At 39.5% G+C, this 232,324-nt stretch overlaps 1 protein-coding gene across 1 annotated transcript; it reads right to left on the bottom strand.

Moving 5' to 3' along the window:
• Nucleotides 1-26,524: 26,524 nt before the first annotated feature.
• On the bottom strand, nt 26,525-231,493 carry HIVEP2 (HIVEP zinc finger 2). The gene is made up of 10 exons (XM_086708022.1): nt 231,363-231,493; nt 117,659-117,771; nt 58,965-59,059; nt 51,910-51,954; nt 45,596-51,147; nt 44,214-44,368; nt 40,237-40,412; nt 36,134-36,235; nt 34,453-35,348; nt 26,525-29,013 (listed from the first exon to the last, which is right to left on the bottom strand). The coding sequence occupies exons 5-10, from the start codon at nt 50,762-50,764 to the stop codon at nt 28,189-28,191; spliced, it is 7,323 nt and encodes a 2,440-aa protein (XP_086564148.1). The 5' UTR covers nt 50,765-51,147; nt 51,910-51,954; nt 58,965-59,059; nt 117,659-117,771; nt 231,363-231,493; the 3' UTR covers nt 26,525-28,188.
• Nucleotides 231,494-232,324: the final 831 nt, after the last annotated feature.

Genomic DNA, 232,324 nt, shown 5'->3' on the forward strand with positions numbered 1-232,324 from the left:
CAGAATCGGAAGCAGGCTCCAGGCTCTGAGCCATCAGCCCAGAGCCCGACGCGGGGCTCGAACTCACGAACCGTGAGATCGTGACCTGAGCTGAAGTCAGACGTTCAACCGACTGAGCCACCCAGGCACCCCAGTAATCTATCTTTTTGTAGGGTGCTTTTTTTCTGTTCTTAATCTCCAGACACAGTGGGTGGTGACCACAAGACTGTTCGAGCCTGGAGGAGTATCTTCTCTGGAGTGAGGAGGTAGTCCTAGAGTGAGAGGCTGTGTTATAGCCAGGAAGGCAGAGCCTGTCACCAACGGGTGAGGCAGTGAGAGAATCCAAGAATGCACAGTCACTTCAGTAGACTGGAGATAACTGAACAGAAGAGAGAACCAGAAGCCCCAAATGCCTGAACTAGCATCCCTTTCTCCTGATTCTCCAGTCTTGAAACTTGGAAAGACACAAGTCTGAAATGTGCCTCAAGGGCTAAGCTGTCCCTAGTGTTTGAGTTACAAACAACTTTTGCAGTAGAAGCTGTTTTTTTGTTTTTGTTTTTTTTTACCCTGGGCTTTGAATGAATACCCTACATGTCAGGGAAACACCCAACCCTTTTTCAGCCAAGAGAGCCAAGAGCAACAAACGTTTTGCTTCTCTTGAACTTCTTGAAAATGCTTAGGGTGGTTACCTTCCCAGATGATACATATTCTTGTGGCAAGGTGGCCTTCTACAAACCAGGAAGAAGGCTCTCACTAGAAACATAATCGGCCGGCACCTTGATCTTGGATTTCACAGCCTCCAGAAGTATGAGAAATAAGGGTCTATTGTTTAAATCATTCCGTCTATGATATTTGTTACAGGAACCCAACATACAGTTACAGGAACAGTGAGGTAACTCCTGCCAATACGTTGGTATCTATTATATTCCTTTTATTTTCACAAATTCACTGAAAAATCTTTTGAGAATAGACAGAGATATGTGAAGAGCTCTCAAAAGATTCACTCAGCTCTTGGAAATCAACCCTCTAAGCAGTATGGAGAGTTGAGTGTGTGAGCTCATGCTAACTAATTTTTTTGGTTCATAGAGCATATAAAAGGATCTTCAAGAACTAAACAGAAAAGAGTTGTACCAAACCGGATTCACTGGGGCTCCTCAAGTGAGGGCAAGCCCAGAACACCTGCCAACAGTTAAAGATTGTGACCTACAGTCATTGTAACAAATTGCATAAGACTGATTTGGCAGAATTCCAGGTAACACCTCGCTGAGAATTGCTACCAGGAAATTGCTAACAAAATGCCAAGAAAAAGTGGCCATGAGGTGCAAGATGCAGCCCCCTTTCTCCAGTATAAGAATTTTATTTTTTTGTTCCCATATGCGTCTGATATTTTGAATTTAGAGGTTCACATTCTGATGTGTTTAACAGCATTCTCTTAGAATAAATGTTAAAATCTCTAGGCTCGTGAAGTTTTAAATATATCATCTCCTGGGGAGGGGTGCCGAGGGGAGTATGCAGCGAATCAAGCCATAGTGGGAAAATGAGCAGGAAACCACATTCCCACAGATTTTGCAGTTTCAAAACAATTGGCTTTAAGTTCTGTGTTGTTTCCTTTGCTTCAACTTCCTTCTCCTATCAGTAAAGCCCAATCAGGTTTCTCAAGTGATTGAAGGTCAACATATCAGCGTCTACCCCACACCTAAAGAACCTTCCTTTACATTTTCTGGGTGAGTACATCATAGACATTAATGTTTCCACAAGCAGAGGGAATCAACATCCATGCAGACAGTCTGGGGTTTGGCGATGCACAGGCTATAGCAAGAAGCATCTTAAGTAAATCATATTCGCTATTTCCTGTTCCTGTAATGCAGGAAGTGCTGGTTCCACAGTCCCGTGAGCTCTCAGAGATAAGGAAAGCTCTACAGTGTTCAGAGTTTTTAGATAGAGCTTTGGAATTTTGTACGAGATATGGAGTATGCAGTCCTAGACTGAACAGATAGGAAGCTGTTCTCAGGTGTCATCACTCACTGGAACTGTCTATCTGGGCCTGGGAAACATGGATAGCTGGGATTCCTCTCTGGGTTGGAGATAGGCTGCTGTGTGTATGTTTAGATAAATTTAAATCTAAGTGTCTATTCAGCCATTGTTGTGGTATTTCATTCATGGGAGCAATGTCCATAGTGAAGAAAGCAGATCAAACTGTGTTTGTTAGGTCTGCATAGGAAAGCGGGCTTAGATTTGACATCCCAGGGTCTGGTGAAAGAATCAAATGAATCAGTAGATAAATTATGAATCATTTTTCTTTATGTGACTTGAAACACATTCCCATCCTGAAGCAAGGTAGGATATAAGCGATAAGGTAAAGCATGGTAATGAGAGTTGTGAAGTCTACATTCTGGAAACTTTTATTTGTTTGGAGGGTTCTGGCAGTGGGGGTGCAAAAGCAAATATCTATATTATGAAAAGACGACATGAGTGATCTCAAATGGGGAATAGTCAGAAACATTTAAATGTTTCTCTTATAATGCTCAATAGGAATAAAGACAGGAAATAAAGTTAAAAACATCATAAAATGTGCACTGATGGCTTCAGTGTAGAAATTGGGTGTCTATGAACATGGCTGATGGAAACCTAAAGAAATGAAAGTAGTTATATTCCTGATGGGCAGTGGGTCTTTTGGTCCCCCGTGATTGTCATACAGATGGTGTCCAGCTATCGGAAAAGTGGGCAATGCAATTCCTGCTTTCTTTGCAATTGCTTTGGAATGTGCATTGAATGTGTTCTGATGTTAAAAAATTATTCAGGGATTTACTGCACAACACTGTACCTCTACACAATGGCATTGTGTTGTACACTTAGATTCATTAAGAGGGTAGAGTAAATCTCATGTTAAGTGTTCTTACTGCAATAAAATAAGTTTTAAAAAAGAAAATAGAAAAAAAAAGAAAAGAGAAGAGAAGAAAAGAAAGGAAAAGAAGAGAAAAGAAAAGAAAAAGAATGCTTAGAAAGTGGGCTTGTTTTCTTGCTTTGCTCTCAGAAGTGCATATGAGGAATGTCCACATATTTCCCTCAGCTGCACAGCCTCCCCTCTGGGATTTATGTATCCCAAACACTTCCCTGAGGTGGGGAAAGGAAGTATGTAAGTGTTTGACTTTTAAAATATTTTCCTAAGGAAAGAATCTGGGTTTATGGGGATTTCATTGGTCATCGTGAATATGTGCTCACTTCCATAATTTATATGGATCCTACTAAAAAGGGGCTTTAAAAAAAGAAAAAGTATCAAATCAATTCCAATGAAAACTCTGCCAGTTGAGTCAGACCCAGTGATCAGATTAAATCTCCAGGAGTAATGTATGGTTTCTTTTCTTTTCTCACATAGCATATACTGTCCTTAACGGTATTATCTAAACCTTAAAAATACACGTGTGACCATTCCTCACGACATCCACCACTGTCACTCTTGTCCAAGTCACCATCAATAGTTCTTTGAACTGCTGCAATATCTCCCAACTGGCATCCCTGCTTCCACATTTTCCCACCCTAGAGTACGTTGTCCACAGAGTAGTCAAAAAGCTTTTTCAATATCCCATTATGACGTTGTGGAAGAAGAGAGTACCTTGAGAGGATGGGTTGGAATTGGAGTTCTTGATGTAGATTTATGATTTCTAAAATGTTTAAGTATTTGAGTATATGTATGTATCCACACGCATATATAACATCGATACATACATGCACACACGCACGTTTCCTAGCTCTGTTTGCTGAAAGAACCTGGAGCAATGACACTCCCGGTAACAAAACATTGCAGCCCCTAGATCCTGATTTTTGACACCATCTCCACTAAAAGGCATCGGAGATTTTTAGAGAAATGTCAGTCTCTTAGGCTGGGTAAGATTAGTACAATAAGATACTGGAAAATTGCTTTTGTTGAGGAACATAGTCAAAAAGACATGACCACCAGCTGAGCCATGAACTGGACCTGGGCACCCCAAGGCTCTTCATCCCCTCCTCTGTCCTTGGAATGTGAGTTCACCTTGTCTTTTCTACTTCCAGAGATTCCTCCAAGGACACAGCCTTCAAATGGTGATGTTATGTTGAAAGCACCTGCACAGTATACGTGATTGAGCCCAGTTAGGTTCTCTCAAGATTTGGAGGCAGGCATGGGGATACATTCATCTTGCTGCTGCGCAAGACTAGCCTCGTATATAAGTTCCTTTTGCTATTATTAAAATTGCATGGAGTGGCCTGCCTCTTTCTTTGGTCTCTACCTGCCCTCTGCATACGGTGGCTGATTTCAGATTACATCAGGAAAGCTCCTGAGAAGGTTGTGAACCTATACCTTTATGTTGAAAACTTAAAGAAATCCCCACCCCCCCCCAAAATGACAAGGATTTGTCACAAGGACACAGGGAACATATTTAAGGAGCTCCCACTGGGACACTTTGAGAAATAACATAATTATAATCATAAACCATTAAAAATAGGAATCTACAAGTCCACACTGATAATAAATAAAGAAATAAAGGGTGAAGGAAGGAAGGCTCTTGCTTGTAGTAGCATACTGTAAATGTAGAGCGAACATGGAGAATCTTCATTTTGCAAACATCACAGTAAGGAGGAATTCAGGCAAGGATCATCAAGAAATATTAAATCTAGGGAGGAAGTTTTGGTAAGGACCAGGATATCTGCATAATTTCTTATTAGCAGCAAGGAGAAAATAATAGCTATACAGTGGACACTGGATAACACAATGACTGAGTGATTAAAATTAATATCACAGAGGACAGGCAGATGGACATTACATGTCTCCAGATGGGATATCCTGAAAATGGCAAACATCAATTCTGTTATTTCTGCCAAGAATGCATAACTTGAATCTAAACATGAGAAAATGTTAGACAAATCCAAAATGGGTATTGATCTATTAAAATGGGGTGGGTGGTCAAAGCAGGAATGGAAATGGGGGTGGGAGACTGAATGTTTCAGAACTGTCAATAATCCTAAAAGAAAAAAAGAAAAGCTGGGAAATTGTTCCAGATTAAAGTAACTAAGATATGAAAACCAAATGCGATATGTGATCCTAGGCTGGAACCTGTACTGGAAGAGAAAAAGAAAATGCTATGAGGGCACTATTGACTCAATTGATATAACTGGAATACAGATAGTATTCTGGATAAAAGTACTACATTAATACTAAATTTTACTTAAGTTGATAACTATTCTGTTGCTATGTCAGGCATATTAGTCAGGGTTCTCCAAAGCAATGGAATCAATACGAGATAGATAGATAGATAGATAGATAATAAGGAATTGGCTCACATAATTATGGAGACTGCAAGTCCCACGATCTGCAGGGTGAGTCAGTGAGCTGGAGACCCAAGAAAGCTAATGTGTAGTTCCAGTCCCAAGGTCAGCAGTCTGAAGATCCAGGAAGAATGAATGTTCCAGTTTGAATCTGAAAGCAGGTAAAACACTGATATTCTAGTTCAAAGACTATCAGGCAAGAATAATGCTATCTTACTTGGAAAATGTCAGTCTTTATTTTACACATGTTTTCAACTGATTGGATGGTGCCCACCCACATCAGGGAAGGCAATCTGCTTTATTAGATCTACAGATTTAAATGTTAATCTCATCCCAAAACACCCTCATGAAAACACCCAGAATAATGTTTTTTACCAAATATCTGGGCACCCCATGACCCAGTCAAGTTGACACATCAAACTGACTCTCACATAAGGGAATAGTCTTTCTTTGGGAAATACACAATAGAGTATTTAGAGTTTAAGAGCCACAATGTATGCAACTTATTCTCACATGGTTCAAAGAAAAAAAAGGTTTTGAGAAAGATAGAGATAGCAAACAATGAAGAAGGTCAGGCAAAATGCTAACAATAAGTAAACCTGAGTAAAGAATGTAGATATTCTTTGTGCTGTTTACATTTTCTGTAATTCTGAAATTATTTGCAAATAAAGTTTTCTTAAAAGCTTTTCAATGTCTTGCTAAACATACTCTAGCTGTTTCCTATGCACTATGGCTGAATACAACTTTTGTCATTTGTCCTACAGTCCCAGTCTCTGCTGACTCTTCATGCAGCTAATCCTACTCACCTCCCACATAGACCCCCACTTGCCCTGTGTGCTTTCTGCTCCTAGAATAAGAGCGTTCTCTCCATATAACTTTCACACCTGCTTGCTCTCTATCTGGAAGTTCTTCTCCAGTTTTTGAATAGCCACTTTTTCTCATTGATCAGGTGTTTTGTCATATGTCATTTCCTCAGAGAGTGCCTCTGACTGTCATGTTGCCTTATTTCACCTTACTCTCTGAACTTACAATGTTTACTCACTCTTTTACTTGTTTATTATACCTCACTGGGATATAAACTTCAGAAGGGCAGTTGGCTCATCCATCCAATTTACTGCTACATCTCCAATATCCAAAACATTGTAGGAGATATGGTGAGTCCTAAAGAAATATTTTTTAATAAATAGATACATGGTTAACTGCCTATAGTGTCCAAACTTTTGAAATTAAAATACTTATATTATTATTAATATTTGTTCTTCATTCACATATATAGGCTTTTCTAGTTTGTGACAGGAATTTTAGTAATAAATATTATGCTAATACAGGTGAACATCAAACACAGTGTTATCATAGAGAAGTTAAAGAGAAGTACTGGCTGAAGAGAAACTTAAAAAAAAACGATTCTGACGATCTTAAAATGGAAGTAAGCTGACCTAGGTAATGTGAAAAATCCAACAGTCATAGCAGTAATAAGAAAATCTCTCTGTAATGGGTGCTTGAATTCCAAATATCTAGTACAATTCCTAGAAAATAGTAAAGGATTCACACTAAGTACTCAATAAATGCAAGAAATAACCTATCAATCGTTCATAAGCGGGTCACTCCTGGGAAAATAAAAAGAAGAGAGATGACTAATTTTGCACCTTCAAACATTCAACAGACTCATTTCTTTTTTTTTTTTTTTTAACTAAAAAGAGGAGCTCATGATAGCCCGAGGTAAGGTTTCCCCAGTGGAATAGGAACATTAGAAATAACAATAACACAGAGAGTTCCCAACAAAATCAACCCATGGAGGTCCACACCAAGACACATACTAAGTACAATGGCAAAAAGTAGTAATAAAGATAGAATTTTAAAAGGAGCACGACAAAAGTAAACAGTTACATACAAAGGAAACCCCTGATAAGGCTATCAGTTGTTTTTTTTCAGCAGAAATTTTGCAGATCAGAAGGGAGTGGCATGATACACTCAAAGTGCTGAAAGGGGCACCTGGGTGGCTCAGTTGGTTAAGCATCCGACTTCAGCTCAAGTCATGATATTGTGGTTTGTGGGTTTGAGCCCCACGTTGGACTCTGCTGACAGCTCAGAGTCTGGAGCCTGCTTCAGATTCTGTGTCCCCCTCTCCCTCTGCCCACCCCCACTCTCTTCTTTCTCTCAAAAGTAAATAAACATTACAAAAGAAAGTGCTGAAAGAAAAAAAAAAAAAACCTGTAGCCAAGAATACACTATCCAGCCAGGCTATCATTAGGAATAGAAAGAGAGATAAAGAGTTTCTAAGACAAACAAAGCTAAAAGAGTTCATTATCACTGAACCAGTCCTACAAAAAATGGTAAAGGGGACTCTCTGAGTGGAAAGGAAAGACCATTAAGTAGGAGTAGAAAGTAGGAAACACAAAGCAGTAAAAATAAATACATCTATAGAAGTTAGTCAACAGGGGCGCCTGGGTGGCGCAGTCGGTTAAGCGTCCGACTTCAGCCAGGTCACGATCTCGCGGTCCGTGATTTCGAGCCCCGCGTCGGGCTCTGGGCTGATGGCTCGGAGCCTGGAGCCTGTTTCCGATTCTGTGTCTCCCTCTCTCTCTGCCCCTCCCCTGTTCATGCTCTGTCTCTCTCTGTCCCAAAAATAAATTAAAAAAACGTTGAAAAAAAATTAAAAAAAAAAAAAAAAAGAAGTTAGTCAACGGATTCACAAAATAAAAGGATGTGAAATACGACACCATATATCTGAAATGCAGTGGGGGGAGGTGTAAAGAATGGGTTCAAGCTGAAGTGACCATCAACTTAATATGGAGTGCTATATGCATAAGATGTTACATAAAAACCAAATGGTAACTACTAATCAAAAATCAGTAACAGATATGAAAAAATAAAGAGAAGGAATCCAAATATATCACTAAGTAAAGTTAGCAAACAGTGAAAGAAAAGAGCAAACCATAAAACAAATAACAAAATGGCAATAAGTACATACCTATCAATAATTACTCTGAACATAAATGGACTAAACACTCCAATCAAAAGACATAGAGTGACAGAATGAATAAAAAAGCAAGACCCATCTATATGCTGTCTATGAGAGACTCATTTCAGACCTACATGCAGACTAAAAGTGAAGGGATGATAAAGCATTTATCATGTAAATGGAAGTGAAAGGAAAGCCAAGGTAGCAATACTTATATCAGACAAAATAGACTTTAAAACCACAACTGTAACAAGAGATAAAGTACACTAAATAATCATGAAGGGAATAGTCCCACAAGAAGATATAGCAGTTTAAATATGTATACATCTAACATGAGAGCACCCAAATACATAAAGAAGGTAATAACAAACATAAAGGAAGTAACTGACAGTAATACAATAATAGTAGGAGACTTTAACACCACACTTACATCAATGGATACATCATCCAGACAGAAAATCAACAAGAAAACAGTGGCTTTCAATGACACATTGCACAAGATGGATCTAAAAAGATATACATCCTAAAACAGCAGAATACACATTCTTCTCAAGTACACATAGAACATTCACTAGAATAGCTCACATATTAGGCCACAAAACAAGTCTTTAAAAGTTCAAAAATGTTAAAGTCATACTATCCATCTTTTCTGACCAAAACACTATGAAAGTAGAGATCAACAATCAGGAAAAAAAAATCTAGAAAAAAAAGAAATACTTGGAGGTTAAATAATATGCTACTAAACAATAAATGGGTCAACCAAAAAATCAAAGAGGAAATTTAAAAAATGTATGGAGGGGCGCCTGGGTGGCGCAGTCGGTTAAGCGTCCGACTTCAGCCAGGTCACGATCTCGCGGTCCGTGAGTTCGAGCCCCGCGTCAGGCTCTGGGCTGATGGCTCGGAGCCTGGAGCCTGTTTCCGATTCTGTGTCTCCCTCTCTCTCTGCCCCTCCCCCGTTCATGCTCTGTCTCTCTCTGTCCCAAAAATAAATAAAAAACGTGGAAAAAAATTTAAAAAAAAAAAAAAAAAAAAAAAAAAAAAAAAAAAAAATGTATGGAGACAAATGAAAAGAAAACATAATGGTCCAAAATCTTTGGGACCCAGCAAAAGCTGTTCTAAGAGGGTAGTTTATAGCAATACAGACCTATCTCAAGAAGCAAGAAAAAAAAAATCTCAAATAAACAACCTCAGATAACTTTACTTAGTGATATATTTGGATTCCTTCTCTTTATTTTTTACATATCTATTACTGATTTTTGATTTGTGGTTACCATTTGGTTTGTATGTAACATCTTATGCATACAGTACTCCATATTAAGTTGATGGTCACTTATACCTCAGGGAACTATAAAAAGAACAAATAAACCCAAAACCAGTTAAAGGAAGGAAATAATAAAGATTAAGGCAGAGATAAATAAAATACATACTAAAACAACAATAACAACAATAAAAGAGATTAATGAAACCAGGAACTGGTTCTTTGAAAAGGTCAACAAGGCAGACTTATTCGGAGGGGGGAGGGGGGGCGGAGAGAGAGAGAGAGAACTCAAGCAAAATCAGAGATGAGAGGGAGAAATAACAGCCAACACCACAGAAATACAAAGGATCATAAGAGAATATTATGAAAAATTATATGCCAAAAATTGGACAACCTAGAAGAAAGCGATGAATTTCTAGAAACATACAACCTCCCAAAACTGAATCAAGAAGAAATAGAAAATTTGAACAGATCTCCAGCAATGAAATTGAATCAGTAATCAAAAAACTCCCACAAAACAAAATTCTGGGACCAGATGGCTTCACAGGTGAATTCTACCAAACATTTAAAGAAGAGTTAATGCCTATTCTTCTCAAACTATTCAAAAAAAATAGAAGAGGAAGAAAACTTCTAGTCACTCTATGAGGCCAGCATTATCCTGATACCAAAACCAGATAAAGACTCTGAGAGAGAGAGAGAGAGAGAGAGAGAGAGAGAGAGAGAGAGAGAACTACAGACCAATAACTTTGATGAAAATAGATACAAAACATCCTCAAAAAATACTGGCAAGTTGAAATCACACATAAATTGAAAATCATTCACCTTGATCAAGTGGGATTTATACCTGGGATGCAAGGTGGTACAATATTTGCAAATGAATTAATGGGGGTACACCATATCCACAGGAGAAAGAAAAAAACATATGATTATTTCAGTAGATGCAGGAAAAGCATTTGACAGAGTACAACATTCATTCCTGATAAAAACCCTCAACTAACTAATTTTAGAGGAAACATATCTCAACATACAAAGGCCACATATGAAAAACCCATAGCTAACATATAGTCAATGGTGAAAAACTGAGAGCTTTCCCCTAAAATCAGGAACAAGACAAAATGTCTACTCTTACCACTTTTATTCAACATAGTTCTAGAACTCCTAGCCACAGCAATCAGATAAGAAAAAGAAATAAAAGGCATCCAAATTGATAAAGAGAAATTTTCACTATTTGCAGATGACATGATACTCCATATAGAAAACCCCAAAGACTGCACGAAAAAACTAGAACTGATAAATGAATTTAGTAAGGTTACAGGATACAAAGTCAATATACAGAAATCTGTTGCATTTCAAAACACTATTAATGAAACAGAAGAAAGAGAAATTAAGAAAGCAATCCCATTTACAACTGCAACAAAAAATAATAAAATGCTGACATAAATTTAACCAAGGAAATGAAAGACCTATCCCCTGAAAACTATAAAATATTGATGAAAGAAGTGACACAAACAAATGGAAAGATATTCTATGCTCATGGATTGGAAGAACAAATATTGTAACTACCCAAAGAAATCTACAGATTAAATGCAATCCTTACAAAAATACCAACAGCATTTTTCAAAGAGGTAGAACAGATAATCCTAAAACGTGTATGGAATCACAAAAGACCTCGAATAGCCAAAGCAATCTTGAAAAAAAAGAACAGAAATGGAGGCATCATAATCCCAGATTTCAAGACATACTGCAAATCTATAGTAGTCAAAGCAGTATGGTACTGGCACAAAATTAGACACATAGATCAATGGAATAGAATAGAGAGCCCAAAAATAAACCCAGGATTATATGTCAATTAATTTTCAACAAAGGAGGCAAGAATATGTAATGGACAAAACTCATTTTCTTCAACAAGTGGTGTTGGGGAAACTGGACCACTTTCTCACCTAAAGCACAAAAATAAACTCAAAATGCACTCAAGGCCTAAATTTGAAACCCGAAACCATAAAAATCCAGAAGACAGCTCAGGCAGCAATTTTTCGGACATCAGCCATAGCAACATTTTTCTAGATATGCCTCCTCAGGCGGAAACAAAAACAAAAATAAACTATTAGGACTACATCAAAGTAAAAGGCATCTGCACAGCAAAGGAAACTATCAACAAAACTAAAAGATAGTCTACTGAATGGGAAAGGATATTTGCAAATGGCATAGAAGATAAGGGTTAATATCTAAAATATAGAAGAACTTACACAACTCAACACCAAAAAAACACAAATAATGCATTTAAAAATGGACAGAAGACATGAACAATTCTCCAAAGAAGATATACAGATGCCCAACAGATACATGAAAAATTGCTCAACATCACTAATGACCAGGGAAATGCAAATCAATACCACAATGAGATATCACCTCATACCGGTCAGAATGGCTAAAAACAAACAAACAAAAAATAAAAAACAAAGAGAAAAAAAGACACAAGAAAACAACAAATGTGGGCGAGCATGTGGAGAAAAAAGAAACCTCATGCACTGTTGGTAGAAATGCAAACTGGTGTAGCCACTGTGGAAAACAGTATGGAGGTTCCTTAAAAAGTTGAAAGTAGAAGTACAGTAATTCCACTATTGGGAATTTACCCAAAAAATATATGAAAACACTAATTTGAAAAGATATTTGCACACCTATGTTTATAGCAGCATTATTTACAATAGCCAAATTATGGAAGCAGCCCAGTGTCCGTTGATAAAGGAATGGATAAAGAAGATGTGCTACATACATACAATGGAATATTACTCAGGCATAAAAAGAATGAAATCTTGTCATTTGCAACAACATGGGTGGATCCAGAGAATGTAATGCTAAGTGAAATAAGTTTATCAGAGAAAGACAAATACCATATGATTTCACTCCTATGCAGAATTTAAGAAACAAAATAAATGAACAAAGAAAAAAAGATAATAAACCAAAAAACCAGACTTTTAACCATAGAGAACAAGCTGGTGGTTACCAGAGAGGAGGCGGGGGTGTGGATGGATAAAATAGGTGATGGGTTTAAAGAGCACACCTGTCATGATGAGCAGCAGGTGATGTAAGGAACTATTGTATCACTATATTATACACCTGAAACTAATATAACACTGTATGCTAATTATACTGGAGTTAAAATAAAAAAAAAAAACAAGAAATATCAATAAAAGCATTTCCTCCTGGATAATTGCCACCTTCTCAACACTTTGTTTTGGTTTGGTTTCATTTGGGTTTTTGGTTTGTTGTTATTGGTTTGGGTTTTGTTTGTTTGTTTGTTTTGGGCACCTCTGGGTCAATTGACGACTCATACTTCCCAAGAAGCCATATGTTTCTGTGTGAGACATTCACCCTCTGCATTAACTAAGGACAAGAGCCAAGCAAATATAATAAAATCTCTCTTCACCCATCAAAAATAAGAATGCAATTCTATTTGCAACAAGCTTTAATCAGCAGGCATAAGTCATCTTGGTATTGAAATCATACAGTGCTCAATTTGCACTCTCATTCTTCATTTTAACATTACACACAATAGGTATACCATGTAAAGGTGCTCTCATCATTTTTACAAAACATCTAGAATTTTTCAAGTTCCATATATTTAGGTAAAACTGCACCCTCTTGGAAGTCTTCTTTGGATGCTCACCTCCCCTGTTTTCCACTTCCCACATGCAGCAATGGAGGTAGCTCCGTTGTAAGGACAACATTTACTTAAGTATAACTATGCTATTTTGTACTTAGTTTTAAAACTGGAAGTTATCACTGGATTGTATTCTTGTGAATATACAAATGTATTCCTCTTGGCCTCTTCAATATGTAATGGAAAGCCAGTGTCACTACTAACATTTCCTAAGGTTAGGAGAAAACCAAATTATCAATTCAATCTGTTTTTTTTTTAATTGAGATATGATTTGTAAAATTCACCTTTTAAATGTCAACTCCGTTAGTTCTGACAAACGCATGCTGTTGTATAACCACCACCACAATCAAAATACAGAAGAGTTCCATCATCTGCAAAATACCCTGACGGCCCTTTGTAGTTATTTCTTCTCTCCATTCCCAACCCCAGATAACCATTGATCAAGCCAATCTTTGTATATGAACATGTTCATCATATCTCACTCTTTTACCCTAATAAAAATAAGACCTTATTGGAAGGAATTCAGAAACCAAAGTGAAAATTTATCTGCGGAAAGTGAGAAAAAGCCAGTTAACGATACTCTTACATTTGCTTTCATCATAGCGTATTTTTAATTATTTTCTCTGTATTCTGATAGCAAAACATAGAAGTCTCTGTTAACAAAAAAGGATGATAGTGTATGTCATGGCAGATACGCAAAAAAAATCATTAGGGTGCCCATGGTGAGCAAATGTCAGTTCCATAACAGTATCTAAATTATTAATTAGCTTCTATTAACCTTCTGAAGTGATTGATAATAATTAACAAAGCATTCTCCTAATCAGGAATGTAAAAATGGTCTCAATTTGAATCGTGACTAATTGCTTATAGCTGCCAAGAGTTCTGGGTAGCAAAGAATTCTGAGGCTTAATAGGAAATATTAATATGAAACATTTAAGGTTTAGAAATTATTAAACATTATGTGTGCGTTATCTTATGTAATCCTAACAGGAAACCCAAGCAAATGTTCCTATTGTTATCTCTATGCTCTGAGAGGAGAAACTGAGTTTTAGAAAGACTGAATAAGTTGCTGTGGCCAAGATCAAAGAGGTTTTTGCTTGCTTTCTCCTTGAGGATTTTGATGTGAGGACTTTAAGAGACAAAACAGATGAACATAAGGGAAGGGAAAGAAAAATAATATAAAAATAGGGCGGGGGACAAAACATAAGAGACTCATAAATATGGAGAACAAACATAGGGGATGTGGGAGGGGGGAATGGGCTCAATGGGTAACGGACATCAAGGAATCTACCCCAGAAATCATTGTTGCACTATACACTAACTAATTTGGATGTAAATTTAAAAAAATAAAATGAAGAAAGAAAGAAAGAAAGAAAGAAAGAAAGAAAGAAAGAAAGAAAGAAAGAAAGAAAGACTGAATAACTTACTCAAGGTCAAGCAGGGTAGAAGTCATGAAGCTACGATTTGAACCCACTCAACCCGGCTGTCACAGCTTTACCATTGTGTACCCAAGCAAGTAATTTCACAGTATGAGGGAGGGGGCAACGCAAATTTTTTTGAGGAAGTGAATCTGGGCTGAAATCTGAAGCATGTGTTAAACAGGGAAGGAGAAGAGGGTGCAGAGCAAAGAAGTACTTTTCTGACAGAAGGCAGAGCAGGTGCAAAGGCCCAGTAGGTGGAGGAACAAGGCATGTTGGAGGAACTGACTGCCAGGTTGCCTGAAGCACAGAGGCCCAGGGGAAGAACATCACAGGAAGAGGGTGGGAGAGGGGGGCTTGCACTATAGCCATGTGAATGACTCTGATCTTTCTCCCAAGGGCATCAGGAAGCTCCTGCATAGTTGTCAACTGGCTAGTGACACAATCAATGTAGGCTTTCGAAAGGTCACTCTGCCTGCAGGGAGGAAGCCTTTTTCACAAGGGTAAGGAAGAAGAACATTGCAAGCAATGCATTTGAGGGGCAGCGGCTGTGTTAACCTTTTTACTTTCTATATTCTAATTCTTGGCATCTGGGCCTTGGCTGACCTGGAGGGACTGCCCTTCCCAGGGTTAGCTAACCCCTAGGGATTGTGAAAGACTGGACCACAAGCCCGTCTTCATAGGCAAACCAAACAATTCAGAGCCCATGCTCCCAACTCTCTCCTTTATCAAGTTCTTATATGTTGGGCCACTCTCCCCCAACCTCAGTCACTCCAGGGGTAGGTACCAGACAACTAGGGAGAGCCCTAGAGCTCACTGAAATTATCCAAACTAACCAATCCTAAACCTGCTTACCCTGCCTGGCCCATTACTCTCACCCTTTGCCTCCTGACCAACCAGGGTGCTTCCCCATGTGGCCCTCTGTGGAGTGCTGTGTCCCCTCTTTCTTGGGACCTGTGAGTTTAATAAACTATCTTCAATGGCCGTCATCTCCAGATCTGCTGGCCTCACCAAACTTGACTAATAGTGAGACCTATATTTTGAAACAGTGGCATACTGGAAAAGAAGTCACATCTGAGCGATATTAGAGGTCGATAGGACACGGTGACAGATTGGATATGGGGCCATGGGGGAGAGTAGATGTCAAGAAGGATACTCATATTTCTAACCTGCAGGCACAGAGAAATAACAGTAAACACACTTACACAGCACCTACGATGTTCCAGGCTCTGTTCTAAGCATTTTATATATATTAACACATTCAGTTCTCTAAAATCCTGTTTATTATTCCCATTTCACACAGGTTGAAATGGAGACACAGAGAAGGTAAGTAATCTGCTGTGGCAGAGACTAGCTTCCATCCCCCCTCTTTTGCTTCCTGGGAAAGCAGCTGGGCTATACTTCCCAGCTTCCTTTGAAGCTAGATGTGGCCAAGTGACCAGTTTCTGGCTATTAGAACATGGCAGGGTTGGGGGACTGATGTGCGGCTCTTCTGAGCCTGACTCATAAAACCCTCTCATGTACCATCCATCCCATGTACTCTTCTCCCTTCTAGTTTATTGAATTGGCCCTAGATGCCTCCTGTTGACAATGGTGGAGACCTAAGGTAGATGGAGCTGGGGTCCCTAAATCAAGGAACAGCAGACTTTTTCTGTAAAATACCAAACAGTAAATATTTCAGTCTTTGATGACCGAGAAGCAGAGTTAAAGATATTATGAAGATACTTCTATAACTATTTAAACTGTGGCCATTTAAAAATGCAAAACGAGGGGCGCCTGGGTGGCTCAGGCAGGTGAGCATCTGAATTCAGCTCAGGTCATGATCTCGCGGTTCGTGAGTTCAAGCCCCATGTTGGGCTCTGTGCTGACAGCTCAGCGCCTGGAGCCTGCTTCAGATTCTGTGTCTCCCTCTCTCTCTGCCCCTCCTCCCCACCTCTCTCTTTCTCTCTCTCTCTTTCTTTCTCCCTCCCTCTCTCTCTCTCTCTCTCTCTCTCTCAAAAACTAAATAAACATTAAACAAAATAAAATGAAAATGTAGAACCATTCTTAGCTCATTGGTCATACAAAAAACTTGCCACAGGCCAAATCCAAACCACATTTCATGGTTTAATCAGCCCTGACCTATATCATCATGTAAAGAAAAGGCACTGGGAAACTTTCCGTGAGGGATTAATACACCCTACTTATTTATCAAACCACTGTGATTTGGGGGCCATTTGATCCAGAGTTGGCCTTCCATAACTTAGTGCAGGCCACATAGCTAGAAAGTAGCAAAGTGCAGATCTGAACCCTGGTTTTCAAGTCTCTGCTCACTGACAGTGCACGAAGCTGTCTCTGGAGAAGGAGGGTAAATTTGATTATTAACATCCACCGAAGTGTGGGAAGGGGCTGAGGAGGCTCAGGTGCTTCCTATTGCTACCCCCATTCTAAACCTTGTGTTAGAAGGAAATGCACAGAGAGCATTAAGAGTTAATTAAGAGTTTATTAAGCAGTAAGAGTTCTAGAGACAAGCAGTAAGAGTTCTTTTTTGCATAATTGTGCCTTGAAAGCCCACCAGAGGACCAATTTTAATAAAAAGAGATCTCATTCGATAGTGTCAAGGAGAGAAGGCCTGTTACTGTTCCTTCAAGGAGCAGGACTAGTATTTTTCATTTTGTAACTGCCCTGAAGTGCCATTTCTTCCACCTCTCCCTACCACCTTCTCGGGTGGGTCCCCAGTTCCAGAAGCCACCCAAATCTGGAAGCATACTGCATTTCTGCTGGAAGGAGGTAGAATGGAGAGATGTGTAGGCCCAGCTCTGAGATCATCCCGTACTTTCTAAGGTCTACCTCCCTTAGAGATTTTTGACACTTTATTTAAAATGACTAAGGAAATAGACAAAGGATCCGTTTCTGCAACTTTCCAGAAAATAAAGATGAGAGGAGGGAGTTCTGGTATAGATTACTCTGAGCATGTGCACGTCCCAGATATTGGAAGGAGCTGAAACACAGGCAGGTCTTCCTGGGGTAAATTTACAAGGAAACACATCGACATTCTAAATACCACGCCTGCTCTTTCTTGCTATCTTTCCCCACAATGCAGGATTTGTTTACATTGGTGTTTATAGTTACCGGTTGGACTCAAAATAGCTATTTTAATTCTGAGGTCTCACTCATGGAAAAAGAATGTGAAAAGAAGTTTTTTGTGATGATGTTTGCATTTTTTAATTAAGGGTGCAGCTAATTAATCTTCCCTATCCATCTCAGGAAAATGAGGATGATTAAGAGGAACACAGAGGTTGTTAGGAAAGAAAACAGTCAATAAGTATCCATTCTGGAATTTTCTTTAGGCTTTGTTTTTTCTGGTTTTGGGTTCTGGTTCAGGAAAGTAGAGGGGTTATTTTTATTTACACTGTACCTAATGTTATGAAGACAAACAGATGAAGATCTATGTCAAATAATATATGCTATTTGTGAATGCTCCATTATCGGCTGGTGTGGCTTGGTTCTTTCATGCCAAATTCTAGGAATACAACAAGGCACAGGAAAAGTTGTTTTACACAATGTAACCAGAACTAGTAGTTGGTTGGTTCATTTTAAAAAGTCAAGGATCATAAAAACTTGATACATACATCTTTAAATATGTTCTTTGAATTTAAAAGTCTAAAACGTCTATATATTTACCATTTTTTAGTGTAGTGTAATGCATTACCTTGCCTTGGAGCACAAGTCTGTGCTTGGAGACCTGGTCAGGTAGCTCAAATACAACCCAATCATAAAGTGTTACCTAAATTCCAACTTCATTTTATTTAAAAAAGAGTGGGAGTTTAAAGACAATCAAGAACCAATCGGAAGGTTAAATCATTATTTGTTTTTTCTGTTATTTTAAGTGTTTTATAATTGTATCACCCACATGTAATTCAATGGCAATTTTTCATGGCTCGTCTTTATCAAGTCCTTTGAAAGCACTTAACTTAGTAGTTATAAGTGTAAGCACTCTCTCTTTTTGCACTGATACTTCACAGCTTTATTGCAGATTTAAATTATGTAACCTTGATAATCCACAAAACTTGCATAAACCGGTTTGGAATTCAGTCCAACTGCATATAATTCAACTGGTGACAGCAAAAATGTGCAGATGTATAGAGAGCAGCTTTGAGCATTCAGCTTGGTTTGCAGAGAGAATGAAGAAATATAGTTAACCTTCTGAGCCCATCAGGTAGTGTCCACTTTGAAAATCTTTGAATGTGTAAAGTGATGTTTTCATGTTTGTAGGTTTTCCAAATGCTCTTTGTTACCACTAAATAAAGGTGGTAATAGGGCCACTGCACCGACTAGAAGAGTATAATAGAAACAGGAGAGATCTTGGTGTCTGGCTTAGATGGATTTGAACTCGAGCATCTTCATAATAGCAGCAAGACGCGGTAGGTAAAAAGCAGTTATTGCCATCATTATTTTTAAATTGATTGAAATAGTGGGAGTCTTCTTAACACACTATCAGTGTACTTATTTGTCAGCAACTGTATTCAGGATAGATTTACAGAAACTGTCAAATGCTCTGAAATATTTTCTCAGACGTAAGACCCAAAATGTTTGATTCTGAGTTATTGCGGGTGAGCTTTTTAGGATAACTAAACACATATCTGTCTGATGGATTTCTATTCCTCTTTATCTGCTTCCTTCCTTCCTTCCTTCCTTCCTTCCTTCCTTCCTTCCTTCAGACCAGTGGTTCTCAACTGGGGCAGTATAACACACACCCTTCCAGGGCATTTGGAAATTTATGGAGGCTTTTGGATCAGTGCTGCCATTGCAGTGTATGACTAGCATTTAGTGGACAGGTTCCGGGATGCCAATGCCCCAGCAATGTGTAGGGCAGTTTTTCACAGCTTTCTAACGTCTCTCCAGACACTCGTGAAAGTGGAACGTCTATTTAGGTTTATACAAACATTAAACCTAACTCTGTTTTATTATAAAGACAAATTTTTTTGAGGAAGGAATAGATGTTTAGGAAGTCATTTCTGCCATACGAAGACATGTGCGCTCCTAAAAAGGATTGTGTTATGCAAAATTGTGCAGTAAAAACCACAGGATGTATGAGAAAAGTGGGGTTAGGCACGGTACTCACCAGTGACACGCAAAGAAAAGGCTATGACTCCAGTAAAAATAGTAGCACAGTTTTACACACATTAAATGGTTAAGAAATATGCAAGTACTACAATGAATACAGTACCTTACTTGGAAAAGACCTGAGATTTGCCAGTGGAAGTGAGCAACACAAGAGCTGCACTTGGCGTTATCGGGAAGCGCTGTGAGGAGGGGTATCTGAAATCGGACGGTAAGCCGCAACAGCTATGTGCGCATGCGGCTCAGGATGCAGGCGATAAAATGAGACGGCTGGTAGGTATTTGAAGTGTGTTAATGTGTACACGTGTGTAATCCCACAGGGCTCACCTAGTGTTTCTCACCAAAAAAGTCATGCATAAGCAAATGCATTATGTCCAAATTGCTCCCTGACGTATCAATTCCGCTGGAACAATTTTTAAAACAAGTGTTACAGCAGAACTAACAATCGACTCATTCTTTTTTTTCTTTCCAGAAGGGCAATGAGGGTGTAAATCAAGAAAAGATTGTATTTTGTTTTGTTGGGAACTTTGCAAGATTCGTTGACCATTTCGGAAAATCATGCCTTAGAGGCAATGTCACTTGTGGTGCGTGAGTCTCCATGCCATTTGTAAGTGGTCAAATTCCTTCATTAGATCTTCTATTATAATCTTGAATTGTAATAGTTTAAGACTATTTATTGAATAAATAAGTAAGATTTTATTATAAATTACTTTGCTGCCTTTTCTCCCTTGTATACAGTTAGGATGTTATAGTGAAAATTTTGAAGAAGCCCTATAAAATATGTATCAGGAAAGGAAGGTGGCATGGGTTGACAAGGCTGTGAACCACTGATACAGAGCAATTTTTTTTCCAAAAAGAAAAAAAAAGCAAAAGGAAAGGCTATCATCATCTCCTGCCTTAATTCTGGAAATGACTTCCTCGCTGAGCTCTCTCCCCCCACCCCACCAGATGTATTATCTCCTCAGCGTCATGCAAAAGTAGGATGTGAGCCACATATATAATTTTCAATTTTCTGTACCAATACTTAGAAAGGGAAACATGGGAAATCAATCGTAATAACATTTTATTTTACCTACTATATCCAAAATTGAATCATTTCAACATATTATCAATATGAAAAATTATAGATGAGATATTTTGGCATCCTCCTTATGCTATGTCTTCAAAATCTGGCATACGATTTACATTTATAGCACATATCAATTCAAACTAGCCACATTTCAAGTGCAGTTTGAGATAATTTTATGCTTTCCTGTGATAGTCAATACATAACTTCTGGTAAGCCAGATTTGACAATGCGATGGGGCTTTCACTGAGTTGGGGAACATTCTACCATCCACCTCTTTACAAACAGGGTTCTGTCAGAATAGTAGGCATAATGCCCTAGGGCACCCATTGTGTGTAATGAATTAACTTCTATCCTATGCATCAGGATGGTCCTAGTTATGTACTCTACTTGGGAGATTTGAGAAAATAGTTGCTCAAATCATTTCCTGATGAGCTTAATTCTCTCCAGAAGAGGCTGAATGGTCTAATTTTTTCACCTAAGATGCAGTTATTTTATTTAATGTATTTGTTTTGGTTGAATATCACTCGATTTATAATCTCACTGGTTTCAAGAGGATAGATAACATCATAGAATGTGTTTTGGGGGAGAGGTCCTTGATGATGGTGGGTTTACTCCAAGAGGGGAAAGTTCACAATGTGGTCGTCTGTACATCTGGCTACTTGGAACAACGGGAAATAGTGGAAAGGGAAGACTTTCCCCCCCCATCCCCCCCCCCCCCCCGCCCCACCCCGCCCCGCCCCAGCCTAGGTTTCTCACTTAGGAGTCAGGGTGGCATCTCAGGGAGAGAAAGGAACACCCTCCATTTCTTCCCTCCCTCTGTTCCCTTCATTTGGGAGTGAAAACGGCAGAGCTGTCCTATGACTTCAAGACAAAACCGCTGTGCTGACTCTTTTCTGCCCCCCTCCTGTTTGCTTACATGTAGTAAGCAGAAAAGGAAAGTGGGATTTCCAGGGCCTAGAGGAGGACAGCTCTTTCCCCTAGATCTCTACTACTTGTGTGGAAGCTGTGGCTGAGCCAGGACCCTTGTTGGAGCCTGGACACATCTGTCTTGAACCCACTGAAGGGTGGGCCTTTAGGCTAAGGCAGGAGGTGGAAGGCTCCACATCAGTCCGGAGGATATGATGTATCTGCATCCTTGCTTTTGACAGTGATTTCCAGCAGGAAAGAGAGGACTCACCTATAGCGAGCCTGTCTACCCCTTCATAAAATTATGGTTTGGCTGTTACCTCTTGGGTGAGTTCCAAGGTCCAAAACTCAATAGAAAGAGGAGGAATTGATAGGACCGCATCACCAAATTCCTTAGCTAGATATTTAATAGTAAGCACTGAACACCGTTCTGTGAAGGCAGATGTCTTGTTTTGTTTTTGTTGTTCGCTGATACATATCCAATACCAAGAACAGAGCTTGGCACATGATGGGAGCTCAATATTTATAAAATGAGTGAACGCAGGTAGAAGTGCAGGGTATAGCTTGTGCTGAAGATACGTGGGCAGTCTCTTAAGCGGGGCTGCCCCATTTAGGACCGACTGGCCACACGAAGCTACTAAAGATTAAAATAAGTATAAATAGGTAAAATTTTAAATCCAGTCTCTCAATTACACTCACCACACTTCACGCGCTCAATAGCCACAGGTAGCTGGAGCTTGATGATTGCATTAGAAAGCGCAGGTATAGAACATTTTTGTCATTGCAGAAGGTTCCATGGGACAGTGCTACTCTAGAACCCAACCACTTAGTAGTTGTGTAAACTTAAGAAAATTATTTCTCTCAGTTTGGGGACTTTTAAATGAGGAAATAGATGAAAGCACTTGAAACAGGGCCAGCACATCTTTCTTACCAGCATTAACTTAAAACACTTTCATGTAGGGATGCAGTTCCAATCCCAGGGACTGGGGCCCCAAACCACAAGCAGTTTGTGGGTACAGTTTTTCCTACATTGTACAAAAAGAACTGACTCAAGGCTAACAAGTTAGAGTCTGCAGAGTCTCAAGTCATCACCTACCCTCAATCATGACAAATGTTATTACCAGAATTGATGGTTGCTGTCTTGTAATCAGACGTAGAACTCGAGATAGATTCTCCTTAAGGTTGATGGTGCTCAAGATGAAATGATTTCCATGGTCCTTGCTGTTCCCAGCACTGGGCATATGGCTGCAAATGGGCAATACCTGTGTGGATGAAGATTTCCATCGGCAGATCAGGTGCTCGGAGTGAAGTACCCCAGGCTCCTGCTGCTGTGCTATATGCAAGCAGCACCAGTTATTTGGGTCATCCCACGTTTTGCCCCCATTGGAGAAGCCCTGTTGCACATTTTTCACTTTTCCTCTCTTAATTACCCACAAAACACTTTGAGCTTTTCATTGTGCTTTGGAGACATGAATCAATCACTGATATTATTATATAACTGCTTAAGCATTTCTTAATAGAAAAATTTTTATTTTAGAATATTTTACCCATTCCCTGATTTTTTTGAGAGAGTGAGCAAGGGAGGAACAGAGGGAGAGAGAGAGAGAGAGAGAGAGAGAGAGAGAGAGAGAGAGAGAGAGAATGAGAATCCCAAACAGGCTCCACGCCCAGCACAGAGCCCAATGGGGGGCTTTTGGTCCCACAACTATGAGATCATGACCTGAGTTGAAATCAAGAGTCAGGCACTTAACCGACCAAACCACCCAGACACCCCCATTAACATAATTTTTGAAGAGTTAATAAAAGGTATCATTAATCATGCTACTTTTTTTTTCCTGAAATTTTATTTGCATCAGATCAGAAACTTATATTTCAACAAGATAACAAAGTTTGGAATCTACTTGAAATATAAAACATGCCAGGGACTTATACCTGAATTTGCAATACATTTTAGGTATTTGGTGAATGAAGAGAGAATGATGGTTTGATTCATCTTAATGACCAGCATGTATTTCTGAATGTGGTTCTAATTACTGCTAAGCAATAGATATGTACTCATAAAATGATCCATAAAGAGTTCTAGAAAATTGAGAGCTGTACCTTCTGCTTGTTAATCCTTGGCACTTTTTAATGCCAAATGAAAATTTTTCTGTCATTTTCCCTGTCACATGGCCAAACCAGGTTTATTAATGAATATAGAGTAGGGGTGAGCATAGATTTCTCTATACTCAGGAACCAATGGGAATATTTTCATGCTTTAAATGATACCAATGGTCCCTGAGGGGGGTGGGGAATTATACTGTGGCAAAGTAGATACAACCATATTTAGTAACATATTCCAAACTAATAATAACCTTGGTTATCCAGGGCAGAAATGGATTTGGTGCTGCTTATATTACTCCGAGGTCATCCAACTATAGCATCTTCACAGTCAACGGGTGTGATCGTAATATTGATCTAAATGAGAGCAACGTAAGTAATCAGAAACTTCATTAAGGAAGTCTGGACAGGCTGCTGGAGGATCTTGGTGTTAGCCTTGGTTCCTCAGCAAACAACCTATTTCTCCTTGGAAACTTCACCTCACTTCTTTAAGCACGGGCTTTGGAGAGGCATTTGTAAATGACAGGTTAGTTTAATGACCTCTAATTGATGATTTAATAAGAAAGCTGCCATGATGCTGCTAAGGAAATACCATCACGTTATAATGCCACAACTAGAGTTGGCCTCAAAAGCGGCGCTCTTCAGGTTTTGCTTTCTAGAGATTGTCTTGGAGAATTTATGGAAATCCGATTTTCAAAAATCAGGTTTAGGTAGAGCTCAGCACTTGAGATGTGCTGCCATCTGAGATGCATCTTCGTGGTTCACTCCAGGTTGCCTGTCCTCCCTTTGGAGGTCCTCAGACACCCTCTACATTCCCTCTGTATGCCCTGGGTGGTTTCCTCGATTCGGCACTCTCAGCTATGAATAAGTGACAAGAAGTGACAAACTAGTCTCCAGCTTAGGTCTTTCTTGAGACTGAACTCATTCTAAACTGCTTAGGGAGCTCATTTCATTACCTGCGTCGGGTACAAATCCTCTCTGGCGGCTAAGGACACCACCCTCTTTCCACTGCCCAATGAAGAACTCTGGTCGTCTTCACCTGTTCCATCTCTCTCATCCCAGACACCAAATGAGTCACTAGTTATCATCATTCATTGAGCAAAACTGTCCCTTCTTTCTCCATGACCCCATCGTCTTCTTGGATCGTTGCTGCCGTTGTTTCCAAGGAAATGACACAACTTCATAAATCTCCTAACTGGTCCCCTGCCTCCACTCTTCCTGCCTCAAATCCACCATCTTCATGGCTTCCCCGGTGATTTTTTTTTTTTTTTTTCTAAATAAGAACAGCACTACAATGGCAATGCCACTTTCTTGCTTCAATCCTTCCTTGGCTCAGCTCCCCATACCTTATAAAGCCAGATCTGATGTCCTCAGGCTGGATTAAGAAATTGGACCTCAGTGTGTCTTTCTGGCTTAAGCACATGCTACCCGATCACGTACTCAGGGAGCTAGCTCCATCTTGCTTTTTACCTACTCTCTGCGTTACACATCCTTGACCATCTAACATGTCCCTCCCCAGCTTTTATTTAAATGCACCTCTACTAGAATATAAACTCCATGAAGACAAGAACTTAATTTGTACAACTCGCACGGAGAACAGTGTCTTAATGTAGGTGATGAGAATTTATCTGTTGGATAAGTCAATCTGTTATTTCAAGGATCTGTTCCAAGGCCACCTCTGTGATGAAGCCTGTCCTGCCCTTCCTTCCATTATTGGCAGGGTAGGTGCTCTCCCCTTTGTGACAACAAAGCACACCAAATATGCCATCTTTTTTTAGCTATAACACCATATTACACATACTCATGTGCACGTCCTGCCTTTTACTGGAGTTCCTTGATGGCAGGAATACTTTCATCCTCCTCCGAGCCCATCATAGTAGCCAGTTCATAGTAGGCACTCAAAAACCGTTTTATGAATGAGTGAATACAAGACATAAATTAGATAAAGGAGGAAACAAAGAGTGATTTCATTTGGCCTGGGTTCACACAAACACACACACACACACACACACACACACACACACACACACGCCCCAGTGAGCAGTAAGGCACACAAATCACCCTACGTAATTCAATATTTCAGGTTTTGTTTTTTTTTTTTTTTTTTCCTCAGTGAGAGACTGATTTTAGGCTGGCTGCTTGTGTTGACCTTTAATTCACTTTTATAAAACGTAATTTTAAAAGACGCTCTGGCTCATAAAACAACACAGGTTAAATTGCAAATCCTCTAATTTGAGATTTTTATACTGAAACTGCTGATAGATTTTGACCGTTAATGAGCTTCCACTTTCGTTATTAAAAGGTTCTTTTCTTTTGTAGTAAAGAACTGTGATTTGTGGACATCTTACGGTATATTTATTTCAGTTGGTTTTTGCCTTCAGTCATCTCAGCAAAAATAAGGAGAATTCCCCAGTGGAATTTCAGATATGTATGCATACTGAGAGGGAGGCAGAAGAGGAAATTATCATCTGATTTATTCATGACTATTTGCAGATGCAATGTATTCTGTCCATGCCCACACTTAGAATCCGGTGACTGCGTTTCTAGAGCTCACACCGTGGTGACCACTATCTGTCCTAATCGAATGACATATGGAAGCCAATGACTGTCTTCTCACTTGTGAAAAGCAGTCATGCTCAGCATACCTCAGAATGGGCAAAGCCTAGCAATTAAAAGCACAGATGGTATGTTGGTGGCATCAAAATTTCTTTAGCAACAAAATTGAGAAATTAAAATGTAAAACAACACATTAAAAACTAGACACCTCAAGCATGTAATTGTATATTTATTTCTCTTTTTAAAGAACACTCCTTAATGTAATTCAATATACAAACTTGGTTTCACAGAATTATAATCCACTATATAGCACAAAGATAACCCAGATTGTGTGTGTGTATGTGTGCATGCACACACATGTGCGTGTATGCACACGTGTTGTTGTACCCCCTTCCCTTTCTTCCATTCTTCCGGACCTACAAACAAAGGCTCTGCCCACCTCCACGCTAACCAAAGCCCATACTGAATGTTGTGTACAAAAGACATCATCCTCCCACAAATTCTTTTCCCTGGAAAGCTTCTTGTCCCCGTTCCCCCTGAGATAGCCAGGAGCCTGACCCTCTTCCCCTCTTCAAGAGGGTGAAGTGGCTTCCCCTAAAGCTGATGCCAACCCTGTTACCATGTGGACCGGCTGAGAGGAAAGGCTGCCGAGAGGTCTCCATGCCCCTTCCCCGGGTCCACTCCTAACCCTCAAGTCCAAACACATCCCCTCCAGAGCAGCCTTAGTTCTGGTCACCATCTTGTGCAGCAAGAACCAAGGAGATCTGTAAGCCCAGGTCTTTTCCACGGGCAGCGCACAGCACTGCCTGCCAAGCCACCGGGCCGGCCGATAACCAAGCTCTACACAGTCCCATGTGCTTTGTCACTTTAATTTTTAAAGACACCCTAGCATAGGTCTGTGGCAACCTAGTGTCCAACTGAGTTACATAAAATTGTACCAGTGATGCACTTGTACATATTTACATGGGGCGGAATGTTTTCCCATATTTTTAGATGAGTATATAGATCAACATGTTCACATAAGACCAAATACTTTTAATATTATTTATAACTGATTTATAAAGCTTTGAAAAAACTCACAATAGCACATTGTTTACTTTAATGCTTTACGGTACTATAAGTTTAAAATCACAATCAGCGCTTAAGTCATAGTCAATCCGGCAAACAAGAGACAAAAAAAATGTACAAGAGTTAAGAACTGACTGATACATCCTTTATCTTCTTTTTTTAACTAATGCATAAGTGCAGAATAAGATACTCTAGTTTAAATATCTTGTTTACAATATACATTTTTGTTCTAGTTACGCAACAGTAAATCCCATGCTTCACATAGAAAAGCAATCCACAACATTAAGAAAAAAATGTACAATTTATGAAACAAAGTAAATAAATATTAGTATTACAGAATCAGAGCTGTACATAAAAGCTGTTCAGTTTTAATCATATAAAAATATGTTTTAGTGCAACCTCACATATATATTGATGCTGTTTTGCTTTACATCATTTAGATCCAAGTGTCCAAAAAAGGAAAGAAATTACATTTATTACAAAGCAGATACACAAATTCTAAAATATGTACAAATTACTGCTAAAAAATGCTTATAAGAATATAAGCAAAGTAAAGAAAAGGCACAAACATCTGTACAGTTTTAAAAGTACCAGACCCAATAGGTTAATTTCAAATTTTGTTTTGGTCAGGCTCATGGTGACTTGTTAATTTACCTAATTCTTTTGATATAACAAAAGTATATATAATAGCAAACTACTGTAACTTAAGACAGGCATGCTATAAACTTGATTACCTCTATTTCTAGAAAAACAAAACCAAAAACAAAATGGGAAAATGTGGAAATGAAAGTCTCCATGCATCTTAGATCAATGTAGTTGACTCTTCTCTGATGAAGGCTCATTGCCTCCCTCTGTGCTTGAAGGTAGCTCTTTGCTGCTGGGAAAGCCCGGCTGTTTGTCATCCACACGACTCTTGCTGTAAAACGTGGAGTGAGCTAATGCAGTCTGTGGTGTACCAAAATTGTCCTTTTCACCATCATGCAAGTCAGGGTGGGTGGCTGAGGTACAGGGCTGACCTGGCTCAGGTCCACTAAAGTGTCTAATGCTAACATGTGCACTTTCCAAGGGTTTCTGGTGGGGTTCCTGCACCCGTGCTGGCTGATCTGCCCCAAGCAGAGCGGCCTCTTCTGTGGCAATCCGGAGAGAGGCAATGGCTTTTGTACAAGTCTGTATATTTTCCTCCTGTTCCCTCTCTGTTGCATTTAGGCTGTCTTCCGAAGTGCTCTGTTTCATCAATAGCCGAGGAGAAGAGGGTGTGCTAGGTGGACCAGATGACTGCAAAACGTGAGGCGATCTTTTCTCGTACTGCTTACAAAGGACATAGGGATCCTTAGGGAAGGATTCCCCGGAAGCTCCTTTCTTCTCCTCAGAGCCCTCCATTGGCAGAGGCAATGTGGGTGGAGGATGTAAACCGGAAAGGGCCGGCGGCATGGAGTGAACCATTTGGATCCCACCAACTGGCACCATGGGGATAGGAGCTCTCACTTGTTGCTGAGAGTGGAGCGGAAGATGACTGAAGACATAGTCATTAGGACCCTCAGGGAAAAGGCTGGAGCCTGGATGTTCATAAGCACCTTCTTGGTCTCCATAGAGACTGAAGTAAGGAACCTGAGGTAACCCTCTTCTTAAATTCTGTGCGAGGAAGCAGAGAGTACGACGTTTAGGACCCAATACTCTTCATGCTTACATCAAGTTATCTCATTCACACAGTTATCACTCACTCACTCACTCATTCAGAACATTTTAAAACTCCCTCATCCCTTTATTGATTTTTCACTTTTTATGATACAAGAGACCACTCAGTTGTCTTTTAGAATCCTGGAATGAAGCTGTTGGTCTGTGAAAAGTTACTTTTTTTTTTTTTAAGTTTATTTATGTACTTTGAGAGAGAGAGAGAGAGAGACAGAGTACAAGCAGGGAAGGAACAGAGACAGAGGCAGAGAATCCCAAGCAGGCTCTGCACTGTCCGTGCAGAGCCTGATGCGGGACTCGAACATGACCTGAGCAGAAATCAAGAGTGAGATGCTTCACCAATTGAGCCACCCAGGCACCCCAATTTACTTTTGTTTCTAAATATGATAAAACATGCAGTGTGTTTTCCACTAGGTACAGAGACACATTTCAGTTCTGGTTGTTTTGTTTGTTTGTTTTGTTTTTTATAAAAAGAAAATAATGGATAATTACCAGAAAAAGTTTGCTGAGCAAAAAACACTAATAGTAGGTTTTTAAATTCAAAAGGAAGTAAAAAGATTGCCATCTGTTTATATACTGGGAAGATTTTTAATATTTTTTTAAGTGTTGATGAGTATAACTGGAATGACAAGTCTGAAAACTGCCTTTTTTTTTTTTTTTTTTTTAATTTCCACAGAGCAGATGATAAGATAGTGGTGATAGACAAACTGGTTCCTACAATGTGCAAGACATTGGTTTAAAGGAATAAATTCCTTCTCAAGAGACACCCTAGCTGGAAGGAAGACCAGCTCCTTTATCAAGTGATAAATCAGGGCCAGTTTCTGTAAGGTAACTATCCATCAAAGTAGTTAATATTAAATGTGTCAAGCATTTACAACTCATATTCGACTACACAGTTGGGAACCAAAGATTATTAGGCGTTAATATCTTCTTTTTATGTGATTATTTTCATTTCAATATCTTCTTGGCAATTAATGAATTAGGACACTGACAACTGGGGGCCAGAATTCCAGATTTCACGGTCCCAGTCCTGAAAGAGAACTTATTTTCTGTAATTGCTTCTGTAGCGAAACACCATTTGACTATGAGATTATCAGGCTTGCAAGAGCTTATCAGGTTTCAATTTCTGAGATTCACCCTTACAATGGACTGGCATCTTTAAAAGGTACTCAGTTTATTTTATTTTGGGGGGAACTTAAAATCAGATAAATATAAACCTGTCAAGCATGGTAGAAATCCAGGAGAGAGAGAAAAAAAAAAAGTTCTAATTCATTTCAAGGATGTTTCTCAAGCTCAAGGTATGCTCTATACCATTAATGATTCATCCAGTTCTATTTAGACTGTGAGACCAGCCTGGGAACTATCAATTATGCATTATCTCTGTCACTCTGTGCCATGCTAGGCCCTTACCCTGTTTGGGGCTACGCCTTATTCAAGCTAGAAACAAATGAATTGTCCTGGAAGTGTAGAGGACGAAATGAAATCATCAATCCTATAATCACAAGAACCCCACAAGTTAAAGAAGGTGAGAATTTTACAGTATGAGACTTATTTAAATGCTGCTACAACAGCAACAACAACAACAACAACAATAAATCCCTCTCACCTTTGCTCTAATCTAGAAAATGGCATATTTCCTACAACAAACACCAATTACGGTGGAAGAACTGGGATACTTAGAATAATAATCTTGGAAGATAATCAAATGAACCTCAATCCCCAAAGACTCAGATCTTTACTGACCAGCAATTAATGATTACAACCACAGAAGTCCGCCTAAAAGTAGAATTTTTACCATGTCACTACTTGCACTGCTCTAAACGTTACCAGGCCTCGCCACACAGCTTCTGTCCCTGCATTCGCCCCTGTTTCACCCTCCAAAGAAGCTCTCAGTAAGACTTCTCTACCTTATTTGCAGCCCTATTTTGTAATCTGAACCTTATCATCGTGATATGGTGAACAAACTCTCATCTTACTTCAATCTTGGTGAGAAACACCTTGATTTGGAAATGGGAATAACGAACCCGTATGGGTTGTATCATGCGTACGTATATGTATTCCCTGTCCCAGCTCTGTTACCCCTCATCTTTTCAAGAGTGTCAGGAGGTGCTCTGGAAGCAAACGCAAAGAAGGAGGTAGGAGTGCAAGTAGTTCAGTGCGGGGAGGAGGAGGCAGGGGAGCTGACGCACGTGTGAAGGTAGAGAGGAGAGGAAGCAGGTGCTCAGCTGGGACTGATCCAGGCTCGTCACTGGCTGGGGGCTGCAGGGGAGAGTACAGCCTCAGTTTGAAAACTGAGGCCTGTCCTGATGGCAGGAACAGCAGGAGGCTGTCAGTTCACAGCATTCCGCACAGCTGAATGGCAAATTCTTTCAAGGACGGAAATCTGCTTGGCCCGCCTCCCTGCTGCCACAAGCAGATCAAGAAACTGTGGCCGAGAGGTTAAGTGACTCGATCAAGATCACGCAGATAGCAAGGGACAGGACTGAATGTCGACTCTGTGACCAGGCACAGTGTTCTTCTATACTACATACTGGAAACTGGGACACATCTTCCTTTCTCTTCGTTGCTAATTTATCTACTTAAACTTTAAAAATGGAATAGGAAATTTTTTGTTTAAAAAAGATGAGGCCAGAAACCATAAAAATTTTTCATCATCATCCTTGAGCCACACGTATTCGACCTTCAAAAATATTTGCTGATGAGAAAGACTCTTACCTTCCCTCCCTTTTCACTGCTTTGCTTTTCTTTTCTTTTCTTTTTTCTTTTCTTTTCTTTTCTTTTCCTTTCCTTTCCTTTCCTTTCCTTTCCTTTCCTTTCCTTTCCTTTCCTTTTCTTTTCTTTTCTTTTCTTCCTCCCTTTCTTTCCCACTTCTTTCTTTTTTCTTTCCTTCCTCCCTCTCCCCCTTCCTTTTCTTTTCTTTTCTTTTCTTTTTTCTTTTCTTTTTGTTTCATTTCTTTTCTTTTCCCCTTCCTTCCTCCTTTCCTTCCTCCATTTCTTCCTTTTCTATCATCTGTCTATCTATCTATCATCTATCATCTATCTATATTAAAATTAAACCGAGAGCATAAGGGCAGAAACAGCAGGGAAGTAGGATTCCAATGAGGGAGTTTCATCGCCTACAAACCTGCTTGCTAGGTACTCCGACTCCAAACTGAGCCACAGGATGAGTGTGTCGTGCTGGACTAGAAGATCCTTTCATGCCACAGTCACTGACCTATTAGTTCTTGGCCAATGTTAAGCAACAAGACAAGGTATTTCTAAGAGAATTTCCATGAAAACTGTTTGTTTTTAGGGCTACTCTAATTTAGTATTTTCAACATTATTCAGACAAGGTGCAGCTCTCGTTCAATAGAGCAACCAGAAGATTGCTACTTCTCATACTATCATCAATTCTGTTTTGCCCTGGCAACAAAAATCTTGTTCACACAGCACTAAAAGATAAACATCTTCCTCTGCCCTTCAACAATGGTGTGATAAAACATTAAATGGGAAGTGCTTTGGACCAACTGCCCCTTCTTCAGACAGCGTTCCCTGATCTAGTCCCTCATATCACGTGAACAAAGCAGCAGGCCATAAATGCTCTAAAGATAATTGAGCTGAGTAATAGAGGCCTTCAAAAATGGTAAAGTTGAATATTTGTACTGAATATCCAGGTGAATCAGTATAAAAAAACAATTGGTTGCAAACTCAATGACTAATAAAACCAATCTCCTCCTAACTTTCTGGTCATATGTCCAAAATTTAGATGAACTTTCTTAGTCCACTCCCTTCAATTCCTTTGCCCGGGTTGACTGAATTAGTTGCTATTAGTTTTTAATAACCAAGGTGTGCTGACACTAAAGGCTTATATTTTTGGCACTACAGTTGACTAAACATGCCCCAAATTTTCACAAATACCCTAGTCTCAGTCCACCTGGCCAAGGCCAGTACAGGAGAGTCTCATCGTACATGCTCTGCCAACATCGTTGCTCTATACCAGAGAAAGCATTTTATACCCCATGTGATATCCTGGCATGTGTCAAATTTGTGAATCTATGACTCTTTATGCCACAGTGGCATTGACTTCAGAAGCTCCCTCTTTTCTACTTAACACCCTACCAAGACACAAAAACCTGTGGAAATGCACCTTTTTTTCTTAGCTTGCTAATTCATTATCTTGGTAAATAAATTACGTCTTGATCACATGTGTGTTTCTGCAGTACTTGCACCATAGAGATTAAGTTGGTATCCAGTTGTGAAAAGAGGGTGTTGGAGGAAGGGGAGTGGATTGCAGCAGGGACCTTTCCTGAAGTTTAAAAATGATAACCTAAGCTCATGACTCAAGGTGGCAAAAAGGCAACGAGAGGGAAGAACCTGGCCGCCAGGGCAGTGAGAAGACAGAGCTGGAAGGGGATAGTGCCTTTGGCTGGCAGGACAGTGCTGAGCCGCACAATAGAAACCCTTGAGCAAAGAGAGAACAGCAAAAAGTAGAGACCAGAAAACAAAAATACATTTAAAGCTTAGAAATTCAAAAGGTATCATTCATCTGTCTATGCTGAGTGTCTGCTTCATTCATTAAAAAAAAATCCCATACAAACTGAGAAACATCAAGGTCTGCCAGGGCACGGAATGGGGCAGGACAGATGCTTTTTTATGGATTTGCATTAGACCTACTACCTAAATTTAACCCATGATTGTTACTGTTGTTATTTAAACTTATAATGAGTGCGTACCATAGAACTCTCTGAAACTTTCTCCCTGGGCTCTCTAAACTTTGGGTTCACCATCTCACTGAGCAAGTGCATTTGGTAGCAGAAGGTAGTAGTAATGGCAAGAAAAGCAGATAGGTTCATGCCTTTGACTTACAATACACCAAGGAGGTCACTTTCTCCTCTCCCAGTCACTCACCAGCTTCACATGTCCACTCACTGTGGGCAAGGTGATGAGTTTATTTAAGAAAAAAAAAAAGAAAGGTATCGAAAGCCAACGCTAATGGCTGACCCTTGCCCGGCAAAGTTCTATAACTGACACCCAAATGGCCCTGAGAGTATGTGTCTACGTAGCCATGTCATTCCAAAGACTTCACCTTTCCTACTCGTGTAAAGGTTTCAACTCATGCCCGTAATCAGTTAAGCTTAGAAAGCATTTAGAAAAGCCTCACCTATTCCCGGTTGGAAACACACTACTGCTCTGATGCATTACTACACTTGGGGTAATGTCACAGCCATGTTAGCGACAACAGCATGTGAGAAAATGTCTTCCTGTTGTTTTCAGTAACCAAGTTCACCACTCCCCATGAGAGACACCCATGTTATAGCAAATTTCACACTAGTGTATTATCAAGAGGCTCCAATATGCTTTGGCTTTAGACGTGAGAAAGAGAAAGCTAATCATACTTACAGGAGGCCCCAATACAATTGGTTCTGCTTGCAAATACTGCCCCATGGACAATGGTGGGTTATGGTATAAAGCCCTTCTGGGAGATGGCGCTCTTATGGTGGTCATGTATCTTCGTTCTCTTCTGGGAGAGAGGTCTCTTCTTGCCGTGATATCTTTCCCAGGTGACACTGGCCTCCTTGGGGACAGATGCCTTCTTGGTGAAACATCTCTCTGTGACATCTCTCTTCTCAACGCAGCTTCCTTTCTTGGTGAAAGGTGTCTCATGGGTGACAGATCTCTCCTAGGTGATAAATGTCTTCTGGGTGATACATCTCCTTTGGGTATCAGATACCTCTTTGGTGAATTCTCTCGACGGGGTGAAGAGTCATATCCTGGTGAGGAATGGTGGCTTGAGGGTGAGAAGTCCCTCGGAGAGGAGCTGGGCTCCGAAGACAACATGTACTCTTCATCCACACAACTAGGTATGTCTAACCTGTCTTTGTCCGGTTCTGAGTCTGTACTTTTGCTCTGGAATAACCTCTGGTATTCTGTCATCTGAGTATCTTCACATGAGTCACTTGGCGTCATCAGCTGAGTAACCTGAATACTTGGCAAAGTGACCAAATAGCTGATCAATGAAGAATGCCCCAGGGAACTCTCTGAAGGAACTCCATGTGGCACGGTGCCAACATTCACAGGCAAGGATGAGAATCTAGGAGGCTGAGGACTGGTGCTTCTTGATCTTGTTTTTGGTGTCAAATCTCCCTGATCATCGAAGTCATCATCATCTTCATCATCATCGTCATTATCATCTCCATCCTCACCATCCGATTCTTCAGCATCTGAGAACTGATGATCAGTTGAAATGCTGGACATGCTATGCTTCTCAGCAGCTTTGTGCAAATCTTCCATAGTTTCTGAAACAATTGAACAGATAGTGGAGATCAAGGTTCAAATGTCAAGATTAGGGGTTAATTTGGACCCCATCTCTTTCCAAAAGCTTTCCTCCAACCCTGCAGCCCCAAGAGACGGTTCCATCTCTGAACTCCTTTAATACTCACTGGGGACTCATCTGGGTGGGAGACCTTACACGGGTTCTTGTCTTTTAATAACTAATCCGACTCATCCCCACCAAACAAAAGAACTCTAGAGTGACACCTTATATCTCAGATGTCACACAGCCCATAGAAAACCCTCAACAAATGAGAATGGATAATGCTGCTACTGATGAGGCTGGAAGAAAAAGAAAGTGAAGACCTGTCTCTGTGGATATAAACTTACATAAAAGTGATATATCTCAGGAATCCTGACTGACCTCAGGTTTTCTATTCAGATTAATGATGGATTTCTTTTCCTCTTGATAGGAATAATAATACATTAAATTGCTTTTCAAGTTTCCCCAAAGTTTCATAAAATCTAAATCCCTGTCACAATGCAAGTATAATTAGATTTGCTTTACGGTTCTAGATAGAAGTGTTTTTATAGTGAGGCCTTTTTATCCCTTTCAGTCAGAACTGAAATGGATTTATTTCTTCTCGGTATGTTGTAAGCAATTCAGCATGTCAGATTCCTTTCTCTATTTCATATTTAATAAAATGCAATGGGATCAGTTTTTCTTAAATATCAAAACTTGTTTTGCCACCCCAGGCACAAAGCTCCAGTGTGCAGAGTGAAGAGGTCAGTCAACTAAATTTTGAAGTACCTGCTTCTTCGGTTTCTGTATCATCCACTGATGTCATTGAAACTCCCAACTCCAAGCATTTCTTCATGTGCGCTTTAGATTTCATATGCTTCGTTAGGTTTCCTAGAAAACACAGGCAAAAAAGGAGGAATTACTTGATGACAAGAAGGTGATGACTGTTCCCAAATTAGAAATGAACTAATTTGAAATAGCATAGATTTGTGTCTACCCACCACCCTTTGTCCTGAACTTAGGAGGAACTATCTGGTTCCTGAACATATCAACCACTCAGAACTTTGGCCTAATCTCAAGTCTCCCTCATTCCAGAGAACTTGTAGCATAGGGTCATACCTTTTCAAGAGTAGGCTCCCAGCCAAGACTGGGAATCCCAGACTTTCCTGACTGAGAAGAGATCTAATATCTTAGGCTCAAATGGGCCAGCCTCCTAGGCTTCCATACAAACACGGTGACATAAGCCGGGTCACACATCTTAGAGAAAGTTCAGATCAAACATTCTTATCAACACATCCTGGACCCCAGACTTTTGGCAGTGATCAGATTTGGATCAGCCTCCCAGGCTTCTCACTGGTCAGAAGAAAAAATTATGCAACCTTATCTGAAAGCCAACCTTGTAGACATATTCAAAGATCCATACAAATAACTTAGCTAACTACTTATAGGGAACATTATACTCAGTGTTTAGCATCTATCTGTCTGGTATACATTAGCAAACTTCACGACAGCAGTTTCTAAAGTTCTACAATATTCCCTATTTATCTTGAAACTCCCATTGTTTTAAGGAAAAAGAAAGGTTTTCTGTCAACCTTTGACCTAGGTTCTATGAAATTATATGTGTATCTCTATCTTTATCTTTGTATCTATCTATCTATCTATCTATCTATCTATCTATCTATCTATCTATCTACCTATCTCAGTCCATGTCATGTATATAACTTATCCAAAGACACACAGGAACCAGTTCAATTGTAAGCGCCATATTATTATCTGTGCCCTTTCATGATGCTGTAACAATGTACCAGTAAATGCTTTATTTTTAAGAATAGGCTTACTGAATCTAAGTGGAAACTCTTAGCCTGCGAAAATAGTTTGTTCCCTTGTAGAGTTGTTTAGCCTATCAGTAATGTGATATATGAGCCACAATTCTAGCCAGGACACTGTTGTTTATTATTTTACTTATATTACTTTATTTACTTAGTATTTTACTTATTGCTTATATACCTCTGAATTTTACATGCTATTTTGGTAACTCCAAACATAAAAATATTTCCAGGCCCCTACTGCTATTAATTGTCTAAAAATATTTTAAAGATCTCAAACATATTTATATATTTATTTATTTATTTTTGAGAGACAGAGACAGAGCGCGAATGGGGGAGGGGCAGAGAGAGAGGGAGACAGATTCTGAAGCAGGCTCCAGGCTCCGAGCTGTCACCACAGAGCCCAACACAGGGCTCAAACCCATGAATGGCGAGATCACGACCTGAGCCAAAATCGGACGCTTAACCGACTGAGCCACCCGGGCACACTGATCGCCAACATTTTTATAGACAGATCATCAAGAATTCCTAAATCTATAAATTAATGAATATATCTGAATATATATAATTTATATATATAATGAATATATAAATTAATGGAAATCACCTGTTTCTGCAAGGGTACATGTAATCTGTGTATGTGGCTGGGTGTTAGGCTGTCAAGATCATTTATTTAGATCTTGATATGTGTTTCTCCTCTATTTTTCTCTCTTTTCTCCACTTCAATAGGCAGTCAGGCTTTGGGCTCTCATCTTCAGGGCAGGTTTGGAGTTATATGATGGGAAAAGATAGGATAAAATTGGCAGAGAGGGAAAGATTAGGACCTGAGGTCCTAGGGTGGGGAAAAACACATATTTTGGAACAATGTTGGGAGGGTCTGACCATAGCAAAGCCCCTCAGGTGTAAGGTCCCTCTTAAGAATGTAACAGACACCACCTACTCTCCTTCAGGTTGCCCTCAGGGATTTGACAAAAGTTTTAAGTAGGCCATAAAACGATGACCCACAAGGAATGGTATGGCCAGAGACCACCCCTCATACAATGGAAAGGAGCCAATCAGGAATGGACAACCCAGCACCTAGAGTTATCCAGCCAACAACCCCAACAACCGTAAAACCTGAGAAGGAACAAGGGGGAAGGGAAGGAGGGCCTGAACAGAACCTTTTAAACTAGGACCCTTGCCTATTGTCGTGCGCATTCACTTTTGAATGCCCCCTCTCTGCAAAGAGAGCTTTCATGCTATTACTTTCTGATCACCTATATAAACTTTTGTCTGCTGCTCATTTTATTCTGTGTCTACCTCTTCATTCTTCAAACAGGCGAGACAAAGAACCCTGGATATTGAGGTAAAAAGCATCCTGCAACGGTTAGAAATCTGGCTCTGAAACAACTCCACTCTGGCTTTGGTTGACCTAAGTCTTGAGCTTCTGAAGGGATTCTAGCAAGGAGGGGGAAGGGACTGGCTAGGCAGGGCCCTTGAAGGAGTGGGCAGGCATGACTTCCATAGGTGCTGGTCCTCTGAGAGCACTGAGGGTCTGTGCTCACAGGGCTTGGGGTGGAACAACAGTTACTTCAACTGAAAATTCGAGGGGTTCCCCAGGATATTTTGCTCATTTTAAGATTCTGAGACATTTACACATTCTTGAAGGGTGACAAGGAAACTCCAATAATGACCAAGAATAAATGATTTCCTGCTAAAGCTCCATGGCAATGATGCAGAGCCAAATTTAATTTGATTTTTAAAAACCTAGAAATGTGGTGTTACGTCACCCAGCGTCTCACACAGCAAACTCCTGTACCCCGTGAAGATAAAGCAGTTGTAATGACTGGCGGATTTGCAGGTTATAGAACCAAAGTTTATATTTTCTTCTGTCCTAGGGAGTCTCTCAGTGAAGTTCTAAATAAAAGGCTAGATTGTACAAAGGAGGATGGTATTTAAAGGACCTTAAGTTTATCTCTTTTGAAATGCAAATGAACACTCCCCCCTCCTTTATCTGCCTTCAAAGAAAGCATCCCTGTATTACAGATACCTTTTTAGTAAAGAAGAAACAGGTATGTTGGGAGTCTACACATTTATACTTCTGAGAAACCAACGAGACAATTTAGGATTTGGGCTATAGGAGAAAATTGGTACATATTTCCCTACCAAAGATTATTTTATTTGATTATTATTTTTCTTGATGGGGAGTGGAGCAGAGTAACTGGTATGCAAATTTAAAGTTAAAACATAGGAAATCATACGAGCTTAATGAGGGGGTAAAAATCCATGATAGCTAAAGTACTTCTGCAGCAAGCAGTAAGACGTACTTCTCCAAAAGTCAAACCCCCTCTAATTCGCTACTTCTGTAATCTGAGAACACTGGGATCAAGAACATTTCCTTGATTTTATAAAATGAAGAAACTATAATCAAAACAACCTTCTTGTATATTTTCATATAAACCTACCTGTAAAAAAAAAAAACAACCAGATTTTTCTTTTAAAAGAAAGAATATCATTTTAAGGGCAAGTCCTGATATTATGAAATTCACAGTTGTGGCCTGAGAGTAAGAAATTGTCTCTGTGCTGATAAATACACGGAACACAAGCTATCAAATTTCTATGCATAATTAATGCAACTGTGGATGGAGGAGCCCACCTGGGAGTCTGTGGGTCTCTACATTATTCATAATCTTGAAACTGACCATGGGCACATGTTTTCTTCCCAGCTGCTGCCTTGCTTTTCTAATGCCACTGCATGGATTGTCTCCCTGTGGTATTTCAATACTGGTGCAAAGATTATCTAGACCGCACAACATTTCTAACATGAAGTAATAGCAATAGCAATGCGGGCAATTCTTAGCCACTTCCTTCGGAAACAACTTGCCTGGCACTAAGTCTACAGCTCTTACTCAAGTCATAAAAGAAGCCTTGCTGTTTCATGTGTATCCTTTGATTACTTACATAAGGGAGAAAATACATTTCACTCACAAAACCATCTTACTGTCAATAACAGTTATAAAATGGTACTTAGAATCCAAAGAAACCATAAGAAAAGTATGTCCTCGTCTAAAAAGATGATAATTGTACCTTTCGTTTTGAAAGCAAAGTTACATAACTTGCATACATATGGCCGGACATCAGTGTGAGTGCGGATATGCTTTTTGAGCATGCTTGGCTTCTTACAGCGAATCCCACATTCTTCACAAATGTACTTTCCACGTCCACGTCCTCTGACATATACATAATCTTCATTTGACTTATACCTGTTTAGAAAAAGGGAATGCAGTGTGTTTTCAAATACTTCTGGTTTATGTATCAAACCAGAAGCAAATCTTTTGAGAGGCAAATTATTATGAGGGTCTTTTACAAACAATTATTCAACCCTACTTCTATGAAACCTGAGAAGTTTACGCAGTAAATTCCTGAAAGAACCAGATGACACATTTGGCACTGTAAGCAAAATGTAATTTTCTACATGGTGTTCAAAATGGAATGGGTCCCCCTATTAAGATATGTGGACTTGGGATACAGATGTTCAATTCCAATGGACTTCCATAAGCCTCAGAGAGTTTCAGAGTTGTGCCTTACTACTTTTGGATTCTAGTACAGCCTCCACACAAGAAATATCCAAAAAGTTATACCAACATATTCAAATCATCATATATCATCCGTTAACATTATATCGTCTAAGACGTGTAAGCAGAACAGACACACACACACACATGCCTGTAAATATGCTAAAATAAGTAAAACCGATAATAGAATTCTTCATTGCAAGTTTTTGCTCTATTTTTACAATCCTGGCATGAGAGTGCCTCCCAAATTTCTAGCTTACACGGGCTGAGCTGAGCTCACCAACTGTTGTCTACAGATTTGATCCGCTCTTTCCCAAGGACCATGAATTTGCACTAAAGTGGAGTCCAAATTTCAAGTAGCTTCTGGTAGGTACTGTTATGTTACATAATAAAAACTAGAGATTCTATTTTTCAACCAAATTTGCATTTGTTTGCAGAAGAATTTAATAGAGAGGTTTGAAAGGATGTCTGAGGTCAGCTAGTTTAGTCAAATCAATTAGATGAACAAAATCTTAGGTATTCACTGTGATAATCCATGGAAGAAACCTACCCAGGGCTCAACTATCATATTTTGTTCAGACTACAATGAAACAGGATCAATCATAGAGTACAGTAACATTCTACTGAATAATTCAGTGAATATCATTATCTTTTAAATCAAAGCGAGGCTAGAATTATGGGTCTAATGTCATTCTTGGAAAGATATTCTTTCCAAGGGGCTCATTTTATAATTCCAAAATGTAAACTGACATATAAAATGCCCTAATTCACTGTGGATTTACTTAAAGGCACTAGATTTATAGGGTTTTTTGTTTGTTTGTTTGTCTGTTTGTTTGTTTTTACATTCTAGGAGTATTGCACACTTCTGTATTTTCAGAAATGAAAATTCAACTTCATTCATCCAATCCAGTGAAGGATTTTTAAGAGAGAAAATCCACCCACATATTTAAATACTAACTCTTTTATGGATGCTATTCAGTGTTAACATTATTTACTTTTTGGTCACTACTAATCCAGGTGGGAATTAAGTAGTATCAAAAATATGAATAGTCAATTCTATATGTTTTTTCATTAAATCTTTCCCCTGTCACAAGGAACTTCCCACCTCAACTTGTTCTTCAAAACTTTCTTGAACTTTAAGTTTCATTTTACATTGTCTTCTGTAACAAAGTAGAAAAGATGCGAAAGATCTTTCACTGTTTAATTTCACTATTCTCTGTCCCTAAATTGATAAAATTACCAAAGAAATACAGAATAAAACAAATAAATTTATAGAAAGCTAGTTTTCTTCACAGAAGGATACCTTAAGCTTAGTGTAGCCCATCATCATGGTTGATGGGAAATGCATTTTATCTTCAAGTAATATAATGTTATTTTATTTTTTTTAAATAAGCTTCACATCCAGTGCAGAGGCCAACATGGGGGCCTGAACTCACCACCCTGAGATCAAGACCTGAGCTGAGATCAAGAGTCGGACGCTTAACTGACTGAGCCACCCAGGGGCCTTTATCATTTTATTTTTAATGTCTTAGCTGACCAAACCTGTAAACAGTCAAATTCAGTACAAAATGAAACTATGTATTTGAAAAATCTGTAAAAATAAAATATCTACCATGCAACAGGTCTACAGACCTTAGATTCTACTTAATACAAGAATTAACGTATTTTGAAAAAACCCCAAAAGGTATGTTTAAACCTAGGAATTGGGTAATATAAAGAACATATACACTTAAAAATGTGGTCAGTTATACTTCTTTTTTCAAGTTATCACTTTGCAATCACCAAACTAAGAGGCAGTAACACACTGCTTGGAATGAACACCTGGTCACCACCAGACAGAAGTCGGGTCACAGATTAAGAAATGACTGGGATGTAGCCCATACCACAGGGAAATGAAAGGGGGAAGAAATGATATATGGGCACCGTCCTTGTGGATCATCAAACCACAGCAATAATATGTTCATATACGCTCTTTCACTTGTGTCCTTCATTAGTAGAGATGACTTCCCCAAAGCAAAGTATAAAGTATAAAGTATTGCTCATCTAGTACAAGTGCACTACTAGGAAGACTACTGAATATGAGGGTGTGGATTCATTCACAAGGACATCTCAGTTTCTGAGGAAAGATAACATCTGTTTTGTTTTCATTTGTGTTAAAAGATGAGGAATGTCAAAAAAATATCAAGACCAACTTTAAGACTCCATACAATTGTGGATTTAGTGGTGAAAATACTTGACATCCAAAGGGGCTGAAACCAAGAGGAAAACAATTTTAATAATTCATCTCCAAACTGGTAAATCTATGTGGGAAATAGATATTTCATATCACTAAACAGTCAACATTTTATAATTAAATAGATAACATTATTCGGTCTTCCAACTATAACTGGAACAAATTTGTGCTCATGGAAACATGTAAATTACAGATCTATTGCAGAGATAAGGCTAGTTACAACATAATCACCCTAATGTGATTAGTATGCTTTAAAGTTTTTAAATTTTAATAGCATAAGTCTGAGATTTTTCTCCCATGTGACCGAGGAGCCTGATACAATACAATTCTAATGAAATCTAAAACTAGACATTACACATATGAGTAATTTTTCTTTACTGTACAGATATCAAAGTCATTGAGCCTTATTACTTGTATTTCTACAACTCAGGATTCAACACTTAAAAAGAAATTCCCAGGGGCACCTGAGTGGCTCAGTCGGTTGAGCATCCCACTCTTGATTTCGGCTAAGGTCATGATCCTGCTATCGTGGGATCAAGCCCCGCATTGCTCCCTGTGCTGAGTGTGGAGGCCACTTAATATTCTCTTTTCATCTCCTTCTGCCCTTTTCCCCTGTTCTCTCTCTCACACACACACACACACACACTCTCTCTAAAATAAAATGAAAAGAAAAGGAAATTCCCAAAGAAAAAGAAACTGCCAGAAATCAGAAGAGACAGAGAAAACATGACAACTCAATGCAATGTGGTACCCTGGCTTGGATCCTGGAACAGAAACAGGACACTAATGGAAATGATGAAATCCCAATAATATCTGGTAAAAGCAATTAAATGAACAATCAAATTAACTAGTTCCTAGGATTATACATGAGTGTGCAAGATTGCATTTGTGTTAGCACAGAATAAAAATATCCATTAATAATACCAAAATGCCCACAAGAATAATATTAAAGCATGAACAAACTTGACGACATCATGAGGCCACAAATATAGTCAATTTCATACTGCATGAGAGGCGTGGAAATTTGAAGCAGAAGTTCAAACCATATATAACGGGGACATTTTCATTGAAAGTAAGCGTTGAAAGCAAGCGCATGAACTCATTATCTGTTGCCAGCCAGACTTCAGAAATGTGAATAGAGAAGGAATCCACCTTATACCCAACCAGAGTAGGTACTATTTTTTCCCGTGCATACATTCGTGACCATTTGCTCTGACTTATAACTGAATATTTTACACATGCACATATTTCCTTACCCTCCTTCAAAGATTTTAATTCGGATTGGCTCCGTTTGTTTGGATCCAATATCTTTATCTCCATGAATATCTCCCTTCCCTCTTTCCTTTAAGATATTTCCAACTAGTTTCCTTTCTAGTTTGCTGCCAAATAAAAAGGATGCATCAGGTTTCATCTGTAGGAAAAAAGAGAGAATCATTTCATACGCTTTCTCTAAGACACAGGAGCAGCCCACATACCCGCTCTCCTCTGACCTCTGAAAATTAGCCTAAATTCCATGTTAAAAGGCCATGGCCTGGCTACGTAAAACAAGGGACACTAAGGATAAAATCAGAGAAATACAGTTTCTACAGAATTATTCAACATTTTGTTAAAAAAAAAAAAAAGAATATTCCTCTGTTGGCACTTAATCTATGCAACGCTAATAAAAACAGAAAACATGTTCTATATTCTGAAGTAACAAAACATTATCAATTAAGGAAATATTTTCAAAAACTGAAGGGAGGGGCGCCTGGGTGGCGCAGTCGGTTGAGCGTCCGACTTCAGCCAGGTCACGATCTCGCGGTCCGTGAGTTCGAGCCCCGCGTCGGGCTCTGGGCTGACGGCTCAGAGCCTGGAGCCTGTTTCCGATTCTGTGTCTCCCTCTCTCTCTGCCCCTCCCCCGTTCATGCTCTGTCTCTCTCTGTCCCAAAAAGAAATAAACGTTGAAAAAAAAAAATTTTTTTTAAAAAAACTGAAGGGAAATGGTAACTGAATTAAGTAAAAACTATTTTTAAATCCTCTATTTGCTTCATTAATAATTTAGGAAAAATTCCAAAGTGCCCCTATTAGTATTTTTGCAATTTGACATGTAAGGTATTAATTGTTCATGTAGGAACAAACCAGATAATCACTTGGAAAAAATGAGTTTTGAGGGAAAAATAGAGACAATAAATTTTAGTAAAAAGTACTGTCACTGGAAATAAGCCCTCTGAAGTTTGCAAAGCTCAGTTCTGACACCCATCCGCCTCCTTCCTGATCTTTCCACTCAGTGTCCATTCCTACATTCACAATGTTCTATGTCCTATGTCCACATGTCACAATCCCATGAATCCTTCATACCAAAAGAGAATATGACCGGCTAGGTCACTAACACAGGCCAGAAGAGAGAAGAACCCAAAGGAATTGATTCCAGTGGTAGAATTCCATGGCAGCTGGCCGAAAGAGGGACTCCCCCAAAACATAGTGCACGCCTGGCCACTGGCTTTTTCTCTTACTGAGAAAGGGAGATCAGTGTCACAGAGGGTTCCCTCAGCTCTGACCTTCATTTCCCTTGTATGTTTTAGACCTTCTGTCCTTCACTATGTATTCTGCTCAACAATCAACTCCACACTACGGTGCTTTTGGAAATGGTATTCATTACCTGAGCAAACTGCTTCCATGCACTTGATGATGTAAGCTTGCCAGTTCCAGGTCTGTGCATAGCAGCCAGAGTATAAATTTCTGCAGTGATTTTTTGCTTGGACCTCAGAAGAGCCAGAGTGGTCTTGGTGTTCAATCCTGATGGGTTTGGGTTACAGGAACTAATGCACCATGAAGCATAAACTGAGGATTTGAAGGTGGCCTGTTGTACGTAATTGGGTTTTGTATAATTCAAGAAGCACCAACTCACAGTAGTTGTTGTCCGCAGACTGGGGAACTGAAGAATCTGCTGGAAATCTGCCACGTCCGTGAAAAGAAGAGTTGAGTTTGCCATCTTCCTGCTTGGGCCAGAGGCCATGTGCACCAGCATGCCGACAGGCAGCTTCTGGCCCCTTCCGTGCTCTTCAAGCTGACCGTCTCCGGGGGGCAATGAGGAACTCTGAGGGCTCATGCTCATATCAGATGCCGTCTCATCAATATCTAATTCATCTGAGGACTCTCTGCTTTCAGAAGGCCCGCTGGACTTCTGGCCTAGAGGAGGTGCCCTGGAGTTGGGCGGGAACGGCTCCCTCATGGACAGGCTGGCAGACGGATGGTCTTGAGATGAGGAAGGGGGCAGTGAAGAGAAGGAAGATGACCCCGACTGCAAGCCATCCTTTGGCTCAGAAGCACAACCTTGTCGAACCAGCTGGGGTTTCTGTGGGCGGGACAGATCCTTCTTGATGTCTGAGCTGGTTAGCTCCACAGCACTGAGCTCCTCAACAATCTGTCCATACATCTTTTCTTCCTTGACCCTTTTCTGCTGCTTCGTTTCCATGAAGAGCTCCAAGCTGCTGGCTGGAGAAAGCATCCGCTTGCTACCCCCCAGGGTGGCCACGCTGTCCGAGGTGGAAGGTAAACATAAGGGGATTGAGGATTCTAAGCCAAGGGGTAAGGTCTGAGGTACTTTCCAAATGGGGTATTTTTCTAAGCCTGCGTGCTGCCCCAGCACCTGGGCAATGTTGAATCCGATCCCTTGCATGGCCGCGTTGGTCACCAGTGTTCTTTGGGTAGTATTCTCGTCCACTTTGCATATGACAATCGCAGGACTGTTCTGCCCAAGTATCTGAGAAATGCTCGTGTACATGACACTCCCGTAGGACGGGACATGGGTCTGGATCCTGACAGGAACCACTGTTCCCGGTAAGGACTGTAAAGGCCCAGCGTTTGCGGAGGCAAAATCTTCTTGAAGAACCTGTTCAGAGGGAGTATCAGGTGACTTGGTGCTCTGGTCTGACGGGAACTTCGGAAGAATGTTCTTTGAGTGTAGCCCTGATGTTCCTGAATAACACGGGTAGGTTTGCTCTTTCGGGTGTGCGTGCTCAGCAGATTTCTTTCCAACGTGCTCTGCAACATGCTCTAAGGGACAGCTAGGATGGATTTCTGCCTGGAAAGAAGGCTTGCCGTAGCTCTTCTGAGGGTGTTGCACAAGGGGATGTGGGAAATGTGCCTGCCACCAGGGAGGCTGCTGAGCTGGTAAATGAACCATACAGACGGTAGGATACTGAAACTGAAACAAGGCATTCTGGATTGGAGAAAACGGAATAGTCTCTTGATGTGGAAACAAATGTGGCTGCTCAGACAAGTGCTTGCTTGCAATATAGGATGTCGGTTGTATCAGGGGATTTCTCAGGGATTCCTGACTGTCCATGTGCATGATCTGTTGCTGGGCCAGGTGGAGCGGACCTGAGCTCAGCTGGGCACAAGGACCCACAATCTGCTTCCCAGGGTCCTCTGCCTGGAGGGGAGGCAGCACGGAGGTGGGGGCAGGGTGCCACGCGGCCCTCAGGCCCGCGTGCAGGTGCTCCATGTGCTCCTGCTTTACACCCAGATCTGCACCAGCCTCCCCCTGGGCGATCTCCGGAGAGCCACTGAAGGAAGCCTGCCGCACCAGAAAGCATTTCTTCCTCTCCCGCGACGGGGATAACGTGGCGGCCGATGCCCCTGCCGCCGGAGCGTGGGACAGATTCCCGTAATCAAATGATTTGCTCCGGATTTCTGGAACTTCCGTTGGGTGAGGGCAAGGCATCTGCTCGGACGAGCAGCGCCGCATCTCTTTTTGGTGGTGGTGGCCCGGGACGGACAAGGAGTACGACCCAGCAGGGACGGTCAGAAACTCTGAATGCTTCCCAAACTCATCTGGCTTAGGAGGTGCGGGGAGCTTAATGGCATCCTCTCTTTCGAAAGACATTGAAAAACTGGAGCTGTGGGACAAGTTGCTTTCCTGACTGGGGCTGCGGGAGAGGCCCGTGCCTGTGGATTCAAAGCTGGATTCCCCTGAAGAGTGCTCCATGTCTGCAAGTCGCAAACGCTTCTTTTTGGGTGGCAACTTCTCAGCTGGGAGCTGGGAAAGGGTCTCGCTTCTCTGGGGCCACTGAAATTCCTCCACGGGCTTTTCCGGCTCTTTACTCTGGGCGTCTTTCTCCTTCTCTGGTTTATCAGGCTCCTCCGTCACTCGAATCTCAGGAACCTGAATGTTGTGCTGGCGAACCAGCCTGGGCTGCGCGTGGTAGGGCTGCTGCTGGGCCTGCTGGGAAGGGGATGGCTTCCCCCCGCTGTCAGCACCGTCGGCAGGTGGAGCCCACTCTGGACTCACCGGGGCTTCTGAAACCTCGCTGTCACAGGTCTCGGAAGGTGAAGAGGCCTTGTCCTGTGCGCTAGCCATCAGTTCAGCGGACTCAGACCGTTCAAATGAATTGGGGCGGCTCAGCGAGTTTGTGTGCTGAATAACAGAAATCACATTTCCAGGAGGTTTCCTGCCCGCCAGGTCTGAAATCTTATCTGCATCGGTGGCTGAGGGTGACTCCTCGGACCCAAGAGATGGACTTCCAGATTGGAGTTGGGGTCGACACGGGTCAAAGCGCTCTGAGTGACCATGGGAAGGGTTCTCATGTCCCGCCATGACAAATCCACCTCTTACGCCTTCCTGCATCGGCAGTTTGGGGTCATAATCCGAAGTCATTATGCCCATGGGAGTGCTCATGATGCTGCTGCAGATCATGGGGGTGTCCTCCTCATCTCCCACACTCTTCTCTTTCCGGCGTTTTCTATTTTCACAAGTAGTTCCAAACATGGTTGGCACTCCCTGCAATGGCACCGAGGGATCCATGAAATACTCACCCCCGTGTTTTAAAGAGCTTAAGCAGGAAATGTCCCTGTAGCTTGGCTTTGGTGTTTCAGAGTCTTCCCACTTCTTGTAGGGTTTCCGGCAGACATCGTAGTCATACCCCATGCGGTCCACAGAAATCAATTTCTTTTCCTTCAAGGATAAGCCTGTGACACTCTTGGACATCCTGCCATGGTGTTCTGCCTCCATGTGCCCCTCCTGTACTGAGGGCAGCTCAAATGCAGCCTGTCTCCTTAACATGCGCTGAGGGGGTATCCCCACCGTCCCCGGATAGAACACATCATCGGAGCCACTCATCCTTTCATCAAATGAGTGACTTCCTCTCAAAGAAGGAGGAATGCTAAGATTAGTTGCTGAAGAAGTTGGCATCGAGTTGCTTCTAATAAGGGGTGAAGAGTCCACAGGAGCTTCTAAGAGAATTGGGCTGCTGCCTTGGAAATTTGCAGGAAAAAGCTTTCCTTCATTCCTGACGGATGACGGAATAGTCTGGGATTGTCTGGATTCACTGTTGAACTTCGTGGATTTCAGCATGCTTGCTTGACTGGGGTCGAGCTCTCCCTTGCTTGGGATCAGCTGTGATGCAGGATCTTCAAACATCTTGACATCTAACCTGGTGTTTACGTGAGGTAATGATTCCATCATGCCCTTCCTACCCATTGTGGCACGCTCCTGACTTGCGGTCGTAACACTGAGTGTATTTCTGGGACTAAGCCGACAGTATTTTCCAAAGATGATTTCTTCATAAGACTTTGCATTTGTGTTCGGAGGGCTTATTTGCTGCTCCGCACTTTCTGAGCGAGAGAAGTAACCGGAGTCAGTGCTTCCTTTACTGTGCGGGCTCAGAAGGTTGAGAGATGGCTCAGAATCTTGTCCTTTTTTCTCTGACAGTCTTAGTGCAAGTTTCTGTTTAACTGTGTGAGAATCATCAGGCTTAGTATTTAGTGACGGATTCGGTAGCATATCAGAGCCTATATACTGAGAGCTTTCGTTAGGTAAAGGGATCCCACTTTTGGGGATAATCAAAATCGGCACTTTCATCGGACCTCCCAGTGATTCTTCCAGTGACCCATGATAGCCACCTCGGCTGGCAATATCCAACGGGATCGGTGGGCCGGGACTCATTTTCTCAGAAGCCTCAACAAATAAAGAGCTCTCCTCGTCCGTGTCTGTACTCTGCTCACCGTCTGAATGTATTTCTGCTTCTACGTCAATAAAACCAGCCTCTAGGTCCAATTTAGATACAGCTGACTCTGTGAAAGGGACTAATCCTGCCTTAATTGCATGGGCATGTGACTTCCTGTGCTTATACAAATTGCTCTTTGTCTTGAAAGAGAAACCACAAGGTATACATGGATATGGCCGCTCCCCAGTATGGGACCTGATGTGTTTTTTCAGTACGCTTGGTTTGGCACACGCCCTGCTGCAGTAGGGGCAAATGTATTTGCCGGGCTTTTTGGGTTTGTGCTCTTTCTTGTGAGCATCTTCGGACTGTTCGATACTTTTCTGAGAGTATTGGCTATAAGCAGGGTTCAGGCTTGAAATCTTTTTTCTGGGGTAACCACCACTGTGGCCATGTATAGGAAAAGAAAATAAGTCCTCGGAGGCAACGGACGGCAAAGGGCCAGGGAAAAGCCACGGAGGGCCTTCGAGGCTCTGATGTGGCTTGCTGCTGTGCATGACCCCCTGTGGCAATGAGTGCTGAGGGAAAGAGAGTGAATGTTGGCATGAGTAAGGGCTCGGACGAGGCGGTGGGTATTGCTTCTCTGTGACATGCTGTGCCACGTCGCTAGGTGAGGCCAGTTTCCCAGAACCAAAGAGTTGTGCGGACGCTGTGTCTCCGATTTGCTCAGGATCTATTTGTGGTTGCCGCTGTCCTTCTTGACTGCCAAAAGTGCTCATCTTAATAACAGCTGATTGTTCCTGTCTCCATCTACCTGATGCTGTATCAGTTTCTCCAGACCTTGAGGTAGCTTTTTGTCCTAGAGCTGTGTCCCCAGTGTCCATTTTGTTACAAGGTCTTAAGTGCTAGTTCACTTGAAAGCCATGCAGACTCATGGAGTGTCTTCAAAGCTGTGCTTTTCAAAGCTTGTTAGCTTCCATGGTCCAGGGTGTCTGCAAACTGGCCGAGTGCTCCTTCTCTTTGGAACCTGCCACACCCACCCCGTAGTCTTATGAGCATGAGATGGTAACGGCCTTGGACCAGGGCTATAACACAGTTCTCTCCATTGTAGAAATGTCCATCCAAAAGCTAAGTGCAAATCTGTGAAGATTTCTTATGGCATTTGAAGATTTTCAACTAGCATGAAATTGGGATGAATAGTCTGGGAGCAGTTTTGCCCATCAACTAGAGCAAAGTTCAATTGCCAGTTTCACTAAGATAAAACGATCTGAAAGAAAAAGAAACACAAAGAGATTGTCATAACAGTTATCAAGTTAGAAACCAAAACCAATCCTAAATAGCCAGCCTGACCCTGGATAAATTGAAAATGATTTTTTTATGCTCCAAGGATACTTTTTATAGCTGTTACCTTAGTTCCACAATTAAAGGATATTAATGTCAAACATGGCATTAAGTCATAAGCTAGATTTCTTCAATGCTCTAATTTTGGTCATCCTTTTAAATACTCCTTAATTTTGGTTAGAAAAGTATTTAAAAGAAAGCTTTTGATAGATATTATTTATAAAATCATAAAATTTTTAAAAGCCTTCATTAAAATAAATTTAGAGCTATTTCCGACCAAGTTGTATGACGTGCCTGCTTAAGTGTACTACAGATTTCTCTATATGGACATATTTTATAGACAAATATATATATATATGTATAAATATATTTTATATGCAAAATAAAACATACATATAAAACATATGTAAATACTAAATATGTTTTAAATATTATATTAAATATATTACATATATATTTAATATTTAAATATAGAATATATTTTACATACATCCATATTTATATTAACATACAATACAGATATATTTTAAAGCAGTGATTAGGAGAGCTAGGCTAAAGCCATAAGAATCAAAGATTGTCCCAGAACTTTGGCAAAGGTGGTAAAGTGAATCCAAATAAACTATTATAAAGCCTTCATAATATAAAAAACAAAACATATTTTTGGACAGTTTAAAAATGTAATGACTACCTGAATGGTTTAGCATTCTCATGGACATGATTGTCTTGATGCTTCCTGGGTAGAAAATAAAGGCAGTTAGGAAAAACTGTTTCATTAAACCACAACACAGCTGTACATAGATGTCAAATTAAAGTTCATATATATAGAGCTCACAATGCTATGTACCCTAAGAGAAGATTAATAAGTGACTGCTTTGTAATGTGTCCAAAAACAGAAAAAATTATAAAAGCTTTAGAGTAATATTTTCTAATATATAAGATTATTATATCAAAACATCATTTTTTTGACACAATTAGCCTGGTTCTGATCCCTTAGATATTAAAAAGTTGAGAATAGTAGGGTTTTTTATTGAACCTATAGGTTTGCACATTTAAATTTACATCACAACAAATAAAGGAGTCCTCCGGATGGCTGTGAATAGCGCAGGGAAACTTGACAACTTGGAAACAATTAGATCTTAACTGAATACTCATCTTCCATAAGCAAATGGCCAGAGGATTCTGAGTACTTCAGTGCCCAACTGTGTCACCTATGATGAAAGTTGAGATGTTTCCTTGAGAGGCAACATGAAGGTGCTTATCAAAGTAAGAAAGCACATACCCTTTGGCCCGGAAATTCCATTGCTGCAAATTTATCGTTATGGATGTACCTGCACAAGTGCACAAAGATGTGTGTACAAGGACTGCTTAAGTAAGTTATGACTCCATCATAAAACTCAGCCATTTAAAAAGATAAAGCACAGCAGTACGTGCTGATATAGGAACTCATCCAGAAGATAGTAATATTGGATGTTGAAAAGCAAAAAACAAAAAACAAAACCCCACCACCCCCCGCCAAAAAACAAAAAAACACTCATTGCATTTAATAATCCCATGTGTGTAACAGAGAAACAGGTGATAAACAGAGCATTTCTGCAGGGATGCCGAACAGCTTTTAACTCCAGTTAAATTAAATTGCAGAAGTAGAATCAGGGAGTCAAAAGAAGGGGCAGGAAAGAAATTTCTACTTTTCACCGTATGACTTTTGGTGATTTTTCTTTCTGTACCGGTCTAACTTCTATGTCCAATTTGCCCCCTAAGACAGACTGCTGCTGTGATGGTGGTGATGGCAGGTGCACTTAGGAAAGGGAAAGAACATGGCAATTCCCACGGGAATGAAAAGACTTTTGGGTGAGAAATCAGCAGCCCCCATATATTTGTAGCAAGACATCAAAAGTTCCTTCTGCTAAGAGCCACACATTTATAATGCAGTAGCTGAAAAACTAAACAACAAGCATTAACTTCGGTTTGCTGGCAAATTTTACTATTGGATTGGATTTTCCCTGCACAGTGATCTTCCTATGCATTCCTTTATAGGTAATAAGAAAAAAACCGAGGGGCGCCTGAGTGGCTCAGTCGGTTAAGCGTCCAACTTCGACTCTGGTCATGATCTCCAGGTTCGTGAGTTAGAGCTTGGTGCTGACAGCTGAGAGCCTGGAACCCGCTTCAGATTCTGTGTCTCCCTCTCTGTCTGCCCCTGCCCTGCTCGCACTCTCTTTCTCTCTCTCAAAGATAATAAACATTATGAAAAAAATTAAAAAAAAAAAAAAAAGAACAGAAAAAAACTGAGGGGCGCCTGGGTGGCTCAGTTAAGGGTCTGACTCTTAATTTCGGCTCAGGTCATGATCTCATGGTTTGTGAGATGAAACTGCCATGTAGGACTTCCTGCTGTCACCTGAGCCTGTTTGAGATTCTATCTCTCTCCCTCTCTCCCTGCCCCTCCCCCACTCAGGCACGTGCTCACTGTCTCAAAATACATAAATAAACTTAAAAAAAAAAGACAAAAGCTGAATGAGAAGTGAGGCCCTTATAATAGTGTAATGCAAATTAACTTTGGTCAGTTACAGCAAGCATGCTAACAAGAAGAATGTGCAGTGTCAAACCCAAATTGACTGAATTTTTGTTTAACTAACTAAATATTTAAGGTTCATGTAGACACAACTGCTGTCAGACTTGTAAAGGTGAATAGCACCCTCTAAAATGGGAGTAAAGTGTATTTTCAATTCAAGACAGGAATATTTTGCATCTTTCCTTAACTAGGAGTCAGAGCTTGAACTGAATATTTCTTTTTCTTTTTTTTTAAATCTTTTTTTAAAAGAGAGAGAGAGAGAGCGCGCGCGCGCGTGCACACAAGTGGGGGAGGGGCAGAGAGACAGGGAGACAGAATGTGAAGCAGGAACCAGGGTCCAAGCTGTCAGCACAGAGCCTGATGCGGGGCTCGAACCCACAAACCATGAGATCATGACCTGAGCCAAAGTGGACGCTTAACCAACTGAGCCCCCCAGGAGTCCCTGAACTGAATAATTTCTAAGTTGTTTTTCATATTTTCCCACGGTGTTGACCTGTGATTGCAGATCCATTGTTAGGAATAACAATGATAATACTTGTTGTTTATTGTGTACTTACTATATTGTGCCTGGTACATAGCTTCATATATGTTAACTAATTTGATCTTCATGACTCCCCTTTGCAGTATGTATTATACCTGTTTTACAGTAGAGTATGATCCTAAGGGAGGTTGATGGTTCAGAACCAGAATGAAACCCAGCTTTGGCTCACCCCCAAGCCTATAAGGTCTCACTTCTCCCATCCACTTCTGTCAGTCAGTTTATCATAACTTAAAATACTGCATCTTCAACAATACTTTCTTCTAAATATTGTCACTTGACTTCAATATTTCCCATGCTTAAAATTTTCATGGTCCTGGGAGAATATATGAGTTCTGCATGGCTGGAGTATAGAAAGTGGCCTCAAAAATGCCACTTCCTTGGGGTGCCTGGGTGGCTCAGTCGGTTGAGCTTCTGACTTCGGCTCAGGTCATGATCTTGCGGTCTGTGAGTTCAAACCCCGCGTCAGGCTCTGTGCTGACAGCTCAGAGCCTGGAGCCTGCTTCGGATTCTGTGTCCCTCTCTCTCTGCCCATCCCCCATCCATGCTCTGTCTCTCTGTCTCTGAAATAAATAAACATTAAAAAAAAATTCTTTCTAAATCCCACTTCCTAGAAATCACACAAATCCATTAATTTAAATAAGGTACACAATCTTATATTAAAGTACTAACATAAGTACTTATGTTAAAGTATTAAGAACAGTATTGTAAGGACAACTCCTTGTTAGAACATGATAAACTATCATGACAAACCATTGTTTTATTTTGTTCCTTAGAAAGCATTACATTTTAAGAAAGTAAGAACCTGACAAGTGAAAATGAGGCCTATGTTCACTTCCCATTCATTGGTTTACACAGAATATATAATTTTGCTTAAACCACGAACTTTAAGTTAAATAATTACATAAAATTTTGTGAAAAACAAGACTGGAATAATATATTTAGTAATTAAATAGATTATAATGTTTTCATTTAGCAATGAGGTAATATGTTTGTAAATCAGGCAGATTTAATTTCTGCGGTTTATAATAATAAATTATAACCATTACACCCTAAACAACATATGTACAATTCTTATTCACTAAGAACATATCCTTAAAAAAAGAGATGCACCAAACTAGATTCTTACAAAGGCAATAACATTTTGCTGTTAAAGAATGGACCAGAAGAGAGGTGCCTGGGTGGCTCAGTCGGTTAAGCGTCCGACTCCAGCTCAGGTCATGATCTCGTGGTTCGTGGGTTCAAGCCCCGCGCCAGTCTCTGTGCTGACAGCTCTGAGCCTGGAGCCTGATTCAGATTCAGTGTCTCCCTCTCTCTCTGCCCCTCCCCCACTCATGCTCTGTCTCTCTCTTTCTCTCCCTCAAAAATGAATAAACATTAAAAAAAAATTTTTTTTTTAAAGAATGGACCAAAAGATGAAGAAAAGTTACATACGTAAGATTTAAAAGCTGATATTTAATGGCCAGAACAAAAATCATCTAGGACATTTAGTTAACTGTGGGATTTAAATTTCAGAAAAAGAGCCTAATCAGAAAAAGGCAAATCTACTGTTTTATTTAAAAACTCAATTTTGCTGATATTCACATAGGATCATCTTATATTCTAATAGCATTTATTATCTGGACAATTTTTTAAATTCAAAACTTTGATCCCAGTAAAAAAATACATTGACTCAATTATGCAAATAGCTTCTGTCAGGAAAACTTCTTTTTAAACTTCTAAGACAAGCCTACCTAAGCTGTCCTACCATTTTATCATGAAACTGGATGATCGCTTGAGCCACGCTTTCTCCTCCTGGTCATACAGGAAAAGCTCCTCTGTCTGTGTCTGAGCTAGAAGTCCCAGGATCCCAGTACTGCGGATCGATCCCTCTGGTCTCCCTCTGGTCTCTGGGCTGGACCTCTGAACTTTTTGCTTCAGTGAAAAGCTTAAAAATATCACGAGGGAATTGGAAATCATTCCTACTTCACGTGAAACATTTACATCAGATTTTAAACATGTTTGAGAATATAGTATTTCTCTTCAACACCAGCCTTGGAGAGGCTTCAACTAACTGCTATCCATAAAATCACTTTCCTTTTGCAATTTCTGAGGCATATGGAGAAAAACAGAAGAGAGAAAACATGAGTGCTGGGTCTTTTGAGGAATATACTGATCGTATTCTTTAACCATTAAAAAAAAATGTGGACATTTCCCGTTAATCTCTTGTCCACACCTGCTTTATCTTGGAAATGGAAAAAAATCCGCAGTGTAAATTGGGTTCACCCTAGATCTTTTACTGGGCATAACATGTTTGTCTCTTTAAAACCAAACAGGCTTGGGGGGTGTTCAAAAGTCTCTTTACTGCTTTCCTCAGCTTACAATCAGGGAGAAGAAATTCACTTTTAAAATCTTAAGGCTTTCAAAATTGAATCCAAGATGTGACAAAGACATTCGTCTTTTTTTGTTGGGTGATCCTTTTACGGAGCAATCTAAGTCTACCAACAACGGCAAATGCCTAAGCTTGCATTTTATTGTTTAAATGCTAAGTAATAGGGAAATAGTTTCTTTGGGCTATTTTAGTTTCGTAATTTTATTACAACCCATCAAATGCACCCTCATACAAAAATCAGCAGCTTTAGTTGCATTTTCCCAATATAGATCTACTTGGTGCTATAAAATCCACAGTAACGTGGTTAATTATACTACATTACTTCTTTATCACCGCATAGATACATTTCATTTTTCATATTCCCTAACTATATGTTAAAAGTATAAATTTCCAGTTTTCCCAATCGATTGATATGTTTCAAAATGTAATATTAGAGCAATCCTCCTACGGAAAACAAAAAACAAAAAAACAAAAAAAACAAACCCAGTCGGTTATTTCATTCTGTGAGATTTCTTTTTATGGTAACCAAACCCACGCAGAGTCATTTTTGGCACCCATTGCCAACAAAGGAGAGATATTCCAAACGCGATTTCACATTCACATTTAAAATTTTCCCAATGTCTTTGAGTGCTGCGAAAGGAGTGAGCTGTTTTGTTGGAGGATAGGACTCTGGGGTTTCCTGTGGATAGTGCCCCAGCCCGTAGGAGTCTTTGAGGCAGTCAAGACAGGCATTGTCTGGCAGCTTAAGCACATTTTTCAGAGGGGGACAGTGTTGAAAAAGATATTATCCTCCGCATGGCTATTCCATGGAAAAGCTGCCATTTCTCTAAAAGTGTGCCCTCTCCTTTGGCTACTCTTCACAGTCCCACTCAAATAAATTTGGCACCCAGTTAAATAATTTCCTCAGACAGGCCTTGAAAGCAAAGGCACAGCAACAGCCTCCCGTATAGACCTCAACAGAGGTCTCTTCAGGATAACAGCTGGGTGGGATTGGCAGGAAGGCAAGCTTGCTCTGTAGATGAATAAAGGCTTACAGTATCCACGGTTGTCAATCTGGGACCTTTTGCTTAGGAAAACACTATCTTACAAAAAAGCTTTACCTCAGGAAATTAATCATTACTTGAGTGGTGGCAAAAGTCAAGAGAGCATTAAATAATAACATCCTAAATAATAACGGTATAACACGACTGGTAACAAACACGGCCTCTCTACTTCTAAAATTTTAATAGTAAAACATTTAGAAAAATTAAAATGGTTATTTGGCCCTTTTTTGAGAATTGGGGGTATTATGCTTATAAACAAACATATACATCTTCAAATAGTGATTACTGAATTCCATTTTAGAGACCATTTCCATCTATTTGCTTTTAAAATGCCAGAGATCAATTACCAAATATTTTAAGAAATACACAAGTGTCTCAGAGCACAGTGATGGTCCCACAAATCGCTACCACACAGGACTGGATAAGGGAAAGAAGGATCTACAAAAAAGCCATGGCCATTGCCAGAGTCCAGCTGAATACAGACTTATTTCCACAGGATGATTAAAAAAAGGCACCATCCTGAGAGCCAAATTCATTATAAATGCTTCTTTTATTAGTAAAAATCCCCATAACAACCTTAGTTCTCCCTAAAATAAGCAAGTTGTCAATATGAGCAGGGTACTGTATATTATATAAAACCCTGCCAAGCAATCCAGAGAACTTTTGGAGAAAAGTAAAAATATTTTGATGATCACCCTCTAACTTGACATACATTAAAATCCAATTTGATATTTAAGACCTAATGGAAAACTGAACTGGATTTTTTCCACACTGGCTACACTGAGGGCATGATTGCAGATATTTGCATAGTTTGCATATTTAGTCAAGGTTTTTTTTAACTTATTTTGACTGTAGCCCACTACTTTCAATATTTTGTTCTAAAGTTTTTTTGCAATTTTTTTTTCACAGTCGTGATTTTGTTTTCCCCATTACACAGCCAAAGTAATTAGGGTTCCCTAAGTAGAATTTAATATGAAAATAAACTTTGCAAGAAAGAAATGCTCTTAAATGCAGCTATCTCAATTAAGAGAATTGTAATTAAAACTGGTTTGGAAAACAAGACAAAACCTTCACAACACTTTTCTCTCTAAATGGCGTGTATACACTGTTTCCTCCCAGATTTAATGACAAAGTTGGCTTACATATGGGTACAAAGTAGGCCAAAACTGCCTTTCAAGGTCAATGCAAAAACAATGGAATAAAATAAAAAGTTTTAGTTATTAACCTGTTATCCACATATCAAAAAACTGTATCACAACCATCTATGTCTTCCACGGTGCCGACTCTCCTCACAGGAACTCATGCATAACTTCTGGAAACCTAAAAGATGAACAAGAAGATTTCTTAAATGATAACACTTGTAGTCAACTTAATAGGCATGCTTATTCTTCATTCACAGAAACTGCTTTCCTTGAGGAAAGAAAATTTGGAAGTGGATCTCTCAAGAAGACATTTTTTTTGCCCCGAAGAAAACAATTTCCTTTCTTTTAACATAGTTTAACTCTTTTGAACAAGTACTTGTATTAAAAGAGAATTGCTGGGGCGCCTGGGTGGCGCAGTCGGTTAAGCGTCCGACTTCAGCCAGGTCACGATCTCGCGGTCCAGGAGTTCGAGCCCCGCGTAGGGCTCTGGGCTGATGGCTCAGAGCCTGGAGCCTGTTTCCGATTCTGTGTCTCCCTCTCTCTCTGCCCCTCCCCCGTTCATGCTCTGTCTCTCTCTGTCCCAAAAATAAATAAACGTTGAAAAAAAAAAAAAAAAAGAGAATTGCTGGGGTGCCTGGTGGCTCAGTCAGTCAGTTGAGCGCATGACTTCGACTCAGGTCACGATCTCACGGTTCGTGAGTTCAAGCCCCGCGTCGGACTCTGTGTGGACTGAGCCTGGAGCCTGCTTTGGATTCTGTGTCTCCTTCTCTCTGCTGCTCCCCTGCTCATGCTCTCTCAAAATAACATTAAAAAAAAATTTAAAGAGGCACCTGGGTGGCTCCGTTGGTTAAGCGTCCGACTTTGGCTCAGGTAATGATCTCATGGCTCCTCATGGCTCCTGAGTTCAAGCCCTACATCAGGCTGTGCTGACAGCTCACAGCCTGGAACCTGCTTCGGTTTCTGCATCTCTATCTCTCTCTCTCTCTTCCCCTACCCCACTTGTGCTGTCTGTCTCTCTCTCTCAAAAATGAATAAACATTGAACAAAATTTTAAAAAAAGAATTGTCTATACCAACAAAAGTAGAGGCAATCAGGAAAATAATGGTAGAGTTATAACTTAAAATATTGGAACTAGAAATTATGCCATGACAGTGCCTGACACAGTTCTGCCTTAAAGCTGAGATTCTCAGGAAACTTCTTTTGGTGCATCAGCTCCTAAACTCCACAGGATGAAGTCTCAGATAACCTCATAGCGAATTCTTCTCTATAGTTTATTTCAGCAATGTTATGTTCTGTGCTAAAATTAATTTCTGAAATAGGAAGCCAAAACCAACCAAAGTAAAATCCTGAGACTTAACAAGAAATAAAGAAAGGGACTTTCTCATACTTAGAATTAATATTTACCCAGCTCTGATCCAAAGAAATGCATGGAAAGTCAGTCAAACTACTTGCTCCAAATAGAGTAATCAATGAACCATCTTAAGAGGGTTTATCTCCCAGTACACAAGGCCCACATAAAAATATTGTGACACTATCCTTAGATGGTTATTGTATATTTGTTCATTTTTAAAAATATTGCTTTTTCTTCCAGACAAATTACTGTCTCATAGGAAGGACTGCAGATTCAAGACACGGCAAAATGTGCCTAAACCCAGTCCCACTTCATGGGAGCATTCAAAGTGCTTAAAGGAAGTAGTTTGCTTTAACTTCCCTGTCCCCCTTTCCACATCACTGCTGTAGCACTTTAGGACACCCTGCGCACTTTGAGACGTGAATCATTATAAGCAAGCAGGCCCACTTGGTTCCTCAAAAGACACAAAAGGTACAAAAATAGCTTCTGCAATTGAAGCAAGGACGTCGTCAGCAGCCAGATGAATGTGGGTGGTCAGATAAAATTCTGTTACTGCAAAGGACAAATTATTAAGCACATGCTAGATTTATTTTCATTTTTAAACCATGTTCTTCTTGCCTCAAATCAACCATTTGCTGGTAACTTAAAATGACACCTGACAAGCTCTACTACTCTCAAAATTGAAAGCTTCATCAAAGCCAAAGAGCATGATTGATTAAGCACTGAAAAAAATAAATAAATAAAAGACATATATAGTCTATAAGACATACAACAAAAGACATAATCTATAAGACATGTAAATTCTATATATTTTTAACAAATCAAATAGCACCTCTGGGGGGAAAAAGTTAAACAAATCAAATAGCTAATAGTTATTAAACAATAGTTAAACAAATCAAAAAAAAGTTAAATCAAATAGCACCTCTGGGGGAAAAAAAGTAACACTATACTTTGGCATTATGACCTAATGTAAAGAAAAGCATGGCATCCCTCAGGGAAAAAAATTAATAAATCACTGAAGTATTTTGCACCCTGAGCAAAATTCACCCACGACATAAATGGGCCAAGAGTCTACAGATATAGCTATTTATAGGGAACAATAACTTGCAGCTTTTGGTGACTACCTATGGTTGGCAATCTGAGTCACCGAACTAACAGGTAAGAAGGGAGAAGGAGAAAGTAACCCTCAGAAGGCCAGCACTGACACCCAGCCCTTCCAACGGAGTTTCAACTATAGACAGGCACCCACCCGTTCCCAATCCCAGAAATCATCGTTCTTGCCAACAGCTTTCACAGGCAAAATGGAGCACAAGCATATCTCTCAGACAAGCTGTGATAGGGCAATGACTCTGCTCTTCCAGTGTTAACCTTCCAGAACTATGGCTACTGGAAATAGGAAACCCTTATCTCATGCCATGTGCATACATCTGGAATTTTAGATTACCGAAGATCCCTCTTTTCATTCAATAAGAAGATTCAAAATTTCTCTTTGTCTCATGACTTAAAATCCATGACCCCTTAAATGTTTGGTTTTCCCTGGGAGAACCAAAAATCAATGGCAATGATATTGCGTTTATATTTTACCTTACAGAAACTTCCAGTTAATTAGTGTGATTCTAAAGCAAAGAGCTGGATGATATTAACGTGAAAGATACGAAACTAACTTCGATGATTTTACACAAATAATGTTGTTGCAAATTAGACGCAGTAATGGGGGCGCCTGGGTGGCTCAGAAGGTTAACTGTCCAACTTTGGCTCAGGTCATGATCTCGCGGTTTGTGACTTTGAGCCCCGTGTCAGGCTCTGTGCTGACAGCTTGGAGCCGGGAGCCTTCTCAGATTCTGTGTCTTTCTCTCTCTCTGCCCCTCCCCCACTTGTGCTCTGTCTCTCTCTATCAAAAATAAATTTTTAAAAATGTAAAAAATAAAATAAAATAAAATTTAGATGCAGTGATGGCCTCCACAAGGGAGGCAGTTACTACTATTAAAATAAAGACACGAAGATAACCATCTCAGGAAATTATTTTTCCATTATTTTTCCATTAATTTTCAGTGAGTTTTTGTGCCTCAGTGTACTTATCAAAATATAAGAAAAATCTTTCCTCAAATAGCTCTTGAGAATGTGGTATGACACTTTATGTTTCTGTTCCCGAGAAATCAAGAGTTCACACAGTATACTCTTAAACAATGGAATAAATGAAGAGAGATTTTCATTTCTTTAACTTTACTTTTAGGTTATTCGACTCACCAGAAATCATCAAGCAGTGAAACCTTAATATTTAATAAAGTTAACAATTTTATTTCAGGAAATAGTGTTAACAGATCTTGTTAAATTTCCTCAAGTCGTTTAAAATATATTCATAAATATGGGGTGAAAATTATCTTTCACTTTACTAACAAAGTACAGACTGATTTTTCTGACACCTGCTGGCTTATAGGAGAGTTCCTTAAAAATATTTTCCAATTCCCCTATCTCTAAGTTGTAACAGACACTTGGAAAATGTGAACATTATCATTTCTATCCCAGTGGTTTCTCAACCTTTCTACTCTTAAAAAAACACCTTAGCATTAGATATTTATTCTTAGATCCCTACAAGCTATTGTCACTAAGCTAAGCAAGGAATACATTGAGCTATGATAATGGACGATAGACAGAAAGATGATAGATAGATGACTAATAGACAGATAATGTTTTAAAATGTCCATTGTTAGATTCTTTATTATTTCAATTTTCTGTTCTTCCAAATTATTCTAAGACAATTTATGGCTTAAAGGTTTAATATGACTTGTAGATGAATCTTGCAAAAGGTTTCATTGGCAAACTTCTTGTGCAAACATAAGTACCTTCCTTGATTTTTTTCCTGAGGTTAAACAAATGCACAGGAGATCATAATTTTAGTAGATGAGCTGATAAAAGAAACCAGTTTCAGTTTCGGTGAGAGTTGTCACAATTAAAAATGATTATTATTCACATCAACTCTATGAAAAAATGGCAAATAGGACTGGAAACAAGATATGATCCTTGTATTATTTCTCATTTAAAAGTAGTGTTTAAATATGACGTGTAAAAGAATGAACACTGCTCTTCACATACTAGAGAAGAGATACTCATATTTAATAGTAGTAAAGGAAATTCCAAAGTGGTGGGTAAAGATGGGAGAAGGGTACTTAAAGAGAAACGCATGTTCAAGATAACACTTTAATTCCTCCCCAGGTTTTTGAAGAGCGGCATCTTTTCCCCACTACAAAAAAATAAGTCTCTGAATGGACGCCTGGTTCCACTTTGGAGTGCCTGGAGTGGCAAGGTAAGAGGTGTGTCTGGAAGGTGGCAGGGAAGGCAGACACAGATGTGTATTTGTGACGATACCACAAACACACACACACACACACACACACACACACACACACACACACTTTGATCGGTATGATGACTATAAGCTTAGGTCTTTGGAAAGAGTCTGGATATGAAGGTGATGCTTAGAGCTAGGTTTGGAATGTAAACAGGAAGAAAAAGGGTTTAAAGAGATTCAAACAGGAATGGGAAAAGGTAGTCCTGTTTGGAACATGGGGCAATTCATTACTGGGGCGAGGCAGAGGCTCTGAGAAGTCAAAAAGGTGTGTGTGGGAAAGGAGAGTTTCCACAAGAGGAAGTTAGGGCAAACTGAGTCAAATTCGCCGATTTTGTCCTTTCATTTAGCGTTCTGGTTCTAGAAAATGCTTGTAAAAATGAACCCAGAGCTACCTGTGGTCTATTGCTGCTTCTCAGCAGGTAGTTGGCGCTGGAGCAGCGACAAGATACAAGATAAAACACTGTGCAAATTAAAAGGACTAAAAACAACCAAAAAAGTAGGTACACGTGAATAAGTGATTGTAACTTAAGTCTTCTTAACTAGGTGTTTTGACCATTTCCTGACACTTTGGGGCATTTATTGATGCTTACTATGTGCCAGAAAATGGGGTAAGTTTACAGAAGACATAAAGAAAAATGGAAGCTCTCTATTTAAGACTTCAGAGCCTAGCAGGAAGACATTTGTGAACAAGTAAGTTCAACAAAATGTTTGGGTGCTTTGTCATAAATATAAACACAGTATAGTGAGACCGTAGAAGAGGGGATTGTCAATCCTATCAAGAGAATTAGGAAAGGTTTAGAGAGGATATGACACTGAGTAAATCTTTAAAGAAAACTATGCATGATAATATACAAAAGCACACAGTTCTCAATGTTAGGTTGGGAGATAAAAACACTTGTCTGAAGAGATAAAAATATAAGCCTCTAGCATTTCAGTTTCTCTCTGGTTGCATATACTTGTAGTGTGGTGAAATGTTAGCTCATGGGGTTGCTTAGGAGTAAGGTGTCCTAGTTAATACAACCTTATGGTTAGGTAAAGACCACAGAGAAAATAATTTTTGTTTTAACATCTGCTAGTGATTATTTTCCAAAGTACATTAGCCTTCTCCACGAGTTAATTACAGTCTCCTGAACATAATTTAATCTTTCTTTGATGATTCAGTATTGAATAGTGCTCTCTAGTCCGTACTCTGCATCTGGGCTGTGATCATCTGGTATTGGCCATGCAAAATTCTCCCCACATGTGTTCCTAAGCACATGTCACATTTTCCAAGATCACAGTTGCAACAGAGATTTGTTTTCTTGACGACATATTTGACATCAAATAAGATGTATCTAACTAACTTGTTTTAGGAGCAAATCTATAACTCTCCACTTCTATGACCATTAAGTTTTGAGTCCATTCTAAATCATACAGGGAGTGTTAAGTACTGTGAAACGTTTTAGAAATCATCTAGTCCATCAGCCAACTAACAGAAGAAAGAGGTGAAAACTAGAGAACTCAAAAGACCTGCTTAATACAGGTCATAATGATGGCTTTGGGCTATTGTTTAAGTCTTCAAACTTTCAAGTCAATTATTTCCCACTCTCCATACTACTTCCTCTTATTGAATGTTTACTAATCTTGCCTTATTGCAGAAACTGATTGAAAGGAATGAAAATGGAAGAATAAATAATATTGAACTTAGAATGAGTGAAGACATTTATCATCCCTAATTTCAAACTAGTCAGCCAAGGAAACATAAATAACAGTAGCTAAAAACCAATGTTCCCATTGAATTATTAATTTTTACAGAAAATAAATTCAATGAAAAAATTTAACTTTTCCAAAATGAGTAAATGGTTGGCAAATTAGTTGTCAAAAGAATCAATTTCTGGGGCGCCTGGGTGGCTCAGTCGGTTAAGTGGCCGACTTCGGCTCAGGTCATGATCTCGCGGTCCGTGAGTTCGAGCCCCGCGTTGGGCTCTGTGCTGACAGCTCAGAGCCTGGAGCCTGTTTCAGATTCTGTGTCTCCCTCTCTCTGACCCTCCCCCATTCATGCTCTGTCTCTCTCGGTCTCAAAAATAAATAAACATTAAAAAAAATTAAAAAAAAAGAATCAATTTCTACAAGTAGTCCATCATTTAGTATTTAAAAAAATATATATTTTGAAGTCTCAACTATTTTCCAGCATAAGCTGTTTTCCATTATCAAGCTTCTGATGTTCTTATAATAAAAAAAACTTTTTAAAGTAAATGTTTTAAGTCAAATTATGAGATCATCTTCTCTCAAGCAAGGTTAGCTCTCTCACTGACAGCCAATGGAGGTAAGTCCTTTGGTTCATCATACCAAAACTTCACCAAGGAGGTCCATGGTGATATGACAACCCTATGTGCACAATTATTACTTCTCTGGCAGAATGGTGTATGCTGTCTTGTTTTTAAAAAAGGGCAGGGCCAATTAGATGTTTTGTTTAATTAAAAATATTCTTTTTGGTGCAACTTTAAATGGGACTCCTTTCTTAATTTCTCTTTCTGCCTCTTCATTATTAGTGTATAGAAATGCAATGAATTTCTTTTCTTTTTAGAAATGCAATGAATTTCTCTATATTGATTTTGTATCCTGTGACCTTACTGAATTCATTTATCAGTCCTCATAGTTTCTTTGTAGAGTCTTTAGGGTTTTCTATATGCAGTATCATGTCATCTGAAAATTGTGAATTTTACTTCTTTCTTTCCAATTTGGATACCTTTTATTTCTTACCTGGTTTCTTGCACCAAAAAAAAAAAAAAATCTTAGGAATAAATTTAACCAAAGAGGTGAAAGACCTCTACTCTGAAAACTACAAAATACGGATGAAAGAAATTGAAGACAACACAACAAATGGAACAATATTCCATGCTCATGAACAGGAAGAACAAATATTGTTAAAACATCCATACTACCCAAGTCACTTACAGATTTGATGCAATACTTATCAAAATACTAACAGCATTTTTCACAGAACAACAATAAACAATCCTAAAATTTGTATAGTACCCCAAAAGTCCCCAAATACCCAAGGCAATCTTAAAAAAGAAGAACAAAACTGGAGCTATCACAATACCACATTTCAAGATATATTACAAAACTGTAGTAATCAAAACAGTATGGTACTGACACAAAAATAACACATAGATCAAGGAACAGAACAAAGAGCTCAGAAATAAACCCATGATTATATGGTCAATTAATCTTCGACAAAGGAGGCAAGAATATGCAATGAGCAAAAGACAGTTTCTTCAACAAATGGTGTTGGGAAAGTGGAACAGCTACATGCAAAAGGAAGTGGACCACATTCTCACACCACACACAAAAATAAACTCAAAATGGGTTAAAGACCTAAATGCGAGACGTGAAACTATAAAAATCCTAGAAGAGAGCACGGGCAGTAATTTCTCTGACATCAGCCATAGCAACATTTTCCTAGAAATGTCTCTCAAGGCAAGGGAAACAAAAGCAAAAATAAACTATCGGGACTACATCAAAATAAAAAGCATCTGTATAGCAAAGGAAACTATGAATAAACTAAAAGACAACCTATGGAATGGGAAAAGGTATTTGCAAATGATATACCCGATAAAAAGTTAGTATCCAAAATATACAAAGAACTAATACAACTCAAAACAAAACAAAACAAAACAAAACAAAACAAAACAAAAACCACAAATAATCCAATTAAATAATAGGCAGAAGACATGAACAGATATTTCTCCAAGGAAGACATCCAGATGGCCAACAGACACCAGGAAAGATGCTCAACATCACTAATCATCAGGGAAATACAAATCAAAAAGACAATGACACATCACCTCACATCTGTCAAAATGGCTAAAATCAAAACCACAGGAAACAACAAGTGTTGATGAAGATGTGGGGGAAAAGGAACCTTCATGCATTGCTGGTGAAAATGCAAACTGGTGCAGCCTCTGTGGAAAACAGTATGGAAGTTTGTCAAAAAATTAAAAATAGAACTACCATATGATCCAGTGACTCCACAACTAGATATTTACCTAAAGAATATGAAAACACTAATTCGAAAAGATATATGCACCCCTATGTTTAGAACAGCATTATTTACAATAGCCATGCTATGGAAGCAACCCACATGTCCATCAATAGATGAATAGATAAAGAAGATGTGATATATATACAAAATGGACTACTACTCAGCCATAAAAAAAGAATGAAACCTTTCCCATTGCAACCACATGAATGGATCTAGAAGGTATAATGCTACATTAAATAAGTCTGAAAAGGACATAGACCATATAATTTCATTCATATGTGGAATCTAAGAAACCAAACAAATAATCAAAGAAAAAAAGAGACAAACCAAAAAATAGACTCTTAACTATAGAGAACAAACTGATGGTTACCAGAGGGGTGGTGGGTGGGGGGATGGGTGAAATACATGAAGGCAATTAAGAATACACTTATCACAATGAGTACAGAGTAATGTATAGAACTATTGAGTCATTATATTGTATGCATGAAACTAATATAATTTCTATGTTAATTATAATTGAATTCAAAGAATTTTTTTTATTTTCTCAGTTGTGATACATTTTTATTTTTATATTCCAATTCTTATGTTTCTTCCCCTTCCTTTCAGTTCCCTCTATTCTATTCCTCAATGTTATTATGGTAGGTTCTTGCCAAGCTATTTTAAATATTTACTGTAACTAAATATTTGGAGAATTAAACCAAAGGAGGACTATTTGGCTACTTTACTCTAATAAGAAATATAACAACGAAGTCAAAATTCCAATGTACTGTTTCCTGAAGTTTTATCTTTTACAAAGTGCTTATGTTTATCCTTTGGTTGCTACAGGTGTACATAAATAAGGTAATGATTCCTTCTCAAATTTTCCTTTTACTCCTGGATGTGCCAAGATTAGCATAAAGGCCAATGTTAATTTTGGATTATGTAAATAAAAAGAATGGAGAAAATAAATCACAAAATACTTCTTTCATAAGTATGCATAAAACAGGCTAACCTTCCCTGGAGGAAAATCCATCTCTCACAGTAGAACCCCCTACCCCATGTCAATGGAGATAATACCAAAAGTAATGAATGCACAACTAAAAGCTTGAATTGCATTCCATATCTCATGCTACAACTGATTCTCAGGTGTGTGGAGAAAAAACGTCCTCAGTCTCCCTACATGTGGTCTGCATACAATAGACCTCCCTGAAAAAGAAATTAAGGCAAGGCCTAGTACATAGCGTATAACCTAAATAGATGGGAGCTATCTGCCTCTAATAACTGAGCAGCTGAAATAATCAATTCTATCTCCTCTCTAGAAAATTTTTACAGAGTGAGGAAACTGATCCATGTGTCAATGTAGAGGTGTACAACCTCGGTAAATCCAGAGCACATCTTGACTTAGTACTGTCCCTGGATCAGTGAGGAACATAGACTTCGGAAGTGGACATAATGTTAGCACACAGTAAATATCCTGTATCTCAGTTATTGTCAGAGTTTAAGAAAACATCTGATCAAAAAGGACTTGAACAACCAAGTAAGACTCAACAGAGGTAATTAGTTCAAATAGAAGCCATGTTTTACCCAAAGGAAGTAACCAGAAAACCTTAAAAATGACCTATGTTATGTAGTTATTCAGGCACTCCCCTGGCACTTTGATAAACTCTGAATGGCATTCATATTTTCAGCCTCATCTCGGAATATATCATTGCCCACGAAGTTTAAGGTTATAAAAATACTCAAGTTTCAAGCAGGTGTTTCTAATATCCTACTGGGCAAATTCTGTCAGACAATTCCAGAATTCCATCTACAGGCCCTTTCACTCAATCAAATGACATGTTTTTGAAAGCTTTTATATATTAATGAAATGAAATACAGTATCTTCAGAATGTAAATTTCATATTTATTTGAATTTGAATCCAGACATTACTGTTTTATTTACAACACACATGTATTATTATATAAAATATGTATTTTATAATATATGAAATTTAAATCCATTTGAATGAAATTTACCAAAAAAAATTGAATTAAGAATAATGTCCAAGTGTGGAATTCAAAGATAAGTAAGACAAGACTCCTGCCTTCAAAGAGCTTACTGTCAAGTAGGTGAGAAAACCATATAAACAAGCTATAAAAACAACAGAGGCATAAAACGATATTATGGGAGCACAGAAAAAAAAAGATTGCTTGGGAAAGCTGCATTTAAGAAACATGATCTTAGGCCCTGAAACGCTAGGATTTGGCAAGTAGAGATTAAGAGAAAAGGCATTTAATGTGAACATACCATGCAAGAGAGAAAAGCAAGGGATGTTGAAGAAACAGTGACTGGAATATTCACCGTATGGAGGCAATGGGAGTCAGGGCTGAGAAGGAAAGGTGGTAGCAGATGACAAAAGAACTTCATTTGGTAGATAACGAGAGCCAACAGAGGTTGTGGGCAGATTGCCACAATCACAGAGACACTTTAGAAAGTTCACACTATAAGCTCATCTTTTTCCATCTCTTTTTAAGCAAACTTCTGCAAATGTGTAGCCTGAAAAGAATCAAGATTGAGAAGAAGTTTGTTTTAAGACAAGGGAGACGAGAAACTAAGGGGGTAAAATACAGGTAATAATTAGTGGAATAAACTCTTGGAAAAGTGGAAAAGAAAAGGACACTCAAAAGCACAGATTAAGGGATCGGTTTCAGAAGAATGAAAGGAAACTTTTCTGTTTTAGACTGGAAGGAAGGAAGGAAGAAATAATGAAGAAGATAACTTTTTATATTGAGAGAAAAGAAATGGAGAAATTCCCTTAAGATGTTTTTAACCTGCTCAAAAAAGCAGAAGACTGGTCATCTGATGAGGGTTAGGAGAGGGAGCCAGAGTTGGTAAGGGCTTGATGAGTTTAAACATCCATTTGTCTTGAGTTTTTAAGGCATTTAACAGTCTTAGGAAGAACGCTATTTCTTATTACGCTGTTCAAAAAGAGTATTTTGCAACAGAATACATGCAAAATTTATCTAAGTTGATAATATATCCAAATAATATATTATTATTGTATACCAAAAAGTACAACAAAATGTTACATTTATTGTTTATTATTCAATAAAACTCTGAGGATGATAAACTATAAGCCACTCTTTATGAACAGTAGATTTAAGACAATTTTTAAAAAATTTATATACTGTTTTCTTTTTTATTGTTTCTTTGAAAGCACAGATGCAGATCCCTTTTATATAGTAAACATGAAAACTGACCTATATTGATTTTAGGATTCTCATTGAGTTTTAGAAGGTCAAACTATCAGTTAATATTTGGAATATGAATTCCTTATCTTATTGAAATAACATACATATATTCAACTACATTGGAAATATATTGAAAGTTTAACAGCCATTTGTCCCATGGGGCATTGGACAGTGGATGATGTGGATGACAGAGTAGGAAGTCATTAGATACTTGTCAATTGTGTGAATGGATGAAAAGGATTATGTGAATAAATACAAACAAATGAATGCATGAACTAATAATTGAATGTGAGCATACCGTGTGTGTGTGTGTGTGTGTGTGTGTGTGTGTATGTGTGTGTGTCCAGCACAAGGTTTGCTTCATGACTGAAAAAGAGCATCATAAACTCTCAGATAAAGAGCATGGAAGGGATCTTGGCAGGTCCACCACCATATCCAACAATGGAGGACACAGAAACCCATCAAAACTGACAGACTAACCTGAGTGGAATTCAAGAAAATTGAGCATCCCAAAACCTCAAAAAGGATTAGTTTTATAATTTCTGGCTCTTTTTCAGTTACCAAACACAAAGGAAAAAAAAAATGCTGTGCAAGTATGATGTTATGTTAGAAATTTAGGTAGAAAAAAAGTTAACAGAAATGTGTGTTTTTTACCAAATAGGAAGTATAAACATCTCACTGCTTTACCTTTTCTTAAGGATCTCTTCTCAATATAGTAATTAAATTAAGTGATTAAGAGGTAGGCTTAAATGTCTTTACCTCTCTCTAGTTTTTTCCGTCTCATTTTCTACCTCCTTATTGAATGGAGTGGTCATTTTAATCACCAAAACCGGGAGATTTGATGCTGATTCTATGTATACATATGCCAAATATGTAAATGTGAAAATCACAGGGAAAGGAAAGATAACTCCTGGGTTAGAACTCAAGCCCTGAGGCAACACATTAGCAACAAAACTTGTACCTTTTTTGCCCTGAGTGATGGTCAAGACGAAGAAGGCAATAATGACATCAATGGTCCTCAAGCTATAAAAAGTCACCCCTGGGGTTGTTCATGAATATTCCTAAGTCTTGAAGAAGCTGATCTAAGTGCTAACTACAAGGGATTCAAATAAATCTTGAACCAAGCATTTACTAGCTCTGTGACCACAAAAATCTTAGTATAAACGTAAGTAATAATATTAAATGTCACCTACCAACCTCATTCAGTTGTGAGAATTCAATGAAACATAATGAATTCAATGAACCCAAAGCACTTAGTAGACTGACACATGGCATTGTTCAAGTATTATTATTGTTATTTTTACAAACTTTATATTTTTTTTAACATTTATTTATTTTTGAGAGAGAGAGAGAGACAGAGCACAAGTGGGGGAGGAGCAGAGAGAGAGAGAGAAGTCAGACACGCTGCTGTGTGCAGCGCCCCTGTTGTTATTTTTATGGGTTACAATTGTTCTCAGGGAGGAGCAGAGAGAGAGAGAGAAGTCAGACACGCTGCTGTGTGCAGCGCCCCTGTTGTTATTTTTATGGGTTACAATTGTTCTCAGAGACTTAGCCTGTGCCTTGGTCATTCCAATTCCAAATGCAACCAGGGTGCAGAGCCAACCTAGAATGCCAAGTGACTGCACTGGATGACACTGGCTCACTGAAGCCTGCTCTGGTAGTAACCTAAGCCCTTGAGCCTAGACTGAGACCATCATGCAGGCCTCAGGCATAGCAGTGAGGATTTTATCTCCCCCAGCTTCATATGCTGATGCACTAGCCCACCATTGGGCTATATTTAGAGATGGGGTTCTAAGGAAGTAATTAAGAGTGTAAGGGTGGGGCCCCGATTCCATAGGAATCGTGTCCTCATAAGAAGAGATATCAGAGAGCATTCTCTCACTTTCTCTGCATGCACACCAGAAAAGGGTCCTGTGAATACAGTGAGACGATGGCCAACTATAAGACGAGAGAATAGGCCTCAGAATATGACCAACTCTGCCAGCACCTTGATCTTGGACGTCTAGCCTCTGGAAGAGTGAGAATTAAATTTCTGTTGTGTAAGCCACTCAGTCTAAGGTATTTTGTTATGGGAGCCTGAGCAGATGAGTGCAATAATTTAACACAGTTTTACAAAAATACACGAAGTTTTTGAGATGAGGGAGAAAAGATGCAATGAAAAGAATACTGGATTTTGAGTCAGGAAATCATACTCCTGTGCCATTTCTAATACTGGGTAGCTGTGAAATCTTGGACAATTTATTTAGCCTTTTTGATTCTTCTTTCTTCACTCAGAAACCAAAACAAAACTTCTTCCCAATCATGGTTGTTGTAACCAGGATGTCTGTCATAGTAGGTACTCAATAAATTGATTTTTAAAAGGTAATGCGATCAAGGGGGAATTCTATGAGGAAGAGAACATAATAGTTAAAGATACTATATTTCATAATTCTATATTACTACCTAAAGCATAATAGTCTAATAGTCATGCTATGTTTCATTTTATCAACATTTAGAAAATATTATTAGTGGCCTAAATATTCACTTTTTGTGGTATCATTAGTGATTGAGGTGATTTTTCAATGTTTTAATCAATAACTTATCAAAGAAAATTGATGATAATTCTATGCCACATTTTTTCCCCAATTCAGTGGTTACTCAAATAAGCACCACTTGCCACTGTGGACAAAGCAAAGTGTCTCTTCTAGCTTATTTAGCAATTAAACATAAGTGTGATTTGTAATCTTTGTCTACTTAAAGTGAAGATATATGGGAGAATTTTATCTGTTGTCAGTATCAAGAAGAATTTTATTTTTATTGAAAATTGACTTTATAGACACTACATTTTAAGCCTATTTAGTGTTCTTTTTTAGAATACCTGCTAGAAAGCTAAGAATAAATTTGGGGCCTTCCTCTAGAAAGAACATAGGCCTTCCTGGCGCATATTTTGACAATAACATCATTTCTAGCTTCAAGTATTATTCCTACCTTTCTTTCCTATTGTCTTGTACTCACAGTTACTAATATGTAAACACACACACATATGCACACCTCAGTAATGGGAATGATTACAAAAGACATAATAAATGTAGCCGGGAACCATTTCCAAAATTAAATCTATTTGTATATTTCAATAGTGTTTGGGCAGCACAACTGTGAAAACTAATTGGTTCCAGGAACATAAAAAGTAATGTGGAAACTCCCCAAATATTTGTCTTTTCCTTCAGCTTTCACCTGTATGGATTCCAAGAAAAGAAAGGATTTCATAAATACACCAGCAAAGGTACATGTAACACAACTCAAGAGAAGCATTAATTATTTTTCCTTCTCTAAGGAATTGCATATGAATAATATGGTAATAATATGCTCAAATTATATTATCTTTGAGACATGGTCAAATTTCCAGCTACTGTCAAGGCTCAGCAGTGAACACGGTAACTGCATCTGACATATTCTTGGACACAGATGACTGACACTGGCAGATCTTACACACGGATCCTGTGCGGCACATTGAAGGGATTGGATGGATATTTTCTATTTGTTGAACATCCATGGGGTATAAAATCAGATTTGGACATGTGTACTTGAACAAGTTTAGAATCCATTTGATCAGAAAGCATTTCAAGTCTGAAATCAATCTCTACTTGTAAGCATTAACTATCCTAAACGTTACAAAAACTTTAAACAATGAATAGGAGTCTAAACACCATTTTCAATGCCATTTTGATTAACCAATTACATATGATTTTAGCTTGATCTTTGTTTTCAAATAGATCCAAATGCTAGAAAATGTGTGGGATCCACAATTCTGGGTTTGAGTCAACACTGACCAATATCCAATATGCACATATTGACCTATTTTCTATATTCTTCACACCACGTAAATAATTTAAAGAACACAATTTAGGGGTGCCTGGGAGGTGGTTAAGCATCCGACTTTGTCTCAGGTCATGATCTTGTGGTTCATGAGTTTGAGTTCCACGTCGGGCTCTGTGCTGACAGCTCAGGGCCTGGAGCTTGCTTCAGATTCTGTGTCTCCCTCTCTCTCTGTTCCTCCCCCGCTCACACTCTGTATCTCTCTCAAAAACAAATAAAGATAAAAAAAATTTAAAGAACACAATTTAAACAATGCAGCCAAAAATAATTCACCTTGAAAAAAATTATAAGAAATCAAAAACGTATAAGCTTTTGTTTCAGCTTTAAGAGCTGTTTGCCAAAATCTGCAGTCTTAAGTCACTGACTCCCTTTTATTAATGTTTGGAATCTCACTTTCATGGTCTTGGATACATCACTGAAAAGTAAAAAAATTGCTTTAAAAATCTCATTAAGAATTCTTCCTTAGCACAAATTCTCACCAAATAAGCAAAAGTAGAGAAAAACAAGCAAAAACAATTAAGCAAATAAAAACACAGAGAAGACTGCAGAATTAAACATTTTATCATCTTGTTTAATTTATCAGGCTTGCTCTGATTTCATTAAGGGCTTTAGACAAGGAGCCAGAACTAATTTTATTGCAGCATCTGCTCTCTGGTTTTAACATGGGTGTAAATTATTTGAATAGATGGATTATAATATTTCTTTGAATTGATACACACCAATACAATATAGAGAAGAAAATGTTTTAATAATACTTTGCATATGTGCATTATGTCACATGTCAAAGCTTATCATTTCATTCTCATAAAATGCTCCTGGGGTGCCTGGGTGGCTCAGTCAGTTAAGTATCCGACTCTTGATCTCAGCTCAGGTCATGATCTTGTGGTTCATGAGTTTGAGCCCCGCATCAGGCTCTGTGCTGACAGTGTAGATCCTGCTTGAGATTCTGTATCTTCTTTTCTCTGCCCCTCCCCTGATTGTGCTCTCTCTCTCTCTCTCAAAATAAATAAATAAACTAAAAAAAAATTTTTAATGATTAAAAACAATAAAATACTCCTAATGTAGAAGAGCATGAGGAAATTGAGGCTCAGAGGCTAAGCAACTCTCATAACAGTATCTTATAAGATCACACAGTCAGCAGGTAGTTCCCTGGCCTCCTGTCCTCCAACATAAGGCTCCTTGTGGACCAAATAGATCCTATTAGCCAGTTTCAAGAGAGCATATGTGGGATTTTCAGGCAGAAGACATAGGATTAAGATCTCCTCTGCTATGGACTGCCCTTGAGTGGTTTCCCTTACTTTCTCTGAACATGAATTTCCTCATATGTAAAATGGGAATAAAGATGCTGGCCCCAGTTTTATATAGTGCTATTGGTAAGACGACAATTGAGATGCCATAGGAAAGTCGGCTGTCAACTTTAAGTAAGCAAATAGTAGATATTGTTGTTGATACTAACAAACAAAGCAGCTTTTAGCTGAAGAAGCCAAAACAAAAGGGATCAAAAGGCCCAAGCCCTAATACTTTCTACCTCCCTGAGTGCCCTGGGTAAGTTCTAGCAACATAGTAACCAATCTGAAAGCTCTTTATACAACAGACTAATGTGAGTGCTCAATGGTTCATCAGTGTCAGCCAAAACCTTCCATAAATATCTATCAGCAGCAAACTTATACCATTTTATTCATTAATTAGAAACCAGGGCACCTAGGTGGCTCAGTCGGTTAAGCGTCTGACTTCAGCTCAGGTCATGATCTCACAGTTGTGAGTTCAAGCCCCACATCGAGCTCTGTGCTCACAGCTCAGAGCCTGGAGCATACTTCAGATTCTGTGTCTCCCTCTCTCTGCCCCTTCCCTGCTCATGCCTCTGTCTCTCTCTCTCTTTCCCTCTCTCTCAAAAGTTAATAAACATTAAAAAAAATTTTTTTTAAAAAGAAGGAAATCACATTAGCATCCACTTAACCATGAGTTTCCATGGATGAGGACCCATAAAAGCTGGGGCAGGCTCTAGACATGAAAGCCCCGCAGAGGCACAGTGGGAAGATACAGCAGTGCTGGGGGGATTTACTACTCATCTGGTGCACGCATTGCATCATCTTCAACCCAGAAATTCTTCTTTCAGCTGTGCCTGGTGTATTCTACATTAGACATCAATCTTTACTTTAGAAAATGGGAAGGGCCACATGAAACACACATGTGCGTGCACGCGCACACACACACACACACACGGCAGACACCTGCCCATAACTACTTTTCTTCATTGTAGGGAACCACTGACACCTTTAAAAACCCATAAATATTCATATTTGCTTAGTGGTACCTAGTCCATAGAAATGACAAGGCTCTGCCCTTGAACATACATGGCACATTCACTCTAAGATTTTTTAGTATTTTGACCATGGTCCTTTTGACTATTATGATCTTTTCTCTTCAAAGGTGTTAACAGTAAAAGCATTTTTTTTTCAGAAACTGAAGAGAAGTGAACAGTAGGGCAGTGCCATAAACAAGCTTGTGGGAAACCTTACTTCGTTACCTGCTACCGTGACTTGTTTCATACAATTGATCTTCCTTTCTTTTTTTCTCATAAAGAAAAGGGGACAGAAGGTGAAACTCCTTACTTATGAGAAAAAAAGCAAGAGAAAAAAAACAACACAGAGATAGTACTCAGAACCAAAAAATATAAGCACATCATATGGAAAACATTTATAAATAGTACCTCGTCACCAACGGTTTACTATAAGTGGAAGGTGTTCATATTCTTGTCAGCTTATTTCCTCTGACAAAAACATCCCAGAGAAAATTTCAAATGACTATATTGTTATTTGGTTTAATTTCTATGGAACACAAAATGGAGTATGAAATAGTTACATTTGAAAGTTCTGCAGAGGGAATTTTTATTTTTTATATTTTTAGGCGTGAACTGAACTTGATCTACACAAATGAATCCAAATTGAATTAAAATACTTAGCTCTCAATTGTTTCACAACTTTACCTGGAACAAAGGAAAGAGCTGTTAACTCATCAAAAGCAATGCATTTGAAATGCTTTCTTCAAAAAGACAGTAATTAGGACTTTAAGTTAAAATGGACACAAATCATTAGACAGTAAGTGAAGATGATGTCACTCAACATTATAAACAAAGGGCTGTTGTGGAATAACAGTTCTCATGTTGTGTACATATGTGCTTGGTGTGCCCAAATAGTATGTACACATGCCTGGAAAATCCTTCCTTTTGTTTCTAATGTAGTGATTTTATGGCAATAAAGTATCTGAACTGGGCTTCTCAGTAACAGGAGGCAGTGCCTGTGAAACATGAGAGAAGATTTTCAACCTGAGAAGCCATGAGAATTTTTCTCTTCCATTGATTTGGTGGTGAAGAGAGGAAGTCAGGAATCTCTTTTGTCATTGCTATTGTCAGGAGAGAGGCCAACCTAATGACAAATCTGACACACAGAGTGTACAGCGTCAAAAGAATCTCAACAAAAGAAACCAAATCCTGAAGGCTTCACAAGTGTCTGGATCAAACCTAGCCTGAAAGCACACTTTCCCTGGATGATTCAAGATCATGAGTCAACAATGTCAACATTTTTGCTGTAGACAGTTTGGGTCAGGTTCTCTGTTCTTTGCTATAAAAGGCATCATACAAATGCTATGATTAAAACATCTTGGTTGGTGTTTCCCATTTCTTTTTTTTTTAATTTTTATTTATTTTTAAGAGACAGAGAGAGAGAGACAGAGAGAGAGAGAGAGAGAGAGAGAGAGAGAGAGAGTACAAGCAAGGGAAGAGCAGAGACAGAGGGAGACACAGAATCTGAAGTAGTCTCCAGGCGCTGAGCCATCAGCACAGAGCCTGACACGGAGCTCGAACTCACAAACTGTGAGATCATGACCTGAGCCAAAGTTGGACACTAAACCAAATGACATCCAGGCGCCCTGGTGTTTCTCACTTCCTAAATCTACCTGCACGCCCATGAAGAAGATATGACACTGAGAGAACAGGAAGTTTGTACAGTTTTTCACCTGGGTTGCAATTTTCTGCCTACCTTATTCTCTTAAAATGAGAAGTAATTCTGCTCCTTACTGCTTAAGTGATCAAGAGTGACCCCACAAAGAGAATGTCAGGATGATGAAGTCCATGAACTCTGGAATTAAGATAGAACTGGGTCTCAATTCTAACACCCCATTCACCAGCAATGAACCTTGGTTAAATTACAATGCTCCACGGGGCGCCTGGGTGGCGCAGTCGGTTAAGCGTCCGACTTCAGCCAGGTCGCGATCTCGCGGTCCGTGAGTTCGAGCCCCGCGTCGGGCTCTGGGCTGATGGCTCAGAGCCTGGAGCCTGTTTCCGATTCTGTGTCTCCCTCTCTCTCTGCCCCTCGCCCGTTCATGCTCTGTCTCTCTCTGTCCCAAAAATAAATAAACGTTGAAAAAAAAAATTAAAAAAAATAAATTACAATGCTCCTAACATCTGTTTTCTCACTATAAAATGGGGATAATAATGGCTCTTATGCCAGAGGGTTGCTGTGAGTATTAAATGAGATACCACAGGGGCGCAGTCGGTTAAGCGTCCGACTTCAGCCAGGTCACGATCTCGCGGTCCGTGAGTTCGAGCCCCGCATCAGGCTCTGGGCTGATGGCTCAGAGCCTGGACCCTGTTTCACATTCTGTGTCTCCCTCTCTCTCTGCCCCTCCCCCGTTCATGCTCTGTCTCTCTCTGTCCCAAAAATGAATAAACGTTGAAAAAAAAAAATTAAAAAAAAAATGAGATACCACATATAAATCATTCAGGACAACACATGGTACTTATAAATGCTCATAAAGGGGTGCCTGGGTAGCTCAGTTGGTTAAGCATCTGACTCTTGATTTCAGTTCAGATCATGATCTCATAGTTCATGAGTTCGAGCCCCATGCTGACTCTGCACTGTGTCAGCATGGAGCCTGCTTGGAATTCTCTTTTCCTCTCTCTCTGCCCCTACCCCACTCATGTTCTCTCTCTCAAAATAAATAAATAAAGTTAGAATATTTTAAAAATAATAAATAAATGCTCATAAAGTATTGGCATTCTTATTTACATATTAGCGGTTAAATTTGCAGCAGCTGTAAATATGGGCAAATATTATATTTACAGAAGTAGGTATTTGACTTTTATTATTTGAGCTATCCTAATAACAAGTGTATCAAATTAGTTTAAAGTGGTTATTTGATTTTGCATGTATGCAAACATATGTAAATGTGTGTATATGTGTCTGTAGATTTTGTTCCCAGGCATAACTTAAAGAATGAAAATACTAACGACAAACTGTTTTTATTGTATTTTATAGAGTAAGAATTATTAACTGGAATATCAATGTTGTAGGAATTTCTGTGTATATATATGAATAATTACTGAAGGATTAGCTATAAAATATAGCTCATTTCTTGGCTTGTCAGCCAGGAAGCCATTCAGCCCCCAGTGAAGCCCGCAAGAAAACACCTAAGTATCTGTAAAAGCACATGGGAATGTGAATCTTGTCAACTTCAGACACAGGCAATCTTCCGTGATGGACTAAAACACTGAGAAAAGGGGAGAGAAGGCATCATGCATTATTTTTTTTTTGGAAACACTGGATACTCGGACTGCTATTCATTGTGTCCTCTCATCCTATAGAATAGCAAATAAAAATTAGTGAACTTCTGGTCACTAGTAGTTGGTTTCCAAATGAATGAATTAGTTAGAAAATTCACACTTGCTAAAAGCAGTCCCCTCCCTTCCCCCACCCCTCCACCCCTCCCCGACCAAATAAATTGCTAAAGTGCCAAACCTCAGAGCTCTATCAGCTAACTTATATCATGCAACCTGAAACTGTGGTTAGAGGAGCCAACTGGTGACATCTCTAAGTGGGGAAACCTCTGGGCAAAGATCAGATTCATGGGGGACAACAGTCCCCTTGCAGGCTAGCAAGGAATGATACATCAAGGCCAAGCCCGGCACTCAGCCCCTGACCCAGCGCCACGGTTAGTCTGGAATTTACCTTAGTCGCCACATTTGTACATGAAAACCCACCGGCCACTTAATGCCAATGAATAATGGCTTCTCTTCAAATGCAGGTCAAAGAGCTAAAGTCAATTTCCAACCCCGCCCCCCAGTATGTTAAAAATCTTATTGCCCAAGAACTTTCCCAGAAATCTGATTAAGCAGCAAATATTTTCCCTTTTCTTCAGAGTTAGTGCCTGAGTTGCAACACAACTGGATGGCAGCAAAAAAACTGAAAATGTCTGCACTGACTGGTGCAAAAAAAAAAAAAAAAAAAAAAGTCTGAAGCAGTTATTTCCTCACAAATAACTGAGGCACGGAATCTAGGAGAGAGTGTCACCACATTCACCTGCTGAAGCGTGTCGCCATTACTACAACTTTTAGATACTTATCAACCTTCAATGAACATCCATGATATACCAGTCATTATAAGCACTTATTAACTAGCACCTCTACCTCTACTAGGCAAAGTGCAGAATTCAAGTTCAATGAGGTACTCAAACTGCCAGGTGGCAGCTTCACATGATTTACGCTTCTCTATGAAACATTTGATTCCTTTCCAAAAGACTCACCTCAAGTCTCTAAGTATTTGGCCTTCATTTTTATATATATACCCAATATGCCAAGACAAGAAATGCATGACCGATCATAATGAGCATATTTATATATGAAAACTTATAGAACAACACATTTTCTTACTACTTAGAGTATCTATTTGATGAGAAAGATTTCAATTTGTTTCTCAATTTTGAATTGTTCATTTTTCCAATTTCAATTAAATTTAAAACCATAAGATGAAATCTTAGAAGTGGCTTCCTTTTAATGTCCTGAAAGATGATAAGCAGAAGAAAAGGGAGAATTGAAGAGATTTAGGAGGAAAAATTCTTAAAAACACATGGAAGGTATTAATAATGTCCATGGAAATAAATTAAAGAACTGGTTCTCAGGGTGCCCAGTGGCTCGGTTGGTTAAGCATCCAACTTCAGCTCAGGTCATGATCTCGGGGCCCCTGAGTTCGAGTTCCACATCAGGCTCTGTGCTATCAGTGCATCCTCTGTCTCCCTCTCTCTCTGCCCCTCCCTTGCTCTCTCTCTCTCTCAAAAATAAGTAAAACACTAAAAACAAAAATGTGAAGAACTGGTTCTCTTTTCCCAACTGGAAATGTCCTTCTGTTTTAATATTGAGTACCTCTCCCTGAACTAACTACAGGCAATCCAAATGGCAGAGAATTTGTCATCTATACCAAACAATAGCTTCAGAGGCATCATAATTTTATCTTTTGCTGCTTCATGTTAATGAGTAAAATAATAGCGTTGTTTGACAGAGACTGGTTCTGTAACGATCATTATGTGGAAGCCTTCACATTTGGAACAGACCGAGGCCGGCCGGAGCATCCTCACTGCACGGTGTGGAGAACACCATGGCACAGAGGTGCCGGCCAGATGGCTCAAACAGCAGCCAGCCCACCCCTCCACCCTGTTCTGATGTCGTCTGCAGATCAGAACGGAGAGGTTCTTTCCTGAGGCCTCCTCAACTGTGAGATAAAGCAGTGGTCAGTATCAAAAAAAGTGGGAGCAAGGGGGGCAGAGAGGCACAGCTATAGGTAAGAGGTAATATGACGAGAGACAAGGACACTAGATAACAGCAAGTGCCAGTACACTTTAAAATACTTTACTTCATAAAATTCTCATGATAACACTGAAACATAACTGCTTTAGTTGAGAATGTTAGACAAGGCCAAAGGACAGACAGATAGTAAGTGTCAGGAATAGGATTCTAAGCCAATTTGCTTTCACTCTGGAATCCCAGTATTTCCACTGATCCACGGCACCTCTCGTTCGGCACACTAATTCAGCCCTCCTCTTTATGTATCCCTGGACAAAACACTTAAAACTGATTGGCCTTGGTTTCCACACATATAAAATGAGCATCATAATTCCTGCTCTGCTATCTTCCTTAGTTATTTTACAAATTAAATGAAACTATATATATGAAAATAATATTAAAATGAAAATCACTTGGTCATGGGAAGATCTGAATGTTATATTCATGGCCTTTTTCAGTCACTCTTTTCTAGATGTCTTTGCCACAGGCCTTCCATGTCATGACTTAAGCTCTACCTTGGGATTTTGGTCTTTCACGGATCTAGGGATATATCTGGTTTATTGTTATTCATCTGTAAGTCTAGGTATATCCCTCTTCCCTGAGGTATCTGACATCTTCTGTGATGTCTTAGGACAGACAGCGATTAATGATTCATCACAATGTACCATAGTTTTGATGTACTTATCTTTCAGACTAGAATGGGAGGCTCTTGGAGGTAGGAATTCTATCTGTTAATGTATTAATAACTTCTGTAACAAACAAAATCAAAATGCATTCTGCTCATTCACAATAGCGGCCTAAAAGGAGTATTCTGATGGATGGATGGCTCCCCTCAAACCAAGAACCCAAGCCCCTTTCACCTATGACCCACCATCTGCAACAAAGTTTCCAAGGCCACCATGATTATCCTGTCTCAAGCTGGCAAACAGAGAAAAACATGGAGGCTCATCCATGGGAGAGTTTTTGGAGTCAGCCATTAATGTGGCACACAGCACTTCTACCCACATTCCATTCACTAAAACTCAGCCACATGGCTCACCTGACTGCAGGAGAGACTGGGAAATGCAATATAACTATGAGCCCCAGAAGAACAGGACACAAGTCCGATGAACAGCCAGACATCCTCTGCCACACTTATACTAGAAACTTCAGAGATACTTCCTGATGTATGAAGGAACCACAGGTACACCCAAGTTTTGGCAACATAGATAAGAAGGGGGAAAAAAGTACTATATGTAAAGCATAAAGTATGTAGATCTAACTCACTTAAAATTCACTAATTCACTGCTTTCCTTCCACTTCCTAATACATCCAAACCTATTATTAAGGATGAAAAACTACATTATCAAGAGAAGAAAGAAAAGCATCATAAACAAAACCCTAAGTTTTCAAAAAAAAAAAAAAGAATCACCCCATAATACAGGAATATCACAGAGAAAGGAGAGTCATGAACAGAGACAAAAGGCACGAGCAACACATAAGGAAAAGATAAAGCATGACAGAGTCTACGTGCTGTGCAGCTTATTAGAGAGTTTTACATTTGTATAACATTAAGAGGTAAAGTCCTGTCATGCTCTGTAGCTAAGCTAGACTCTACGTCATTCAAACTCTGATGTTGATGCTTTCACATCTAAGTAGTTTTCATATCAGTTAAGTCTAAAAGCTGATTAAATGTATGGATAAAAAATACACCTAAAATTTTTGTTTTAAGTCAAGTCACTAAGTACACCAAGAACAAATGCATGGTCTTTTAAAGCCACTGTATGAAACGTGTGTAAAACTATGTAAAATACTTTTAAAAAGTCCGCATTTGACCAACTCAAGATGGCTAGTATTTAATTCTTACCAAAAGAAATCTACCAAGTATAACCTTAGGCTCCAATAGGAAACTAAGCCCGTATGCCAGAATTTCTTCATCACCTGGAAATTTCTGGTGATGAAATGCTATGGTTCATACTCCACAGAATCTCTTTCCTTTAGTGAAATCTGCTTCACCGCACAAGCTCTCAAAATAGGCTTATTTCTGCTCTTTTTCTGACTATATTTTAAAAGACAAATGACATAGGTTTCACAGATATTGGTGAAAAAATAGCAGTTGCACAGTCCGGGCGTATAATTAGTTGAAGAAGAGGGTAAAAAAAGACTTCACCTACACTACATGGGCACAGAGACTGAGGATGAAGTATGAAGCATCTGCCGTCTGTATCTTGCACAGCTGTGACCAACACCGAGGCAAAAGCACCAGCTCCACACGTGCACACACAAGCACACATGTAGTTTGGAGCACAAAGAGAAAAAATCCTTCCTAAACTCAAGAGAGTGCAGATGCCTACGCTAAAAAGAAACTCAGTAGTTACCTTCACCCCTTAGGCGGCCAATTATTGGGGGAGCAAACACAGGGGAGAGAACAATGAAAGGATTCTTCCCCTCCAAGCAAGGGCTGCCCAAGTCACAGAGAAGGAACCTCTCTTCTTCGGCACCCAGTGCGTGAAAATGGTGCACCTTTATGCACCCAAGTCCTCAGGGATGGGAGCCTGGAAGTTATTGGAAAAGGAACCAAAGTCTCTCATTTTCCTGTCAGCCTTTGTTGAACTCCTAAGGCTGAAAGAGTTCTTCAGTCTGAATACCAAAAGTTATTGTTTTATCTGTTTTTACAATCTCCATTGATTATTTCATGAAGTTTCTGAGCAAGCTTACAGTGAATGCAGCGACCTCCAGTTCAAACTTTAATTGCACACGGAAGCACGATACCAGTTTATTTTTACCCAACGTGTATAAATTCCAATGGCAAGATTTGTTCACAGCTTCAACAACTACGTCTTAGTGGCTGAAGACAAGTCCAAGGACTTGAAAATAATTATAAATGAACACTACAGATGGTGGTGGCCTGGCAACTCACTTAAAAATTGTGTGAGTACTGAGCCAGATTAACTGCCCCACAAAGGCTGAGCTTGGGAAGGTAGGTACAACAATAGGTTCACACTCTCCTGATTTAGCTTGATATCAGAAGAAATTTTAGAAGATCAAGGTACACAATTCTAGTCCCTCTGGGGCCGGGCAGATAATAAAAATGTGTGGAGTGGCATGGTGAAGACGTGAACGAGAGTAGTATCCAAGAACCAACTGAAGAATGAACATCTAGCTTTCATGTGATTTTAATGTGATGGGCTATCCGTGACCTCCCTACCCCCAAAATTCACAAGTTGAAATCTAAGCCCCAGTGGGATAGTATTAGGAGGTCAAGTCTTTGGGAGGTAATTAGGTTATAAGGATGGAGCCCTTGTGCCAGGATCAATGCCTTGTAAGACACAAGAAAGCTTGCATCCTCCCTCTCATTCTGTCATTGGAGGCTACAATGAGAAGCTGGCCATCTATAAGCCAGGAAGAAGGCCTTCACCGAGAACTCAGCCATGCTGGCACTCTGATCTGGGACTTCTAGACTCCAGAACTGCGAGAAGTAAAGTTTTGTTGTCTATACCAAATTATGATACTTCTGTTATAACAGCCCAAGCTGATTAAGATAGATGGTTAATGGGATAAGGGCACAGCTGACATTCTTTGAAGAAAGTAGGGCAACTTAATAAGAACATTTGCTTGAATATAAGGCCATTTCACCTCAGCATGGAGAAAGGCTGAAGGAATCACCACAGGAAAAGTGCTAGAAAATTATTTTGAGTAGACTTGAGAAAGATGAATGGGGAATAGCAATCCTTAAAAATTTTTTTTTACATTTATTTATTTTTGAGAAACGGAGTGAGACAAAGCGTGAGCAGGGGAGGGGCAGAGAGGGAAGGAGACACAGAATCTGAAGCAGGCTCTAGGCTCTGAGCAAGCGGTCAGCACAGAGCCTGACATGGGGTTCGAACCCACAAACTGTGAGATCATGACCTGAGCCGAAGTCGGACGCTCGACTAAGTGAGCCACCCAGGCGCCCCGCAATCCTTTAAATCTGACTACAAAATGTCAGTCCTTGTCCAAAAAATAAACAAAGAACAAAAACAAGAAACACATTCTCAGCAAAATCCCTTAGCATCACACTAATACAATGTCACTTTGTATGATGCTAGATTCTCAGGTATCTATCCTTCAAGATGAACTATATGCAAAATGTATACCAGGTAACTGAACAGGAAGATGTGCTGTAAACAGAAGAGCAATTACGTGGGTTGGCAAGGGCCAGCAGGCATCCTTAGGGAAATAAGGAGCCAGAGAAGCAAGATAAGCACGGCTCACGACCTTGTGCCACTTCTAGCCAGCCCCAGCATTGAGGGGATAGCCTGTACTCCTCATGCAGGGAAAGAGAAGCAAGTAATGCTAACATTCCTTTTCAAGGAGCCCTCCAACTCCCCTCCATCCTCAGAGATTTCAAGAGGCCTCAGAGAATATAATGGTTAAGAAGCCAGATACCCCTCCACCTAAAACAGGAACGCTTCGCACAGAACTTGCTCTTCCCTTAGTTGGAAGGGAGGAACAGAGAGGCAAAGGCAGGCATTCTGCCTTCATTCGCTCTTCACGTGCTCTCTGATCAAGTAGGGCAAAGTTTTTATGCAAAGAAATCTTCTACTTTCCTTCAAGAGGAGCTCATTCAGTACAAAGACTACACGGGAACAGTTTCCAGAGGTCTGAGAAGGCTAGGTGTCCCCTGACCTAGCTCTATTCTTTCATAAACTTTTTGAGCTCATTTATAGGCACACTAGAGCTCTTCAGACTCTCAGTATATTTTAATATGCCATCTACAAAGGATCCAAGAAGAATCTGGGAGAGATTCATGAAACACAGCTTATGTGGGATGCCAAGATCCTTACTATTCACTCATTTTTTCAACAAGTACGTTATTAAGCACACATCATATTTCAGGTGCTGTGCTTGGTGCTGATCTACTCTGGAGAAACAAATAGACATGAGCTCTGCCTTAGAGAAATTTTGTCTGGTGGACAGACCTCCTATCATAGGTTAAAATTACTATTCTCTACTTGCATATCACTTAATATATCTACACATTAACTAATGCTTTCATTAAAAAGGCAGCTTTTAAATCATGGCCAATACCTGTAGGACCTTAACAATATAATTAAAAAGTACCATGAACAACAAAAAACTGCAAATATTTCATGAATAGGGTGCCCATAAAATTTATTATCCAAACCATTGCACTTTTCAGAGCAAAAGGCGGGGGTGGGGGCGCTATTTAATACTGGGACGTCTCCTAGCAAACCAGAGCTTCCGGTCAGTTTTTAAATAAATCCTCTTATGGGAGATGAATTCTGAAACTTAAAAATAAAATGTAGTTCCTTATTCAAAGAAATATTAATGGAATATTTACTATATTTGAAACACTATGATAGGCTCTTTTAGAGGTAGGCTTTGGGGAGAAGCTCACAAAGATGAATAAAACACAATGCTTGACCTCAGAACTTATTCCTAGAGAAGACATAAAAATTTCTCACGTGTTCTGAATACATATTATGTGACAGATAACTGAATTTGCTAAGTTTTTTGTATACGTTATCTCATTAAATTATCAAAATAATCCTAGGAGGTAAGTGGTACGACTTCCATTTTACAGATGGGGTTTATAGTGGTTACATAACTTGTCTAGGGCTCTGCAGATTGTAGGGAGCTGGCATTGTAACCAGGTATGTCCCACTGCAATGTCTCAACTCTTAGCCTACGACAAGTACTGTAAGAATGATCCAAAGGTGGAAAAATTATATTTGTGGTTGGAGTGTTGATGGATGGCTGAATGAAAGACGGTGATATTAGACACAGAATGTGAAGAGTTAGAAGGCTTTTAGAAACAGTTATTAGAGGGGAAAACAACCCAGGGAAATGGAACAATGAGCCAATAGCCTAGAGATAGGAAAGAGTGGGTGAGCAAGAAGGAGTCAACTTGGCTAGTATTTTGCACTTTTGCATAGAGGAATTGAGAACTGGAGGCTAGGAAGGTCAGCTGAGGCCACGTTGCCTTCATGTTTAATTTAAGCAAATATGAAACCCAGTTTGCATGCCCTAGGTACATTCTGTATTTAATTTGCATTGAAGATGACCAGTGCATCCAGATCAAGATATCTTGGAAGCAGAGTGCCTCCTAAGACTGGGCTGAAGGGGGCAGCTAGAAGGAAGACCACAGACATGTGTATCATCCAAAGACAGGCAAAGGTGCCAACTTGGTGCTGTATGCAGTCCTGGGAAATCCCTATAAGTTAAAATGACAGGAATCAAACTTTACTTTTCCAGAGAAACGTTATAATGAGGGTAGCATTTCTTATCAGTGTTCTAATAAGAAGCACCCCAGATACCATAACAATAGTCTCATAACTTGCATTTACTAAAGAATAATACTTTCAGTGTGTACATATAATTAGAGAGTGTCACAGTCATAATCTTAATGAACTTAAACCATCCCTAAAGACAAAGCCTCTGCAGGACTGGGAGGGACTGTGGGATTAGAAGCCAAAATAATTCCCAGGAAGAAAGCTATGCACAAGTCCACAAAGCCCACCAGTTGGAGGAAAATAGCCATGGACAGGAGTAACCAGTGGCCCCAAACCTGTGGAGTCATCTTGAGCAAACTGCCTGGGGTAATGGAAGGTAATGGAGCTACAGGAGGATCTCGCTATTTTCAGGCTCTTCCTCCACCAACTTAACCCACACACCATGGCTGCCACAGGAAGCTTCCTAAAGCAATATCTCTAATCTTATTCTCTTGTTCAAAATCTTTCAGTAACTCCCCATTCCCTACCAAGTTCCAATAGTCAGGACTGTCATTTATGACCCTCCAGAATCTTGTTCTTACATGTCTATCCAACCTAATCTACTACATCTACCCCAAATAATCTGGGCTGGAGAAAAGATGGCTTAATCATTATTCCTGAGCATGACCATTTCCCATCTTTATGCCTCTGTTCAAGCCATGAGTTCTGCTTGGCAAGCTTCCCTTATTATTTCCATCAAGATCTTTCAACTTACCTACACATAAGATACAACTCATGTGCCTGCTCTTCCATAAAATCTGATATGTAATAAATGCTCTGTATATATATATCTGTTGGATGGATGGGTGAATGGTTGGATGGATGGATGGATGGATGGATGAATCTTTTAGCTTGTCAGTGTGCCATAGTACACTTCTATTCCTTTTATGAAGTTCTCTGTGTTCTTCTTCTTTCATAAACATCTGAATACAGCTTTTCTCTTCCTCATTAAATGGAAGGCCTTTGAAGTTTGAACTATATTCATCTTTGTATCCCACATAACTCTCAGTACAAGGTCTTTTATAAAATACACGTTTCAAGAAATAAGAAACAAAGCAATATGGCTTACTGAGCACTAGGTGGCAAATTTGACAATGGCAAGCTTAATCCACGTGAAGGGTAGATACTAACTACAAAGGGGCACTTCAGTCAGTAAATGGGACTGGGTTAGCTTTAACTACAGCAGACAAAGGTTAGGTCTCTAGTCTAAAGTTAACTTTGGCCAGATATAGTCAAGGTCATCACCTTCTACTTCTCCTTCAAGACTCCATCTCCACCTTGACATCTTCTGAGAACATTCTCCCCATCACACTCCCCCAAAGATTCCAAGTACCCCTCTCCATGCTCCCTAGGCACTATGTGCATGCACCCTTCAAAAGCCAGGCTGGCACACTACCGACTACCTGTTGCTCCCCTTGGCTCTCTAAAGTTTCTTAGTAAGTACTTTAGATGTATTTAGTTAACATTCTGGTTTTTTATCTACGACGTACATTCATCACTTTTAACAAACCTAGGATATGCTGCTAAATCTCTAAGGGTGGTAGAATTTAGTCTGACATCATCTCTGCTTCTTACTAGAGGTGGGATCTTGAACTAATCACCCATATCTCTGGGCTCATTTCCTAATGTCTCCTATGAAGATAACAGTATCCACCATGCAGGCCTGGTGAGAGCAAGAAGTTATGTAAATAAGGCACCTAACACAGTTTCCAGAAATTGATTAGTGTTTCTTAATGACAGCAATTGCAAGCATTACATTAAGAGGACAGGTAAAAGTAAATAGTGATATATAATCTTTTCAATAAATATAATATTTTTAAATTTGGGTTTTTAAAAAAAATCAAACATAAAAATTTGATTTAGAAACTCATAGCCTACATCTTTGGGGCTATAAATTATTTATCATGGTCCCAGTAAGAATCTCAATCCAACTGGTAAAGAAAATATAATGGAATTATAGGTGCTGTATTGAGCTGATGGAAAAAACATGCAAAACATGGCCCAAGAGGTAAGGTTTAAGGTCTGTCTTCAATCTGACTTTTGTTCCATGGTTTGCCAAGGAGAATTTTTAAAAAAATCAGTGGGGAGGAAAGAAGATGTTTTCTCAACATTAAATATTTAAAGTGGATCGATAAGAGCACTTCATATCAAGAATTCTTCATCAGTCCCCATGACTTCCAAACATTAAATATGTAAGTGGTACATATGTATGCCATATTGAGAAAAACCAATGTGGAAAATGTGTATCTGACACAATTTCCAAAGAAAAGAATCTAGTGTCTAGCTTCCTGTGTAAACAAATGTCATCACATTCAAAGAACAGTACATCAGGAAATTCTCTGGAAGAGTCTGTGTTTTCATGAGGTGTGTGTGTGTGTGTGTGTGTGTGAGAGAGAGAGAGAGAGAGAGAGAGAGAGAGAGATCTGATAGCATTCCACCACAGAATGACCTCAGAAGCACTATAAGACAAATCATTAAAAATGCAACACGAGCAAACTCTCTTCCATTGTAGATGCAGAGAGGTTAGTGAAAGCAAAATGATCACTTAAGATCAATTTAAGAAACCTGGCTTCTTACAAATAGGAGTAAGTAGGTGGATTTGTCCAAACCACGCTATTTACATCTTCTAAACCCTATCATTTTGTGCAATGGCTAAAATTTCATGCATGTCACAAGTCTTTCCCCTCTTCCCCCACCACACAACGTGGCTGCTTTTGAACATGGTCAGATTGGGAGTAAGAGAATCAAGAGTCATTATTTTGAAATCTCACAAATTCACAACTGAATTTAAATCACACAGCTTTTAGTTTAAGTATTTAAAAATGGATGAAAGTTTTCAAAAAAGGAAGAGCCAGCAATACTTTGCATCATGCTATGAAAACACTTCCTAACACATTCTCTCAACAAAGATTTCACAAACCTAGCTCCCTATGTCAGGTATGTACATTAGGTTAAATCCTTTATTTAGCAATTATCTAATAATGCCTTAAATTCTTGAGGCTAGTGAATATTACACAAATGAGTAAATAAATACTAAAACAGGCCTTGACTCAGCCTCAGGACCAACATGGAGTAGCAGGCACCAGACTTGTTCTCCTGCCTGGAAAGCACTATAAAGGTAAACAAGTATGAAAGAACAGCTCTCAACATACTGCACCCCCAACAGCAAATGACAGTGATTCCCAAGAGAAGGGAAACCAGTGAGGTGAGCCCTAAATTACCCCAGATTCTGGAGAAAGTTTTCAATATGGTCAGGAAGGGGGAAACTTAAGAAGAAACCAGTAATCTCCTTGATTTAAGGTAAAGGACACGGGAGTGTTGGAAACCTGAAGTGTTTGGAGATAACAGGGCTCAGCAAGGACAGGACTGCACAGAGAGAACTCCAGAGATCAAGGATGCAGCTTAATCCAGCATATGTATATGAAGAAATCACCCATAGTCAGGAGAAACACCACTAAAAGTATGAGAGGGAACAGTGCACAGTATTCACAAAGGGCCAAGAAAAGTGCCTGTTCCCAAGAGCCAGAGTGGACAGCCTCATGATTTATGAAGCATCAGTTAGAATATTGAGAAGGGTCTTGGTTTGGGTAGGGGGTTGAGGGTAGGAATTTACCCTAGACTAAATGTTGCCCTAGTCCTACCTAACAAAGCTTTAAAAGCAAGATCTGAAAAGATCAAATTATTTGCCCAAGCTCAAGAATATTTTTTAGAAATTCCAAAATCTCTAGTACCCAACAAGGTTAAATTCCAGCATCCGATAAAAAATTACAAGTATGCAAAAAAAGCGAAAAATCTGACCCATAAAGAGAAAAATTAATGGACCAACACTGACCCAGAAATGACACTGATGACAGATTTAGTAGAAAAGGCCATCAAAAGTCATTTTAACTATATTGCATATACTCAAGAAACTAGAGTTAAGAATAAATATGTTAAGTAGTAGCAACACAGAAGACATTAAGAAAGGCCCACCGTGAGGGCAACCTCAAAAACTGAGAGGCAGAATACACGGGATGGCAGATTTGACATTACTGAAGAAGACCACCAAACTCGAAGACATAGCAATAGACATTATCTAAAATGAAGCAGAGAGTCAAAATACTTGGTCCTAGTCAAAGTCCACAGCTCCAAACCTGTGTTTAAAAGTTAAATGAGGCCAATTGCCTGAAGGCTGAGATAAAATTCATATATAGTTGAAGACCCATTTAATACTATGAAAAGAAACACTATATAAGAAAAGTATATGCCTTTATAGACTGGCCTCACTTTATAACCTTTCTATTGAAGATTATACACAGTTTATAAGACCTGTCACTGCTAGAGAATCCTAAATGAGAACTAACAAAACTTATAAATAACTTTACAGTTTTAAATGACTAGTTTGACTTTACCAGATAGATAGATATGCATATAATGTATATATATATTGCAATAATAAAACCCATGGGCAGACTATTATTTCTCAATAGTAGGCATTTATATTAACGCAATCAAAATTGTTAGGAGGATTTATTTCACTTGAACGATTAATGTTCTTTGTCTACTTTTATCCAGTTTCTAACTGAACCATCATTTGGTTTATCTACACCTCCCAGTTTGTGTTACTGAGTCTTCTGGATTCTGAAAATATTATTCGCACTCAAGATTTTATTACTCTATATACATGGATGACACACATATTTAATTAATTCTCCTTAAATTTGCCCCTTTAGCATAGTAAGAAATAGTATATTGTCAAATCATTTAAATTCAATAATTTACAGACTACAAACCTACAAACCATTTAAATCTGGGGATGCCTGGGTCGCTTAGTCTGTTAAGTGCCCAACTCTTGGTTTTGGCTCAGGTCATGATCTCATGGCTCATGAGTTTGACCCCATGTCGGGGTCCACACTGACTGTGTGGGGCCTGCTTGGGATTCTCGCTCTCCTCTTTTTTTGCCACTTCCCTGCTCATCCTCTCTTTCTGTCTGTCTCTCTCTCTCAAAAATAAACTTTAGGGGTGCCTGTGTGGCTCAGTTGGTTAAGCATCTGACTTTGGCTCAGGTCACGATCCCGTAGTCCGTGGGTTCGAACCCCACGTCAAGCTCTGTGCTGACAGCTCGGAGCCTGGAGCCTGCTCCAGATTCTGTCTCCCTCTCTCTCTGCCCCTTCCCCACTTGTGCTGTCTCTCATTCTCACTCTCAAAAATAAATAAATATTTAAAAATTAAAAAAAAAAAAACTTAAAAAAGAAGACATTTAAATCTGGATGCCTCCTCATCAATTCAGATATTTTATAACAGAACATAAATTCAGCATCTCTTCACAATCTTTCCTTTATTACTTCATTGAACACCTAGCAGGCCCATGCTGGTCACTGGAAATAGAATGATGAATAAGACACAGTCCTTAAAGTGTTTATGCTTTCGGGTCAGATGGGGGTGGGGGGAATAAATGTACATCATATGTGTGGTCAAGTATGGACAAAATGCTATGGGAGCAGAAGTGAGAAGTTGACTATGTGCTGGGGTGAAGGATGAGGGAAAGGTGAAGGAAGAAAAACTCCACAATTGAGATGCCTCGAGTTTTCTGAGGAAGTTCTCCTAATGGAGAAATTGGAAACAACATTCAAGGCAGAGGAACTAGCAGCTGTAAATGCACAGAAGTTTAAGGAAAAGAGATACAGTTTAGGAATAAGTAAACTTGTGTATTATTGAAGTATAAGTTATCTGTGGCATAATAGTGAGATGAGAGAAATGATGTAGGAACTAAAAAAATGGGTCAAGATATAAAGCACCTTTTATGTTATGGTAAGAATTTTGAATTTTATCCTAAAGCAGAGAAAGCTTTCTTTCTGAGGAATATAATAGCTTAGGAAGCAGTGTGGAGAACATACTGGAGGTGGTTGAGCTTTAAGGCAAAAACACCAGTCAAGAGCCTCCTGTAATAGTTCAAAGACATATGATGAAGACCTGAATGGGGAAGAGGGAGGGGCCACTGATTAAAGGCGTGTGTAGGAAGAAGAACCAATGGAATTTGAGAAGTGTTTGTGTGTCTGTGTGACATGAAGGTAAGAAGGAGGGTTCTAGCTTGAATAACTTGCAGGGATGGTGGGGCTCTGAATGGGAAATGGGAGGAGGGAACAAGCCTTACAGGGAAAATACAGTTCTGGATGTGTGGAAACGTCTTTGGGCTACTTAAGCAGAGACATCTAGTATATAGTTGAAAGTGTGGAAGTAAGAAACCACAGCTTTTGCTACAGAATAGTAGTCAAAGAAGTGAAAGAGAGCACTCAGTCCTTGTAAACATGTACAGTGGAAAGGCCCTACGACAGAACACTGTCCTTCAATGCCTACTGAGCTGACAGAGGGAGGAACCAATGACAGAGATCTAGAGGAGTAATCGGAGAGGCAATGTGAGAGAGGTGTGAACACCAATGAAGGAGAATATTTCAAGGAGGAGAGAGTTCAAATGTGACAGAGAAGTCATATTAAGCAAGAAATGAAACATGTCCACTAGAGCTGCCACAGAAAAGATCACTGGTGACTTTAACGTGGATACTTAAAATGGAGTAGAGGTGTTGAAGCCAGAGTCCCATGAAGATACAAGGTAAAGCACCTGACATCACTAATATAGATTAATCTTTAAGAATTTCGGTGATGGAAGGCCTAGTCAATGGCTTACAAGAATATTAATAATAATGAGTTTAAAAAGTAATTACAAACTGAGAACAAAGTGAGGGCTGATGGGGGGTGGGAGGGAGGGGAGGGGGGGTGATGGGTATTGAGGAGGGCACCTGTTGGGATGAGCACTGGGTGTTGTATGGAAACCAATTTGACAATAAATTTCATATATTAAAAAAATAATAAAATAAAATAAGAAATAAATAAATAAAAAGTAATTACAGAGTACCTACTATCTGTCAGGCAGTAGACTAAGAATTTTACATGTACAAATTTTCATTCTAGAATACGTAGATGTTTCTAAAACATTCTTTTTCTGATGCCAAATTCCCATCAAATTGCTGATCTTGTAAATTGGGCACCTGGTTGGCTCAGTCGGCTGAGCATCCAAATCTTGATTTGGGCTCAGGTCATGATCTCATGGGGTTGGCAGGATCAAGCCCCATGTTGGGCTCTGCACTGACAGCATGGAGCCTGCTTGGGATTCTCTCTCTCCCTCTCTCTCTGCCCTTCCCCTGCTTTCTGTCTGTCTGTCTGTCTTTCTCTCCCTCAAAATAAATAAACATTAAAAAAAAACTTCAAAGTAAAATATCCAGCTTTGTTATCTGTACTTTAAGAATAAGGACTGTGTGAAGGGGTGCCTGAATGGCTCAGTTGGTTGAGCGTCCAACTTCGGCCCAGGTCACAATCTTGTGGTTCACGAGTTCGAGCCCCACGTCAGGCTCTGTGCTGACAGCTTAGATCCTGGAGACTGCTTCGGATTCTGTGTCTCTTTCTCCCTCTGCCCTTTTCCTGTTCATGCTCTGTCTCTCTCAAAAATAAATAAAAACATTGAAAAAAAAAAGAATAAGGACTGTGCCTTACCCTCTTTTTTGGTCCCATCCAATAAAGCTTATAGGATATAGTAAAAACTTAACATCCTTTAAAACTCAAAAAATATATTGAGTGCTTGTCATTATGCATGACTTCATATTAGGCACTAGAGAATATTTTTATTACACTATCCAATTCTACACAAGTGTGGAGGCTCATTGAAAAGACAAGACATGCAAGTGAAAATTTGAATTACAGCTTTAAACATCAATTAAGTGCCACGAGATTTATAATAGCACGATATGAGCTCAGTAAAGGAGAGATTGCTATGAGCTAGTGTTGTGAAAGAAATATTTATGCAGCTGGTAGAAGTTAAATAAGGGCTTGAAAATTCTGACAGGAAGAGACAAGGCTTTCCAGGAGGTGGAAATGCCTGGGTAAAGGAACAGTTGTGCATCTCATGAGAGCCAAGAATTCACAGCCAATGATTTATTGAGCAAAATCTTCAACAGTACTGCTCTTTGCCCTGAGTTCAGCCCATTTCCAACATGTATGTTTCCCCCTTCTATAGATACCCTACATTCATCTCTTTATCTGTATCTCACAGGCACAAGCCTCTGTTCATCTTGTTTCTACTAGAACAATCCCATCATCACTCAACTCTGCACCATTAGCACCCCGATGGATCCTCAGTGCTACTTCTGAAGTCCCTTTCATCGATCTGGTTTGCAAAACACCTCATCCCGGGGAGGAGGGATAAAGGGGAGTCGAAAAATGACAGTTCTTTGATGATAGGTTGCATATTTTGTCTACCTGGAGTTGAAAACCATCAGCAAGGGCGTATGAGGACTTAATCCAAAGAAAGGCAAATGGGTATGTCCTTCAAGCTATCGTTAGACCCCAGATTCTAAAAAAAAAAAAAGTATAAACTAAGGTTTTGGGGGACCAAATTTTCTTCTGAGATTCACATAATGTATAGGCCATATATATTACATATATATAGCCTATACATATATATAGAAATATATTACATATATATAGCCTATACATATATATAGAAATATAATAGCACCTTTTTACCCCCAACCACTTGATGATCAACCTGACTGAAACTCTAGCCGAAGTACTGTGGCTTTGGTTTAGAATACATTCTGTTTGTAGTCAAAGCTTAGAAAAAACATACTTTCAATTCCAGACTCTGTTCTCCCACTAAATTTCACTTTAGATGTACACTGATCATTTCGCCTCTCTTCTGAGATGACTGGTAGTCCTATCAACACAATCTAGTAATAATCACAAGCCCATATCCAAATTATTTCATTTCTAGTAATCATTAGATTATTACTACTAATGTAATGAATAGGAAGTACGTGTGTGTCTGAATCACTATGCTGGATACAACATGCACAGAAATGAAGAGGACATTACTAATAAGATACAAGATCATCAAAACTCACACCTGGAGATGTAACCAGGGAAGGGCAACACAATCTTAAAAGTACAGAAATTTACAAATAAGAGAGGATCACTGAGGGGAAACTGGGGGGGGGGGGGGCAGGGGGGGAGTGGGCGGGGAATGTTTCTTGAGGAGTAGCAAAAAGATGTGCAAGACAGTGACATTTAAACTAGATCAGGAGTGCCTGGCTGACTCAGTCAGTACAGCTTGGGACTCTTGATCTCAGGGTCGTAAGTTCAGGTTCCACCTTGGGTGTAGAGCTTTTTTAAAAAATTGCATTTAAAATAAATAGGGGCACCTGGGTGGCTCAGTAGGCTAAGTGACCACTCTTGATTTCAGCTCTGGTCATGATCTCACAGTTTTGTGAGTTCAAGCCTTGCACTGGGCTCTGCACGCTGACCACAAGAGGAACCTGCTTGGGATTCTCTCTCTCCCTCTCTCTCTCTGCCCCTCCACTGCTTACACTCTCTCTGTCTCTCTGAAAATAAATTTAAAAACTTAAAAAAAATGAAAACAAACAAACTAGATCTCAAAATAGGAAGGAGAGAAGAGAAGGGAGCGTGGACTCTCTGCCAGACACAAGTGACTTGCTATCACCTTGTTGCCATCATTTTAGAGAAGCTGAAACTGAGGCTGGACGGCTGAAGCCACGTGCTAAAATGCCACACAGCCAGCTTCAGATCCAGCTTTCTATGTTCTATCTGATGTACAAGCTCCCTTCCAAGGACAAGAAAGGATTTTCACGTGGAAAAAGGAAAGAATTATTACTGCTACAGTTAAAATTTCTTAAGAAGTGCCTCTTGTAATACTTTACTCATAAAGAATTAACATTTTATGGCTGTAGCTCTTTTCTGTCTATAAAATAGAGCTTTAAAAACCCAGTCCTTTGACAAAAATGCCTGGGGCTCAAGGTCACTTAAGGGATTTGTGAAACTTTACAAATCAGATGCAAAATGCTGGGTATATATACGTTTTTCTGGGGGAAAGAGTCAGGAACTTTCATCAGAGTCCAAAAGAGGTGTATGAACACCTCCTTCCAAAACACTAAGAACCACTGAGCTACAGAGACTTTTGCTAGGCTTTTTAATGGTTTCCAAAAAGGGAAATACATATGTACAATTTAGTTTCACATATAAAGAAATACATTTTATGTGTAATAGGGAAGAATAGTAATATATTCTATTAATAATGTAGCCACTTGATAATGAAACATTGAAGGGACCCTTTCCCATGTTCTAATAACTACTCAGGATGTTAACAGTGAAAGGGTCATTTAGAAGGCTAATTTCCTTTTCATCATGCTTGTTAAGTGTTTACTTTAATTCACATCCTGTGTGACCCTATGGGAAAATTTTTAACTAATACTGGGGAAAATCCCATAGGGTTACACAGGATGTGAACTGCGCCCATACTGAACTACCTTTGGCTCGAAAAATAAAATTAGATAGGTGAGTTTCACTTTCTGTTTGTCATAAGTTCCACTTTCTGGTTCCCAAAGTTTAGATTCATAGCATCTCTATGTTTCTGAATTTGGCAGCTCAATAAAATCCCAAAATTCTCACTCTTTTTAAGGAATGATTTCTCAGCGCTGTAGAGCAAACTCCTTCCTGCTGAAAATGCAAATCTGTAGCACAAATCCAGACGAGCCTGATGGAGCACTCCCGCAGTGCTCCTCCATAACTGTGCTCACAGTTCAGCTGTCGTTTTCCATTTCCTGTGGAGAACACACATCATACCACTTCCCCTATAGAAAAAAGAAAGCAGCCAGCTTAATTGCTGATGGAAACACTGTCATACTTTCCACTGGCCAAGCTTGAAACCATTACTGATCTAACCTTCATTAATTTTTCCACAACAATTTGCAGAAATGTCAGGAAGCAGCTGCACGAAAACTGATTAATTGCGCTTATCACCGCTACTTCACCAGGCTATATATATATATATTTTTTTTTTTCCAGTTTAAAAATAAAATTTGGGATTTTTCTGTTTTGATTGGTATTGGCAGTGGTATATCTTATTCTGAAAAACCCAGGTCTATTTTTGACCACTTCCAAAGGCCCAACATTTTCAAATCTGGAGTAAACCCCGTGAAGTTTGGGACAGCATCCATGAAGGAAGAGATTGCTTCCTGCTGATTACTCAGTTATATCTGTTTAAACAGACGCTAATGAATTCAAGTCTATAGCAACACTGCATTTATTAGTCAATCATAGAAGCTAAAATTCACTTCCGAAATGTGAATTAGAAAATAAAGTGCCCCTTTTCTATTTTTTTTTTCCACTTTCTTTCTCCCTCATCATTTTAGTTTGAGCTATACCATCTGTCTCACCCTATCAAATAATGTACTGTGCGTGGCTGGCAGAAACAAGCGGAACAGTTCACCTCATAACCCCAAGTATGCAACCAGTGAGCATCTATAATAGTGGTACCAATGGAATCTGGCCATCTGGGGATAACTGGTTTCAGCAAGCTTCACTTCTCAGCCAGCACTCAGATTTGCAGACCTTTAACTAGTTGGCAAAACATCAACTAGCGTTCAAGAAAAGAAACACTAACAAACTTTATTTTTCAAAACACAAGAATTCAGATACAGATTCTCAAAGGTGTATTTGTCAATGTTGCTGACAAGAAGGCTTCCAAAGCAACGATCAGAGCAATGTCATTATCCTTCACGTGGAGACAAAGTCAGCCCAGATCTAGCGTTCTGCAGCACTACCAAACTTTTTGCGTACGAACACGTTTTTCCTTCTCCATATTGCCTGGATACATACACGCAAGGGATTAAAGCTGAACAGACTTTGAACCAAATGACACAGTACCTTTCAGAGCCAGCTCCAAGAGACTACAAAGAGTTCCTCCTAGGACTGCAGCAAAATAATCCAAAGGCCGCCTTCACCCCAGGTATGTAGATTCTAACCCCAAACAAAGGAAAACAGAGATTGGACAATAGTAACTGATGTAACTGCTGAGCATGTAGCATAGGAGCCCAGATCATGGACTCTGGAACCAGAATACCTCTTTCAAATCCCACTTCCAGCACTTAGTAGACATAGAAATAACTTCTGGCAAGTTACATAACCCTTCTGTGCCTTAGTCTTCCCATCTGTAATATGTGGGTAATAATAGCATTAGAATTGGTAAGAGAATCATGCAGTGCTTAGAAATGGCACTAACAAGGAAAATCTAAATATTAGTTACTAATTCTAGTATTTTCTGCTGATATTTCAGGCGTGTGTTAGTCGAAAATAAAGAGGAAACAATCTGACAAGATTTCCTAAACTAATTCAAGACAGTCTATTGGGTTGGCTAGTAAATTTCCCCTGCTAGTATGGGGCTACCGATACTGCCTAAAGTACCACCATTAAACCTAGGCCAAGCAACTAGGGTTAAATTTTCTATTCTTTCTGTTGACCCCCTCAGGTATCTTAGGGCAACATGCTTTGGGATGTTGTGGGACCTAGGGGCAAGCACTGCTGGGGATAGCTACCTCTCATCACCAGCAGCAGGCCTGGAAAGGAGAGGTGGGAGGAAGGCCACCACAGGCTCGGGAAGTGCAAACAAAGGACACTGACTTGGCCTTCGTCACAAAAATCAAAGGGTTTGCTGAATAAAACAAAGGAGCTAATTCCCTGGCACCGATATCAGGATTGAGGTGCCAGGAGGCCACATGGCGCAGGAAGGATACCTCTTTTAATTCCTGTTGTGCTGTGTGACCTTAAGTAACTCACTATACTCTCCAAGTCTTGGCCTTCCATAGAGGAACATGGGCTCTCATGTACATTGAAACTTCTCAGCCTTCTTGCTCCCACGAGCCCCTGTGGCATTCTAATGAAGCCTGTGGATCCCCGCCTAGCCTAACGTTTAAACTACATAAAATTAAATAGACAGGATTATAAAGGAAACTAAGTATACTGACATGCAATTATCTACAAAAAAGTTAAATAAATCTGTTGCCAGTAATATATGTGACTCTTTCTTAAAAATTAGGAACAGCATACAGGGCAAGATAATATCCACTCTCATGTTGAGCAGTCATAATCATAAAGATACTTTGAGATAGGGGCGCCTGGGTGGCTCCGTCGGTTGGGCGGCCGACTTCGGCTCAGGTCATGATCTCGCGGTCTGTGAGTTCGAGCCCCGCGTCGGGCTCTGTGCTGACAGCTCAGAGCCTGGAGCCTGTTTCAGATTCTGTGTCTCCCTCTCTCTGACCCTCCCCCATTCATGCTCTGTCTCTCTCTGTCTCAAAAATAAATAAACAGTAAAAAAAAAAAAATTAAAAAAAAAAAAAAGATACTTTGAGATATTAGCCACCACAGTAATGTGATGTGAAAATACCTGTTATTTCTACTGGACACAAAGGCACAGATACTACTAAAACTACTGTTTTGTCTGTTGCCTACATTAAGAATGGAGGGAGTGCTGAATGAAGTGGAGCTAGAGGTTAGTGAAAATAAAATTATAATTTTTTCCTAAATCAAATTCTCAGATCCTCAGAATTCTATTTGTAGCTAAGATCCCCAATGTGGGTAAATAATAGATCCATTTACGATTTTAATGTCTAGGATCAATGATTGAATTGTGTCCCTAGCTCCCTCCACAGAGAATATTCACAAAGAACTATCTTATCCTTTCCAAATATGTGGAGAGAAACAGATTTATAGGATAGAAGGATCTGTCCCCAACCCAATCTAAGAGGGACTTAGAAACACTTCCAGGCCCTCTCACCCTATGGGGGGGCACGGATGAAGTGGCATCAATACCAATTAACCACAGATCCTATTCCAGCCCCACCTGCTCACACAGGACCTTCAGGCCTCTTGAAAAGTCCCAACCAAGTATTTCTAGAATGCCAGCAGGGGAGACTAACAGGAACCCACAGGCAGTCTGACAGCCAGTCAGTCACAACACCATTTGCCATTTCTTCCTTCCTGCACCAGCTCCCCCTAGTGTCCTCAGCATGGAACCCCTCAGACCCTCCACCCATGGTGCCCCTCATGAGAATGCTAATACCCACACATTCCCACAGCCAGGCCTGAGGAGCTCCTGCCTTGGGTCCCACACTTCAGAAAGCCCACACACCACAAACACACACTAAAGAAATGCACTGAAAAATACATGTGCACCTCTGTCGCGGGCATCAAATGTCCTCCAGCCCTGAAAGATCCAGCTCCCGACTATAGCTCTTTAGGCTCCAGGGAAATGTTTTTCCACATCTTGTGAGCAATCTCTTTGCCCCAGTCAAAAAGTGACTGAGTTTGAATGCCCTGAAGGTTTGTGGGTTGTGACATTGCAGCGTGGAGTTAGACACCATTTCAAAAGCAGGGGGGAAAAGGTGAGCAACATTCACGCTTAAGTAAAAGAAAAACAGAGTGTATATAGTCATGGCTCGTAAATGGCATGAAGGCAACAGACTCTTGTATAACAAAGTACTGCGAAGCATGCCTTTTCTTGCTTCTCTTAGTGTTCTGATCAGTAGTTCTGGAATTATCAGTGCATTAGTGCAGTATTTGGAAAAACTACACGTGGTGCCCAAAGAACAGTTCACAAGTAAACAATTCTTATTCTTAAGTTTGCGATGATGTAAAGCTCATGAAACATGGTATTAATTCTTTACATTAGCAACTAAATGAACATTGGACACTAAACCTGTGTATAGACTACTTCCATTCAAAGAGTTAAAGAAGACAATAACATTTCCAAACAATATGTTAAAAATTTCAGCTTTATTTAAATAATTTTGGATTTAAAATGTTTTATACATTCACGATAATATGGATTTGCCTTTTTTATTTTAAAATTATTTTGGGTATTTAATAAAAAATAGCTTTTTGAAAATATTTAGCTTGTGAATCTGTACTTACTCTAATTTACATTGCGAATGAAAATATATTGATAGTTTGTATACTTTGAATATGATTAACATTTTATATTTCAATCCTTTAAGTCACTGAGAATGAGTACAATTCAAGGAAAAAAGCAATAGGAAATCTAAAAACAGTCATTCTGCTTAAATTTTTTAAGCTAGAAACAATGAAAGTAAGCAGACTTTTATCAAGCATGACCCACATAAAATTCCCTAACAGGACATGACAAATTCTTTATTTAATGACCATTTAATTACTGTTCAAAACAACAAAAATGAGCCAGAAAATTATTCTCATCAAATCCACAACTTGAACAGGTCAGATGAAATCCCTGCAACTTCATATTCTTTATAAAGATTTCATCACTGATCAAGTTAAGAAGAATGTCTGGGGGCCTCCAGCTGAACTGTTGCCCTCAAGGCCCCACAAATATTGGCGGCCATGGCCAAATCCCAAGTTGTGTGTTCTTAAGGTCCAAACCAAGCTTGGCTTCTAACCAATTCTCCCTCAAAACCGTCACAAAAGCAATTCCATCAAGTTTTTGGCTCCACTCTTCTTTAGAATCCCACAAAGATTCCTGTGCCTACCTTGTCACCATATAACCTGATGGCTAAGATCCAGTCCAAGGAGCTAAAGAGGTAATAGTTATCGCCCTTCACTGCCCATGTCAGATATCTTCTGCCCCATCTCAGCCAGATATAAAACCACGGAGTTAAATATCATGGAGCAATAACAAAATCCCATGCGTTTATAGACAAAACCATTTACTTCGTGTATCTTCTTTCCTTGGTCTTCTCCCTGCCTCCGAGGCTCTTGGCTGACATGTGCTCCACCATCTCCACACCCCCTGTGCATTTCCCTCCCAGGCGACTAAAATTTAGGTCCAGTAGGAGGAAGAATAGCAGTGAAGGCCAAAGTGTATGAAACAGGCCTTTCACATTTTTGCTCATTACCCAGTTCTGAAACTTAAGAGAATAAATCTTGCAGCAAGTGTTTTTTCAACAATTGACATGAGCACAATGAATGTTCTGAATACAGTTGTCCCTTTGTACTTGGAAGTTCAGAGGAAGGATATTTCCTAGACATCTACATTAAGGGACTGACTTCTAAAATAATCCATATCAACTTTTATTTAAAGATCTGTATGAAGTCTTGATTTTCATGTTTTAAACAGAGAAAGAATTTTACAGGTTTTGCAAATGCATAGAGAAATCTCACTTTATATATATATATATATATATATATGTGTGTGTGTGTGTGTGTGTGTACATATACACATATATATATATACGTATATACGTGTATATATATATATATGTATTTAAAATATATATGTATATATATACACGTACATATATATACGTATATATATGTATTATATATATTATAAGTACATATATATATACGTATTTAAAATATACGTGTATATATATGTATCTATATATACACATATATATAGATACGTGTATCTATATACACACACACACACACACACACACACACACACACACACACACACAGAATGCATATTGTGTATATGGGATCGGGGAGGATTGAGTTACTTGCCCAAGGTCTATAAGCTATCCTATGAGATCCAGGGCGAGAAACTAGATGATTTCCTGACATTTCAATCAATGACCTTTCCAGTTAATCATCCTTCCTACCCCCACAGTTAATTACTGTGCTTATATGTGGCCATGTAATATTGGTATTATTCACTTCAGAAATCACTTATTAAGGTTCTGATAATGTTAGAAAGTAAAACTGAGAAATCATTGAGTTATCAAGAGTTGTCAATCTTATAAATTATTCTACATATTATTATTAAATGTATAAATGTAAGGTCTAATTATAATAGACAATACAGAAATTACACAGAACTTTGCCAAACTTAATTCTCTAAGATATCGAAAAGAGGGTTTGAGTGATAATGTTATTATGAGTAAAAAGATTTACAAATGTGTTCTTCAGAAAATGTTAACTAATTGCATCTGTTCCAAAGAATAATTCACAGTGCCAATGTTGAAATGGAATTTATTTTAATTTAAGTTTTTATCAGATTTCCAAAATGCATTGAACATGTACATGTAAAATAGGGTACATTGAAAATAATAAAGGACTATAAATCTAGCAATATTTAAAATAAAGTAATAAGTATCTTCAAATAAATGATGGCATTATCTTCATTCACTGGCTCACTTCTATATTTTAAGAAAAATCCTAAATGGACTGATATTATATCCCACATGCTGTACAGGCCAATCATGATGCTTCCAAAAAACAAATAAAAAATATCTGACGTAAAAACTGCTTTTCAATATCTGAAACTAACTCTTTGAAATAAAATGTCTCTTATTATAAAATCCTTACCTTATGAGAAATTTCCATTAGGTGTATGTTTAAACAGCTTAAAAATAAAAGCTTATATCAGGAATCTGAATAGCTCTACTTTTACTGTAACTAGTAGAAAAGTTGTAGGTTACTAACCAAAGTATTTCAAGACTTGTTCTGTCAGCTGGCACAGGTTCACATGAAATTAAACATGTTTAATTTCACATGAAATTAAAAAGCACACATATAGTTCTAGATATTTTGAAAAGACTGTATCTCTTTGACTTACGAATAATCAAAAGGAACGTTATAATTATTTCTCAAGATGAAGCTGTTGTATATTTCCTGATCACATAGCAATTTTCCATCCATGTACAATAAACTTACATTTCCATGTTGTTTAGACCCCCCCCATTAGTACTATATTTCCAGTAAAAAATAATTCGTTTATCTTGTATTTCTCAGAATCAAAAATACAGTCATTGATCAACTTCCTTCCATCCCTATCCTGGATTAATGAATGAATGAATCAGTAAATGAATAAATGATCTATACACATACACATCAGACTAGTTCTTGTCTTCTCCATGGTCACAGATACAAGGTGTATGCAAATATATACGGTTTACAAAATAATACAGGCACAAATTCATACCATTTAAAAATAATACCAAAGTGAAATTAATTTTTTTCTCTCTAGAATTAAAAAAGTCCTGGGGCACCTGGGTGGCTCAATCAGTTAAGCATCTGACTTCGGCTAAGGTCATTATCTCACGTTTAGTAAGTCTGATCCCCACATCAGGCTCTCTGCTGTCAGCGAAGAGCCCACTTCCTCTGTCCCCTTCTCTCTCTGTCCTCCCCCTGCTCATGTTTTCTCCTCTCTTTCTCTCTCTTTCAAAAATAAATAAACATTAAAAAAAAAAAAAGTCCAGTGGGGCCTGGGTGGCTCAGTCGGTTAAGCATCTGACTTCGGCTCAGGCAGCTTATAAATTCGGCTCTCACAGCTTATAAATTTGAGCCCTGCATCGGGCTCTGTGCTGACAACTCAGAGCCTGGAACCTGCTTTGGATTCTGTGTCTCCCTCTCTCTCTCTGCCCCTCCCCTGCTCACACTCTGTCTCTCTCAAAAAATAAACATTAAAAAAAATTTTTTTTAAGTCCATATAAACATTTTATTTTTGTCAAATAAATACTTCCAAAGTTGGGTTACAGAATTATTAAAATATACATAATACATTTCCATATTAACATAATTTAATTAAAATGTTTTAGAAAGTCTACAAAATATATCTTAATATGTTCATCAATTCCAAAAACTCAAAATTTATATTCTGACATAATGAAAATTATTGCCATTTACGCATATAGGTTGCACATATTATTTTTGGCTGCCTTGGAAATAAAAGAACTCAAGATTAAGAGTTCTGTTACGAAGACCCCATAGGTTTCTTAGTTCAACTTGAATTTTTAACTATTTAAAATCGAGGTAAACATGGTGACAAGTTACACCTGACCCAAATATTCATGAATGTGTGTTGCAAAGCAAACAGAGGTAAAAATGGAAGGCCTTGTCCTCTCATACACTATCACCGAACTGAAATTAAAATAAAAGAAATCTTGCAACCCATGAGCCACGTTACCAGGTGGAAAAAAGAAGTAGAAAACCATAAAAATTAGGCAAGGAGACATAATAAATAAAAAAGAGTAGAGTGAGAAAGTATGAGTTGGCGAGGGACATATCCCTAGATTCTCAGATTTACTGTGTCCCACGAGACTAGCCTTAGTCAGTGTGTCTTACTATTCCGTCCCAAATGTGAGTCTGATTGCTGGTTGAAAAAATATTGACAGTGCTTTCCAAAGGAGAATATGTCCCTACATTCGGAGAACTCCCTAAGGATATTCAGGATATTTACACATATACACAAATAAACATACAGAGCCTACCTATCCCAAGGCTTATGATAAGACAGGGGTAGAAGGAGCCTGATAAAATATCTTGTCAATTCAATTCTTAAGGAAAAATCCCAATGCTGTAATGGGTAACATCTGACAAGAACACATGGCAATTTCAGAAGCTCTGAGGAGTCTCACTACCATTAATCTAGTAACTAGATTACCTTATTCTAGCAGAATGAACACATAAGAAGGATGTATTTTATTTAAAATGTTACTATTCTCTTCTCTACTCAGCTCTATTTCCCAGCCTCCAGCCAGGGATACAACAGGAACTCAGTAAATGTTTATTGCTTGAGTAATCAAGGGAATGATTGGATGAATGAATGAATGAATGAATGAATGATTATAAATGCACTCACACTTATCACGCTTAACAAGTACTATTATGCATTTGTGGGGTTAAGAAGCAATTGCTTCTCCTATTCTACTACTCCTCTTAATTTCTCTCCTTCTATCCCTTTTAAATTGCAAGGTATTCTGATATAATTTAAAATTCTCTTTTGTAATAATATGGACACCTCTGTGAAAGTTCTTTTATTGTGCCCAGTTTGCTATAATACTTGGTTTAAAACACACAACAAAACTCAGCCAAATGTAACTATGATATAAATTTCACCTTTTTTTTCCCCTTTGCATTCCATGGTAAGATGCTATTCATCTTAGCAAAGCAATTTTAAACTTTTCTTTAAGTCCTATTATTATTCCTAAATGTTAATTGTCAATAGCATCCCTCCTCCCTCCATCCCTTCCCTATGATCCCACAGGGTGAATACAAAACAATATGCCTGTATATGACTGTATATTTTGTCTGTTAATTGGCACATGAATATCCTTGAGGACAGGGGTGGGGGCGCGCACGCGCGCGCGCACACACACACACACACACACGCATGCACGCGCAGGGACGCATTTCCCTGGATTGTTCTCCATGGAAATCTCCCACATGGGAAAAGAGCCAAGGAGAGCCCGAGGACTTCCCTGACCCTGAGCCAAGGGTGTGGCAAATGTGCTCACCATAACCAGCTGGGCGCTTAAAGGGTAGGAGTGGGAAGAAGGAAGGGGGAAGCTGGTAATAAATGTTGAAATATTTTATTTGTGAGACAACGATCTAAGAATATAACATTTTTGCAATATTTTAAGCATTATGCAAAGACTTCTCAAAACTAACATCTTCTCAGTTGTGATACCTCTAAGACCAGTCAGAGCACTAAGATCTACCAAGGTATATATAAATTTGACCCATTAAGGGGGAATCATTGAACAAAGTTCAGCTTTTTTTCTCACTGATGTAGTTTCATTACATCTTCGAGATAAGTAATAACCTTTAGAATGTCTCCACCCCTACCCTACTGAAATCTCTTCAAAAGCCAGCCATGATCCTTAAACTCCAGAAGACAGTAGCCCTTTCCTAGATCATAGCATTAGTGACTCCTTTGTAGCACTTGACCCTGTTAGACACACCTTCCTTAAATATTAAGTTCCCATCTCAAAATCAGACACACAATAGATAATAAGTAAAAGCTCTTCTTTCTGTAAAGTTCCTCCCCTCTTAGCTTCTTTGATACTTGCCTCTCTTGGTCTCCAGTTACATTTTTGAGGGCTACAATACCTTGGAATCAATCCTCTATTTGATCTTCAGATGAAACTCTTCTACCCCATACACTTCCTCACTTTTCCAGGGTCAAAATTAATAGCTCTCTCCTTTGTGTTCTCATAACCCTTTGCTCTATTCCTGCTATCACACTGATCATGATCTGCTTTGGATTTTAGTCAACAGAGGACATATTTTATAACCACACCTATTTTCAGCTAAGTTGTTGAACTGAATGGAATCTTTAACTCCTTCCTTTTTCCCACCCCTCCAATGCCAATCACACGCTGAACCTGAAAACAATTTAATTTCATTCGTCCCCTCCTGTGTATTTCTATTACAACCCACCCAGTTTAGAACCTACTAGCCTTTCATAGAGACTACCCCAATAGCTTCTAACTTGTCTCCCTCCATGTTTCCTACCTCTTACCTATAAAGCGAGGTGAGGTAGATTTCAAAAATGTAATCGAATCACGTTACTCCTTGGCTCAAAAATGGGTAAAGGTTCTCTAATGTCTACCATACTGATGTGCTAATTACACATTCAAGGCCCTCTGCACTCTCTAGGTCTCCAATACCATTCTTTCCTTTTCTTCCATTCTCCTTTTTAATTAGCAGACATACCATGATACTTTTCATTCCATGAGGACACCCACGCCATCCACCCCTTTCTTTGCCTATGTGGATATAATTCTCCCCACCTGTCAAAACGTTGCCCATCTTTAAAGCCTTCCTCAGGAAACACTTCCTGATCCCTAGCCCCTTTCCCCCTCACATACCCACAAGAAAGTACATATGATTTCTTCCTCTGAATTTGCAATACATTTTACTTATGCATCTCTGAGGATGCTACTTAAGCTTTCTTCTATCCCAGTCAGGTAAGTAGTAGTCTTACCTCTCTCTTAGGTTTATGAGCAACTTAAAGGCTAAAATACAGACTTCCTCATCATTTTATTCTTCCAACCACCAGAACACTAAATTGCATATGGCAGAAATGTCATAAATATTCATTGAATTTAACCTAACTGACGCTTTTACAAATAGCCAGAAAAGCTCAGGTTCCATATAAGAAGGATGGGGGCTCAAGCCAACTTAGCGCTGGCATCTGTGATGACTGGTGTTCTCAAAATTTCCACTTAAGGCTGATGACAGAATTAAGCTCTGCTACAGTCAATGAATAATTTATTTGTGCACAAAACATTCTGTTAATGGAAATCTTTTTATGGCTCAAGATCTAAAATATATTTACTGCCCTATAGTTATTAAATGTTTGCTTTAATCATTAGTACACAAGGTAATGACAAATGATAATTACAGGATCATTCTATGCTCTTAAACTGATTTAATCAAGAGTATCTTCTGAAATTCAAAAAACTCCTCAGTGTATGGGAACGGGGGTGGATTACCCTGGAACTACCCAACTCACTGCCACCATCAAATTTAAGCACCTACAGATTCTGTTGTTAGTAATACCACCAATTGGGAGAACAACTTTGGGTTCAAATAGCTAATACATTTTTTATTTTAATGCTCAAGGAAAAATCCCCCTGCTTCCCTGAAGTAGACTGCTTCAAATGAATACATCATAGCAAAACAGAAGTGAATGTGTTTGTGTATTCCCTAGATTTCCCAGCCTGCCAAAAAATGTTCCTTTGCTGTGCTATTTCAGCAAGTCGTGAGATGACAATGATTATGCTCCTCAAAAGGAAAAGATAGCTATTTCCCCCTGTTTTTATTTTTGGAGACCGAAAGGCACACTTCTGGCTGCTGTGAGTACTCTGACGAGTAGACATGTTCCTGAGGAGGAGAATTTGGGGCGAACTGTGGCAGGGGTAAGGTGGAGAAACCTAAAACCATCCTAACCTCTTGGAAAATATTTAAGGAGCCAGAAGGACGGCAGAAAGAGGAAGAAGTTTCAAGTCCTCCAATGAATTCCTGTTTCCAACTCTCAACCCTCATGGAAAAAAGAAAAGTCAAGTAGTAAGAAACATATGCTTTTTACCTACATTTATCTCAAACCCAACTAGTATACATTCAAGTTCATCACCCTGTTACGGAAACCAGTTTCTCTTTACTTCTCTTTTCCTATTAAGAGTAATATTTGAACTCCCAGGCTCAAAGCCTAGTGCCATCATTGACAACTTCCTCCTGTTCCCCTACTCCCAGAGTAGTAGGGGAGTAGTGCACGCACACACACGCGCACACACACATACATACACACGCCTCGTATACCCAATCAGGCAGGCAGTCCTACGTTGGCTTCCTGCATACTCTGGCTTATATTATCTGTGTTCTGTCAATCCTTATTGCTACCACTCCAGGGCAGACCGTGCGCACCTGCCTGAAATCCCAATGCAAAAGACCTGATCAGAAGGTACTCTGGGTCCAACTGGCAAATTTCCAAAGGACAGGTCTAGGCATGGTGTCCTCCGGTATGTAATCCAGGGATAATTACCAGAGGCAGTGACCTGTGGAAGTGAGGAGGGTCTTAAGAAAAACAATTTAAGCTGCAAGTAGGCACAAGGGCACCATAATCATACCTGAGAAGTCAGAAACCAAGGAAGAGATTGGAGAAGTCAGAAAGAACCCCCTGAACCTAGGCTCAAGTGTTCACTAAAGTTTTCTCAAAGTACTTTCATCTGTGGTATGAGGGAGGAGACATAAAGGGCACAACATGAGGTGATAGCTCTTGTACGAATTAATGTAAGTACCTCCTAAGTGGCTTCAATGCTTTCAGAGACTCTTACTGCTATGCACCCCACCCCCCATCTCTACCCACCACACCATCCAGCACAAGCTAGCTGGATTCATCTTCCTCATGTGCAACAACTCTGATTGTGTCTCTCTTCCACTCAAACCTGTTCAGGGCCTTCCCACCACCACAGCAATGGTGCCCCACATTCACACTATGTTTACACCTGTATCTCCCAGGAAGCCTCTAGTTTAGAAGCCATGTTTTATGTTATCTCATTAGATTTTTTCAGAGGTCAGTTGTTTTTATTCCCATGGTCAAGACCAATACAATAAAATATCATTGTCAGGGGAATAAAGGGGTTTTTGTTTTATTTTATTTGTGGGAGAGAGTGTTGCCATTAACATAGAGAAGTTTTTTTTTTTTTTTTGTATTCAGAAAGATCACTAAAATACACATAAATTTATTCTTATGGCTCTGCTCTGGATAGTTAATAAGTATCAGACTTGCTGATTCATCTCACTGATATGACTAAAGCCAGTTATAAATTTGCAGTCCCCAAAAGGAATTTGAAAAGAAAACCCACAGCCGAATATTTTTATTAAATTAAACAAATATTTATTGAATATCTACGGTTTTTTTCAATCACCATTTTCAAGGCTGAACAGGAAACCAACAAAATAAAGACACAGCCTTTGCCTTCAAGCAGCTGATAGTACGGTGTGTGAGAGAAAAAAACTTCATAGAAATCACTTTAATGTAAAGCACAAAAATACATACAAAAAGCGACATGAGAGAAGTATAAAATATTAAGGGGATTGAGAGGGAAATGATGTAAAACATGAAGATGAATAATGCTCATATACTAAATAAATAAGACTAAAATAAAAGAATTGGCCAGATTCTGATATCGGTAAAGCGTAATTAACCAATAACCAATAATGCAAGTAAGAGATGAGGCAGAAAACACAAAGTCAATTTGTCTTTGGACAATTCATGGATGAGAAGTCAATGTGATATCAGGTTCAAAACTAAAGATCTCTCAGTGAGTGGTTTTGTTCAATATCCAATTAGCAAATTTTTATGTAAACTATCCAAGAGAATCAGAATTCCAAGGGCCATTCTTGAGGTCTAAGGATGTTGCTTGGAGTTTGTGAGATTCTTAGGGCAGGGGAGTCACTGGGTGAATTTAACAGTTAGTATGATCAAAGAAAGGAAAGGTACACTGCCTCCAAGATTTTCTACAAGACCTGATTCTTCGCTAAAACTTCAACGTAGCTTCTATTTCTGTATTTGATTCATTCTGAACAGAACACAGTGACTGTATCAGCAAAGCTCCAATATTTGAACACTGGTAGTCAACTAAACTGGTGACCAGGCAGCAAGTGACATGCTATCTAGAGTTGCAGGACCTAGGGTTAAAGTCTGGTCGTATGGCTCACTAGTGCTGTGACTTTAAGCAAATCACTTAGTTGTAACCCCCTGAGCCTCCGTTTCCTCAGACACAGAATAAAATGTGAGTAATAGCTACATAACAGTTATTGTCTAAAGCGAGATAATGTACCATGGAAGCAATTTGTAAACTGTATAGTATTACACAAATGGTAATTCACGTCATGAGAGAAACAAGGAAACTAATTAATTACTAAATCCTATTGTGTAGGTTTTGTGTGGAGAGTAAAAGATGAGAGATTTACCACCCATAAACATCCTTCACTGTGATCTAAAGTAAGGAGACAAGAAGACGGATAGGCAGGAGGGAATACTATGAAATGATATAGAAGCAACCCTCAGTTTTTGGATGCTTAAAAAATGTTCATGGGGAAAAAAATGTGCTTTGTTCATACTACTGACTTAATTAATGCTTGTTGACTGAACGACGAATAAATGAAGGGGTAAGGTACTGAATGTGGGAATGACTGAAGGTAGAGCCAAGTGAGATGCCTGAAAAACAAGGCAGGAAAGGGGCACCTGGGTAGCTCAGTCGGTTAAGCGTCAGACTCTTGGTTCGGATCAGGTCATGATCTCTGGGTTTGCGAGTTCAAGCCCAGCTTCGGGCTCAGTGCTGACTGTGTGGAGTCACCTTGGCATTCTCTGTCTCCCTCTCTCTCTGCTCCTCCCCCGTGTGCACTGTCTCTCTCCTTCTCAAAATAAATAAATAAACTTAAAAAAAAAAAAAAAACAAAGCAGGCAGCATCAGGCTGTGTAAACAGGGACTGAGTCTAGGCTTCATATCATTTTGGTAATACTCATTCATAAGTACCGATACCTTCTTCAGTTACCTTAAAACATAAAGGACCCAAACAGAAGAGTTGTATGCATCCGAAAAGCTATAAAAATGACCCTACCTAAAAGGAAACATTTTGAAGGCCACAACACACTAAAGCTCAAGGGTCCACTCTGAATTCTATGTGACAGCAGGAAAAATTATACCAAACCCATAGAGAGCACAGAGTAGATCTAACGTGCAACTTCATCCGATCTTTATAAAATCCGCTAAAATGAGTCCAGAGAGAATGGATTAAAAGTTTTCCTCACTTTTATTTTCCATATTTGTGTAAGTAATGACATATATATTTTTTAAATTTATTTATTTTTATTTTTATTTTTTTAATATCATTTATTGTCAAATTGGCTTACATACAACACCCAGCGCTCATCCCAACAAGCGCCTTCCTCAATGCCCATCACCCATTTTCTCTTTCCCCCACCCCCCTTCAGTTTGTTCTCTGTATTTAAGAATCTCTTGTGGTTTGCCTCCCTCCCTCTCTGTTTCTATCTATATCCCCCCCCCCATCCCCCATGGTCTTCTGTTTAGTTTCTCAAGATCCACATATGAGTGAAAACACGATATCCGTCCTTCTCTGACTGACTTATTTATTTTATTATTTGTAAATTAAATTTGGATTTCAACAACTTCCGACTCCCAAAATTACTAACTATAATAACTATGTAACTCTCAGCTAAGTAATTACTGCTCTGAAATGCAATTTCCTCAAGTGATTATGGTATTCTTAATTTTCACTTTAAAAAGATTAAGCACCTATAGCACAGAGCCCAACTCATGGAACATATTAATAATTTTCACCTTCCTTCTTACCTTTCCTCAGCTTAAAGAAGACATGTCACTTACATAGTTCTTCAATAATTATATCTAATGCAATGAAAAAATATCAATCTGAGCATATCGTTAAAGGACCATACGTCAGCTAATATTACTTTTAAAATGAATAATTTCAAGACCAGTCAAAAGAACTGGCTTCGCAAAACAAACTGGCAATGAATGAAGAGCAGTATTATTGATTAAAAGACAAAACCATCTGTTCTTACTATATTTTACAAAAAGTGTCATAAAAGAATGGTCACTCTAATGGTGAGGGTTTCCCTTTCTTGTCTTAGTAATGGTTTTCCATCTACGACCAATTTGGGGTAGCAAATTTTTTAGATGTATCATTTATAAAACATATCCTCACTTGGGCTCATGGACAAGGCCAGGTTCACAGATAAAGTCATGGACAGATTGCTGATTATATACAACACGGACATCTTAAAAGAACCACACCAATTTCATATGAAGTGTTTCCTTACCAAAGGAAGTATTTGGTTTGAGAAAATGTACTTATCTCTATGCGTTTTGTCCTCAATGACAGCCTAAAGAATCAGTCACATGGTTAATAAGACGTTACGTATTGTTATGTTTAAATAATGATTATAACTACCATTACCACTACTAATCATCATCATAATCACTACTAGTTATTGAGCCCCTACCACCTGCCAGGAGTTTAATCCTCACATAATCTTATAAATTTACTTAACTAAAAAAAAAAAATTATTTTAAAACAGAGTGATTCCAATGAGCTGACTTTTAAGCAAAGGCTCCCAGAACTCACAGTGTAATAAATAAGGAGAAGGCCAACTATATTCAATGCCCACACCACATCCATTCTCAGGTAGCACTTACGGAACATAATCGGTACAGTCTCCCAAACATCCCTTAGGTTAGGTCCCATCAACTGAAATTTAACTGTAACGCCATGGGGTACTTTGGGAATAACTGTAAAGGCCAACCTTGTGAGTACATAGAAAATTAAACGTGGCAGACAAAAACATTTAGGTTAGTGGTGCACAATATTAGCTTTCATTTTCTAACATCTATCACAGCTGTTGAAGAATTAAGGTTTGGCTTTTGAAATTTTTTTAACACTTCTCTTCCTAATGAGTTTTTCATCTAACTGCCTTATATCCCTTTAATTATCCAAAATACTTTTTCTGAATAGCATCTCACGTGCCCATAACGATGGAAATTATTGGTCGCAAATGAATCTTGGGTCATGAGCCTTACAGGCAAAATTAAAAGATGTCCCAAGGTTTCTGCGCTTGGTATTTCCATACTCGTTGAACACGCAAAAGCCACACTAAACAAATCAAGCTCCAGGGCAGTTGTCTCAAGGGAGATTATTTTAGACAACCCTAAAGCAGTTGTTGGCATCATATAAATTATGCAACAGTATCCCTGAAAAACCACGTGACCTCAGCATGTCTTAAGATGCCCATAGGTGAAGCAGACACTGTTAGTTTGGTTTTGAAGACTGCTCCCCAAATGGCTAGATGCTCTTCTCTCTTATTCATTATCATCCCTCAGGTTTTTACATAGCCTCCATTTATTCAGAGGAAAATTAAATAACAAGCCACACAATTTAGCATAAAATTTAAAATATCAGAACCTCAAATCTCGTGACCTGGACTAGAAATACAAATATTTTTCCAAATGTTCTGTTACTGTGCAAAGGGTTAATTAAAACATGAGTTTGCCTGGATTAAAAAAATAAAATAAAATAAAATAGCCGAACCTTAAAATCAGTATCATTTAGACTTCTGATGCCAAAAATCTGTTTGACAGAGCAGGTTTTACTATGCTGACATTTTAGCAGTAGCCAAAGTCCTGTTCCCACTAAATTCTGTCTTGGCAACACCAGTAATTTGCTAAGAGCCTAAACTCCTCTTGGTGAGGACTTCTCCACCTCAAGAGTTTTCCACAGATTCACAGTGCGACGAGGACGTTGATTTGAGTAAGACTTTAAGGTTTCTATTCTTATCACAGAAATCAAACTTTCTGTAAAATGAGAACGGCTGAACATAAGGAGAGATGCTAATTTACTCAAAATGTTCAGCAGGCTTTAGATTGGAATCTGAGGCAATATAATAAAATTATACATAAATACCTCACTAACGGTAAAATCCAATATTCTTATATGACCTCAAGATTCTTAATAAGCAAATAATTATTAAAAGAGTAAATGGGGGTGCCCGGGTGGCTCAGTGTCCGACTCTGTGAGGTCATGATCTCACAGTTCATGAGATTGGGCTCTGTGTCAGCACAGAGCCCGCCTGGGATTCCGTCTCTCCCTCTCTCTCACTGCCCTCCCCTTCTCTCTCTCTCTCAAAACAAATAAGCAAACTTTAAAAACAAAACAAAAATAAGAAAAAAAATAGTAAATAAAAGGATATGGTTCCAAGCTATAAATGACCACATTTTCTAATCTTCTCATCTTTCTAACTAGGATATTTCCAGAAATATTGTAAAAACTTGCAAACATGTTCATTTAGATAGCATCCCAGACATCTTTCACGGGTAGTAAGGGCCTCAAATCATTACTGCCTAAGTTTCACATAAAGCTTAATATTTTGCTTGAAAGATCTTTTCAAAAATTCTGAAATCAAACCATATAAAAAGAACTTGACTCCACTTACCCAGCAGCTGAATGTTACTGAATCGGTAAAAGAGTGTTCCAACCAAGTCAATTCACTTAATTTTTCAAGTCAATCTGATTACCATTGTCTTTTTAAAAATTCAAAGACTCCACCTAACGAGGAAAGGAAAACAAAAAGAAAAACAAATAATGTTTAAGCCAGAGTAGCATAGGATCAATACATTAAGAACACAGAAATCAGACCAAGATTATTGTTAAATCCTCTCCCAAGTTACTGTACTGCTTAAAAGTATAAAACAACAAAAGCATCTGCCAACTGAAATTTACCAGTTTTGGATAAAATGAATATTCAAGCATAGAGAAAACAATAAAATAACAAAATAAATGTGAGAGCAGAGACTTTATTGTCAGTGCTGATTGACACACAGAAACAATGACTATATAATGCAAGTTAGGATATGTAAAATTAGATGGCAACCGATTGCTTTGGGATTTGGCTCATTGATTCTTATTAACTTACTGATGCAATTAAAATGCGTAGGCTGCTATTCCTTAAAACAGTTAAACTCCAGTTACACATAATCTCTATTGAGGAATATAAACTAATACCTAGATAGATCATTTGGAGAGAATGCACTGGCATGCATGAATTTCCAAATCATTCTTCGAAGGTTATTCCTCGTCTCCCACAGAGAGTGTTTATTCTCCTAAAGACCCATAAACAGCTTATGGTTTATAAATAATATCATTTAATTCCATTTTCTTTACCGGTAGGCACACCTTTTCTGAAGCCCGAATATTAAACTACTATTTCAGTTCCAAGAGTAAGTTTGAGAGAAAGCAAGCTATATCTCAACTGATGAGAGCCTAAAATAAATGGGATGCTGGAAGGCTGAGCAGAAGAGTGAGATTACAAAATTGGACAGCGTCCAGCTACTCCCGAATCAAGTCTCCCCAAGATAGATTTAGTATGTTTTAAAGTCCCAGAACATCAAATCCAACCATATCCACGTGAAAATTCAAAAACCTATTCCAAAGCCATAAGCACATGATTTTTTATTATGCAATGTGGAATTAGCTACATATTGCCACTCCACTAATCCCACCACACCTATTAGTGAAATTAATTTAGCTCATCTCAGTATTTAATAAAGGTTGATACAGACTTGCTATCCACTATTAGAAGGTAGATGTTCAAAAATAAACCTAACCCAGAACAAACCAAAAACATTCCTAACAGTGGAGAAGAAAAACAGCAATAATTATACATACTAAGTAGAAATCCACAGCAATCACTGGAAATACATTTTCACTTCCAAGACAATCCAATGTCTAGATTCTAGACTTACTGCTGTTCAAGAAATAATTATCTAGAAAATTGAGATGGATATGATCTCAAAAGACTTCTTCATTCACAGAGGCAAACAGTCTTGATTATTATGCTAGGGTTCTTGCCATAAATATGACAAGATAAAAGTCAAACGGTTTGGTTATTTTAAATTATCCTGGATCAACAAATATAAGCACCTAAAGGAGCTGCAAATGGTACAACACACACATTTCTCACACTTGAATATCTAGAGCTGTGAAAATATTTTTGTACTTTTTTAGGCCTTTATGGAAGTTGCAAAGGCTGTTTCAAATAATGTTCAGAAGATGGCTTTATAGTGTCACCTCTGAATTCTTGCCATGATGGCTTTGGGCTAGTACACTGCTTAGCAACTTATAGCCTTATGTTAGTCATTTTCCAAAAAGCGTGAGGGCACTTCCCCTCACGATGCAAAATGATTTGAAGATTCTTAGGAATCCTTTTCTCGCTGATTTGTCAACATAAGTGAAATTGACCTGTACCAAAGTTTAGATCTACCATCACCTTTCTGTGCTTGTTTATTTCTTTTTTTTTTTTTTATTTTTTTTTTCAATGTTTATTTATTTTTGGGACAGAGAGAGACAGAGCATGAACGGGGGAGGGGCAGAGAGAGAGGGAGACACAGAATCGGAAACAGGCTCCAGGCTCTGAGCCATCAGCCCAGAGCCCGAAGCGGGGCTCGAACTCACGGACCGCGAGATCGTGACCTGGCTGAAGTCGGACGCTTAACCGACTGCGCCACCCAGGCGCCCCAGTGCTTGTTTATTTCTTAGCGTACTGTTTTCTTAACATGTAGTTCTTGCCCCATAAAGGGACTTAAATGACTTGAGCGTGGCCAGTCATTAAGCCAGTATCTCAAAAGGTCTTACATCTATAGTACAGCAAGTATGTTGTCGTTTTAATCTAACTATGCTTATTGGAGTGGTCTGTGATTTCAAATTACTTAGTAATATTTCAGTGTTGATATTACTAATGTATGGTACCTCATATCAAACCTCACAAGCAGTTAAGTACAAAATATATTAGTCATCTGTATGGATGATTCAGATGAATGACTGTTCCTAATTAGCACAGAAGATACAGATCTGTTGCCTGCATAACAGGTGAGCCTCATGTGTACAAACCACAATACAACATTCTTTAGAAATGTTGATTTCCTTAGAAATGAGCAATGACACCTAAGATACCACAATAAGTTCCCTACAATTTCTATACCACACAGTAGTGCAGAGCCTAAAATAATTTTATAATCTGATGAAAGCAGTTGAATCTAAACCTTCTTACCTTCAATTTGTTTTTATTGCCTGCCTCAACACATTAGGAAAAAGGAAAAAACAAAACAAAACACCTCAGTCTGTGGTATTTTGGCTTCATGAGAAAATCTAAATGCATCTGAAACTGTGTAGTACAGTCAGTTATGTAGTCTAAACAATTGAGTAATTTGTCATTAGCTAATAGTTGATCATGCTTGTTACCGATTGGTCTATATTTATATATAATAAATCAGATGTGGCCACAATGCTGAACCTAAGTGACTTTCTCTAGCTTAATGATTTATCCCATGTCGTATAGAGGAATCATGCTCTCTGAGTTGACCAGACCACTCCGAGAGTGCTTTCACCATCCATGCTGCTGCAACAATGGACATAGTAAACGTGTCGTTTTAGTAGCACTTGGCACCCTGGAATAAGGTTGGGAACTTTGATGTCTTTATACCTCTGGACATATCCTTAATCCAGGTCCAGAGGAGGTCATCAAACACCCTCCTTCTATTGATGATGAGACTGAGACTCAGAAGGTCACAGTCATTTGCCCAAGGTCATGCAACTAGAAGGCAGATTTCCTGACTACTATTCCACTATTTTCCCTTTACATCATTGAGCTTCTCTGAGCACCAGTGATACTAAAGATGCTTCCCAGTTTAGGATGAGAAGGAAATGCAGAAGGCCACGAGTGCAAAGTGAGTGGGAACAGGTTAGCAAATACCACAGGCTCCACACCACCCTCCGCATCACAGTTAGAAGTAACGTGCTTCTTTGTAAATCTAGTAAAAACCTGGCCACGGAGAATAAAGAAACAGAATAACTGAACTGTTAGAGACCCAAAACCTCTTGGCATATTTTGGCAGAGTTCCAAAATAACATTTGGGAAGCAGTGGCCTAACAGCCAGAGTTAGTACAGCTGCCCTACTTAGTCATTTATATTATTTTTCTTTAGAAATACATGACATTGAAGACATTTATAACCAAAAAAAAACAAAAAACAAAAAAACAACAACCCTCTTAATCCCATCACCCAAATATAATTATTTTCATTTTTTTAAATTTTAATCTAGTATTTATTTGTCCCTATAAGCATATTTTCACACAGATGTTCTCATAACACACATATAACAACAATGCATTTTAACTTTTTTTCATTTATTATTTGATACACATGTTCTACATTTTCATGTAATTCATATAGTTTTCATTTTTAGTAGCCACATGATATTTCATAGTCAGCACACTTAGTCATTTCCTTAACCATTCCTATATGCAGGAACATTAAAGATGTTCTTGTTTATTTTTAACACTAGAGATACTACTCATCCTTAAAATAGTAACAGAAATAATATTATTAAATCAAAGAGTATGAGTATTTTTATGGACTTCACATTTATAGCCATGTTGATTCCAAGAGACTGAAATCACCTACAAAACTACCAACGATATCTGAACATTGCATTTCCACCAAACCTCATGTTTTTATATGACTAAATTTTTTGGTGGTTTATTTAATGTAAAATGGCACTTTCGGGTTGCCTTTTTATGTTAATGGTGACTGTAATCATTCTCTCATTTAAAAATAATTTCATTGTCTCTCATTTTTAATGTAAAAATTATCTCTATTCATATAATTTGACTACTTTTTGGTCCTATTTTTTCCTGTGAATTTAAATGACCCTTTAATATGATGCATATATTAACTTTTCTACAAACTGTTCTGTAAGTTTATTTATTTTTAGATCTTTAACCATTTAATATATCTGGCATGAATTTGGATCCACAGCAGGAAGTACATACTCAAATATTTTTGACAAACTCCAAGTTATCCACAGTACTATTTACCAAGCTTGCTATGTTATATTTTAACTCTGTATTGTCTCATAATGGATCCATGATGGGCTTCCCATTTTGTTACACTGATCTACATATTTAAATTGGAACCTTTGTTCAGACTGAGTACATATAATGTGAGTGACATTACTTTATGAACTTGCTGTTAATGTGTTGGGCGGTTTTAATTACTGTTGTTGTTTTACAGTCTATTTGAATCTACAGTAGGACAAGATTTCTATATTTGCTCTCTTTTTTTCAAATGCTCCTTGATATTTCCTTAAGTGCACACATATACCTGCAAAACTCTTACCCTTTTTTCCCGGATTATATTATTTGATTAAGTGTAATATTTGCCCTCCACATTCAGCCATACCCAAAAAAATCCCATTGAAAGTTTGAATAGAATTGTGTTGAATCATATATATAGGCATCCTTTCAATATTTTGTTTTGCCATGTCAAAAACAGTGTATTATGGTGCATTTCTATGTTTATTACATTTTTCACATTCAATAATCATTTGCATTCTAAAAGACTCTTGGTTCTGTGTCTTTCCTCATTTCCATTTCACTTGCTTGGAAACACTGAATTCCTCAAGTCCAGCAACTGAATTGTGTCACCAGATCCTCTGAATAATATTCTTTACAAGTAGGCAAACGCTGATTAAACAGAAAAGTGTTGTAAGTTCTAGCTTAAATAAAACATCTTAATTGCCTCAACAAAGATGAGATTACACTGTGTATAAACGACACAACCACCCCAATCATATTCCAATCATATTATTTTCTTGGTATATCCACAAGACGCAGCCCTGAATTCATTTAAAACATAGCTGAAGGGCTGAGATACCTAGTATGTTCCTCTATCTCCGATCCCAATGTCTCTCATTTCTGCTGTGAACTAGGTTCAAAGGTAAAGCAAAACCAACAATGAACTGCACCTAACTTAAATTATATTAATCTTTTAAACTCAAATTTGACTAAGAATACTCTACATATTGTTGAACGTTTAATGATGTCCAAGTGTTATTCATCTTCCTTGATATACCAAACCTGGGGACTCTCAAGGAATCTTGTATTTTATAAAATGTATGAGTACCTGAAGAATTCTAGACACCATAGTGAAAAGGAAGGAAAGACAAATAGAAGAATGGGAGGGGAAACACCAGGAATATCTGTGCGAAGGTAGGCAAATAAGGACAGAAGCTATTTTCCATCCGCACTGTGAACGTCATACTATGTGTCAGGTTGACTGAAAGCATGAGTGATGTGCTCCTCCAATTTCCTGAAGAAAGAAACACATAGAAAATGTGGCAAATATTTAATCTAAGCCTTGTTTCCTGAAAGACTGCAAGATGTCCACAAATTTTCTTTCCCAGAGTTCAAAATAGCAAGCTGAGTGGGTGTAAGCACTTCAAGTGTAAAAAGAAAAAAAAAAAGGTAACTAAGGAAAAGGAAATCATATACTTTTTGCTCTTCAGTAGGAGAATTTTGAAAGAAGCCAGGTAAAGGGATTTTAATGATTTGGATCTAAAGTTGTCTTGAATCAGAATATAAATACAGTCTTAATACTCTGGTCACTTTTAAAGGCTGCAGTTTCTATGTAAAGAATAAATTTCCAACCTCATTGTTATTGTAAGAACAGACAGTTTCACCCTAATACAGCCAGATACTAAATGACCACAATACAACACTGACAAAAGGGAGAGTTGAAGGTTCCTGGGTCTCTACCCCTCCCAGGAAGAGAAACCTTCCTCTACAATGCTTTTTTTTTTAATGTTCTATTATTTATTTTTGAAAGAGAGAGAGAGAGAGGGAGAGAGAGAGAGACAATGAAAGCGGGGGAGGGGCAGAGAGAGAGGGAGACACAGAATCCAAAGCAGGCTTCAGGCCTCTAAGTTGTCAACACAGAGCTGATGTGGGGCTCGAACCCACAAACCCTGAGATCATGACCTGAGCCAAAGTCAGATGCTTAACCAACTCAGCCACCCAGGCGCCCCTCAACAATGCTTTTAAAATTTTAACATGCTTATGAGTCACCAGAGAAGTTTGTTAAAATTTTTTTTTTTTTTCAACGTTTATTTATTTTTGGGACAGAGAGAGACAGAGCATGAACGGGGGAGGGGCAGAGAGAGAGGGAGACACAGAATCGGAAACAGGCTCCAGGCTCTGAGCCATCAGCCCAGAGCCCGACGCGGGGCTCGAACTCACAGACCGCGAGATCGTGACCTGGCTGAAGTCGGACGCTTAACCGACTGCGCCACCCAGGCGCCCCGAGAAGTTTGTTAAAATGTGAATTCTGATTCTATTGGTTTGGATGGGGTCCAACTTTTGGGAGTTCTCTGGTGACGTTCATGTGCTGGTCTGAGGTCCACATTTTCAGAAGAGCGGTTCTAGTCTGTAATAACCGTTTACCAACAGCCACACAAAAGAAATAACAATCAATTAAGAACATTTACAAGGTGGGGTGCCTGGGTGGCTCAGTCGGTAAAGAGACCAACTCCTGGTTTCAGCTCAGGTCATGATCTTAGGGTCCATGGGATCGAGCCCAACATCAGGCTCCACACTGATAGCATAGAGCCTACCTGAGATTCTCTCTCCCCCTCTCTCTCTCTGCCCCTCTCCCATGCTTGCTTGCATGCTCTCTCTCTTTCTCTCTCTCTCTCAAAATAAATAAATAAACTTTAAAAAAATTAAAACTTAAAAAAAATAAAAGCATATTTGCAAGGTATCTACCATTGTTCTAGCTGTTTAAGAAATAACAAAGTACACAATAACAAAGCCCTGAGTCAACAATTAAAAATTATTTTAAAAAATTAAGTGCTGAATGTTAAAATGAGTGGTAATGATTCCAAGTATAACAGAAGTTGAGAACAGGAAGAGTTCTGTAGGGGTTAGAAGAGTGGCAAATGGCTTCCCAGATCAGGCTGGACTTGATCAAGCCCCAGGTTCAGGGTGGTGGTGACAGGGAGAGAGCAGGGGACCAGAAGAGGCAATGTTGGAAGGGACACTGAGAGTTCCAAAAAGAGAAAACTGCTTTGTAGTGCACCTGCTTTGTAGATGCAGATATTATCATTTGAAATTTTAACCTGAATTCACTTCTACTAGGTGAAGGGAACTTCTGACTTTGTTTAAAATTTGTAAGTTTGGGGCGCCTGGGTGGCTCAGTGGGTTGAGTGTCCAACCTTTAATTTCGGCTCAGGTCATTGCATCAGGGTTATGGGATGGAGCCTTGCACCTGGCTCCATGCTGAGTGTGAAGCCTGCTCAAGATTCTGTCTCTCTTTCTCTCCCTCTGCCCCTTCCCCCACTCGCACTGTCTCTCTCTCTCTCTCTCTCTCTCAAAAAAAAAAAAATTTTTTTGTAAGTTTGGGAATTATAATGCTATTCCAGGGAATAAAGAAATGGGTACATGTGCCTTAATCTTATGCAAATTTTCTCCACTGGCAACAGCAACAGTATTATTAATGACATTTTAGGCTTAAGCCTGGTAGCACAAAATTACCATTTTTATATATATATTTATGCATATGTATGCATATGTATGCTTTTGATTAACATATGTCTCTAATGATTAACAATTTTAAAAGCACTGGAATATAACTTTTCACTACAATAGAATTAAGAGACTTCTGTGATTTGGAGCACTGAATTTTACTTTTATTATAAAAATAAACACTTTTTTTTTTCTATAAAATACTTTTAGATGGCACATACCCACACACACCCTCAGCTCCGGCATTATTCTTCCCTTTCCTCCCACACTGGCTGACAATGGGAAAGAAAACACATCCAGAAACAGAATGAAATTATTAATGAATTATACTTTAGTTGGTTTTTAAATCTCCTTAGAAAGTGTTTTTCCTGTCAACCTACAATATGTTCGATATATTGTCCAGTGGATTTAACAGAAAAGAAAGAAAGAAAGAAAGAAAGAAAGAAAGAAAGAAAGAAAGAAAGAAAGAAACCAGAAGATTGCAAAGGTCACTATAAACTTGAAAACTCAATCTCTAAACTTTATTTACTGAAAAAGAAATTATAGGGAGAGGTGGTACCTATAACCTGCAGGAGGGAAGGGAAGTGTTTGAAGGAGAAACGGTACATTCTAGCATTCCCAGGACAGGTCAACAATCTTACTGACCTCCAGTTCCATCTTTGGAACTACCAGCGTCACTTTATTGTAAGCAGTGAGAAATGACATATGGAATACTGGCAAATATTGCATTTCCTATTGATGTGAAATGCCATAACTCTGGTTTACCAGCACCCCTCTCCCTTACCGGTTCCTGCCTCCAAAACCTCCCTGTGTTTGCTGGAAGATGTAATTTAGGAATGGATTATGGCAAAAGTCTGCAATTTCAAAGTATCTAGACTTGAATGTTAAAGTGATGTTAAATGCATCACTATAGCTGTGCTAAATAAGGCTCTAGTATCAGGATGAACCAATGGACTTACCTATATGCCCACTCGAATACACACACACATACAAGCACTCTTTACCAACCAGAAAAAGATATTACTACGAGCACACTAAGTCATTATTCATGAATGCCTTGCAAAACACTAAACAGAATGCCAACACTCATGCCCTAAAAAGACCGTGAAGTTTGTCTTCTACAAATGTCTTCCTCTTTCTACTCTGAACGTTTTCAGGTGTCCTCCCCTAACTAGGTCATGGCATCATGCAGGCTGCATTCCCCAACTCCTGCAAAAAAGAGCTAATAATCGTTTTCATACTTGACTGCCAAAAATGTAATGTGTTCTCATTAGGGAAAACAACAAACCAACCAACCTTATGACTTTGTAAAACTTCATATAAAGAAAAAAAAAATAACGGTTGGGAAAGAGACGTATTTGGGGAATGGGTTTTACTAGAATAGAAGCAAGAAACCCCTTCTGTGGGAAATGCTGTTACTAACCCTATAAAGATACAGTGCACCTAAACTAGAACAAGATATGGTCTGCTTTCAGTTTTCTGAGGCAGTTTCTATTTGAATTGAATTGGCCCTTCAGAAGACAGTTCATCAATGATAAATTCCTTCTCTCTCTCTCTCTCTCTCTCTCTCTCTCTCTCTCTCTCTCTTTCTCTCCCACCTGGATCTAGCCTTTTCATTAGTTTTAAGGCATAACGCCATTTTTACTTCTTTGGTATGTATCATTATAGTCTTCTGTGTTTATGTGTACACCTGCTTTTAGAATTAGCAACAGATACTACCAGAAGTCACAGGAGTTAAATTTACAACAGCACAGACCTCTAACTGCAAGCCTGGAACCATGGTGGGAAACAGGTTCAGTTAAGAAAGACTTCCTCAGCCAGAATTTACGTCCTCACTAACCAGGCTGCCAGGCCTAGATCAAATGAAGGTCGATGCAATGTCCCCAGAGGAAGCTGTTCAACTTGCCTGGTCGGTTCCCCTGAGCCCTGCCAAGGAGGCCCTGCAGTCTGACAGCCGACCTGGTATTGCCGGTGTCTTCCCCAGGCCGACGGTCCTCCACCCCCACCACCAACCAAGAGCACCAAAGCCAGCAAAGCAAATCTGAGCAGCTGGAGGCAGCCACTTGTGGATGACACAAAGGCAGGCCCCCTCTGCCCTGGGAGTGACGGTGACTGTGACGGTGACGATGACGAGAGCTGTTGAAGTGTATACTGTGAGACAGGACATCCCTCCTGGCATTCTGGGTGAGTAAAGCCCAGGCCAGGGCAACAACAGCCTGGCCTGAGGACAGTCTGCTCCTCACATCAAAGCCAGAGGCCCTGGGAGGCTGGCCAGCAGCCAAAGACGCAAAGAGCAGCAGGGGAGTGTGTTGCCTTAGGACAATAGCAAACTGGGACGTGGTAGAAGTCTGTAAATTCCAAGCACTGGGGAGGTCTGCTCAGAGATTTCACCCTCTCCTGTCAGGGCTGTGATTTAATTTCCTTGAAAGAAAGAAGGAAGGAAAGAAAGAAAGAAAGAAAGAAAGAAAGAAAGAAAGAAAGAAAGAAAGAGAAAGAAGATACATTCCCAAACCTTCTGTCTCCAAAAGCAGACACCACAGTGCAAGTTAATGCACTCTGGTCCTTTTCAGCCTGCAGCCACTGTCTAAAACAATACAGCTAAGTGAGATGTGACATTCTCCCGTTCATCTTATTAGGGCATGAAGTCTAAGGGGTAATTAAGATCATTTAAATGCAAACATCACTGCTCCATTGCTAAGATCCTCCCAGATAGTTCCCATCAGTTCTGTTTAATTAGAGTGGCGACCCATGTTAATGATAACCTGACAGTTTTGTTTATTTGACAGGACAAAGCATTGTCGCCTCATTTTGGGCAACAAGAACTGAAGGTGAGAAGCATTGAACTCCCAGTCACAAAGATGACTCAGCTCTTGGACCTGAGAGGCTGTACCTGGAAAAGTTTACCACTTGCTCAACAGAAACGGAGTGAATTCAAGGATCATCTTCTATCCTCACTTTGTGGTAGAGCTTTCGGCACCAAAACCTACAGGAAACCAACTTAGGAAAAAAAAATCTGTGAGAGAGTAAAAGAAAAAGCAACCAATCATTCTCCCTTCCATGGTCTTAAAATGAGATTCCTAAAGCCCAGGATAAATGCTATCAATGTCCTGGAGCCCCATCAGGGAAGCAAGCATCAAAGGCAAACATGGCCACTGGAGTGACGGGCACCATCATGAGAATCCTCACTGCATAAATGCTCATTAGAACAGAGAGGACCTTGTGAGTTTTCCTTTCAGAGGAAATGAATATGAGTTGAGATCACTCAACTCTAATCCACCCTGTACCTCAGGGTTATCCTGTCAGCAGCACATGCCCCGATTAGGCAGCAGTTTGTCATGGCCCCACGTGTCATCCACAGTGGCATGCTGGGGGTGGAACAGCTTCCAGCTCCTTGCTAATCCAGTGTGGGGAAGGCCAAGGTACAGAGTTTTACTTGATTGCACAAAATGTAGAGCTAATTTCAGCTTCTGAATCATCATTCTGGCTGTTTCACCATCCTTAAACCATATCACAACCCTTCGAAAATATCTTTTCTATTCAATTTTCACATATTTTCACATAAGCAAACACTCAAAGTAATCCTGGTAAGTTTCAAAAAGAGGAAGCCATGACAAGGAAGAAAAGAAGAGTTTTACAAATATTTGCAATTTAAAATGGTCACCTTTGCCCTAGTGCGTGGGTCAGGCCCTACATTTTCTTGTGTTATCTTCAAGCCCTTTATAAAAACCCTGGACAATTAACACTTAGCAGGACTTCAGTGCCTGAAGACACAAATCGATTTTGTTTTAGTCACACTTCTAAGAGAAGAGAAACATTAAATAATGGAAATAAAAAAGCTGCTAACTGATATAGGAAGAACCTTAGCTATTTCTGTAATAACTCCACTGGGATTTATGCTGGATATTATAAAAACAGGATGTTTTGTTTGTTGTTCCTGATAAAAGACTACCAAACCAGTATAAGACTACAAAATACATCAAAATTACAAATCTATGTGAAGTTTCTAGTGTTAAAAAAGCCACATGGAATTTTTATTCATGTATTTAAAATTTTTGCTCAATGTGGGATGACCTCTGGAAACATGCTTCTTGTTTTTATGAATGCCAAAAGGGAAACGGTTACATAATTCTGAAATGCTCCAGCATCCTAGTGCAGGGAACTTAACCTTAAATGTAAGACAGTCATAGATCAGTCTTCACTGCTAAGACTTATTTTTAAAGTTAACATGGATTTATACATAGTATCTGGATGCCTGCTCCATTTAATTAGAAGCTACTTCCCAACAAAATAAGGATTCCAATAATAAATTTTTTCTAATGTTGGGGCACCTGGGTGGCTCAGTCGGTTAAGCGTCCCGATTTCAGCTCAGGTCATGATCTTGCGGTCTGTGAGTTCGAGCGCCGCGTCAGGATCTGTGCTGACAGCTCGGAGCCAGGAGCCTGCCTCGGATTCTGTGTCTCTCCATCTCTTGGCCCCTCCCCTGCTCATGCTCTGTGTCTCTCTGTCTCTCAGTAATAAATAAATGTCAAAAAAAATTTTTGTTTAAGTTTTTCTAATGTTCCTTCTGTGCAATGTGATGAAGTTACCAGTACCATTACCAAAGAATGAACTTAATATTAATGGCTTAGAGATCATCGTAAATGGATATGACTGGCACACCCAGACATACAATCTTATCTGTGTGTAGCGGGGAGGGAGAGAAAGGTGGAGCAGGGGTTATCTCTATAAATGAAGTCATGATTTTTCACTACTTCCTACTTAAGTAAACAGAAGCCACATCATTCCCTTATCTTGACCCACATAGCCCCATTTGGGAATGTAGAATACCTGGGAGGAATGGTATATAGGACATAATTGCACCTAAATAGTCTCCCAAGCAGATAGCTGAGTTCTGCTCTGTGCATTTAGATACTTTTTCAAATAGCTGGGAAAGTCACTGGAAAAACCACTTGCTGTCGCAATTCCATGAATGAGTCTCCATTCAAACAAAGTCCAAGAACCAAGTGAACCATGAGTCTAGGAAGGAAATAGAAGCTACTTTTACCCTCTCAAGTCCCCGGGCCTACACCTAATCAACACAGCTGATGGTTTCACTTTTTATAAAACTATTAAAAATATCTTTTTAATATCTAACCACTTACAAACTTTTCTGCCTGGTGAAATAAAGATTTTGCTTCGTTTCTCAGTTATCTGTAATTTACTATTTCTGCCATCTGTTGACATATTCAACAATCTTTTTCAAAAAAAAGATTTTTATCTGTAAGTGATCTCTACCCCCCAACGTGGGGCTTGAACTTACAATGCCGAGATCAAGAGTCGCATGCTCTACCTACTGGGTCAGCCAGATGCCCCTCAACAATCATTTACTATCAGAAGGTACACATATGTGTTTTCTGACCTCAGTGAATACCTGATTTACACACAGGATGAAAAGTGCTGTAGCTTAAATTACAATAGGGCCCCAGCAAGGGGTGAGTGTCAAGAAGGGGCTGAGGGTGGATATATACTTGAAATGGATCTGGAGTAATCAGCAGAAGCTTGCCAACCTAGACAAGGAGAAAAACAAGTTTGAGAGGAAACAGAGCATATTCAGTTTCAGAACAAACTAGATTTGAGATGCCCTTAGAAACATTTAAGTAGAAATTGTCCAAGCAGACACATAGATATAGAAGCCACAGGATACCTGGGCTGAAAACCCAGTCTGGAAGGCCATTAGAAGTATCAGCATTTAGAGTGATGCTTAAAACAACAGGCACACGGTTTGGGAAGCTACCGAGAGAAGAGGCCCATGACTGCACTTTGGGAAAAGCCACAAAGACAGGGAATGTGAGAAGGGGCTGGGAACAGGGTAACAGGGTAGGGTAACAGGTCACAGTGTCACAAGGCCAAGCACAGAAAAAATTAAATGATAAACATAGTCAAGTACAAATCAACAGTAGATCCAATAAGACTAAAGGTTTCACTGGATTTCAGAAGTAAGAGGTCACCGATATTCCTTTCTAAAGCAGGTGGCCAAAACTGTGATGCACTTGAGATAGGCAATGTAGAAGCTAGAAAGCCATTAGGATTATTGGTTCTAGTTTGTTTACTATAAAAATGTAAAATATGTGAGCATGTTTAATTTTCCAAGTTGAGAGACCTTTAATAGCTATGGCCCTGGGGGGGGAAAAGGGTATCCATCCTAACAATATTTGACTGGATTAAATGTTGGCCACAGTGGAGAGACATAATTAAGACTTCACTGAGTTAAAGTAAAATTTCAGGGTGCGTGGCTGGCTCAGTTGGTTAAGCGTCCGACTTCAGCTCAGGTCATGATCTTAAGGTCGTGAGTTCGAGCCCCGCGTCGGGCTCTGGGCTGATGGCTCAGAGCCTGGAGCCTGTTTCCGATTCTGTGACTCCCTCTCTCTCTGCCCCTCTCCCGCTCATGCTCTGTCTCTCTCAAAAATAAATAAACATTAACAATTTTTTTAAAAAAGGAAAATTTCAGATTCTCAACAATTAACTAACTACTGATGCTGCTTTATTGATTTGGGGAGACAAAGAACAACCAGTAAAACCATACAACACTGGAGAAATCCTAAAACTTCTACAAGGCAAAGGTAGATTTTGATCGTAGAATTTGCCAGCTGAACAAAATTGTATAGATCATCCATTTCAATCTCTTATTTGAAAGCAAATTTTAAAGCAATGCCATAATAAGAACTGCCAGTGGGAAATATCAAAACCGAATTTAAAGTCTGCAAGATTAAAGAAATTGCTCGACACAAAGAAGAGAAACAAACTAGCCTGTTTCAGAAACTTTTAAACGTTTGATTCAGCCATCTTGATAGGAGGCAATTCCTAAGCCTGGTAATTACAAGTTATTAGTGAGTGTACCAAGAAACTTCCTGAAGAGGTACCCTAAAGATTCCACTGACCTCTCACACACTTAGCACCCTAGTAACTAACTCCTTCTGCTCAGGCTGATATCATGTGCCACAGTGGCTTTCACCCCTTGTCTCCTAATAAGGAAATACCTGTATTGAAAAGAGTAAACAAGAAATTATACCGAGTAAAAAAAATGGAGTTTTACAGTGTAATGGTTTGTGTTGTAGGGTTATAACTGAAAACCCAGTTTTTTTTTTTTTTTGTGGTGAAAAATTGAAGGAAAAGTGCTGCTTTAGAACTTAAAAAAAAAAGATTTATCAAATTGGTTTCTGGAGAATATAAAAATGAGAGGTTCTTTCGTACTCTTTTTTAAGTTTTCCAACTCCCTTTGTCTTTATGTTTTAAGTAAGGGGGAAAAAAATCACCCAGAGGAAGTATCTTTATCAGGCCTGAAATAAGTAAGGTCTGGTAATAGGATCTGACTCCCGGCCAAGAGCGTGTCCACCTGCCCTCAGTCTGGCAAGACTTAGGATTGTGGCTCTCATATTTAGACACACACATCTACACCAAGCATTATCTCATTTCTTTATGGATGTAGCAGAGAGCTGGCAGCCTAGACTCTGTTTAGACTGCTCTGATTTCCATAAAAAGGAAGCTTAAAAGTTTGAGCTTACTACTGAAAACACGAAGAAAATGAACGACCTAGAAATAGTAATGGAGTCTGAAACAATCACCACACAGAATGATAAAAATAATCAACATTTACTGAATTCTTGTGTTCTGGCAAAGTGCTCCGTGATTTATGTGTATCTTCTCATTAAATCCTTTATGAGGCAGGCACTAACATTACCTCCCTTACAGAGGACTTAAGGCCTCAAGTTTAAGGAACTTATCCATTACCTCACACCAAGGACTGAAAATGCTTTTTTTCAATCCAGTGAGTCTGACTCAACACCAATGCTTTTGAAAACATATACATAGTAGCAATATAAAAAGATGCTTGCTTTGAAGAAATCCAAGCTATCCAGCAATTATTTGCCCTCAATTTTCAGCTCCACTCATGATTTCAACCTGGCAAATGAACTACCAATGCCAATCCAAAGGAGGTATATCTATACTGGTATGACTGAGCCACATGGAATAGTTTCAGCTGAGCCAAACAGGTCTGTCTACAGCAATGATAGAGCACTTTCACACTTAGAATGAAGGTTGCGGCTCTAAATTGGGCAACAAAATAAAAATCTTTCTTCTACAACTCAGAGTATTCTTTTACCCAGATCGTTGTCCTAATTTACTTTGGCACTGAAAAGTGTTTATTACTATAAAGTAAGGCCAAAATTTATGGGTTCGGAGGACTTTATATGCCTATGTTCCACTAGATTAATTTTGGAGGGCATGCCATGTTCTCCTTCTCCAGAAAATGCATTTCTTTGTTCTTAAACAAAAGCCGCAAATTTCCAAAAAAGAAACAAAACTTCACTACATGATATTCTTTTAAGTTGTGTTTTCACTTCGTTATTGGGAAATGTCTTTATTTAATTTTTCTATTAAAAAATACGCTTTTCTTATAAAATGTTCACGATGAACTCTTTTCTTCCCATCATGTATTCAATTATTCATTCAACAAACAATAATTGGGTACTCCCAAAGCTGTGGTTCTTGTCGTCATAGAACTTAGGGGCTAGAGAAGGACAGACATTGAAAACAGACTGCTACTGTGTAGATCCTGTAACAAAAGACAAGCCATGTAATCATGGCATCCATGGAATCGTATTTGAGAAAGGCAACTCTCTTCTAAGCGTACACAATTTCAAATACAGAAGGTAAGCATCCCTCCTGTCATGATCTCAAGCCTCAAATATACAGGTGGTTAAAACAGACACATGTTAAATCCACCACTAACTACATTTTCTCTCAAAACTGGTAAATGTCCCAAAGCATCCAGAATCCAATTTGGAAATTATCAGTACAGGTGATCTAGAAACTTCCCAAAAGAAGTCGCTGGCCACCATTCTCTTATTCTAGCTTACACAGATTTATCGCTGAGTCTAACATACCAATCTGTGCGATTTGACAAGTGTAGAGGGGGGGGGGGTGGGGAACTAGATAGGATTTGTCAGAATTGGAAGACTCTTTCAAGTCTTGGAGTAGCAGCCTTTTCCATTGGACCTTTCTAGTCTAAAGTGATAAACATCTCAATCTTTGACAAACTTGAGGTAAAAATTTATTTGATGTAAAAACAAAAAGCAAGGTATTTCTTCTTGTCTTTTAATTAATCTAAACTCCCCTTAGTTTAATTGCATACTTGTACAACATGTATCTTTTTTTTTTTTTTTTTTTACTCTTTCTAGTACCTGCTAAGATTCCAGTTGTTTTGTTACGATTTCCTTCAGTTAGTGTCTTAGTTCATAGATTAAGGTGTTTGTCTTTTCCTCTTTTGGCAGACTCTGGCAGACTAAGTCCATTTGGCAAAGATTATATACAACAGCATGTCCAAATGGAATCCCAGTAGACTGCCAGATGTCTATTTTTCCCACATCAGAGAAGCAAACCTTGTCTGCCCAGCTTGTATGCCCTACAAGTCTGGGACTTGGGGTGGGAAGTCCCAGTGGAAGGCGGAGTCTAAGCTGCCTCCTTGAGAGTCTCCTTGTGACTTTGGTGAAGAACTCACTTGGAATAGGCACAAGCTGGACAATTAAACTTCATCTTCTAGCCGGCCAAAATGGCTCCTTCTTAAGTCACGTTCCAAAAGTTCACTTTTATGCTTACTGCTTGAAATTTGGAATGCAGCCCTCTAGAACCAGTGTCACAGATAGCAACTGTCATCCCAGGCTAGCCTAAGGCTGGGATGTAATAAGAGTACTACAGAACCTGTATCGCCTTATATATCATGGCTTTTATTAGAAAAAACAGTCACACTGAGGACTTGAATCAATAAGATATGAAACTACTCCTCACTTTTTCCTACATGGGCCATAAAATTCTAGGTAAAACCCTGAGATGTAAATAATAATATAAGAACAGCAAGACACATTCTTCAGGGGCACAGTGATGGGTCAGGGGCATCAGCAGGGAGAATCTCAGTGGCAGTCGGCTTTTGCAAAGGCAGCAATGGTGGTCCAGTTACTGGTAGCAACTGAGGTGAGAGAAGAGTGGAAGATAAGAGATGGCCCTGAGAATAGGTGAGTCAGACACAGGCTGCGTGGTGAAAAGGAAGTGTCCTAAAGCTGAGGGCAAGAGGAAGAGAAAGGGAATTCCTGCCACAAGCCAGCAGGGGAAATCCCCTGGTCTGGGCTGTTTTCACTGTATCAAAAAAATTCGTCATTTGGTGATTTAGCCCTCCCAGTCCTTACTTTCCTTCTCTGGCTTCTAAAAGTCAAGCTTTAGGTCGTAAAGGAGAATCTGCTTCAGGCCAGCATATGTGCAATGCTCCTCAGATTTACTGCTGTCTACAGAGGTTCTCAACCAGGGTGATTCTGTCCCCCAAGAGACACTGGCCAATGCCTGCGGCTATTTCTGGTTATCAAATCCGGGGAGGGATGCTATGATCACCTGGTGGGTACAGACCACCTGATGCTGGTTAATATCCTACGATGCACAGGGCAGCCCCCCACAACAAAGAATCAACCACCCCTAAATCTCAATAGACCAAGTTGAGAAACCCTCTAAGTCTATAACTGTGCTACAGTAAACTTTGTTATTTGTTTTTGTGCTCATGATGTGTCTAAGCACATGATTATAGCCCCCAAATCCCGCAGATCACTCTATCACTCATACTCCATTGTGCAAATCAGGGTCACCTACAAGAAATTCTATAAACGATCAACATCATTCTTCAGAATTAACAGAGGATGACATTTGATTTTTAACTGAAAAAATGAAATCAAGAGAGCCACATGTGGAGAGCCTTGCAGTAAGGGTATGTATGGCATAAACTTGGTATCACCGGGACCGAACTGCAGCTTTCTAGAACAGGGTGCTGTCCAGGCTCCTACTAAACGTAAACCCTGCCATTGATGCCACATCCTGCTTCTTAAGCATTTCCAGAAACAGCCGCTGGATTCCTCACTGAGCATCCAGTCACAACCCAGGAGTGTCAGCTAGCTCCAGAGATGCCTATGACACACACCAGTGTTAAAGCAATCACCTCCCCCAGGAAAGCCTTTACTGTGCTGGGTGTGTGACAAAGAGCAAAAGCAGGGTCACTAAACAGGGCACAAGTAGTTCCATGACCAGCACAAGGGACATAACCTCTCTCTGGTCCTCTCTTTCTTCAACTGAACAGAGAAAGAGTTTGACTTAGTCATCTCCAGCCTCCCTTTCGATCCCCACTGCCATGATCGTTTTCTTCCTAGATGGTAACGAGAAGGGGGCTGCTCCAAAGAAAGTTGGCGAAAGAGTTACCTTGTGAAGCCCTCTACAGCAAGGGCTCCCGCCGTGGGGTGTCTGTGAACACAGCAGACCCAGGCAGTGAGCGGTCCCACAAGAGAAGCCTTTTTGAACAAAAGCGAAAAATGGTCCCAAGCCTGACAGAGCAAGTCTCCGTTTGGCTCCAGGCTGTATCAGAAGTGATGACTGCAAGAAATCAGGGAACAATCTCCATGCGTGCGCAGCAGGGAAAGGACTAATCATTACACACTGGCCTCGTCAGCCACGACCTCCTGCACAGACAGCCATCACCTCCCGAGCACCGTCTTCTCATTAGGAAGGACAGAGCATGAGTACAGTGTGTTTTTAACTGTGTCTTTGTAATAAAAATCGCAGACAAGAGCAAAATGGGAAGGCAGCAACAACACCAATTTGAGGAGCCTTTACATGTAATGGACAAATACTTTACGTATTTAGAACCAATGGGTAGAGACCCAAATTAATTCTAGTTCTAGGGAGCTGCTCTGCAGGACTGAATGGTCTGCTGAGACAGTTTTCATTCACTAAGAACGGACACGGTTTTCGTGAGTGTCCTCCCCGCTCCGCCCCCTGAGATTTCTATGCCATGCTTCTGTTCACATGCTTAGTGTGGCTATTTAAAAGTAACAGTGTCAAAGACATACTCAGGCCCTGCCAAGTGTGAAAAGTACAAGATGATATTTCTTGTCCTCAAGATTTTAAAAATCTGAATATGAAAATGCATTAAAAATATGCCACTGTGGGGGCCTACGTAAGGAGAAGTAGAACTAAAAAAAAAAAAAAAAAAAAAAAATCTATTTTTCTGCCATTTCGACCTTATCACAGCTTCCCAGGGCTATGTTTTTCCAGCAGAAACACCAGCATTTTAATATGTGTTTGGAACATGAGGCCTTGTGATAAAGCATGTTTGCTTTCTGGGTTTGTGTTCTGTTTGGTCTTATTTTGTTTCAGTAAGAGCCAGTACTGTTTAGAACACCTGCCATCTGCACTTGAGAGTTCTTGACAACCACCGTCTCACTACTTTTTGCCCCAAGCTGTTGAAGGGGGAAATGGCAGGTACTCTCACCCTATTTCACTGAGGAATAGACAGCAAGGGGTTAAAAATAGGAGCCCTTCTCACCTGTTCCCCTCTCTCACCTACTGCTCCCCCCCTTAGCTATACCTAGGACTCTCCCCAGGCCACCCTAAGATAAAGGAGGGAAAAGAATGCTCTCAACTCCTGTTACTGCCATTGAAAGACTGAAGACTCTATGTGCAGTACTTTTCTGGTAAAATGAACAGGCAGACAGATGCCAAGAGCTGAGTTCCCTCTCACGGCAGAGAATGCTAACGTGACCAATGTGCTACAAAAATCGATAGCTGTGATGATTGCCTTTTTTGGAGCAGCCTGGGCAGTCAGCTGGACAGGGGGCACTGCTAAGCCCAGGCACACTGCCTGGATCAAGCACTGCAAACAAGCTTCACCATAGAGAAGCGTGAGTAATTACCTTATTAAAGAGATAACTGTAAAGTCTGATACAAACAGACAAGCGTAAATCCTTCAACGCACAGACCAAATGCTTGGCTGGGCGACCATAAAATGCAATAAGCAATGATATCTAGGTTGTATTACTCAACTTCCAAAAGTCTAATGCCCCCTTTTATCCTTCAAAAGATGACATCTCCACATGCACAAAGAAATGGCCTGCAAGGGAGAACTCTGGTTTAGAGGGGCTCCCCAGTTACCCTGAACCCACACAGGAAGTTGAAGGGAAACCTCTGTGAGTAGTCTGTACTAACCTGGTCTTCCGTGCATGAATGCAGGGCAGATAAAGGGAACTACTGTATCTCAACTTGGCTCTGAAGCATTTCACATTATTCAGAAGAACGCCAAAGCTAATCCACAATTGCCCAAACGATCCCTTCTGTGACCACTTCTCCTATGTTGTCCACAAATGCAGTGCGGATGGTGCATTTCTGAGATCCTGAGAACGACAGACAACATCTCTGGGATCTCACATTTACTTTTCAAAATTGGCATTTCATTGCCACCAACCAGCAAATATAAGCAAAAAATAAAGAGGTCTAAAACACTGTTAGAAAGTAGAGCTTGAGTAAATGAGCAAATTAGAAAAAAATATTATGTCACTTGCTCAAGTGTTATCTGTCAACTTAAAATAAAAATCCAAATAAAGAGAGGTTTGAAACAGTCCTTCTACAATAAGCTATTGTATGGTTCATACGTCTGGGTCATTCACAACTCCCGGAAATAGCTGTGTGTTCGCCAAATGCTCTTATTCTGTGTGTTCTCACGGGCTTTCAGGACTTGTGCAAATTGTTTTCCAAGCACCATCCGGCCATAATGACCAGGTTACTGCTGATAATTACGCTTGCCTGTCTATAGGTTTGTCAGCTAAAGAAATCCACAGACGGCTGTCATAATGAGCAGAAATCTCCTTCTGGCACAGCTGCGCTGACCACAATGCATTAGAAAAACAACCCTCTTTGCAATAACCAGTTCTGGGCATCACTGGTTAAAAAAGACTAGTTTCCTGTTTTTCTCAAAAACTTCAGAGTGTGGGTATTGCTATTTTTTTTACCCCACCCACACCTTTTCTCTTTAATTGTTGAAGATTTGGTGCTGTAAACACCTAATCATGGGCTTTTTTTTTTTTTTTTTTTTTTTTATATTATAACTCAGGGTTTAATTTTAGGTCAGATTTATCCTTTCCAAGCCAACACCTGCCCTGTGCCAAGGTGTGGGTGGGAGAGAGAGCTGGGGGTACTAGGTCGGGGGCTTTGGGAGGAAGGGAGCCCCTCCCTGGAAAGGGGATCTCAGCCCAGGCTTGGGGAACACCCTGCCACTCTATGGCCGGGGCCAGAAATGGCAGCAGGACAATGGCACCTTCAGGTTGGCTGAGCTTGGCTGGAGTGTGGTGGTCTTAATATGGCACACAGCATCAAGTGCCCTGCTTGACATATCATCTCAATTACTCCAAGATACTCCTCTTCCTCTCTCTGAGACGTTAATTCCTTTCTTTCCAGGAGAGATCTAGGCCCATGTATGCAGTGCACATTATTACAAGGGCGGCAGTTCCTTCTGCCTGACCCCATAAAGTCCCTGCTCCAATGTCACCTTCTCCCAAACTCTCTCCCTGCCTAATTAGTCACATACACATAGAGCATATGTCCTAGGAAGATGGGCATATATATCTGTTCCCCATACTGGGACAGAAGCTTCTTAGGAGAGGAAATACTGTTTTGTTTACCCCCTTATCGCTGACACCTTAAATAGTGCCTGGAAAATAGCAGGTGACTTATTAATATTTGCTCAGAATGAATGCCACCCCCCACACACTGTTAATTCATGACCACCTTTAGCTCACCTCCTACCCACCTGCACCCAGTTCTGTGGAAACCCTCACCTACTGTACAATAGTTTGCTTGCTTCCGACTTTCTTAGAAACCCAGAGCTCCTGGAGATGGAAACTGGACTCTGCTCACTGCTCAGGACCCAGCACATAACAGGTGCTCAATAAACATCCACTGAGTATTGTTAAACGAATTACCTGTGATTGCCTAGTTTGGGGCTAGGGTCCATGTAGGCATTGTAGAAATATAAAAAGGAGTAAAACACAGATTTCTGTCTCTAATTTTTTCTTTTACCTACACTCTCACTTTTGGTCACTACTAGAAAAGTCTGAGGTATTTCCTCAGCCAACAGCATCAGCTCAAAGGCAAGGCAATAAGAATTGAGCCACATAAACTTGTCAAAACAAGGACCAGAGGAAAAAAAAAATTTAAAGGAAGTTGAAAACAAAATGTTTATTGCTATCCTGCTAGGCAAGAAGTTGAGGTAATATCCTTTGAAAGTCACTGACAGGGAAGGATTCTAACCAAAGTCAAATCTTCACTTTGGTTAAACTTCACAGTAGGGAAAATGCAAATATTTTTCCTCACATAAATTCTCCTTATAAAAGAAAGGCAGAAATTCATTTCCTCTATCCCTTCAGACCTTCTAAATTTCTCCTGAAATTTAGGTAAGAAAAATGCTAAGCCACAATTATACTTAAATGTACATGTGCTGACTTCACGTGATTCCTACGATGTTAAGAAGAACCAAGAAGATAAGAACTTAAATGAGCAGAAATAAATTTATAGTACTTATCATCTGTTCTAAGATTTTTAAAAATTACTTATATGCACCCTTATATTATAAAGTTCCACAAGGTATCCATTACTATACTACTAGCCTTGGGAGTAGGCCTTATTCCCAACAAATTTTGCAACTTGGCTAAGTAATAAACAGACTTTTTAAGATAAGGTAAATCCTCTTTGATTCCTATGTGCTTCATTTAACTGTGAAAAAAATAAAAGAGAAACAGAAGTTAAGTCAACCACCATTTCACAGAAGACTTGGATCAATTTTCAAGGAAATTAAAAATCTACTTAGTACATGCACACATCAGATGACTGTAAAACACAGCCAGCCACATAACAACAGTGACACATGAAGGCAATAAAACAGCATATTCAAATGCTTAAGTGCATTCACATAGGAAAATGTTGATCAGAAAAACAAAGCCTCTTTGCTTCTGTATGTTTGGAAATAAACATAATCATTGTCATATATTTTGTTACTAGGGAGCAAAGTCTTTCCCTACTCATGGACAGATCAATTACAATGGCCTTCCCCAATATTAATACTCAACACGACTGATCTATAAAAAGCAATGTACTAATAATGATGAGCTCAAGCATATACATGTATGATAGGCTTGAGACGAAGAAACCACAGTTTCAATATATGAAAAAAATTAAATGCCATGTGTCCGTAAATCAAAGATCTAATGCAATAACATTTGACGAACTACGAGCAACATCACATGCCAAACAAAATAATTCTGTTTCTTATAGGTGTCCTTGGATAAGACAGAATAGCGTCATACAAATAACACAAATTTATAAGAGACATATACATTTTGCAATCAGGCTGATGCAGGAAAATAACATTCTGCAACATAGATCTCTTTTGGCTTTCTTTCCAAGTCATTAATAAACACCCTTGAAATTATCTCTCTCCCTCTGAACAATGTTAATGTTGTCTTAAGTTCTAAGTCGCCAGCTCCATACTTTCAAATTATAAATAGATAAAATTCAGTGTATGGAACTTCTTTTTGGAAAAGGATTCCGGGGCCCTTGGGTGGCTCAGTCAGTTAAGCGTCCAACTTCAGCTGAGGTCATGACCTCACGGTTCGTGAGTTCAAGCCCCACATTGGGCTCTGTGCTGACAGCTCAGAGCCTGGAGTCTGCTTCAGATTCTGTGTCTCCCTCTCTCTCTGCTCCTTCCCTGCTCATGCTCTGTCTCTCTCCCTCAAAAATAAACATTCAAAAAAAATTAAAAAAAAGAAAAGAAAAGAAAAGGATTCCATTTCCAAGTGGACTCCTAAGAAAGATGTGGTAAGTAAGTAAATAGACAGTGTGACAGTCTTACTAGAATTTAGAATTTGGTCCACCTGTAGTAGCAGATGGGTACTTGGGGCAGCTGCAGGAAGATGGGGAAAAGAGCTTGAGAGCTATTGATTTCTGTAATGATTAAAACCACAACCGACAACAATAAAACAGCATTTAGATTTTTATTACGTTACTTGAAAAAACTTTTTCAGGAAATTATAGGTTTATAAAGTTAAGGGGGCACATCAGCTTGGCCATCTCTAAGATTCTGTTATCAATATTTTATATATGAATCTTTTCTCTGCCCTCATTCTCTTTTCCCACTATATAAATCTCCATAGCAGACAAGAAACACTCATAAATGAAACATGGGTTTAGCTGATATAATTACAAGGAAGAATGAAACAAATTTATTGTGCTAGGTTCCAGATGTGAAAGACAAGTGTCAGTTCTTCCTGAAACAATTTCACTACTTTCAACAGTTAAAATACATATATATTGTGTAATGGGTTTGCTGTTGTAGCAAATGAAATGTATAAAAATGGAAAAAAACAGGTTTGGTTATATATTTCTTATAAATGCTCTGCCCACAGCTCCAAACATAATACACCACAAAATTTAATTTGAAACCTCAAATATCAAAACTATATGCATAAAGGAACTCCTAATTATAGTAGTTTGGAGTTTAATATAAATCCTAAACACAAGCCAAAACTTTTCTCAGCTTTGTCAATGTTCCTGACATTAACATACACACTGTTTTTGTTTTCAAACCTCAAATCTTTTTGGAAATTACGAATTAACTTCTAAAGAAGCAATGGCTACTAATAGTTACTTTGCATAAAATTATTTCTAAAATACTGCTTTCTGAAGAATTAAAAAGCATACCAGATATAATATGACAAAATATTTTTAAAGACAGTGCATGGCAAATATCAAGTTATAAATCTTTCTACAGATTTAATGGAGTTTTCAGGAAAAAATAAATAAATTTGGAAAGTCCTTCCCCAAAGGGGTCAAATTCAGTGGTAAATGTCATGCCAGATTTAAAGTAAATCAAAAGTATCAAATCAAGATTTTCACAATACTTCATATCTACCTTCTTCTAACCATGCTTTTTACCTAGTACACATTTTCAGGGTCTACTCTTTGTAACTTGGGGGCAGGTGCTAGGATCTTATAAGAAATAAGATGTATTTCCTTCTATGGAAAAGCTCACATTCCACTGAGAACTGATTCAAGGAATATTTATAGTCCACATGTCCCTAAAACACATTTATGAGCAAAACCTGTATTTAAATCTCATCCTTATTCTTTTGTTCCAGGATGGAACAATGTTTATACTGCTATAAACAAAGATTATATTAAAAGGATATATATGTGTTAGCAGTTTTCAGATTAAACATGTGTGATTTACCTTTGCCTCTTCCATTGGAAAGACCACCCAGTAAGCAGTCAAAACAGAAAGAGGATTGTAGGGGGATCCTTTTCTTTTCTCTCTGCTACCTATGTTGAGGATTTCACTCTTTTGCCGGCCTCTCCCCCTTGTTCTGTAGCCTTGAATTAGAACCATCTTCACTGACTCTCTCCCCGACTCTCCAGCCTACAGGAATGTCAGCAGGAGCCTCCCCAGATCCCTTCAACCAAGAACTCTAGGAGTAGCCAAAACAATCAGGAGTGGGAGAGACACTGCTCCACAATAGCAGAAAGAGTCATGTTCTCCAATATCACAGCTGGTCACTCAGAACGCATTTTTCCAGAGAAACACACCCAGGTATATAACTCCTTACCTATTACTAATACTGCAAGCGCTTTACAGGTCAACTCAGTTTTTGTGACTTAGCACAGAAAAATAAATCTTATCCAATAAAACTGTTTATAAGTTGTGGGTATCCTATATGCACATAGAAGAGTAAAGAAACTGGAATCTTACACGTGAGTGACACCTGTTCATTCAATAATTTTTTGAGCACCCGGTAACTTCTAGGTATACACATTTCTAGTGTATATCTCAGTTAAATGCTTTTATTCTACTCTCTATTGTAGTTTATTTAAAAAAAAAAAAAAGATTGCCTTCTTTGGAATTTTAGTTCAATCCCCCCTCCCCTTCCCAAGGAGGGGAAAATTCACTGTCACTTGCCTGGATGATACTTTGATTATGGCCCTCAGTATTCTCCTTCCCTCAGAGGCCCAAACCCCAAAAGAACAAATTCAGCCCATTCCGTTACAAACTGCAATTACCTTCCAAGAGGCTGAAATATCTACGTTAAGTGATCGATTCTCACCTCCTACAATAAATCAATATATATACATGTGCTGGAGCTTAAAATTAAAAAATACACTCTTCAAAAGTCGTTTCCTCTAGCAAGAGTTTTATTACAGTCTATTTGGTTTTTGTTTTCATTGTTGTAGTTTTTTATTCTCTAATAAGAAAATAAGTATATTGCCAGTCACTATTGCTCTGGGGAAACCAAATCTCCTCTGAACGACACTGGGTGTCTAACACACTGCCATTCTTGTAACGCAAGATAGAGTTTGGACTGCTATACCCATGAATTCAATTTTTTTTTTCTGCTATACTTCTAACTGTTTATTCAGTTTGGATGTGGGGTGGCGTGCATTAATGCTGTCACGAACATTATAAGAAAATGCTGAATGAAAGACACAAAAATCATAATTTCATTAATAATTAACCAAAAAGATATTGGGGTTATACTACTAACTAGTGAGGGTCTCAACTTACTCAACTGAGAAGAGCCGAAATGGGAAAACTTTTAAAGACTAGTGTTACCCTTTAGTTTTCTCTGTCACTGGGTTCAAAATCCTTGCATAATGCATACAGTAATACTTAATAAATGCACAGGAACCTATCACCTCTCTCCTTTTGTAGTTTAATTAGGTGACTGACTTCAGGCATACTATAAATTATGATGACAATATAATACTTCTTTAATGCGCACACTTAAAAGATTTATAAACAGGAGTAACAGCCCAGTACATTGAAAAGGGGCACACCAAACGAAATGAAGCACAACCCAGGACGATGACAGAGACAGACGGCTTCTGCAAGACAGATTTGAACCAGAAGGGGTTTCACATGCTTCAGTGAACAACTGAAACTGCTACCTCACAACGAATTGGGAACAACTGATAGACTTCTTTATAACCTCAACTGTCTTTACAGGGAAGGAGCTAGAACTGCCGTATTTTGTTCTTTGTCAGCTTTGCCTCTCTGAGCCTCCCCCAGGAGGCTTCCTCTTGCAGTGAAAAAGCACAGACTTCCGAGAGGGTCAGACCTTAGTTCAAATCCTTTCTCTGCCATTGGTCACCTGTGGCTTTAACTAAGTTGACCTCTCTGAACTTCAATTTCTTCAGTTTAAAAGTGCAGAAAACCTGCCCTTGGCAGGACTGGACTGGAAATCAAATTAGACCGACGGGATGGTGAACTGCTGAAGAGGCATCCTTCTGCCTCTTACTACCTCTAATCAAGCACATTATTTATTTTCCTTGTGCCTCAGTTTCCTCATCTAGAAAATGGAGATAATAACTGTAACTGCCTCAAACACTTGTTGGAAAGCAAAGTAAGATAACACACATAGAGCATGCCTGTCTGGCACATAATAAGTATTCAGTAAACGTTAGCTATTAATATATCACTGAGCATAACCATTGTAACACCCTTCTTTTTTCCCAACCCCCAGCCACATAGATATTTCTAGTAATAAACAGTTCCTGAAATTTCACCTCTGCAGTAAAGCTTTCTTTTGGAGTTAGGTAACAGCTTGTTTTATGTTTTTGCCCTATGTATATGTATCCATATCAAAGTGCCTATCTTTAATTTTAAGTTTCTAGAACACAAGCATTTTGTCTGGAAGCTTGTTTCTGTGAGGCACTGGCAGTCATGAATTTGGACATGTCATCGGTTAACTTAAAAAACATGTGGGCAGGGGCGCCTGGGTGGCGCAGTCGGTTAAGCGTCCGACTTCAGCCAGGTCACGATCTCGCGGTCTGTGAGTTCGAGCCCCGCGTCAGGCTCTGGGCTGATGGCTCGGAGCCTGGAGCCTGTTTCCGATTCTGTGTCTCCCTCTCTCTCTGCCCCTCCCCCGTTCATGCTCTGTCTCTCTCTGTCCCCAAAATAAATAAACGTTGAAAAAAAAAAATTAAAAAAAAAAAAAAACATGTGGGCAATTCCAAAAGCAGTATGTATTTTTATGTTAATGATATTAAGGAGAACTACTGAGAGGACTAATATGTAAAGTTGTACAAAGGACTTTCTTTTTATCTTTAAGGTAAGTTTCTCCTTTAATTGATTGAACTAAATCAGATTTCATTTTACCCCAAGAGGGTTAAAAATGCAAGAAGACTCAGCCCAAATGGCCAATTATCTCTTTCTACCTGCTAAAAATAGATTCTCATTCCTTTGAACCGTCTTTATTTTAAAAAGTGAAAGAGAAGATAAAAATTGAGCTACAATTTTTATGTCTGTTTGTTGATTTTGAGAGAGAGAGAGAGAGAGAGAGAGAGAGCAGAGGAGGGACAGAGAGAGAGAAAATCCCAAGCAGACTCTGTGCTGTCAGCACAGAGCCCAATGCAAGGCTCAAACTCAAGAACCCATGAGATCATGACCGGAACCAAAACCAAGAGTCGGACACTTGACCAACTGAGCTTCCCAGGTGCCCCTACAATTTTTTGATGGGGATTTTTAGTTCTCTTCCCTGGCCCCACAGTAAACTGGAGACTAGAGGCATATATATGGAAGATGGCAAATGAGGAGATCCAGTGGGTTATGAGAAATCTTAGGGATATACTGATTCCGTATTTCTAACCAGCTCTGGTAAATGTGGTGTTTTTTCCTCTAATAAGCAGCTGGATATATGTTTTGCTGTAAATATTTATTTTAACCAAAATACACTTAATTAGAAAGGATCACTGCCTGCTTACATCAGAAAGAAAACACATTTTACTCTTTTGCTATTATGTATTTTCATTTGTCTTTTTTAAAACTTTGCACGCTGTCATCACGTTTGATGTGTATAACTTTACAGAAAGGCAACAGCCAAAAGTACCCATTAATGAGTATTTATTATACAAGTCAGGCACCTGTACATATTCAACCAATTTTTATTAGCTACCAGTGGTATTTATCACTATGGCATCCAATCTACCGTACATTTGGTCAAAGATAAAACAAATATCTGGCTTGAAGTGCCTTCTACAAGCCAGTTGTTATCGTCACAGATTGACTGCAACAGATACGCTTTGATACACAGAACCTGAATACACCACCCTGATTCTTCCTCCACCCACTTCTGGGACGGCTTTGGTCAGCAACAGCTGCGGCTGATACATTACTCTACTTGTTTAAGAACATGGCACTGGTACAGAGATTAGATGACATAAAGCATTGAATACTGGACATAGCTCTTATAAAGTTTTCCCGAAGTAATCGGGGGGCAAAAAAAGTGTGATGACAGAATGTGTACGTGCCATCAGTTATTTAGAAAACATGTGGACCGGTACCTGCTTCCAATAATTAAAACGTTAACCCTGAAGGGGTAGCATGCAGGAGTTGGAAAGTAGCCTAGTGTGTTTTAGATCATAAAAATTCCAACAGGATCCCATGTGAAATTCTTAAAATGTTGTGCTAGAACAGGTCACTTATTTTTGTATACGTTCTTATTTTTAAAAATAAAAAGAAATTCCCAACGGTCTCAGAGTCACCCATCTGAATAACCCAACTTCAAGCCTTGTATATTATCGTCTTATACTGCTAATCTGGCACAGATTAGCAACAGAAAGGAAACATATGTCTATAATCTTAAAAGTAGAAACACATCACACCGCGAGACTGCTGTGTCAGAAATTTCCGTTTTTAAGAGTGACACGGCGCTTAAACAATAGTTATCCGACTGAGCTACAGTTCACTTAACCTCACAGTCCAGCTGATGATTGATGAAGGGTCAAGAGGGTAGCAGACTTTGGGTGCACAACACTTCAATCCTTTATCAAAGATGGCAAGAGGCCATGTACTACAATAACAGAACAAATACTTCCTTTTACCATACAGTAAATTCCTTTCTCTGATTGGCTAAAGCTTCGGCCCATGGTTCCCAGGATAAAAGTATCTTCTGTCGTTAGCAAAACACATTTTAGAAAGCAGTTACTTAATAATTCCTGGGCCAAGTGAAATGTCTGTTTCTCTATGGCAGTTAATAACCCCGTGTATCTCTCTGGCTCCTTACACTAAAGCATCTACTACAAAGACCGTAAAGGTACCTCTAAAACCCGACCTCATTGAGGCCGCTCTATAAAGGCAGTTAGGCCTTTCAGTGTGTGCAAGGAACATACAGAATGTTCTCATCAGAGAGAGCGTTTAATACGTGGCAAAGCATACTATTATTTCCACTTATTTGCAGTTTTTAAAAAACACTATCAAGTCATTGTTGAAAATTAATTCAGAGTCGGGGGATCTATCTGTTTTGAAAGAAAAGAAGACGAAATGTTCAACCAAATGTTTGGAATTCTGGTTAACTGGATCTATTATGGTAACTGCTAATCAGAAAACGTTTCGAGCCATATTGTTGAAAAATCTTATTTTTTCATAATTGATAAGTACAATTTATTTCCTCTATAGTATTTTCTCCTTCTTGACGTGATTCTGAACATCTATTCAAAATTATAGAATAATACAGATTTCAGTCATGTAGAAGATTTGAATATGTATCAAAAATCCTAGATCAGTGGCTCACAACCCAGGATTATTTTGCTCCCTCAGGGACATTTGGCAACTTCTGGAGACATTTTTGATTGTTAGGACTGGGTACAGGTATTGGTACCTATCGGGTAGCGGCCAGGAACACTACTTAATAAACTACGAGGCACAAAATAGACCCCCCACAACAAAGAACTGTCCAGACCCAAATGTCAACAGTACCAACATTGAGCAACCCTAGCCTAGATGTTGCCTCAAAAAAAAGTCACTGTTACTTCTTCTTCTGAAAAATAAAGTGCACATAGACAAAAATAAATAAATAAATAATGTGTTATGGCTAATCAAAATTTTAATGTGCAAATGTATTTATTTGCCAAAAATATACCAACAATATACAAATTCCTTATTCAGAGTAGAAAATGATTTCATAAAAACCATGCCTTCAAACATAATACTAAAATTAATTTATCTTTAGTCATTAATATCATGAAACAATTCTTCCAATTATAAAATTTGTTTTCAATATTTTTAAAATGCTGAAGCACTACACTGAATTTTCTCAGATCATGTGATTTTTAATATGACAAACAGGATAACCAGAATAAGGAAAAAAAAATCAAACTTTTTAAGCTGTGCTTAATCTGAGGACCCCCCCCCCCGAAACAAAACTCACACACAACTATATTACAAGACAACCAGCATTTTAAAATGTACACTGGAATCACAATCAGAAGACTTACTTAAATCAAAGGTTTGGATTACATATGTGAGTAGCTTTACTTAGTAACTTTAAGTTCATCAACACAGTAATCCAAAAAGTCCTGGTTAAAAGTATATTCATACTACTAATCTTGTAGCTTATGTATTCAATCACTGAACAGGTGTTCATTACCTTCCTTCCTAGGAGAAAGGAAAGACTGACGATTTCCCCCATGGAACATTGACCCGAAACAGGCCTTCAGAGAGATGAAACACAATCTTCACTCAGAGGCCAGAAGACGCTTAAAACCTCCCAGCCACGGTGGCAGGGCCAGCCCTGAACAGCTGCAGGTCAGTGCCCTCAGTTCCACAGAAGGAAGTCCCCGGGTCCCCACAACACCCCTCGGGATATCAGCAACAGCACATGACTCTGCTCCTTTGGGATTCAGCACCAAGGTGACTAGAAATACGAACATTTTCGAGGTGCCTGAGGCAGGCTCAGTTGGTTGAGCATCCGACCTTGGCTCAGGTCATGATCTCACAGTTCGTGAGTTCGAGCCCCGTGTCGGGCTCTGTGCTGACAGCTCGGAGCCTGGAGCCTGCTTCGGATTCTGTGTCTCCCTCTGTCTCTGCCCCTCCCTGCTCATGCTCTGTCTCTCTCCCAAAAATAAATGAGCATTAAAAAATTAAAAAACAATAAATATGAACATTTTCATGTAGCAGAGAAGGACCAGAGTATTGGAAGAAGGGAAGTTGCCACCTGAGTTCAGGTCTTCTTGTCTGACCTCACTGTACCACTCACTGGCCGCTTATCATGAGCCAGTCACTGAGTGTCTCCGAGGCACAATTCCTCTATCTGTACACTGGGGTTTTGTGAAGATTAAATGAAATAAACATATATAGAAGAAGTCCGCAAACTGCCCGGCCCCGTAAAGCACATGACTTTGCTTCTCTGAAGGATCACCACAGCACAGCACCCTCTTTCTCGCCTCTTCTGCATGTGTTCTCCTGCCCTCTCCAACCACCTCCTGCTGCTTGCTTTCTCTTCCCCTCAAGACAAGTATCCTCAGAATCACCCAAATCCCATCACACAGAAACCTAAAACAGTGAAAGATGGCACATTCCATCACTTCAACGTAGAATTTTATTTCCTCTTTGAACCTAGAAGAGTGCAAATGGCTTCAGATCCATTTTTCTTTTAAATTTCACAACAGCCCTGCCACGTAATTAAATTACCCCTATTTTACAATATAGAAAGCAAAACAAAACAAAACAAAACAAAACTGAAGCATGCAGAGAAAAATGTGCCCAGTTTTCACCCAGCTAGGAGTAAGGGAACCAGAACAAGAAGCATGACAATTCCAGAGCCCACACTCTTAACCATGACCAAGCACCGTCTCTCACTTCAAAAATAAAGTTATTTATAAGACAAAATATCCGTTTTTGTAAAGGGTGCCTTACAACGTCCAGATAGCCAAACAACGCAGCCACTATAAATACATCGCATTTTTCCCCCATACACCTCCCCATCACCTCCTTTTCCTGACAGCTTCTATCAGGACACAGATGGCAGGACGAGTGAAATCAACTCTCTGCCTAAGACAAGGTCCCACGAGTGGAGCAAATTTTCTTAAACTCAAGAAGAAAGTAGCTTCTCCAATGAGATCATCTCTGCCATTGTAGCAGTGAATTACTGGCAGGTGTGGTGAGATAGTACCAAACAGTCAATACATGAAAACGATAGTGACAAGGATAATAATACTGACACACAACACTTTCCAGCTTATTGAGTGCTTCCATATACACTATCTCGTTATATTTGGATCATCCAGCCACGAGGAAAGGAGAAGATTTGCGAATATCAGAAGGAAAAAGGCAGGTCAAGTGTCAGAATATCCAACGAGAGAACGAGTGTCTTAAATTCCCAAATTTAAATTATTGATTCCATGGCCAAAAATGCGGTTTTGGAGCTTCTGAAGGGCCAAAGAAGAACACATCTGTTGTGATTCCAAAATAATTCTGAAATTCTTATTTCTTCTAAGAAAGATAATAAAACAAAACAAAAACTTTATATAGTTCTTTATGCATTTTATATGATAAATACAACCCTAAAAATACGAATTTTACCTTATGGAAACATACTATGTGAATAGATTTGGAAGCTAAAATCATAGAAACATGTAGTTATAAAAAAGTATGATTGCATACATTTGCATTAACACCCTGTTTGCTCTCCTGAATTTTGATCTCCCATTTCTGCAATTACTACCACCCCTTGAAGGCAGCTACAAATGACTTACCTTTGCCTGTCTCCCCCCAGGCCTAACACAGAACTTTGTACATAATAGGAACTCAACCAAGCCATGGATTGGTTAATTAATGCAAATTAAGCTGGTGGCCCAGTACTATGAAATGCGAGGTTTTAAAATATATATTGTAGGGGCACCTGGGTGGCTCAGTTGGTTAAGCATCGAACTTCGGCTCAGGTCCTGATCTCCTGGTTTGTGAGTTCGAGCCCCACGTCAGTCTTTGTGCTGACAGCTCAAAGCCTGGAGCCTGCTTCAGATTCTGTGTCTCCCTCTCTCTCTGCCCCTCCCTCACTCGTGCTCTGTCTCTCTCCCTCTCTCTCTCTCTCTCTCTCTCTCTCTCAAAATGAATAAAACATTTATATATATATATATATATATATATATATATATATATATATGGTTGAAAGCTCACAGACAAGCAACCTTAAACTCAGCTGAAATGCAACTTCGAGCAAAAGTAAGCTGCAGATTTAATAGTACTGCAACAAAAATGCTCCTTTTGAATTTGACAGCTCCCAGTCATTCAGGCCCAGAGTAACACGCAGGGAGCAGTCCTCTAAAACTACTGTGGTATCTTCTGAATCACTGCCATTACCCGAGAAAACCCCAGGAAGTGGTTTGACTGAGTAGCTGGACCAGTGCGTAGGTATCAGCTGATGTCTCTCTCTCTCTCTCTCTCTCTCTCTCTCTCTCTCACACACACACACACACACACACACACACAAGTCGGTAACAATGGGGACATTGTGAAACCAGGAATAACCTTCCCCTATCTTCAGTAGTTTGGGAAATCATTTCTAACCCAGTGAGTATATAACTTGGGAACAAGTCAAATGGTTAATTATTCACAGAGAGTTTAGTAATTAATCTGTTTTAGACCAAGTACTGTAGGACCTGAATAACATAAGGATGTCCGATGTCTGGAACAATGAGTCTTTGGGACCACTTCCAAAACGCCGTAATCTTTCCTAAACAGTTATGACCAACCAAAACAAAGCCTAAGTGCAGGCAGCTACCGGCAAAACCTAATCAGAATGGACGGTGATTTCATGAAACCTTTCAAACTCACTTTATTTTAAAATATAAATTGGTGCTGTCTTTTTTCTTTTCAGTAAATGATTAGTGACAATCACAGTACTACTTGGTGAAACACATTTAAATAGCATTCACATCTTTACCTGAAAATGAAAGGAAAAACCCCAAGTCACCCTACCTCACCAAAACTAAGGAAATACTGTGATTTATCAAAACACATAGATTTGGATTAAATGTTTACCCTTTTCCTGCAACTGAAGTGAGCCCTTTTACGGCCAGTTTTGAGGGTTAAAGTAAGATTTCATGCGGGACTGGGGTTCTTATTTCTTCCAAGAAAGATAACAAAACAAAACAAAGGCTTTATAAAAGTAGTTCTATGTGCATTTTTACATGATAAATAAAATCCTAAAAATACAAATTTCACCTTACGGAACATACTACGTGAATAGATTCAGAAGTTCACAAATTTCCCATTTGATGTCTTTCAACGTATTGTTCCTATAGTTCCCAGCCTTTTTTGACGGAGGTACCTCTAATGCACTATTTCTCTATATTTCCAGTCTCCCCAACCCTAACCTCTGTAGATACTAATTCTCCACAGGATCTAGTAAGGTCACACCAGCAGCTATAGGCACAACTTTTCCACCACCCATATTGGCAATGTTCCCCTAACAGAAAGAATCTGTAATGCCAATCCTATAGCATTACACAGGTTCTTTACAGACACCATGCAGCTCAGACCATGGCATGAGGCCACAGCACAGAAACACAGAACCAAGATTCACCTGCCTTCAGTCCTCAGCTGTGTACCCAACACGTGCTCTCCCAGCTCTCCCATGCAAAACTACACCATCCTTTTGGGAAATCCTTTGCATTTATTCACTAGGGAAAAAAAGAAAAAAAAATTTTTTTTTACCCCAAACAAGATATTTATAGAAGCAGACTTTTTTCTCATTTCCACTTTTCAAAAAAAAATGGATGTCTTGAAAAAAGCTGTTCATGCAAAACAGCAAATTCTAGGATACACTGAGAATTAAGCCAGTCACTGGCATTCTTTAGAATGGCAATACTATTTACAAATAATTGATGTACACAATGATTACCATGAGCTGCTATGTGCCTTTAATGTCGTTAAACATAAAAAAAAAAAAAAAATACTGTATGTATATTTGATTGAATCATTTGAAAACAGATAATCCATGAATGGAATATACGGTTACTCTTCATTTTGGGCACAGATGTCCCAGCCACTCTGGATTAAGAGGAATTTACCATTTGTGTATACTGAATGAAGCATGATCGTACAGCATGATGATCACACACTACGTGAAGAAACAAGGCTGTGATTGTCCTCAACACTAGCCCTTCCGATCGAGCCCATGACATTTTAATAGCTTCTAAAAGGATGACAATAAATCAAGAATAGATGAGGCGTTTCCCAGCTACTGATTTTTTTTTAAGGTGACCAGTAATTCTTCCACTTGGGTAAGGAATGAGTAACATCCTTCTAAAACACTGACTTTTCAGGGATCTGACCAACAGCAAAAAAAGAAAACATATTTGCGCCAATCCCTGAGCAGTTAGCATAACTTTTGCTTAGAACAGGAGGACATACTGTACTTAAATTTACCCACTACAAATGGTTCCCCTCCACTCAGCCATTGCTATTAAAAGAACCAAGCTGTTCTGAAGACAAGCAGGAAGAGGATATCCACAAAGTGTAGGTGGGATATTTTCACAGAGCTTCTCTAAATTCCAAGTACCTGAACAAACCAAACCAAATTAAAACCCCAACTCAAGCTTTAACCCCAGTTAATAATAAAAACAATGTCCACCTATTTCTCTTTTCAGTTCTATGAATATATTTTTATAAAAAACTATTTTGGTAAGACTGCTTACAAACGTTTGCAAAAAAAACATGTCATCCTGAGTCTGAATTTCTTTTTCTTTCTTTTTCTTTTTTTTTCCGATTTTTTCCCCTAAAGTTCAGGCTTCATAAAGACACACCCAGTTGATTGCTTTTTAAAAATCTATTTTGTCTGTGTAAATTAGCAAAACTCTCCAAACATTTTTATTGTTCTGAAAGCAATGTTTTTTAAAGACACCATGCCCTTAGTGAGTTGTAAGGGATATACTGAGTAGGCCATATATGCTTGTACCATAATAGCTGCCATAGGGATTCAAGACTTATAACTGTAAATCATAGCCCCATGCTTAGGAGCTAACCACCTAGTTTAGGCAAGACATGTATACATAAAACAAGTACATCCCTCTCTGAAGCGGGATAAACAAAAGCAGAAAAATCCTTAAAGAATCTGGCTAGCATGGAAGAGAAGGAAGGACACTCAGGAGAGAATAGAATTAAGCCCTGAAGACCTGAAAAAACGGCCCATTCACAGGACATTAAGGAGGTCAGCTGGACTGATCAGAGGGCTAGAGGCGTGATAAGATTTAAAGCTATCTAGGTGGGACAGGTTCAGAGGCCACCTGTCCTAACACCTTTGTTTTACAGATAAGGAAACTGGGCTCAAGGTAGTGAATGTATCAACAAATACTTTGGAGTACTATTTACTCTACCAAGCACTGAGATGCAAGGGTGAGTGACAAAATGTGATTGACCTCAGTGAGTCCATAGTGGGGACGGACAGACAGAAAAAAAATAAAACAAAACAAACCAATAAACAAAAACCCCATAAACAATTACATTGATTATTTCAGATTCTGGTAAGTTCTAGGAGGAAAATAATGTGATAAAAGGTAAACTGGGGATAGAGGGAAGAAACTGCTCAAACCTGGATCACAGCTGGCCTGGCTGAGACTTGGACAAGAAGAAGCCATACCCAAGAAGATGTGGGTAAAGAGCATTTCTAAACAGGAAAAACAGTAAGAGCAAAGACCAAGACAGGAACAACTTAGCAAGTTTAAGGAACAGCATGAAAGCCAATATGGCTGGATCCTGACAGGGAAGGGGCGTGTGGAGGGGGTTATGCTGCAGGCCATGGTAAATAGCTTAGATGTTAGTCTAAGGGTAATGAAAATTTTTATCGGAAAATCTTTAGCAGGAGAATATATTATATAATTTATACTCCCTAGGCTACTCTGAGGAGGTGAGGGAAGCTAGTTAAGAGCTTTTGCAGCACATGAGGCCAGATGCTGGTGGCTTGAACTGAGGCTATGACAGAGGAAACAGTAAGGAGTCCCACTCAGCATTTATTTTGGAGACAGAGCCAAAGGACTTCCTGGGTGTTATGTGTGGCCAGAAGAAAAGAGACAGATTCTGGAACTTTGGCCTGACCAATGGGGAGCATGGTGGTTCTATTTATGGAAATGGGGAAAGTTAGGAGGGAGAGCAGAGCTGTAGTGGAGGGACACTGACAGTTCCCCTTTGACTATCATAACTTTGAGATCTTCATCAAACAGACAAGTGCACATACTGAGGAAGTATTGAAGTTGGCAACTCAGGAAAAAAGAATCCATTCATGGATATAAAACGGAAATTATCAGCATCTGCATGATATTTGAAACCATGTGATTATTGCTATCTTCTAGAAAGACAGTTTAGATAAAGAAGATAAAGGGATTGAGGACAGAGCCCTAGGGGACTATACCACTCAGGGGAATGCCAGCAAAGGAGACTGAAAAGAGGCAGTGAGTGACAGCAAAGCCTTACAACAAGGGTGTGCATGGAAGCTGGGAGAACCAAGCATTTCATTAAGCAAGGTGTGATGGTCAACTATTCCAAATGCTGTTAAGAGTTGAAAATATGAAGACACAGAAAGACCAGAGCCTTTGGCAAGATGTGTGGGAGGTGAGGAACTTGAGACATTAATAGAGATTAAATGAATTTGAGGAGTGCTGATGAACAGTGATGTTTCCAGGCCAAGCAATCTGAAAGCAGGTCTCTGGATCCTACTTCCTGTGCTGTGTTTTGACTCTAATCTCATCTGTGGACAGTAAAGACCCCTTGAAGAATTGTGAGCAGGCAGGCGGGCTGCTGAAAGAGAGTTACTATAAATTTAATCTGATAGTGGTGTAGAGATCAATTCAAGGTGGAAGATACATGGTCTACAGCTCCAGGGTGATAAGAGCCTGAATTTACTAGGCCAAGAATGGAGATGAATGGGCCACAGAGCACCTCTAAAGAACACATAGCACCAGAGCAAGTCACGATGACTTTCAACCAAGTGCCACTGGTAGCAGAAGTCATTTAACAAGGTGGGAGAAAATCATGTGGCAAAATACAAAATGGTTAAGTACTTTGGAAAAATGCCATTACGGTTTATGTTGCATGACATCTGCACTTTAAAAGATGGAGTAAAGATAACTACAAAAGTATTGACTTTCCATATTTCTGTTGATCTTTATCATATATTATGAGTAGGCTTCTTTTATTATCGCCAATACTTTGAATAAAATATGTTAGTCTTCCTAACCGTCTTTCACCTTATAGTACAGTCCAACATGTGTATTAACAAGCTCATAAAGTACATATATGCCTAATTATTTTTAATCAAGAATGTCACTTGGGTGGGGGATGGGCCAAATGGGTGATGGGCACTAAGGAGGGCACTTGTTGGGATGAACATTGGGTGTTGTATGTAAGTGATGAAGCACTAAATTCTCCTGAAACCAATACTATACTATATGTCAACTAACTTGAATTTAAACAAAATCTTAGAAAAAATACATAAAGTGCCATATACTTAACTTTGTTGGGAAAAAAAAAAAAAGAATGTCTCTTTAATTATTCAATTTTTATTAACAGACCACCTAATTGTAACTAGTCCCAGTGAAAAATATAAGTTCACAATATAAATCAGTATTTCCAACAAATACTCTAATAAATAAAAGTAATTAATTATGTAGAAGGTAAATAACACATTAACAGTTCAAAATTAAAATCCCACTTCAGAAGCATTTCCATTTAATGTTATTTACAATTTATATATCTTACTGCCTCCCTAAAATGCTTTACTGCCAACGTCCAAGGTGTATCTCATTCCAATATATTGTATATCATTACACCTTTGGTCCAATTAAAGAAAGTAAAGGGGAAAAATTCCAGAGCTTGGCAGCTGGATCCTTCATACTCCTCTCCCATACCTTTACTGGCCTTTTAATTCCAACACAAAAGGCACTAGAAAAATAAAAAGGTGGACCCCAGCCTAGTGAGGATCTAAGCGATTGTCCCCAGGAGAAACACACCATTACAAGTGGATGGAAAACATTGAGGATTATAAAACACTATTTTTTCTTAAAAAAATTTTTTTAACTGTTCCTCCTTAGCTTTTCTCATGAGGAAGAAGCACCCCTTAGTCACGGAAATCCAATTTAAAGGATGCAGGGTCACAATTTCCAAACAGATGCTGGGATTTTCTGTGTGTGTGCAGGTCAAAGAGCACCCCACAAGGCAATGCAGCACTCTTGGAATACTTAATTTAACTAACATGCATGCACATATTTCCTTCCTCAATCTTTATAGGAGTGGAGGCAATTCTTGATATCCTAGACAATTGTCAAGCATATTTTTTTTGTCACTTAAACTTCTGAGCAGTAAATTGTCTCCAAAAACTCTGTCAAACCCAAATCATATTGGCTTCAGTACAATGAGAAGACGAAGCAAACAGAGTGTACTCTAAAATCACGCTAACAGACTAATTAATCAGCATTACTAACAAATTTTCCAGATTTTAATATGTAGTTCAAAACACAGCTCCACATTCTTCTATATACAGTATTTTCCAGAACTATTCATTTCTAAATAGTAACAAAGCTATACCTAAATTAATATAACAAGAGAATGCATTTAAAAACTTTTTCTTAAGTTTTATTTATTTATTTGGAGAGAGAGGGAGAGAGCATGAGCAGGGGAGGGACAGAGAGAGGGAGAGAGAGAATCCCAAGCAGGCACTATGCTGTCAGCATGGAACCCGATGCAGGGCTCGAACTCACAAACCGTGAGATCGTGACCTGGGCCCAAATCAAGAGTCAGACACTCAGTTGAGTGAGCCACCTCTGCACCCTGAGAATGCATTTGTAAACAAGTTTTCAGACCATGAGTTCCTCCAGGTGAAAATACAAAGAATGCTTCAGAAGCTACACATTATTGGAGAGGACAGTTGAAGGAAGAAGAGATGGTCCTGGCAGTGGTCCAAAGCCATCCCATAACCTAATGCAAGGTCAGTGGCAACCCTCTCCAAGTTCCGTAGGAGATGAGCAGGCACTGAGAATGACATCAGGGAAGTGCGAGAGTGTCGTCTGTACCTCCCCAGATGTCCTAGCGGGAGACAGACTTTTCCCTGTTTAAAGGAAAATCGGTCAGCAAATGTGTCTCAGTTGAGAGCTCTAGATGACAACTTTTGGGCAATGACAGGACAGTGAATATCGGGACACCAAGAGGCCTCTCTGCAATGCTAGAACTAGAGGCACAACACCTCCTCATTCTAATTACAGAAATTAGAGGGGTAGGATGGACATGAGGTTCCACAGGCAAGGGGAAACCATGGTACGGTACAAAGCACCTTAAATTTGAACTCAAAAGACCTGGCTTCTATTCCTGGCTGTGCCATTCATAAACTGTGTGGCCCCGGGCATGTCATTTAGTCTGTCTGATCCTTTATTATATGACTTATAAACGTAGGAAGAGAGCCGCATCTGCCCTGTCCACCCTATGGGTTTTGTAAGAATTCAGTGAGACTATGTATTTAGAAGCTCTTGGCAAATCATCAAGTCTCACGAAAATGGAGATTTCTCATTTTAGGCGGGAACACATCCTTTAAACTGCAGGCGACGGGGAGCCAGGGGAGATTTTAGATCTTCACAGTAACTCATTAAAAATGGTATTTTAGGGGCGCCTGGGTGGCGCAGTCGGTTAAGCGTCCGACTTCAGCCAGGTCACGATTTCGCAGTCCGTGAGTTCGAGCCCCGCATCAGGCTCTGGGCTGATGGCTCAGAGCCTGGGGCCTGTTTCCGATTCTGTGTCTCCCTCTCTCTCTGCCCCTCCCCCGTTCATGCTCTGTCTCTCTCTGTCCCAAAAAAAAAAATAAATAAACGTTGAAAAAAAAAAATTTAAAAAAAAATGGTATTTTAGGAAGATGAGGCTTGCAGTGGAATAAGGAATTAATTGATCACTGGTAGAGAAATCTGAGTCAGGAATACTGTCTAAAAGACTGTAGTAGACTAGGGGTGACATAGCAGAACCTTTCCAGGGTGGTTGAAACAGTCAGTAGGGGATTTTTTTTTTTTTTTTTTTTTTTGGATAAATGTGGATGTTGAGCATAAGGGATAAATATATCACAGATGAATGTTACATGAGCTACCATTAGAATCAATCCAGGCATGGGGCGCCTGGGTGGCGCAGTCGGTTGAGCGTCCGACTTCAGCCAGGTCACGATCTCGCGGTCCGTGAGTTCGAGCCCCGCGTCAGGCTCTGGGCTGATGGCTCAGAGCCTGGAGCCTGTTTCCGATTCTGTGTCTCCCTCTCTCTACCCCTCCCCCGTTCATGCTCTGTCTCTCTCTGTTCTAAAAATAAGTAAACGTTGAAAAAAAAAAAAAATTTAAAAAAAAAAAATAAAAAAAAAGAATCAATCCAGGCACTCAGTCCTTCAGCCCTCCACTAACACCCCAAACTTAACCCCATTGCTCTGTTGGACCTTCTCTTGCTCTTCCATCTCAAACTCAGACATCCACTTGCTAATGGCAGACCCCATTCTCAAAATGTTTTTCACTTCCTCACAGCTGCTGAGGAGGCTCTTTGCCCTCATGGTGACTTCTGGTCCCTTAATCTCAGGTCCCTTCCCAAGCCATCTGAACTTCAGCTGTTTTGGCAACCAGGGATCACAGAGTCAGACATTTCAGTAACACCCTCGCCAGCTTTCTACAATCTTTCCTCACAGCATCCCATCTGTCCTTCCCATGCTCCTCTTCCAAACAGGGCTCACCCCACAGGCTGCTTTCACTGTTTCCCTGGGTTACATGGCAATGCCAGCAAAAAACCCTGAATTCCAATGAATTCTTTCAGGACAAGGACCATGTCTGTTCACTACTGTATCCACAGAAGCTAGCCCAGGGCCTGGCATCTAGAACATCCTCAATGAGTGAAATTGATAATATTTGGAAATCTTATAATCCATCTGTTCTGTTTCTTTACTTTTCTTGGCTTCCACCTACCTCCTCACTGTTCCTCTTTATCAGGTTCTATTTTTCTTCCTATCCCCCAAATAAAAGTATTTCTCAAGGTTCTAAACTCAGCTCTCTTACATTCCCCTTTTGTTCACCTTCAACAGAGACCAGTTCCCACCAACAAGCAGTAGAACATTGAGATATTTCAATTATTTTCATGAGGACCCAAATTCAACACTCCTGCTAAGGGTCCCACAACTTAAACTCTGCTCCAGGAAGGAAAGCTTCACCAAAAAAAAAAAAAAAAAAAAAAAAAAAAAAAAAAAAAGACTCCAATGAGAAGGAACAAAGGTCAGAAAGGAATTGGACCCTCCCAGTGGGGACAACTGAGCCTCAAATGGGATTGACAGGCAAGCCTTTGCCACCAGACACAGTCACCAACGTGTCCTACATTAATGACAAAGAAGCCTCTTTTCTCAGGAATCATTACTTTCCTTTAAAAGTCCAGGTTCTCTGAGGCCTGAGGGCTTTACACCTTTAAAGTCATTTGGTGCCCTTCTTCTAAGACAGTCTTTCACCTAAAAGAGAAAGTCTGCTTCAGCACTTCATTACAAATGGGGAAAATGGACCCATGCCACTGAGACCCTAGTCCAAACCTGCCCCTTTAGCCTACATAGCTTTAACTCTGACTGGGTGTGCAGACAAAGTTCAGCCTGTAGTTGGGCTCCATATTGATTCCTCCTACCCATCACTGACCCGACACAACTCAAAGCCACATTCGCAACCGCAGGCTCCTCAGAGTCCTATCTGGACAGAGCAGTTACATAAAATCAACTCTGTCTTTTCCCCAATGGTTTTGCCTTTCTTTTCTCTGTTACTGGGACCCTCATTCCTTGAGCCACTGGAGCTCAAATCTCAGTAATTCTTGATGCCTCTAGTGCTCGGTTTGGATCAAGCATGGGACAGCGACCATCTTCACCCCATACTAGACTCAAGTTTCCTGTGTTTTTATCTTATCCTTTATGGTTAAAAAAGGCATAGATACTTTCTCATGGTTGGTAATATATATTTCTGGTTTTTCTTAAACTAATTCCCTCAGGAGGAAGATAAATTATTTATTGGACTATGCTATGTGGTCTTATGAATACCTCTCAACTCATATAAAACTAACCCAAATAACAGAAAGAAACCATTTTCAATATGATCTTACCTAGTTCACACAGGAGTCACGTTGTGATTTGACAGAAAATGAGGCACTTGTGGGCAATTAGTTATTTAAATATCTATAAATCTCCATGTCAAGAATTTTTAAATGGCCAGTAAAAAAATCTAAAAGTTTGGTAAGGGGGAATTGTTTATACAAAATTCTGCAGCCAGTGTATTTGGGAAGATGAGTGTAGATAATTCCAGCAACCTGCCTGACACATCACAAGAATTCCCCCACACATGTGCTTGGAAGATATTCCCACCCATCCTTTAATTTTGAGGCGATGAGATAGCATCGTGTAACTTTAGTAAGTCAGAAAAATGCCTTTGATGAAAATTCTTGGACTTAAGGTCCATCATTTGTATTTAAAATAAAATGGCCTCTAAGGTCCTGCTTTCAGGATAGTTAGACCCACACGAGGTTCTTTCTTTCATAGAAAATATATCTTCTTCCAGACTACGTGAAAAGAGTAGAATAAATTATTTCCACTACAAATACATTTATCTAAATCTACTGTTGTCGACACAGTGCCTTTCGTCTATCACTGAGCTCCCAGTCTCCTGTTCCATGAAAGCCCTTCTCTTTGCCCTTCCTACCACTCAACAGGAACTTGTACCCTGCTGACTCGAATGATGACATCTTGTAGAAATCTGAGCACCTCACGGTGGATCCATGCATCAGTCGCTGAGGGACGCTGCCAACCTCTGTCACCGGAAGATTAAGACAACACATTTAAAGCTGCAAACATTGCCCTAACTAATTAGCAGTTTTGTTTCCATTATCGGGGCTGCAGGAGGACTCAGCCCAGCATCACCAAGCACTCTCCTAACATCATACATATGAGGTTAGAGCCTTCCGGCTCCTCAGCCCCAACAAAGAATCTCCAATGGGAGGTCTTGCCCTTTAGATGATGTAAAAGACAATGTGTAGTTTTGAGTATAAAGCTCATTGGTTTATGAGGCCTCAGAATCCTCCTCTGTAAATGATGACAGTAAGATATAAAACTTTTAAAAACTTGAACACTCATTGGGAAGAATTCATAAAACTAAGGAATCCTTCAATGCTATTAATATACCAGTTACATAGGTAAGAAGTGAAAGAATTATTTACCAAATGAAATATTTTTACATTCTCCCCAAATGAGCTTTATAAGTGGGTCATTCAATTGTTCTGACACTATCATTTAGGTATTATCCTAATTGTAGGTGATTTTGAGGGTTTCTTTTTTCCTCCTTCTATGTTCCTACTGAAGCAACATACCTACAAGAAGGTAAAATTAAGTGTCATTATCACCTGAGTGTTGTAGGTAGATTTGGTGTTTGCATCACCCTTGTAAGGCCTACAACATAATGAGAAACTTAGTTAAAGGATAACATATTAACCAGGAAACTCTATCGGCTGCACTGACCAAAGTCATACACCAATCACTCACACTGCATTGGAACAGTCTGATTATCCATAAGCAATGAAAGTGTCTCCATAGAAACCAAGTATACAGTGGAATTCACTCGCGGTGAAGGATCTGCTTTCACAAAAAGACTTCAAGCCAAGATTTTGCTCTAAGTCAGGTTTACACATCATCATACACTGATATCATTAGATATTACACCTTTGGAATGTCACAGTCCTGAAGATTACAAAAAGCTCTGCACATGGGGAGGGAGAGGGAGAAAAAAAAAAAAAAAAAGGTTTGGAAGAAAAGATTTGCATATGTAGTTATAAAAATACCAAAGCAGATTCCATGCTAAGCTCTGCCAAAAAGAGAATAATTACCATTGCCCATCAGCATGCAGCCTTGAAATTATATTCTCTTCTCCCGGCAGAAGCAGTCATCAGATTATCAAAATGAGGTTATCCTGACTAAACTCAAACAGTTCTTGTACGGAATAAGCACAATGCAATCAACAGACAAGCAGCGATTTCCCTCCCACACAAACTATAATCTTTTGTGAAATATATTTTTAATGAAGGATGCATAGCCCTCCTACATATTTGGTTCTGCTCTCACACTCCTCCACATAAAAGCATACATACATTTTAAAGAGAAGGAGAAGAATTTTATAGCTTCTAATAACATCCCCTACAATGTAGGGCAAAAAAGGAACGCTTGCATCTGAACCCCCAAATGTATCTTTCTCATATAATGTTACTCTTACAAAAATAAAGCAAGTTACCAATGGCTCCTAGTATGCTGAAATAAGCACAAACAATGGATCTCACCGAAATTTTAATGACTTCTTTCTAATTAGATGCATTATGAAGGCTTAATTCATTCAACTACTAATGACTCAAAACCCATGAAATTGAATTTTAATCTTTCACCGATTTCATATTATAAATTGAGTCATACTGCTTATTCAAAGGGCAAGTTTTTGAAAGGTTTTTTTTTTTTTTTAGGTGAGGTTTATAGTTTTCTTTTTCCTTCAATCATCTAAATTTTAAATGTCTAACACTAAAACAATAGGACTGGAGAGTTGGATAGATTTTTACCATTAGGATAGCTAATTGGAAATGAGGCCAGAAAAGTAATTATGTATGCCCGCACCCACTCAATGGAATTGTAAGAGGCAAAAAAGATACAGATAAAAATCTCTCCACTAGAGCTTATTCACCCCACACAGCACCTGTTCCAGGGCACTAGGCTCTGGGATATATTTTTGAATTCCGTTCCTAGGAGGCAAGCCATTAAGAAATTAGTTACAGTGACAAGTAACCTTGATAATCTGTTACATCAAGGGGCTATGCCTTCATTCTGGAAGGGGGGCAGGGGGCGTTGGTTAAAGCCAAATCAATAAATGTTATTTTTCCATAAAGAAATAATCTTAAAAGATCAGAAAACCAATTTTGCCTAATGCTTAAATGATGTAATTGCTTTACTCTAATAGGAGTGTTTTAATTTTGTCTAATTGTCATTTAAAAAGCAAAATCATCACTGAAAAGGCAACCTGCAAAACACTGGCAAAGCAGAGTTTGTTTGACTCACAGGTGTACCTCGGCCCATCAGCATAGAACCTGGTCTGTTTTAACTTAGCCAGAGGTCAAGAACTACTCAAACAAAGCAACATCAAGGGAAGACGGAGAGGAAGAGGCAAAAAAAAAAAAAAAAAAAAGAGAGAGAGAGAGAGAGAGAGAAGAGGAAGAAAAGGAAGAGATGAGAAGACAGGACTTGGAAAAAAAAAGTTTAGGAGATGGATTTGCACATCGGAAGCGAATGGAGCCGATGGAGCTGAAATGCTGGTTACTCAATCTCCATAGCCAGTTCAGGAGCCCCATTCTCACAGGTGTACAAAAGACATGGGGAATGAAAATCCATTTCCACATGTGTCCGCCAATGCCCGGTTCTACTCCGCAAAGCATGTGGATGTGAGGCGCAGGCTAACTTTCAGAATCACCTCCAAACATATCTAGATGAAAGACAACACGGATTCCTGCCTATCACTACGAATGCCGGCACACCTTTCAATTCAAAGCCCCTGTTCTACACAGGATCATAATAGTCCAGTCTCCCGTGGATAAAACCTGGCTAGCTGATCTGAAAAAACAAAACCCCAACTCATTAATGGGAACTCAGTGCCTTCCCCGGCCAACCCCACAGAGTCCCTGGGTGTCTCCATGGCAGGGTTCTGACGGTCCGCTTTCTCAGGTTCCGGAAATGCACCTTTCCCCACACCCAGCCTCTCAGGGCTAAGGAACCAGCTGAGCCAGAATTGCCGCTGTTCACAAAAGGAATTCCCCCTCCCTTCCCCTCCTTCTCCCTCCCCTTTCTTCCTTGTCCCTCCTCCCATCATCCGCTGGTGAATAATATCACTCTGCTACCTGCCTGGATCAACACCGTGAGCCCCTGTCTTCAAGCATTCAGAGAATTTAACAGCCTGGAAATTCCTGTTGTCCGTTCGCTGAGGTCACAGATAAAACTAAACAACAGCCGTGGTTCCCATCAATCATAAGTCACTCACTGATAGAATGTATGGTAGGAGACCTGATGTAAGCAAGTAACCAGAGAAAATACCCACTGATGACGCATATCCAGGCATAAAAATAGTTACAGGGCCCTCAAAGGGATTATTCAACAGCCTACATTTAGACTTTCTTACAAGAGACCTGAAGTCAACGTGCAGCAGTTAAATGGCTGGGAAGAGTTGAAGCTTTCTTTAAGCTTCCTCAACAGACATAACCACAAATAGCTGGTTGAAATAAGCGCCTGCAATAACAAGCTGTTTAGTAAATTTTAACACAACTTTATAAGCATTAAACCGCACCGCCAACTATCTTATAAAATGCCACGTAATCCTCTCTTTTATTCATGTTCTCCTTCATACAACAATTCCTCTTTTTCAAAGCAAGCTCCCCAGACATTAATACTTAATTGGTCCAAAGAAAGATCATACCCACTGCCTTCCAAATAAATGTAAGAAAAATAACATAAATTGCAGTTCTGCATTTATATCCTTTTAAAACACGCTTTTAAGTAGAGCTAAGCTTAATTATAAGTTTCAGCAACGAAACTGAGGTTTTGCATACCATATTTGCAATTATATTTTTCCTGAATTGATCATTTATAGAAACACCTATTACGGTATCGTACACATAGTAGGCATTATTACTGTCTGCCAAGTAAGTGAATGAATAAATGAATCAATCAATGAAATGTTACGTACAAATATTTTAACGGCGTGACAAGTAAGATGGTAACAAAGACTGAAATCCTGGCTTTTTATTTTATGAGGAGGAAGCTAACTTTTTACATGTGCAACAATTTTAATAGTTTTCAAGTCATCTGTTCTCTTTTTCCTCCCACTCGAACATATGCACAGTTACCCCACATAGAAAGGGCTTTTGCATGGCTTTCCTATTAGAAAATACTGGATTTTTACACATTTTAATATCTGAATATATAAAAATGTTCCCTTCCCAATTTCCTTTAAGCAAATGTGCTGACACAAGGAACAATCAAGGCAACTGTCAATGACAGAACCCAAAATGCTGCCTTCGACCTTGCATACCGCACTTGTTAGCCTTAATTACCGCTCCTTTCCTAAGAGTGGACAGATTTGCATTGTTACCCAGTTAACTACTAGCTGCAGAACATTTCTCTGTGATAGAATTTATCTCAGTGCTTAATGATATTAACTCTCCTGCTCACACAATTGGCAAACACCTATTAGCAACATTGCTATAACTTTTGACAAATGTAAGGGCTTTATTCTAGAGGGTAGTTTTCCGGCAACAGTAACCAGATGACATTTTTCTTCCTATACTGGTAGGTTCTACATCACTTTCCTCAAGTATGATAACACTGCTATAAATACAAGTGAAAATTATTTTTAGTACTAAGATTTCGCAAAGCATTCACGTTTCTCTCCTGTGCATATGTGTCAACAGTATGTGGCCTAGTTTAAGGAATCGGAAATGTTCACTAGTGCCCTCTAGTTGAGCACGGCTAAGGCAATTTTCAAGGAACACATGTGCATCTACATCACCCACTGGCAAAAACTGCCAAGTTCCTAACCAGCAACAGTTCAGCAATTAATTACTCACATAAAATGTGAGATAGTAAAACAAATTCAATCTAGGGTCTATTTTCTTTCATAAGGCTTCATTATTCAACTTTTGAAAGTGAATAAAGAAAAAAATTTCAAACGGGGAAAAAATCAAAAAGACAACATAAGGAGGCATATTTGTATTTGCTGAAGAAGAGGGAATGTACTTAACTGATTCAGAGACCAAAAATGTTTCCTGAATTTCACAGAAGCTCATGTTTTTAAATAGCTCAAAAACTAGACAAGGCACCCAGAAATAATCAGGTTTCACCGCGCATGATGCATTTGACAGCCTTCCGTCATGGTGATCTATGCTGCTCAAGTCTGAATTGAGGATCCTCAGATAATTTCAAAACAAAGCCAATCTCCAAAGCAGGCACTGTTTCAAATTGCACAGACATAACCTATCAATCCAGAGATCACAGATTGAGTTCCATAAGAAATTATTTCCATCAGCACTCTTGGTTTCAGTAATTCCACACCTATTAAAATTTATTATCAGCAGGACAACTAATATTTTTTAAAGAAAACAGAACTTCCTTACCCTTGAGTAAAAGCTATGCTATTATTATAATTAGTTAAATCTGTGACATTATTTTCTGCTGCAATGAAGAAGTTAAACAAACCACTGCTTAAGATTAAGAAATGGCAGGGGCACCTGGGTGGCTCAATAGGTTAAGTGTCGGACTCTAGATTTTGGCTCAGGTCATGATCTCACGGTTCATGAGTTCAAGCCCCGAATCAGACTCTGCGACCACAGTGTGGAGCCTACTTAGAATTCTCTCTCTCTGCCCCTCCCCAGCTTGCACATGCACGCGCGCTCTCTCTCTCTCTCTCTCTCTCTCTCTCAAAGTACATAAACTTATCTCTGCCCCTCCCCAGCTTATGCTTTCTCTCTCTTTCTCCCCCCCTCCTCAAAGTAAATAAATAAACTTAAAAAAGATTAAGAAATGTCAAAAACTATGTGAAGGAGCACTTCCTAACTTTTATCTTTTTGAAATATCCAACAACACAATCAATCACCCCGTCACTAAATTAAGACCAGATTATTTACTTATCTGGCTAGAACTGGGGAAGGGGGTAGATATACTGAGGATAATATAGCAAAAAATCTGCTTTTTCAACACTAGGCTCTCTAGAAGCCATATTTATATCCACCCTCTATGTCACTCATAGAATAGTGACATCCATAATAATAAATCTTCTTTACATTCTGTGACTCTGTAAAAAATGGGAAAATACATCCCTCGTTCATAGCCTGGGCAGCCTAGGACACACCCAACACATTCAGAGTGTAAGGTTAGTTCTCCCTTTTAGTCTCAGCATTAAGGCAGGATTCTGTTTTATTTTCAATTTATTTAATCACATACTTAAAATGTCTCAGTGTTTAACAGTGGCCTTTCCCAGTTGGCAAATATGATTGCTTTCTGGACATTTTATGGACTCATGGTCAGTTAAGTCATTGTCCCCACCCTTTCCCACATCACAATGCATCTCCATGAGCGCATGTGAGCACACGCACACGCACACAACATTTTCCTCACACTTAATCTCCTTTGATGAGGCCAAACATTCACCAAACATCGAAGGCAAACATGTAAGAGTCATCTTTAACTTCTTGCCCTCAGCTCTAATCATCAAAGCCTGACAATGTTACCAAGTTACCCCCCTCTCCCTTGTCTGCCTTCTAACTTTACCACCATGACTTCAGTCTTAGCCTTCAACATCCTTTCCCCTAGGGAAAATACAATAACTATCCCAGAAAATGCTCTACAGTACCAAGAGTAACTTTTATAAAACATAAATCTGACCGTGGCATTCATCAGATTAAGCCTTTCAATGACTCCTGGTTGCATCAGAGACCACCCTACCCCATCATAATTATTTGTAATGTGTCTGAACTCTATTTGGTTTGGAGCTGCTTGAGATCAGAGGCTGTGCTGTGCTGGCTGTTTCATCTCCAGCTCCCAGCAGAGCGACCGCCCGCACATCTGCCGAACTGAAGTGGACTGAATGGTAGGACAACACATTGACAATTTTAACTGCTGATGTAGTCAACTAGACCACATAGAGAGACAGCATGGCAGACCAGTGGGTTCAACCCAGAGCCAGCTCAGGCAATTACATAATCTCTTTAAATCTTAGGTTCCCAACCTATGAAACAGCCTCAGGACAAAACAGAGTAACATACATTATGCGCCTATGACAACAGCTGCCGCTTATTGAGAAGGTGCTCAATAAATGATACCTATAATTATGTATTAAGTAGAAATGTATAGCAGAATAATTTCATTTCCAATAATCAATTATACATACATACATACATCAGACAGCAAAATTATCTGTTTCAGTGCTATTGACTAGATACACATCCATATATCTGTGCTGTGCAGCACCATATGGGTAGCCAGTAACCATATGTGGCTGGTGTGACTGAGGAGCTGATTTTTTAATCTTAATTAATTTAAATGTAAATAGCTCCATGAGATCTGGGGACCACCTTATTGGACAGTGAAGATTTATTTCCACTCTAACATCAGTGTTTCCCCCTTTAGGTGCTGTCTCCTCTCCTTCCACTCAAATCAGTTTTTTTGCAAGGTTCAAGTGTCAGGGTCAATACTTCTCCTCCTGTTAAAAAAATCAGACCTAAAACAACTAACTCTATCCAAAAAGATGTAGTCCTGAAGTATGAGAAGATCATATGGCAGAGTTCCACACAGAGTATTCAGTTGAGTGAATGACTGTGTTAATGAAAGAAACGAATGAAGATACGGTCCAGGGAATGGAGCCCCCAACACAACACAGTAAGGAAGATTACAGTGGCAAGTGCAGAGGATCTGGACGCCCAAGACCTTGTTCCAAATCCCAGCTCTGCCACTCATGTTCCATGAGGTCTTGGAAAAACCTCTGGCCTCCTATCTGTCAAATAAAGGTAATATTCATTGCAACTCACAAATAACTATAATAATCAAATGAGATAAGTCAGACATACAAATAGTAGTGCAAATGGTATAACTGAGAAAGTTGTAAAGATAACATTTAAATCTGTACCTTCTGTATTATCACAGTACATACTGTCCTATAAATATAAGGTGCACTATACATATGTCTTGACAATTTGGGTAAATGTCCATAGGGAGAGACTAATAATTTCAAGAATGATTACACTTCCACTTGTACTATAATAAAAGGATTCATTAATTCATTGTAATCATAGCCATAGTATATAGTCGACCGGACACCAGATCAGACAATATTGAAGTCTGCTTTTGAATATACGACCTGTCTCCTTTATTATACCATACATGCTACATGGGCAGGGTCTGCAGCCTTATTTGGTAATAAGTGTTCACTTCTGCTCTGTACTCTCACCTTCTTAAACTCATCCTCTGGACAGCTCAAGACAGGTCAATAATTCTATTACTCCCACTATTTGGAAAGGCAAAGAAATAATACAGTTAGTAGGTAAAACTCTCAGGTTAGTAACTCTGTCTAGAGTTCTCGCCATTAATCTCCAGGCAATTTCATGGTGTTTCACATTTCCAAAAGAGAATCCATATTTGTGTTCATGTGCTCCCACAGGAAGAATTTTAACTAAATATTGGGTATCACACAAGTACCTATTATTATGTAGTGTAATAATATAGAAGGTAGAGATTTAAATGCTATCTGTATAACTTTTGCAGTTACATTTGCACTATTACGTGTATATATATAATTTTATATTGGTTAATATTAATATATAATTTAATAGTTTAAAAAAGTGTTTCTACCTGCACTCACTTTGCAGATCCTTATAATCCCTTGCAAAGAAGGTAAGTATCAGGTGGTATGATCCTCATTTCTGGGTAAGGAAAGAAGGGCTTGGAGAGTCTCTGACTCTGGACCATGCCTCTGCAGTATACTGGACAGCAATGACGTGGGTACTTGGGCTGTGGCTCCACATGTATTGCCAACTAGCTGAGTAACTTCAGGTAAGTCACCCAACCTCTCTGGACCTCACAGAATGTGAGTCTGTCACAGATACAACCTCACTGTTAAAACGCTATCATTCTGCAACTCGGCTCCTTCAGGAACACTGCTGAGACAAGGCTCCAGATAGTCTAAGTCCTTGCTGATTCTCTGTCCCCTCTCATACATCGTACTGCCTCTTCAGATATCTCACTGCTTTTTCACAGTTGAACAAATTGGACCTAATTAAGGAGTTCATTCCATTTGTTTGTTGGTTTATCTTTAGAGAGCATTAGGCCCTGCTTATTCTCTGATTGCCTGGCTTATGTACAGCCAGTAAAAACATTCCTCTACCAAAAAGGCTAGCAAGACAGACGTGTGTAGGTACAAGGGGTCCCGGGAAAAAGTGTGTGTCCTCCTATGACTCCCTCACATCACTGCCACGCTTTCACTTTGGGAATGGAAGATGGGTGCTTCTTTCGCTGGCCTTTAATATCTTTTTCATTTTTGTTTTTCAGAGCAATAGCACTAAACCCAAGGCTGATAGGAAGACAGGTTCCAGCATCCGGGCCCGGGGACAGGGTCACAATTGCTTTAAAGCAATTTAAGTGGGCCCGCAAGAAACTTTCTACCATGGGCAGAAGGCAAGTCCAGAAGCCGTAATGGCTGAGGGGGCCTGACTAACAGTGGCTCTCGGGTACCCATGTCCACAGACCCCCTCTGCTGGCACAGATAAAGCTCTTCCTACATCTCTGCTGAGGCAGGTGCCAGAGAAATAAGCAACCTGACCCCCTGAAGAGTCTTTGGAGCCTGGCAGTAACCTGAGCTGCTCTGGGTTATTTTTGCTGAGAGCTAGTGGTTCTTAAAGGGACTGTGTTCTAAGTGCACACGTCCAGACACAGAATGCCAACCAGTGAAAAGACCAATGTGACGAACCTATCTTAATCAAACATTGTTTATCGAAAGGCTGTAACAAATCAGTGAGAAGAGACGTGAGCAATATTTTAAAGGGATCAATTGTAATATGCTGTGATACAACATCATTGGTTTAAAAAAATGGTAATGCTGAATAACCCAAAACCGCATTGGTTCCAAATGTAACAAGAAAGCAGGCATTCCCCAAGGCTCTGTCCTCAGTGCTGGACTGCCACTCAAGTCTGGGAGCAGAGACTGGAGAGGGAGATGGTTGTCAACACTGTGCCTTGACAGTTATCACCCTGTTTCAATGCTCGCTATGCCCTTACAAGTATAATAATCATAGGAAAAAGAAAGTGGAGCTCGGCGAGCCTTCATCACTCACTCAGAAGTCACACAATGGCTGATTGCGGGCCCCTTCCACCTTCTACCTGAAAGGCGAAGATTCCGAAAGCGAACACCCCATTCAAAAACAATTCTCGAGAAACAACTAGTCCTTTCATTCCTTGCCCCACATCCCCAAACTGGCCCAGGAAGAACAAGAATAATCCAGTAACTAGGAAAGTGGGATCTGGAGTCACAAGCACCCAGATTTGTAAACCTAGTCCACCGCAAATTCGCCGGGTGATCTTGGTCAAGTCAGTTACAGTTCCCGAGCCTCAGTGGCAGTAACAGCAACATCGACATCATCAGGCTGTTTGGGAGATTAAATAAGATCATCTGTGTGCATTGTACGTGGAAGGGTGCCTACACATGGAACCCTTCAGGTAAACAGTTGCTATTATTAGTTGTATTAGTATTCCTATTCGGCAAGTGTGTAATTCAAGTTGCCTTGATATTTGGCAATGTCTAATCATAAGAAAAAGAATGTATCAGCTGGTTGTTGGGCAGGTACTTTACAGACATGATCTCCAGTGCTCACAAAGTTTGCCAGGCAAGTAATTCTACTCCCCTTTGCACATGAGGGACATGAGGCTCACAGAGGTAGCGTAACTTGCCCGAGTTACAACGAGTAAGTGACAGAGCAGGGATTTTAACTCGGTTCTGACTTCAAAGCCTGTATTCCTTTCACTCAGTTGAGAAATAGTCAGGGAACAGCATGGAGAGTAGAGGGAAGAACTCTCAGGAATAAGAACCTGTTCCTCAGATCAGTCACATAACCTCTCAACCAGTTTCCCCTTCCTGATATGAATGTTTTTGTTGTTTGGTCTTATCACTGCAGCAAGGGACCCATCCGGTGTCGATCTACAGGTAATTCTACAGAGAATAATAAAGTTTTCTGTAAACCTATTAAAACTATATTAAGTGTTCATTTCTGAGCCACAAATCTCTATAAATTCGTAAGCTCCATATAATATAAATCATGAAAAAAACACACAAATGCTTAACATTTTACAGTTCACGAAGCATTTTCACAAACATTAGCTCATGTAATCAACTTACTCGGCAAGGTGGCTATATGCCTGGTTCTCAAGTAAAGAAACTGAGGCACAGGTTAAACTAATTGCCTACAGTCACATAGTCAAGAAATAGTAGGGTCAACACGTGAATATCCAGGTTTCCTGATATCATATCTATGTTCCATCCATTATGCTATATCTTTCTCTAGAAAAATATCAACCTCTTTTCGTGTGTGATCTGTCATGCTTAGAAATATATCAAGGTATGATCTCCTATTAGCATTCCTTTCTGTCCTTCATGCACCATATTCTACTAATGCTCAAAAATACAGTTTCAATTAACTGCTATGCTATTTCTTAATATAGCATAATATCTACCCAAGAAAACCAACTCCAGGGGAACTTCCCAAAGCTTGAGTGTCTGGGGGACGGGTCATGTCTCACTTGTCGCTATAGAGCCTGGAGCATCTTACTGCATTTAGTAGGAGGTATTCAATGATTTAATTAAATAAGGCTCAAGAGTACTATAACTTTATAAAAGCATATATATGTCCAAATTTTGAATAACGTTTTGTTTTTAATTTGGGAACTTTTAACAGAAAACTTGGCAATACAAGTTATGTTTTGGGATAACAGCAATTATTTTTTAAATATAATTTATTGTCAGATTGGCTTCCATACAATACCCAGTGCTCATCCCAACAAGTGCCCTCCTCAATGCCCATCACCCACTTTCCCCTCTCCCCCACCCCCATAAACCCTCAGTTTGTTCTCTGTATTTACGAGTCTCTTATGGTTTGCCTCCCTCCCTCTCTGTTTGTAACCTTTTTCCCCCCCTTCCCCTCCCCCATGGTCTTCTGTTAAGTTTCTCAAGATCCACATATGAGTGAAAACATATGGTATCTGTCTTTCTCTGCCTGACTTATTTCACTTAGCATAATACCCTCCAGTTCCATCCACATTGCTGCAAATGGCCAGATTTCATTCTTTCTCATTGCCAACTAGTATTCCATTAGGGATAACAGTAATTAAATATCTACAATGTGCCTCATACTGTTCCAAGTGCTTAAAATTATTAACTTATCATTTTATTTATTCCTGGCAAATATTCTGTGGGTAAGCACTAGTATTATTTCTCTTTCCCAGATGAGGAAACTGAGTCACATTAACTTTTCCAAGGGTATAGAGCTGTTAGTGGCATAGCAATAATTTGAACCCAGGCCCTCTGGCATCTAGAGTTGAGACCTCACTTAATCTTACAACACTTAATCTTTACTACTGCTGCCGGAGGCAGCAGTAGTAAATCGTCTTGAAGACTGAAGGTTGTCTTGATAATTCCCTCGCATAATCTGATATTCAGGAGAAAAACAAAATTATCCAACTTAATTGTTTATATTAACAGTCCTGTTCCATAACCAAAACGTATCACAAGTAGTATACCCATCACATCACAATTTAGAAGGTTGTTGGAAAAATGCAACTTATAGCTACATTTTAATTTTAATATGTGTAGTTTGAATGTATAGCCAATTTAGTTCTTCATGGGTTGTTGTGGGTGTTTGTTTTTTTTTTTTTTTTTTTTTTTGAGAGAGAGACAAAGACAGCACGAGTGGGGAGGGCAGAAAGAAAGGAGAGAGAAAGAATCCCAAGCAGGTTCCATGCTGCCACTGCAGAGTCCATTGCTGGACTCGAACCCATGAAGCCGTGAGATTGTGACCTGAGGCGAAGCCAAGAGTCTGAGCTTAACCGACTGAGTCACCCCGGCGCCCTCTTTGTGGAGTTTTGATATTTTTTGCATACAATCTTACATACTTCACATGGTTTTTCATTTGTAATCTTAAAATGGCTACAATTCTACCTAGCATCCATTGAAATTTGCCCCTTAAAACAGAGATTCGTAGAGAGATTACTTCAGAACTTAAAGTCTTATCTCTTTTCTTGACTTTACCCATCTTATTTTTTCCTTTTCTTCTTCTTTTCTATTTTCCCTTTTCTTCTTCTTTTCTATTTTCCCTTCCTTTGTGTTTATTTTATTGCTTTGTCACAATGACTGAGGCTGGTGCCCAGCAGTAATCTTCCAACGCTAGAAGTTTCTCAAGTTGAGTCCATAAACAACCCCATACATCACTCGCTCCAGGAATGAGCCCCCAAATCTACTCTCAGCAAGTTGCCCAGGTGAGTTCTATACATTCTGGGATAAATCACAGGATTTTCGATCTGCCGTTTCCCACAAGCCGTTCTTCTACTGGAGGCTTTTCTTTTTAGCAATACCTATGTGCCAGTTTTATGAAGATGTAAAGCTCACTCTCTAGATTCAGTTGAGTGTCACACAATATGCATTTTATGTACTGAATTTAAAGCAAAGATTTTAGCACACTCTATTATTTATTTCAGTGTGTAGCAATGAGGAGACAAGTGACTGTTGGATCAAATGAGGACTCCAAGTAGATCAAATGAGGGCCACAAATATAAGTGCTTGAAGGGACATGCCCCATCTGTGTCAGCTGAGGTTGCTGATGTAACAGATGTTTATTTTCAGCAGTTTATTTTAGTGTAAAACCTGACCCTTTGGGTCTCTGTATTTATCCTATATTGTCTAAAACCAACCTTACTGAACCATCTAGGAACCAATGGTCGACCCAGAAATAAAAGGTACAGCATAGGAAATAAGAAAAACAAACAAACAAACAGCGGCAGAGAAAAACACTCACATGAAACTTCTTCAGAAGTCTTCATTTCATGGGACATATGTATTAACTAACAACGCAGGAGATAAGCTAAAACTTAAAACGTGACCTCTTTTAAGAGGTGCTTTGCTTAAGTGTTTGATCATTTTCCACAAAACCTCACAGGGAAATTTGATCTATTTGGGTCAATACGACAGGCTGCTCCAGTCAATCTTGTCACATCCCCTAGCCTGTCCCATTCACATTCTATTGTTTTTCAGCCTCACAGAACACCCGGTTCCTCAACGGAACCACTTCACCTTTTCCTTGCCAGCATCTCCACTCATTTGTCACCTTGTCCTTCACGATACCCGCCCTAAAATGGATCACACCTTCAAATCACTGCCCCTTCCCCCTCCTCCCCCTGTTCAGAGCGGCTGAGGAGAATCCATCATGGAGACAGAGCTACTCCTGCTGACCCCTCTGAAGGGTAGCGTCTTGACCTCCTAACGCTCTAGTCAGTTCGCTCTTCCTCCAGAGACAACTCTGAATGTTCCCCCATTTTCTTCAATATTATCCAAATTTCCTAGAGAAATAACTCTGCCTTCTCACACACAAAAATAAATAATAAAATAACCAGGGTTTCAAGGGAAAATGTCTTCAACATACAGTTTCTACCCATAAACTCAGTAGCACACCTCTGTACCCGACCCTCCTTTTGCCCCAACCAGTCCTTCCTAGAGCTCAGAGCACTTTGACCGGTCCAGGATTCTGCTCAATCAATCATCATCTTGCCTTTATACCGCTACCTTTCCCTCTCCAGTGCCTCTATACTGTCAGCACAGATAAAAAGGTTCACAGCTATATAAAAATGTTCTCTGGGTCCCACATCTGAATCTGTTTATCATCTCACTCCTCTTAAGCACAGCCAAGCTTTTTTTTTTTTTTTTTTTTTTTTATTTATTTTTGATAGAGAGAGACAGAGCACAAGTGGGGGACAGAGGGAGGGAGTCAGGCAGAGAACCCAATAGCCAAAATATATAAAAAGGGACTCAGCTTCATTACTCATCAGAGAAATGAAAATTAAAACTATAAGGCTAAACCACTAAATAACCACCAGGATGGCAAAAGTGAGGAAGATAAGAATACTCTTCCAGCAGAGTGGAGCGATTGGGACCTTCAGGCATTGTAGGAGGGAACAGAAATTGGTACATCCACTTAGAAATGTGTGGCAGTTAAATCTTCACGTCAAATGTAGGCAAGCCCTAGGATCCAGCAACCCCACCGCTAGGTATACACTGGACAGATATGTACTAAAGTATTCATAGAAACATTATTTGTCATCGCCAAAAGCAAAACCCAAATCCATCAATGGTAGAATGAATAAATGTGTAGTATATTCATACCATGAAATACCATACAATAACGAGAATGATTGTTACATGCAAGAACGTGAATAAAGCTCACTAACACATCATTCAGTGAAAGAAGTCAGACACAGAAGAGAACATAGCATATGACTCCACACACATAAAGTACAAGAACAGGTGAAACCCATGTAGTGTTAACAGTTATATAGTAGCTATGCTCAGGGTCTATTGTGACTGGAAAAGGGCAGAAGTAGTCTCTTGGAACGCTGATAGTGTTGTGTTTAGTGATTTAGTCTTTCCTTTGTGGAAGTGCATTCAATTGTGTAGGTACTTTTCTGAATATATATTATATTACACAACTTTTTAAACTGAAATATATTGATTTTCCCTGATCCTTTTCTTATTCGAACATTCTTGACTCCCTTCTCTGTGTAACCTTTATACATTCCAAGATCCTTCAGGCCAGAGACCTTGCATTCTCTAGCTCTTGTACAGAACTTAGAACCCACAGGCTCTCAACCAGTAATTCTGGACAACTGAATGAGCAGCTCCACTGATAAATTCTTTTCTATGCTCTTGAGTTTAAAGTTGGCATTTTCAGTCTCTCTCCTGGGCTCCAGGCCTCGAGATCTGCCTACAGAACACTGCAGTGATAATAATCTGCCATGTTTTGAGAACTGGCTTTGAGTCAGGAGCTTTACACAGATTATCTCTTTTACGCTCACCAACAGCCTGCAAGCTAATAATTATTACCCCTACTTCACAGACCAAGAAACCAAGAATCCCAGAGGTTAAGTAACTTACTTAAAAATATACAGGTGATTAATTGGAGAAGCGAAGTTGAAATTCAGGTCTTTTGCTTAACCCACTGAGCCACCCAGGTGCCCCTAAGTTTATTTAAAAGAGAGAAAGACAGAGAGAGAGAGAATGTGGGAGGGGCAGAGACAGAGGGAGAGAGAGAAACCCAAGCAGGTTCTACACTGCCAGCGCAAAGCCTAACAAGGGGCTCAAACTCACAAACTGCAAGATCATGACCTGAGCCGAAATCAAGAGTTGGACACTTAACAGACTGAGCCACCCAGGCATCCCTGTGTTTTATTCTTTTAAAGACTACTATAACTGCCTGCAAGCCATACCTCCCAATCCAAGGGTCCCTCTAATTCACTCTCACCATGCTACGTGAGAGTCTTTGTAAAATGCAAATCTGAACATGTCTCTCCTTCTTGCCTAAGTTCCAACATACTAGCATGGCATATGCTCCTTGACCTGGTTCCCGCCAAGTTTTCCAGATCCTTCCCTTGTGACCTCCACTCCTTCTGTCCCCATACCCTGTCATCCAGTCATATGAAGATTTACTGCCCACAAAACACCTTGCCATTTTCACGTCTTTAAGCTTCTGCCTGCCACTGTCTATCTTCCTGGAATGCCTTTCCTTGAGCTGTCTACCAGGCAAACTCCTACTCATCTTGCAAGATGCAACTCAAGCATTTATGTCTCAGTCAAGACCCTCAAGCAGAGATGATTGCGTCCCTTTTATGTCACAGCTAAGCTTTGCGCATCCTTCTCTTACAGTCCATTTCACAACATACTGCAATATTTTGCAATCTGCACTTCACTTCTAGGATATTAGCTCTTCAGAGACAGGCACATGCCTGTTCTTTTTTGCATGCTCAGGCCGGCATACAAATAGTAAGTCAAAAATAGTCAAATAAGTTAATTAATAAATGAAATCAGTGGTACATGCATATGATATTGTGATTTACAAGAAATACATATTTGGTCACTCAGATGATCAAAATATGTTTCTCATAAACATTGGGTCTTAGTCCAGTTCCTTGCTCACAGCCCCCAAAACCCTTGGAACTTCCTAAGTACTGAGAGTGATAAAGGTGTCTTTTGTTATGTTAATGAGGTGATTTATGGAAAGCAGCTAAGGATGGGGGATGGTTGTCAATGGAGCCATTAAATGGTTGGAACTTTCTGTCCCACTCCCTGTCCTCCAGGGAGGGGGAGAGGGGCTGGAAATTGAACCAATTACCAAGGGCCAGTGGCTTAGTCAATCATGACTAGGCAGTGAATCGGCTATAAAACCACAAAAGGACTGGGTCTGGTGAGCGTCCAGGTTGGTGAACACGTACAGATTGGAAAGAGTGGCATGCCCTTTCCCCAGACCTTGCCCTATATGTCTCTTCATCTGGCTGTTGATTTGTATCCTTTATCATAGCCTTTAATAAACAGGTAAATGAGTGCTTCCCTGATTTTGTGAGCCACTCTAGCAAATTACAAGAACCTAAGGAGGAGGTCATTGGAACCGCTGATCTGTAGTTAGTGGGTCAGAAGCACAGGTAACAAGCTGGGCTCATGACTGACATCTGAAGTGGGGGATGGAAGGTAGTCTTATAGAAATTAAACCCTCACTCTGTGGAATCCGATGCTATCTCCAGGTAAATAGTGTCAGAATTGAGTTGGCTTCCCAGACATCAGTAGGACACCGAGAATTGCTGGGTGTTGAGTGTGAGGGACTCTCTTCCATGTGGGAAGTAACCTCAAAAGAGTGGGTATATATCATCTTAGTTGCAGAGCATTTATTTTCAAAAGTCAAGCCGAACAGACTGTTCCAAGCAGAAACAATGGAGGAAGTAGATCATCTCTTTGTGTAAAGAAATGATGAGTGTAGCCCAATGTGTAAGCTGAAAACAACATCTAGGTGTTGTATAAGTGTCTCCAGTGACATATGATTTTCAGGCCACTCGTCAAGTATTTTCCTCCTACCACCACCAGAGCCATCTATGATGCTGGGCAGGGATTATGTGTGGGAGTAAAAGAAAAAGGGTAAAGATCTCTATTGAAGAAGATATTTCTTGGATCTGTAATCCCTGAACCTAGTGCAGATAACCATCCATAGTCAACCTCAAGTTTTAGGTGATACAAAAATGCTCAAAGATTTCTTAGAAATTATCCACAGACCTAACCTGGATAGAGCAGAACATTTGATTTATCCCCTGGATCAGCTACATTGGAACACAGCCAAAAAAAAAAAAAGAAAAAAAAAAAACATTTTTCAGATTGATCTTTCAAAAATGCAGGACAGGAACACGGATATACAGTGAAGAGTCAAGTGGTGAGGTTATCTCTTCAACGTGAACACGCCAAGCAAAGGACTGTGGGAGTGATGGGGAGAAGCATAGCTATGAAGTACCGATGAGAGAAGAAACTTGGAAGTTTCCGAGTTTAGCCAGAGGCCACGTAATTGTGGGCAGGAATACTTAATTCTCCAATCACTCCACACCACCCCAGTTCCCTAAGTGAAAGGCAGGACACCAGATGACCGACAGAAAGCACTCTTTCCCACAGAGGAGGCAACTGATTACAGCTTTCCTGAGCCCCCACTCTACACGAAGGCTACAATTTTCAGGCTCTCCCTACAAGAAGACTGTGGAAAGAAGCAGCCAACACCCGTAGAGGCACACAGAAAAGCAATAACTATGTTGACATTCCAAAAAGAGAAAGGGGGAAGAGCACTTTCCTCACAGAAGCATTGTTTAATTGCCTTCCCCAGCTTCCTTTCTGGAGAGAAGGGAGGTGGGTGATGGCAGCTAGATCATGCAAAAAAGACCAGAGGGCAGCTGACATGAACTCCTATCTGGCCTCCTTGCACAAAGGCCTTATTATAACACACACATAAAAATGCGTGGGCAAGACTTGGAGGGCTGGTCCCCGCACTGCCCCCCAAACTCACTCCCAACTCTGCACTTTGAATACACTGGTGTATACACACCCTCTGACAGAATAGGTTCGTCATGTTGCCATGGAGCTGAAACCCCTGTAGTTTAGACCGCAGGATCACACTGCTTTTGTACTTCCAACAGCAGAGGTAAGAATCACTGCGTAGTATTAATTCCACTTGGATTTCAGATTTTCAGTTGCTGGTCTTCGTGTTCATGCGAACTCTTTTTTTTTTTTTTTTTTAACTCACTCGTTGTAAGATGACCACAATGGAAGCTGCTGGCAAACTGATTCTTGTTTTTGTAAAATCAGTATGCAGAAACTCGAGCGCATGTGTGATCTGTGAGCTTCCTCTCCTGGGGCCCCTCCCATCTAACAGAGGCTGTGACCTGATCACATCTTACGGGAGTCTTTGAGAAATGCAAAACATATACTGAGCTATAGTTAGCAAATATTCCATGGAACAAACAACCAGTAGCTATCTTCTCTGACATGATCAATCTGATATAAATCTTAACATTGTTTATACTCCGATCAGTACTTTTTCAAGTAGGCCTCAACAACCAACATTATATCTATAAGACTTTTGCAAAGATAGAAGTACTTCTGCAACTACCTCTTAGGTTTCATTTCAAAGCTCAGCTATTACCTCATCATTTAAAAATCAAATAAAAGAATCTTAAAAAGGACCTAAACAAGGAACACAACGTGATTTCCTAACACAACCTCAACATTTATTGCCACCCCGCCTTTTGCGATTTTGCTTCTCCTAAGGGAATGACGATCTGACTTAGACAAAATCAAGTGCAAAGGAGCTGAAGAAAAGGACTTTGACTTCCTGCCTGGAAACCCGCTCCCGCTCCCAGTCACACATTCTCATGACCTTGAGTCTCAATTTCTCAGGTAAATTCGCCAATCTGCCGACAAGAAGTTTTATATGACAGCTTCCCCTCCTCCGGCGCATGCGTTAAAATTCGACTATAAAAATGACCTTAAGTGCTAACCAGAGCAGCAAAACTGAATCCTGTGGCTTGAAGGATGAGAGTGTAAACACGCGGAGGACAGGAGAGGCCAAAGAGGTGGGTAAAGCATGCTATCCCCAGGCTAAGCAAAATAAAATGCAGAAACTTGAAAAATTTTATGTTTTTATGAGCAACAAAATAAAAAGTGACGGCACTGGATAGTAACGCAAAGAATAAAATAAATATCCATGCATACATACATCCATCCATACATACATACATTTAAGTGTGGGCCGACTTCCAAAGAACAGAACATGGGAAGAGAAAAGTGATAACTTCACAGTGGAAGAACCTGGCAGACTCTCCCTTAACCAAGGGATCAAGCTTAACACCACCAGTGATCAGTTATGTGGACAGGACATACTTGAAAATATAATGCAGTGGGAGGGGCACCTCACCTCTGCAGTTTTCCTCAGAACCCATACATCTGTCTACAAAATTCCTGGCCTACACCTTTCAAAAAGGTCCATCCCTCCCAGAAAGGGGGGAGTATGTCATGATATGCTATGTTATTACATATCATATTATATTTTGTGTTATATTAAATATTCTCAAAGCGAGTAGCCAATTAATACTAAATTAACTTTGGGGAAAACCAGATGATTCTTCAAAACTGTTAATGAAACACTCAGGCAGAACAGCCTTTTTAGGTAATAATTTTGCTTACAGAGTAATTTTTTATTTTTTTTTTAAATTTTGATGCTTCCAACACACATCAGAATGACATCTCCAAATGCTGTAGACTTTAGTTTTTTTCTTACCACAAATAGTATGCATATTTTCACCCTGACTAGCAACAATGTGCCTGTTACTGATGAGTCTGGTAATTATTTAAATAGGCTCACTCTGTATCTATTTCAACGGCACAACGATGACAACAGTTCAATGTTAGCCTGTTACAGGACCTCGCGAGCACCCTAGCCAGACGCCCCATGCTGCTCCTGGATAGGCATTCCCCAGCCTCTTGGCTGAGTGACAGGAACCACAACAGCCCACAAGGCGGGTGGAGAACCGATGAATAAAATGATAAATATTTGTGATGAAACAGGATGTTGGGAGGGGGCGGGGGGGGCAGAATACTTCAACTACTGAACTACTGAAGCTACTTTGGAACATGAACAGGATTCCCTTGTTGTAAAACTGGGAGCAGTAAACAGAGCCAGTGTTTTCTCCTTCGTTGTAAATAATTTATAGAAGTACTACTGTACCATAAAGCACCCAGGCACAGAACTTAAGATTTGGGGCCACGGAACCATAAGCACTATAGCCCCCTGTGATCATTCATGGAAGACAAATCAAGCAATGATGGGAAAATATAATTTTTTCAGGTCAGAGAAGACAACACTTTCAACAGATCTGCCTTTGCTGCTGATTGAAAGTATAATTTAAATGACTCTTTGTTGAGTTGAACCTCTTCCCTACGCCACTTCCTAACAATGGCAATAATAATTTACAGGCTTAGGAGTTTTCTTGTCAAGAGTTAAGTTCAAGAAATTGTGAAATAAAACACAGTACTTGACTTATACACAGTATCAAGACTCAGAGACTCCTATGCAGTCTCAATACTCCAGTGGCTCTCATTTATTCACATCATGATTCTGATATCTGATATCAAGGAAGGGAACAAAACAGAAGGTGAAACCACCACTATGGAGGTTCCTTTAGGATCCGTTTCTAAAGAAAGTGTTACCACCAACAATGTTTTCTTAGAATCTACAATACCTCTCTCTCCCATGTCACTTCTCCCTTGCCTTCTTGTGGATTATTATACCAAAACAAAGTAAAAGCCAAAAGTAAAGCACATCTCAGTACCATTTCCCACTTTAAACAAACCTCTGAAGATCTCTTCCACTGCAAGTGTCGTAACCCTGATCAATCCTTTAGCTACATTAAAGATGAAATGAATGGCGCGTGATGTTGGGGAATGGGGAGGAAGGCAAGAACTGAGCACGATGTAGCAAGCTCGCTCACTTTAGTGTAAATATAAATATAAAAGCTTCTATCAATATGAAACTTGAACTTCTAGTAGTTTGAGACTTTCAGGCTTAATTCTCCCTGCCTAAATTTCTATTAGTAGAGTTGACAACTCCCTCCAAATGAAGGAGTAGGAAATTATATAGATGAATTTGAAGACATTTCTGCTTTTGTTTTCCGTCTGTTATGCAAATTACTCCCAAATATGATTAGAAATCCCTTTTATGCACTCTTCTTTAAAATCATTTCTTGGGGGGCGCCTGGGTGGCGCAGTCGGTTAAGCGTCTGACTTCAGCCAGGTCACGATCTCGCGGTCCGTGAGTTCGAGCCCCGCGTCGGGCTCTGGGCTGATGGCTCAGAGCCTGGAGCCTGTTTCCGATTCTGCGTCTCCTCTCTCTCTGCCCCTCCCCCGTGCATGCTCTGTCTCTGTCCCAAAAATAAATAAAAAACGTTGAAAAAAAATTAAAAAAAAAAAAAAATAATAAATAAATAAATAAATAAAATCATTTCTTGGAACACTCAGTAATTAACATTTTGAAAGCCATGCTGGGTGTAAAGTTCACAGCATCACCGTTACTTCCCTTCCATAAAATATTAGACATGTTTCTGTAAATCTGTTGTTCAGCATGAACAACAGGACATCGAACTCAAACCTGTGAGGAAATACAGTTGGTGCAGAACCAGAGATTTCATTCCAAACACTATCAGAACTAAGAAATTTCCTATTAGTGGACTCGGGTCTAAATAGTAACCTCACTCTGGATATTAGTTCTTTTCTCTTTCTGAATGAAAATTGGGCAACTCAGTGAAACTTATCATGTGATCAAAGAAGAGCTAAATTGCTCTTTCTTACCTCTCCAAAGAAAAAGAAATCTCACGTACAAGAACATCTTTACCAATATTAAAAGCATTTATTTTTTAAAATTATTTTAATGTTTATTTATTTTTGAGAGAGAGAGAGAGACAGAATGCGAGCAGGGGAGGGGCAGACAGAGAGGGAGACACAGAACCTGAAACAGGCTCCAGGCTCTGAGCTGTCAGCACAGAGCCCGACGCAGGTGCTGAACTCACAAACTGTGAGATCATGACCTGAGCTGAAGTTGGACGCTTAACCACCTGAGCCACCGAGGTGCCCCAATACTAAAAATATTTAAATGTAACATCCAAAGCTATAATATTCCATAAGAATAGTTTGTTATTCATTTGTTCCTATCTGTCAATCTTAACTTCATTCTTAGCCTTTCTAATTGTGTATCAGTTCAATTTCACAATCCACATCATTATTTCTCAGTTAAGTAAACACTGGCAATCCATGGTTTTCATACCTACTGATTTGGGGTAATAGAACGCTTATATGTTATCAGCACACAACCAGCATGGCCCCTCCTTCTCTATGATTTATGAAAACCAACTTAATTATATCGTGTTAATAACTGTTTTGATGACTTTGTACATTTATTTTATAATATTTTTGAAAAACAATCTATCTTCTAAAATTACTTAAAGGAAACAATCTTCCATGAGCTTTTAAACTTCTCCCTGCATGAAACAGCCAAAGACATATTGAACTCCTGTCTCTGAATCACAGTTGAGAAATACACTGTTCAACTATCTACCAACAAACTAAATATTTCTCAGATAAGTCAGGTTATTTTCAAAGGATTATAAGATCAATTAAACCAACAAAAAGGAAATGCTGAAATACTGTATAAATTCTGAAAGTATATCCCAGTTACAAAACAGAATCTGAGCCTCAGAAGAAGAAAATCAGTAATAGGGCATAATTTAGATAATCAATAACAGGCTGCTAAAATTATTTCTGCAAATGAGCGATGATCTGAAGCTGTATTTCTGAACTTATATTTAAATATTAAAATGAAGGGGCACCTGGATGGCTCAGTCAGTTGAGCATCCAACTCTTGATCTCGGCTCAGGTCATGATCTCACGGTTTATGAGATTGAGCCCTGCGTCAGGCACTGCACTGACAGTGAGGAGTCTGCTTGGGATTCTCTGTCTCCCTCTCTCTCTGCCCACCCCATTCCACAAACTCTCTCTCTCTCTCTCTCTCTCTCTCTCTCTCTCTCTCTCTCAAAATAAATAACTAAGCAAATAAACATTAAAATTTTTTTGAATGAAGACACTGGTCATAGATGCCAAAAACACATGGAAAAATTGATTTCCAAATACAGAATGTTTTTAAAGTATTCTATAAATATAAGATATAACTATTTTTTGCTATTAAAACTTGAAGTTTCAACAAGTCTTAATTTACCAGCCAGACTCACTGCATTCAGAAGGCCTCAAGTGTAGTTTTCATCTACATTTTAAACTCTCCATTGTAATTCTACATTTATCCATAAATATTACTTATTAGATCCTCCAAATATTAACAGAAACTGATAATTCCCCTTTAGCTTGATTATGCCATGATTCTCGAATATACACATGTGTAAGAATCCAATCCACTTGAGAGTAGACCAAGAGGCAACAGGAATAATGACAGGCAGAGAACCACACGACCTATATGACTGTAACTTTTAAATAACTTTGAAAGCATCCGTCAAAACTAATCAGAAATGGATAAACCAAGTGAGACTAAGCTAAAATTGTTAAACTTATAAAGTAAAAAAACAAAAATTAAATTACATTGAGAAATGTTAGAACCAAGTAAAACTAACAAGAATTAGTATTTATAATACAAAAAGGGTTCACAGAAACTTAGTTTGCAAAAATAACTAAGAAATAAGTTAGAAAAAAATATGTCAAGCCAATTCAGAAAAAGAAATGTAATTAAGAAAGAAACCTCAGAAACTACTAGAGAAATGCAAACCGAAACAACAATGTAGTGAAGATTGTCTCTTTGGCACGACTGTGATGAAAATGGAAAGTCATCTGAAAATAGGGACCATGTATCATAAAAATATTCGTACCCTTCGACAAACAATCCTGCAGGAGAAAAACTGAATATTCAGACGGGAATTTTCAGAAGACTATGACGATTAAAATTAGAATACAGAAATTAGAAAAAGAGAAAGTGTTTATGAAAACGTAACGTTGAAAATAAGGGATATCTCAATATCGTGATTATAACCACTCCAAATGTGTGACTACGAGTAAAGATCAGAAGAGTGGACAAGGAAAAGTTAAAAATCAAGTTGATACATCATAAAAGGTGATTGGATAGTTATGTCCTTTCTTTCTTTTTTTTTTTTTTTTGTGATACAATACTGGTTGTGGGATACATTCAAAACTTGACGCAAACAAACCAATTACAGTATTCTAATCGGCTCCAAAATAAAATCTCCCAAATTTATCAGTCTGTACCTACCATGAAACAATGGCTATTCCACAGGCAAGTCCACCAAAGGCCGGATCTCTGTACACAAAGCAAGACTCAAATTTCACATGAAATGAGACTGTGAACCATCCATAGCACATCCATATCCTCTGAGCCATTAATCCTTGCCCAGGCCTTTAAAAGTTTACTATCTAATATGTGGTATTAGGGATTTTTCATTGTTATCCTTTTAACTGCACCACATCCATTATTCCTACAGGAGTTCATGACACTACCGAATCACGTTGTTTGAATACAGGCAGTTCTCAACTTACAAACACCTGACTGACGAAAACCAAAAATAAAACCAGCTGCCGCAGTCCCCGGGTTGTCGCCTTCTAACACTACCAGAGGTCCTACTGATACTCCCAGAGAGACTCAGCTGTTGTGAAAAAAAAAAAATCTTTCAGAGAATCTGAAGGGAGAAAGGGTCGAAGCAATGAGAGCAGGACCAGCTAGGGAAACCACCCAAAGCTGGTGCTTACCCTTGATAATACTCAATAACCATTTGATGAATGAATGAACGAATTTCCACCTTTCATTCCTGTGAATCAGACTCCAGTCTGATTACTCTGCCCTTATCCAATTCCAATAGCCCAATAACGTGCCTCTTTCTTGGGCTCCTGATTCACGAAGCTGGAGCTAAAGCCGGGGAACCGAAGCCCAGAAACAGCTGTGATCAACAGGCTTCCCACTTGGCAGTTCACAGGACACAGCCCAAGCCCAGACCAACCCGAAAAGATCTATTCCCAAAAGTACTGGCAGAGAGTACGCAATCTACAGACAGACAAGACAAGACATAACTAACTCGTGAAAGAAAGTGAGTGCTAAAAGTGTAGCAAAGCTTATTAATAAGGATACCAAATGAGAGATCAGAGAAATGAAGTCTGTGGGTGATCTAGAAGTTTACTTTAAAGATGGCATCAACAGGCCAGTGGGCTGGGCCTGGTTTGGGGCTAATCTTGTGACCCCTCAGGGCATCAGTTACATGTATCACTCCAACTTCATTTGGATGGACTTAAAGAAGCAGAACTACTTTACACACATATGAAGTCTAGTGGCTTCTCAACCCATTTCACCTTACAAGTATAATCATCTTCTGAAATTTCGAGCCACTTGATTGCTCAAAAATCTTGCTGAGCTCCTTTTTACCAAGTGAATTAGAGAAATCATGAAGTCTCAGAGTTTGAAAGAGTTTAAAGGACTTTAGTTCAATGATCCAATGAAAGCGGTAAAGCAACTTTACTCTTATATTCAAGATCAGCAAAATATGGTCCAAGCTATACCAGTTATGATTCTCTGATCACATCCCTGTACATTTCTTGGCTCCTGGCTTTCATTCATGGCTACCATGCTGCACAACTAAAGGGAGCACCATTTATATAACAGTCTATGTGAATAGCGCTGTCAAAAGTTTAGCAATAGTCAATTCCTGAGAAGCCATGTGGGGTGATCAAACTTTCGCTCGTAACATTCTCTCCCCCTACAACGCCATCCCCCAACCCCATCTCTGATCTTAAAGACGCTAACTGTTCCTCAAGGCCCATGTCTTCCATAAAACCCTTCCTGGTTCCTACAGTTGTTAATAATATTTCTCTCTGAACTTTTGTTTTATTTAGTTTATGCCTCTTTTCGGCATATTCTGTCTTCAAGCATAATGAGTTATTTATGTGTGTCTTATTCCAATATCAGATTGTATGTATACTCCATGGACTCCCCTTTCTTTCTACACAGTTCGAAGACCATTTCCAAAACCAGAGTAGGTAGTTAACTATAGGATGGGACTTCTGATTGGAAAAGAAAATGAGATAACTCAGACACTAGAAAAGTTTGAGGGAGTACTTTAGACTGGAATGGAATATAGTAATCAGAGACATAGGACAAAATTTTGATAATTTGGTGTTTTCGGGCCCACTGGGTTGGAGGGAGTGCTAAGTGGTAGGATGCTACTGTCAAAGACACACTTTCCCTTATTTTAAAATTTTGTCTAAGACCAAATCTGCCTGGCTGGCTCAGGTGGTAGAGCACGGGACTCTTGATCTCAGGATGGTGAGTTTAAGCCCAAAGAACAAAAGAAAGAAAGAAAGAAAGAAAGAAAGAAAGAAAGAAAGAAAGAAAGAAAGAAAGAAAGAAAGAAAGAAAGAAAGAAAGAAAGAAAGAAAGAAAGAAAGAAAGAAAGAAAGAAAGAAAGAAAGAAAGAAAGAAAGAAAGAAAGAAAGAAAGAAAGAAAGAAAGAGGGGAAAAAAAAAAAGCTGGCCCAAGACCAAATCTGTGCTTATGGGAAAAGAAGACTTTCTCTTCACCTCTTCCTCCCTCCAGTAAGACACAAGCCTGTGACAAAATGAACTCCAAATTCTATACAACCAATTAAAAACACAGGTTTCAGGGGCGCTGGGGTGGCTCAGTCAGTTAAGTGTCTGACTTTAGCTCAGGTCATGATCTCACAGTTTGTGAGTTCGAGCCCTGCGTCGGGCTCTGTGCTGGCAGCTCAGAGCCTGGAGCCTGCTTTGGATTCTGTGTCTCCTCCTCTCTCTGCCCAGCTCATGCTCTGTCTCTCTCTGTCTCTCAATAATAAACGTTAAAAAAATTAAAACAAAACAAAATAAAACACAGGTTTGAAACAAAATACAAAGTAATCAAGCACAATTTAACCTGTTTTATGTAACACCAAAAAAAAATCTTCCTTTCTTAGTTAACAAGTCTCTACTAAGAGGCAAGTTTAAAGAACACAAATCTGAAACACTTGGAGAGCAGGTATACTATTCAAAGGTATCTAAATATGATTTTCTTTGCTATACAGAGCCCATGTGTCTGCCTAGCATACAATATTCATTGTCTTAATTAGTATGCATACTAAAATATCTATTTTAACAGATGTATCATGCTCCAAGGAAACCATTATGATCTATTAAAGGATAATTAACCATATAAAATATGATTCAGCATTAACTATATAGAGTCATCTTGAAATTAGTATACACAGATTTCTATCTATATACAGAAATCTGTCTATTTCTGAAGACTTTAAAATATTCTGTGTTCATGTGTCATCAGTATATGTACATTGTACATATGTACATCAGTAATGTACATTGTAGATGATTCAAAATATTTTAGTATATGGGGAACCTGGGTGGCTCAGTTAAGCATCCGACTCTTGATTTTGGCTCAGGTCATGATCTCACAGTGCATGAGCTCGAGCCTGCTTTGGGTTCCATGCTGAGGGCACAGAGCCTGCTTAGGATTCTCTCTCCCCCACCCAGCTTGCATGTGTGTGCATGTACAGTCTCTCTCTCTCTCTCTCTCTCTCTCTCTCTCTCTCTCTCTCTCTCTCAAAATAAATAAACTTAAAAAAATTAGTATATAACTGTATGTATGGGCATGGATAATCTGAAAATTTCTATCCACTTCAAGACAATGATATATATATGATATATAGCTATTTGTATATATATAACTATATATATATGTATGTGTGTGTATATATATACACATATATACACATATATATGTACTTGGCTTTCTTCTTGGCCAGAAAATTTTCAAGGTCAATATCATGAACACAGATTACCATAGCAAACCTATTTGTTTATATATTTGTTTATTTATTCAAGCAATTTACTAGAAAAATACTTACAGAATATTTTTCCTGTAAGATAAGCAGTACATTAGCCCTGGAGATACAGTATCACATGGGACAGGCATGGTCTCAGCCCTTGTGGAACTTCGGTTCTAAGAAGAAAGATCAACAAATAGCCACTACAAACTGGCGTCACTCAGGAATGCCTTCTGAAACTACTAAGATACATTCAGGTGTTTACCCTTCACTCTTCAGATTCCACATTGCCCTACACTTTGTTCCTTTTTAAGATATTATGTATGATGTTTATAGTTCACTTATTTCCTTCTTCACTTTCAGGCGGTCAGCTATCACTTTTGCAATTAATGTGCCATCCTTCACCAATGATTCTATTATCCTTCCATCTAGTACACAGCTCCTAAACTTATCTAGCAGATCACATCACCAAACCTATTAAAATTGAACCTAGGGGCACCTGGGTGGCTCAGTCAGTTAAGCATCTGGCTCTTGGTTTTCAACTCAGCTCATGATTTCACAGTTCATAGGATCAAGGCCCACATTGGGCTCCTCACTGAGTGTGGAGCCTGCTTGGGATTCTCTCTCTCTCTCCTTCTCTCTGCTCCTCCCCCACTCTAAATAAATAAATAAATAAATAAATAAATAAATAAATAAACATTAAAAGAAATTGAGCCTAAAATAAGGACAAACAGGCTCTGAGTGAAGGCTTAATAAGTGCTTTATGGCATTGTGCCTTGATGGAATTAGGTCTCTAATGTGTTATTTCTATTATAATTTTCTCTGATGTGTTATTTCTATTATAATAGGTCTCTCTGATGTGTTATTTCTATTATAATTTTCCACCTCTTCTTCCGTTTCTTTATTTTAAAAATTATGAAATAAACAAAAACCCTCCACTTCTGCTTGAACTAAATATCCCTGCTGCCAGAAAAGATTTCTTTAAGCAAAGCCCTTAGAGATGGTATCGAAATATATACACCAGCATTTCTCAAAGACTGGCCCTCAGTTTGCCTGCAGCAGAATTATCAGATTTGTTTCTTAAAATTCGAGTTTCTTATGCCCCACCCTCAGGCCTAGTGAATCATGTTAATAGAGCCTAAGAACTTGAATTATTTTTAAAGCACTTCGGAGCCTGTGAAGCATGATAAGGCTGGAAAACACTCATCTGAATGATCAAAGAGTACTTATTGAAGATATCAGTCTGTGCCCTAAAGAGCCAAGCCCTCTTTACTACCAACCTGTAACATTTGAGTGCATCTCTCTGCAAAGTACTGGATAAAATTAAGTTTAAAAAATTAAAAAACAAAACAAAACAAAGTTTAATGGCCACCTCCGCCCAGGGAGCTTCCATTCTAACCAGGAAGACAAAACAAAGACATGAAAAAGTCATTAAAATATATACATGCAGCATTCAGGGGGGAGGAATGGGTGCACAGGAGCCCGCAGTACAGCAGGCAAAGAAACAGAGAGGAGCAGAGTCAAAGACTGAGCAGAAGATCGTTGGCATTCATAAAGGAAGGCTTCCAAAGAGTTTGGGGCAGAATTTAAAAAGAGAGATTTTTCAAGTGTGGGTCTCTGAAGAGGTGCGGAGGTTGCCAGAGGGCATTTAAGATCAAGGAGGAAATATGTAAAATCCTATCTCTTGGTACCACAGTCAACACAGAGAAAGAGAGAAAGTGCCCTCCAGTGCAGGATTATAAAAAAGCTGAGATATCGGTGTGGAAAAAATCGCCCTGGAAAGTTTTTCCAAATATACATTATCTTTCTAGACAGACAGCAGGGTTATTTTATCCCCAGTTTATAGATGAGGAAACTAAGAATGATCTGAGACCCTTTTCCAGAGTTCTTATTGCAAGGCAGACCCAGTCCTTTCTTTCCTTCAGGGACTGTTCTTGGCCCAGTCTGACACTGCCCCCAGAAGGGTCACTCATTCACTACTTGTCCTTCAAAACAGAAAGCCATTCAAAAACACCATATTCCTTCCTCTTTCCATTTCAATAAGCCAGGAAAAAACTGTGTGCGCACACATGCATACATGAATATACATGTATGAGCCAGAGTGTGTGTGAAGGAAGTACCAGTGACTAATTTAACGAACTGCTTATTGTTTCTTAATAAATGAGTTATCTCATTTTAGTATTCTCATGAATGCTCCAGAGCTAACATTTATGGAAAATTATGTTGAAAAGTAAACATCAAAGTCTCTTTGATTTGTGATTAAATGATCATCTGAAGTCACCATACTGGGTTAAGCGATACATGTTTCCTCTGGCTGTACTATCTGATATGATAACCACACGTGGCTGTTTACATTTAAATTTGAAATCAGCCTTAAATACAATGAAGAATGTAGTTCCTCAGGTGCACTACCCACACTTCAAGTGCTCCAGATCACATGCGGTTAGTAGCTACCATATGGTCAGCACAAGATACAGGGCACTTCCTGGAGCACCTGGGTGGCATCTGACTCTTGGTTTCAGCTCAGATCATGATCTCACTGTTCGCAAGATACAGCCCGCTTGGGCTCTACGCTGGCAATGGGGAACCTGGTTGGGAGTCTTTCTGCCCCTCCCCCACTTGTGTGCTCCCTCTCTCCCTCTCTCAAAATAAATAAACAATAAAAAAAAAAAAAGATACAGGGAATTTCCATCATTATAGAGCTCAGTTGGACACCACTGCTCCAGAGTGTCACTCTCATTGAAAATACAATGACATTAAAAGAAAAGAAAGAAAGAAAGAAAGAGAGGGAGGGAGGGAGGGAGGGAGGGAGGAAGAAAATACAATGACAGATCCCAACATATATGACAATTGTCATTTACATCTAGTTCTAAACACAGGCTAAGAACAGAGCTCAAACTTTTGTCCTTTTCACTAAGCCTTCCCAAGTCCTGGGAGTAGAAATTCAAGCCTTCCTCCTCAGAAGTTCCTTAATCCTTTGTGCTCACCATTTGTCTCTTTCGTGGTTGTTTTCATGCTGGCTGGATAGCTATGTGTACATCCATCTGCCCTACAGTTAGCTCCTCAAGACCAGTGGGGTCACGGTCACTGGAGCACACTCTCACAACCTAACATAGTAAGAGCTCCATAAACACAGGGTATATTCTTAATTAAAAGAGTCCTAGGTAGACTATATTACTACTGGGAACATCTAGAAAACGAAAATGTACATATAAAGGGGAGGAGGAAATAAAAAAGAGTCCAAAGCATGGTACGGTTTCATAATCATTCCTAAGAGGCAACTGCTTAGCTGGAAATACTGCAGTGCTGCACATTCAGAAGGAGAAAAACCAATTGGTTTTAGCAGTGGGTCTGAAAATGTAGTTAGCTGACAAATCAGAAGAGGGTAGGTGCTGGGCTACCTAACACCTACCCTCTGACACAGTCATCAGCCGGCACACAGAGCTTGGTCCCTTGGCCCCCACTACTGTGAAGGATGACAAAGCCAGCACTTATAGTGACCTACAGGGGTTGGAATGCACAGCTTAGGAGGAGTCTGTCTTTCTTTCTTTCTTTCTTTCTTTCTTTCTTTCTTTCTTTCTTTCCTTCTTTCTTTCTTTTTCTTTTTTTTAAGTTTATTTACTTTTGACAGAGAGAGAGAGAGAGCGAGTGTGAGCTAGGGAGGGGCAGAGAGAGAGAGAGGCACAGAATCCGAAGCAGGCTCCAGGCTCTGAGCTGTCAGCACAGAGCCCAACATGGAACTCGAACTCACGAACCGCAAGAACATGACCTGGGCCAAAGTCGGATGCTTAACCACCGCCCAGGCACCCCTAAGAGGAGTTTTTCCAAAAAAGTTTGTATCAGTTCAAGTCTTCCTTCTGCAATTACAACATTCTCAAGAATTCAAGCCTTGGGGGTCCAAGTGAAACTTCTACTCTGAGAACTACTTCTGGACTACTCAAAACACAAACAAACACACACAAGTTTCCTTCATGTTCTCATTTGAATAGTTTCAGCGTATCCAAAATATAAACAATATCTGATTTCTTTTAAAAACCTGTTTGAGGGGGAAAACCCACATATGAGGACACACTGGATGTGTCTATGAAGATGGAAATAATGCAAAAGGAGGAGAGAAGTGAACACATTCACCACCTAACACAACTTGAATAAAGTTTCCCACACTTAACGGAGCATCTGGACCCTTTCCCACAAGCCGTGGAAGCTAGAACTACCTACGGGGCCACCTCCGACCAGCGAGAGGTAACTTCACAGGAAAGGAAACCAAGCAAAACAGTGAGCACAGCTGATGACGGTCGGAGACATTCACAGTAATGAGGGAGGGGTGCTGAGGGTGCTCTCAGAGGAAGCGAAACCTAAAACAGGGCTTGAAATGCATCATTTTCCACCAGAAAAGTCACCCACTCTTGCCCCATTTTCACCTTCAGTCCCATCCCTTTCACCATGATGGCCTTTCTGCCTTGTGAAATTTTAGATTGATAAAAAGCAGCCCGCCAAACAACCGCCCCGGCAGCATTCTTGGTCAGTCGAAGCACCAGCAACAAGTTGTACCTCTACACATACCTCTCCCACCACGAGGTACCCAAACTCGGTCATCCTGGAGCCCTGAAACATCATCAGGCTCTCAGTATGTGAAACAAGGCACTTAGGATGTGCTCAGATTTTGCAGTCATGCTACAGGCCATAGGGAACCCCAGCTGGTGCCTGGGCTCCGGCACTTGCCCCCTGAATTAGAATCTGGGCTTCACTGCGTATCCGTGTGCAACCCTGGGCAGCCTATGTACCTTCTCGGTGCCTCCATTTCTAACCATCTGCCCATCAAATTTAAGTTGTCCACCAATTCTAAAACATACACATTTTTTCCATATTTTAATATTTCTGAAATCCAACTATCTTACTATCGATGGTATCTTTCAATTTATTGGAAGTTTTATTGATCTTGTTAGAGGAAGATCAAAGGCCATCTTATAATCGATGGCCCCTTAGCATCTATGAAATATGGTAGAACCTACCTCACAGGGTTTGGGTGAAGATTAATTTCATTAGTATAGTCTGTAAGTATTTAGAATATCGCTGGGCCCTGAGTAAGTGCTCAATTATTGAAGTATTAGTATTAAATTTAGGACTCTGAAAATGGATGGAGTCATAAAAAATGCTCCTACTATTACCCATGAACCGTGTGTTAAAATGATAGTTAACACAGAGGTATTGGGGTGGAGGGGTGGCTAAATGCCTAATCAAAGTCCAATTTATCCCCAGCCCTTAGGACTGTTCCTGGCACATAGAAAGTTCTCAATCAGTAATTGTTAACTAAATCAACTGAATACACCACACAAACCTATTCCTGTCGAAAGCCTCCCCATAACACATAAAACATCTACTATCCCTTTACATAAAGGGACACCAGTAGGTACATGGGTCTTTAACGCTAAATCACATTTAACAGATTCCTACTTTTTAAAGTTTGGGAACATGTTCCCAGATCAAAACTTTGTGTAGCTTTTCTCCTCCTATAATAACCCCTCGACTTCAAATTTCCACAAATTTAAATTCTGAACCACATCTGTCAAGACCCAATTCAAATTTCCATTCCTCTCAGGAAAACGTTTCCCATCTCATCTTATTCCATTTGGTCCTCTTTCTATTACCACCCATCACATTCATCTCAGCTACCATATACACTTTATTTGGACCTTATTGGACAGAACAATACTACCTTGTTTTAAAATATAGTGTAAGAATAGGAACTGTGCCTTCATTGTCACTGTCTCCCCTGGAAGACCTTACAGAAAGGCAATCTGCTTGTATCCTCTTGTTATGCATTGAATTGTATCCCACCCCCACTCCCCCGCCCAAGATATGTTGAAGTCCTAACTCTAGTAGCTCATAACGGAACCTTATTTGGGATAGAGTTATTGCAAATACAATTAGTTAAGGTGAGGTTATACTGGAGTAAGGCAGGACCCTAATCCAATATGACTTGGGTCCTTATGAAAAGACAGCCATGAGAAGACACAGAGACACAGACAGAATACTGGGAGAGATTCTTCCTCAAAGCCCTGAGAAGGAACTGACCCCAGTGATGCTTTGATTTCAGACTTCAAACGTCCAGAACTATGAGAAAACAAATTTCTGCTGTTTTCAGCTGCCTAGTTTGTGGTACGTTGTACATTGTCATAGGAGCCCTGGGAAACTAACATCTCTCCTCACTTAGATGCTGTGACACTGGACCAGTTGTTTATTGTTGCCCTTCTCCAGCCAGACTTTCTTCATCTTCTCGGTGGGCTCATTCCTCTGTTTCAGGTCTTTCAAAGTTGGAGTTTCTCCAGGGCCAGGCCCAAGTCATCTCCTCTTCTCACAGTAAATATTCTCTTTACACCCTCTCATGCACCACAATTCAATGACCACCTATATGCTGATGACTCCAAAATTTCGATCTCCAGTCCACCCTCTCCTCTAGATCCCTGTGTTCAACTGACTACTTGACATCTCCACTTGGATCATTCAAAACCACTTTAAACTCAACAAATCCAAAAACAAAAGTCACCCCTCCCTTAAACTGAGCTCTTCTACAGTGAATCTGATCGCAACGAATGGCACTCTGTCCATTCAGATACACAGGCCACACACAGGATTCATTCTTGGCTCTTTCCTGAACTTCACTCTCCATATCCAATCCATGATCGAATCCCATCTGTTTCTACTCCTAGAAATCGCTTGAATTTCTTATATCTTTCCACTTGTCTCCATTCTCCACCTGCACTTCTCTAGTTTAATCCACTGGAGTGGATTAATCCAGTGTAGTGAACCACTCCCTGAATTACTGCAATAGCCTCCTAACTAGGTCTAGGACTAGTCACTAGGACTCCCATTCTTGCCATGCTTCGATTGGTTCCCCATACTGCAGACCAAGTAACTTTCAAAGGCAAATATGATGCTTTTATCTTCATGCCTAAACAACTTCTATGGCTTTCCAATCCATTCATTTTACAATAAAAACCAAAATTCTAACAACGTCTGGCTGTTCTAACATAACAAGATACTCAAAAAATATTTGTTAAATAATTTAATGAAAGGTAAACAAACATCATATATGTGTTGAAAGCAGCTACTATGTCTCGTCTATCATACTGTAATACAAATTATTTTTCTGAAAGATATATGCAGTACTTTTAAATCTCCAAAAGCTTCTACTCCAGCATACAACAATACAACAAATGCAATACATACAGCAAATGGAATAGGCAATAGTTTAATTTAGGTCAACTGACTTTAAATACATTTCTTCTAATATGGTATTGCTAAGAGTTGGCCGCCATAACCACGTATGAACTTATATCACTAAAAATTTCAAATCTCATTAATGATAACTTCTTTCCTACTCATATTCTAATAGTCCACAGGTAAGTAAGTGAAAGTTAACAGTTTTGTATGTGATCCACTGTTGGTTTTATCACCAATGCTTCCTTCTCCATATCAATCTACTTGATATGAAAAATAAAATGTGTTAATAATAGAAAAATAAAGTACTAATGTTACATCGCCAAAATGAAAGAGTCACTCACCCCAGCTGTATTAAATTTTCCCCAAACCTTTCTGAGTACATGTGTTGGTACTCTGCCAAGAAAGGAACAGCAGAAGCCACATGTATGACTTCTATGAAAACTTGCACACATTACAGATAGCAACAACTATGAGTGTGTATGAACTCCAAATTAACAGATTTTATTCTCATTAAAAGTGATGATAAAAGACAATGTAACATCTTTTCTAAAAGATGGGAAGATGTGTTTCCGAACTTATTTTATTAAATAAGAATCTTATAAACAACTTCTAATGATATGTATACACAAAAGCTGTCACAACCCTGGAAATGATTTAAAAAGGAGTTCAAAGTAGACAACAGTGCTATGCAATACCCCCAGAATCATCGAATCTGTACATCAGCTAAACAAATTGTTTCTCAAGGGTCTTCAAATACACTCGCAAAACCAAAAGACTTTCCCATAACTTTAACAAAAGCAGTTGTTAGTAATGAAATGAAACCACCACCATAGCCTCTCTATTCCCTGAATATCTCCTTCCTTCAACTCTCTCATTACCTACTTTCCCATTTATTTTTTCTTCTAAACAAATGCAGAGTTAAAATGGCAAAGTAGGCACAGAGAGTTTTCATGGGTGCAAAAGCTACTTCCTTCTAGCCATGTCTACCTGGGCCTCACACCCAACCTGGTCCTCTTATCTTTGGATTCAGTTTTGAATTTGGATGCTAGTAAGAAAAATCTATCAAAGCATTAACAGACAAATGCCTCCTAACTACAGCATTTGGATATTCCGCAATGGCTTTCAACTCTGCAGGCCTGTAGCTGTTCCAGAATTGTCTCCCCAAGATCCATGCCCGTGAGGTCATGCCCAGCTGACCTCTTTGGAACCTGATACACTGAAGCACAGCTGTAAAAATAGAGCACCCTATAACGACTTCTTATTCACCAATAAACATACTGTTCTTTCAATTTTAGAGAACTGACACTTTCATATAATTACATAAATACAAGGTGAAATGAATGAATGAAAGAGCCTGAACTTACATAAATGTATTTTCTTTCCCATGACCAAGCAGTGTAAAAACAAACTCTGACATGTACAGGTTCCACTAATTCAGAAAGTGGTGAAGGCAGAAAAGCCATTTAACTGAGAGAGCCTAAAGTTGCAGATTGAATCTTTCTCACCATGATTTTTCTTTTTTAATGTAAACATCCGTAGTTAACACTTTCATGTGTTTCTTCATAGTATATAACTCCCTACATATTATTTCACTTTTAAAGCATACAATTTAGATTATTTTATTTTTAAAACATATTTTTCTGGTTTGTATTAACTGTCTTGTTAACTGCAACCCATCCACCTATCCCATAATGCTACCTGGTTTAATGGCATTGTCATTCACTCACACTGGTTCTCTTAATGCCAGTGTATTTTCAATGTGTTTTTAAGTCTTCTAGAAACACAAGAAAAAAAACTCTCAAAAATTATAAGGACTTTTAAAGTAAGTCACCTCAACTCCCCCTTTTTTTTATGAGACAAGATCTAAATAAAACAAAATAAAAAAGGAAAATTAGAACACAGTCCTATTAAGTGCCCTTTGTGTGACACATATAAAATATTTTCTGCCCTCTTCCTGATGAAAGTGGGTTTCTTCATCGGTTTCAGAGATTTATATTTTAATATTTGATTCATAATTGTGCTTTAAAAATTAAAAAGTGAACCCTACTCAGTTCTCATTGGTGAGGTCAAAAATGTGCCTTCCCAGCTGCAACTCAAATCAGGAACTGCCTATAAATATCTCCTAAGTAAATCTAGGTCCACAGTAATCTCACATACAGGCCTTTTTTCCAGAAACACATTGCTCTTCATAAAACACATGTTCTAATGCAGTTCACAGCATGGATAGGTCTATCATTCTTCTATTCAAAGACCCACTTAAAAAAAAAATTTAACGTTTATTTATTTTTGAGAGAGAGAAAGAGAGAGAGAGAGAGAGCACAAACAGGAAGGGTCAGAGAGAGAGAGGGACACAGAATCCGAAGCAGGCTCCAGGCTCTGAGCTTTGTGCAGAGAGCCCGATGCTGGGTTTGAACTCCTGGACCATGAGATCATGATCTGAGCCGAAGTCGGACTCTTAAACGACTGAGCCACCCAGGTGCCCCTCAAAGACCCACTTTTATAAATATCCTCTTATTTATCTTCTATAAATAAACTCCATGTTCAAACCTATTGAAATAAAATGAAATGTACTTTATCTATGAAAGAATAATAAAGCACATTTTTAAATACTGATAATTATATTTATTAAAAAAAGATACCTTGACACGGTTCTCATTCTTTCCCTTTCACATTTAGTATGACTATCCTCAAATAATATTAATAAATCGTAAACAAACATATGCCAACTTCACGTTGGTTACTAGTGTTAAATGGCAAAGAATCTTGGCCCCCAATAGAAATAAAAGTGTCTCAAAGAATTTACTTATTCACAAGATGTAACCATAGGCCTTAAAAAACACTTTATGTAATCTTTATTCTGCGTAAACACAGAGAGCCTTTTTAAGCATGCTTTTCATGTCCTTAAACATAATGAAAAATACAAACACAGAGAAAATAACGTATTTGGACTTCATTCATAGGAAAAAAGGAGATCTTGCTTGTGGTCCTGCTGTCCTCCTTGGGTCTTTCATGCAGGTGTGGCCCTGGACATCTCAACCTCTTACTATCTGGACAAGAGGCCATCCTCCCTCTCCTTCCTACCTGGATCCTGTCATCAAAATTCCAGTTACCTACATCTTGTGGGAAATTGACACTGGAACTATGTTCCCTTTGCAGTGGTGAACTCACCTACTGAAAAATATGAACTAACTTCTTTGATCCTCAACATGGCCTCATATTTCAATAAAGCACAGCATTAGCCAATGCTCCAAACTGCAAGTTACAGAAACTAACTCAAGCCAGCTTGAGCAGACAAAGGAGTTAGTCTGATGGATACTGGGTTATCATAAGGAATCTAAAGGCAACTGGGCCTTCTCTAAGGGCTGCAGCCAAGAAGTATGAAACTACAGAATCACAAGGACTCTCTGCTCTACTCTGCTACTTTTCTTTTTTCTTTTTTTTTTCTTTTCTTTTCATCTTTTGACCCCCTTAAACCTTTTTTCCCAACCCCCACTCCTGTAAGCCTGTCTGACTTACTTCATTTAGCAAGGTCCATCCATGTTGTCTCAAATGGCAAGACTTCATTGTTTTTATGGCTAAATAATATTCCATACATATACAAAACACATCTTTGTTCATCCATAGATGGATACTTAGGTTGTTTCCATATTTTGGCTATTGTAAATAATGCTGTAATAAACATGGGGATGCCTACATCTTTTTGAGTTAGTGTTTTCATTTTCTTTAGATAAATACCAAAAAAGTGGAATTGCTAGATGATATGGTAGTTCTATTTTTAATTTTTCGGGGAACCTCCATGCTGTTTTCCATAGTGGCTGCACCAATTTACAATTCCATCAACAGTGTACAAGAGGTCCCTTTTCTCTAAATCCTTGCCGACACTTATGTGTCTTTTTTTTTTAATATGAAATTTATTGTCAAATTGGTTTCCATACGACACCCAGTGCTCATCCCAATAGGTGTCCTCCTCAATGCCCATCGCCCACCCCCCCACACACACTCCCCATCAACCCTCAGTTTATTCTCAGTTTTTAAGAGTCCTTATGGTTTGGCTCTCTCCCTCTCTAACTTTTTTTTCCTTCCGCCCCCCCCCCCCCACGGTCTTCTGTTAAGTTTCTCAGGATCCACATAAGAGTGAAAACATATGGTATCTGTCTTTATGTGTCTTTTTGATAACACCATTCTATCACTTGTGAGGTTATATCTCATTGTAGATTTGATTTGCGTTTCCCTGATGATTAATGATATTGAGCATCTTTTCACATACCTGTTGGCCATTTGTGTGTCTTTTTTGAAGAAATGCTTACTCAGATCTTCTGTTTATTTTTTAAATCAGACTGGGTTGGGGGGGGTTGTTTTTTGCTTTTTTGGTTCATGGGTTTTTTGCTACTGAGTTGTAGGACTTCTTCATATATTCTGGATATTAGCCCCTTGCCAGATATATGATGTGCAAATACTTTCTCTCATTCTGTTGCCTTTTCATTTTCTTAATGGTTTCTTCTGCTGTGTAGAAGCTTTTTGGTTTGATGTAGTCTCACTTATTATATTTGCTTTTGTTGCTTTTCCATTTGGTGTCAGATTCAAGACCTACGTCAAAGAGCTTACCACCTATGTTTTCTTCTAGGAACTTTATGGTTTCAGGCCTTTCAGTCAAGTCTTTAATCCATTTTGAATTTATTTTTGTATATAGTGTAAGGTAGTGGTTGAATTTATTCATTTGCATGTGGCTGCACAGTTTTCCTAACTCCATTTATTGAAGAGACGTTCCTTTCTTCATTGTATATTCTTGGTTCCCTCATTGTAAACTAATTGAACATGTACAAATGAGTCTATTTCTGGGGTTTCTATTCTGTTCCATTGATCTATGTGTCTGTTTTTATGCCAACACCATACTATTGTATTTACTATAGCTTCATAATATAGTTTGAAATCAGGAAGTGGGATGCCTCTAGCTTTATTCTTCTTTCTCAAGATCACTTTGACTATTTGAGATTTGTTGTGGTTCCAGACAAATTTTAGGATTATTTGTGAATTTTTAAAATGTCATTGTAATTTTGATAGGGACTGCACTGAATCTGTAGATTGCTTTGAGCAATATAGACATTTTAACAATAATTATTCTACCAATCTATGAGCATAGAACATCTTTCCATTTTTATGTGTGTCTTCTTCAATTTCATTAATGTCTTATAGTTTTAAACATACAAGTGTTTCATCTACTTAGTTAAATTTATTCCTAGGTATTTTCTTCTTTTTGATGCAATTGTAAATAAGATTGTTTTATTTTTCTTTCTGATAATTCACTATTAATCTATAGAAACACAAAAGATTTTTGTGTATTGATTTTGTATATCCTGCAACCTTAGTGAATAACTTTATTAGTTCTAACAGTTCTGTGATGGAGTCTTGAGAGTTATCTATATATAGTATCATGCCATCTGCAAATAGTGACAGTTTTACTCCTACTTTTCCAATTTAGATTCAGTATTTTCTTGCCTAATTGCTCTGGTTAGGACTTTCAATACTATGTTAAATAAAAGTGGTAAAAGTGGGCATATTTGTCTTATTCTGATCTTAGAGGAAAGGCTTTCAGCATTTCACCATTGAGTGGGATGTTAGCTGTGGGCTTGTCATATATGACCTTTATTATATTGAGATATGTTCCCTCTATACCCACTTTGTTGAAAGCCTTTATCATAAATGAATGTTGAATTTTGTCAAAAGATAATTCTGTATCTATAGAGACGATCATATGATTTTTGTCCTTCATCTTGCTAACGTGGTGCGTCATTGACTGATTTGCAGATGTAGAACCATCATTGCATCACTGGAATAAATCCCACTTGATCATGATGTATGATCCTTTTGATTGTTATTGAATTCAGTTTGCTAATATTTTGTTGAACATTTGTATACCTATGTTCATCAGAGATATTAAACTGTAATTTTATTTTCTTGTGCCATCCTTGTTTTGTTTTGGTATCAGAATGATACTGGCCTCATAAAATGACTCTGGAAGAATTTCTTCCTTTCAATTTTTGGAAGAGTTTGAGAAGGATTGAAATTAATTCTCTGAATGTTTGGTAGAATTCACCAGGGAGGCTATCTGGTCCTGGACTTTTGCTTGTTGGGAGGTTTTTAATTACTCATTCAATCTCCTTACTAGTAATCAGTCTGTTCAGATTTTCTATTGCATCATGATTAGGTCTTGGTAGGCTGTATGTTTTTTAGGAATTTATCCATATCCTCTAGGATGTCCAATTCATTGACATGTGGTATTAGTTGTAACATCTCCTCTTTTCATTTATGATTTCATTTGAGTCCTCTCTCTTTTTCATTTGTTGAGTTTATCTAAAATCTTGCCAATTTTGTTTATCTTTTCAAAGAAACAGCTCTTGATCTTCTCCACTGTCTTTTTTAGTCTTTTTAGTCTCTATTTCATTTATTTCTGCTCTGATCTGTGTTATTTACTTCCTTCTACTAACTTGGCCTTCATTTGTTCTCTTCTAGCTCCTGGTGGTGTAAGTTTGGGTTACTTGAGACTTTTCTTTTTTCTCGCTGTGGGCATTTATCTCTATGAGCTTCCAGCTTAGAACTGTTTTTGCTGCAACCAACAAATTTTGATACATTTCCATTTCCATTTATCTTAAGGTACTTCTTTTTGATTTCCCTTTTGAATATTTCCTTTGACCCATTAATTGTGTGGTAGTATGTTGTTTAATCTCCACATATCTGTATACTCCCCAGTTTTCTTTATGTAATTAATTTTTATTTTTGTGCCACTGTGGTCAGAAAAGATGCTCTTAAGTTTATTAAGGCTTGTTTTGCAGCCTGACATATGATCTCTCTCAGAAAATATTTCATATGCACGTGAGAAGAAGGCATATTCTGTTGCTTTTGGATGGAATATTCTGTATATATCTGTTAAGTCCGTCTGGTACAACATGTCATTTGAGGCCAATGTTTCCTTATTGATCTTATATTTTATTTATAAAATCTTATAAATAAATGCTTTAGGAGTATTTCTATAGTAGGGAAGTTAGTTTCATCATACAATGTTATTCTGTTAATTGTAAAGACACAGTAGTGCAATCTTTCTGGAAGCCCCGCAAACGTATCCCTTCACATTCATTTCATCACTAAGAATTATAGTGCCACTTTGCATAACTGTCACATAAGGTCACAGAGTTTCAGCTAAAAGTAAAGTCACAATCATAAGAATAATGCCCCTTCTACCGTATTCTGCTACTTGTCACTTAGTTCTCTTGGTATCTCCGAAATCCTGGCTTCCAAAGGTCAGGGAACGCCAAGCTGGTCTTGGTCCAACAGTTCACAGCTTTACCAGTGGTGTTTCCCTCTTGCACCATCCAGATGACACATTTGGGTTTGGATTATCACCCCCAATAAACGAAGACCTCCCATGACCCAGGCCAGAAGGAGAGCTCATTTCGCTATTCCCCAACTACCAAGAAACAAATTCCTAAATACATCATAAACTCCCAGAATTTAGAAGCTGGATTATTGTCGGAAATAACAGAAGAATAACTTCTCTTAGAAAACTGAAAGGAACCTACCACCAAGAGGGAGGGAAAAAAATTTCAATCAGATTTATTCATCTGCATGAAGTAATTATTAATCCATCCTTTTTCACTAATTCATTCATCTCTTCACCCAGTTATCCAACAGATGTATAATGAACTACAGTAAAGAAGATGGTGGTGTATTCATGATGGAAAGGAGTCTGGGGTTTGAATACAGACTGCCTTTTAATTTTTTTTTAAGTTTATTTGTTTATTTTGAGAGAAGGAGAGAGTGCATGCATGAGCAGGGGAGCGGCAGAGAGAGGGGGAGAGAGAGAATCCCAAGCAGGCTCCATGCTGTCAGAGCAGAGCCCAACACAGGGCTCAATCTCACGAACTGGGAGAGCATGACCTGAGCCAAAATGAAGAGTCAGATGCTTAACTCACTGAGCCACCTAGCACCCCGCCCCCACCACAGACCAGCTTTTAAACTCAAGATCCAAAACACACTAGCATTGTAACCTTAAACAAGATAGTTGGCTTCTCTGTCCTTCAGTTTTTTCATCCATAAAATGAGGAAATTCATAAGAAGATAAAGATTTAAAGATGTGACATAGTAAGATATATGGATAAAATTAATTAACACATGTAAAGTACCTAGAAAAGTGTCTAGCACTCAATATATATTATTTTTAACTACCACTATGAGCTAAAAACTTGACTGGATTCTAAAGTTACAATGATAAGTAAGGCTCTATTGCACTCTCCCTATTAAAGATTACAATCTAGCAGAGCCATGGACTAATTTCAAACCAGTGGTTTATCCTAATCTGAAAGCATAAAGAGGAAACAATGGTAATTTGGTAATTCAAGGACTTAATCCTCTTTTAAATCAAAACCTTCCAATTTAAACGTCTTCCTTATGCCAATAGTCATACCTTCACACTTAATAGCAAATGACAATTAAAAATCAATGCCAGCCATCCCCTAATTCTTAAATCATTTTTCAGTTCTTATCTTACTTTAATTCTCCATAGACCTTGGTAGCGGCACTCATTCTTTCTTTGGAGAAACGCTTGACTCTTGGCTTCTAAGACATTACTTCCCTGGTTGCCCTCCTATCTCTCTGGTCTACATCTTCGTTGTCTGGCCTCAGCTTATATTTCTACACTACTTGTCATGATCTCCCAGTTGTTCTTTATTCATAAACCATACTAAACATTCAGAATTCCCCCAAACATCCCCATGCATTCTCAAACCCTCACCAAGCTATTCTGGATACCTACTGACTTTTGGAAGGGCAGCTGAGGAGACATTCCATTTCACGCCTCTTCCCGGATGGCCTAGATCTCCTTATAGGCCTTCTTATCACCGTCTACTTCTTTCTTTCTTCTTTCGTACTTAACCCACAAGGTCCTAATATTTGGATTTTAATTCAGCTCCCTCATTACACCATAATGTCTTTGAGAACAGCAATGTAAGCTTTCCCTTACTATTTGATAATTTATAAGTAACATAAATAAATAAGTAGACTTTTTAAAATTGCCTCCTCACCTAGCATGTATTGACCGCTTACTGTGGAGCAAGTGCTTTACAGGTATTAATCCATTTAATCCTCACAACAATCTTTGAGGTCTGTTTTAGGAATTATCCCTATTGTACAGATGGGGAAAACTGAGGCTAAGAGGAATGTTGTAAATTGCCCCAAGTCATGCAACTAGAAAGTAGTGAAGGCAACACTCAAACCCAGGTAGCTCCACTCTGAAGCCCACACTCCTCATCAGGCCCTATACTGACTTTTTTCCAGCCATAAGTTTGATTAAGCAACAGAACTGGCTCTCAGCAAGAGTTATGACATTTACATCCCTGGAGAGCCTTAAGTAAAGATTTTTAAAAGAATGACTTGCCTCTGGAGGCAAAGGAAAGACCAGATGACCCCAGCAAATTCCTGGGGTCACTACTGTATACTTGCCCCCATTATTTTATACATTTATTCATATTTTCCAGAAAACAAATATGTTTTAATATAAATCCGACCAAATAGCTAACACACCATTATCAATAAATCGGTAGTGAATAATTATATCATTGACAACAGGGAGAAATATTTAATAGTGAAATATATAAAAGTTAATAGTTAAATAAATATGAACCAAAATATAACTGAGAATATAAAGAAGGGAGTTAATGCTACTCACTATATTTGCCATTAAGTTAGCTTCAAATCTTCGAGATTCTATCAGCATTTTTTCTTAGCCCTACCCAACCAAAAGTTTACACTGAACACCTTACACAAGCCTTTTTCTTTAGGCCCTTCACATTCAATTCCAATAATAGTCTAGCTGAGATACTTTATTAGACAGACTCCAAACAGTCTGTTTTTCATCTTATTATGCCTCAGAGAGACAGGAAAACGAAGGCTCATGATCAAACCAATGTTTTCTGGAATAAAATCTAAGTCTCTAAATCATATAGTCAAGTCCCTCATTTTGTCACAAATGTTCACTGAGCACCAACATCGGCTACCTAATTTACAGATCCCAGTGCAAACCAAAATCCAGGAACGCTTGTTCAAAAATTAAGAATTTCAAGACAGTGGCAATAGAGCATTAAACCAGACTCAGGCCTTGCAAGACACACAGGTCACATGCTCACCCAGGAAGCTGACCATGTAGAGTCCCTAGACTTTATTCGGGGCACCATTCTAGGCACGAGAAGTACAGCCATGGCCTTTTAATCCACAATCCCAATTTATAGCCCGGTTCAAATGCAGCATCGAAGCTCCCATTAGGTAACGAATGGTCCAATATAAATTATGTTTAAGAGCTCAAAGCCTTTTTGGATCTCAAACTGCTGTTAAACCCTTGAGTTAAGTGCTAGTAAAAATGACCCAAATTCAAGTGAGCTACTCTTCAGCTTTGTGCAATGTCTTCTTTTGTAAACCAATAGGTCGATAAGCTTTTTCAAAAATTTCTCTCCTTATATGGAAAAGGAGGGTTGCAAGTAATTAGAATAGTAAAGAAAGTCCCAGGACAGCAATATTGCTATATATCATTCTTTTTTTTTTCAGTATTTTTCTACTTATGACATGCGTATGGTATACCTTCTATATGCTTACATTCCACTGAAAAATCAAATAATGTCTCATGATTGCTGAATTTAAACTACTTAGCAAAAAGAGGATTCTGGAAATTATGGCCCAGGAATATGAAATAGGTTCTGAAACATGAGAGATAGTGATATCTTAATTTCTTCATTTAGCCCCTGTCCACTGGGCATCTGCTCCTGGAGGAGCACTGTTCTAGGCACCGGGGATTCAGTGGGAACAAGACAAACTCTGCCCTGGCTTGTGTAGTTCGTCGGGACAGGCAGACAGTAGTCAACCAATTTTTTAAAAATGCTTTTTAAGACATTTCAAAGTATGATTCCAAGATATAATGGAGGACTGCATTAATTCTAGGATTTTCCTTCAAGAAACCCAATCTTCTTAGCTGAGAAGTAGAAGATATTCTTTTACCTCCCGTAGTCAGAGCCATAGTTTTGGTCACTATAAAGGCACAAAATTCTTCCACAGCATAAAAAATAGAATACATCCCCAAAGCAGATCTATTTCTAACTCATGTGTGAATCAAATTGCATATATTTGGACCACTATTACAGATGAGGTATTGGGTTTGGGTTAATGTTAAGGAAATTCAGATTCTATGTACAGTTTATAAGAACCCCACACACAGTGACTTTCATAAAACAGCCTGCTAATCTCCTAGTTGTTATGAGATTTAAACTAATACGCCTAAGGATGCTACTTAGTACCTCCAACAAGACGATGCATAAAAACTAAGGATTATTGTTAATACAGAGTTGGAGTCATTGATCCTTAGATTAATACTGCTAAATAAATACTTTCATAATACCACTACTATAAATGGACAAGCTGGGTTTAAAAGCTGTGAAATCTTATTATAGAGCAAATAAACATGGTGCAGAGGGCCCAACTATAATCTGGCCACAAAGGATATAAACCAACATCTACATTAACAGTTTTCCTGGTCACATCAGATACACCTTCTGTATAATGTTACTATAGGGAAAGAGAAGGGGAAAAGAGAATCATAAAACAAAATTTTTAAAAATTTAAAAAAAAAAAAACAATGACCTTGCGCTCGCACGGGGCTTTCCAGTTTTGTGAAACTTTTCCACTCAAACCACCCCATCTGCCTCTTGAATCCATGTAACCATTGAGAGGGTACTATAACGGAGTTCTGCTCTCCTTGGCATAGCTCAAGGAGCCACAACTTCCCGTCTGTTCTTAACTTCTAACTTTATTTGCTTTAATGGGCCACTGAGAATATCTGTATAAATATTTTTGTGCATTTCATAACGAAATAAAAGCGCTAACAATCACAACTTGAGAGACTTGGGTAATAAAAAGAGAAAATCTTTGTGTTAAATTCTGTAAGGATAAAGTTATCTTTAAAAAGATACAGTTTTTAGGGGCACCTGGGTGGCTCAGTCGGTTGAGCGTCCGACTTCGGCTCAGGTCATGATCTCACAGTCCATGAGTTTGAGTCCCGCGTTGGGCTCTGTGCTGACAGTCAGAGCCTGGAACCTGCTTTGGATTCTGTGTCTCCCTCTCTGTCTGCCCCTCCCCCGCTCATGCTCTGTCTCTCTCTCTCTGTCAAAAATAAATAAACATTAAAAAAAAATTTTTTTAAGATACAGTTTTTAAATCTATAGCTCTTCCTCCAAATGTACTCAACTAATCTTTAACGTCATTGCCTAAGTCAGTTGAAAGCATCCCAAGGGAAATGATATTGTACTATACGCACACCTAACGATTCCATGGGAACTTTATTATTTTTTAAGAAAAATATTTAGGCAACAATTATAAAAGCTTAAAATCAGTGATCAGCTCTATGACTCAGTTTAACTTAAACATGTAAACAGTGTCTGTTTCAATGTAAAATGATTTTCTAGATTTACCATGAGCTACTAAGTGATATTTTCATCTTTTAAATCTCTTCACTGTCAAGTCTTTTATACAAGAAACCTTACTAGACCTCCCCGTGAACTCTGGCATTTGGGCTGTGTGTCCAAAAGAACAATGTACCGTTACAAAGCCTATTCATGAGGTCAACCGGAGAAGTAATCACGACGACGACCGCCCAGCTGATACTACTCTTTCTAGCATGCTGGCAAATATATGAAGCATGCAAGATCTATGTTACTAAATTACAGATTGTTACTACTAAACATCTTTTCTAAACTGAAAGATCATTAGTGCAAATTAAAACACCTTTTAACCTAGATTTACTTGTTTGGCTTCAATTCTGTAAGCGTATGTGTAGCAAAAATAAAAACAAAAATGTAGGAAAATAGAAAAAATCCATCTGTAACTTGAGGACAGTGAATCCTGGGCCATAGTACCGTTCTCAAATTGACAAAATCATTACTGTGTATTTACACAAGATTCACTACCTAAATAACAAAGATTAAAATCATGAGTATGGAGATCATTTTCTTATAATGATTCTGTCTGAAGTATACAATGGCCTGATGTTTGTCCTTTACACTAAACATTCATACCTTTGTTGCCACAACAAAGTAAGAGGTGACAGTTAGAAGGAGGTTAAACAGAAGGCTTCCTGTCTGGGCTTTTTGAAAAGAAAGATTGCACATTCTATCAAGGCGATGAGAAACCGGCTCAGGCCCTCTGTGGTCTGCATTATTCAGCACTATTCGGTCCCGATTTCGGGAGCCCGCCAAGGCTTTTGGCCCACCTGACCGGGTGTTCCCTCTACTATACACGTGATGTGGACTTCCAGGGCCGGCGGTCACCCGACCTCCCCGTCTTTGCAGTGGAGTCCCCCGGCAAGCTCGGTAAAGTGAGCCTTTGCAAAGCAAGTGCATCCTCCTCCTCGAGGTCCCTGTCCCCGGCGCCAGTCCTCGCCGCCCCCCCCCCGCCCCCCGACCGGGAGCAGGCGGCCCCTAAAGTAGGTCTCCGCCGGAGCAGCGGCGGCCGCCGGGAAAAAGGAGCCCCACTTTCTCCGGGCAGGAAGGGGGGGAGGCCGAGAGCATTTCCTGTTGTGCAGCTGAACCGAGCGGAGACGTCATTGCATTCACACTCCCTCGGGTGTCAGCCGACCGGGGGCCAAAGTTCAGCCCCTTCCAGGGCGGGCCGGGCGCGGCGGACGAGGGAGAGGCGGCCGGGGCTCCCCGGTCCTGGGAGGGCTCCCAGCGCCCCGGCGCCCGCCCTGCCCGGCGCGGGGGCCGGGACGCGGCGGGGCCTCGGGGAGCAGCGCCCGCCTTCGCAGCGAGGGGAGTCGCTCTTCCTCCCGGAGCGCCTCCAGCCTGGCGGCTCCGGCGCGGCGCGCAGGTCACGGCGGGCTGGCCTCCGGGTTCCCGTTCGTTTCCCAGACTGCCGGGGAAGACGCGTAGTTTCCAGGTGCTCAGAGAACGCCCTTTCCTTGCACAAGTTTCTTAGCTTTTAAACGTAATTTCCCCAAAGGGGACCCTTCCCCCCCACCCCCACTAGGATTATTTTTAAATAATCAAAAGCGAAGATCATTTCAGGGTTGTTGCTGAGATTATGCTTTCTCTTCCTTTTCTCTCTCATAATTGCGGATTCCTTAAATAACTGTCAGAAGAGAGGAAAGAGAACATTTCTACACTGCATAGCTCCAGTGAGGTCAAAGGAGGCAAGAAGACACTGCTTAGACGTGTCTAAAAGCATATTCTATGTGTTTTCATTGTTAACACACCCGCTGCACAACATATAAAGTCCTTTTATTTATTAGGTCCTTAATTTGTTATATCTCAAATGCCTAATAAAAAAAAATCAGAGTCTCTTAAAAATCTTTTAATCTTGTACTTCACTTTAATAGCATCCAAAACTTTGGGCCAGAATGTTTTAAAATTGAAATTAGTCAATAAAAACAATGGTTTTTAAAGTTTCTTTTATCCTAAATTTCCAGCCTTCCATCTAGTTTGAAAACATAAACCAGATTATAAATATGTGTAATTCCAGAGGAACAGTGGCTTAATGTTAATAAAGTTTAAAAGGAAGACTATAAGGCATCTTCTCATGGTGAATCAATGTTACAAATGTTCTATTGTGCCAACATCTCTAACATTTGAAGTAAGCCATGTTTCATGTCAGGACATGGAATTAAAATATTTAGGGCTTCACCAAGTATAAACTATGGCTTTAGGTGATAATGATTTAGATCCATCAGCTGTACCACTCTGGTGCAAGATTTTTATATGTTTATAGTAGGGGGGAGACTGTGTGAATGGGGGGGGGTACAGAATGCAGGGAGATATGGGAAATCACTGTTCTGCTCAAGTTTGCTGTGAACCGAAAACTGCTCCCAAAAATGAACTCTACTTTTTTTTTTAATCTTTATTTACTTTTGAGAGATAGAGTGTGAGCAGGGGAGGAACAGAGAGAGGGAGACACAGAACCCGAAGCAGGCTCCAGGCTCCGAGCTGTCAGCACAGAGCCTGTTGCCGGGCTCAAACACACAAACCAGGAGACCATGACCTAAGCCAAAGTTGACACTGAATCAACTGGGTCACCCAGACGCCTGAACTCTAAAAACTACATTTAGGCTAAGTATCATGATATTTAAAATGCACACTGCATTGTATCCTATGGATTCACAAGTAAGTGAATCTTAAGAATTACAAAAAAAAAGGGGCACCTGGGTGGCTCAGTAGGTTAAGCGTCTGACTTAGGCTCAGGTCATGATCTTGAGGTTCATGGGTCTGAGCCCTGCATCAGGGTCTGTGCTGACAGCTCAGAGCCTGGAGCCTGTTTCAGATTCTGTGTCTCCCTCTCTTTCTGCCCTTCCCCTGCTCATGCTCTGTCTCTCAAAAATAAATAAACATTAAAAAAATTTTTTTTAATTGCAAAGAGATCATCTTTATGCTTTCATGGAGTTCATCATCCAGTTCTACCCTTCCTTGATAAAGAAGTTACAATTTCAAAACTTCACTTAACTTTTTAATATATTTTAAACATGCATAAAAGACTACACTTTAATAAATGTTAGTTGTCCTACCCTGCCATGTACTACCTAAGGGCAATATTACAGGTAAGCTTGGCTACCACTTCAAGTGATCCAAAGCCCCTGAGTACTTCTTATGTTGTCTTATTTTCCAAACATTTGAATAACAGTTAAATATTTTACACACAATATTTTAAGCTTTCATCGCTTATTAGAATTTACCATTTATTTCCATATATTCCTATCCCCATTTTATCAAGAAATAGGCTCAAAGAACACAGGACTGGCATAAGGGTATGGAATTTAGATGGGCTCCTTTCAATCTTGTTGAAAAGGAATCACAAACCCTTCCTATTCCCATACCCCTAACTCCAAATTCAGACCACCCTTCTGTCCTTCATAGGAGGCTCTAGATTAGCTTGGTAGCCCATGCCTCAGTTCATGAGTGCTGGGGAGCCCACAAAACAACCATCTCCTCATCTCTACCTTATATTATCTACTTAATTTGAATACAGTAACATTTAAACGACTTCCCTGAGCTTCCCAAACTGTACCAAAAGATTCTTGATCATGAAAGTGATCGCAATGTGTCCGATCTTAGGACGTACTGCAGTGGTCATCCGTCTCCTGGGTGGTCTCACATCAACATTTTTACTTGCCTTTTCTCCCCCCTCATATCAATCACCTTTTTATCCATTAAATCTCTGCAGTGATTCTCATGTTTTTGATTAGAACATACTTTCACTTATTCCTTCAAATCATCTGTCAATAGCATATAATTAACACTACACAAGCTGTAAGTGACAACCCAAATACCATTTAAGGTCACCGAAAATTTTATTTGAAGTTCATGCTCTCTCGTTCACACTTAACTGCTGATGATGGCACTTGGAAAGAACAAAGAGAGATGACTAAAAGTTATCCTGTTTTACAGTCCTAATTACAGACTAAATGAAATCAGTATTCCCATAAATTTAGTAGAGACAGAGGATAAAAAAAACCAGTATGATAGTTTTAAAAAAATCAACTTGTGAAAAAAATACATAATTGAAAGTATAAACCTAAATAATTAACTGTGAATTCTTCAGGTCCTGGTGCTATTTTCAAATGCATCTGTTTTATCTCATAAAACTGTAAGGCCAAAGGTTTAGAGGATACGTATTTTATATTTTCTCCTTAGAAACAAAATGGTCCAATTTTGTGCTTTAAAATATACTATAAGAGTGCATAATTCCAGCCTCACAAAATACAGTATCATTTCATTCGATGAAAAGAATTAACACTTACATTTTTCCACGTTCGTTCTTTTAAAACTCATTATTTAATTCAGGATTGTTTTCATTTAGATGCGTGGTTACAATTTGAGAGTAATTGTGAATTGTTGCAGTCCTTCTTTGGGTCTCTGTGTTTCTGAGATTCAAGTTCTCTGCCACAAGAACCTCCACATTGTCTCAGACCCCGAACAGTCTTTGACATCACTTGACTGGAAGAAGCTGACTGGTCTCACCAACTGGCACCTCTAAAAATATTCAGGGCATATCAAGTTTTTATTCTTCTCTCATAATACCCAATATTGAGGATTATTCTTCTCAAATGAGCATTCACCAATCATTTGTTGTGTTTCCAGAAAACTGGCTCCCAAGAAATGCACTGACAAAATCACTGGGATGTTCTTCTCAGCTCCACATCCTTTTTTCATTATACACTGTAGGACTGCATTGTTCCTCTAGAGCCACTGTCCCAAATCAAAGCCCAGCCCAAAATTAAATATGTGAAGCAGAGTGAAACAAAAATTGTAGCTCACTGAAAGAACAGGAAGGTACAGGAATGAGGAGACAAGTACATTACACACACACACACACACACACACACACACACACACACACATGCACGCACACACACTCACAGGAATGAATGAACCTTTCCGGAAAAAGCTACATAACTACATGCTCCACAGTCTTTGGTTCCTATAAGACCTTTTCAAACTTCAGTATTTTCTAAGCCCCATGATTTTATTTTTCCTACAAACTACCCCCAAAATTACAACCTTCTTTCTATTATGTGACCCTCAGTGCAAATCATCAGTGCCTTGACCCCCTCAAGGCTGGACAACTACACAAAACACAGCACCTGTCCCTGAGAAAAGGCCAGGAACTACAGGTGGTTCAAGAACTATTCATTTCCTCTTCTAGACGATAACCAGATGAGACATCATCACCTCATACTTTTCAGGCTTGAAGTAAAAGTCAGTGTGTTCTTCGAATAGAAACGTGTTACATAGTCCTTATGTGTTTAAGAGCACACCCGCTTTTTCAGCCTCCATCTATAGTTACTATTTCAGAATAGGCCCTCAATAAAGTTCAAATAGTAGTAAGTGCTCAGACAGCCTATAATCAAGTGTGTTATTGAAACACCAGTGTTCCCACATGCATTAAAGTGTAATTAAAATTTAATGAACTGTAGAAGTGACTGTATTTCACTACAGTATTCTTGTGTTCTCTCCTAGTCCCTCACACAGTCCTGTGTACTTCTCCAGAGACTAACAGTGGGACTACAGCTAAATCTAAAATAAGCTACTTTCCACAGTGGTTAAAAGAAGAGTTCCAAAATCAAAGTGCCCACTCAGGAAACGGTAACTTTTGTTTTAGTAACATATAATTATGTTACTCTTATCTAATATATTGTCTCATATATACCACTGCTGTGTATAGGACCCCTTGTTCCGTGAAATATGCACTGATCCATCACCTTCTTGACTATTCATTATGTAGATTAGTAAGCAGTCTGTGTAGGCAAATCAAAAGGAGAGCATTTTCTCATAGACATTAAAGGCAGTCCAGATCTAAAGTAAAAAGTTTTTCAAAATTGTTATTAAGATGCAACAAAACTCACTGCCTACTACCAGGTACTATACAGGTGACAGTCTTACAAGTCCTACACCTGCATAGAAGTGCGTCCCAACATTCTATATCTCCGTTTTTTATTAACAGAAAATATAAATTGAAGAGAAGACTCATTTACTTTATCATAAAATGGCAACCATTTGAGCTGAACTTACTGTCGGCTTGGCATGTCATTTGTACGGCCAAAGAGTAGGAAGTAGAAAAGGTACGAATGACTGGCACCGGTGTGACTACAACAAAATGTCCCCCAACAATATACTTGCTTTACCTTTACGATTAAAGCCATCACCCTGAAGATTACTGAGCTTCTTGGACAAAATAATAATGATATGCTAGTACAAAACCAATAGATCTCATTCAAAATGCACATGAGATAGACTTTTCTGCCAAAAAAAAAAAAAAAAAACATGTTTACACATTTGTTTACGCTTCATTTCATTTCATCGTGTTTTTAGTTATGAAACTGCCAAAATCAGTGACCCAACTCTCAATGTGTTGCAGTGTGCGTATGCCCACCATTACTTATGGTGACTAGGTGCAAAGTCTTTAAGCTGAAGCACAAGTCCTTGGACAATGTACCTCAGGCATTCTAACTTTTTCACCAACATTCACTTAATATGCATTTTACGTTGCCCTCAAATCAGACGCTTCTGTGAAAATACTCCTGACACTTTCCCACGCTGATGCCTATCTAAATCAAGGCCCATCTAAAGCATCCTCTTCTCCCATAAAACATTCCCAGCTCTCCTCAGCCAGGGACCTGAGCTGGGGCTCGATACCACAACCCTGGGATCACGATCTGAGCCTAAATCAAGGGTTGGGCACTCAACCGACTGAGCCCTTTAACCTGCTTCTTTTAATTACAGTTTCCTTTGCAGGCATAGTCCTTTTGCTTAGTATAGATTATAAAAGTTCTGACTATGAGGATAGTAAAACTCTTCTTTATATTTTATATTCTATGTCTATCTCTATTGTATTTTATATTCCCACGAATTTCACACATGCCGGAATCTCAATACTTTTATTTCTGAAAATAGATTTGTATTACGTTATTACACATCCCAACCCTGTTTCAGCTGGAAAAGTCTCAGCAAGCATGTTTAGCCCCATAAAATGTTTCTACCCACTTAATAAGAGGCTATATTCTGACGAACAACTGGCGATAAGCAATTTGCTTTTGAGGATTTATAACCAGCAATAGCCTAGACAGAGTACATTTCAGACATGAACGACCTGATCCCTAAAGAAATTAATAAAACAGAAATGAAAACGACATAATAAGAGGGCTAGGTGAACGAACTAGGAATATTTAGCCTGGATAAAAGAATACTAAAGGGAACATGATCACTATCTTTAAATAATTGTAGGAATGTCCTGCAAGTCAATGAGGAAACTTGGATAGCTGCAGAGGGCCAAACTGCTGATAAACGGAAGCGTCCAGGAGAGGAATCTGCCTCCCTAAGAAAAGAAAAGGTGTTTAGGTAGAGGTTGAATGCAAGCAGTCCTTGGTGATTTGTCCTGAGTGATTTCTGCTCGCTCAGTTAGGGATTAAATGATGCCGCCAGTGCTCTTATCTAATCTTGAAATTCTACGAAAGACTTCACATTGCAAAGTGTCCTGTCATCATTTGACAAATCAATACATCAGATCCTACTCCCGTGTGAATTAACCATCATAATTTAAATCAGACACTTTAAGAGATGCCCTAAACAAGGTGTCACGTGCAGAACCACAGAGGGACAGGAAGAAGTAAAACTTCTCACTAAATGCTAAACCGGTACTGAAGGTGCAACCTGCTCAAAATTAAGGTCTGACCCATCTGGAAAAAAGCACCAGCAAAGCTGACACTGAATGAGGAAGTTAGCCATTTGCATATTCTAAAGACCTTCAGAATCCCATTTCTACATCCCTCTCCTTCGCCCTGCCTCATATTCTTAGAAATACTTAACATGTGAAACACGAAAGCAGTAGTTTGATTTACACAACTGGGCAGTATATTGTAAAAGTTTCTTACGAAATTCAAACCAAAACCTGTTGGTGTAAAGGAAATCACAAATGTTAGCTATGCCATTAGACATTGTTTGCTTTTCCAGCTATGAGGAGGGTTAATATAATCACAGCAGGCTATTGTTACTAATTTCAAAGTGTCTTCTGTTTGCTTCTCATTGCTCTGGTCCTACACAACACACAAGAATATAAAAAAAGAAAGACAAATTGTCAGGACGATTTCCTCACAATATAAATCCCAGATCAGCTATTGATACCCATTGTAACCCCTTTCAGACATCATTAGGTTTGCCATCAGTAAACTCTCACCAAACATAGCCAAAATCAACGAAGGACTGAACAAATCTGGAGTCTGTCCATTAAAAAAAAAAATCTATCTCCACACTTAGCGTCCAATTATTTGCTATATCCTATACTGTCAGGTGATTTATTTTAAAAGGTCATTTTGAATATCTCAGCCACTTGGCCCATTTATAAAGCTGCACTTGATTAAATCAGGGCACTAAGTTCAGCACGAATATTACTAAGGCCATCAGAGCAAGTAAACAGATTGCAAATTCAAAAACAAACGTCTTTGGATTCCTTTTCTTCTGCTTGAAGGTGGGTATAACTATCTCAAAATTTTGTTCCACATGTGCATTAGTGACCTATGCAAAATTTAAAGGCTCCAGGGGACATTACAACAAGCTGTGGAGCTGCTAACCATTATCTTTCTGAAAACAATTACATATGCCCATAATAAATTGCATCAATAGCAGTCAATTATCTCAAGAACACTCTACTAACCCTTGTCACAAATGTATTGCTGCGTATCAGATTTTTTTCAACAATTGAATTATTCTCAAAACTTAGCATTGCTTCACATCCTAAAAATAGCCACTCCAATTCTCTTGTGTTACCCTGCTCTGCTCCCAGGAGGTAGGGCAGTGCTATAAACAATGCTTCATTTTTACAGATGAAGAAACAATGAAATATAACAGAAGTACAGCCACTTTGCCTGAATCATTCTGAAAATCAATAATGAGGCAAGCAATAAACTCGTGGGGTCAGGGTTTACTATCAGCCTTTCTGGTGTCCTCTGTGGCCCTGGGATAGGCTCTAATGAGCACATCCTGACAACGAGGGCACAAAGATACTTAGAATCCTCATTTTACCAAAAACGCTCATATTTCCCCGAACATAAACTTTGACATACGACAAATAAATTGAGTAACAAGAAAATATATTGAATATTTATAACCCTGGATTTTTCCCTCGCTTAGAGAAACAGGGATTATTCAAAATGTAAACTTCAGGAGAAGAAAGAAAAATAAAGCTTGATAATTATTCCATGGATAATTAGAAGCTGAACTCCCCATGACTCGTCCATAAAGTGTTGGGGCCAGCCATCAGGACTCTCCCACGGGGCCCTGCTGAGTTGCAAAGGCAGATTTCATCACTGGAAAAGTGGTTCTCCCCCAGCCTTCCCTCCTTCATTTTTCTTTGTTTCCAAGGGCAAGGATCTGTAATGGGGTAAAGGAATACATTCTCTTTGTGCCAAACTTATCCAAGCAGACCGACCAAGAAACAACTCTTCCTTAAACTCCATACCCACAAGCAGTAACTGCCTTCAAATAGCTTCCCTTTCAAAGCACCGTAAGCAAAATATGGCCAAAGAAAACTGTCCTATAGGGAAGAATCCCAGTCAACTATAAACTTCCCCGTCCAACTGTAGGAAAAAAATTGCCTCAAAATGGCTCGATCTGAGCAATTGTTGTGAAATCAAACGGGAAGTACAGAGACCAAGAAGACCCTGACTGTGCTACAAGAAGTGTGATTGCTGGGTGTGCTTCCCAGGGGACTTCTTATAGAACTGAAGAAAAACTTACAGAGCAAAGACTAACGGAGACATCACCCCTCCTTTCGTTCTGATGACCACCCCCCCAACCGCCATCTTACCTCTTTTCTCACCATTTAGAGTACAAGCTTCTTGAGAATTTGGACTTTCAACATTCACCAAATCCCTACTGCCTGCCTACTATACACCGTGCCCTGTGTTTCCACGTTTTTGTGAAAATATAAACCATCCTAATCCACTAGAAATTTGACAATAAAAATAATCGGTAAAAAAAAAAAAAAGAAAAATTCATTTAAATAAGAATAAAAATATACATTCCAAATAAAAGCCGTGATAATCTCTTCACCTTAACAATCTGATAAATGCAGTTTACAATAAAATGTGTCATTTAAAAACCATTTTCTTCTCTTCCTTATGAAAAAGTAAGCAGAACTAGATTCTACAAGTTAGGAAAGGCCATAATGCTGAATCATAAAGAGGGGTTTTTTTTAAACAACTAGTGCTATATTTAGTTATGCAAAAAATAGTAATAAATAGTACGTCTTCAAAAACTACCTTACTATGAAAAATATAGATATAGATATGGGTGTAATAAATGGGATTTTTTCATTAGTGATTTAGTAAGACTTGCAATGCTTCTTTAACTGTTATTTGGGTTGAGAGACACAATATGAAAGTAGAGATTTCCAAAAACACTGGAAAGTAGTACAATGACTAAATTTGCCATGAAAAGTTTCTAAAGTAGTCCACTGGAATATAAACGCCATGAGGACAGGGATTTTTTTTTTTTTTTTTTTTTTAGCTATTTTATTCACTGATGAATCCCCAGTGTCTAGAAGAGCACCTTTCCCAGAGCAGGTAGGCGCTTAATAAATTTTTGTTGAATTAATAAATGTTTGTTTAAAAGTCAGCAGTCCCGGGAACACTCCAGTTGTGTCTCCTAAGCAAGCCCAAGGCCTCATGAGTAAACACTGGTTCTCCAGCTCTTGCGATTTACGTAGAAGTTCAAGTTGGGTAATTTCAGGCCCTAGAGGCTATTTTTAGGCCACAAAACTCCAGAAGGATGATCCACAAAGAACCAGAGAATTTAGTTCACCTCACTAGTGTAGCACTGTCTGAGCTGAATGAAAAATACCCCAAACTGTAATTGATATTTTCATTTGTTAACTGCTGAGAAACATGGGCATTTTGACATCGCTTCTTAAACCATTGCCATCGAGTTTAATAGACCACTTGAAAATGTGAAATTGATCATTTTACTGTCACAACAAAATTAGGTTCTCCTGTGTTTTTCTTTTCTTTTGGTGTAATTTCTTCTTTTATTTTTTATTTTTTTAATGTTTTTATTTATTTTTGAGAGACAGAGCAGGAGGGTAAAGGGGGAAAGAGAGAGGGAGACACAGAATATGAAACAGGCTCCAGGCTCCGAGCTGTCAGCACACAGCCAGACGTGGGACTCGAACTCACAAACCACGATATCATGCCCTGAGCCAAAGTCGGGCATTTAACCGACTGAGCCACCCAGGCACCCTTGGTGTAATTTCTTCATAATAATAATCATAGCTGCCAGATATTTAACGTTTTACTATGTGCTCAGTGAGACAGGTACACATATTCTCATTAAAAAACTTCACAACAACACTTAAGCAGATATTATCATCCTCATTTTGTAACCTGCAGGAGGTTAACTGACCTTCCGAAATTCCCTAGAGTTGGTGGTGGTGCTGGAATTTACCCTGTTCTGTCAGACTTTAAATCCAAGCTCTTAGCCCCAAGGCTACCTCCTTCATACAGTGTGTATCACACTGACGGGTATGCCTAAACTACTAAGATTAAACACCGTGCAAAGTGATCAAAATGGTTGGCAATTTAATTTTTTAATTTTTGCAAAAATTTTGCTGTTTAACCGTTGCTTATGCTGCTGCATGAAATGGTGAAAAGACCAATTGTGTTTGCAGCCTAACACCCTGAGTTCAAATCATACTTCCTTACTGACTATCAGAGTTGTCCCTGCAAACACCATTTAACCTTTCTGAGTCTCAATCCCCTTAAGTGTAAACATGAAGGTAATAATACCAAATCTTCTCACGGCTGTCACTGGAGAGTGCCTGGTGAGCAGCCTGGCACAGAATAAGCGCTCCTTCAGCCTACATGCCCTTCCTTCTAACGGATTTGCTAAATTGGCACTGTGCTGATTTTATAAAAGTGTTTAGTTCATCCTCGTAATACCATAATTACAGAATATAATGACACTGCATTCTCTATAACTACAAAGTAGAATTTATAAACTGATAGATGATGAGTTGGAAGAGGCTTTAGAAGCCCATCTGTTCCAATCCTTTCGTTTCCAAATGAAGTCCAGAGAGTTTAAAGGACTTGTTTCCAAGTTTTTACAGAAAGCTAATTGCAAAGACACTTCTAGACCTTATGTCCCTCCACCTCTACTTCCACGATAGTCCCAGTTTTTGCCTCACATTACACAGGCATGGCAACACGTGTAATTTTCAGACAATTAAGCAGTATAAAATAACCTCAGTTTAATTGCATCCAATTAACAAGCCAAATTAGTGTTTCATATGTACACTATTAAACTAGTTGTCTGGCTTCCAAAAGAAATAAAACACTGTTTCAAATGAATCTAGCATTTTAGTGAACAAAGCTACTTACAATTTAAATTACCTTTGCTATAATCTTCTTTATATGGAATTAGACCTAATCTCCATTTTAAAAGAAATTCTTTCTGCAACTATCAGGATGAAAATTCATGCTTGTATTTGAAGTATCAAATTTTTCTTTCTCACTAAATACATACGATTTTCTAAGATTAGTATACATGTGCATGCATGCACACATGCATACCTGTACATATATGCATGCCTAAGGCCCCCTAAGCAAATACAAACGAGGGTGTGTCTGACATTTCCCCACCACCTAGTTTGAAAAGTCCCACCTTTTTCTTGGCCTTCAGAAATCAAGTGAATCTGCCACAATGCAAATAACAAGAGCTTTGCTGATCTCCTGCTTTCTTTTTCAGAGAAAATGAAACCACCAGATAAATCTTTGTCAAAAACACTGCCTTCCAAATACACTGCCCTACACTATCCGTCCAGTATTGTCATGATTTAGATACAACTGGGTATCAGTTAAAAACCAGTATTCTAATGAGCCACAAAACGAATCATCTATCCATTCCTTAAATATTTACACCTAAAAACATAAGTGCGTTATCATTTTAAGTATAGCCATTTTTATAAGTTATCGTTTCTTTGGTGGCCAACTTTCACTATTACTATTTATGAAGACTGTTCCGAGGAAAGAGTTGCAGAGTAGGTTAAACTAAAAATGCAGTACTGTATACTGAAGACACAGCTCAGACTGATGATCTGCTGTACGTATTTGACCATGTTTATCAAAATACTTAATCACTTTTGTTATTTATTATTAAGATGTCCATGAACAAGACAAAAGAGTTCACACTGTCATGCAGTGGTGTCAACCTTCATTACGTCTTTTGGGGCCTTATACCAATTTAATGGCCACCTGCCACCAAGCTATTCATCCCCTAGACGTTTATAATCTTTCGGAACACCCACACATCATAGCATCACTCCTCTGCTGAAAAACCTTAGGTGAAATCCAGCTTTCTCAGGAGGGCTTCATGGCCCACATGGTCTGGAACCAATGGACCTTTCCAGGTTCGCCGAACTCTTCCTCTCCCTTGGCACAACAATGTCCCACCACTCCAAATCAAATTCAATGTGCCCCGCCCTTCCCTCTTAGTAGGATTTACTGAAATTCTACTCAACTTTCAAGGCCCCCGACCAAAATTTACTTCCTCCCACAAAGACCCTCTAATCTTTGCAGATGGAAAAAAAAAAAAAAAGCTTCCATTTATATTATAGTTTTGCTCGTACGTTTTAGTAAAGTTTATTTAACAAGCCATATGTCTTCTCTAGATTGTAAAAATTCAAGTCAAGGATCATCATCCTCTTATCTCTCAATTACTCATATTCTGCCCCCCCAGTCTGACTCCAGAGCCTAAGCTTGGAGCTCCCCTTCCATAAACTGACTGTTTTTGCCACCTAAATTGAAATTTCTATATTGTATGAATTTTAAAACAGGGAGCAAATTAATTAAGTGATAACAGTTGACAAAATGGAGTAGGAGCCCAAGATTACATAAAGGAATGTTATTTTCACTAACCTCTTTTTCCACTCTTTTGTATTACGTTGACCCTTAATCATACAGAAGGTAAAAAAGAAAAAAAAAAAAAGAACTAAATTTTTCCAAAGGTTCCAGTATTTGCAGTCATGAAGAGAAATTATCTGGGGACTTGAATGTTTCACTAGCTGTTTAGAAACATATAGATCCAGCTTATGCAGGGTTCTAAAGATTAATCGGTTCTTCAAACAATGACCTTGAAAGACCTCGGAACTGGTAGTTATTCATTAAGTAAGTGAATCAACGGTGTTGACCAATTCAGTTAACTTGATCCTCAAATAAGTATTTTTTAATTTAAATTATTTATTCTTAGAAAAATTACCTGCAAATAATAATAAGCTAACCTACAATTAAACCCCTCAAACCGAAGTTAGCACATGGAGTCGTAACAAACCTCCAGGGGTCAAGGGCCACTGACGTTGAAGTACTTGTGAAGAGACACATGTTATACATAAGGCTCCTCCAACTTCTAGACCCTGCCCCCCAAAATTCTTTCTCCAATGATCTACTTCTGACATAGCCAATAGTATGTCATACGTCCTGATTTTCCAAGGACAATGCCCATTTATGCCAGGTTAGATAATCATCCATGTGGCACTGACCACGTAATCTGGCCACACCTCGTCTCATTTCTCTAGTTATGTACCCTTGGCCCCACTGGCTTGCTTTCAATTCCTCAAAGCACTGTACATCCCCCAATCTCAAGATATTTGCATTATTCCCTCTTTGTACAATACACTCTTTCTCTCCACCTCTTTCCACTTGACCATAGTTTATTCTTCAGTCTCAGCTCAAATATTACCTCTTCAGACAAGGGTGATATAGTGCTTATTTTTATACACTCATTAATAGGTGTATACACTTATTAATAGGTGTATACACTTATGATACGCTCCTCTCTGTTTCTTTGAGAGCACTCGTAACTAATGTGGCTTTATGAATATTGGCTCACCTCATGCCTCATATCTGTCAAGCGCACTAGATTAGAAGCTCCTTTTCTGGTCTGGATCATCATTATATCCTTGGTGTCTACCAAAAGCCTAATCCATAATAAATACTTGTTGAATAAACGGATGAATAAGTTGTATTGATCAATGATGACTGGGTCACTTGTCATAGTACTCTGAAGAAAGAGCTAAGACTATATGTGAGTGACAAGTCAAAAATGTTGCCTAGCCCTGAGTACTTCCTGACCTTACATCCAATCACCATGTGACCCAGAAGTTGTAGGTCAAACCCCACCTGCTCTCTGCCCCGTGTCTTCAGGCACACAAGCATCATTTTCATCTCTTCTCTCCAAAGCACTTTCTTCAAATATGTCTACCTAGTCAGACTTCAAATTTTAAGCAGATAGGAAATCTACAGTTACAGACACTTGTAGAATAGATCAAATGCCATAATTAACACCTCAAATGACAAATAATATGAGTATGTGTTAAGATTAGCACACATTTGGCTCAGAAAAATAGTGACACAAATTATTAAGCAGTTCTGATTCTATTCTAAACTCAGTCTTGAAGATAGTATAGCCCTATGTCTCTCTTAATGCTAGTAGCCAGGATCAACATCACAGAAGCCAAAGATCGTACAGATCAAGTATGCTGTGTTATCCTCTTATACGTGAAGACTGGTTATGTCACAATGATAGATGAAGTGCTGAAATATTTGTCCAAATTACTTAGGGCCATCTCACAGCTACAAATACTGACTTACAACTTCCTTTTTGTTAGCAATGCCATAAATAGCATATAGAAAGCAGTGCTTTTGTTGTTGTTGTTGTTGTTGTTGTTGTTGTGATCAAGTATAAGGAACAAGTGGAAAATTGTATCACGTATATTATTTCCTTCAAATAAGCACAATCTTATTTTCACAAGGTTTTCCCATTTTCTCTCAGTCCTCATTCACAGCTTCAAGCATTGAGAAACCTCACTGGAATATTCACTGAGGTTTTACTCAAGATAAATGAAGTCTCTGCCTATGTGGTTACAGCAACCCTATACACACTAATAGTGTGAAGTTCCTTATGAAACCTGAAGTCCATTGAGTTGAGATAGCAGACTTCCTCTGTTCCTTTTTATATCACTTAGAAAGCTGCAATGCTTACATACCCTGTTTTAGCCAAAATATGGATTCATGGTGAATTCGTTTATAAACTCATTAACTAGAAGCACAGCATTGGAATTTTAGGTGAAGGTTTAAATTGTGAACCATTTCTCCACCTACAGGACTGTTACACAGACCAGTACAGAGTCCTGTTGATGCTGACTAGGAACCAAAATTTGAAAACAGTGTTTATTTTGAACAGACTTAGGTGAGTAGCAACCTGTTTGATCCCAAACTATCCACCCAGTTGATCTTAACCACCTTTCCCTTATTACAATAGTCGCTACCTCAGGAATTAAATTCTTCCACACTCTAAAGGAGGACGCTTTTCACTCATGCCAAATAACATTTTCTATAGCTCTTTAAAACTACTTTTCTATGTTGAAGCTTTCAGATTAACTTCAGCTAATTACTGATAACTGAAAAATCTAAAGCAACACAAATAGACTATATGTTATCATTGTTACTGTTGAAATAAACCCTGCTTTAAAATTCAAAATAGGCAGATTCTTTAAAAAAAAAAAAATCCTCATTTTAAAATGGAATCAGCATAAAAAAACAAAACCTGATTTTTCTGAATAGTGACGAAGTGTCAAAAGCTCAAGCAGACACACGTACCATTATTTCACGGGGAACGCCTGCATTCGTGTTCTCTCTGTTTTGTTTTCATAGTAACAAGAACATTTGAAAACACATCTTGTGTAAAAGGAGCCCGATCAATCAAAAGATTCCACTGGCTAATCTTTCAATGTAGTCAAATGACATGACTTCATTATGTGATAACACCCATAGAGTAAATTCACCTTCATATCCCATGTTTAATAGAAACATAGAAATGCCTTACCTACTTCAGTGAATTTTTTCCAAACACCTCCACAAGGATCTAACATGTTAAAAATCAGTTAAATTTTAAATTGGTACCATCATTAATATGCTACCACTCCCCCAAATTGTCCCCAAGTCAATTTCACATCAATTTAATCATAAACACCGTTACATAAATATAAGCAATCTCTAAAAACGCCAACCTCATAAAACACAATCATTGTAACAGAAATATAGATGCCAGCAAATGAATTTTGTTTTATACCTGACCCATGTTCAAAGCAAGACACTCAGACAATTTTCAAAAGATTCACCATTGTCATGTAACATTTTTCTGTACATAAGAAATATACTGCATATTTCAAACCTAGTGGTCAAAAGGGATTATGACACTTCAAAAGCACACTATCATTTAGTGGATGTTGGTAAATCTTTTTCGCCTCAAAATAAAAATGCACACTTCTCATCTGGTAACATGATTTCCTAGTGTTCCACAGGAATTTCATCTTAATGAAAATGCTATCACGTAGAGGGTATTTCTGACTTGATAAACCATCTAGCCTATATCCTAAAAATCAAACCCAATCTACTCATTACACAATCTACTTGGTTAAAATCTTGTTTGGGCACTTTTATAGGGTAAAAAAGAAAAAGACATCTGCAAATTCTAATATATATGTAATAAATACATATATCCTATGTGTAACATACATCTCTGTACATACATATGCAAATATTTAAAATAACTTGGTTTGCTCAAGGACAAATATCACCAAATATTACTTTATCACTGGAGGAAATGTTTCTAATAAAGTTAAATGGCCTTTTCCAGGAGGACAGATCATTGCAAATTTAATTAAAAAGGATCTTATTAATATTTCAAGTAATTTCTGGGCTTGATTATGCGCTACAAAAGAAACAACTGTACTGAAGAGAAAAATCAATAGCCCTTGACTAGAGCCCTGAGTATGCTAGAAAAACACAGTTCTCTTGTGAATTATCAAGGTCTAGCCTTTGGGGGTGGGAGAGAGCACCAATATTTATTTGGAGGTAGACTGAGTTATTTTTAAAATGGCAAAAAAGGAAGGAGAACAATCGGTTCAAATTTTCCATTATAATGAAAGTACCGGAAACAAGCCTTTTTATGTTCATTTTAGGCCTAAGAAACTGTGCAGAGAATAAGGCTTTTGCAATGTCAGTTGCACACACTGCTTCCTGTGCGAATTCTAAGCCATTACAGGTGTCCTAAGGCCTCCAGCGAAACCTATTATCAGGTTAGTGCTCCCGTCCCCTCAAAGCCATCCCCACTGCCCCCCTACCCCACACATATTATTGCTCGGCTGCTCTAAGTGTCTATTAAGGACCCTCTGTCTTCTCTGCACTCCCGAGGTTAAAGTACCCACTTTCCCTCGGCGAAGCCTGTAAAAGCTTTCCCATTAGAGAGGACTAGTTCCTGCCGTCCTTTTTCAGTTAGATGCTTTCAAGTCAGGAGAGGAGCCACTTGAAGAAAACCCTCCTTCCCCTCCTCCCTTTTTCCACTGGAAGCCACGTCCCTGAAGGACAACACGAAGGGACACTTCATGACCTTCTACCCCCTCACCCAATTTGGGCTCGGAGAGTTGGGGGTCGCATTTTCTCGTGTCCTCTGCTGCACTGGATGTGTTATGTAAGAGGGACAGAACGCGAGAGGCACATGCGTATAAAGCGCACCGATCTGCGATAACAGCTGGGGTGTCAGAGCTAATCTGGAGTCTCCCCCACCAAATACGACAGACACCACACATACATCACCCCCACCCCCTACACACACCCCCACACTGAGCAGTGTTTTCCTGTCTCGCCCCTACCAACACCAGACGCACAGAATGCAAAGGCGGGGGAGGGGTGAAGGGAGGTGAGTGAGGAGGAGCAGCAGCACATCTGCTTTGATAGCAGCCGGCAGAGCCGCCGCGGCAGAGAGCCCCCTCGTTAACCCCCTTCCTGTGGCTGCACCACGTCATGGAACATTCCCGGAACGGGCCAACGTTCCACCCACTTCAGGGAACAGACATAAAGGCGCAGACCCAGCTCCCCACAGTGCAGAACCCAAACACACATGTCCCTTCCCGGTCCCCGGGCAGACGCACAGACGAACACGCATGCAAACCGCCCCCACCCGTCTCCACGCGCCCCCGGCCAGCCCGCCGCGCCGGGAGCCGCTCTGCGGCCGGTGCACCCGCAAGGCGAGGGCGCCTCCGCCTGAACCTTCCATCGAGACAGTCCCCTCCTTCCTCGCTTCCTTCCTTCTCTCCTTCCTTCCTTCCTTCCTTCCTTCCTTCCTTCCTTCCTTCCTCGCTCGGGAGGAGAAAGGAGTCACTGAAATGCCAACAGCTAGCAGCCTTCGCCGCGCTCGCTCGGCCGCAGGCCGGCGGCCCGGCCCCCGCGCCGCCCGCCCGCCCCCGGCCCGCGCCGAGCGCCCGCCGCCCGCCCGCGGCCCCCTCCCCCGCTACCTGACGACGGGCGGCCGGCGGCCGCGGCAGCCGCAGCGGTGGCCCGGCGGTGCGCGCCGGTGCACGTCCCTCATTAGTAACCAGGCACATTCCTGCCTCCAGCGCTCCCGCGCGGCCCCCTCCCCCCAGGACATTACGCAAAGCAGCCTCCCCTCATCTGCATAGATCCTCGGCCAGGGTATTCCCCGCATTTCCCGACGCGCCGGACCACCCCCCCCCGGACGAGGTCTCCCCCATCCCCGCCCCCTCCGACCCTCACCCTCGCCACGCCGGGAAGGGGCTGGGGGCTCGCGCCGCCAGACGCGACCGAGTCCGGCGGAGGCGATTTCAGTATAAAGTGAAACAAGCTCCCAATGCTGAAGGAGGCAGGAAAAACACGGCGCCTAGGCCACTTACCGAGCCGAGAAACCTAGATTCCCGCCGCTCTGCGCTCCCAAATGGTCGGTCCGCCCTCCGCGCGCCCCAAGGCTGCACCCAGCACCCCAAAGTCGAGACGTGTAGAAATATCGTTAACGAGCCAGGAGACCCTCCAAGTTGCTCCGGGCTCCGGGGAGCCTCAAGGTCCAGGACTCAACTTGGCCAAGACTTGTGCCACAGTCCCCGAAGATGTTTTTGTGGAGACCCTCCTCCGGCGGGGAGAGACAGCGCTCGGCGGCGCCCCGCTCGCCTCCTCTCCACCCTCTCACCTCCAGCCCGCCTCCCGCCGGCTGCCCGCCTCCGGGCCGCGAGCCCCTCGGGCGGCTGTCAGCTCCCGGCCGCCGCCGGGTGACAGGGGCGGGAGGAGGGCGCGACGCGGTGGCCCGAGCCCGAGCGGGCAAGGGGGATCCTCGCAGCAGCGGCGGCCGCTCACCTGGAAAGTCACCGCTGAGAAGGAGGAGGAGGAGGACGGAGAGGAGAAGGAGGAAGAGGAGGGAGAGGAGGAGGAGGAGGAGGAAACCCCCCTGGTGCCCTTGTTCTCGCTGCCGCGGCGGCCGCTCCTCGCCAAGGCTGAGCGTGTCTGGTGGGGGGTGTCTGGTAGCATTTCCTTAAGGACAGAGGGAGGGCGGGCGCGGAGGGAGGGAAGAGATCCCGACCGCCAGCCCAGGCTCCTCTTTCCTTTATTTATTTTTCTGACACTATACGGAGATGGGCCCAGGGCAGGGGCCGCGGGGCTCGCGAGGGAGCGCGAGGCCCGGGCCGCAAGCAGTCTGCGTGCGGGAGCCGCAGCGGCCGCCTCCCCTCCCGGGCTGTGGACGCACCGGGTTATTCCTGGCAGCGCCTCCCCGAACAGAAGTTACTAGGAGGAGTGCGCGGCGAGGGCGGGCGGGGGGAGAGGCGGAGGGAAGGAGGGAGGAAGAGGGAGAGACTCAGCCAGCGAC

This window comes from Puma concolor, chromosome B2, assembly GCF_028749965.1.
Source record: "Puma concolor isolate L17-30 chromosome B2, mPumCon1.1.hap2, whole genome shotgun sequence".
NCBI lineage: Eukaryota > Metazoa > Chordata > Mammalia > Carnivora > Felidae > Puma > Puma concolor.

Coding starts and splice junctions, on each gene's coding strand:
- HIVEP2 (XM_086708022.1), bottom strand. CDS start 50,764: ATGGACACTGGGGACACAGCTCTAGGACAAAAAGCTACCTCAAGGTCT. Junction 44,369..45,595: donor CATGGAAGCAGTTTGCTCAG/GTAATGAATACC, acceptor TTTTTCCTACAG/ATGAAACCTGATGCATCCTT. Junction 36,236..40,236: donor CTTTGCTTTCAAAACGAAAG/GTACAATTATCA, acceptor TGTGTTTTCTAG/GAAACCTAACGAAGCATATG.